At 40.9% G+C, this 288,358-nt stretch overlaps 6 protein-coding genes and 1 pseudogene across 8 annotated transcripts in view; 4 read left to right on the plus strand and 3 right to left on the minus strand.

Moving 5' to 3' along the window:
• Positions 1 to 8,786: 8,786 nt before the first annotated feature.
• Positions 8,787 to 22,552, minus strand: LOC310953218 (alpha-1,6-mannosylglycoprotein 6-beta-N-acetylglucosaminyltransferase A-like; annotated as a pseudogene). Its single transcript has 12 exons — positions 22,489 to 22,552; positions 21,086 to 21,307; positions 16,374 to 16,546; positions 14,126 to 14,294; positions 13,838 to 13,967; positions 12,449 to 12,582; positions 12,169 to 12,300; positions 11,610 to 11,753; positions 9,692 to 9,838; positions 9,330 to 9,443; positions 9,152 to 9,195; positions 8,787 to 8,988 (listed from the first exon to the last, which is right to left on the minus strand). The product of its transcript is annotated as an alpha-1,6-mannosylglycoprotein 6-beta-N-acetylglucosaminyltransferase A-like (transcript).
• A 9,567-nt stretch (positions 22,553 to 32,119) lies between these two features.
• LOC310953221 (polycystin-1-like protein 2) lies at positions 32,120 to 89,964 on the plus strand (the record flags this gene model as incomplete). The annotated part of the gene is made up of 37 exons (XM_083922183.1): positions 32,120 to 32,423; positions 33,477 to 33,665; positions 35,151 to 35,261; positions 35,922 to 36,069; positions 36,959 to 37,188; positions 37,347 to 37,537; positions 41,447 to 41,663; positions 42,125 to 42,217; positions 47,358 to 48,535; positions 48,982 to 49,155; positions 50,527 to 50,664; positions 50,897 to 51,043; positions 58,916 to 59,029; positions 60,671 to 60,785; positions 60,951 to 61,141; positions 61,226 to 61,456; positions 61,574 to 61,675; positions 62,930 to 63,108; positions 63,431 to 63,577; positions 66,051 to 66,250; positions 66,544 to 66,737; positions 66,946 to 67,138; positions 67,996 to 68,242; positions 68,945 to 69,185; positions 69,352 to 69,430; positions 69,507 to 69,638; positions 70,465 to 70,650; positions 71,092 to 71,422; positions 74,126 to 74,259; positions 75,657 to 75,784; positions 77,053 to 77,213; positions 78,475 to 78,685; positions 79,654 to 79,755; positions 80,511 to 80,642; positions 82,406 to 82,514; positions 89,011 to 89,163; positions 89,339 to 89,964. 37 exons carry the CDS (start codon positions 32,120 to 32,122, stop codon positions 89,962 to 89,964), a joined length of 7,758 nt encoding a protein of 2,585 aa, XP_083778309.1.
• A 17,217-nt stretch (positions 89,965 to 107,181) lies between these two features.
• On the minus strand, positions 107,182 to 174,467 carry pth2ra (parathyroid hormone 2 receptor a; the record flags this gene model as incomplete). Its single annotated transcript, XM_083922189.1, has 13 exons — positions 174,426 to 174,467; positions 170,731 to 170,836; positions 167,603 to 167,713; positions 166,647 to 166,768; positions 163,986 to 164,083; positions 156,429 to 156,612; positions 151,847 to 152,000; positions 138,447 to 138,507; positions 136,530 to 136,596; positions 130,377 to 130,471; positions 122,691 to 122,829; positions 108,278 to 108,319; positions 107,182 to 107,571 (listed from the first exon to the last, which is right to left on the minus strand). Exons 2-13 carry the CDS (start codon positions 170,834 to 170,836, stop codon positions 107,182 to 107,184), a joined length of 1,569 nt encoding a protein of 522 aa, XP_083778315.1. The 5' UTR covers positions 174,426 to 174,467.
• A 26,054-nt stretch (positions 174,468 to 200,521) lies between these two features.
• mrasa (muscle RAS oncogene homolog a) lies at positions 200,522 to 223,061 on the minus strand. The gene is made up of 6 exons (XM_083921172.1): positions 222,931 to 223,061; positions 210,349 to 210,608; positions 208,445 to 208,598; positions 207,009 to 207,108; positions 205,754 to 205,833; positions 200,522 to 204,654 (listed from the first exon to the last, which is right to left on the minus strand). The coding sequence occupies exons 2-6, from the start codon at positions 210,539 to 210,541 to the stop codon at positions 204,555 to 204,557; spliced, it is 627 nt and encodes a 208-aa protein (XP_083777298.1). The 5' UTR covers positions 210,542 to 210,608; positions 222,931 to 223,061; the 3' UTR covers positions 200,522 to 204,554.
• An 8,173-nt stretch (positions 223,062 to 231,234) lies between these two features.
• LOC310953229 (zinc-binding protein A33-like) lies at positions 231,235 to 232,632 on the plus strand (the record flags this gene model as incomplete). Its single annotated transcript, XM_083922191.1, has 1 exon — positions 231,235 to 232,632. The coding sequence occupies exon 1, from the start codon at positions 231,244 to 231,246 to the stop codon at positions 232,630 to 232,632; it is 1,389 nt and encodes a 462-aa protein (XP_083778317.1). The 5' UTR covers positions 231,235 to 231,243.
• Positions 232,633 to 234,008: 1,376 nt separating this feature from the next.
• tmem177 (transmembrane protein 177) lies at positions 234,009 to 237,981 on the plus strand. The gene is made up of 3 exons (XM_083922322.1): positions 234,009 to 234,055; positions 235,983 to 236,251; positions 236,632 to 237,981. The coding sequence occupies exons 2-3, from the start codon at positions 236,051 to 236,053 to the stop codon at positions 237,361 to 237,363; spliced, it is 933 nt and encodes a 310-aa protein (XP_083778448.1). The 5' UTR covers positions 234,009 to 234,055; positions 235,983 to 236,050; the 3' UTR covers positions 237,364 to 237,981.
• Positions 237,982 to 241,021: 3,040 nt separating this feature from the next.
• ptpn4a (protein tyrosine phosphatase non-receptor type 4a) overlaps positions 241,022 to 288,358 on the plus strand; it is a 77,256-nt gene continuing 29,919 nt past the window's right edge. The window contains exons 1-7 of one of the 2 annotated variants that reach the window (XM_083921258.1): positions 241,022 to 241,518; positions 273,371 to 273,525; positions 283,211 to 283,345; positions 283,630 to 283,672; positions 284,323 to 284,401; positions 285,918 to 285,962; positions 286,845 to 286,897. In XM_083921258.1, coding sequence (XP_083777384.1) covers positions 273,388 to 273,525; positions 283,211 to 283,345; positions 283,630 to 283,672; positions 284,323 to 284,401; positions 285,918 to 285,962; positions 286,845 to 286,897 — 493 coding nt within the window. In that variant the 5' untranslated portion in view covers positions 241,022 to 241,518; positions 273,371 to 273,387. The remainder of the gene's footprint in view (positions 241,519 to 273,370; positions 273,526 to 283,210; positions 283,346 to 283,629; positions 283,673 to 284,322; positions 284,402 to 285,917; positions 285,963 to 286,844; positions 286,898 to 288,358) is intronic. The other variant, XM_083921259.1, reaches the window with a different exon arrangement.

The following is a 288,358-nucleotide window of genomic DNA, read 5'->3' on the forward strand; positions in this document are numbered from 1 at the left end:
CGAGCTGAGACTCCTGTCTACCAGCAGGAGCTTTGGGGTTTTCCATATGGAGTTACAGTAGTTGCTGCTTAGACAACACCATTCACCTCATCACAGTTTTTACACGGCAAGAGTCTAAAGTATAATGATTTGTCCTTGTAGGTACTGCTATTGCCGTGGGTATAATGGAATAAAAAATAATAGATTTTGCTTAAATGAGGCCTACTCAAAATAATTATAGTTTGTTTACACATAATTTACTTGAGAAAACATATGAGCTTTTTCTCTTTGTCTCGCTATTGTATCTTGATCTAAAATACAAACTCCAAAATGAGATGAGGACTGCTCACTTTATTAAGGATCTTCTTTGTAGTTAAGTACAGGTGTTACTTTTGAGAGAGACATGGAAAGCAGGGACTTAGACGGTGAGCTTATGAGCAGCACTGACTCGAGTTCAGCCTTGATCTAGAAACTGTACAACTAAAAGCAAACAGCAGTAAAGAGCACAGGAGACACTAAAGACAAACTATTGAAATACGATGGCTATAAACCTAAAGTGCACAAGTCATGTATATACATTGCATAGCCTAACTGTCTCGTATGTAATGTATCCAAGCACAAATTAGCCAACGTTCCTTCATGCGCTGTTGTTTGTAGCTGGCAGTTTAGCACAGTGTCCGTTTTAACACAGTGGAACATTAGAAACTAAGAAATTATTTGAGGGTATTTAACCTATCTTGTCTTAACTGCAGAATTTGAGTTTGCATATGTTTCATTGCCATATACTGTGCACATTTTTTGATTTGTTTACAAATGCACAAACCTGAGTCTGAAATCCATTCAGCATATTTTTGTTTTTTACTTGAAACTTGCTCTGACAGAGTCAAGTTTTAACATCTGAAAGAAAGTAATCAAATCCAAGTTTTTAGGTGTAAGATGTAAAAAATTATCTTGGTATTTATCTTGTGTTTTTGTTGCAACACCTTGTCATGTATACAAAAATCACTTATCACTTACAAAAAGCACTAAACTCTTCTGCAAAGTCTCTGGTACCATTTGCTATAATGCTATTATTTATCATTTGTTTTTGTACTGAATCCAGTTGGGATATTTATTACTTACAATGCAAAGTTCACGTGGAAAGTTGGAAACGGCAAAGTCTCAAACCTAAGATGAAACAAAGCACAATGACAAAGATAAAGCAGCCTGTGGGAATATCATTTCCAACACATATGATTTGCAGAGACAGTGTTATCTCCTGTATTTGCTTACCTGCTTATGACTCATTCGTTCTGTATGTTACTGTTGTTATCATCCATTATTATCTGCAATGAACAGAATGTAAATACAAACCATGCAGTCTGTAAATATGTTTATTACGCTGTTCACAAATATAGTCGTAGTGCTTTATGGCCGACATAAAAGGCCTTTTGGAGTAGACAGCATATAGTTTAAGTACAGTATGATCAGTGCTGCATATAGTTAAAGATGTTTACTCTATAGTGCTTATACTGTAAATATGTTTTACATATTACTGTTGATTTGAAATTAAATGATAAGTCTTACTGTAAATTTTTGCACTGTAAGCGGAAATCTCAGACTGGATGTAGGTGGGATCTGAGGGCACTGTCCGAGGCTCCTTTATCACTTATTATAAGCTGTCAAAAGAAGAACTGACTGCCCAGCAAATCATTGTTTTACATGTTGAAACGGAATAGCTACAATTTCAGATCATCCTCGCCAAAAAGACCAGTTGCCGTATTAATTATCATGGGAGCAAACCAAGGAAATAACTATGGATGAGTCAAATAAACACATGACTTTCAACTTATAACAGTGATCATTTCCTGTGTGAAACCAAAAATCAAAAGTGACTTGTTTTGTTCCGGGCATAAGTTTGTGTTGTAGTTACGTTTGTGGTGTAGTTACGTCCATGAATCATTTTAAGCCAGTCCAGCCAATCAAATCTTTTCCTACCCCAAACCAAATATTTCTATTGCCTAAAACAGTCACTGCGAAAGTGCAGTCATTACATTAAATAGAAGGGTTGTGTGATTTTAACTGCAGCCACCGCAAGTCACGTGTTTAAAATGTCCTCTGTGATTTATCGGGAAAACATCCTAGTGTGTTGTTTAGGTATGAGGATGTGTTGACAGTTTACCTGCTGGTACAAATCATTATTATTTTGATGAACTTTTGTGACTGTCATTTGGTCAGACATGAAATCACCCAGAAGATTTTTAAAGAAAGATTCAAGCTGTGGTGAACTGGAAGGAATGAATGAAATAGGAAGAAATTCCTCCATTGTCAGAAGGCAACAGAAACACTTCAAATGAGCAATTACATTTATGAATATGAGTTCAGTTTTATACAATGCATTGAGATCAATCAATGAGAAATGCATTTATATACAGTAAATAATTCATAGATATTGTGTTATGCACAAACACAGCTCGCTACCCATGACCATCTAAAGTGGGGTTAACTGGAGGCAGCACATGTGGCCTGACTTCTTCCTGTAAATGTGGATTTAGAGTGCTTGTCTGCCCCCCTGTGGTAGAGGAACACACGACAGGTTTGTCATAAATATTCATCTTACTGGATATGAGGGAGAGAGTCTAAATTTATTCCAAGCTGAAGTCAGGAACAAAGCCTTGGACAGTGGCTCTGAAGGCGCCTACATCCACTCTTCACTGTAATGATCAACTCTCAGTCGACATACTGGACATGGTGCAAAGTTATTGCTGTATGTAGTTTCATTGTGTGAAGTATAAGGATTAGCTCTGAACTGAAGGTGTGAATCAGCTCACACCACTTCAACTCACCAACAGCACACTGATTTGTAATGTTCCCCCTCTGATGCATAGAAGACAATCTATACAGTGACTTTTAATAGAAAAGTACAGTGTTTACATGCTAACAAAAACACCACATAAGGCACAGAACAAACTCCTAATATCTCTTGGTATCAGTATACTTTAATATTGCTCATATTTTTGTGTTTTTTTTAATCTTGGTAACAAAATCCTTTCTACCTCTCTTCTTTGCACTTTGTTTTATTCCCATGCCACTTTCTCTTGTGCACATTCATGCCACATAACATTTGCTGTGATCGTGTCCCCGCGCCCCCCATTCACACACACACACACACACACACACACACACACACACACACACACACACACACACACACACACACACACACCTGTGCAGCTCACTGTACATCTCTGTGCAGCTGAGTAATACATACATGTTAAATATACAGTAACTGTAACTGTATGATCACCAGAGTTGCAGTTGCTTTCGTTCATCCAAAATGTAGTTTTCCCACTGCCCAATGTAATGTTTGAGTCCCCACACTCACTAAAAGCTACAAGTTTCTGAAGAAAATGACCTCTGAACAGTTATTTGCACAAATAGAAACCTTGATTAATTTGAGAGGTTGTTTGATATTTGAATCCATTTCATTGTTCCATTGAAAAGGCTCAGAAAACCTTTTCTGCAGCTTGATGAACTGTGCCAAATCTTTGTAAATGACATGTGTGTATCAATTAATTGTACTTGTATGGATGGTTAGACTTATTATCATCGCCCAAGAATAGGCAACAAACCATTCATTTGGCTTCATTTCACAATATTATGATAGCAATACTTAACACTTCTCTGTTGCTTTAGGCTTTGCATGGGTGTGTAAAAACCCTTAGAGCTTTAGTGGTAGCAAGTGCATTGCAGTATTACACACACACACACACACACACACACACACACACACGCACACACACACATACAAATCAAACATGGAAAGATGTAACTGAATTTCCTGTAAGATCATTATTATTTGTCTGTTTGTACAGTAACTACATCAGTGGTATTACAGATAATGTAAACACCTTTATTTATGTAAAATAACCATGAGGTATATCTTTGTCAAAGATGCAAAGTTTTATTGATTAATAAAGTTTTATCCTGCTTAATATTGAGATATGTTTCTTCTTTTCAACCACACAGCTGTCATTGGAGACTTTACTAACACTCACATGCAGCAGCTATTTGACATTGCATACTATGTGAACAAACACCATGTTTCTATTAGCCAGGGCTTTCTCACCCAAAAAAAATCGGTAGATAGTGCAAGCAGCTTCATCCATATTTACATTTGTTGTTAAGTGGTGATCTTTATGGCGGGAGCAAAGGAGGAAGTCAGGTGACACTGAATAAAGAGTGGTGGATGGGTCAAACAAACATAATGCTGTTTATGTCTCATGTGAAACCAAGGTAACTACGTCCTAAACTCACTTTAACTTAAACAATGATCTAATTTTGTTGCCTAAAATGAACCAAGTATTTTCTTATCACAACATTAAAGCAGGGGCGCAGATGAGATTTTTGATCTGGGGGGGAACAAGCAGTCAGCAAATGATTTCAACTCAACAAGTTATTTTTGTGTAATTTGGGCTTTAACTAGCGCTCAAGTAGTTACTTTCGTGATAGCCTATGGGCCAATGGTTTGCACTAAAAAGCCATTGGAGAATTCTTATTTGAAATCATGCATAAAAAAACAACAATGAATTCCAATCACCCACAAAAACTGCATGCCCTATGAAAAATATGTTTTATTTTAACATTTGTGTATGCACTCAGAAGTTTAAACAACAGCATATTAACAGAAATAAAAATAAGTTTACTGTAAATGAAATTCACATTTTAAATGACAGAAGTAGTACTATTAGGGATTCCCTCTAATCTAAATAACATCATTCATAAAATATATATTTTAAAAAACAACATTAAATCTATTCCCCTACGGCCTAAAAAGGCTTTTATTTTACTTTTAGCCTACTTCAGGAAAGAGCAAATGCTGTTTATTAATGTCAGACTAGCTACTCAACATTACAAAACGATTAGCTGCCACATCTGAGAAAGTCAACAGGCGTAGGATAGCCTACTTACATTGTTCGTTTGTTTGTTTTTAAAAAAACGCTCTGATTGTTTTTTGGTTCTTCATCGAATTGAAATCACCCGCTCTGTCATAGTAGACAGTGGTCTGATCACCGCAACAACAGGCACAGGCGCAGCTACCAGTTCCTCTTTAGGACCCTGGGGAGTGAGAGACGTGCCTTATGGTGTGTTCCATTTACACTGAAAGTCGGAACTTTGATCTCGGAACAACATACCCCAAAGTTGAGTGCTCCCAGCACTTCAGGGCCTCACAAAAGTACAACAAAACGTATAACTACTGTTTACGTGAGAATTAGATAGCATAATTTCAATGTCTGGCTGGTGAGATTGATCTAACTTTCAGAGTTGGAGATCCAACTGCACGAGCACGGGGGGTTCTGATTAAAATTCTTACTTGGAGCTCGGAAATTTCAACATTTGTGCACAACTTGAACGCACCATTGGTTTTAGCACACAAACGCAGGGGTCTTATCTCACTCTCTCTCTCTCTCTCTCTCTCTCTCTCTCTCTCTCTCTATATATATATATATATATATAAAGTTGTGACAACACAACCATAAGGAAGTCTTAACAGTTTATTTGAAGGCACAGTTTCCGAAAACGGGCTGTGTGCATTTCTCTGTAGAATGAGCCTTTTGATGCTTTCACAGTATTTATATATAGCAGCTCAAGAAAATCATTTTGTACAATATGGGGCGTTTAACCAGAAGTTTAAATCTGCAACCATTTCACAACAAGAAATAGAATGTATGTAATCTTGGGAGTCACTGGCAATATACGGTATATACTTGGTATATACAGTATATATATAAACACGTAAAGAAATACTACTAAACATGTTTCAAAAGTCTTCAAGCAAACATCATTCATTTTAATCCTGTAGAGATCAATCGGTAATTCTGACTTCTACAGTAAAAAAAAAAAAGTGTTCTTTGTGCACTAAGATAAAGGAATTTAAAAAAATGTCTTTCCTGTTGAGCACTAGATGTGGAGATTGATACTACTCTCATGTCTGTACGGTACCCTTAATATAAAGCTATAGCAGCAGCCAGTTACCTCTGCTTTAGCACCAAGAGTGCAGCTGGGAGAAACAACTGATTCTTCTTTGCATAAGTAAAAAAAATAATAATGCAAAGTCATGTGTCTCAGTCAATGCACCTTTGCATACAGAATGCTTTACTTTCATTATAATACAAGAATTCTGTAGTTAAAGCATGGTTCATGTGAATACATTAACGTACAGTAAGATTGCTTTAAATTGACTCTGAATGTTGACTCTGGCGTAAAGTCCTTGAACAAAGTCATAATATTGACCCTGCACAACTTTGTACTTTTCATTTCACTGTTTGTATCATTGATGCCATAAATCTGGGCAGAGCTTCACACAGAATACAGTTCGGATAAATGTGCATATTCAGTGCAGCAAACATTGCATGTTTTTAGCAGAGGACTATTTTGAAAAGACTACTAATGACTAATACATTTTGTTATGATAACAATAAACATTTCTCAATTCAATATGTTCTCTCACCTGCCCTGGTTGTATTTCACACTTTTGCATCATCATCATCACCATCATCTCAGGCCTGCAGTCTCGCTGCTCTGGCAACACAATGTACATTAAGCTCATCTCAAGATGGTGAAATCGGAATCCATCCTTTTAATTAGTGTACCATTTTTCAGGTTCACAGGAGACTGTGAAACACTCTGGACCTTTATCATCGTCAGACCGGCACGCTTTCCCCTGTTGACTGACGAATGAAGTGCCGAAGATGAGTGAAGGAGTGCCCAAATGCTACGTGGACTAAATGAGGACTACAAAATATTGTTGGACTAATTCTGCATCAGAGAAGTGGAATAGAAATGCAGTTGACACTGTACTTTACTCTCCTTGTCAGCAGTGAGCTTGTAAATGCAAAGCTATTTTTGCAGCCAACTGCCAAATGCAAATGTTGATGGTCACTGTGGCAGGTGTTACAAGCTGTTTTTCTGAATGTAGATACCGTATATCTTAAACTGTTTGTAGTCCAACTGGCCTTTTGCTAAGAAACAGTGGCATTGCCCTATCCAGGCAACATGCGATCTCATGACACTTTATGTTTGTGCTGTTATAAGAGTTTCAGAAACCTGAATAATGAAGCCAACGTACACATGCCAAAAACTGCAGTTCCCCAAATTTCCACTTGAGGCTGGCTCCATAAACAAGTCAAACCTGGGTAGGCCCCGGTTAAAACACACTCTGGTTGAGCAAATCACGTGGAGCCTCCAGCAGCAGCAGCAAGGCAAAGCAGCGTGGCAAAGCAGCGTGGCAAAGCAGCGTGGCAAAGCAGCGTGGCAAAGCAGCGTGGCAAAGCAGCGTGGCAAAGCAGCGTGGCAAAGCAGCGTGGCAAAGCAGAGTGGCAAAGCAGCGTGGCAAAGCAACGTGGCAAAGCAGCGTAGCAAAGCAGAGTGGCAAAGCAGCGTGGCAAAGCAGCGTGGCAAAGCAGCGTGGCAAAGCAGCGTGGCAAAGCAGCGTGGCTACTAAACATTGGCAGATGCTGCAGTTGCTCGCTATGCTAATACACACATCTGTTTACGACCAACTGGACGGACACACACAAACCCACTTGCACAGGAGGAGGGAGGGAGAGAGGACTCCGGCCGCAGTCAGCGTTGTGGAAATAACAATTGACATGTTTGGGGTTTTAAAACACAGGACAAAACACACTCCGTTTCCCCTTGTGATGCAGAGGATGTTCAGCTCTGTGTATCTTGTGAGATACTTCCCTTATCCTGTGATACATGTATGACAATGCAAATGCAAATTGCCCTTAACTCTGGGTTTGTCTCTCTAGCAGCCTGTGTTTGTGTGCGTTATGTGGTATCTAATCTTTATTGACGGACTTTTCCCATAACATTGTCACCTCAGACCACACTGGCGTTAGCCGTCAGACAGCATCTACTACATCGCCAAAAGAGAGAACACATATGCTGCGTTCCAGTGCCGTGGGAGGGCGGAACTTTCGGGAGGTCAGAACTTTTGGACCTCCAACTCGGAAAAGTGCACTGGAATGCCTGGCGAAGTAGAACCTCCAACTCACGAACTCGAGGGAGCTCAACCAACTCCGACCTCATAAGTCGGAAAACAAAGACGGCGCCCGTGGAGACACAATTTGTGAGAGATAAAACTTCAAAGAAAAAGCTATTAACGTTACTTCTCTGCGCGAAGTGTTATAGTAGATACTGCATTTTAACACAACTTGTTTTGAATATTCTGGCATGAAAATATGAGTTATAATCTCTTACCATATCTACCGTATATACAGTATATACTTGTGTGTGTATTTGCTTTTACATACACGGCTCCAGATCAGTTGATGAAGATGTATTAGCTGAATACCGCTCTAATGTTAACCAATATAACCAACTGCTGGGCAATATGTAAAATAAGGTATTTGATGGGCATGTTTTCTACGTTCGACTTCAATTGTCTGGAACGCTTTGAAGTCGGCACTCGTAAACATGTAGAATAAGTCCCATGTCCCAGTGCTTAGGAATGCAGCATTACCCAGCCAGAAATACACCACAGCACATATGGAGGAACCTGGAGCAGCGCACAAGCAGTCGCCCTACAAGACAACACAATTGAGAACAGACAAAGAAAACCGAGCTACCAACTTGGTGAAGCCTTATAAAACACCTCTCCTATGGAGCGATCCCAGATGGATGAGTGGAGCTAGGCGGAACGAAGTTCATCTGGTGAGAGTCAGGTTAATGAGACAGGATATTCAGCTAAAACCAACATAAGTACTTTTTATTGACTTTGTATGGACCTTTTTGTACATGGATTTTTGTTTTCTACCCGGCAGTTAGATACATTCTTTGCATAAGGCTATCTGGTCCTTAATGTAGTCTCTACAGGGACAGATGCGTATCAAGGACTCGTCGGATCTCACACAGCTGAAGAGCAGGGGGTCAGACTGGAACAGACAGTGTTTACTGGCGCTTTTGAAGGCTGGAAACACCAAGTGACTGTCATAAAGCTCTGATGTTAAACAATCTATATTGGAGCTGGAAAAAAACAAAAAGGAGAGGAAATCGTCAACAGCTGTGTATCAAATCATATGGTCACAAAGCATGTCATTGAAATGGTGATGGATGATTTCAACTATACGCCTTGATTGAAGTGTGCATGACATGTACATTTTGTTGTCCGCCAGTCAAAATAACATACTTATCATAATCAAAGGAAAACTCATAGGGAAGGAAGGGCTCAATCTGAAATGTGTACGCAAAAACGACGATTATAAATCTATTATAGAAAAAATGCAGTTCTGTATTCATCAAGCTTCCACTCCGCTGTGCCCTCATGGGAATTGATAGATTTGACACCATGTTAAGAAGGTACGTACAGTCTGATTGAGGACAGCAGTGAGAGCTCTCTCCACATCTGTGGAGTTGTTCATATCTACCATCCATACGTAGGGCTCTCCTATGGCCTCTGCATAAGGATGCTGGGACGTCACCTGCAACACCAACAATGAAATTGATCAATACAGTATACCTGCTATTTATCAATTTGTATCCAATATTTGTTAAAACATGCATCATTTTTATTAATTTGGTAAAGACAGCAGATACTCATAATTTCATTTCTTGTTTATTTGATTGAGGTTGAAAAATATTTCTGTGCAGTGTGAGGTCCTACACATGTAAACATGTTTTGTTTTATCAGATCATGGTAAGTGCCTCACTTTTGAATACGAACCCTGACCTCTCTGGTGGTGGGCTTTCCCTTGAAGAACTCTGTGTTCAGGCTACTTTTTGGAGGGTGTAACCTGGTGTTCAGGAAAGCACAGCCATTTGCTATGGCCTCCAATGGGGCAGGGCCTTCATATGGGAAAGACAATCCGACAAAAACCTAAAATAGACCACAGATAAAACTAAATAAAAATAGTTTAGAATGTCATAGCCTTTATAAACAATACATGAAGAGGTATGTGGTAAGTACATGCACTGCTATACTGCCCCCACATGGTGCCAGCCAACACCACGAACTCAGCTCCTCAGTGTTCTTACAGCATGCCCAGGAAGGGTTGTCTTTACAAACTCATGGTTTTTGCACGCACCATGCACGCACAAACACACACACACACACACACGCACACACACACACACACACTCACACACACACACACACACACACACACAGAAAAAATGTGGGTTTAATCATTTTCTATTCAAGTCCAGATCTCAGAATGTCCAAACAACAGGAAAATGATGCCGTAAGAAAAAAAAAAAATGTGTGATGTTGCTTACATAGTGTTTGAAGCGTATAAAATATGTGATGTTGTTCACACTTTTTTTTTTAAATCACCATCATACTTTATGATTCTTCCTAATTTTAAGGGAGTTGCTTAAAAAAATTTCAGAAGTCCTCTTCCTCCTATATCGGGTTTTGGAGACCTCAGTTGATGGTTATAGTTTCACACTGTATGATCTTTATCTGTGATTCATGTTGACAGTACTTGGATCCCCAGGATTTGTTATCGGTGCAACAGTTATAGTGCTGTGAAAAAGTATTCGCCCCCTTACAGATTTCTTCTGTTCTTGCTTTTTTTGTCACACTTACTTTCCTCAAACAAAATTTAATATCAGACAAAGAAACCTGAGTAAATACAACATGCATTTTTTAGGTGATGATTTCCTTTATTGAGGGAAAAAAGCTATCAACCTGGCCCTATGTGAAGACGTATTTGCCCCCTAAACCTACAATGATTACTTTTTCACTTTGTCACATGGTTTGGATAGCTTGTTGAAATCATTATTTAAAAACGGCATTTTGTATTTACACAGGTTATCTTTGTCTGATATTAAAGCCCCTGAACACCCGCACAGCTATTTTCAGTTAACTAGTTGATTAGACCCCTTCTCAGGACTGTGTGGGTATGTCTACTGTGATTGACATCTTTCCGAGTCTCCTGTTAGCTTTGTTTAACCTGTTAAGGCGGGTCAAAGTACACCTATATCATTCTTAGTGGTAGACGGACATTTATGACCTCATTAATTCCCATCAAATTCTCATCAAAGCCCTGTTCACCTTCAACCCAAGCTGAGGTCTAATCAGCCAGAATAACTGAAAACACCTGTATAGGTGTTCAGGGGCTTTAAAATGTGTTTGATGATCTGAAATGTACTCCTCCTGTGGTCCTCAGGGAAAAAAAGATCTAGATTTACATACTGTACAAAGTTACATGAAAAACACAAACACGTAAAAGAGGCAATTCATATAAATGAAACAACATACAGTGATATGTTGTCAATATAGAAATGCAACGTAGACGTGTTTCAATATCTGTTCTTGTCATAATGAACTACACACTATGAACATTCAGAGGTTTCTTATCATCCAGATGTGTCAAATCCAAAAACTGTACAATCTTCTTCAATATTCTCAAAGATAGAAATGTATAGCACATTTTAATAGCAGATATTGTGGCTATAATAAGGTCATAAGAAAATAAAAATATCAGAACAGAAAAAAAATATTATTATTATATTATGTTATACTAATTTTTTAGATTCATACTTGTAATTTTTGTTTTCTAATATAAAATGTTTACATGCTTTAATGTTCAAAATTCACATTGTTTTTCACACTGTCTCTGACTTTTAACGACAGACACACTCACCTTGCTCTGTCTTAACAGGGTCTGAACCTCAGTGCCTTTGATAATGCCATGGTTTTTCACATAGGGTGGAATCTTAACACTTCCATCAACTGTACCATGGATCTCTAAGTACTTGTAGACAACATCCAGCTACGCCTCTTTACCCTGCAGTTTAACAGGAGAGGGAGCAAAGGTCGACTCAATCAATGGGAAAATCAATGGATGCAGCACAAATTACACCTGTCCACGGACAAGTGTGTATTTTATGGGGATCTCTGATTGAAAACACCCACAGATATATATCCACAAACAGCCAAAAGGTAAAACGAGGTGACAAAATATTTCCAAGGCATATAATATCAATCAAAACTCTGAAACCTAACATTTATAATTTCAAAACATTTATAACTATAATAATTGGTAAAATTACAACTTTCTCCTCTGAACATGATCTTTTTTTATTTCAATTTCTCCAAAGCCACCGCTAACTAGAACTGAATAATACTTCCTTAATATTTTCTCAGACAAATAGTGATGTTTCCATAGAACGTTTTTCCAGGCTATGTCTGTCCATTGTTACCTGCCAAAATGTGGCACTCTTGCCGTACAAAAGTGCCTGTTTTTTTCTTCTGGTAGACTAACTGCTCAATTTCTTCAGGGCTTTTCTGGTGCTGCTCCACAAAGCCCAGGAATGGGTTGTCTGTTGTGTGAGCTGCTCACAGTAAGACGATACATATTCATTAAAATAGGTACCAAACAAAGGTAGTCATCAATGTTCTACTCAGATCAAGCAACATATTGTATGTAAATTATACAAATAGCTGTTGGAAGAAGATGACGAATATGAGGCAAAAACATACGGAACATGGTGTAGAACTGCATTGGGATCAGGTCCAGATGTCCAAATGGACTATTAAGGTTGTGCTTTTTGGCCCAAGCTACATGATTGAAGTCGGGCTCAGTGCCAAAAGTGTCCAACACGCGAATTATACACCTCAACAGACACATTTACACAGTTAAACTCACAAACACAATAATACATATATTTTGATGGCAATCTGCACAGCCAAAATTATTTAGACACCGGGAACACCTGAACATTAAACCCTCCGACTGATGCATCCAGTTCATCCTGAAAGTGGGGCTGAGGTCAGGGCTCTGGGAAACTCTAAAACTTCTTTTTCTTTTCTTTTTTCTCTTTTTTTAAAGTTAGCTTAAGGGGGTGAAACAACATGCTGTTACCCAGTCACACGTCATTCAATTGACATTAATGTACTTGTACATACATAAGACCTCAGATTCTATTTTAGTGACACTTCACAGTCACCTAATTGATATTTGAATGCAAGCATTGACATATTCCATGGACCGAATATAAATATGGAGGGTTGACAGTTCCCTTAAACATTTGATCACCCCCTGGTGGTTTGTTGCAGTAGCGGTCATTAATCCGGCTCCTTCCATGTTAGCGGATGAGAGGAGGCCAAAGGTACTTGGTATCACACTGATGTTTGTTCATTTTTATTTTTTTTGCTATAAAAATGTGGTGAAAAGTCATGATTGACAGCTGCGATTGACTCGTGATTGGCCAGGCAGGTGTGTGGGCCGAACTTCAATACCGCTCGATGACAGGTGCACAGACTCTGGTTGCGTAGTTCTAACATGGCAGAGTTAATATAAGTGATGTTTTGGCTTTACCTGCAAACATCCTCACTTTTTTGTGCCAGATATCTCATCACTAACTTTTACATCTTCTGTTATTTCATGCCCATCTCCAACCCACTCTGTGGTAAGTAAATAAGTACATATGTACATAAGTACATGAGTACATAAGTACATAGAATTACCATCACATTTTTGCATTGCATTCTTTTGACATATCTCATCATTCTGTTCCAACATGCTCATGGGCCATTTACAACATTTGTACACCAGCTCTCTGTATTTTCAAGCTTATAATAAATAACCAAATTAAGGCACAATAATTATGTTAATCACTACATTCTGGTTTTAAAAACTGTGTCATACAGTGTTGTAAGCTTAATCAAATGGGGCCTTGTACAATTGCTTGAATAATGATTAATGGCATTAAGTCCTTACTTTCTGAGTTATCAAACTCTTTCACTGATTCTGTATATTTCAGCATTTTAATGTTGAAATGACATTAACACATTACACACATACTGTATATGCACAGACTCTCACTCTCATAAAATACATTAAAATAATATCAGGATTCTTATGCTCACCTGTAATTGATCTGAGATGCCGTTGGTATTGTATGAATCTGTCTAAAGCTAATAATGTCCGTGTATATCAGGTTTGGCTCCATTTTTGGATGACGAGGTGGGCAGTTACCTTTATTTAGTACCTTTATCCCTAGAAATATAGAAACAGAGAGATGAACACAAGAATGGATATACAAAAATAGAGCTTTTGTTCCATTAACGGGGAATTGTTGAATAAATGGGTAAAGACACCAGTAGCCCTGACTGAAACAAACCTGCAACAAAAGGATTTTTTGTGTGCAGACTCACTGCTTTAGGTCAGGTTTTGAGGCAGTAAAGTGAAGATGGTGACTAAGGATGTAAAGTGTGGATATGAGATCACTCCACTGGACTAGTTCACCAAGGGGCCCCCCTCAAAGGCAGTTGCTGCTATCTTAGTACCCGATTCATCTGTCAGAGCTCCGGGATGCACCAGAATCTGGGGAGGAAAAGAAGTTCATGGACAAGATGCAGCAAGAAATTATATTGTTCTTTTGTGTCATACTTTTTTCCCCCAGAATTGAACCAATATAATGGTTTCGCTGCTAATAAAGTTCTGAGGAAAACAAAGGCTACAGAAAGCATTGGGTCCACAATATTTGTTACTTTTTACCCACCTGTAAAACTTGGATCCAAAAGCAAAGCATTTTAAGAAATCCAAGTAATATGGCCATTGTGTAATATCAAAGGCCTTTTGGGTAACTAAGGATAGAGTGACTTCTTCTCATGTATAATTTCTTATATAGAAAACATTAAGTATTCTGCAATGAATGTCTATCTGATTTTCACAAGATGTAGAGCACTGGGATAAAGCCTGACATCCGGCAGACTCTCACACACCAGATGTTAGGCCCCTGTTCCTGCTATCTACTGTATAGAATGCTGTAGGAATGACATCTTTTTTAGGCCAACCCAGAAGTTATCGTCGCTCTGGGCACAAACGGCAAACGTAAATAAGTTTATGATACTTATACATTTTGTTCACAAATATAATCTTCACAAATGAACACCACTTTTATCATTTTCAATGCGTAAATGCAATCACCTGAACTACACCTACCTTGAGCTTTTGTCCGATTTCGCTTGTACGCAGTGTTGACGTTTGTAGTCTCATTTGGCTACTTGTTATCATCTTCCTTTTTTAATAAGAAGTTTAAAAAATTCCCAAGTTGGAAATTTAGTTACATTATTCATCTCATAGCAAATAAACATTTGAATTAAGCCTGTGTTGGCCAGAAGACCTAATCTAGGGCATCTAACAAAAATCCCATAAAAAAATCACATTGAGACGATATGCAAAAATGCAAACTCACTTCCGGGCTTCAGGACTCATTCCTGCAGCACTATATTTTACAAAGGGCACCATTGAATTAGCGCTGCACAAGAGGATTGTGATTAGTTTAAATAAATACCTATACCAGAATGATAAGCCCGTTGAGATATATCTGGCAAAGTGAGACTACTTTTAGTTTCAATGGAATGAGAACCTTAATTAAAGAGGAAAGGCAGCACCTGCTTTGGATGTTATAACTTCATTCAATGGACATAATCAGTGTTAATCAGCCTCACAAATAAGGGTGAAAAGGGGCCTGCTACCCCCTACCAGTAGGTTCAGAAGGTTGTTATCATCTGTCAACATGGTTACGATAAACGTTAGGACTCTTCGGTGTCCCTTTTTAATGGTCTGGGAGTCCCATTGTGAGGTCAAAACAAATAAAGCAGTACTTGGTTAAGTTGGGCCAACAAAACAATGTGGTTAGGTTTAGGAAAAGATTGTGGTTTGGATTAAAATACGGAAGAATGTCATCTAAGAAAGTTAGAATAAAAATCACTGGTGACTTTTGGTTTCACATAGGACACCGCCTGGGTAAAAGTCCTGCATGTGTGTAATCTATCAACCTTTATCCTAATGCCGAATTTCTGGTCTTTTAACAGTCCCTGCCGTCATACTACATCAACATGAAGCAGTTGAGAGCGACCACTACAATAGATGATAATGATAATTCATGTATCTAATTATGCTTTCTATTTTGTGTAACATCTTTATTTTACTAAGGCTTGCTAAGGTAACTAGGAAGTATAGTAGGGCCATACCGCTGCATATCTATAATAGGAGTGAGCAACTGATATGCCCATTCAATCATCTGACAATGGTGGAACTGGCTGGGGAGGGAGGCAGCCACCTCTGAAAACATCCTCTAACAAGAAAGGAAAACGTGTCCATTCCATGTGCATCATTATGAAACTGTGAATGTCACATTAAAGAAAGCTAAATCAAATCCTAGCTTTGGTCTCAGTATGTATAATGTAGTTAAATCAGGGAATTTCATAGTAAGCAATATCATCAAAAGCCACTCTGAGGTCTTTTCTTTTTTTAAATTACTGCTTATTTCAAGTTGAAATCCTACCCCCCCATTATGACTGTAAAGCCCATGCCAGAACAGAAAGCATAGCAACAGTAAGAAAGGGGAGCAGGGGTTAGTAAACCACAACAATGGGGTGCTATAGCCTACATTACCTGTTTAGCTTTCCTCTCTTTAGGGTTGTATTTGGCTGAAAGAGAGTGTCCTGCGTCCACCCAAATCTCTTCCATACTGCGAATTCTTTGATGAATCCAAAGGAAATGGACATGCTTCTTCACAGATGGATACAGACCTGTTAGACTTTCCCATGTCACTGCGTTGTCAGATCCTACGTGGAAAAATGAAGAAAACAGAAGGCTTATTCTTCATTATTTACCGCTTTGTAGAACCTATATGTTAGACATCTGTATCTCTTCTCAACACAATGACTTCTTAGTTGACAACATCAAGCTAAAAGGTTGAACAAATTGCAACAGAAGCAAACTCAACTGATTTTGTATCCTCAATATGTCCTGAGTAAGGGAAAAAAAGCCCCGAAAAATCCTGAAAGCCCCGAAAGTTTCGAAAAAGATCCAGATATACCCTCTGCATTCGCCTAGTCATTATTTTTTCTCAAACGAATAGGAGAAAAAAAACAACTTTAGATATCATCAGGAAAATTACTGAGTTGATTATTTACATAAAGACATACAAAAAATGTATTACAAGTGTTTTTTTAATTGTTTGTAAACATGTGCAAATGGGGCATAATCTAATTACATATGTCCTAATTTTCATAAATACCACAACGGATGTAAAAGTTGAGTATAGCCAAGTAAAAATGTCTTGTCGAATCTTGTTGACATTCAACAATAAAAGACTTAATGTTATGTTCTGAATTAACCCATTTAGTCTAGCCATGAGCATTAAACAGGGACTTGGGTCATTGCTGAATGGATTTGGCTGCTGTAGATGACTGAGAACTATAAATGTATCCTGCACAAGATACAAAATTGCACAATAAACATAGACTCTATTTTAGCTATTTTTTTGTCTTCAGCATTCTCCTTATCCTTGTCTCCTGTTCTTCCCTTAGACTCATCCCACGGACCCTGCCCTAAACCCCACCACTGCAATAATAATTAATAAAGGCTGATTTAAACTATTTCTTCCTGTCTCCATTTATTAATGATCATGGGTATGATGCCCCATTTGTGAACAAACAATTTAAACAATTTTTGTTTGTCTTGATGTAAGTAACCAACTCAATAATATTCATGGTGATATCTAAAGGTTATTTTTTCTCCTATTCGCATGAGAAAAATAATAACATGGGTGTATTTGGGTCTTTTTTTAAACTTACCCCTATTGGGATTTTTCCCCCTTACTCCGGACATATTGAGGATACAAAATCAGTTGAGTTTGCTTCTAGTGCAATTTGTTCAACCTTGACCCCTATTTTGGCTTAAAATGACAATCTTACCTTTTCAGCACTGATACATTAAATATTTGCTCTTTCCAAATGAGCTGAACAGGACCACAGAACATACCAATGTCACTACTCTCATTTATGTCAATCATGCCATTTTCCACTACCTATCCTGATCACCATTCAGTTTTTAGCAAATGTACAGTATTGGCATTTTAGTGACACCATAACCATTAGTTTACGTAGGCAACTAATGTCGAAGTTGAGCTCAAGGGACAGTGGAAAATAGAACTAGAATCCAGATGTGCAGTTTCAGGATTTTTTCTTCCGTTATCAACAGATAGGAACACTGGTAAATCAGATCTGGTTGTATATATAGATTTTACCGCTATCCATGAGAAAGATTTCTGCTGTAATTCCATAATTTGACCTTTTTGCATCGCATCAAAAATACCTACAGGAACTGATTTGTTTTAAGGAACACTGACAATATGATTGGAGAAAATACTAAGTGGTAATATATTCATAGGAATCTTGATGTTTCAATGATTGGTTGCTATTACAATGGCAGAGACATTTGTTACCTTCAATTTCCCCTTACATTCTGGCTATCCATCCATGGGTGGTAGTGGGCAATTTTTATCCTCTTTGATTTGAATATCAACTGTAAGAAACTCACAAACAGCAGTGAGTTTGCTTGTTCTGAGATGCTCTATTCATTCAAAAGTATTCATTTATTCATTTATCCAATTAGTGATACCAAATTGCATTTGTTTGTTAGAAGTCTTGATCTAAATTCAAATCATGTTGAGGAAAACCATCTTCAAGTTTTCACCAACTGCTTGCAGGAGCAGTTTTATTTACTTGTAGCTCTCATTGGATGATTTTTATTTTTCAGTCACATCACTTGCTCAGAGACCTGGAGGTTTGACCACACTGAGAACCACACAGAGCTACTGGACAATTTTGTTATTTTTTAAAACCCAGAAGGGCCTGGATCATCTCTAAAAAGAAGGAAGAACAAAGATATAGAAGCTGCAAGTACTAAATACATGACACACACACACACACACAGCTGTATTTCAACAATTAATACACTACTGCTAATATAAAAGTCTAATGTTACAAATATCTGTACTTGATCTTTATGGTGCAGTAATGCTGTTGTTTGGGAGATGAAGGACAAGAGATTATTCATTGGCATAGCGAAGGCTAAGTAGCTACCTAACATTGCTAACTGTGGTTAGCTAAACACCACTAGCATCTCTGTGGCTAAAGACACCACTTAAGATAGAGACAGACACAGGCAGGACAAGGTAAGTCTTGTAAGGCTATCTGGAAAATGATTTAAATGTAAGGAGCTGGTTTTACCATGGAGATGTGAGAGACAGCTAGCTTGACCAGAGTCAGTTGCATGGGTGGTCAGTTTTAGTGTCAGTGTAGTTAGCTTGTCAATCAGTCAGTAAATCTATTTGATGAGTGATGTGCCTCTAGCCAGGGGCGGCAACCAGTGAAGTGCAGTCAGGGGAGGCAGGTGAGGCTGTGCCTCCCCTGTCATCATGAAAGGAAAAAGAAACGAAATAATAAAATAACACAAGTATTAATATTTATCCTCTGGACTATGATTTTGGTGTGGTTCTTAATGTATTTTGAACGTTTTTATAGTAAAAATGGCAGAAAATTCTGTATTTCCTGCTTAAATAAACAGAGTCTCTTCGGAGACGAGAGGTGAGGCACGGACAGCCGTGCCTCCCTCCAGATTGCGCAATCACTCACAAACTGGATTAAGCGCGTGCAGAGGGCGCGTGCTTGTTCCCATTTCTGTGTATGTTTCCAATATGATGGTTGAGGACACTTTTATGTAATAAAAGTATATGTATTTTACGTATATGTGTAATATTTACATTTTATTGATAAGACATAAATCCACAGGGAAAATGCTTTCCTTGAGGCAGGCAGTACCTCTGCCTCAAGTTAGGCGGCGATAGTGAGCAGCCTGATAGCCTGCATCCAGCCAGGTTACAGTGAACTCTAACCTGTGTGCAAAAAGTAAACACAAGAAGTGTGCTGTGCGACGCTGTAGAGCTTAGCGACAAGCTAAGTAATTTCTCGCCCTGAAAATTAAGGATTTGATTTCTAAGACATTTTTCAAAGCTGGACTTTCAGTCAGTCATTCTCTCATGCTATGCTATTGGCATCCTACTGTATGTTTGTAAATCTGACTTGTGAGTCAGTGCCTCCCCAACCCCAACCCTCACTGCTCGTCACTGGCGGCAACAGTTATAATAGCAAATACCCCTCCTCAAGTGTTTTTCGTTCTGAGATGGGATTCAGTAGAAATAAAGCCCAGGCTTCTCTCTCTTCGTTTTTTCCAATTTCATCCAACTGAAAAATAATTTGTCTGACATTTTGGCAAGCAACGTGTAACAGCTGCCCCCACACAGCCCTGTAGTAAGTTAGTTCCCCCCTGAAAAGGCCTACCTTAGAGTTTTGTGAATCGAACCTAACCCTTTAAAACAACAAGGTCATATTGATCTCAAATACACACCTGAAACATTGCATGACTGTATCTTGCACGATTGCAGGGCTATCTCAGGGACAAAATCTGGCCGCAGACAGGGAGATTATAAACACCTTGCAAAATACTAAAAACCTTCTCTGTGGTAGTTCCTGCTAGGCATCTCCAGGACTACGTTTTTCCATGATAACACACACCCACACACACACACACACACACACACACACGCACACGCACACACAAATACACACACGCACGCACGCAGGCACGCACGCACACAGGCACGCACGCACGCACGCAGGCAGGCACGCACGCAGTCAGGCACGCACGCAGGCAGGCATGCACGCACGCACAGAGGATACTTTAGATTCTCTGAATCTAAAGTATCCTCTGTGCGTGCGTGCTTTTGACCACTGTGCAAAATTCCCTGAAGGGACATGAATAACTGGAATTCTTACTCAAAAGCTCTGAAACTCTACCCTGCAGAGCAAACAGCCTGTATTTTCGATGTATTAGAAATGAAATCTGTACAGTGTTTGACTGCCAACTAGTATTGTCACCAGTAAGCCACACCATGTCATCTTCTTCCATTGTGACAATGAACATGGGCTGCAGGGGACTGTCACGTAATCCTATTTAAGCTGTCTAACTGCGGTAAACTCACAAAAAACCCAAATAAATGTAATAGTATAATAATAATACGTTTAAATCCATGAGTGAAAATAGTCCCTAATAACAGCATAATGTATTCATTTTGGGTAACTTTTGCTAAAAACTACAGTGTCCTGCTGTTTTATCTTTAATGTCTTCAGGAGGGCATGCTAGGGAAATCACAACATATTTTGAACCTGTCAGTGAATTTCTTGACAATGAGAAAAACAATACCATCAGTGGGGCATACAGTTACATTTTCTCTTCAATTTGACTGAGAGTCATTTTACCATATTTGACTTGTTGGACTTCTTCTTTCTTCTCTTTCTTCTCTGCCTGTAGTAAAAGGAATTCATCCAAGTGAGTCAATTGTTGCTGCAGTTGGAGTTTATCTGAATGTAGGTCCTTAATCATCTCATCCCTCAGTTGTCCTTTCTCCTCTTCTACCTCCATTTTAATCTGGAGTGACTGGAATTCGTGCTTGTAGTCCTTCAAGGGGTGCGGAGGAGTGTCTGAGAGAGAGAGTTTGTTGCGTTAATTTTAAATAATTATTTCTGCTTTAAACATGTTTTCCAGAAACTTATATCTGAAAAGAACTGTTGAAGGAATTAACCATAGTTTACATTGTAGTAAAATAATCAGGTAGGAAATATTACCAGGAAATTGCTATTTTGATAAGATATAGTACTATTTTACTAAAAAATTATTTTTGATGCAGAAAAGAAACATAAAAAGACGAGAAATTACTTATCCTGTCAATAAATATTGTCTTTGTAGCTGTTTTTAGAAACTACTTAGCTGTTTTTGAAAAATAAAATTATATATTTTATGACACACTTGTAAAGATACGCAGTAGCAACTCTTGAAAAATACATTCCCATACAGCAAAATTGCTTTCTAAATCAAGATTCGAAGGTAAAGATATTTTCTAGTGATAGGCGCACATTGTGAAATGGATGCTACTTCAAATGTGTGGTTTACATCGTTAATTGAAGCAAACCTACTACATTTATTATGTTACTTAAGCATGTTTGTATGTTTTGTGTTAAAGGAACAGCCGTCTGGACCCATCATTGGATTTCTTGACAATGAAAAAGAGAACAACATCAGCCATATCATTTTTAGTCAGTAATGCTTTTTTCATATAAACCCATCTGAATTCATCACTTACACACTGATATAACTATACTTGCTTTAGACTGCATCTAGTGTATTGTCACAGTAGAGTTTCTCAATGTGAAAACTGTCCACTCTGGGACTATACTTAGTTTGATCAAGTCCTTTTTACCAGATTTGACTTGCTGGACTTTATTCTCTTCCTTCTCTGCCTGTAGCTTGAGGAGTTCCTCTGTGAGTCACTTGTCGCTGCAGTCGGACTTTATCTGAACATAGGTCCTTAATGATCTCATCCCTCATTTGTCCTTTCTCTTCTTCTGTCGGCATTTCAATCTGGAGTGACTGTAATTCTTCTTTGTAGCCCTTCAAGAGAGGCAGGGTAGGGACTGAGAGAGAGAGAGAGACAGAGAGAGATAGAGAGAGAGAGAGAGAGAGAGAGAGAGAGAGAGAGAGAGAGAGAGAGAGAGAGAGAGAGAGTTTGATGTGTCCAGTCAGCGGACATAACCAAGAAATTGCTATTTAATTAGATATACTGCTACTACTACTAGAGCTGTGGCAGTAGTGTGTTTTTGCTCACACTCATCAGAGGAACCCACGATGTCCAGGAGATCATTCACAAACTTGACAATAGTCTTCATCATTTCTAGGACAGAAATGGGGAAATGAAAAAAGGAGAGACATACATAGATGAGCAGGAAAGTCTGGGAGAACTAAAAAAGAGATGAGCAGATGTTGTAATGTCTGTAAACAAGAAATCACTTTAAAACAATGCTTAAGTATGCAAAAGATAGTTATGACATGTCAGAGAAAATGATTTCCCACAAAAATTATTTCACAGCAATTTACCCACTAATCGGACCTTTAATTTAACAACCCATATCCCTTCTCATGAATAGCTCTAATCTCAATGTTCTTTTCGAACCATCGCTACTGTGACATAATGGCTGAATCAGATGTCTTCAGTGCAACCTGTTTCCCTCCGTATCTAAAATGGGCAATTGACAAGCAGGGCGCTAAATCATTCACCATTCTCCATTTCTTATACCACATTCATTTTACTGTTAAATGACTATGTGAGGAAGATAGTGTTGCTCACTATGATTTTTTCCTTACAACAAGAAATACGGTTTCATGGGATAGAATTGTATCTAGTATATTTCTGTTGAATCCTTCGCCTGCTCCATTTCAACCCCTGTTTACGCCTGACTCCTCATTATCTCGATGCTCTCTTCTCACCTTCAGACCTGTTTCCATTCAAACGTTGCTCTGCTGCCTCAGCCTGTTGTGAGCAGTCATGCTGATTTCCTGCTGGTCAGGGTTTCTCTGAAACCGGATAAGACAGACACATGTTACACAACAAAAAGCTTGTGAGAAAGGGCATTTTTGTGAATGTTAGAAGATGTATGTATGAGGCAAATATATGTGACCTGAATTCAACTAACTATGAATGAATGAATGGATGAGGATACAGACCAGGTTTATATGTGGTAAACTCAGGCACCAGATGAAAAGAATAATCAGTAGCATCCACACCAGGGTGTTGTTCGGTTTTCTCATGATTCAAATGGGCTCAGTCTGATGTAGTACAGCTGAACGTTGGTTGGCGTGTGCCTTGTTTTACAGAAAACGTTATTTTACATAAAATGCAACATTTCAACACAAATAATTCTGCATGTTCAGTAGTGAGAGCGAGTGTGTGAGACAGAGAGTATTTGTCTAATTGACCCTACCAAACTACCTTGTGCTTCAAGTTCTGGAGGTTTATCTAAAATTGTTTAAATTTCTGAAAATGTTTGTGCAGCAAACACACGGTATCCTCTACAACACAAAGATGGATACTCCCACTACCCCTGGCCAATTGTCTCAAACAGCTTCACCTCAGTGTGTAATTGTTTTCACTGAGTAAGGTGCTCTTTTCATTTGTTTAAAGTGATGGATAGATTGCGGTATTTTACGTGTATCTCGACATCATTGAAAATTAGAAAAACCTCTGAGCCAGGTGTGGCGAGTTCCTCTGATTGAGACTGCACCACTAAGGAAATGTTATAAGCACAGTTTGAGAGAAAGGGAGCAGCGAGGTGGAAGACTCTTCAACTGGAGCTGCAGCTGAACCGGACAGATGGACAAAACGCCAAGTTGTGAGTGGAAGACTGGTTTATCTGAAGTTAATAAGGAGTTTTTTGCTGATTGGACCAGGAAGCTGAGGAGGGACACCTTGATAAGTGAAAAGTGGACTCACCCCCTTAAGACTAAGCCTAACCCCTCTCTCATCTTCTCTCTCTCCAGGCCCAGTAAAGACCACTACCCGAGATTAGGAGGATATTTTGTTATTACGCCCCCTAACCCGCTGCCCCCTGTAATAAAATTAAACTATATATTTTTTGACATTTAAACTTGACTTGTGCTCGCTTTATTTCAATTGTTGAACTTGGCTTGGCTGAACTTGCTTCGACCCAAGCCAGACATCCCACAACTCCCAGTCTCTTAGACCTCAGAGCCATCCCAGGCATATCACTTACAATAGCAAATAACACTGGTCACTCGTTCAACGACTACCTAATATTAGTACCATCTGGCTGCAGATACAGGACTCTTAAATGGAGAAGAGCTTGTTTCAGCAGGAGTTTTGTCTCCCCTGCAAAAACCAGCCCTGAACAGCCTTAGTGGAATGGCTGTGAGCTGAGATGATAAATTAATTCATGAAAATCTTGTATACTGTCTATCTGTATAAAACAATGCATAAATCTACATGTTTTAAGCTTTCTGTATGTAACACACGGACATAGTCACAGCTCAAATATCTACAGTAATGACACTTGTTGGGCAATCCTTCCAGTGACCAAACGACCACAGTGTGAATAGCCTGACTGTCTGCAGTATCTCTCAGATGCAAATAATCTGCACACAGAACAGCTCCTAAAACCAACAGTCATGCTCACAGTTAGACCTCCGATGAAACATGGATACCGTCCTGGTTGACTGCATAACCTTTCTAGGTTCTAAGCTTGTCTTTGCAGCCTTCAAAGAAAGTGGCTTGTTTCGCATGTCTTAAGTGTCACTTCACTGTTCTTTTGTACTTGTGATATGCAGAATACATCATCCATAGAAATTAAATTACCTAACGCTAACATTAGCTAGCCATACTCAAAGGACACCAAAGATTATGTAACATGAATATTGGAGCTCATATCTGAGTTTCCTACGAATGCTGCAAGAGGTAGACCTGACATATCCTGTCCATCTCAGCTATATGAAAGATTGAGGTCTGTCATTCGTAAGCAAACATTGGGCTTTATAAAAAGCAAATGCTTGATTTATTCTGAAATATTGTTATATTTTTTTTGTGAAATAACTAAGGCACTTCAACAAAAAACTTTATTTTGTTAGGAAAACAGTGAGCAAAATCAGAGAACAGTAACCACAGTGTCAGAAGAGAAGATTTCAACAATGTTTTCTTAGGGCTATAGGATTCAAACATGAATAGGAAGTGTAGAGGCTGTTGCTTTGAATTACTTCAGCACATTTGCGTCTGACTTCTTTAGAGACTTTGAGTTCAGTAGTTCCCAGTCCGACGCCAGACAAAATGTTTCCCATCAGACCCAGTTCAATTGGACTTTAACAATGTCCTGTCATGGTTTGGGGGATGTTTTCTGCAGCAGGAGTTGGGCCTCTTGTACAGCTACATGGCAAGGCAAGGCAAGGCAAGGCAGCTTTATTTGTATAGCACTTTTCATACACAAGGCAGACTCAAAGTGCTTCACAGCACAACATGTCATGAATTCAAATGCATTACAGGAAGACAAAGAGAATAAAAACATAGACAATAATCAAAACAGTGCGGACGTTAAAAGTGCGAAGATTTAGCAGAAAGCTAAGGTGAACATAAAAGTTTTCAGTCTAGTTTTAAAAGTGGTCAGAGTGGGTGAAAGTCTCAAATCTTCAGGAAGTTTATTCTAGCTGTTTGTTGCATAATGACTGAAAGATGCTTTCCCTTGATTTGAGTTTACTCTGCGAACCACTAACAGATTGGTCTCAGAGGATCTTAGTGATCTAGAAGGCTTATGTAGTGGGAGCATATCAGTGATATACCTCGGCCCTAGACCATGAAGTGATTTATATGTGAGCAGGAGGATTTTGAAATCAATTCTCTGACGTACAGGAAGCCAGTGTAATGATTTAAGAATTGGTGTAATGTTCTCACATTTTTTGGTCTTTGTTAGAACTCTAGCAGCAGCGTTCTGAACAAGCTGTAGCTGCCTGACAGTTTTTTTGGGAAGACCTGCAAGGAGACCGTTACAGTAGTCTAGCCTACTGGTTATAAAGGCATGGACAAGTTTTTCTAAGTCTTGAGCTGACATGAGCCCTCTAAGTCTTGTTACATTTTTGAAGTGATAGTAGGCCGATTTTGTTACTGATTTGATGTGACTGTCGAAATGTAAATCAGAATCCATAATAACCCCAAGATTTCTGGCTTTATTTGAGGTTTTCAGGGACAGTGATTGAAGGTGTTGGATGACTTTAGACCTTTCTTTCTTAGCACTAAAAACAATTATCTCAGTTTTATCCTCATTTAGTTGAAGGAAATTTTGGCACATCCAGTGTTTGACCTGCTCAATGCACTGGCACAGTAGATCTATGGGGCGATAGTCATTTGGTGATAGCGCTACATAGATTTGGGTGTCATCGGCGTAGCAATGGTGGTCAATGTTATTATTTTGCATGATTTGTCCTAGTGGGAGCATATAGATATTAAATAAAGTCGGCCCCAAGATTGAACCTTGGGGGACTCCACACGTTACGTTGGTTTGTTCTGATACAAAGTCGCCAATGGAAACAAAATAGTTCCTATCTTGTAGATATGACTTGAACCAGTTTAGGACTGTGCCTGAGTGCCCCACCCAGTTTTCCAACCTGTCCAAAAGTATTGAGTGGTCGACAGTGTCAAATGCAGCACTGAGGTCCAATAGCATTAGTACTGAAGTTTTGCCAGAGTCTGTGTTAAGACGGATGTCATTTATAACTTTAATAAGGGCCGTCTCTGTGCTATGAAAAGGTCTAAATCCTGACTGGAGGTTGTTGTGGCAGCCAGTAGAAGCCAAGAAGTGAGTTAGTTGTTGGAGTACAACTTTCTCAATTATTTTACTTATGAATGGTAGATTTGAAATTGGTCTGTAGTTGTTGATAATAGAGGAATCTAGGCTCCGCTTTTTTAGAAGAGGTTTAATGACTGCAGTTTTGAAGGCCTTTGGGAAATTGCCCGATTGAATAGAGTTATTAACTATTTGCAATACGTCTGTTGATAGGCAGTCAAAAACATTCTTAAAGAAGTTGGTAGGTAAAGCATCGAGACAGCAGGTGGTTGGCTTTAGATCGGTCACTGTTTCCACTAGAGTTTTAGAGTCTATGGCATTAAAGCTTGCCATCATTGCCGTGTTATTTTGGCCTAAACGGGGTGGTGATCCAACTTTTTTGTTTGAGATATTGATGGCACGTCTGATGCCTTCAATTTTATCAGTATAAAAGAATGCAAACTCATTGCATTTCTGTGTGGAATGGAGTTCGGCTGGTATTTGTGTTGGGGGGTTGGTCAGTCTGTCGACAGTTGCAAATAGGGTTTTGGCCTTATTAGTGTTGCTGTTTATGATATTGGAGAAGAATGTTTCTCTAGCACTTTTTAAGACTAAATTGTAGGCCTGGAGCCTCTCTTTATAGATGTCATGGTGAATATGAAGTTTTGTATTTCGCCAGATTCGTTCAGCCTTCCTGCACTCTCTTCTCTGGGCTGTTACAACAGCAGCTTTTCTCCAGGGTGCCTTTTGCTTACCAGAAATCGTTTTAACTGTAACCGGTGCAGTGACATCTAAGATATTCACAATTTTGGAATTAAAGTTGTTTACAAGATCATCAGCATGGCATGGGTTTAGAGGTGGTAGCGAGGAGATGGCATTTTTAAAGAGTACATTAGCATGTTCATTGATGTAGCGCTTTTTGACATTCTTTGATTCTGTTTGTGTCTCCGGAATTAAAGAAATATTAAAGAAAACACAGAAGTGATCAGACAATGAAAGATCAGTCACAAGAACATCAGAAACATTGAGACCTTTTGTGATAATCAGGTCCAGGGTGTGTCCTTTACAATGAGTAGCCTCTTTCACATGTTGAGACAGGTCAAATGTATCTAAAATAGTAAAAAGTTCCTTTGCACCCTTGCCATTCGAATCGTCAATATGAAAATTAAAGTCACCAGTTATAACTAGGCAGTCAAAGTCAGTGGAGATACTAGACAATAATTCGGTAAAATCATCGAAAAAATTTGCTGAGTATTTAGGTGGCCTGTAAATAATTAACAGAAGAATTTTGGGAGAGCATTTCAACACAGCACACAGGTATTCGAATGATGTAGAATCACCAAGTGACATTTGTTTCCCCTGAAATATGTTTTTAAATATAGCAGCAACCCCTCCCCCCCTTTTCCCAGATCTACATACATCAATAAAGTTATAGTTGGGGGGTGCTGTCTCGATCAGAATGCTTGCACTGTTATATTGCTCCAGCCACGTTTCAGTTAAAAACATAAAATCAAGTTTGGAAGTAGTAATAAAATCGTTGACTAAAAATGATTTGTTATTCAGAGACCTAACATTGAGCAGACCCATCCTGATGGTGTTATTGACAGGCTTCGATGTTGACTTTGATTTGGAGAGGATAGGAATGAGATTGTTTAGATTAGCAGGGTGTCTACGTTTCCCAATGTTCTCTCTCTTGGTAGTCACAACAGGAATGTAGAAGGTGCCAAGCTTTGACGTAGGCAGCCTTGGGCCCAGCTGATAATGTGGTCTACTGCTGAACCCTTTTTTGTATCAATAATATTCAGGACTGCTGTCAGGGCGGGGCGGGGGTGGCCATGAGGGGGAGGAGGAGTGGGCAGCGTCAGAGCTGGAATGAACTACTGGAGGTGGACGTTGAGGGCGTAGAGGGGGTTTACGTAAGAGGGGCGGAGTAGGGCTGAGGGTTTGTGAAGCACACTTTCGTGGAGGGGGGGGAGGAGGTGGGAGGGAGGTGCCACTGAGATGACGCTGAGGGGGGGATCGCTGAGGTCGGTCAAGGGGAGTAAAAATAGGAGTAGGGCGGGGAGTGGGTGGGGGTAGCTCCCGGAACTCCAAAGGGGATAAGGAGGGAGAAAGGCTTACTTGAGGAAGGGAGAAGGATGGAGACCTGGATTTAGGCTTGGGGGGTGTGGGGGAGGGATCTTCACGCCCATTTGAAATGAAAGGGGAGGTAGAGGGGGATGGACACGTCTCCTCTTTGCTCCGGTGTCTCTCATAGTCAGCGCTCTCCTTTTGCAATGGCGGTCCTCCTTCGACGTTCATGATAAGCTGTGTTGTGTCTGTCTTTTCCGTTGGTTCCTCTTGTCTCTTGTCCTTGGCAGTGATGATAGATGGATGACGCAGGAAGTAAGACATGTTGGTCATGAAAAGCTTTACTCCCAGCTTATTTAGACAAAGTCCGTCTGCCTTAAAAAGATGCCTGCGGTCCCAGAGAAAGCTAAAATTGTCAATAAAATGCATCGAACGAGCAAGAAAAACGCTGGAGAGCCACTCATTCAGCGAGTAAAGTCGACTGAATCTCTCAGCTCCTCTCCTGATCGGGGGTAGAGGACCACTGATAAACACCTCAGCATTCACAGCGCTGACTGTTTCAAAGAGTTTATTGAAGTGCTCTCTCAGCTCACTTGATTGTTGTTTTTCAATGTCATTAAAACCAATGTGCAGAATTATATTTTTCACATTTGGGTGTGCAGCCACAATATCCAGGATTCTTTTTTCTAAGTCAGACACCGTATCCTTCGGAAAGCAGAGTACTTTGGTGTTATTATTGCTTTTCATATCTTTTACAGAAAAGTCACCCACAATCAGATTTTCAGGCCCACTTGTTAGCTTTCTCGGTGGTTTTAAGTTAGCAGGTCTTACCCTTCTGCGTGGTGATGGTGGGTTATTCAGGCAATCAGAAGCGCTATGCCTGGATAGAGATGGTAGCGCAGGCCAACCGGTCAGATCAGAGATATCGGGGCGCTGGGTCCTCCCGGTTATCCGTTCTCCCTTGTCGCAGGGAGGTGGTCTTCTCTTTGGCTTTGCCCCAAGTGTGTTCCAGGGAGGATTATCGCTGGTAGATTTATTACCCTGTAAAGGGACCTCCCGTTTCCTCGTAGCTTCATCGTTGCTAGTTTGCTGGGTTCTGGCATGCCCCTGTCCACTGTTTTCAGTCAGTGCTAGGGTGGTATTGTTGTCACAATATCCATTCACTTCTATAAATACTTCTAACCGATTAATTTTTGTTTCCAGCAGCAAAATCTTCTGTAGTAGTTTGTGGTAATCTTCCATAGAGAAGGGAGGCATCTTCTGGTGATTACCTTTAGCACTGTAGCACAGGCTCAGGCTTATCTTGAATGGTAGGCCTCCCTGCCTAGCGTTGAGGAAGTCGTAAAAATATTGAAAAATGCCTCTGTTATCTAAAAGAAATATAATCCCACTGGTTTTGTAAGTATCCAGGAGCTGTTGCTCTTTGTTTCTTATTGAGGAGAAGCAAATAGTAGCAGATAGTGGCAAAAAATGCAAGCAAAGGCGAGAGCAAGCAGAAAAGCGTCCGCACTGTAGCAAAGCAGGAAGCAGCTGGCAGGGTGAATGCAAATGTTTATGTGAACCTCCTCCTGCAACATGCAATACCTTCACTGCAACTGTCTCCCAATCAGCCCGTAACTTTCATACAAGATGATGTCCCCTGTCACACTGCAAATGGGTTAAGCAGTTCCTTGAAGCTGAGAATATTGAAACAATGAAATGACCAGCCCAGAGTCCAGATCTAAACCCCATAGAGAACATTGGAAAATCCTTGGCAACAAAGTAATGTCTAAGAAACCCACTACAGTTACTGAACTGTGAAAGAGACTGCAAGAAGAATGGACCAAGATCAAACCATAGCGGAGTGAGAAACTAGTGATGTCCTGTGGGTGTAGATGTGCTGAAGTCATTCAAAGCTGGGGCCTCTACACTTCCTATTCATTTTTTAATCCTATAGAACTACGAAAACATAGTTAAAATATTTTCTTCCGACACTGTGGTTACTGTTCTCTAATTATGCTCACTGTTTCCTTTTCACAAATGTAAAGTTTTTTTGTTGAAATGCTTAGGTTATTAAAAAAACATGCTAGTACAGCAACAATAAAAATAACAAAATTTCAGAATAAATCATTTATTAATACTTTGACCTCTACTTTTGATTTTTTTTTGTGTGTATAATGGTTACCTTTCACAGCAGTCAAACTCGCATAATAGCATGACATCACACAATAATCGCAATCACGTGTCACAAGAAAACCATCTTCTCAGGCTCCAAGTAATGCATTTGTGTTCAGATCAGAGATGAGCTGGCCAATCAGCATCCTGTGAGGAGCTACTGGCAGTTGAGGGTGGAGGGGGGGACAGGGGGTGCCAACGTTGTTCAAAACAACAACGGAGGCTCCTAAAGAGGTTAGGTTAGATCTTGCAGAAGCATCCGTTTTTCTTTATTGGAAGAAGAGAACGCCATGTTTTCTCTCCACTTGATGAAATGGCAAGTTTGGTAGACAGATAATTCATCCTTGCACCCTTTCCCAATCATTTTTTAATGATGCCTTCTCAGATAGTTCTGTGAAACAAACAAAAATGGAGTGTTTCAGAATACCGGTATATTCATACAGTATATGATAATGTGTTTTTGAGAATGTTAACATGTTTGAGTAGAAACCCAAAAAACAAGTATTAACCCGAAAGTAATTCTGTTAGGTATCTATTTTAAATATATAAATCTATCCTTTTCGTTAAATCGTGCAAAACTATTGTTAAACCCTTACCTCAAGCTACCATCTGGTTGAACCTAGATTTCCTTTGTTTCAGCTGTCTGTACACAGGTTATGCATTCAGTGATTTCTGAGAGAGATAGATGTTAGGTAAACAATACTCCACTCAACCCAGAACAAAGTGGATAAGAGAGGCTCATGCCAGACCCATATAAAAGTAGGATGTGACCAGGGGTGTGTGTATGAGAACATTAGATGAAAGGTTGAAACAGTGTTACTTTTTCCATTGCGCTAATAGCACCAAGAAGTTTAGTGATGTGGGACTGACTTGGTTTCTTAAAATAAAAATTACATAGAAAATATGTGCTGGACAATGCACCTGCTGATCCTGATGACCCTCAGCTGTCTGTCTTGTGCCGAAGATAAGACCAAGGTACCTGTTTCCTGTCCAGACTACCAGAAGGCCTTTGGAGGCTCCTGCTATGAGTTTGTAGATCTCCGGCATACTTTTTCCAGTGCACAGGCTTGGTGTGAGCAGCATGGGGGACACCTTGCATTTATCCCAGATGAAGAAACGCAGAATTTTCTTCAGAGACTCTTGGACCCTAAGAAAGACGTTTGGCTTGGAGTAGCAACATCTGCCTCTCCAAACCTGCAATATTCTCCAACTGTTGAAGGTAAGATGGCTGAAATATGGAATATAATATAGACAACTGCTGCAATAAATTATTCACTGCAAATTTTGCTCTCATGAAGATGAGTTTCTATCCAGGTTAGACAGATTATTTAATTCTACAAACATTTGCATCATGTGTGCGCTACAAGCATAAACTAATGTACTGCCAACAATACTAAATAAACTATAAGAACAACGTGGCTCATGCCCCCACTAGTTTTTGCATAACAATAATGAAAAAGCTTGTAAAATGGCCTTTAAGGGTCAGGGGAATACTTGGACTGTATTTCAAGTTTATGTGGATTCTTTTTCCACATGAATTTCCTTAAAATAAGCCACAGAGGGAAGTTCTTTGGGTGATCCCCTATCAACAGAGAAATCCCGCTAACAGCCACACATGGCTAACACTAAGTAGTTTGGGGGGAACGCTGGGGGAACACCACAGAAAATTCCATGCTGTAATTTGGTATCAAAAACTTTTAGACATTAGGAGATTTCTGCAAGAATTGATTGAACAACAGTGAGCACTCAGAAACCCACTTATTTTCATATTACCTTGGAAAGCCATCCATCCTCTGAATGCCCTATATGTCTCCTTTGAAGCTCTGTGAGGTTGTATTATCCTAGAGGTCAAAACAGCACATTTTTTGTTTAGTAGTTAATTATTTTTTGCTATTAAGCCCCCTTCTGGAAAAGCTAACATGATTGGTCCCTTGGTTGATTTCTTAGATCACCCATATTAATTACAGGCACTTCAGCTCAAACTATACATATAAAACTCAACAGTGTTTTTTTTCTATCCTCAGGTGCTCTCTCTTGGCTGGATGGGTCTCATATTACCTATTCAAACTGGGTGAGCAGCCCACAGCTAGGAGCACTTTGTGCACACATACTGAGAGACTCAGGCTTCCAATGGAAAGCCAAAAGGGACTGCAACAAAAAACTGCACTTTATTTGCCAGTTTGGTATGTACGCTTTGAAAAGACCAGCATGAGCATGCATGATTAACTGTATGATGAATTCACACTTTGCATTGATTTTGTCTTCTTCCCAGACTCAGGGAGATCCATTGTGTGTGCAGGTCGTAACACCACTCTGCAGTGTGGCTCTGGTCAAGTCTTAATGATAGATGGCGGCTTCTACGGTCGTAAGAGCATTCATTACTGTCGACCCACGCTCTCCCCACCTACAACATCCACAGAACATCAGTGCGGCTGGGTGGATGTTGTTAAATCATTAACAGGTAACACACAGCCAATTATCTTTTGTATGCAGTGAAAACACTAATTATTTCCATATCATTTTGTTGTTCACTTTATGATAATTGATTTTTGAATGTTATACAATTACCTAATCCAGAGCACTCCACAATAATGCCCTCAGCTTCATAATAGTTTCTCTCATTTTATCTGCAGAACTCTGTAGGAAAAAAATCAGAATAGGAAAACAAACACTGCCTAATGAAAAGGTTCTGCATGGATGAAAACTCTGATGAAACTCGATCCACTTTTGAAGGAAGTGATTGCCTGAAATCACAAAGCACATATTGTCTCACTATGGACCATTGTTTGCGAATAATGAGCTTCCATCAGGACATTTATGCAAGAAAAACACACAGTAATAGCTTAAAAGCTTGATAGTCTGAAAGATACATCAATGATATTATCCATCCATTCTGGAGTAAATATTGACTCATGCATTTAACTGAGAGCTAGAGCACATTATCCATCAATTAATTTACTTTCCAAAATTGTCTTGTGACACTGCAGCCTTTCCCAACATGTATTGGGTAAGACAATAACATAGGTCAGAACATATTTATGAAAATAGTCAGCATCACTGTTCATATCATTGTCTGGCACTAACACAATTTACGTAATTTATTTTATGTAAGTAAGACAGTTCTTGACTTTCAACAAGGGAACTAAGGTTTCATAGTGGCAGCATCAGTTAGATTAGCTAGCAAGTGAGAACAGCTTAGAGCTTATGAGAAGATCAACATGTGGAGTTGTTTTGTGTCTCAAACTGCATGAACTCAAGTGTTCATTATCCCAAGAAGGAGACCCCCTAGTTAGCTCAGATTGTTTGCTATTAGCTCAAGCGATCTTGTCAGATCAATTTTATATAGGCAGTGGATGACTTTCCACTGAAACATATATCTCACACTGTTACTGTGTGACTGAGTTTGGGTAAGAAGAGGTTTGTCAGACTCTGTCATCAATACTTTGCTGATCAGTTTGACATCTGTTTAGAGTTTCAGTGGGGAACTCGGCAACACCTGATAGAGGTTCCGACTGATGGCTTTTGATAAAAAACGCATCACGTTGTCACACATGTTTAAACTGGTGTTCAGAGTCTCTTTTCATATCCTGTGTGGCTGATGAATACATCATATTGAATCTTGTATTGACTGTTAGTAAAGCTTTGCCTGTACACTAGTCATCTATTATAAATTGTTGTATTGTAGATCATTTTACAGCTGTAAACATAAACATTCTAAATGTTTCCCTGTTGCAGTGCAAGGAATCCTTAAACGATTCTTGTTGAGCAAGAAACAAAGTTTATTGATGATCATGTTGATGACTATATGAGTTGTTAGAGCAAAAACCTTTATCACTAAACCACGAGAACTGCTAAATATTAAGTGGTAGATCCTAAAATTTTCCATAATGTCATTATCATTGCAGTGTGTTATCGTCTGATTATGTTCTCCATGTGTGTTACCCAGCTTACTGCCACAGCTGTCAGGTCTGCCAGATTGGTGAAGTTGTGGACTCCTTGGGTGAACCCTGTCCTCAGCTGGGGAGCTACCTGTCTGTGGAGTACCACTGCAAAGATTGTAGGTCTCATTCACATTCTGCATCCAGTAGAGGCATCCCCCCATTCACTACATTAACTGTTTTTTTTCCAAGTGGACCCTTCAGTGGTCAAAATCTGAAACCAATAAATGAACATAGAGGTACACTTTGAAAGGGTTTTACAAATCACCTGTGGCTTCATAGAGATCCATGAGACATCATTTATACTACCAGACATTATGGTCCCGATTGCTAATTCCACTTTCAACGATTGTCATGGTTAAGATATAAGGTTAAATGTACTTTTTGGATTTTGGTTATTTGATTGACTGGAGTCTTGTGTCCATCACACATAACCATGAACTACCATGTCCTCTCATGGCTTTGCTCACTCAGTGTATAGAGAGGATGTGTTAGTGTCAAGCAACCCCAAATCCAAGTTTCATAAAGTGTTTTCAGACACTTACATCCAGTTCCCACATCCGTCACTTGCATGTCTGATGGGACATATGTATATGCTACCATTTTATTAAATGAATCATTCCACACAGACTCAGAGGAGACCCCCACATCTACTTTTATCATCTCTAGCGAAGCATTATCAGCAGTAACAGCCAAACAGTCTAAATCACTCCGTAATCCCTCTGTATATGTGACTTGAAGCTATAAACCATAACCAGTGATTGTCCCCACCCCCCAAGGGCTCACACTGTCAGTGAGCAACGTGGCTGCGGTTTTTGATGAAGTCCCCATCAGCATGAAGTGGCTCTCATATTTGCCACAGGGAAACCTTAGCTGCAAGCTGAGTACCGGAGATGGCCATGTTATTTTTCTGCATAGACCAGAGGGGTGAGTAGTAACTTTCTAAAGACTGACTGAAACTATGTTGGTTTAAATGAAATACTTCTCAGCCTGTTAAAACAGTTATATATATTGTGAGTCCTTGGAAGCAGCCCAGGTTCAAATCGACCCATGGCCCTTCCCTGAGTGTCATCCCTTCTCTCTTTAAAAAAAAGAATGAGATTGGGCTAGAGACTATATTTATTACAAACGAATATATATAAATATCTATATATATATATATATAATATAGGTGCAAATCATGAATACAAAATATAAATGCATTATGTGAGTAGAAATGATTGCTGTGCCTCTGAGCAGGACACACCAAACCGTGTAAATAGAATTTAGGTTGTTGTTTTTGGAGCCCCTAAAGCCCTGAATTGGGATATTTTTTCATCAGAGATGGACATTGCTTCATGCGATGCTTGAGAGGAAGCCTCTGTTTCCTTCATCACATGACTTCCAGAGAAATTGCTGTGGACATGTATCAATAAGAAACAAAACTGACTTGAATAATTTCTCATTGGAGTTCATTTAAAGCCCAGTGCATCTCATACAGTTGTAAATAGGTGCCAAAAAAGTTAAATTTAACATTACTGTGGTTTTCTGAAACATACAATGCCATTTTCTTTCTGACAACCAGGCTGGAAATTTTACAGATAAACTTCTATTAAATTAAACCAGTAAGTGAGAAACAACATGTCATCTTTAATAAGCCCATAATGTTAACCCTGCCATGAAATAAGACCAAAGTATTTCATTATTCACATAAATATATATGATTGATATGGTTTGACTGGTTTGTTTGTGACATTTTAATACGTATTTTTCTTCAGGAAGCAAGAGGAGCATACTGTGGTTACTGTTAAGTGTTTCTATGTGTGTTTTTTCTCAGTTTGGTGAGCAGCGAGGTGCACAAATATACTTATCCAAGTACATTTGTTGTGGCAGCTGAATGCACCAGCAGGGACATACACATTACAGCTCAGAACATGATTACCATTCAAGAGCCCATCACAGTGTTTGGTGTTATCAGGTGCTTTGCTGGGAACCTGTCTTTATATGTAACCAACTGCAAAGCCCTGTACGGGGAACCATTTCAAATTCAAATGGAGGTAAAAGCAGGTAGGTGCACACATGACCATGATATAACATAATTCATTGTGTCCAATTTGATGTCACTGCTTTGAACCATCAGGATTTGGTGTGTGTTTCTTGTATTCATGTTCTTTTATTTTATTTTATAATGTCAAGAGTTTCTTCTTTTTTATTTCTTTCTGCAGGTACAAATGTGACCTACAGAATTCAGAGTGGTGAAACGTTGTTGTCAGGTTTATCGGTGTTCAGAGGAAATGTTCCCCAAAACATCACAGTGACTCCAGAAATGATAAAGCAGCCTGGACCTGGCTGCCACAAGCTGACCCTTTATGCATCTAACATGGTCACATACCCTGAAGTGTCTGCAGACCTGCAGGTAAATGAGCATCAAACAAGTAAATGTAGTATATTCTATTAATAAAGCAATAACAAGTAACATGATGGATGTTTTTGTTCTGATAGTGGCATATGAAATACAATATTTGGAGTTGACATTTTGATAATTTCATTTGGGAGTTGATTAAGGAGCTAAGACCTCTAAATTAGTAATTAGATTTAACCTTTAATCATATCATCCCATCACCTAATTAGAACACAATGGAAGCACTAATCCTCAGCATCGTGCGATTTCATGTTAATGTTGATTTCATGTTGATTTCCATTTGGTTAAGCTAATCAGTGTTACTTTTAAACAGCAGAACATGGTGTAAAAATGTATAATCAATCAGTATCCTCAAAGCAATTTCAGTCAAAAGCCACTGGACTTGGTTATTTGTCTAGGAAGACATTTCACCTCTCATCCAAGAGGCTTCATCAGTTCATGTACGCATCTGACCAGGCTGGGACTGGTTCATGACGAGAGGACGAGAGGTGAAACGTCTTCCTAGACACATAACCAAGTCCAGTTGCTTTTGACTGAAATTGCGTGGGGATAACGATGACCTGGGGCCTGTTTCACAAAGCAGGTTTAGTGAAAACTCTGAGTCTGTTAACCCTGAAATGAGGGAAACTCTGAGTTTTCCGTTTCACAAACCAGAGACAGAGGGGTAACTCTAGCCTGTTTCACAAAGAGAGGTAACTTAACCTCTCGGTCAGTTACCATGGTAACATGCTCTCTGAAACTAACCTGGTCGGGACCAGGGGCCTGTTTCACAAAGCAGGTTCAAAAAACTCTGAGTTTAACCCTGAACTCTGAGTTGATCTACTCTGAGATAGGAAACTCTGGGTTTTCGGTTCCAGAACAGCAGATTTGCGTTAGGTTGATCAACTCAGAGTAGTTTGACCTGGAGTTAAGCGCGTGCACCACAAGTAAAAAAAGACAGCATCAATGGAGCCCTGATTCGACGAGTCACCATGGCAACGGGGAAGCGAAGGGCTACGCTACAACTGGAATTGGAAATATTAACGCGCTCATACGGTGAGTTTGAGCATGTTTACAACGCTGCAGCGGCAAAAGAGAGGGAGACGGTGCGGGAGAACATTGCGGCTCGGGTCCGTGCATAAGTTTAAATGTAGTCCTGTTGCAATCACAGTAATATCACAGGGGGAACTGCATGAGTGGGAGCCTATTAGTTTATTTCATTTAAGTGCAACCCCACGGGGGAGAAGCGCAGCTTAAGATGAAACATAAAAACATTTTTCAAACAGGTAAAACCTCAGCACAGTCTCATGGTGACGCCTCATTTTGAGCATGTTTTATATCGTAAAGTAAATATTACCGTAAGTGGCTGTTTTTTATACAACATATCAATGTTGTATAAAAAACTCCCATTTGCAAAAAAAACGCAGCGCAACACACAATATCTGCTGTGATATGAAAGCATTACTGGTTGTTAATGTTGGAAATGTAAGGAGGGATGAGATGGACTGTGACATGAAACGGTGTTGTGCTGTATTCAGCCCCCTCGCATTATAGGTGATATTCTGGATCAGAAGGCTATATAGGAGTAGTTTATATACCGGTAACCCAACTAAAAGCACACACTTTTGAACCTATGAATTGCAAGAAAAGCTGGGATTTTATTTAGGAAACGCTAAGTCAAATACATTCAACTTGCTCAAAAGATCCATTTCATTCATTTTGTAATTATGGCTGCAGTATATTAAGGACGTCTATGCGCGGTCTGATAATCATCTCCCGACGAATACTAAATTCTCTGCGCAGTAATGCTGCACCTTCATCCACGGGATCGTTATCAGAAGGACACGCCATGGTAGTGAAATAGTAACCAACTAATATAACGTATAATGACTGATTTTTGCAATGATTTTCTGAAAAAACAGACGGAACTATACTACGCCAAAACTCGCCCGCTGACTGAATGAATGAGGAAATCAAACACTGTGTGTGGCTGAAAGAGGGCGGGGACAGAGAGAAACTCAAGGTTTTCTGAGAAAAACCTGGTCCCGACCAGGTTAGTTTCAGAGAGCATGTTACCATGGTAACTGACCGAGAGGTTAAGTTACCGCTCTTTGTGAAACAGGCTAGAGTTACCCCTCTGTCTCTGGTTTGAGTTACCTCCCTTTGTGAAACGGAAAACTCAGAGTTTCCCTCATTTCAGGGTTAACATACTCAGAGTTTTCACTAAACCTGCTTTGTGAAACAGGCCCCAGGTTTTTCTCAGAAAACCTTGAGTTTCTCTCTGTCTCCGCCCTCTTTCAGCCACACACGGTGTTTGCTTTCCTCATTCATTCAGTCAGCGGGCGAGTTTTGGCGTAGTATAGTTCCGTTCCTTTTTTTCAGAAAATCACTGCAAACATCAGACATTAGAAGTTATATTAGGTGGCGACTATTTCACTACCATGGCGTGTCCTTTTGATAATGATCCCGTGGATGAAGCTGCAGAATTACTGCGCAGAGAATTAAATATTCGTCGGGAGATGATTATCAAACTATTGATTATAGATGTTCTTGCATTTCCAGGCAATTCTCTTTTTGAGCGGTACCGTTTCATATCCCAGCAGATATTGTGTGTTGCGCTGCGTTTTTTTGCAAATGGGAGTTTTTTATACAACATATAAAACAGCCACTTACGGTAATATTAACTTTACCATGTAAAACATGCTCAAAATGAGGCGTCACCATGAGATTGTGCCGATGTTTTACCCGTTTGAACAATGTTTTTATGTTTCATCTTAAGCTGCTGCCAAGTGCACTTCTCCCCCGCGGGGTTGCACTTAAATGAAATAAATTAATAGGCTCCAACTCAAGCAGTTTCCCCTGTGATATTACTGTGATTGCAACAGGACTACATTTAAACTTTCACACTGACCCGAGCCGCAACGTTCTCCTGCACCGTCTCCCTCTCTTTTGCTGCTGCAGCGGTGTAAACCTGCTCAAACTATCCGTATGAGCGCATTAATATTTCCATTTCCAGTGGTAGCGTAGCCCTCGGCTTCCCCGTTGCTATGGTGACTCGTCGAATCAGGGCTCCATTGATGCTGTCATTTTTTACTTGTGGTGCACGCGCTTAACTCCAGGTCAAACTACTCTGAGTTGATCAACCTAACGCAAATCAGCTGTTCTGAAACCGAAAACTCAGAGTTTCCTATCTCAGAGTAGATCAACTCAGAGTTCAGGGTTAGACTCAGAGTTTTTTTAACCTGCTTTGTGAAACAGACCCCTGGACAAATGAGAACATTCACAGGCTCTAAACACATTCTTTAATTTGCTTTAGTCTATGTTCTTCACCCATTTTAATCCATTTGCTTACCCACAGTGCTTCAGAAGTTGCATTGAAAGATTCACAATTTCAACCACTGGCTGTCAGTAATGTGATTTGGCACTACTCATTAAAATAGAAGAATAACACGAGAGCAAAAGCAGTTCAACCATAGCTTGGTGCCATTATCATTCAATGAGTCTAAATACAAACAGTTTTTTTCAGCTTCAAGATACAGTAAGCATATTTTCAGTTGCTTTTGACTGAAATTGCTTTGAGGATAACGATGACCTGGACAAATGAGAATATTCACAGGCTTATAATCAATCAGGTTTAATGAAAGTTCAACTTCATCCATCTTTAACATTTGAGTTGCATTGTTATCAAAAGGTTTAGAAACATCTTTTTATTTTACAGCCAAGTGCTTATTTGAACAAGAAAGACAATTGAATAGAATTCGTCTCCTTCATTCTATTGTTTTGTCTCATTCTCTTCACTGTTTCATTTTCTCACAGCAATGGCCCTTAGTTTTTCTTTAATTTTTCCTAAGAAAAGTCTGTTTGCAGAGCCCTGTGCACAAGTGATGAGTGTTTCTCTGTTGTGTAATTCTTCATATACTGCAGATGTGTGTGTTGGAGAAAGTAGCAGGGCTACAGGCCTCTGTGTTGACAGAGAGGGATAATTCTACAGACTCTCAAGATATTGCAGTAGGGGTTTCCCTCGTACGGGGAGCGCCTGTGCTGCTCCTCTTCAGTCTGACTGGAGACAACAGCTCATACTCTGAGACCAGAGAAATGACTACAAACAAGAACATTTTTCACATTGGACACCCAATTCAAGGTATAGAAGACACATCGAAAACAGGGGCCACATATGGTATAGTATGAGGCTAAATACCATTGTGATACAATGATCTGTGAAACACTTAACCAACAGCAATCTCAAAATTAGACCATTATTTCACCTGTGTATATGTGCATATCATGTCGATATGAGCTGAATATTGAATATTTTGTTACAGGATCTGTACACGTGAAACTTCGAGTATGGAATATATTCTCGTCTTTGGAAGTGGATGTGGATATGTTTGCTTTCTGCAGCAAGGATTCAGTTGTTAAACTAAATGGTCATAATGAACGTTTGTTGAAAAGGGTAAAATGTTTTTGTTTTACTTTCAACAGTTTTTATATAAGGGGAACAATACTTATCTCCTCCAGCTCTACTAATTTTTTTCATAATTTTTATGATTTGAAGTGTATAATGCATTTCTTATAAATAATTGTGTTAATTTTCTTTTTCAGAGAAAGAGAAGTATAAGAATTGTCAGATCTGCAACGCACCCAATTGCAACACCGGATACAATAGCTGCCAGAAATCTAAAGATCACACTTTCAGTAAAGGAACCATTCAAATTAACTGACCCCACAAGAAGATACGAGTGGGCATGCCGTAAGAATACTGCTTTTTTTAAGTATTAAATATTTTGTAAGTTTCATATTTATTAATTATTTCATAGATTTCATTAGTTTCATAAAGTAACATATTTGGATTTGTTGATGATTGCTAGACAAAGAAAATCCATGTAAAGAAGTTTGCTAAATCCTAATACCCTTGGTTAGTCACGCTTTATATTGGAATATTTTATCAAATGTAACTAGCTAATTAGGCATTGTTACTGTACCTGAGTTGGTGAAGAATGTTTCTGGCTGACTTTGTAATGTTTACAGCTAACACATATTAAGAAATAACCCTGTAAAAAGGTATTTAATATGAAGCTGAAGCCAGACTAAAGCAAGCAAAAAGTCACCATCCTCACAAGTTAATGATCCATGTAGTAGACATTGAAATAAATTAGTTCATGTATTTAACTGTAATTTAGTATTGCATTGTTAAATATACTGTAGTTCTTTACGTCATAATGGTTTGTCCTAGTAATACAGTACAGTGTTGTCCGTATGATGTTTAGATGTTTATCTTAATTGCTTGTACTTTAAACTGAATTTTAAATGATCCAAGTAAAAAGTTCTCACCGATGTGTTTGACAAATGAAATGCTATCTGGAATAGTATTAGTCGAGGTAGTTGAAGTGTGGCCTAAACTTTCCCAAATCCAAAATTGCAGGACAGATGTGCTAATGTTAGCCAAACTCTGATAGCATTGAGGACCACCTCACAGTGGGGAAATACTACACAGTGGATGTGCTAGTGTGTAACCGCATGAATTAATGTAATTAGTAAATGATGTGCTCCCTGAGAATGGAAGTAACACTTTGCTGCTGCGGTAGGCGATAAGCTAGCCAGCCAGACATACCATTATACACCGGCCACTTTATTAGGTGCACCTGGTGCTTAATAAAGGGTCAGCGTGGTCTTCTATCTGCTGGAAAGTAGGTTGTGTTGTGTGTTCACAGATGCTCTCCTGCATTCCTCTGTTGTAACCAGTGGATATTTTAGTTACTGTTGCCTTTCTATCAGCTCCAACCAGTCTGGCCATTCTCCTCTGACCTCTAGCATCAACAAGGCATTTGTGCCCACAGAACTGCCGCTCACTGGATATTTTCTCTTTTTGGGACCATTCTCTGTAAACCCTAGAGATGGTTGTGTGTGAAAATCCCAGTAGATCAGGGGCCTGTTTCACAAAGCAGGTTCAAAAAACTCTGAGTCTTACCCGGAACTCTGAGTTGATCTACTCTGAGATAGGAAACTCTGAGTTTTCGGTTCCAGAACAGCAGATTTGCGTTAGGTTGATCAACTCAGAGTAGTTTGACCTGGAGTTAAGCGCGTGCACCACAAGTAAAAAAAGACAGCATGAATGGAGCCCTGATTCGACGAGTCACCATGGCAACGGGGAAGCGAAGGGCTACGCTACAACTGGAAATGGAAATATTAATGCGCTCAAACAGAGAGTTTGAGCAGGTTTACACCGCTGCAGCAGCAAAAGAGAGGGAGACGGTGCTGGAGGACATTGCGGCTCGGGTCAGTGCATAAGTTTAAATGTAGTCCAGTTGCAATCACAGTAATATCACAGGGGGAACTGCTTGAGTGGGAGCCTATTAATTTATTTCATTTAGGTGCAACCCCGCGGGGGAGAAGCGCAGCTTAAGATGAAACATAAAAACATTTTTCAAACAGGTAAAACCTCAGCACAGTCTCATGGTGACGCCTCATTTTGAGCAGGTTTTACATCGTAAAGTAAATATTACCGTAAGTGGCTGTTTTTTATACAACATATCAATGTTGTATAAAAAACTCCCATTTGCAAAAAAAAACGCAGCGCAACACACAATATCTGCTGTGATATGAGAGCATTACTGGTTGTTAATGTTGGAAATGTAAGGAGGGGTGAGATGGACTGTGACATGAAACGGTGTTGTGCCGTATTCAGCCCCCTCGCATTATAGGTGATATTCTGGATCAGAATGCTATACAGTATAGGAGTAGTTAATATACCGGTAACCCACCTAAAAGCACACACTTTTGAACCTATGAATTGCAAGAAAAGCTGGAATTATATTTAGAAACGCTGAGTCAAATACATTCAACTTGCTCAAAAGATCCATTTCATTCATTTTGTAATTATGGCTGCAGCATATTAAGGACGTCTGATAATCATCTCCCGACGAATATTTAATTCTCTTTGCGAATGCGTCACCTTCATCCACGGGATCGTTATCAAAATGACACGCCATGGTAGTGTAAATAGTCACCACCTAATATAACTTCTAATGTAGGCCTACTGAATGACTTTTATACGTTGTATACAAAAACTCCCGTTTGCAAAAAAACGCAGCGCAACACAGAATATCCGCTGTGATATGAAACGGTACCGCTCAAACAGAGAATTGCCTGGAAATGCAAGAACATCTATAATCAATAGTCTGATAATCATCTCCCGACGAATATATAATTATCTGCGCAGTAATGCTGCAGCTTCATCCACGGGATTGTTATCAGAAGGACACGCCATGGTAGTGAAATAGTCGCCACCTAATATAACTTCTAATGTCTGATGTTTTCAGTGATTTTCTGAAAAAACAGACGGAACTATAGCAGAACTATACTTCGCCAAAACTCGCCTGCTGACTGAATGAATGAGGAAATGAAACACCGTGTGTGGCTGAAAGAGGGCGGAGACAGAGAGAAACTCAAGGTTTTCTGAAACTAACCTGGTCCCGACCAGGTTAGTTTCAGAGAGCATGTTACCATGGTAACTGACCGAGAGGTTAAGTTACCTCTCTTTGTGAAACAGGCTAGAGTTACCCCTCTGTCTCTGGTTTGAGTTACCTCCCTTTGTGAAACGGAAAACTCAGAGTTTCCCTCATTTCAGGGTTAACATACTCAGAGTTTTCACTAAACCTGCTTTGTGAAACGGGCCCAGCAGTTCCTGAAATACTCACAACAGCTCCTCTGGCACCAACAACCATGCCACGTTCAAAGTCACTTCAATCCCCTTTCTTCCCCATTCTGATGCTCGGTTTGAGCTGCAGCACATCCTCTTCACCGTGTCTACATGCCTAAATGCATTGAGTTGCTGCCATGTGATTGGCTGATTTGAAATTTGCGTTAACAAGCAGTTGGACAGGCGCACGTAATAAAGTGGCCGGTATATATATATATATCACTTATAGTTGCTGTCTCATCGTTCATATTACCAAAACATCCCAGAGTAAAGCTTTATTCTTAAGCCAGAAGACGAAAGACTCATCCAAGGCCAAAGGGTATGGGCAGAAATTAGATGTGCAAAATGCCTTCTTACAATATTGATGAGAGATAGAGACATAGAAATTGCTGCTGTTCACAAAGTATCATAAGTGTCAGACCCATAGAAATACGTAGAATGAAAAAGTGACGATTGTTGTTAGCTGTTATGGTGGCAACACGTCAGTGGGGCTGTAAAGTGTGTCACACTCACTAGTTTAAGAACTCTGTTTATTGAATACATTTTGATGACTTACCAATAGAAATATGAACCAATTAAATCTAGCATTCCCCACTTCCGGACAACCCTAACCCAAGTTGTTTTTTGTGGAAGTTCATGCAGAAGTTAGCCCACTACACAGTTTGTCACATGTCACACATTCTGACCATCCTGCTAAGTTGATTTAAATATCCATTCTATTCCCACTCTATTTCTATGGTTAAAAAGTTCCAAAAAACGTATCAGCATGTTAATTGTTATAGTGGAAGAATGAGACTGTCTTTGTTGATTCATAGAGAATCCCTGTGGATGCCAAGGAAGATGGGTGGGACTGACTTACACCATTGTAGGAAGCTGCCTTCCAGATCCACTTCAATTTAATAAGTATAATTTTAATGTGATAAAAATCGGCGATAATAAAGTGGAAAAAACTGAATCCATATGCATCACCTTTACCCCCGAGCCGAACGCACCAACTTGGCTAAGGTACTTGAAACTGATCTGCTCTGCTCACTGAGCACTGAACCTGACGCTCTCTTCTGTGTTCTCCACATCTACTCTAAAGTGTTCCATGTGTAACTGAGTTTCACAAATGACACAAATGAAACGCCTTTTAAAAGAGTTCACATATCTCACTAATTTTAGAGCAAAAGCTGTTTTTTTTTTCTTCGTTTATTGCCACATAAAACAGAGAAATAAAATTGTTTATCAGTCATGGCAGCTTGTTTTTCTGGATGAAAACTTTCTTGTTGTGTATTAACCAGTTCCTCTTTGTATTTATTGCACCATAGTCTCACTTGTACTGAAGGCTGCAACCCAACAAAGGAGAACACAAATGCAAAAATTAAAATGAATTGCGAAGGACAAGCACAGTGTCCACTGATTGTGTGGAACATTGAGGACCCAAGAGATGACAGTGACTGGCCAGTATGTCTGATAAATTAATTCTGAATTGGAAAATCTGAAACATTTTGCCAGTGATGTAATGAATTTGCATGTTTTACAGGGAGACATAGAAAAGGACTGCTACAAAAAAGCAAAAACAAGGCCACTTATAACAACAATGCATGGTGGGACTGAATACATTGTGAACCATGATATTCTCGCATATGCTAAATCTAAGAAACGGAAAGTCACTGTGGTGATAACTTCTGGTATGTATACAATAGCCAGTAAAATAATATAAAGCTCTGTGAATAATCTTGCCTTGATCTGTGAATCATTTTGGGTTCAGACAACTAGTTAATTTGTGGGTAATGCAGGGTTAATGATGAGAGTAGTTTTCTCTCTCATGTATGTCCTTGGATAAATAAGGGACAAAGTTTATTTCATGCTAGAAAATTAACTCCACACCATTAAAATATTTTAATTTTGCTGGTCTTTCACTGTTTTAACGACTAAATCAAGTTTCCAAAAACAGTTTTGCAACAATAATAATATATACTATACTAATAATATGCTAAACTATGTCCTATGTCTTTTATACCAAAGCGGATGTCGTACCTCTTTACAAAACATACACCATAGAGACATCTTCATCTTCATCATCATCATCATCATCCTCATCATCATCATCATCATCGTCATCGTCATCATCATCATCATCATCATCTACAGAGTTACAAGATGATGTAACCACCGCCCGTCCTGCCTCAACATCACCTGGCACTGTTAGTGGCACCACTACCACACCTGCCAACCCTAGTCCTGCATCTACATCACCTGGCACTGTTAGTGGCACCACTACCACACTTGCCAACCCTAATCCTGCATCTACATCACCTGGCACTGTTAGTGGCACCACTACCACACCTGCCAACCCTAATCCTGCATCTACATCACCTGGTACTGTTAGTGGCACCACTACCACACCTACCAACCCTAACCCTTCTTCTACATCACCTGGCACTGTTAGTGGCACCACTACCAGACCTACCAACCCTTACCCTGCCTCTACATCACCTGTCACTGTTAGTGGCATCAATACCACACCCGCCAACCCTAGTCCTGCCTCTACATCACCTGGCACTATTAGTGGCACCATTTTCACACCAGCCAACCCTAGTCCTGCCTCTACATCACCTGGCACTGTTAATGGCACCACTACCACACCAGCCAACCCTAGTCCTGCCTCCACATTACCTGGCACTGTAAGTGGCACCACTACCACACCCGCCAACCCTAGTCCTGCCTCCACATTACCTGGCACTGTAAGTGGCACCACTACCACACCCGCCAACCCTAGTCCTGCCTCTACATCACTTGGCACGGTTAGTGGCACCACTACTTCACCCACCAGACCTAGTCCTGCATCTACATCACCTGGCACTGTTAGTGGCACCACTTCTTCACCCACCAAACCTAGTCCTGCATTTACATCACCTGGCACTATTAGTGGCACCACTACCACACCTTCCAACCCTAGTTCTGCCTCTACATCACCGGGCACTGTTAGTGGCACCACTACCACACCCGTCAACCCTAGTCCTGCCTCTACATCACCTGGCACTGTTAGTGGCACCACTACCACACCTGCCAATCCTTATCCTCCTTCTACATCACCTGGCACTATTAGTAGCACCACTACCACACCTACCAACCCTTACCCAGCTTCTACATCACCTGGCACTATTATTGGCACCACTACCACACCCGCCAACCCTATTCCTGCCTTTACATCACCTGGTACTGTTAGTAACATCACTACCACAGCTATCACCGGGGATACATCTCCACCAACAGCCACCAACAATTTTGACAGCCTTAATTGTAGCATCTCAAAGCAGAACAGAACAGTACTTGATGCTTTCAATATAATTTGCAATAATGCAATTCCCTGTGCTAACTGTCAGTATTGTTTTAAGACAAATTCAGGTAAGTGATTTACGTTAGCAAACGTTTCTCAGATAAGAGGACTGACTAATCTAACTTTCAAGTATGACATTGTAAGTACTCTCCCAGAAGTCTATTAATGAAAATATTTTCATGTTTGAAATTTGTCAGGTAATCATCTGCGTTGCAGTTATAACAATGTCGTAAAGTCTGTCTTCCTTCCTCTTGGGGACAGCAGTTCTGACTACAACCTGATTATTACAGCAACTGCAAAAAATAGCAGCTTTGCGGCCAGCACCACTATAACTGCAAAGGTTTGTCATAAATATGGTAACTAACAGAACAATATCTATGGAAATGCAAAAATGTTCTTTTCTGCTACAGTAAGAATGTTTCTTTTTCTCTGCAGGTGCTGGATGTCAGCTCTTCAGTAGATGATCTTAAAGCTACAGTGGAAAATGCTGTGGCTCAGCTAAAGAAACAAGCAATATTGTCAGGAGAAACTGTGGGACAAATCTTCCATTCAGTGTCCAACAAACTGAATGGTCAATCTGATGAATCAAAAAAAGATGATAGGCAAAAGGTAAATGCACTCTACCAGACTGTGGATACAGTAAAGTACACACTAAAATTGGTGAAGCAAAGCACAACCAGTGAGTATGTTTCCATACTAATGAATATCCCAGTTCCGAGCCTTATCCTTGTTTCAATCTTATTGGCATATTTTTCACCATCTCTGCCACTATGCTCTGTACCAACACAGAATATTCAGGAACCTAGAAAAGGTGTGTTTACATGCCACAATATCCTGTTTCTATCAGAATACTATATCCAGGCTTCTCAAAACCAGTATATGACATTCACATGTACAACACATAAACAAAGTTGTTAACTGAAGGCTCTGACACATGTGCAATGTAACTGAAGCTGCAGCTCAGGAGAAAAGCACGTCTTCCACTTTGATATAAGGCTCCAGCCATTTGCAGCCATTTCGTTGGCCAAGATACTGAACCCTCAGTTGTTCGCAAATGTGTGAATGTGAGTTTGAAAGATTAGATGATCTTGTGATAAGCATATGCAGCTTGCATGGTAGCCTCTGCCATCAGTGTATGAATGTGTGTGTGTGTGTGTGTGTTTGTTATGTGGCATGTGGTTTATAGCACTTTAAATCCCTGTGCTATGATCCTGTGCCAGCCATTGAGGCCAAATTGTACTGCTACCGTGTTGGACCCTAATGATATGACGTGTTATGGCGTTGCAAATTCTCAGATAACCAAGATACTCAGGAAGACTAATCATACTCAGGATACTAATGCACAAGACACACTCATTGACAATGTGGCAATTGAATGTGGAAAAGGGCTGGTATAAGTCAATGTATTCTCAGCAACAGGTTTGTATATCTTGTGAAAAGTTATGCACAATACATGAAACAGCGATCGGTAGAGGACTGTGACAGTTACATTTAGAAAACAAAAGATTACGCTAGGTTTAGGCACCGAAATCACTTGGTTATGATAGAAAAGGTTCTGGTTTGGCTTAATTCTTCTGGGACTCGAACACTGCCGCTGGGACATAGATTCTGGTCATATCCATCACCCTGACTTTCCTACCTGAGCGGAGATTAGAGGTCGCATACTATGTTTCTTGTTTTTAATACTTGTAATGCACACAAAATACACTGCATTGATTTCTACAGTAATAAATATGTGGAGTAACACAAAATAAATACATGGAATATGCAAAAAGTACCGTGCATTACTTTCTGAAGTTATATGTATAAACAGTGGCTGAGAACAGCCTGTATAAGGACTGACAGGGAAATGGTCCAGAGATTTCCAAGGCGTGCTTTGACATGAGAAACATTTTTCTTCATTTGGTTGAAAGATAAACAATTGATTAATAAACTAAGTAACAAAATGAATCATAGATGTAATACTTGTGTCTGTTGAAGCTTCGCGAGCAGATGCTGGACATAATAATTGACGCAATAAAAGAAGCTCCCATCAGCATTCCAGGAGAAGTTCAGGTGATAACCAGAGGACTTACCGCTGTTGTCAAGCGAGGCACTGAACTCAGCTCCTTTGCTCAGGTACTGTCCAGTGAATGCCATACTGAGTAAAAATGGCATTAGGAGGGAGAAAAGAAAGTCACTGTTTTTTTCTCTTTTTAAATGGATACTAGAAGGGCAAGGCTGCCTTAGCCCGGCCTTGTAAGTTTTATGTGTATTTGAGGCACTGTATAAGAGGGTATTATTGAACAAAAAAAAATGGTTACTTCTGACATAAAAACCTACAATTGCAATAATTGATTCCCACCTCCAGGAAGAGGCTTCATTATTGTTTGCAAACCTCAGCTTATCTCTCCTCCGCATGGCTGTGAGAGAAAGTACAGAAACCATGGATGAAATACATGCTGCAGCCAACATCATTGTGGAAGGAGCAAGCAATATGCTGGACTATTCTTCCAATGTAAGTGTTAAATCATAACATTACTTTACTTCTTTAACCCTTCAATTGGTCTTCAGTTCTTGGTTTGTGCATGTATGAAAATAAGAGAAGAAATATACAATTTAACAAAATGCAGAGGGCTCGTAATGCCTTACAGTAAAGTGGAGTGCACTGATTTAGTTTAGTCTCTAAAAGTATAAAGGGACCATATCCTGCAAAACATGCTTGTCTAGTACCAAAAACTTGAGCAAAAATGTTGTCAGCACCAAAAGCGTTGGAGGCGATGAAAACGTCAACCTACCATTCAAAATCAATGTAAATGACGCGATGACACGTGATGTCGCTTTGGGCGACGCGTTTTAAACGATAATAGCGATGTGATGCAGCAATGATGCGTCCATCGCCTCATCGTGTGTGTTGCTTGAAGTTGAAAAATTTGAACTTTTCAAGCGGCATCGTGTGAAGCTGTGCCGCGACAGCCAATCAGCGTTGAGATTGCGGTAAGCATCATCCAAGATCTGTGAAACATCCAGGGGATCACCGAGCTCACCAAAGCCGCCATTGTTGCAGTCCTTGGGGGAAACCAGACTGTTCCTATGGATATAATATAATGGATATAACTAGGAACTGTGGATGGCAGCGACATGCCTTTAGGCGTCTAGTCTCCCAGAAATCCAGAAGAAGTATCAGACCCAGGCAGGAATGAGGAGTCAGATGCGGAGGTTCGCGGATCAACACTGAATTTATTAGCTTGACGACAGGAATGTGGCACAGAGCAAAAGCCACAAACAAAAAATCACTCCGCACAGGAGGATCAAAAAGAAAATCGCTAGTAATAAAACAAAGTACAAAATAAAGTCGCTGCGTCCAGGAGGAAAAAACAAAAGGCAAGTTAAGAAATAAATCTCTAAACTAAGTCGCTCCGTACAGGAGGAATAACAAAAGGCAAAGTGAACAAAATAATTAATTAATCAAAGACGCTCCAACCAGGAGGGAAAAACAATGGATAAACAAGAATTCATAAACACTACACTTGCTTTAACAAAACAAGGAATACTATCACCTGAACGTGGAAACAATAAACCCGATGGCATGAACAAGACTGTGGGAAAAAACACTGGATACATTCGACAGAAGGTACGAAATGATCTGGCGCGGAACAGGGGGGAAGACACGGAATTTATACACATGAGGCCAGGGGAACCACAGGTGGAAACAATCGGGAATCAGGGAATGACGTCAGACCGGTGACACAAGAGGAAGGGCAAGTGACCTGGAACGAGAGGAGCGTTATCTTTCAAAAATAAAACAGGACATTCACAAGACAAAAAACCCAAAGACAGGACAAACCTCCCAGCGGCCTGACAAGAAGAAGAAGAAGAAAGCCGTCAGTGCAGAGTGAAGCAGATGAGGAGACTGGGCACCTGTTCGGCTCAGAGGTTAAATCACTGACAGCCTGATCTCACTACAACACAACGGCTCTTTAAAGAGCCACACACTTCCTCTGAGAGCTAATTTCTGTTCTTTTTAGAAGCATTCCGATCCCTGTTAGCACTAGCATCACTTCCATTTAGCACAACAGCAGAGTAGGTTGAGCGGGGGCTTAGCTTCAGTTAGCTAGCTACCTGGGCTGCTACCTGCGATAGACGCGAATGAAGCGATGATCAAAAATGTGACAACGATGCAATACTCGATTTAATCGCCTCCACACAGCCAGTGATTCATCACTTGTTAACCTGAATGACAAAATGCATTTGCAGATGACTGGGAAACATTTTTTAACAACATCTCACTTGCCATAACTGTGTTGTGTTATCCTTTGCAGAAAAATATTTCTGAGGCCCTTCTCCTTGCTCTGACCAATATACAAAGTTCAATTTTAGCATTTAAAGATGTTAACAAGGGGCCTACTATCATCCAACACGCTCATATTGGTCTGTTAGTTAACAGGTAAGTGTCACTTCAGCCATAAGCTGAGACATATAGTAGAGAGATCATGTGCAATGTCTTATTGTTGACAGTAACTCATTTACTGTCTATTCTGTACCACTGTTCTGTCTTGTTGATTTAAGCTTTTAGTGATAGCACGATTGCACAAGAAACATGTCCTCCTGGGGATAATAAAGTATGTCCAAAGCAATGTTCAAAAATAGGGGAGTATGCTTTATGCCTTCTGGTCGAAAGTAAGATGACATTACCACTCGCATGTCTGCGTTGAAAATATAAGACTATATATATCCAGCAGCAGGTTTGTGTAGCTTATCAAAAAGATTGGAAATGGGGGGGGGGGGGGGGGGGGGGGGGGGCTAGTCTGTCTCTACCTGCACTTCTTAAGCACTATTTAACACTTTATATCTAAAAACAGGGGCTTATGGTGGGCTATTTATTGGCTTCTAGAACAGTAACTTTTTCTGCTGGTTGCATTGCGATTTGTGATGACAAGTCTTCAGGAAGTTACTTCACCCAGCCAAAGATAGTCTTGTGTGTTTTTTTTTTTTCTGTTAATTGGTGAGGTTTTGAGGTGTTGGTGATTTTCCTAACTATCATCTCTAAGTTCAGTTCAGACTTCCAAGGGGTGTTATCCGTGCAGACCAAAATGTCACTGGACACAATAAGATAGACCTACAACCAATTAGAGCAATGACACATGACCTTCAACAATGTACTCTCATCAACAACTTGTATAATATCTTACAAAATATGACATTCTATGCTGTGAAACAGCAATCGGTGGGTGAGTGTGATGGTTAAGATGAGGCACCAAAACAACTTGATTAAGATTACAAAAAAGTTGTGGTTTGGTTTAGTACTTCCAGGACACGAACATCGGTCCCCCTAGCTGCGCAGATTTTCCGGCTCTCCTACCATGCCACCTGATTTCCTTCTTTGCCCAGAACATATCTTCTACATTAATAAATGCATGGATTACATACATATTACAGTGCATTACTTTCTGTAGGTATGAACAGAGAATGAGGACAGCCTGCCTCCAACCAATCACAGGAATAGAACACTATAGCTCTGCATGTTGGGGCAGTGCTTGGTCCATTCTGAAGCAGGAAAAAAATGGCGACTGGGTCAAAAACTATGGCAAATTACAGCTGAACTGTACACTAAAACGTGTTTCTGAAAACATTTGGGAGAGAAATAGGCAAAACAGTGACAGAATCTTGATTCATATTTGATCAGCACTGCCTAGTTTGACAGTTTGATTCTAGTTTTGTGAGCCTGGTAAGTTCTGCTGGACACAGTATGGCAGTTATATTCAGTAACTACAAGCATGGCACTCCCTTCTCAATCCTCATCTTAAATCTGCTGTATGAGATAAATGGTTTTGATTGTCTGGCCCAGGGCCTAGTCAGCTGCAAATCTATCTTAATGGGAGGGGGACAGACATGTGACACACATGTGCCAGGGCAAAATGAAACATAAGCTCAACAGATTCATCAGGTTCCCAGGCTAGCTTTTTACCTTCGAACAGAGCCAACGTCTGTTCTTAATGCTAATCTATTAGCTAACCAATTAGACATTATGATTGGACAGATATGAGAGTGTAATCGATCTCCTCATCTTATTAAAAAGAGAGTTATAAGTGTATTTCACTGTACTGGGAGGGTCTTTAAAGTTTAAGAATCATTGGGTGCTACAGCCAGTTGGTTACTGCTTTTATCAAAAATAGTCCATGAGGCCTATATTTCTATAAGGCTAATGTTACAAATTGACCACATTGAAACATTTTGGGTGTATAGTTTTTCTCTTTCCTTTCCTAACCCTAACCCCTTGTGACATTAAATCCTGTTAAAATCCTACTGAAATAACGAACTGCAAGAGCTTTGGATCGCACACATCCGCATATGCACATCCACTATTGAAATAATTTGAGTCTTCCTTAAAAACATTCAGGGCCAAAATCTCAAAAGCACCTGTAGTAGTAGTCGTAGCAATAGTAGAACACATAGCATAACTAATGACCAATTAAGTTATTAATTTATTTCATTAAATGAGTCTATATCTTTTCCCTCAGAGTGACACCGGAAAGTTTGCACACAGAGTCTATCAGTCTACCCAACAGTTCAAGCCTCTCATTTTCTCTCCCAGCACAACTGTCTAATATGCTACCTCCAGATGAATCTGTGGATATACGAGTAAGTCAGGAGATCTGAGTTTGTGTGTGTGTGTGTGTGTGTGCCTGCGTGCGTGCATGTTTTTAATTCAGCACTCAACATTACTGATGTTTTCTTTCTTGTTGTCAATGCACCCTACGTACAGATATGAGAAATATACCGTAGTATCCAATCACTTCCCAGTTATAAGTTCAGCTCAGCTACATTAAACCTACATACATATTTATCATGTTTAACCTGTTAAACCTATATTTAAATGCCTTTGTTCATCATCTGTGATAAGCAAACATAAGATTTCCATAGTAAAAGACCTGGGGCCATATTCACAAAACATTTCAGAGTCGGAGGGACCCCTAAGCTAAGACTAGAGGGCAGGGTTGACCTTGTTGCTATGGATGACATTATGTTCATACCTTCTATGCCCACAGTGATTGGCTAAGAGTAAATTTATGATAGAAACACTTCAATGGGGAAGGGAATGAACTGCTGCACTATGTGGGGTCTGGATAGGACATTTATCGTCTGGTGCAAAATCCTCCTGACCAACAGCTGAGAGAGGCTGAGATCTGCTGCACAGCTGCATTTTTCCAGTTTCCAAATACCACAGAGTTGTAACAATCTCTGGTGATATTGGGTGGTTTTTATTTGTTGGTAATGTGATGGCATGACCAACTCTACTACGATCATAATGCCATCTCCATTAAGGCATTTGATCTCTCCAGAATGTTGACTGCCGCCGCCATGTTATGTTGCTCCTGATTTACTCTCTACTTGTGACATAGGAGTCTGAGTCGAGAGGACTCTTACATTTTTATAGACTTAGGAACTACTTTTAGCGCTAAAATGCTTTGTGAATTATACTTATCTTAAAAAGTTAGGAGTCCTAAAATGTGAGTGAAATGCCCCTTATTTTTAAGAGTTACTCCTAAATCAGCAAGTTAGCACCTACTCTTAGCCTTAAGCTGTTTTGTGAATATGGCCCCTGTTCATCCGTCATAGTTGACTCAAACCATTAACTTTTAGGGGGTGGCCCCGGTTTGGTGTTTACAGAGGATGGTATCCATGTAAGATCTTGTGTTTTTCTCAATTTTCAAATGCGTCTGACCTGCTTGGGTTTAAATCTGCTTTTCTCTTTGACTACATTTATAGATGCTGATTCTAGACAAAAACCCATTTTCCTGGAATGAGAGAGGGAACATCAGTGGCAAAATAGGTAGTCTATTAATCACAAGAAAAAATGGCTCCCGTATCCCTGTGAAGAACTTGAGTCAGGATATTAAGGTCAGTTCAGCTTCTGAGAATTGTTTTATGCTCTGTTCTCCTGTTGAATGAGTGTTACCTGTAGGGACAAATGCCTTCTTTTAAGAAAAACACACATTTAGAGCACCAAAAGTAAACCTATTGATGAATGATGTATATCAGTAATTTATAACTATATGAATTAATGTGTTCATTACTATAATGTTGCAACTGTTGAAGATGGTGATGATTACATTTGCTTCATACGCTGGGTATCATAACATATAATAATATATCAATGTATTAGTTGAGTCATATTTTTTATTTTATTAATTTAAATCTGCAAAATAACTAAAGCTGTCAAATACATTCAGTTAAATATTGAGTACAATACCCTCTCTGTAATGTAGGATAGAAGTATAAATTAGCAGAATAAGGAAATGATAAATAGAAATAGGGGACAGGTAGAAAAATGGAAATATCTGAATACACTTTGATAGCTTTGACTTTCAGAGAGACCGACACAGGGAAGAAAACACAGCAGGATGTTCTGTTAAGGGCAGCTTTATTACAGTACTAGGAGGTACACGACAAGTCCCTCCACAGCAGGAAGCACAGTTCTTTTATACTGATGAAGCATTATATGCAAAGTATTTATAGATATGCCATCTTTTATGACCAGCTATGCTGATGTTCTCCCAAGACTAAATATGCACAGGGCCACCTTCATGGTCCTAAGCTAATCTGGACATGCTAACATTGCTCATGTCCGAGTGTCATACACATGGAAATAGATTTTAATTTAATATATTATCACAAGAAAATAGGCTACCGAAATTCCACCAAGTACACTTCTGAACATAAATACTACCCGTTCTCCTCCCAGCTCAACACATACTGCCATTTTCTGGGTAAAACAGTAACGTAAACCTGTGTGTAAAACAGTGACACTACGATAATTGCTGCTCTTCTTTAATTTAAGCAACAGAAATATTTGGTTAGCATTAGAAAAAAAATCGGGGATGAGTAACATACATAACTACTTCCCTGGAAGGTGGTTCACAAAATGTCACTATTGACTTTTGGTTTCACACGGGACATGGACTCTGGTCTCCTGGGGGAAAGCTCTGTGTTTGTTTGACAGATTCACAACTCCAACATTTCTTCTCATGCAGAGTTTAGTGCCGATCATCTGGGTATTTTAGACGTGGAAGTTTAACTATTTTGGTTTCATGAGCCACTGAACAACTTTCACAGGAATGAAGCAGGCTCCACCTTGAACGCTACATCTGGTTCTTTTTATGCATTCATGTCTAATATGACTTAAATCAAAGGCAAATGAGGTTTGCTGAAATATCAGCAGGGAGATACAAACACACCTGCAAATTCCTGCCATGCTGGGTTGACATGCCGAGTCTAATCGAGTGAAGCCAAGCCAGCACATGTGTATGGACAAGGGACTATAATGTTCTTCATCTGATAACTAGAGACTCCCTACATATACCAAGGCTGAAGGACTAGGTTAATTACCATAAAAGCCTTTCTTTTTTATATAGCAAGCTCCATGTATAATTGTGGGATCTATTATTATTTTATCTCTACTTAACTTAATTCGATCTGTACCTGGTACCATGGCAACAACTGTGTACACCATGAGAGCTTCTCATTCTTGCAGGAAGCACAGGTAAGGACTCTTAATACTCTTAATCCTTTATAATAATAATTAAAATAAAATAGATATTATAAAATGCACAATATTAATTAAACAAATACAATTAACTGTTTATATGATAGATAATACACTATACTGCACTGGTTTTGCTTCGTCAGCTTTAGAGGGAGGAACGCTCAACACCACTAAATGACCATTTAATATACTAATTACCAAACCCATACAACCAATTATACCCTATTCAGTGTTTCCTCTTTCCTCTGTCTGCTGGTGTGTATGTGTGTAAACGTGTGACCATGTAGAGATTAAATAAGATAAATATAGGGGTGCACCGATTGCAATTTTCTTGGCCGATCCCGGGTCTAACCTGCCAAATACCCCATACAACTATGAGTTACAGCATACAGAAACCTTTTGGAACTTTTATTTCTTTTATTGAACCAAACTATAAGACACATAACATGTATAAAACAAAATAGTATAAATATTGGTAAAACTTACTTAAAATAAATAACAGACTAACAACGCAGAACTGAAGGCTCCTTTCAAATAATAAAATAAATAAGCTAAAAAAAAAAAATCCCAAAAGCCCTTTACAATTTTGGCCTCTCATTCACCCATTCACACACTCACACACACATGATAGATAGCTACCATGCAAGGTGCTGGCCAACCATTGGGAGCAATTTCGGGATTAAGTATTTTGCCCAAGGACACGTTTGCATGTGGCCGTGAGGAGCTGGGGATCAAACCGCTGGCCCTGCACTCAGTACTCTCAAACCAACTCAGCTGCTCTAGAGGAGCCACAGCAAAATCTGTTATTTTTATGTATTTTCTGGTATTTTGCCTGGTCCACAGATTATGTTGCCAAGCCCTGTTGGACAGCAGGTGAACACCACTGTTTTGGACCTGGGAAACTACAGCACAACGGTCATAGACATTCCTTCAGCTGACACCACGTTGGTGTTAAAGGTCCAGTGAAATGTTTTTATCTCCAGTTCTAAAACATGTATTAAGAACTTCATATCAGCTTTGGTCTACTTTGACGCTATGGACATATCACATTGCTCTGTTATTATTAATGCTTGCAACAGTGCTCAACTGCAATTGCTCACATCATCATACAATTCTTCTTCTCTTGCCAAACATATCTGTGTTATTTTGATATCATGAGTTTAGGGTTATTATCGCTAAAAATAATCATGTTATTAATTAATAATGTGTCTAATTAATGTTATTAACCAAAATTAAGACATTAATTTTGTTCCTCCCTGAAAGCACCACACCGAATTTCAGTAGGACAGGATTATATATTTAACTTCGGCGAAGGTTTAATACCTATTAAAGTAAGAGACGCTAGTCTTTGTCATTCTTCAAGAATATTTCTCTATCAATCTCATATGTTAAGGATCGCTCGAGGGACCACATCTCTTTTGCAAAGACCGAATGAAAGATCATAGACAACTTGGGTATTGTCAGTTTATTTTCTAACTACAGATTATATATTTAAATATATGATTAAACTGGCTAAAAAGTTATCATCTTTGTGAATGGGTAGATGGCAAAAGCTATGGTACGAAGAGAGAGCAGTTAAACCTAACAACAGCTACATTTAATGCTATTACCATCACTATACTTTTAATAAAAGGACAACTTTAATTTCAAATACCAACATCACCAGACCTGCTCATCGAAAAAAAAAAAAACTAGCCACACATCTCACCAGACTTTCTGCTGTGAAAGAAGGGTCGTGTGGTCACAGCTCACAGCTTCTCAGGGTGCAGGGCGGCAGAACCGGGTCGTAGAGGACAAGACTAGACTGCCTTGTGGCTTCGGTCTGCTATATTTTAATGTCTAGCTTTTTGCAGAGTGTGTTCTGAAGGTGAGACGTTCAGTTTCCCCCTCCAAAATGGGAAAACGCTGTTTCCTTTGTTTTGAGCACGAGGCCTTTTATTACTTGAAGAGGTATTTCTTAATGTTTAAAACCAAAACTTTATAAACATTTGTGTTTTTTGTCATTACCCATTCCTCATTAAACATACAAGAACACATTCAGATGAAGAGAACAAATCCGACCTTCAAACATCAAAAATATATGAATTGAACAGTTAATAAGCACAGTATGTAAAACATGAAATATTTTCTTCTGCAGAAGTAGTTGTTAGTGACACAATAACATCAACAAATCAATACTGTCAAATAATCATTTTCAGGGATGGTGACTTAATATATATTTGATAATATGTTGACACCCATTCTGTGATAATATGATGACATGACACATTCAAACTGAATAGAATTCAAAATACAGTCATTATTTGAGAGTTTACCTTTCTTTAAGACAGTACTAGAGTGTCGTGTTAAAACCATACTCAGACTCCTCTCAGAGTCGTATCAAAAATGCAACATAATTTTCACAAATCAACAAAATTCAACTTATTAACTTATTCAGTTAATTTATCATGGAGGAGTTCTGACATGAGGCTATCAGAAAAATCTGAAAATAAGTCTGGGACATAGCGCATCGCTACTCTACTGTGTTTAAATTATGAGCATTATCTTTGCTTTTCTGATATAACAACTTTTGCAACTATGTCAATTTACCTTTTAAAGATGGCGCCTTCAAATGATCCTTTTCGCTTCAAACTGTTCCTTGGTTATAAGGACTACCCCACAGAAAAAAAATATGTAGCGATGACAGACATGCCCCACCACGGAAAGACACAAGGTAATAGATCTCTGTTTAGTGGTGAAGACAGTATGTTTTTTTTCCTCAAATTTGTTATTGATTTGATACATGACTTTAGTACCTGTGTGTGTATATGTGTGTGTGTGTGTGTGTGTGTGTGTGTGTGTGTGTGTGTGTGTGTGTGTGTGTGTGTGTGTTATACAGATGAGAGATACACTTGGCTACTAGACCCAAAGATTTTAAAAGGAAACACTGGAGTGCATTACCTTGTAGTGAGGCCCATTGTAGGTCCGGGTATAAAATCCATCAATGCCAGTTTATCGATTACTTCCATCACTACCGGTTGTAAATTTTGGGATACATCAATATTGGAGTGGAGCCCCTCTGGATGCAGGGTAACTACAGTAATTTATCTGCCTGTCATGTGTAATTTGTTTCCTAGACTTAAATGACAGTAAATATTGTTGTTGTCTTCCAAGGTCGGTGATCAGACCACACACTTATTCACCGAGTGCCTCTGCGACCACCTCACATTCTTTGGGGGCTCGTTCTTTGTCACTCCAAACCTAGTCGACCCTTCACGCACCGCAGAGCTGTTTGGGACTTTTACTGAGAATCCTGTGGTAGTCTGCTTTGTGGGGTCCCTCTTTGTGGCCTACCTCTTGGCGGTTGTGTGGGCTCGACGTAAAGACAATCAAGACACTGCCAAGGTATGGTTTATCTCAAGCACCAGAGTAATTAAATCAAGTAACATTACCCCAACTGCAATCTTACTTACAAAAATATTCTTAAAAGAAATATGCTTTATGTTGTTGGCTGGTTGGCAGGTGAAGGTGACTGTGCTGGAGGACAATGACCCCATGGATGAGTACCGATACCTGTTGAGTGTCAGCACTGGGGCTCGGAGAGGAGCTTCCACTTCCTCTCAGGTAGATATGTTCATAGCAAATAGGTGAACGGTTAGATTTGGCAGAAAAGGCTCTGCTCTTTAAAGTAACCTTTTAAAGTACCCCTCCAATCAAAAATGTGGGTTCTTTTGTATCTGTCCTCTAAAATGTCTGACATCGTCTAAAGTGACTTGTATCGGAGCAAAGTTTGTCACTAGAGAGGTGTTTTCACATTCCTCTCCTGAAGGAGGAGATGTCTTTGCACATCGTCTTAGGGCAAGCTTTACTTGGAACGTCACTATAATAAATATACCAATCACTGTCTGATATGTGAAACACGCCAAAGAAATCCAAAACCTCCACAGAGCGGTTCACATCTTTATTCATAATATCTGTGATTAATAATAGATGCATTTATTCATTCAAGCTTTTACACTTTGCTGAACTACTGACTATTAGCTTCCAGTATCAGACACTTAATTCATATTCCGTGTACACTGTATTCTGGACACCTCATTAAATTATTCTGCTTATACAAAGTTATTTTATTACCTTGTACTGAGTGTTATACTGTATAGTTTTTATCCTTAATTAGGCATCTACAGGCTTGTTCCAAATCACATTTCATTGTACTAGTATCTTTTATCTGGGTTTGGTTTTCTTATGAACATTTTCAAGTCCAAACCATTATTAAGGCTTACTCTGCTCAGTGGTTGTAATTAGCTTTTTTCCGGTGAGAATACCTTGTATGTCATTGATTACATTTTGAGAGAAATGTTCTGTGACAATGTGTGCTGTTGCATGTGACATTTTAATGGTCACCATGATTGACCTTTATAATATTGATTTGTCTTTACACAGTCTTTTAAACGCTGAATGACATTTCATGCAACTTAACAAAATAAGTATTCTTATTATTCAATCCTGCCATATATAATTTAAAATAGCCAAGGTATGTGTATTGTATCTTGTCATTTAGAAGTCAAAGTTGAGGTTTTGCTGATTGCAGCTTTACGGTGAAATCTGGGGACTCTGTAAGTAGCCCGACCCAGCCCTTGCTCTCACAGTGCAACAGCCTCAGTTCCGGCTCTTCTCTAGTTTATCTTGGCTTTTACACAGCAACTACGCGTTACCGCCGGAAACGGTAAAGCTGGTAAAACCTGCCTCTGTTCCCCATTTAGCTTAACTGTTATCCTCCACCCCTCCATTCAACTCTGTACACAGTACATGTAATTTTGGATGTATTTCAGTTTTGAACATTTCAGTTTTAAAATACAGATTACTGAACTGTTTTAGGTGACAATCACTCTGCTGGGTAGAGAGGGAAACAGTGAACCACATCACCTGACTGATCCAAAGAAACGTGTGTTTGAGAGGGCTGCAGTGGATGTGTTCCTGCTTACTACACCCTTCTCCCTGGGAGACCTTCAGGGCATCAGACTGTGGCACAACACCTCAGGGAGTCATCCTGCCTGGTAGGAAAATACAGAAATGTCAAAGCCGCTCAAAAAATCCTCAAAATGTAGTCAGAAGCTATTATAGTAAAATATAATGCATGTCTTTTCTCTAATGTTTTTGTTATGACCTAGAACACTGTGAACATAGAACATAATGAGAGTACCAGATCTCTCAGCTCACAATTATTTTGACGTTGAGGATTACTTCCTTTTAAGAGAACACAGCCATCAAAGAGGATTCAGTTGTTGTAACAACATATTTTGCCCTCTTTGAGAATTGTTGATCTTGCTATTTTTAGTTTAGCTGTCTTTATATTTAAATGATTTTTCTTTTTTCCAGGTATGTAGGCAATGTCATGGTGCAGGATTTACAGACGGAGCAGAAATGGCATTTTCTATGCAACTCCTGGCTGGCCATAGACATAGATGCCTGTTCCCTCGATGAAGTGTTTCCTGTTGCGACAGAGATGGATTTGAAGAGGTTCAGGTAAGGTGTTGGCAGAGGTGAATTGTGCAGCAATTCTTGCGTGCCTACCCAGTGCTAGACCGAAGATGATTCCGAAGTTAAAAAGTGTGACTTACACATTACAACGTCCAAGTGAATTTTTTGTGTGAAGTGAAATTTCTGATAATTAATAAAAAATTTAAAACTAGAACAGCAGTGTTGTAAAAGTGATGAGTCCCCAGATTTAATATTTTGTGGAGGCACCATTTGCTTTAATTACAGCCGTCAGTCTGTTTGGATATGTCTCTAGCTTTGTGCACCTAGACTGGGAAATATTTCCCCATTCTTCCTGCAGATCTGTTCGAGTTCAGTCAGATTCTGTGGTGAGCAGTGATGGACTGCACTCTTCAAGTCCATCCACAGATGTTCTGTAGGATTCAGGTCAGGGCTCTGACTAGGCTACTCTAGGACCTTCACCTTTCTGTCCATTAGCCACTGTGTTGTTTTTATGGAGGTGTGTTTTGGATCGTTGTCATGCTGGAAGGCTAACCACCTACCTATTTTCAAATGTCTAACAGAGGGCCGCAGGTTTTCCTTGAAGAACTTGGGTGTTCTTGGCAGCATCCATTTTCCCTTCATGACCAGCTGCCCAGTCGCTCCTGAAGAGAAACAAGTTTGTAGGGGCGGCCTGATCTAGACCAGGTCTGGGTGGTGCCATATGCCTCCACTTCTGGAGAATACTCTGAACGGTCCTCAGAGGGATAGTTAAAGCCTTTGAAATCTTTTTATATCCTTCTCCTAACTTGTGCCTGTCCACAACTTTATCCTGGAGCTCTTTTGAAAGCATCTTTACATTACATTACATTTAGCTGACACTTTTGTCCAAAGTGACTTCCAATAAGTGCATTCAACAATTAGGGTAGAAACCAGAAAAGCAAGTTATTGAGTAAGTGTGGTAGCTTCAAATCTATCTATCTATAGAGTGCTACATATAAGTGGGTTTCTTTTCTTTTTTTTAAATCATCTTCTTAGCCAAGGTGCAGTCAACAGAGATGTATCTTTCCAGCCATGGTGAATTATTTTTGTTACCATGCACTACTAGGAGTGGACACAGCAGATTTTATTCTGAAGTAATCAAACCCACCACAATTGATGTCAGGTGGAGGCCAATTAACTTGGTGAGTAATCTGGAAGGTGATTGGTTAAAACTGAGAATGTTTTTAAAGGTTATTCTAAAGGGACTCGTCACTTTTCCAACACTGCTTTTCTAGTTTTTTCATTTTTTTTACTAATTTTCCGAAATTTTGAGAAAAACAATTAACTTGGATGTTGTAAGGCAAAATGTGTAAATCACGCTGGAAAAATATATACATTTTTTTGTATTATCATTTCAGGCTGTAAAACAAAAAAGTGACTATTTCAAAAGGGTATCATAACTTTCTATAAGCACTGTCAACGTAAGGGTTAAAAGCACAAGGAAGATTGGCATCAATAGACTTTTCAAATGTGTATTAGTCTGGAACCTCGGTTCATTTTTTGATTTCTAATGAGTATTTTCAACTGTGCAGAGTAAAATGTCTCTGGATGAAATGGAATAGACCTACAACAATTCAGAGTCACTGAGTTGGAGCTGTGCTTGGTCCGTTTTGAAGCAGGAAAAAGATGGTATCTGGGTCCCACACTTTGTGAAATTACAGCTAAACAGTAGCCATGAAACCAGATTAATCCGTCCCATTTGTTTTGACGGATAGGCCCCTCTCTCATACAGACTGATTTCCAGCCGACCTGGCCCTTGGTGGACCAATCACAACCATTTATCTCATGTGGGGCGGGTTTAAGAGGATGACTGACAGCACCACTGCCGAGTCTGTAGCTATGTGGTATTTATGCAGTTTTTCAGGCTCAGAAAACTCAAAACAAACTGTCAAACTAGACAGCGCTGATCAAATATGACTCAATATTCTGTTACTGTATTGCCTATTTCTTGCCTAAAATGTTTTCAGAAAAGCACTTAATTGCCGTAATTGAAGTTTGTGAGGGCAACTTTTCGCCAGGTGTGTCTCTCCCCTCTCAAACAAAGAACTGTGGAATCAACAACTTTCCCTCCAGTAGAGCCCCTACGCGGCCCTGTTTTTGCTAAAATCAGGAAGACACCAGTAGAAAGCCCTGTGTTGTGTTGATATGGTATTAGAGAAGAAATATGTAACTCTTGCTGAACTTTCCTTCCAATGTGTGAGACATGGGCTGAATACCTTGTTAGAATTAAATTAATGCTAAGAAAAAGTCAACAGCATTGAGTATACCCGATCAAATCACTGAACAGATATACTGTACCTACACAGTACGCTACAGTATGTTGTTTTTTTTATATTTTATTTCCGACTGCAGATAGATACATAATTCATTTGAATTTAAAGAAATGTAAGTTGAACTGAATTGAAATAAAGTGAAAGAAATATGCTTAGGTAAAGCAACAGTGTTTTCAGTGTTATTCATTGTTGCTTTTATTTTCCAGTAACTTGTTCTTTATGAAGACTACAAAGGATTTCAGTGACGGACACCTCTGGTACTCTGTGATCAGTCGGCCACCAAGCAGCACCTTCACCTGTGTTCAGAGAGTTTCTTGCTGTTTTTCCCTGCTGCTCTGTACCATGCTGACCAGCATCATGTTTTATGGCATCCCAACAGATCCCTCTGAGCAGACCATGGACCTGGGTAGACCACATTTTCATTACCATTCAATGAACTGTAACAACCTATTCTCATCAACTGGTTTGTGTCCACAGTTTGTGTGATATATAACAAAATGTGTCGTTCTATTTGAACGAACATGCTGTACGCCTCTGTTCATTAAACCAGACATTACATGCTTATAACAACTGAATGAGAAGTTTATAAAAAGTGTTTTTAAGAAATGTAAATGTGGAGGACAAAAACATCTAAAAACTTAAGTGCACATCCCTTACAGCATTTGTTCTCTCTCTGTGTGTTGCTCTCTGTTATTTTAGGTCACTTTGAGTTTAGTTGGCAACAGTTCATGGTTGGAGTTCAGAGTTCCCTCATCATGTTTCCAGTGAATTTTCTAATTGTTAGCATCTTCAGAAACACTCGGCCTTGGGAGGTGTCTTGTTGCAAGCGCAAAGAAAAAAAACAAGATACCACCAACATAAATGTCAACGTCACTTTAGACACTCTTATCAAGGTAGGTGCTTCATGTTTTTCAAATGGTAGTTAACTCGCCCTTTGAGGACAACTGAATTAGCAGCATCCAATGGTTGTAATACAATATTACGTGTTCAAAACAGTGATGGATATTTGATATGATGAGTAATTAATCTCAAATTCATATAGTGTAAGTTATGTCATTTTATAGAAGAAGCACACTTGTAATTGGACGTTTTCTCTGCCAGGATATAACAAGAATTGCCCATTCACTGTCTAAAACTGTGAAAAGCAACAAACCATGTCCACCTGGACAAGAAGTTGATATCAATGCAGTTCTTTCTGTGGTGGAGGACTTCATCAAACAGAACAACAAAACAAGCGACACCGCCCAGACCAAAACTCAGAGCTTTTGCAACCTTGTTCAGCTTCAGCTACCAGGTATGCACCCACTGCGGATGGTACATTGCTCTTATAGTATACTAAAAGTGGACATATATAAAAGTGGATGTCATAGAGAGCTGAAGCCCTGTCCCCTTCCCAAGATAACTTCTATTGTATTCAGCTAAGCATTGTAGTTTTCACTGTTTTTTTTTTCAAAAGGCCTTTTAAGAAGCTTGATATATTAGGGTTTCTGCCCACTATAAATGCCCACTATAAATGCACTTGCTGGTAAATTCAATTCAGTAACAATCAGTTGATCCCATCTCTAGAGTAGTACTCTACTATTCAGTAATTCCATATTTTGCCTCCAGCAAACCTTATTATTTTTCTCTGTATGATCATTGACTCATAAATGATGCATGAACAAGTTAAAATTATCCCCTGTGATTAAAAAAAATCAATGAATTTCTTATGTAAAATTTAAAAAAACAAAGCCAGTACGGTTTGGTAAGGGGCAAATTAACAAAGAATGGATTGCGGCCACTGAAAGCCCAATGAATTCAAATCCCTTGCAACCACTACCTGCCACATCTCAAGGTCCGATTCACAAAAGGTATTGCTCTCATGATATAACAGCACAAACACGACCAGTTTTGCAGCTCAGAGAGAAATTATACAATCTGCTTAATAAAGGTTCAGTGAAAAAAGGAGAGAGATTGAAGGGAAATTATCAAAAAGAAAGAAAGTAAGTTTCTGGTGCGTTCAGAAACTTTCAGGTTGTCAGGTTGAGCTGAACACAAACACACAGGCATGGACATCGCCAGTTTGAGACGAATAAACACAGACTGCACAAATGGTCCAACTGTAAAATTAACTAACAGAAAGGTTTACCAAGTCATTGTGTACATTTTCAGAGGACAGTGCTATTATGCATCTGGGGTCAACAGTCGAGGGGATTCAAAGGAAGAGCAACAAAACCCAGTATCTCTACCAGCAGCTGTGTCACATTGACAAAGAGCTGATCCTGCTGGGACCCTCCAGTTTCCCCACCCCACACAGCTACAGCCGGGCAGTGCAGCAGGTCCAGGGCATGAAGGGCTTTCTTGAAGATCAGCTCTACACACTCAGCTGTGTCAACCCAGATGAACTCACCCAGAAAAAGTACACGAGTCGCTCCTTAAAAAGACCACACTATTGGTTATGCATGTCTTATCTACAAACTGTGTAGATGTATTTATTTATCCTTTCAAGAAATTGCCAATGACTTGAAAGTCAACTGATAGCCTTTACACTGAAGAATGAATGGCCTTTATGTAAATTACTTTATTTTTCTTATTATCATAGTTTTTTACCACACAGTATAATGTAGTTCATGAGTTTGCTTTCAAGGACACTCTGACTGAACATTAGAAAGTAGCTGCTGATAATAGAACTGACAGCAGTTTTAAAAAATAGCTGGCAGCAATTTTGAATTAATAGATCCTTGGTTCATTAATTGGCACTGCTCAAAGAAATGTTGTAGTACTTTTATGTTACATAAGAGTCTTTCCAGTCTTTATACTAACCAACTGTCGCTTGATATTGAGCATACACACACTAGAGTGGTATTGATTTTCTCATCTCGAATCAAGAAATTGACTAAGTCTATTTCCCAAAATGACGAGAGATCCATTAAGAAATACATTACCATAATCTGGTATGGTAACCTCTTTTTTATTTTATTATATCAGTTATTTAGTATATATTTCTTATAACCAATGACACTTTAATGTTCATCATACCTAGTAATGTGAATTAATTGCCATAATTACACTTCACAGTAGAAATGAGTAAACTGTATTGTTTCACTGCTCACATTTGCAGGTTGAGCTCTACAGACAGCACTGATAATGATTGCAGTCAGAAGAAAAGGGTGTGCTGTCAGGGGGGGCTACCCTGGTGGTTTGTCTTTGTCGGCTGGCTGCTTGTGATAGGAAGCAGTTTAGTAGCGGGATATTTCACAATGCTTTACGGGTTGAAATTTGGGAAGGAACGCTCTGTGAGCTGGTTGGTATCCATGGTTGTCTCCTTTTTTCAGAGTATCCTAGTCATTCAGCCATTGAAGGTGAGAAGAAGCTGCATTCCTTCTTTGTGTCAATTCTTTGTGTTTTTGCTTTATTTCAAAATGTTGTCATTATACTTTATCAAAATTAGTTATGAGCACATGCTAAATATTCCATTCCAATGAAAAAAAAATATGTATTCATTCATGTTTATGCCTTTTACCACAGGTGCTTTGTTTTGCAGTCTTCTTTGCACTTGTAATAAAGAATGTTGATGAGGAAGATTTTAAAAATATGGTAATTGAAGGTAAATGATAACCACTCCCACTTTATTGGTCTCAAATTTCATGTGTTCCAATAAACAAATAACTCTTCACCCACAGACTGTAAGGACCAACACATGGTCGGACGGGATTGCAGGCTATATGAGCCTCCTCCTCCTGCAGACATTGAGAAGATGAGAAGGAATAAGATTATGGAACAGAAAGCCTTTGCCCTCCTCAAGGAGATTTTGAGTAGGTAGAAATACTTTTCTATAGTCATAAGTCAAAGTATGTGAATCTTTTTTTAATGTAAATCAATCAAAAAGTCTGCACAGGCTACAGTGTACAATTCAAAGGAAACCCAATCCACACACATTAGTAACACCTGTGCTTCTCCTTCAATGACAAGTCAAAATGCCTACTGTGGAAATGTAGCAGCCATGATTAGGAGTAACAAGGCAAACAAAAGAAATTAATATTGAAATATGAAAGGTCATCAGGAAAACTCTTGAATTTTTCTTTCACTGGTTGAGCTGACTACACTATGTTATTATCTTAATACCACACTGATCAGTCATAGTATTATATCTACTTTGAAATTGTTTTTGATGCCATGGTTTATCATCATGCAACCCTGTTTCCTTGAAAAAAAACACATTCCCATACAATGCAACTGCATTTAGAATTATGTTTAAAGGCCAATGGGAGGGGTTAGCTTTCAGGACTTTCTGCCAGGAAGCCCTTTCTGAGCAGTGCATGTTGTGAAACGTTTGAAGTTTTAAACATGTGCTTAATTTTGGGAATTGATGCAAAACCACTTGGAAGGTTTAGAAAAAGATGCTGTTTGGGTTAAAATGTATGTAAAATGAACATTGTTTGGCCTGTCTCAGTTACAGAAGTTTCTGCGGAGCGGAGCAATCTGAGACCTGCCAAAATCCACAGAATGATACAAAACGCGTTGTCAAAATTCGCCAGATCACATGTCATTTTGGCACAGCAGGATGATGGATAGCGGCCTCCTCTGGGAAAGTGCTATGTTGTCCATCTTTGTCCACTCTAATGTGCCCATTTGTTGCAGCATACATAGGGTTTGTATGGATGTTGCTGCTGGTGGCGTACGGCCAGAGAGATCCCAATGCTTATTTCCTGAACCGGCACATCCGGGACAGCTTCAGTAGAGGCATCTCAGTCAGTATGAGTCTTGGAGATGTGTTCACTTGGGCCAACACGTCGCTACTAAGTAACCTTTTTGGAGTTTATCCAGGTAAAAATTTATTTATTTTGTGGTTACAGTGCATGTCTATCTGTCTTTCTTTCTTATATAACACAAGCAGTTATTTTACAGTTTATACAAGATGATGTCAGAGTGTTATTTTTGTTAGCCCAATGTCATCTTGTGCCAAAAGTGTGTTGGTGGGAAATTTGTTTAAAACCTTGGATGCTTTCAAGAAAAGCAGACATCTCCAACATCTCATGCTTAGTGACAAATAGTGAGTTGTGAATATGTTTTTCATGAAAGTAAACAGATCCTTGGTCAACAGAATTGTTGTGAAACGTCCCTGAAATGATCTATGGCTTAGATACAGCTAACTGAACAAAGTGTTTAAATGTGTGACATACAACTACCACACACCTAAAGGCCTGATATTCATTCAGCGCTGCCTAAGAAAAGCAAGCACTTAAACTGTAAAATGCTGTGTTCCAGGATTTATCACAGATGGAAACTCTAAGCTAGTAGGCAATGCCCGTCTTCGTCAGTTGAGAGTGCAGAAGGACTCGTGTCAGATTGCAGGCTGCATGTTCCAGTTTGTAGCAGACTGTCAAGCTCCATATTCATGGGAGGTGGAGGACATGGGCTCCTATGACCCTGGCTGGAACCACTCTGTGAGGGATAATATCTCTACAGGTACCTCAAGCCCATGGACGTACCAGACACAGGCTGAGCTCAGGGCTTATCCACACTGGGGCAAAACACTGCTCTATAGGGGAGGTGGCTTTGTAGCAGAGCTTGGCCCAGATTCACAAAATGCCAGCAGGTATGTACAATAGCAGAATGAAAGACACAATGGCCCTCATTTATCAACTGAACGTACTGCAGAAAAACGTGCGTACGACCATTTCCTGGCAAACTTCGGCATTTATCAATCTGGACGTGAGCGGGAGCTACGATCAAATCTCTCGTCAGGTCTGAGATTGTGTACGCAAATTTGAGCCTGTGTATTTGCGGTACAGCACAGCAAAATCTGACTGAAAATAATTAACAAACCTCAGCTGTCATTAAGCATAAGCAGTCACATATTAAGAACAGATCAAAACGGATTCTTAAAATGAATTAAAAAAAATAAAAATTGTGGTTGGAGCAATTGATTGTACTCGTGCGTCTGAAGGCACCATCCATGAATGATTACGCATTCATCAATCGCAAAAACTACCACTCGATAAATGTACAGGTGATTTGTGATGCCAAGCTGTCGCTTTTAAACGTGGTGGCCAGGGGACAGACACGATTCTTTTATATTTCAAAGCTCGGCTCCAGCCCCCCGCGACCCCGACAGGGACAAGCGGTTGAAGATGAATATATGATTGAATGTGTTGGCGCGCGGCCGCAGCAAGGCGCACTGCAGAGCCAAAGTCATCTCCTCGGTTAGTGGCTACCCTCATTAAATTGCATTAAATCAAACAAGGTATCAGATGATTAACATTTTGGTATGTTTCTTCTAGTTGACAAAGGTTATCCTTTAACGGAATACCTAATAGCCCCGCTGGCAAATCTCGCTACAGAGCAGGAGCGCAGGTTCAGCAGTGCGCCCGCACACACGCACACACGCACACAGGTCACAGTGGAGCGCTGCTTCGGGTTGATTGCCTCCGTTATTCTTTTCCATACAGCGTTTTTATGGGCCCCTTTTATTCCACTCTTAAGACTGCCAAAAAGCACATCTTTATTTTGCTCCATCTCGGATGTCAGGATGCCGATCTGTGTGTCGGGAAAGTTCCTTTTCGTACCAGCGTTTCTCCTCTGCATGTTTGACCTCAGTGGGCGAGGCCTCCGAACCAGGAATATTTAAGGGCGTAACATGTTAATGACAATCGAATTCAGCCGCCGCATTTATCAAGGCCCGCTCATTCGTACGCTGAGATTGGTCATATAAGAATGTTTCATAAATCACATATGTGTCCTGTCCTACGACCAATTCTGAGCTCAGATCTGCGCTCGTTTTCGTGCAAGATTGATAAATGAGGGCCAATATGAAAACAAAGATAATCTTTTTTTTTTCCATTTTAGTTTGAGTTTGAATTATCCTCAGTGTTTAAGAAAGTTTAAATGTCTCTCTAACATTGACAATACCTACTGTATAGATGTAAAAGTCTGTTATTTTGTATTTGAACAAAGCTGATGAAAGCCAAAACAACATTTAAAGTAGGAATACACCGATTTGAAAATTTTGGCTGATACCGGTAACTGATATTAACATTGCTATTATGGCCGATAAGCAATATTTACCGATGTTGATGTTATCTGTAGAAAACTAGTTTGTGCACGCTTCTGGTTCAGCAGACTTTTCATCATTAGGCTTTTGCTATTCCGTCTGGATACAATGTCTTGCTGTAGCATCTTGGTTTTCATGCCCATCTCTGTTCGTCTTTCAGTCGAGAGGTGGCAAGTTAACACAGTGCCCTAACAGCACACAACGTGAGCCAGTGTCAGCGATAAAATCCCTTTGATTACAATTTTTTTTTATTGGAATGTCCTAACTGGCATGCCGATTTTAACTAAACATTCATCGGACGCCCTGTTTCCACTTATTCCCGCTGTGTGTGTTGGATGCGCCGTGATGGACGAAGAACAGCTGATCATGGAGTTGAAAGGATGAATTATCTAAACAAGACCTCATTTCATTAAAGATACACGAAACCTTAACAAATGTTTTGTTGCTGTTAAACAGACCAGATTAGGTACAGCCAGAGCGGGCTGACAGGAAATGTGTCACTGCATGTGTGTGTGTGTGTGTGGCAGCTTTGGGGAAACAGCGACCTCTGTGAAGTGACGGCACTACCTCCTTGTTAAACACTTTAAGTCTGCTGGTGCATTGGACATTTACCTGTTTTTCGGGGAAATATTTTACAGCTTGTTCCACATGTTCTATGAAAAGTGTGGACAGAGAGCGTCAATGCCACGGGATAGTCTGCCGCTTGTGTGCTGTTAGAACACAGTGTAAGGCACACAGTCAGAGATGCTTTGCTGGCTTAACAATCCATTGTTTCCTGCTAGGAACGCAGTAAGGCGTAACATACTCATCGAAGCTAATGTCATTTATACTGCTGTCTAACACTTCAGGAGACGTCAGAAAAATAGTGGTGACTTGGAAGGCTGTAGCAGGGCTCAATGTGCTCTATCAACTGGCGAGTCCTCGGCCCTCTCTTATGGAAAATGGTTGATCACCAAAAGCAATCATCTCTATTATTTTACTTGTCAATGTGGCCTTAGCGCTGCGTCACAAACTCTGTATGGCCAAAAAACACACACCCCAATGTCGCTCTCTCACACAACAGCTAGACAGAAATAATCATCGGTTGTAAGCATCTGACCAGTTGTGGACATCGGATGACTAGGATATGATTGCAGATACTGTATATTCATATTTGTGCATGCCTAATTTGAAGAAAGTGTAACATATAAACAGAGAAATCAGAGGGAGGCCTTTACTGAAAGGCCTCTTTTTTTACTTCGTCTACAGCACCCTTGAGTACTTGTTCAGGAACACTTGGCTGGATATGTACACAAGGGCAATCTTTGTAGAGTTCACCGTTTATAATGCTAATGTGAACCTCTTCTGCATCGTCACACTCTTGCTGGAGACCACGGCTATAGGTAAGGTTAAGTTTTTTTTCTTTGAAAAGTGCAAACATTATGCAATCACAGCTTTGTCAACGATGCAGATAGGATGTAGCTTCATGAAAGATGATTTTCAAGAGGATTATTTATACACCAGTCTGTTAATCACAGACCACACTGTCACCTTTTGCTGCTTCTTACCATTTAGTTGTAATTTTCAGTCTGTGACTGCCTGCACTTCAACCCATTCTCATCCCAACTCGTCACATACAGATGCTTGATAAGGACCCCTTCCTACGCTTCTATCTATGCTGTGACTTGGAGTACTTAGCCTCGTGAGACCATCCAGGTCTCACAAGCTCCACTGTAGTTTTTTCACAGATCAGTCTGCGTTACACAAATGGCAAATAAACTTTACCGACATGTTGTTTACTTTCTGAGCTTTGCCTCGACGCACTTTTAGTACGTCTTACCATTTGTTGACCTGATTGTTGATTTGGCCCGTCTATAACCAACATACAGGTAGATGGTGATGGACAGATGGCTTATCCAATCAGCAACCAGTATTTTTGCCCCTTTCCAAAAGATCTCCAAACGAGAGTTCCCAGATGGATATGCTGAGCAAATGTGAATCATGCAAATTAGTCCATCTGGCGGAGTCAGGTTATGGAATACTTGCTCAGAGCCTATAATATTGGATTGAATGGGTTTACAGTCGAAAACTTGGTGCAATTCATAAAGATGCTAAAGGATGCCTTGTGCGTCCATTTCAAGTGGCAACCTCTGGGGCTGAAGAATAAAACAAAGACAAAGGTTACAAAAACTGCTGTTCCTCGAATGGCAATTTAAGGCTGGCTCCAAAAATGTATCAATCCCCATTGACGCCCATGTTACAATGCCCAACTTCACAGCAGAAATAAACATATTGACAGCCTGGTACAAAAAACAGTTTTCTCTATAGATATTTCCTCATTCATCAACTTTACTGGGGGTGATTTTTTTTGTAGATCGCATTTAATTTGTATTAAGGCTTAAAGTTCTGCATAATTAAAGGAATGGCTGCTTTGTCTGACAGGTGGGTGCCGTCACAGGTGGCTAACATAAACTGCAGGCTTCATTCAGCCTGCCTCAGCTCCATCCATGCGTCACCTTGCTGAATTAGCCATGAGCATACAGATCCAGGCACTGCCAAGATGGCGACAGCCAGAGCCACACACTTAGAGCTTAATTTTGACTATTCAGAAACCATGGATGACGTCAGAGATTACGTCCATAGTTCATACAGTCTATGGTCGGTATCAGATGCCCAGGGGTTGTGACAATGTGTCTGTATTTGCTGCCCTGGGAATGAGAACTGTCTGTACACTTACACTTCATAAATGAGAATATTTTTGCCTGCATGTGGTCAAAAAATGTTCTTCTTGATTTTATAGGAGCATTTCAGCTCCACAGTGAGCTGCAGAGTGTTCATCTTTACCAATCAACTGGTGGTCTTCACATCTTCATTATGGCTGCCGAGATCATATACCTGCTTTTCATCCTTTATTACATGTTCCTGCAGGTACACACTAATGACTACTACAAAAAGTGCTTCCAGTACTATTAATGCTTTCTTTGTTTTCTATGTATCTATTTCGTTGCAGATGTTTAATAAGACAGGCAGAGGCTTCTTTATTCACTGAGGGCTTCAAAAACTGACTGATGCTTTTTAGATTCAGACCCATTATCCCAAATACCACTGTTGTTTGCTACAGCGACTGGAGAGAATCAATCTAACACGATGAATTATTAACCTTGGAGAGATTGATCTGAGGTTGAAGTGTCGATAAAGCCACTTTCAATATTTGAATGTGGTTCACAAATCAAACTTTCAGCAACGGATTTGCTTGTAAATCCAAAAGAAATGTTATGCTCCACTCGTGTTTCCTCTCATCTTTGACCCAGATAAATGAAATAGGACAAAAGATTTCCTCCTTCGAGTATAAGCCTCTTAAATGATTATGTAAGGAAAGAAATATCTGAAGACATTAAAGGTAATTTGTAAATGGTGATGTTGTTGTAAGGATATAATAGCATTCATTTTCTCTGTGATTTTTCATCCATATAACAGCTCTTAGTTCAGTCATAATCACTGATCCATGTCTTCTACAGCACCATTCTTTTAGTACAGCCCTGAGTAGCCCACTATCTCCAGGGCTACTTTGGTTTATGTTCATGGATGTTGTTCACCATTAATTGTTTCTGAGATAAGATCCCATCATGTGTCCTTCCTGGTAGCTCCTTGACAATGTTATCGTGATTCAAGGACTCACAAACCTTGTCTTGAGTGTTTCAATGACACAGTACATGCGTAGCAATGATTTTCATTTAAAACTTGATAAACTGCAAGATTTTTTTTTAAACACAAGTTCTAATCAAAAGGCATAAATTAAGTGGGTCTTTCCATTTTCATCAATGTTACTTATATTTGTTTATTTTTAATCTTTTGACTTGTGATCACAAATCTCCACAAATAAACAAAAACTAGGCTTTATAAATACTGAATATGTAAGGACCAGCACCTCTGATATAAGTGTCCATTATTAACAATATTATATATATATTTTTTGAAATTACTTGTGCTTATATATAAATAGTTAGTGTTTAGTGAAAACTGTCAAACTGTCATTATATTTCAAATTAGCCTTTTGGCAACAGACAATCACAAAGTTTGACTTGGTTGTTGTTGTTTTTTTTCTTTTCCCCTATAACACTAACGGCACAGCACGATGGTCATGCACACAGACTGGCTCCTGTTACATATGACAATCCTCTTTCTTTTCTTGGCAGGGCAAATTAATGAAGCAGCAGCGGTGGGCTTACTTCAGGAGCAAGTGGAACCTTCTTGATTTGACTATCATCTTGCTGAGCTGGAGCGCCGTCGCTGTCTTTATTACAAGGACCCTGCTTGGGAACCGCGATATGACCTACTACCAAAAAGATAAAGACAAGTGAGATTAACATATAGGCTACTGTGCTAAATCTTAGGTTCATTTCAGGGCATGAAAAAAAAAGTTTTGGGGCAGTGGGTTTCATATTGTGGTTTTCATTCTCACCCCAAAAAAACCCTGACCTTATAGATTAATTGTGCAAATAGCTTATAATGACCCATTTTTACGCTTGTTTTTAGGAACTAAACTCTGTGTAAGGAGGGAGGTTAGATGGGTAAAACAAACACAGGACTTCCACGCAGGAGACTGGAATTTGTGTCCTGTGTAAAACAAAGTCAACAATGACATTTTAACAATCTTCCAGCTGTAATGTAGTTCTGCCCTTGATGCAGGCACACCTGCAACTCATTTTAAGCCAAACCATGGTCTTTTTCTAAACCCAACCAGATAATTTTATGGCCTAAACTTCAGTAGTTCTGTTTTGTAACTGTGCATACAACTGTCAATCACCACTGCCAATGGGTGACTGATTGGCAATTGCCCTTTTCTGTTGTTTAGATATGAGGATGTGTTGCATAGTTAGGTGCTTGCTGATGCTCTTTTAGCTACACAAGTGGCATGGCCATCAGTCAGTTCCTTACTGTGGTCCAGACTGAAATATCTCAACAACTATTGGACAGATTGCCATTCAATTTTGTAATGCCCTCCATTGTACCCAGAGGCTGAGTCCTGATATAATCAAATGATTAATTCTTGGGCAATCCCTTGACTTTACCTCTAGCACCACTATGAAGTTGACGTTTTTGTTTTTTTGGTGAAATATTTGGATATACTGCTAAGACATTAGGGTTGGTTTAGTGCTTATTAGCACTTGCCTAACCAAGATAGTAAACATGGTAGGCCTTATACACATTAGCATTTTAGCAGCATGTTAGCATGTTGATGTCAGCATTAAGCTAAAAGAACTGCAATACTACAAGTCTGTATGATATCAACTTTTTTTTTTTAAATCACGTTTTATTTAAGTGTCATTGCCAAGTACTTCACTATTTACAATCCTAAGCGTAACAGCCACAACTCTAATTTGTGGAGCTTGCTGCTACCATTACAATATTTACTGCACATGGGATAATCACTTCCCAAATTAGTTTAAAAAGTGGGCGCTGACTGTTGAGCATAGAGCTGCTACTCTGTTGTAGACTCTTGGTCTTGTTGTGTATTTGTTTGCTCTAAACTCACCTTCTGTAATCATGGCACCATTTTTCTTTGATATTACTTTTGTTTCTATTTGTGCTTAACTCACACTCTATTGTGTATGTAGATTTGCCAGTTTTTACGAGACAGCCACAGTAGACTCAATTCTCCAGTATCTGATTGCCTTCCTGGTCCTGCTCGCCACCTCCAAACTGTGGCATCTGCTCAGACTGAACCCCAAGATGAACATGATCACTGCTGCACTGCAGCGGGGCTGGACTGACATATCCAGTTTTTTTGTGATAATTGTGATCATGCTCATGGCATTTGGCATTGCGGTGAGTGTCTTGTCCCTTTACCAAGACTTTCCCTTTTCTTTCTGGCTCTAATTCAATACACAGGTAAAAAGATTATATCACTGCAATTTTCTTAGTCAGCGGGTCTTAAATAATACAACATTGTGGGATTATTAATATTTTTTAGTATAATTCAAAATATAAATTTTATTCTATACAGTTTTCCTTTCTCTCCTGGTATGCTCAATTAACCCACTTTTTTTAAAAAAAAGTGGTTTAAATTCAGTTGAATTAAGAGTAGCAGGGAGAGTTAGGCCTCATTCAGACCAATTCAGGAAGTCAGTCCTCCTGTTTATTCAGAATAATGGTTGTCCTGTCAGGTCGCCACAGGGGGTTGCAGAAAAAAAGTTGAGACAGACTCAGATTTTGGAGGAAACGCAACCCAATGTCACACTCTGCAGTGGCCAATACGATCAGACTTGTCACAGTCCATTTGAGGCAGTGTGAGAGTCCTTCACAGTCAACAGTAAACCTTGCTGCCTCTATCATTGACAAAGGAGAATTTAAAAAGATGAGGGTAGAAAAACGAAACACAAGCCCTTAACTGCCTGAGTTTGTATAACAGCTGATTGTTTCCTGCAACAATCTCCGACAAAGCACAGTCGTTTATAAAAACATAAGAACTGAAACATAAACTCTTCTTGTGCCACATTAAATAGGGAATTAAAGAATAAAACCTTAAAATAAGGTAAACACCCCCACCCCACCCCCCTCAGAGCCTTGTGTATTAGGGCTATTGTGCAGTGATGGTTGTGGCACTGTGGAAGGTTGTCTTTAATATATTCATTGATTCTAATCTAATTTACAGCACATGTTCTCTATTATTGAAATGGCAATATTTAGATGAAGTGTATGAAATACTAATGGCCCTCCCCCGTCCACTATCTGAAAGCTTGATAGACAGAAAGGAGTTTAGTGCTTCTTTTGTTGATTTAATGGTCTCTTTCTAGAGCAACGTAATCTACGGCTGGAAGGTGTCCTCATACAGAACTTTGACTGATGCTCTCCTAACCATCATCCGTTTGCAGATAGGCATCTTTAACTACAACGAGGTGCATGAGCTCTTTTCCTTTTCTCAGATGTGTGATGTTCAAAACTTTGGAATCAGCTGTTATATTAATAACTGAATTTCCCTGCTCTGGATTGATAAGGGTTTATATTATGTTTTATTGAAGTTTTTCTTCATTTCCATCCTAGCTATTCAACAGAGATAAACAGTATGATACAAATGTCATATTTACTCTTGAAATCATTTTGGCTCCAAAAGAAAAATAATTATATGATTCAAACTTTAATTTAGTCGACACAGTGTTGCATGACTATGGATACTCATAAAACTGTCTGACTTTCTACTTCTATTGGGAACTCACTCAAACAGGAACATGTTCCTATTATATCTACACACATTTTGATGCTCAGCTTGTGGTTTCTTTTCCAATGACTAATGATTTATTTGTATTCTTACCTTACCTAACTGTTGCTCAGAGTTAGCCTTGTCTCTTTGACCCTTTCAATCGCCAGTCACTGAACCACTGCACATAACTAATTTTCTGAAAACACAATAGTTGTTTTTTCTTTCATACAAAATAGCATCTGTTAAGAGGGCTTTCTACAGCCTAAATGCCTGAAAGACCATTCACAAATGTAGAGTAGCCCACTCAATCATTTGACTAAACCAAGCTTTTGTGGGCAGGCTATCTGGGGTAATAATTAGGGCATACAGCCAAATCACTAACCAATCTGTGCATTCATAAGGATGTTTTCTTCTCAAACTTGTATTGATGTCTCACTGACGCACTTCTGGCAGGTCTTGGACTCCAACCCGGTGCTTGGTGGATTACTATTTGGTTCCTGTATTGTGTTCATGACCTTCGTGGTGGTTAATCTGCTAATTTCTGTTATCCTTGTGGCATTCAACCAGGAGCAAATATATCACAAGGTAAAGTTTATCATGACTACTAATCAAGCTTAATGACCAAAAAGAGATAAAAAATAATCTTTTCTTTTAATTGTTTTGATACAGGTATACAGTATACTGTTTAAGGCATATACTGTACTATATTGTATCAACTAATTTCAATGATACGTTTACTAAAATTCTCCAAAACTCAAACCTTTTCTGTAGATAAGAATATTTTGCAACTCAAGCAGTCGTATAGGTGCTTGACTACAAATAAAAAACAATATGAAAGTAGATAAAATGTATTGCACTTGTTACACTTTTAAGAATGAGGCGTCGCTCACTCTTGGAATAACACATTTATTTCCTGAAGAAAATGTGAAAAAACAGTTGAGATCAGGAGCTATAGCATGTACACTTAAACTAGTTCATTAAGTACTGACTTCTACTTATGCTCCACTGGCATCAGCTACTGATAACCAGCGAAGTGTAAAGCTTAGAGCACCCTCTGATCACAAAGCTGAGTTAAGCAGGACTAATACATTCAGAATACCTTGTTGTTTATGATAGACAACCGAAACAGTCATTTACTTATGTTTTTAGACTTTAGCTTCACTCAGTTCAAAATTCAAGGGGGGGGGGGGGGGGGGGGGCTGGTAGTTATCTGTCTTTTAACACACAGTGCCACACTCTGAACTGAACTGCCAGCTGCCTCAGTATGCCCTCTGAAAGCTTGCTTCTGTTGTGTCCAAGTTATCAAGCCAAGTTTCCTCAAAGACTCCAGAATTGTAAGTGCTCATTATATTACTTCATGCTACATACTGCTGCTGCCAAGTCCAGACTTGTCAATCCCAATACCCCTCAGAAATATTCTGTTTTACAGAGAAACTGATCACTGACGCCTTTCATTTTCCTGCACTAGGTGGGTTTAATCACTGAAGAAAAAAAAAATAAAAGTAGCTGAAGTTTGGCACTGCCCGTCTCTCCTTTCTACAATTATATCTTTGAATGTTGATGAACAATTTTTTCTATTCTTTGACAGCTGTAGTTTACATTGCTGTACACCCACCATCGCGTTATATTGTCGCCGCTCCAACATGAGTTTGTGTAAGATTGTTTTTGCAATTAAACTCCACATAACAGGTAGCTTGGCAAATCGTTTGTCACAGAAAATCTACTAGATGAAATCCAAAATGTTTGCAACATCCATTCAGACGCTGTAAAAGAACTGCAAAGCATTCAGTATTAATTGAATAATTAGTGCATGTGTAGCACCTATAATCCTAATTTTGAGATTTAAGGGATACTCACATCCCTCTAGGTTCGGTAGGACTTGCACCAGGAAGTGACTCACAATAAGGAGTGGGTGTTGGTAATTGAACAGGTGATATTTTAATATCAATGCAAACAAATAATACACACAGCTTAGCTGTACCCTTGGTACCAAAATAAGGCGCCGTAAAATAAAAAACAAAACAAGAGTCCAAGGAGACCGAGCTCTCCTGCTCAGTATTCTCGTAAGTTCAGTTCAAGAAGGATCAAATGTATTTGTTCAGTGTATCGCTGTCAATTATACGGGTGTTTCGGCAAGAAAGACTCGCCTTACACCGGGTATTCTACTGTAACAGAAATGCCACTATTGTTTTTCTCTGTGGGGTTTCATCACTTCAAAGCAAAAAATAGACACAAATTAAGATCAGGGGTTAACACCATGATATTAGCTGCGAGTAGTGTCAACAGTATCTCTCTGCTATGTCTTATCACTCTAAAAACTATTTTGTCCTCTCTCCTCTCTTACCTAGCCCTCAGATGAGGAGGAGATTGTCGACCTGATGCTGAAGAAAATCTGCAGTCTTTTTGGGATCAGACACAAAATTACAGACACCCTGGAGCCTGATGTGAATGGGGGCAGTGAAATGACCCTTAATAACAGCAGAAATATCCATGACAATTCCTCAATTCATGTTAACAACTCATTAAACACCTAGGAACATAGGTTGTTATTTTTCAGATTTTATCTTTTGCACTAATGTCCACATGCTCATCTGTTCATTTATTCTTTGCTTGATCCTTACTGAGATGTCAGAGCATGCTGTGCTGCTTTGTGAATATGGTGTGAAATGTAATTATCACATACAGAGTTTGCAGCACGTTGTTTGTGAGAATACATATTTATTTAAACAAAGTTCATTTTATTCGTAGGATGCATAAAGTTGCGCGCTATTATTTATTCATCAAATCATTGTGAGGCTTCTTAGCCATTAAGCAGTTAGACAACTGGTATAACATGAAGTGGGATATTTCACAGAGATTATTTAACATAGACAAATGCATTGATAAAAGCCCCAAGACTAGGAAAAGGAAGCTCTTAAAGGTAGATACTGTAGATAGTCATAAAACAGACCGTCTTCAAAACTGTTCAGTACACCATAAGCACAACTACTAGTAGACAAGGAAACTGATTTGGTGTAACACATACTTCAATCATAAACAACTAAATACAACTAAACGACCTGTACAATTACAATTCTGTCTATTTGAACAAAATATAAAACAGTTACCAACAGACAGAAGATCTACATTAGCATTAGACGGTTGCATCCAGTTACCTTACATTATAGGCTAGTTTATTTAAACAATTCAGCAAAGATGTGCACCAGAGGGGATTTAGAATAAAGACTAAAAAATAAGTATGTTAGATACATGCTTCATAACTGCATATACGTATCCTGCACCACACTACTGCTTAGATGACAAGCTAAACCTAAACTAAAGCTAACATTAGCCATATCCTAAGATTACCAAAGATTACATACCATGCACCTTGAAAAAAAACCTTGCACAATGTAACCAATATCTAATGCATTGCAACTGCAAACGAATGCATTACTTTACCACAAAAGATTCACTCATAGAAATGAAATTGGATAGAAAGGACATTTCCATTCAAATCAATGTAGCAGAATGGCGGTTATTTTTACGTGTACGGTTGCTAAGGAACGTACCAACTTTCTTATGAACTTGTTGCCGGGGTGAGGTTTTCAAGTAATGGCCAAACAAGCATTGGAGTAGTGGAGTAGTAGCCAACCGCTAAATGAATCACATTTAACAACTAATGCTTCATTGACACTTCTGACTGGTGTGGTGTGGGGGCATAGCGGAGTTAGCAAGCTACTGTAGCTAGCTAGCTTGCCAGCCATCCGTCCGTTGGTTGGTTGCATTGTCTGCAGAAAATGAGCCGGGTCTGAAGGTCCAAGGGCCCGCTAACGCTCCTGACTAACTCTGGAGATTGTCTCCTGCAACACACTTTGCAGCCTCACTGTTGTTTGTTGTCACCATGACAACAAACAACAACAACAACAATCGCCATTTTGTTTTGATATAGTCAAATTGCATGAAATATGCAGGTTGTGCAACAAACTGGCAAACACTTGTCCTGACATGAAGACAGTGAAAGATGGGAGGGAAAAGCATATTATGTTCCATTTAAATGAATTACACCATAGAAAATTGTAAAATAGGAAAAAAGGAAATACACACTAATATTTTTGTTGTAATGCATGCTATGATGTATAATTCAGATTTGTCTTGTTATATGTTATATATATTGTGAGCATTGTATTATTTCATGTGTTTGGTCTATTAAAGTATTTGCTTAAAACAAACAATATATGCTTATATTAAACAGTGTTGTTGATGGATTCAGATGCAAATCTTGATATTTTAGTCCAAAGTATTTGAATTCTACATATTGTAACAAGCTGTGTTCCACGCCTAAGTAACTCTGTGAGACAGTTTTTTGCTTTAACAGTCACTTTATTTGTCATAAACAGTAATGTGTTAGCCTGGTTATTCAGAGTTTTAAAGCTTCACTGCCTCACATTGCCCTCTGCTCTGATACAAAGGCATATGCATCTCAATCAACAGGTTGTACTCGTTTTTTACACAGTTCTATGTAATTTTTACCTGTTGGACGGCAATGTAGCCACATCCAGAGAACACCTTCAGCCAGTTACCAAACCCTGAAAACCATGCTAACATTGAGCTAGATGAGCACATCAACCTAATAAATTTAGCATTCGAGGATACAGTGCTGCACATTGTCGCTAAAGTAAATTTCTCCTCAGAAAAACATTATACTTTACTGACAGAAACTGCAAAGGCTGATATCAAACATACTGTAATTGTCAACTAGTTACACTATGTTTCCATCTTCAGTCTTATACTGCCTACACTCTGACTTATTTCCATAGGGGAGGAGATTTCACCTAACCAATCACAAGAGACTTCCAGTCCGACCTGGCTTACTTCCGGTTCAGCGATATGTTAACTTGAATAGTGGTAAAATGATTCAAATGTGCAACTGTGTTCCTCTAAACTTTTTACAATGTTATTGGATCAAATTCTGATATTGAAATGAGTAATTTCAAAGAGCATGCGATGCTCATAACTATTTATCCACCGTTTTACAGCGGCATCAGTAGCAACCATAGGCTCTCTATAGTGTATAGCGTATGATGTAAGCACCTGGGATCTCATTTTGATGCAAATGCTTGTCAATGTATGTCCTGTATCCATGACTTGATGCTTGATTATAAGTACTTGTTAGCAATTAGTTTGGCCGAAGTACCCAAGCGCACAGGTTCACGACGAGATGAAACCGCTTTAGAACGTTGAAGGTAAAAGTTGCGGTGTGAACTTACCCATCTCGTCTGGACTCAAACAGGCTGTCTTTGTCACCTGCGACTCAGCTTGTCAAGTCACCAGCAGCTGGTTTTAGAACTTAAGACATATCACCTGTTTCAACAGCCAATTAAGTCTTCTAAGTCCGCTGGACAAGTCACTTACAAACTGTCAGCTGGTTAAAATGACAGTTATGGATGGAGGCTGAGCGTGCAAAAGAGAGGGAAAAGAAACAAGAGAGAGGGGGTTAAGCGACTATACAATAAATAAGGAGAAGGAGCGCCGTAATCGAGAACAAAGCAGTGAATCAGGGAAATAAAACACTATTTTATCGAAAGGCATACAGTATGTAGCGAGTATCTCACTACCTCTGTCCTCATTTATATTTTATAATGCTACAAAATATATCCAGGTACGTAAAAAAGCCTGAAAACTCAGAGGTTAGAATAGAAGAACAGAGCGCCGTTGCTATGGAGATGATACACCATCTCGCCTCGTCTAACTGGTGTGAACTGGCAGGTTATAGAAGTGCAGACCTGAACACCGCAAGTAGTTGCAAGTATCTTTAGTCTGAACTGGGCTTAATAGAGGTACCACATTTTCTCTCTTTCCGTCTTTCTCATGTGTTCTAATAGAGGAAGGACTGAAGCTGTCAAAAGCACTTGATTGTTAATTGAGGCAGCAGTCTCTGTTGTTAATTGCTGAATAATTTAAAATTCCTCTTGAAATCAGTGAGCATAAGAATTAACAGAAATAAAAGGTCGCATTTGTCACTCAATGAGACTACAGGTTGTAGTTGATGTGACTCTTTCATATTTCTTGTGGTGGCACAGCAGAAGCAGGGACACTGTGACAGATCTTAACAGGGCACTGATACCAGAAAGTACACAGGCTCCATGAGGCCAGCATTATACTCAGTGGATGCCATTAGTTCAATAATATCCCTCCAGCTGAGGAAAGGAAAGGCAGCCACTGTCCTGTCTACTTTGAGTTCGCCTCGTGAAAAGCTTTCTCCCTCCCTTATTCAACAGATCATCTCCCCTCCTCTTCCTTTAAACTATGTCTAGAAACAGATCCCTTCAATGCAATGACTGGAAAACACATGATGACATGACAGCTCCACATATAGTCCCTTGTAAACAAACCAAACTCAGTTATCTTAAGGCACTTTCATGCCTTCCTGTCCACTTCCCCAGCTGGTCTGGTTTGCTTTCAGAACTATTCATTGGATCTGGCCCAAATCAATTGAGGATGTGCTGAAGTGAACCAAATAGCAACTGCACTTCAGCTCAAACAGACAAAAAAGGAAAAGCACTTCACTCATTGGTCAGATTTGTCTGGGGCGGGCTCAATAACGAAGATCTGAACTGCTCTCCGGTTGGTCAGAATTGCCATGCTGGCAAACGCTGAGAATGTTAGCAGAGTGACAGCAGACAAGCACCATCCACAAGTAATGTCACGATGGAGAGACAAATGCGGGAGTTGATTTTAGCGAAGCAAGTAGCAGATAAACAATTTATTTTTATGGATAAAAACTACGCTTGGCCAGAAGATTCTTTCATCTATCCGCCACCTTGGCCGACAAGTGAAAAAGTAAATTCCGGACCCTGGCTAAAATACATTGGCAAACGACAAAGCAAACCTAAAGGGATTTGTGTTCACAATATAAAGCTTAAGTGAACCATAACTCGGCCTTGAAGCATAAAGAAAGAATTGTTCTGATGCTGTCACATGCCACACACAAAACGCTTCCCTTGAATTCTCTTTTCTTTCTTTCGTCCTGTGTTTGGTCAAGTACAGGTTGAAATTGAGGGCTCAATCCGTACACCACAGAAATTATCAAAATTAACTACAGAGGTTTGAAACGGCTTTAAAGAAAATTATATCGACCTTCAATGTGTTCTGTACACAGTGTGCAGTTTGTTATGGTTAATTTCCATGTTATCACAGACCCATGCAAAAAGGACAAAAGAATAGACCAAAAGATTGGTAATTGGATTTTTAATCATATAATTTGATTTTGTCTTTCCCACAAAGAACCGCTCAAAATTCTTTCGAGCCTTTTTTTCTCATTTGTCATATTAAGAACCCTGAGTTCATATAGCACTTCATGAATTTAAAATGTCACAACTTTCAGCATACAGCTATTGAACCAGAACAGCTCTGCAAAAATGGCCTCTCTCTAGCTGTGAAATAGTGAAAGCAAAAACGTTTTTAGGGCACTTGTCATTTGGCAGAGGTTTTGGGTATTATAATGGAGATAATACAGGAGGAAGCAAAAACGAACACTAGGTATTAGGTGACTTGGGACAGTAACATGCCAATGCCAATGTTTAAATGGTCTAATGTTCACTTCACAAAACTAAAGCTGTGGACAAAGTGATGACGGCACTATTACAGGGTCACAACATTTTTAAAATTCATGTTGTGGGAACCATGAATGTCTGTTTATGATATTTCATAACAATCCATCCAGTTGTCAAGACAGCTTACTGGGGGGAGATATTTCACTGCATATATGAACTTTGACTTGCTGGTAAATGAAAAGTCAGACTTTAGCCTATGGGTACTGTAGCAATCCATCAATTAGTTTTTGAGACATTTTACAAAAAATGAAAAATGTCAATGGTGTTGAGTAATGTCTACAAAATGTCATGGCAATGCATCTTACAGTTGTCCTCGATAGAGTATATCTAGGATCAAGGTGAGAAAGAGATTGAGGTATAATTAGCTCTGAAGGGAGAGAGTGAGAAATGCCTTGTTAATCTATAAGTGTTGTTGCACACAGTCAGAATAACCTTACATCTCCCCCATATGTTAGGAGGCAGAAGGGACAGCTGTCACGGCACGGTGAGGTTTGTCCTGTCTTTGGGTTTTTGTCGTGTGAATTTCCTGTTTTATTTTTGAAAGATAACGCTCCTCTCGTTCCAGGTCACTTGCCTTTCCCCTTGTGTCACCGGTCTGACGTCCTTCCCTGATTACTTGATTGATTTAACCTGTGGTTCCCCTCCCTTCATGTGTATAAAGTCCGTGTCTTTTCCCCTGTCCCGTTGCCAGATCATTTCGTACCCTGCGTCGAATGTATCCAGCGTCGAATGTATCCAGCGGCGAATGTATCCAGCGGCGAATGTATCCAGCGGCGAATGTATCCAGCGTCTTGTTCAACAGTCTAGTTAATGCTCTTGATATCTTTGTTTCATTGTTCAGGTTTTTGTACTCCTTATTTTTGTCCAAGTAAGTTTTCCCTTTTTGAATTCACTTGTGACTTTGTTTTTTCCTCCTGGTTGGAGCGTCTTTGTTTAATTACTTATTTTGTTCACTTTGTATTTGTTTATTCCTCCCGTAAGGAGCGTTCTTATTTTGAGATTTATTTTTTTAACTTAACCTTTTGTATTTTCCTCCTGTGTGAAGCGCTTTTATTTTGTACTTTGGCTTTTTCTGACAACTTTGGTTTTGTTCCTCCTGTGCGGCGTGATTTTTTGTTTGTGGCTTTTTTCCCTGTGCCACGTCCCAGTCGTTAAGATAATAAATTCAGTACTGATCTGCAATCCTCCACATCTGAGTCCTCTTTCCTGCCCTGGGTCTGACAGTATAATCTGGCCAATATGGACTCAGCTGAGGCAGATTGTCTATTGGAGGCACTGCGACTCAGGAGGCCCGCCTCGTCCAGCAAGAGGAGTTCCAGTTGACCACGGCTAACCACATGGGACAGTTTTCCTCACAGCTACAGGACCTGCTGGGGCATCTTGGTCAACCAGTGACCACAGCTCCTCCTCTGGCCGTGAACCCTACCCCCGCGCCCACCTCGCCAGCCAGGGGCGCAAGTTGCAGGACGGCTTCCCCTGGACAGTATTTGGGAGAGCCCGGAATTTGCAAGGTATTTTTTTAATAGAATGCTCGCTGCATTTTGAACTTCTGTCTCATGCATTCCCCACAGACCGCTCCAAGATTGCCTTCATGATTTCCAGAGCCAGTAAGAATGCGTATTGACAGTCACGAAGAACACATTCGTTTTTATTTATTCACGTCTCCCATGCACTCACTGATTTTAGGATATCCATGGCTCATACAACACAACCCACACATAGACTGGAAGACTGGAAACATCATTAGGTGGAAAAAGGGGAGCGCCAAAGACTGTAAAGTGTCCAGCCATCCGATTGATGTCACCTCAATTAACCTGTTTTCCGCTAACCCTGCCACAGACACTGAGTACCCGGACTTAACCTCGGTCCCACCTTATTACCATCATCTGCGGAAAGTATTTGGCAAGAACAAGGCCCTATCTCTCCCCCCATATCGTCCATATGACCGTCCCATTGACCTCATCCCTGGCTCCCCCATCCCTAAGGGTCGTCTTTATTCGGTTTCTGGACCAGAGAAGGAGGCCATGAAAGAGTACATCTCGGCCTCTCTGGAAGCAAGGCTCATCCGTCCCTCCTCATCACCCGCTGCAGCAGGGTTTTTCTTTGTCAAAAAGAAGGACGGATCGCTCAGACCCTGCATAGCCTATAGCCCCCTGAATGACATCACGGTAATGAACCGTTATCCTAATCCCCTCATGTCCTCGGTATTCGATCAGCTTCAGCAGGCTCAAGTGTTCCCCAAACTGGATCTCCGCAACGCTTACCATCTGGTGCGAATAAGGGAGGGGGAAGACGGGATTCAACACCCCTAGTGGACACTACGAGTATCGCATCATGCCTTTTGGTCTCACCAATGCGCCAGCAGTATTTCAGGCCATGATTAATGATGTCCTTAGAGATTTTCTTGACCACTTTGTCTACGTGTAACGACATATTAATTTACTCTCCCGACCTAGACACCCACCAGAGCCATGTTACCTAAGTGCTCAAACGACTTCTAGATAACCATCTTTATGTCAAAGCCGAGAAGAGTGTTTTTCATGCCGACACCATATCTTTTCTGGGCTTCATTGTAGCCCCTGAAAAGGTACAGATGGACCCGGCTAAAGTTAGCGCTGTGGCCGATTGGCCTACGCCTGACAGTCACAAGAAGGTTCAGCAATTCTTGGGGTTTGCTAACTTCTACAGGCAATTTGTCAGAGGCTTCAGCGCAATAGCTGCTCCTCTCAATGCTCTCACTTCTACCCAGGTGCAGTTCCGCTGGTCACCGGAAGCAGAGAAGGCCTGGCAGACCCTCAAGAGGCGCTTCACCTCAGCCCCCATCCTCACCATGCCTGACCCGCGCCACCAATTCGTGGTGGAGGTGGACGCCTCCAACGAAGGGGTGGGAGCAGTCCTCTCGCAGCGTTCAGAGCAGGACAGCAAGATGCACCCTTGCGCCTTCCTGTCAAAACGGCTGTCGAAGGCAGAGCGGAACTACGATGTCGGCAACCAAGAGTTGCTGGCGGTGAAAGTCTCTGGAGGAGTGGAGGCATTGGCTGGAGGGGGCCGACCACCCATTCATAGTCTGGACTGATCATAAGAACCTAGAATACATCAAGAAGCCAAAAGGCTAAACTCACGCGAGGCCAGGTGGGCTCTCTTCTTTAACCACTTTAAAGACTTTCTCCCTCTCTTAAAGGCCGGGGTCCTGCAACGTCAAGCCCGATGCCCTGTCAAGAGTGTTCGACCCCGAGCCTGAAGCCAAGGAACCAGAAACCATCCTTCCACTGAACCGTGTGGTTGGAGCGGTGACTGGGCCCATAGAAACTGAGGTAAAGCAAGCTAATGGTGGAGCCCCATCACCTTGTGGATGTCCCGATAATCGCCTGTTTGTCCCCACCAAGTTGCGTCCACAGGTGATTCATTGGGCTCACACCTTGCTTCTTTCATGTCATCCGGGAGTCAGAAGGACTATGTCCGTCATCTCCCGGCGGTTCCGGTGGCCATCAATGGAGTCGGAGGTCCGGAGTACGTGGAGGCATGTTCGGTCTGCGCACGGAATAAAACATCGTCCGGGCACAGCATGGGCTTGCTACAACCTCTTCCAATTCCCTCCAGACCGTGGTCAGATAGGTAACACCACTGTCCTCACTGTAGTTGATCGATTCTCCAAAATGGTCAGATTCATTGCTGTGCCTAAGCTACCCTCCGCCAAGGAAACAGCGGAGGTCATGATGACTAGCATTTTCAAGATCCATGGGTTCCCCAACGATATTGTTTCTGACCGGGGGCCCCAGTTTGTGTCCCGGTTCTGGAGGGAATTTTGCAGGGTCATCGGCGCCAAGGCCAGCCTGACTTCTGGTTACCACCCAGAAGCCAACGGCCAGACTGAACACCTCAACCAACAACTGGAAACCGGCCTCCGGTGCTTGGTTTCACAGAATCCCTCCACATGGAGCAGGCACCTGGTCTGGGTTGAGTATGCACACAATGCTCTTCCCACATCTGCTACTGGTTTTTCTCCCTTTCACGTTGTCTTTGGTTATCAGCCACCTCTCTTCCCAGAGAATGAGCGGGAGGTGTCGGTCCCCTCAGCCCATACCCTGCGTCGAATGTATCCAGCGTCTTGTTCCACAGTCTTGTTAATGCTCTTGGTATCTTTGTTTCATTGTTCAGGTTTTTGTACTCCTTATTTTTGTCCAAGTAATTTTTCCCTTTTTGAGTTCACTTGTGACTTTGTTTTTTCCTCCAGGTTGCAGCGTCTTTGTTTAGTTAATTATTTTGTTCACTTTGTATTTGTTTATTCCTCCCGTACGGAGCGTTCTTATTTTGAGATTTGTTGGTTAACTTTACCTTTTGTTTTGTTCCTCCTGTGCGGAGTGATTTTTTGTTTGTGGCTTTTTTCTCTGTGCCACGTCCCAGTCGTCAAGATAATAAATTCAGTGTTGATCCGCAATCCTCCACATCTGAGTCCTCTTTCCTGCCCTGGGTCTGACAACAGCACAGTATGACGCATATGGCATGGTATGACAATTATCTCTGGGAACATCCCGAGAAATACAAGCTAGAAAGTGTTTTTTGGATTTTGCTGCTAGTTTGATTGCAGTGATGAGGGGTTAAAATAATGCTTTGTCTGATGACACATGTAATGTGCAGATATATAGTATTTTATTAATATTGTATTTTGTCAGGGTATGTATAGCTGAATGGAAATCGGCACCAGGTAAAGAGCTTCAGAGATGAAAAGCCAGATGTCCTCTCAAACATCCCAGATCCCAGCCCTCCACTTGTTCTTCTAGGCGACTTGAGCATCCAGTCAGAGAAGTCATCCGATTTACTTCTGTTACTTTCTTCTTTTTCTCTTTTGCTCACTCCCTCTCCACCTGCTCACAAAGCTGGTAATCGCCTTGATCTCATATTTACCAGAAACTGCTCTACCTCTAACCTCACTGTAACTCCACTTCATGTCTCCGACCACTTCTTCATATCCTACTCTGTCCCACTCTCCCAATCTGACAACCCGTTCTCATCAACAGATACAGTACCTGTCCGTCGCAACATCTGATCCCTCTCTCGTTCCTCTTTGGCCTCATCTGTTCTTTCAGCCCTCCCTTCAACTAACTCTTTCTCACTCTCATCACTACTCTGACCTCACTCGACTCTCTCTGTCCCCTTACTTCACAGCAGGTTCGTAAGTCCTCCCCAGCCCCGTGGTTGTCTGACTTAGTGTGTGCTGAGAGATCCACTATACGGGCAGCAGAAAAGAAATGACAGGAATCAAAACACCCTGATGACCTGCTTACCTATCAATCTCTTCTCTCCTCCTTCACTGCCTCCATCTCTGCTGCCAAAAAGTATTTCTCTCAGACTACATTTCAGTCCTTCTCAAACCCCAGAAAACTCTTCTCCACCATCAATCTCATTTCTTCCCTTTTCACTACCTTCTTTCTCAAAAACACTGGAGCATGCTGTCTTTAACCAACTCTCTTCCTACCTTCACCTGAACAACCTCTTTGATCCTCACCAGTCTGGTTTTAAGGCCAGCTTCTCAACCAAAACTGCCCTTCTTGCTGTCACTGAGCAACTTCACATGGCTATGTCACCCTCTCTCTCCTCTGCACTCATCTTTTTGGACCTTTCTGCAGCATTTGACAGTTAACCACCAGATCCTTGTTTCATCCCTTCAGCAATTAGGTATCTCAGGCTCTGCACTCTCCCGTCACTGGCTTCCTGTAGCTGCTCGCATCCGTTTCAAGACACTAGCACTTGCTTATCGTGCTACAGATCAGGCCCAGCTTACATTCAGGACATGATTAAACCCTAAACCCCAACCCGCCCACTCCACTCTGCATCGGCAAATCAGCTTGCCGCTCCCTCACTGAAAGGAACACTGAGTCACTCGACTAAGTCACCACTGTTTGCCATCCTGACTCCCAAATGGTGGAACGAGTTCCCCACCAACATTCGCAAGGCAGAAAATCTACACATCTTCCGCTGCAGGCTAAAAACGCACCTCTATCGACTGCAACTTAGCTAAGAAGATGATTTAAAATATATATATATATATATTTTTTTTTTTTTTTTGAAGCTACCACACTTGCTCAATAGCTTGCTCTTCTGGTTTGTACACTAATAAATTAGCCGTCTGGCTAGAATCCCATACATATTTACATGCAAAAGTTCGTTAAAATGTTGTGTACCCTTTTTAAAAAAATAAACAAATCAACCTGTGAATGTTCTCATTCGTCCAGGTCATCGTTATCCTCAAAGCAATTTCAGTCAAAAACAACTGGACTGGTTGTTTGTCTAGGAAGACGTTTCACCTCTCATCCAAGAGGCTTCATCAGTTCATATACCATTGAGGAGAGAAAAGCAGTAACGGCACTGAGCAAAGACCACAGCATCACTATCCTTCCAGCAGACAAGGGTAGATGCACAGTTGTTCTCAATACAACTGATTATCAGGCAAAGATCTCTGCATTACTCAGTGACTCTAACACTTATGAAACTCTGAAACAAGACCCTACCAGCGGTTACAAAAAGAAGGTGATAGAATGTCTACAGCAACTACAAAAAGAAGGAGTCATTAGCAAACCACAATATTACAGGCTTTACCCCCAGGACTCAACCCCCTGCTTATATGGACTCCCAAAAATCCCTAAAGAAGGGGCCCCGCTCAGGCCCATTGTCAGCAGCATAAACTCGGTCACTTATAACATTGCCAAGCATGTTGCCAATATTCTGGCACCACTGGTGGGAAACACCCCACGCCACATCCAAAACTCCATGGACTTTGTGAACAAAGTCCGAGACCTAAAAATGGATCCAGATGAAACCATGGTGTCCTACGATGTGACTTCCTTGTTCACCTGTATTCCAACCATGGAGGCCTTGGCCACGGTAAGGGAGCGGCTCACACAGGACAATTCCTTACAAAACCGAACAAATCTCAAACCAGACCATATTTGCCAACTTCTGGATTTGTGCCTGAATACCACATATTTCCAGTTTAATGGCATTTTTTACAGACAGAAACACGGCTGTGCCATGGGTTCACCAGTATCCCCTATTGTGGCAAATCTGTACATGGAGGAGGTAGAGGGCAAGGCTTTGAACTCCTTTAAAGGAGTAACCCCAAGCCATTGGTTCAGATATGTGGACGACACATGGGTTAAGATCAAATCCAAAGAGGTGCAAACTTTTACTGAACATATCAACTCAGTGGACAGAAACATCAAGTTCACCAGAGAGGAAGTTAAGGACAACAGCTTGCCCTTCTTTGACTGTGACGTCCATATGGAGAATGACAGGAGCCTCCACATAGGGGTATACAGAAAACCCACTCACACGGATCAATATCTACTTTTTGACTCACGCCACCCTTTGGAACACAAGCTTGGCGTTATCAGAACACTTCAGCATAGAGCTGATAACGTACCCACTAGCTCACAGGCTCAAGGGGAAGAACGCAAGCACCTGAGAGGCGCCCTCACAACTTGTGGCTACCCCAGCTGGACCTTTGTTAAAACGGCAGCTGCCTCCAGAAAGAAAACCAAAGTGGTTGAGAAAGAAAAAGATAACAGGAGAAACAACATAGTCATCCCATATGTGGCTGGGGTATCGGAGAAACTCAGGAGGATTTTCAACAAACACTGCATCCCTGTGTATTTCAAACCCGGTAACACATTCAGACAGAGACTAGTACATCCGAAGGACAGAACACCACACCACCACAAAAGCAACCTGGTTTATGCTGTCCAATGCAGCGAGGAATGCAAAGATCTTTACATTGGAGAAACAAAACAACCACTGCATAAACGCATGGCCCAACACAGGAGAGATAACTCCTCAGACCTGGACTCCGCTGTCCACTTACACCTCAAGGAGAAAGCCCACTCCTTTGATGACAGCAATGTCCAAATCTTGGACAGAGAGGACAGATGGTTTGAAAGAGGAGTAAAAGAAGCCATCTATGTAAAAGTGGAGAAACCATCGCTAAACAGAGGAGGGGGTCTGAGACACCACTTATCTCCAATTTACAATGCTGCCCTTTCATCCCTTCCCAGGAGATTCAACAATCTAACCTCAAAGGACAACTGTTCACACATGGCCCGGGTGACCCCAACGACTGTCATTCAGACTCAATAGAGCACTAACGAAGTCGAAACCAACTGCCCACCAACGACTGTCACTCTAACGACGGGCGTGGGCACTTGGAGCACAAAGGGTGTCAGTGACATCATCGGCCTTGTGAGAGGTTAAATACCTGGATCTCCACACCAGTTAGTTGGACCAGTCCCAGCCTGGTCAGATGCGTACATGAACTGATGAAGCCTCTTGGATGAGAGGTGAAACGTCTTCCTAGACAAACAACCAGTCCAGTTGTTTTTGACTGAAATTGCTTTGAGGATAAACAAATCAATTCATTCATTAAAGACATTTACATGCCACAATATATAAAATGCCTCGCAAAGAGGAAGCTGAATAATAATAAATTCCTGGTAAGCCCTCCTGGACTGCTGTCACGATGGAGTCAGGGGTTGTTTCTATCTGTCTTCCTGTCATTTCCAAGAAGTTACACCATCTTCAGACACAGCCAGACTATTGATTAACCATTGCACACATACAAAAAGAGTCCAAGAAATAAGTTCCTATTTTTGGGTTAATTAAAGCCATATTTCCATCAAACACTTTAGGTTTAATTCCTCTAAAACGATACATAAAACATACGAACATGTTTACGTAAAGTGCTGGAGTGGAGTGCTGGTTTGGTCTGGCAATGCAAGACTAGTTAGTGACACCCACACAATCTCACTATGACATGTAATACTGAAATTAGGAGCAGCGGTTCGGTATTTTACTTTAAAACACAAACTATGTTTACTCCTGCTTTGCGATACCATCACAAATGTGCACAAAGAAGTCATAAGAATTTACAAGTGTGTAGTTGAGATAAGAAGATGGGTGTGGTCCAAATAAGGGCGCCAGAAGTATGGGCTTGGAAAGTAGGTAAGGGTCCCCACCACTTTACACCTCTGGCCGGAATGAGGCGTCATGGCTGGTGTGATCCCATTGCAAAATGGTCTCTCATTGTATGACTGTGTTTGTGAGTGTGGGTGCTCTGCTTTTCCTTACCATGGCTGGTCTGCAATTAAGCAAGACTATGGCAAACCACAAGGGTATGTCTTTGAAATGAAGAAAACAAAGTAGGGGGGGGGGGGGGGGTAGTCATAATTCCATACAGTTTAACCTGCAAGTAGCAGTCGAAACAAACAGCATAATGATCAGTTAGATTATACACACAACCCTGCACACAGTAAGTTGCGGTAGTTATTTATCACAAAATAATACAGTCTGTCCAGGAAGAGTGAAAACATCTTATCCACGGAGAAAAGCCTTCAGTCCTCTTCTTTCAATGAAGAAACAAGTTCTCAAGTTCTGATATGATGCTATCGCAGCATCTACGCTGAAACATTGTATCCTGCGATTCTTGTGTGATTGCGTGATCTCTTGATCTTGTAATACAGTTCCATGAGAATTCAGCGGCTGTGCAAGGTAAAGAACTTTAAGCCTATGGCACTTTTTGGGAAGCGGTAAATATCATGGCAATAGCTTTCCTTAAAAAAAAAGGACACATGCATCATTTAAGAGGAGAGAAGCTTTAAGTTTGACAAGATTCGGATCTGTCAATTCCTCCGCTCTCCCTTTTGTGTGAGTTTGTCTCCCTCTGTCTGTTTTTCCCTGCATGTTTCTCCCCTGTGTGTTTGTTCTGTCCAGAAACAGGTAGGCGTGGTTCCACCCAAGCTGCAACTAGTTACGCTGATCACCTCCAGGAGTATAAGAAGCCGGAGGTGACATGCATGCAGCGCCGGACCGTTGTTCTCATTTACCTGGTAACTCAGGTGTGCTCACAGTAGTGGCATATGCGGACTTTAACTGGGGTGGCTCAAGTGGGGCTCTGACTTAATGGCATTCACGCCTGGAGCGATGGAGGCAATTTAATCGCCTAGAACATGAGTATTGCGTCAGTTGCTCACATTTGTCAGATTTTTGATCTTCGCTGAATGCTCTTAGATGACTAGATACCTAAAGGCACATTGTTGCCGTCCACAGTTATATATCCCCCTGGATGTGTCACAGAGAACTTTGATGCCGCTAACCACAACGCTGATTGGCTGTCGTGACACAGCATCATGGGATGTCGCTTGAAAAGGTAACATTTTTCAACTTGATGAGGTGATGGATGCGATCAATGCTTCATCGCGACGCTTTTAATGCCTGAATCGCGTTGCCGGGAGGGACATTGTGTAATTTACATTGATTTCGAATGGCATCTTGACGCTTTTATCACATTAATGACTTTTGCTGTGAATGCCCAGTTATGGAGGGTGAAATGGCGTATATGCGTGCGCACACACATACAGATCAGAATAACATTAGTCTGTTAAGGTACCGGTGGGCCCACCAACTAATCATTTTTCAGAGGCTGTAGTAGGCTTAGTTGTATATCTAAAGGGAAGATATTTGTTGAATGCCCTGTGTCTCTGGTTTGTTGTAAAGTTTCATGAGGCAGTAATCACACAAGAGCTCATTTTATACAGTGAGCGAAGTCAAAGAATGGTCTCATTACAATGAAAAGAATACTACGGGGACTAACATCATTACACATTAATGGAATATATGCTCATTGAATCCACAAGAGTCTCAGCTTTCCAGTAAGATTTTATGTAATTTTCAAGAAATATTCAAACACACCACCATATATGCTGCATAAGAAAAGCTGGTTGTTTTTGTCCCAAACTGCAGGGGATTATCCTATGGTTGGCATGTCTGTAAAGGGGAGACTTGTGAATACCAATACCATCCATTCATTTAGATATCTTGAGGTCAGAGGTCAAGGGAACCCTTTGGAAATACAGCCTCTTAAAGATGTTCCCATTGTTTTCATAGGCCACCCCCTAAAGACACCCCTCATTCCCAGTGCTTCATGTGCACAGCATAACCCATGTCATCTACTCATCTACTACTGCTGGGAAGACATGACTCAATATAAGGGCTCATTATCATATTAGATAGTAGTAGGTCTGTAATGGCTTTAAAAACAAGGCAGGTTAACTGGATTATTCAGGGAACCTCATTTGCAAAGCGGTGAGTGTTATCAAATGTTTGTGGAAGATTTTGTTTTGTTTTCAACAATCTGAATAATGACACGTTAAAAGAGGAGGAATAATCATTATGTTCCGCTACTCAGCCCAGCTCCGTCAAAGGCTCCTCTAAAGCCACCACACTCAATCGCATATGCAATGAGACATTGTGGATTGTGGATAGGCCAGCCTACACATCAGTATGGATACCAGCACTCTAGCCCAGGTGGCTGCATGCAGTACTCCAGAAGTCCCTTCCTAATAGTCAGGGCTGGATGGGGCAAAAAAATCATCCCTGGCACCTTGGCCCAAACTGGACAACCACAATTGATAACACAAATGTAAGTAATATGTAGCCTTGCCTGAGCATCAAGCACAAAACAACGCAAAAAACAACAACACAAATGCACAAAAAGTTTGAGCAGAAGAGTCTTGCTGCTGGAGCCTTGCACTGGGCTTTATGGAGACTGGCCCTAAGCTGCTGGAAGTGTTTCACTACAGCTCTTTTTAGCCACGCACCCTCTGCCCATACCTCGATTTTGGTAGGGTCTAAAATTATGCCCACATACATTTTTTTAGTAGAGGGTCTGAAGATAATTAGGAGCCGGAGGTGATCTCCTCTTCCCCGCATGTATGGGAGAGAATGGACGAATATGCTTCCAGGCAAAGGACCTCCACACAAACAGGTAGGTGCTTCAGTACTGCGCTTGGCTGCTAAGCCCATGGTGGCATACAACGAGAGTGTTTACCTCTGCATTTACCACAAGCACACATATTAATAATCTCACCATCATTTTATTTTTTCAATATTTGTAGTGAACGACATAATATAGAAATAATATAATATAAGTGAACAACTATAAAACACAATAAAACAATAACTTGCATATGAAACCAAATGAGCTAGGTGGCTATACATTAGCATCACAACACACAGGCTATGGTGGCTATAGCACCATTAACTGCGCAAATTAACGCAACTGTTTTACTGCTGCTTTACACACAAACAAACAGGTTACACACGAGTATAAGGGCGCACTCACACTGTCCATCCGTAACGTGCCACGTGCTTTAGGGTACTTTCCCCCTCTCCCTCCCCCATCCCGCGGCCCAGGCCCGTTTGTACTCACACTGCCTGGGCCTCGTGCAAATGCTTCTTGCTGTCTATACGTCATCACGCTGTAACACGTCACACGTATTGATTGACGTCATCGCGATGCGTTGCTTTGCTTACAAATCTTTCCATAGACCTCAGAGTTTTTGTGCGTCTTGTTGACTGTTTTTGATTATTTTCATCTGACCAAATCTGCAGTAAACACTCCACCTCCGCATCACACCAACGTGAACCTTTTGCCGCCCTTGTTTTAAAAGTCCGCGCATGGTCAGTCTTTTTTTCTATGTCCGAACAGAACTCGTACACGTGCACACGCTCATGCTCGTACATGTGCAAACGTGCTTTATAAAAACCCACCTCTCCCAAACGGTCCCTGGCCGGCAAGCGTGCCGCAAATAGGCGCGGTACGGTTGCCCTCACACTGGTCAAACGAACTAGACTTTACCCGTGGAACCTGTTTGGGCACGGTACGGATGGACAGTTTGAGTGCACCCTAAGATGCATTCCAAGTTAACCGAGCAGGTTAAAGGGTATTTTCACTCACCGAGTGATCGAGCTAGGAGCACTGTTTCAGCATTTAATCATCCGGTCTCACAGAGCTCTACAAAGTTTTAATGTTAACAGTATAGCGGTCAACCAGTGCTTTACATCATCGATAATTATTACAACTCAGTTTGGAACATTATTTTCATGTCTCACCCCGTGGATGGCAATGGCTTTACTCTCGGTTTGGATCAGAAAAAACACAAGGCAGTAGAGGTAAACATGACCGCAAAACCGGAAGAGAAGACCCGATGTGACCCTACGGGGTCGATCACCTTGACTCAACAGGGGTCCACTTATATGCATGTTCTACGTAGCCCTCTGCAGCAACTGTTTTTTTTTTTTTCCTTTTTCTCTCGATTTCTCCTCTTAACCCGGTTTTTAAGTTTTTGGTGCATATAAATCAATTGCAATGACTTATCAACTCATTTCAAAATAAAATGAAGTAATTTTAGTAGTTTTAATGACTTTTCAATGACTTTTTCCAGTGAATTGTTTCTTTCAAAAAAATAAAATGAATTATTTTAAAGGAATATTTTTAACAAAATAATGTCACTTAACAGCCTGGGCTACACAAGCTTCCATAAACAGGCCTGAAACGCCCACAGGAGAAAGATTGCCTTTCTTCCTTTTCACTTGGCCCTGTTCCCAATATTAACACTGTTTTGTGTCTGATTAACCATTGATTTCACTCTAATGTTTCACATTATTTCAAACATTATCAATAATGTGTATAAATTAACTTAACCAAAATAGTTTTCATGTCGGCTCTATTAGAACAAAACAACAGTGGATTATACTTCACTTTACCATAGGCTACACCGTGGCTAATACAAAGTACTATGCAAAGACACCTGCAGCACCACCACAGCTCTCTGCTAAAATCAACCCCCCTGTAAAGAAAATACTGAAATTGTAAAATAGTGTTAAGATATCGTCACGTTGAGGGTCTCGTCACACCCCTCATTCTGAATGTATGGTATATATTTTTTAATATTGTACTGTCATGACAGCGAGGGTGCAGTCAGTTAACCTTCTATGTTGCATCTTCAAAATCGAACAATAAAAATGTGGCACTGAATTTGAAACAGCATATTGTAATTTCTGCATCTATTATTGATTTACCGTGTGTGCCCCTAAAATTTCTAGTTGCACCGCTAAAATTTTCAGTTGGGGGCCAGAGTGCTCCTAGTGAAAATAGTTCGTCTGGAGCCCTGTTATGGGTTCATAGGAGTAGACCTGGGGTTAGATAAGTTGCTCTGTAATCTATAAACCGATTCGGGATAGGAATGTAGAATATCTAGGCAACGGACAAGATTTGGGTAGTGGAAGCAGTCTGGTTTGCGTTTGTAGTCCTAGTTAGTAGTATTTTTGAGAATGCTTTGATTGCAACGGACAAGATTTGGGTAGTGTAAGCAGTCTGGTTTGCGTTTGTAGTCCTAGTTAGTAGTATTTTTGAGAATGCTTTGATTGCAACGGACAAGATTTGGGTAGTGGAAGCAGTCTGGTTTGCGTTTGTAGTCCTAGTTAGTAGTATTTTTGAGAATGCTTTGATTGCATGCAGGTAAAGAGTCAGGGTGGAGCGCATACAAGGCAGAATGTGTCGGCTGTCATGCAATCATGGAACCCATCTGCTACCGTCTGACATTTGACATTTCTTTTTAATATTACCTCCATTTTTTAAGGTTTCCACTCTGTGTTATGTAGGAATATACACTGTACCATTGTAAGGGCTTCATAGAAGGTGTTAGCATTTATTATTAGGTTGAGTTTGGAGGTCACACTGACAAATATGGTCGAAGGCCATTTAAGTTCAGTTTGAGTTTTATGACACACAGGTCAGCTTGAATCAAATAGTATACACACATTTACACACATACTGCTGCAAAGTAGTACCATGTGTGGTAACTGTAAAAAAAAAAAAAAAAAAGAAGAAATTTGTCCATCACATCCTATTAATTGACTGCTGGAATATCAAAGAGCAGCTCAACATAGTTGAAAACATTAAACATTTATCATCAGTTAACAGGGTAGTGGGGAGGGAGGAAAAATGGATGAAGAAGGAGAATAAAGAGGGAGAGGAAGATACAAACATTTCACAAGGGAAAACCACCAATGCATTAAGTACATAAACAGACAAGTTAAAAAATAATCCCTCCATTTTTTTAATCTTGTGCCTGGGCAGAAGAGGCAATGTGCAATAAAGATCATATTTTTGCAATGATCATTGCATCTAATGCATTGAAACATGCATGCACAAAACAGACAAAAACTTAAAGCAGACACTGAATGTATGTCACAGTCAGCAAGATAAATGATTGTCAGAAATACAAAAAATATATATTATTGTCACATTTGATGTTGCAATTGTTGTGGCCTTGCTTACAAGTTGTAAACATAGCAAGTGAATCCACAGATGTCAGCAGTTCAAGGTCATAAAAACGCAAGTAAAAAATATTCTGAATACATTCCATTAAGTTCCATTGGCAGCTTTTGCTAACAAATCTCTCTTCACAAAATGGGCTGACTCTGCAAGCAAGCATTTGCTCACCATGAGACAGAAATTGTCCATAACAAGTATTCTTCAGGACACATCATCCTCTTGCATGGCAGATACAGTTATCAGCTGGAGCCAGATGTTTAAACAATGTGTGCTTGCAAAAACCATGTATATGCCTTTTTGCACACAATAACTTTTTATAAAGGGAGGATTGGTGGTGACAATGGCCCTCATTTATCAAACTAACGTACGGCAGAAAAACATGCGTAAGACCATTTCCTGGCAAACTTCGGCATTTATCAATTTGGACGTGAACGGGAGCTACGATCAAATCTCACGTCTGGTCTGAGATCGTGTACGCAAATTTCAGCCTGTGTATTTGCGGTGCAGCACAGCAAAATCTGGCTGAAAATAATTAACAAACCTCAGCTGTCATTAAGCATAAGATTAAAGATTGAATGAATGTGTTGGCGCGCGGCAGAGCCAAAGTCATCTCCTCCGTTAGTGGCTACCCTCGATAAATTGCATTAAATCAAACAAGGTATCAGATGATTAACATTTTGGTATGGTTCTTCTAGGTGACAAAGGTTTTCCTCTAACAGAATACCTAATAACCCCGCTGGCAAACCCCGCTACAGAGCAAGAGCGCCGGTTCAGCAGTGCGCGCACACGGGCTTCGGGTTGATTGCCTCCGTTATTCTTTTCCATACTGCGTTTTTATGGGCCCCTTTTATTCCACTCTTAAGACTGCCAAAAAGCACATCTTTATTTTGCTCCATCTCGGGTGTCGGGATGCCGATCTGTGTGTCAGAAAAGTTTCTCTTCGTATCAGCGTTTCTCCTCTACATGTTTGACCTCAGTGGGCGAGGCCTCCGAACCAGGAATATTTAAGGGTGTAACATGTTAATGACGATCAAATTCAGCCGCCGCATTTATCAAGGCCCACTCATTCGTACGCTGAGATTGGTCAGATACGAATGTTTTAATAAATCACACGTGTGTCCTGTCCTACGACCAATTCTGCGCTCAGATCTGCGCCAGTTTTCACGCAAGATTGATAATTGAGGCCCAATGTGTGCATCTCAGGTATACCTCAGACCAGGCGTACAGATAGCTTTTAGCAAAGATAACTGTTGATGAGATGATAAAGAGATTGAATATAGTTGAGAGATGGATAGCATTGTTTTTAGGTTGTTAGCCAATTGTGTTATTATTTTTGCAGGTTACGCAGCGTTCTATTAAATGTCAGAGGTGCATTTAAAGTGGAGATCAAAATTAGTGAACAAAGAACTACTTCTTGATTTATTCTGAAATACTGTTATAATACTGACGATTCCAACAATATTCTCTTAGGGCTATAGGATTCAAATATGAACAGGAAGTGTAGAGGCCACAGCTTTGAATGACTTCAGCACATCTGCCCCCACAGGACATCACTAGTTTGTCACCCCGCTCTGGTTTGGTCTTGGTCCGTTCATCTTTAGTCTCTTCCACAGTTCAGTAACTGTAGTGGGTTTCTTAGACATTACTTTGTTGGCAAGGATTTTCCAATTTTCTGTTTAATTTATGGGTTTAGATCTGGACTCTGGGCTGGTCATTTCATTGTGTCAATATTCTCAGCTTAAAGGAACTGTGTTTTGCAGTGTGACAGGGGGCATTGTCTTGCATGAAAGTTACAGGCTTATTGGGAGACAATTGCAGTGGAGGTATTGCATGTTGCTGAAGGAGGTTCACATAAACATTTGTATTCACCCTGCCATGTAGCTGTACAAGAGGCCCATCTCCTGCTGCAGAAAACATCCCCCAAACCATGACACTTCCTCCTCCAAACATAACTGACTTCTTTACACAATTGGGTTCAGTCTTTCCCCAGTTCTACGCCAAACATAATGTTTCCCATAAGAACCACATAAATCAATCAAACTTACTCTCATCACTGCAGTGCACTCTTGACCAGTTCTTCTTTGTCCATACAACATGCTCCTCAGCAAAGGCAAGTCTAGCCTTTTTTTTCTTTCAGCTGATGAGAGGTTTGGTCACTGCAGAGTGGGTTTTCAGTCCAAAAAGTCTTAAACGACGAGACACTGTGTCCTTGCCCTGTTCAGCACTGAAGTGAGCGAGCAACAATTTCCCATTTAGTCTTTGTATAATCCTCTCCTCCATCCTTCTCATGCACTTTTTTTGTACGTGGACCGGCCTGTTTGAAAGACTTAAATTAATCTGTGTCCTTGTAAAGTTTTAAAATTCTTGATATCACAGACTTGGAACACCCAACTTCTTTTGCAATGGCCGGGAGGGTCATCCCTTTGGCCTTCATCTGGACAACCTCCTGTCTCTCGTTTACAGTCACCTTAGAGCAGCTTGCCATATTGCAAAGTAACCAGGAGAGCTGACAGATAAATAGGGTGTGTCCAACAATTAATTTATTTTTTTTAGTGCCTTGGTTATTTAAAAAGCAAGCTAGTACAGCAGTGGTATAGCCCCAGCGGATATTCTATCAAATTCTGGACAGTAAAAAAAATAACAGTATTTTAGAATAAATCAAGGATTAATGCTTTGTTTTCAAATTTTTATTCTCCACATTATACAAAAATATACTTGAGTGGTGAATTTTATCATATTTTTTGTTTACACTTGAGTGTCAGTTTCCAATTAATGATTAGTTAGGTTTATACTGAATTGTGGAGGATTGTACAGTCTGTTTCAACATAAGCTCTATGAATGAATCATTGGTCTTCTTTCTGTCATTGAATAATGATTAAAAGTTTACCAAAACAACCGAGTGGAGGAATGAGTTAAGACACTATACAAAGAGCCTAGGCCATGTACTGCTCTGGCACCACTGGAGAAAATGGCTGATGCAACACAATCTGTGAAATTGTACTTTCTTTGCAGTATTTCTCACTAACAGGTCTAACTCTTGATTTGCAATTGAGTGTTTAAGGCTGTTTCTACATCCATTTCCTACCTGTGGTTGAGGAAATGAGGCTTGTGCACTTGCTCCCAGTTCCACAATGATTGAGATTTATAAACCATAATCAGGCAAATGAATATTCATAAACTGGGGGAAAAAGTATGCATGTTAGTCTGTCTGTTCGAACACAGTTTTGAATCGAGTTGACTCAAATTTCAAATGTTTACAACTCTCACGCCCCTCCGTCATTACCAATGAGCTCCTCAGCTCCCTCCCATCGAGTGCTCGTCAGTGCGTGTGCACCAGATTCCTGTGAACGTGTCCGTCTTTTCTCTCATCGATAAACAGCATGGAGTACACGCTACACAGAGGTAGGCTGGCTAACTTAATCATAGATAGCAATTGCTGACGTTATTTAGCTTTGAGGCGTGTGCCTGTGATGTTGTGACATGCTTAAGGGGGTTATGTTGTTCTATCAGAGCATAGTGTCGGTTTCAGTAAATATGTTCGGAAAAATGCTGCTGACTGCAACTAACATTTGCATCTTCAACATTACTTTTGTTGAAAAGAGGAATGGTTTATCACACCAGCTTCTTTATTTTCTTTCTTCTCCAGCTATCCTGCTACTGCTGCCTTTTATCCAAAAATATTTCCTATTTTCTTACGAGTTTTCCCACGCGTGTATATATTTTATCAAATGCTTCTTTTACCTACTGTGTCTTATCACTATCATCAGTTGTGGTACTCAAGGTTGCATCAGAAAAAGTGCACTTTACTGGAAACACTGAAATGCATTTCCAAAAAGTCAAACCACAGTCCATGCAACAGCATATATATTTTTTGTTATTATTTTTGACAACATACAGTATAGCACTATTGCATAGCCCTCCCTGAGAGCTTATGAAGGTGATAAACGATTGCTTTCAGTGAACAGGGTCATTGCTGCAGCTCAAACTACCAACACTGAAAGATGTGGTCCACAACATCTAACACCAAGGCAATGTTGACATTGCAAATGAAAAGTGTGAACTTGTGTAGGTTGCAGAAGTTAACAGACATATTAAACATTCCCGTTCATTACCCACAGCTCAGGTTCATAGTTTCGGCATTGATGGTTTCTATTTTTCAACCATGTATTATATCTTTTTATTTCTATCTATCTTTTTTAAGGAGGTTTAGGAAGTACGCATTTTTAAATTTTTTTGTGGTTTTGTTTGCCTTTGTTACCCTCTTTAGATTTTAAATGACGTGACATTGGATTGGGTTACATCCAGACCCATGATGCCAGGAACCTTTTCATCCGTCTCTGCTGCAAATTTTGTCATTAGACAACTACTGCAGTGTTTCCTCTTCATCCTCGGCTGTTGCATTTGTACGAAGAACAGGCAGATTTTCCTTCAGCGAGATATCATCCACCTGTTTGGGGCAGCTGTCTTCAGGTTCTTCAGGTATGGATGGGTCCGAGTTACTGATCACATATCCTGGTAGGGTGGCGTGCATGCTGATCACGGGGGGACCCGTGCTCCCATAAACACGGCTTGAAACAAGCGTGGTGGAGCGAGCAGAAGGGCCTGCCCCTGCCAGTTGGGACTGGCTGCTAGTGCTGTTGTTGTTGATGCCAACAACGACAGAGCCGTAACGGTAGCGCCCGCAGACCACTGGGCCCTCCCACTCGAAGGCCAGATTCCAGCGTGTCCATGTTTTCTTTATCTCTGTCTGGACCTGTGGGGATGGATAAACAAAGGCTATACATATCAAGAATTATATTGCAAAATAATCTCAGTGCAGAGTTTTATTTTCAGAATCAAAAATTATTTTATTAATTTATTAATTTTATCTCAAATCTCTGGGTTCGGTAAAAAAACAAAACAGTGTATGCAATCATTCAAAAGTAATCCCTCTAAAGGCAGAGACCCTGCCATCTGCCTGTATTTTCTATTTATTTGTAATTTTTAGATAGACAGGGATGTTTCTGGATGTAGGCAAATAGCCTTGGAGTGTGTAACCACCAGCCAATAACAGAGCACAGGGTAGACAAACCGCTGCTTTGTCATGCCCCTCACCCTCATACTGTCTCCTCACTGAACAGCGATCACTCTCTCGCTTAACCATGGCTGCTCCCTCTCTCTCTCAGGCCATTGAACCGGGGGGGGGGGGGGGGGGGTTTGGGGGGCACTCTGAATGCTGTGTTTACTAACAGTAAGCAATACCTCCTACACATTATACCTTTATTGTTATAGCAGGTAGCGAACACTCACCTTGTCGGAGCTTGTTTGCTGGACACAGCTACCTATTGTTCCAGTGGCTACAATAAATTTGAGACCAAACTAAAGTTTTTTTTTAATTATTAATATTTGACTTTAGTCTTGTCGTGTTTGTGCTTCTTCTGTGTCATCAGTGACACTTGGGAAAAAGAAGATCCACTCACCTCTCCGTTGCAGTAGCAATAGATAATGGACACAAAGAAACCCTGAAAGGAAGAGATTGACACTGGGGTTAAAATAAGAAATGATTTACGAGCCTGAAAAGTTGTCTAGGAAGAAATGTACAATGTATTGAATTAGGTAGTAACTACTGTACTTCTACTTTTACTGAATGCCTGGAATCAGGCATGGTGCCTGAGAAGTTCATACAAGTATACAAGTTGTCAGCTCAGATTTCAGTGGGAAGAAGTGTGAACAAATGTCATGTATCACAATAATTCTTCAAATGCCATTATTATCTAAGTGCAATTCAAACACTATCTATCATAAAAAGAAGATGATGAAGATGTCACAGGTCTCCAACTACGTCTTTGCCTCACATAACGCTTATACTATAAAAAAAGAGAGATGATGGTAATCTCTCTGGAGGTTGCTGTTCTGACCTGTGTGTTCCCACTTCACACACACACACACATGCACACACACACACACACACACACACACACTGTGTAGTAGATTAAAAGCAGAAGTAGCCTTCCATGTTTCCAAGTCTGGATTTCTAATGCCAGCAGCTGCCTGACTATGAGTCAAAATTGGTTCATAAATCCAGCGCACAAAACAATAACTCACGAGCGATCTATGTGATTTCCCATATGCAGATATTAGCCATTGCATGCATTTTTTAATCCCTTGGGCTCAAGACGATTTGCTCTCGTCTCTTGCCTCTCGAGACGAGCCATCCACATTATGGCTGTCAAGGACTCCTCTGCTTCGTCTGCCTCCTGGTAATTGGCCCAGCCTTCTGTCCCTGACCAAGATTTCAGTCTCTGCTCTCCTGGTTCCGGCTTGCCTGTTTCTGACTGCTCGCCTGGTTATATGGTTCCTAATGCCTGCTCCTCATCGGATTGTCTGCCTGTGCTGTCGTCTTCCTGGTACCAAACTTCTGCCTCCATTTGTTCTGTGTCTTTTGTGCTGCAATTGGGTCCATACATCACCTGTTACAGTACAATCTGGCCAGATATGGACCCAGCAATACCATCTTCACCACAAGATCAGTTTGTGGATTGAAAATGTGCTCATGCAACATTAGCAGCACACGGAAGAGTCTGCTGCATACGCCAGGTGTGCTGCAGAGGCTGACGCTAATGCCTTTGCGGTCCTGACCGTCTAGCTGCAACAGTTGATGTCTACTCGTCCTCCTGGAACCCTGGAACCTCCTGCTCCAGCTCTGCCACAGGCCAAGATGATCTCCGTACCCTGAGCGGGAACCCCGGAGCGATGTGAAGGGAATCCTGAACTCTGCAGTCCATTCCTGACCTCCTGCTCCTTACTATTCAGCCTGCAGCCATACACGTTCGCCACTGAGGAAGCCAGGGTGGCGTACGTGATCAGTAACCTCACCGGCTGAGCCCTCCTCTGGGAAACAGCAGAGTGGGAGAAGCAGACTCCTGCCTGCACATTGTTTGGGGCCTTCTCCGCGGAGTTACGCAAGGTCTTCGGGTTGGGAGCTTCCGGTTCTGATGCTTTCCGTGAACTTCTCTCGCTGCGCGAAGGGAACCTGTCCAATTGCGTGCAGCCATTTGAACTATGCCCGCCTCTTGTGCCGAAGAAAATGACAGCAGCCTTCCCGGACCCACCTGCAATCTAAGCTATAAACACCATTTTTTCTGGACATACTGGGTACAAGGATTAATATCCTAGTAAATTTAAACAATACAGCCTTTCACTATAGGCTAGGCCTACTATGGTTCATTAAAATGGAAAGAAGTATGTTATATTAATATGAAAAATCAACAACGCTGACGTTAGCACACCGATTCACAGCCTCCGTGTCAGCAGTTAAGGGAAACTTAACTTACATAGCTAAGCGACCTCTCCTCGGGTTTCTGCTATTCTTACTGCTGTGAAATTGTGTAAGACATTTTAGGTGAAGAATTAAAGCTGACTGAAACACATTTTGACATATATGAAAGCTTTATTCTATTTCTAAAAAAGAAAAAGGGAGATTTCACTGCTTTTCTTCCACATTCAGCCGATTTTGGACAAGGTCCATAACGTTACTACAAAACTAGTTTCAGATTTGTGAAAATGTTCTTCTTTTTGTGAAAATGCAAAGAAGTATCATAGCCTTTGCCGTTTCATATTCAGCGTCAAAGTCCTTGTCTCTCCATTTCTTTTACGATGGACATAAGCTGCTCCTCTTTCTCACTTCAAAACAAAAGTAGAACAAACACAATCAATACATCCTCATACTTTTTTTTTTTTTTTTTTTACATTTTTACAATTTAGCATCTTCTCTTTCACTCTTGAAACCTGGTTCCTGTGGTAGAGGAACCACAATTCAGCCATTAGTGTTATTTTTGATCTATGATCTATATGTGAAGACATTTTTATAAAAATCTTTCTGTCCATCTTTCCTCACAATTTTAAACATGTTATTTAGAAATCATTTAAAGTTGTACTTCATAAGAATTTGAGACACCTTGTGTCTAGCGGCCTCTTTGGTGGTCTCTTCATTCATGTTCACGGTCACTATGTTTGTTGACTATTTATTTATTTGTTTATTTATTTTCGCTCTTTGTAAACTTTATTGAAACACATTTACCTCTCCACTTTTGGTCCATCACCTATATGAAACTCTCTTAAATCAACACACACATGTTGCTATTACATTTCTGCCCTTACTACAAGCCTAACTCAGAAGTTGGAAGTTGCCAAATTCCAATTACAAGTGAATGCAGCATAACCATTGGTGATGATCTGGGGCCTGTTTCACAAAGCAGGTTAAAAAAACTCTGAGTTTAACCCTGAACTCTGAGTTGATCTACTCTGAGATAGGAAACTTAAGCGCGTGCACCACAAGTAAAAAAAGACAGCATCAATGGAGCCCTGATTCGACGAGTCACCATGGCAACGGGGAAGCGAAGGGCTACGCTACCACTGCAACTGTAAATATGAATGCGCTCATACGGTGAGTTTGAGCAGGTTTACACCGCTACAGCAGCTAAAGAGAGGGAGACAGTGCGGGAGAACATTGCTGCTCGGGTCAGTGCGTAAGTTTAAATGTGGTCCTGTTGCAATCACAGTAATATCACAGGGGGAACTGCATGAGTGGGAGCCTATTAATTTATTTCATTTAAGTGCAACCCCGCGGGGGAGAAGCGCAGCTTAAGATGAAACATAAAAACATTTTTCAAACAGGTAAAACCTCAGCACAGTCTCATGGTGACGCCTCATTTTGAGCATGTTTTACATCGTAAAGTAAATATTACCGTAAGTGGCTGTTTTTTATACATCATATAAATGTTGTTTAAAAAACTCCCATTTGCAAAAAAAACGCAGCGCAACACACAATATCTGCTGTGATATGAGAGCATTACTGGTTGTTAATGTTGGAAATGTAAGGAGGGATGAGATGTACTGTGACATGAAACGGTGTTGTGCCGTATTCAGCCCCCTCGCATTATAGGTGATATTCTGGATCAGAAGGCTATATAGGAGTATTTTATATACCGGTAACCCAACTAAAAGCACACACTTTTGAACCTATGAATTGCAAGAAAAGCTGGAATTATATTTAGGAAACGCTAAGTCAAATACATTCAACTTGCTCAAAAGATCCATTTCATTAATTTTGTAATTATGGCTGCAGTATATTACGTCTATGCGCGGTCTGATAATCATCTCCCGACGAATATTTAATTCTCTTTGCGGCAATGCGTCAGCTTCATCCACGGGATCGTTATCAAAAGGACATGCCATGGTAGTGGAAATATTCACCACTTAATATAACTTCTAATATAGGCCTACTGAATGATTTTTATCCGTTGTATACAAAAACTCCCGTTTGCAAAAAAACGCAGTGCAACACAGAATATCTGCTGTGATATGAAACGGTACCACTCAAAAAGAGAATTGCCTGGAAATGCAAGAACATCTATAATCGTTAGTTAGTTTGATAATCATCTCCTGACGAATATTTAATTCTCAATGCAGCAGTGCTGCACCTTCATCCACGGGATCGTTATCAAAAGGACACGCCATGGTAGTGAAATAGTTGCGAGAGAGAAACTCAAGGTTTTCTGAGAAAAACCTGGTCCCGACCAGGTTAGTTTCAGAGAGCATGTTACCATGGTAACTGACCAAGAGGTTAAGTTACCTCTCTTTGTGAAACAGGCTAGAGTTACCCCTCTGTCTCTGGTTTGTGAAACGGAAAACTCAGAGTTTCCCTCATTTCAGGGTTAACAGACTCAGAGTTTTCACTAAACCTGCTTTGTGAAACAGGCCCCTGGGCTCGCAGACCAACCCTTGTCAGCAGCATCACTAACATGGCGGCTTATTTACAGAGCCCCGGAATGTCGCCACAGACACCGATATTGGAATACTCAAGCAAGAAGTGCTTTCATAAGTTGGACATAGGATCACGGTTGTTTTAACTCAATCTTTGATGGATAGGAACTTGAAATACAATTAAATAGATGGAAATCTTACAGAGTACACCCTTACCTCATCTCATTTATTTGTCCACTAACATACAGTATGCCGTCAGTTCAGACCCTGCTCTTCTGCTCCTGCCAACCAGTTGTCCTCATTGTGTTCCTACAATGTACCTTTGCCAGTTACCTGACCTCAAACCTGCCGGCTGACATGATCCTCAATAACCCATTATCCTACAAGGGTGTGCTTTAGACCAGGGGCCTGTTTCACAAAGCAGGTTTAGTGAAAACTCTGAGTCTGTTAACCCTGAAATGAGGGAAATTCTGAGTTCTCCGTTTCACAAAGGGAGGTAACTCAAACCAGAGACAGAGGGGTAACTCTAGCCTGTTTCACAAAGAGAGGTAACTTAACCTCTCGGTCAGTTACCATGGTAACATGCTCTCTGAAACTAACGTGGTCAGGACCAGGTTTTTCTCAGCAAACCTTGAGTTTCTCTCTGTCTCCGCCCTCTTTCAGCCACACACGGTGTTTGATTTCCTAATTCATTCAGTCAGCGGGCGAGTTTTGGCGAAGTATAGTTCTGTCGTTAGTTTTTTCAGAAAATCATTGCAAAAATCAGTCATTAGAAGTTATATTAGGTGGCGACTATTTCACTACCATGGCATGTCCTTTTGATAACGATCCCGTGGATGAAGCTGCAGAATTACTGCACAGAGAATTAAATATTCGTTGGGAGATGATTATCAAACTATTGATTATAGATGTTCTTGCATTTCCAGGCAATTCTCTTTTTGAGCGGTAACGTTTCATATCCCAGCAGATATTCTGTGTTGCGCTGAGTTTTTTTGCAAAAGGGAGTTTTTTTTATACAACGTATGAAAATCATTCAGTAGGCCTATATAGAAGTTATATTAGGTGGCGACTATTTCCACTACCATGGCATGTCCTTTTGATAACGATCCCGTGGAGGAAGGTGACGCATTACTGCACAGAGAATTAAATATTCGTCGGGAGATGATTATCAGACCGCGCATAGACGTCCTTAATATACTGCAGCCATAATTACAAAATGAATGAAATGGATCTTTTGAGCAAGTTGAATGTATTTGACTCAGCGTTTCCTAAATATAATCCCAGCTTTTCTTGCAATTCATAGGTTCAAAAGTGTGTGCTTTTAGATGGGTTACCGGTATATACCGTAATTTCCGGACTATAAGCCGCTACTTTTTTCCCTCGTTCTGGTCCCTGCGGCTTATACAACGGTGCGGCTTTTCTACGGCTTACGGTAACCACGGGCGCGCACTACAGAGGATGCGCGAGACCGAGGCTGACATCTGGCGCCAGGTAACGAGAGCTAAACAAAGAGTAGGAGAGCGTCAGCGACAGTTTGTGCGAAGAAAGTGTTTATGCAAACAACCTCCAATATGGAAAAAAAACGGAGAAGTGCATATGATGCTGCGTTTAAGTTAAAGGCAATCGATCTGGCTGTCAAGGAGGGAAATAGAGCTGCTGCAGGTACCCTTGACATCAATGAATCAATGGTGAGACGTTGGAGACTGCAGCATGAAAAACTGATTCAATGCAAAAAGACAAAAAAATCCTTCAGAGGTAATAAAAGCAGATGGCCGGAACTTGAAAACTTTCTTGAGGACTGGGTGAACACACAGAGAGCAGACGGCCGGGGTGTTTCCACCGTGCAGATCCGACTGAAAGCCCAAACAACCACCAAAGAAATTAATATTGAAGATTTTAGAGGTGGACCATCATGGTGTCTCAGATTTATGAGACGAAAAGGACTGTCCATTAGGGCACAGACGACTCTGAGTCAGCAACTCCCTCCCGACCACAAGGAGAAAATAACAAACTTCCGCGAATTCACACAAAGAAAGATAGACGAATATTCCATCGGACCGGACGAGATAATAAACATGGATGAAGTGCCTCTGTCCTTTGACTTGCCTCTCACAAGGACTGTTAACAAAAAAGGTGAATCGTCCATCACACTGAGAACAACTGGCCATGAGAGAACACATTTCACTTGTGTTCTGGGCTGCACAGCATCCGGACTAAAGCTTCCACCGATGGTGATTTTTAAACGGATTACTATGCCAAATGAAAAATTCCCGAAAGACATCTCCGTAAAAGTCAACCAGAAAGGGTGGATGATGGAAAGCGTTATGAAGGAATGGCTGAATGAGTGCTATGGCAAGCGACCTGGGGGATTTTTTCGCAAAAAAAAAGCACTGCTCGTTTTGGACAGCATGAGGGCCCATATCACAGATGCTGTGAAAGCAGCCATCAAGAGCACAAACTCTATTCCAGCTGTGATTCCTGGGGGCACAACGAAGCATTTGCAGCCACTGGACATCAGTGTGAATCGTGCTTTTAAAGTGGCACTACGAGTTCAGTGGGAGGCATGGATGACTAACGGTGAGAAATCATTCACCAAAACTGGTCGCATGCGAAAAGCAACTTTTGCTCAAGTCTGCCAGTGGATCCTGACGGCATGGAAAAGTGTGAAAACATCCACAATCATCAACGGCTTTCGAAAAGCTGGACTGCTGCGTCGTGATGATGAAGGGGACGGCGTAATGGCTGACAAAGCCGGAGCCGTTGATTCCACTGACGAAGAGGAAGGTTTTGAGAGCGAGAACAACGGAGAGAGAGTGGCTGACGACGCCACTTTGGACCTTTTCTTCTCCGACACCGACGAAGAGGATTTTGGTGGTTTTAGTACGCAGGAGGAAGACGATGACACAATGATTAAAGACTGACTTTTAATATACCGGTAGTAGGAATGTTATTTTGATAACATAAACGGCCGCGGGACTGCACTTTTACTGCCGTGTTACAGGTGAGCACTTTGTTTTACTTTGCACCGTTTTATTATTTGTTCTCTGCACGAATGCTGTTCGCCATGTCAAAGATGTGAAAGTTTGATTGAAAGATTTATTGTTAATAAATGGGACGCTTTGCGTTCCCAAACAGTCATCTCTGTCCCGACAATCCCCTCCGTGGTAGCAAGAACCCCTATATACTACGGTAATTACACATCAAAACGCCTGCGGCTCATAGTCGGATGCGGCTTATATATGGAGCAATCTGTATTTTCCCCTAAATTTAGCTGGTGCGGCCTATAGTCAGGTGCGCTCTATAGTCCGGAAATTACGGTAAACTACTCCTATACGTGGAAACAACCGCCTTCTGATCCAGAATATCATCTATAATGCGAGGGGGTCCATTTCACGGCAGGGAAACACCGTTTCATGTCACAGTCCATCTCACCCCTCCTTACATTTCCAACATTAACAACCAGTAATGCTCTTATATCACAGCAGATATTGTGTGTTGCGCTGCGTTTTTTTGCAAATGGGATTTTTTTTCGCAACATATAAAACAGCCACTTACGGTAATATTTACTTTACAATGTAAAACATGCTCAAAATGAGGCGTCACCATGAGACAGTGCTGAAGTTTTACCTGTTTGAACAATGTTTTTATGTTTCATCTTGAGCTGCTGCCAAGTGCGCTTCTCCCCCGTGTGAATGCACTTGAATTAAATAAATTAATAGGCTCCCACTCATGCAGTTTCCCCTATGATATTATTGTGATTGCAACAGGACTACATTTAAACTTATGCACTGACCCGAGCAGCAATGTTCTCCCGCACTGTCTCCCTCTCTTTTGCCGCTGCAGCGTTGTAAACATGCTCAAACTCACCGTATGAGCGCATTAATATTTCCAATTCCAGTTGTAGCGTAGCCCTTCGCTTCCCCGTTGCCATGGTGACTCGTCGAATCAGGGCTCCATTGATGCTGTCTTTTTTTACTTGTGCTGCACGCGCTTAACTCCAGGTCAAACTACTCTGAGTTGATCAACCTAACGCAAATCTGCTGTTCTGAAACCGAAAACTCAGAGTTTCCTATCTCAGAGTAGATCAACTCAGAGTTCAGGGTTAAACTCAGAGTTTTTTTAACCTGCTTTGTGAAACAGGCCCCTGTAGTAGCCTGCTTATTTACCACCAGTGTGTATCATGCCTCCTAGCATTTTGGATGGTAATGGTAAGTGGAATTATACTTATATAGCACCTTTCTAATTTTCTGACTTCTCAAGGCGCTTTCACTTCACACTACTCACATTCACACTCAATGTGTTTACATGCAGTTTAAAAACCCGAATATATTTGGGTTAAGGGCAAACTCCGTTTCTCAAACATCATGTAAACACCGTACCCCGGGTAACAGACTCCAGCTATACAAACAAGATATTTAACAACAACAATATTATACAGATAACATATATTTGGAAAAAACTGAAATAAATGAAAAAAACTGAAATAAATGAAAAAATATATATAACTATACAAAGGTATGTACCCAGGGAACAAATCCCAGCATTTCAAAAAAAACAAAACCATGTTATAGTTTGTGTGAAAAGTAGTTCCCTTCACACGAAGTATGTCAAACTATCTTGTTTTATTTTGGTAATTGTGAGCTCTGGTGCTATTGATCAGTGAGTAGAGATGTCAGGTTTCCTCAGTGGGGATTGGCCAAGGGGATGGAGAAGAGAGGGAAAATGGGGAGAGGTGTGCTTCTAAGCATGACCGCTGTTTTTTGTTTTCTTTCTCACCCTAGCGGTGCGTCTACAGCTAAACTCGCTAAGAGTGCCTGTGTAATGAGAGAGTGTACCTGATTGATACGCTTTGTTGAAAGGCTGTTCGTTACGGAGCTAACGTGCAACTCTCTAGACTGCTAGTGGATAGCACTCATGTTAATGCTGTGCTAGTACTTCATGGTTACATGGTCCGTTTCTCTCCTCCAACGTCAATAGACGTCGTTGCGGCTACGAGGCGGTTAGAGAGCCGTATCAGTGAGTCTGGGACGAGGGCAGACTTTTTCCTGCATCATCAGCTGCAGGTACAGAGACTGACAGACGGGTGTGGGTGAGTGAGCACGGCCTCGGACACAGTGTCACCAAAGTTACACATCACCTCACAACTCCTCCACAAACAGGCCTGCAACGGGGGTTTGTTATTTTCTCTGCCGGCTGTTGTATTAGTCATACGACTTAGGCTAGGTTATATATAGGCTACTGTATATTATAACATTAGTTATCACGTCAGGTGTGTGTGTGTGTGTGTGGGTGTGTGTGTGTGTGTGCGCGCGTAAGTGGCCAAAAAATATACACCTGTAATTTGTGTCACTTGTCATTTTCACAAATTAACAAGCGTAGTGGAATTCTATGTTACTCTGGAAATATGCCAGGCTAACTGCGAACATTAAGCCACAATGTATGCACAACAGCCATATGTTCAGACATCTCTCTCTCTCTCTCTCTCTCTCTCTCTCTCTCTCTCTCTCTATCTATCTCTCTCTCTCTCTCTAATCAATTTCAGTTTACTTAGACACATATTTCTCTCTCTCTCTCTCTCTCTCTCTCACTCACCCACTCACCAACTCACTCACACAAACACAAACACAAATCACAAGTCAATGGGACCTTAATAGGTCCATTGCTCTTGTCACTGACTTCATTGAAACCTAAGTTGCAACTTTATCCGCCACTAATAATCATCCCAACAATTAAATTTGCTCAGTAGCTCAATCCATAGGTGACTCTGCTGAAACCTTAGGGTCGCCGGCTCGAGTCCCTGTTTGGACCATGAATGGAGTGTGGACTGGTGGCTGGAGAGGTGCCAGTTCATCCCCTGGGCACTGCCGAGGTGCTGTTGAGCAAGGTACCGAACCCCCAACTGCTCAGGGTGCTGATCCATTTGGCAGCCCCCTCGCTCTGACATCTCTCCATTATTTGCATATATTAGGTCCTGTTTGTATTTCTGGCCTGTGTGTGTAACATGAATAATTATAATAACAGACTGAAAAAATTGAATTTCTCCTAGCAGGATTTATAAAGGAATTCTACTTCTTCTTCCTCTTTCTTAAATATATTCTGTATATTTATTTGATAATAATGAAGTAGGCTAGTTTGATTTCTGATCAGAGTAGATAAAACAGGATTAATCAACTGTTTAATCAAAATTCCACTCTATATACTTCCACATTCAGCTCTCACAAATCAATTTCAGTTTACTTAGACACATACAGTATTTCTGCCCATACACACACCTCTACAAAACCATGTAATAAACCTGTCTCTTTCACTTTGATATAACTTATTTATAACTAGCACACATTTAAATACACATCCAAAATAAAATCGATGTGTCATCAGTTCTATTCAATTTGGTTGATTAAATAACTTTTGCGGCCATTTCAAGATGAATTACTGTATGTGCGCTCCATCTGCAGTCTCTCATTTAAGGAATTTGCTGTGCACAACAATGTATAGGTCACACAGGGGGTCGCAACAAGCAATTTTTTTTATTATTATTAATGAATCTGCTGATCACTTTCTTGATTAATCAGTTAGTTGTTTGGACTATAAATATAATTGTGAAAAATGTCGATCAGTGTGTTTCGTCAATTCAAAGATATTTAGTTCACTGTCATGGAGGAGTAAATAAAACAGAAAATAATCACATTTGAGAAGATGAAATCAGAGAATTCAGACAATTTGTCATGAAAAATGAGTCAAGATGATTTAGGCTTATCAGAATAGTAGGCAATAATGTAATAGTTGACAACTCAATTAACTCATCATTGCAGCACTAGTCATACAATGCAGTGACGTGCAGGCAGGGGAGGCTGTGCCTCCCCTGTCATCATGAGAGGAAAAAGAAACGAAATAATAAAATAACACAAGTATTAATATTTTTCCTCTGGACTATGATTTTGGTGTGGTTCTTAATGTATTTTGACCATTTTTATAGTAAAAATCGCAGAAAATTCTGTATTTCCTGCTTAAATAAACGGAGTCTCTTCGGAGACGAGAGGTGAGGCACGGACAGCCGAGCCTCCCTCCAGATTGCGCAATCACTCAAACTGGATTGAGCGCGTGCAGAGGGCGCGTGCTTGTTCCCATTTCTGTGTATGTTTCCAATATGATGGTTGAGGACACTTTTATGTATTAATAGTATACGTCTTCTTTTCCATGGTGTTCAGTAATGTATTTTACGTATGTGTGTAATATTTACATCTTATTGATAAGACGTAAATCCACAGGGAAAGTGCTGCCTTGAGGCAGGCACTACCTCTGCCTCAAGGAAGGCGGCGATAGTGAGCAGCCAGATAGCCTGCATCCAGCCAGGTTACAGTGAACTCTGACCTGTGTGCAAAAAGTAAACACAAGAAGTGTGCTGTGCTACGCTGTAGAGCTTAGCAACAAGCTGTCATTTCTCCCCCTGAAAATGGAGAATTTGATTTCTAAACTAAGACATTTTTCAAAGCTGGACTTTCAGTCAAAGCAAGAAGTAATTTAGAAGTAAAGGTAAGATATACTGAAATATACAGTGGCACTGGTGTTTTAAAATGGTTTTGAGCATCCCATTCGCTCCTATTCTCTCATCCTATCCAATTGGCATCCGACTGTATGTTTGTAAATCTGACTTGTGAGTCAGTGCCTCCCCAACCCAACCCTCACTGCACGTCACTGATACAATGAGTACAATCTTCCCACCAGCATCTAGCAATACACTTACATAACATGACCTTTTGTGATAATCACAGACTAAACTGATGCACTGCTCTGCCACACAGCTCAGGATTTATCAAAGTATATTTTTTTACAATTTGTTTAATCTTAAGCCACAACATTACTGTTCATCAGAGGTGATGCAACTGACACTGACAACTAATATTAAGGAGATTTTAAACAGCCTCAGGAAAAACAACATGAAGGAGAAGCTGCTGGTGTCCTACCGCTGCTCCATCGAGAATGTGTTGGCGTACTGCATAACCACATGGTATGCTAACTGCTCTGTAGCACACAAGGATAGCCATTAGAAAATCGCCAGTTGCTCACTGCTCTCCCTGCCTGTGTAACCGTTCATTCACACCAAAAGCGATTGAGGCGATGAAAGCAGCAAGCTTCCATTCAAATTCAATGTAAATGACGCGATGACACGCGATGCCGCTTCGGGGGACGCGTTCTCAGCGATAAGAGCAATGCGATGAAGCGTCCATCGCACCCATTGCCTCATTGCATGTGTCGCTTGAAGTTGAAAAATTTGAACTTCTCAAGCGGCATCGCGTGAAGCTGTGCCGCGACATCCAATCAGCGTTGAGATTGTGGTAGGCATCATCAAAGTTCTCTGTGATACATCCAGGGGCTCACCGGGCTCACCAAAGCCGTCCTTGGGGCAAACCAGACTGTTCCTGTGGATTTAATATAATGGATATAACTATGAACTTTCGATGATAGCGACATGCCTTTAGGCATCTAGTCTGCGTAAATCAAGAAGAAGAAGAAAGCCATCAGTGCAGAGGGAAGCGTATCCTGGTCTGATCTAGCGGAGATCGGGCAGCACCTGTACGGCTTCAGAGGTTAAATCACTGACGGCCTGATCTCACTACAACACAACGGCTCTTTTAAGAGCCACACACTTCCTCTGAGAGCTCATTTCTGTTCTTTTAGAAGCATTCAGATCCCTGTTAGCACTAGCATCACTTCCATATACCACAACAGCAGAGAAGGCTGAGCCGGGGGTTAGCTTCAGTTAGCTAGCCGCCTTAGCTACTATCTGCGATAGACGCGTTGAAGCGAGGATCAAAAATGTGATAAATATGAGCAAGCGTCGCGATACTCACGTTCCGGGCAATTTAATCGCCTCCATCACTGTTGGTGTGAATGCACGGTAAGGCAGCCAACATCCAGAAGGACCCTTCCCAACCTGGTCACAACCTGTTCCACCTGCTGCCTTCTGGCAGACAGGTCTCTCAAAGCCTGCACAAACAGACTCAAAGACAGCTTCTACCCTACAGCCATACGTGAACAGAATAATGCAAAAACAACTTGACAGCACTACTGCATGTTACCTTTTACCTCAGCTGATTTTCTTATTTATCTGTATATTTGATCTTTATTTGTATATTGTATCTTTGTTGTTATTTTTTATATTTTATTGTTTTATATATATATTTTACTCTTATATATTTCAAATTTGCTGTTGTAAATTGCACCATCCGGATGACACTTACATTTCGTTGTGCTCGGTGCAATGATAAAGAGATTCTGATTCTGAGCCATGTCAGGACACTTGCTAATGTAGGTTGCTTTGGGAAATACCCTTACTGTATCAGGGGCACATTTGTGTTTGTTTAAACATGTTCCATTAAACAACGGTGAGAAATGGGGCTGTGGGAAATCACATATTGTCTTGAGTAATGGCTGAATGAACAATGTGCATTCACCAAGAATTTGAAAAAACTAAAAGAATTACCCCCCCCCCCCCCCCCCAAAAAAAAAAGACGTTTTGCACAACACATTTCCATGAAAGGAGTGATCTTTTAAAGTGCAGGTGTGAGTATTTTTGGATCCTATAGTGTCATTTTCTTTGCTCTATCCATTTTAATTTCCACAGGGAAGTGCTCTGTTCTTGATTTTCATTACATAGAAACAATGTAAGATCAAACTGAGAATTAGCATGAATTTGGGGCAGCAATACCTAACACTGTTAAACATATTGTGTAGGCCTATGTAACAAATAAACTCTGATTAGGTACATACTGTAATTTAGATAATATATAGAAAAGGTCACATCTAATGGTAATTTGAAATTGAGTTCTTATGGCCTTAATGGCACTGAATCAAACTCATTATCATGCTGCTTCACAGAATAATAAAGTGCCAGCTTGACTCATACACTGGCGTACCACCGTGTGTGTGTGTGTGTGTGTGTGTGTGTGTGTGTGTGTGCGTGCGTGCGTGTGTGCGTGAGAATTTTGGTGGTTGAGTCGTTCAAATGATGTAAGCTTATCCACTACAGCATGACAGACAGAAAATCACTGAAAACAGCAATCTATGAACGAAGTTTCACATTATGTATCAGCTACTGTATTATAATTATTGAAAAGAACTGATTACCTGAAAGGAGTTGAAGAACAGCTCACAGTACATTCGGACCTCCCAGCTCGGTCCATCAAATGTATGAGGCATCCCAACAAAGATGATGTAGTGGATGCCAAACACCAGCACCAACACAAGGGTGGACTTTGCCAGTTTCCTATGGAGACACACAGACACACACACACATATGTATACAGTACAGAGCCCAGCAGCTTTGAACGTTTGTGGTTGGTACCAGTATCAGTATTAGAGAATAACTAGTGTAGTTTTTTCAAAATGTGCCTGTTGGGATTGGGCCAAATGCTTACCCTCTGGTATTGCTCAAGATCTGTTCATCCAAACAACGTAAGACTCAACACTACGTTTCCATGAGTTCATAGTACCTTAATATGCCACTAGAACACTGCGCTCTCACAATTCAGGGTTACTTGTGGTTCCTAGACTCTCCAAAAGTAGAATGGGAGGCAGAGCCTTCAGCTACCAAGCTGCACTCCTTGTTCCGGGAGGCACTAAGTTAAGAGTAGACTGTGTCGGTCGATCGGTCAGTTTCTCTCTCCGTCTCAGAACTGAATTGAATTCTGAGCAACAAACCTGCCACTGATAGTTGCTTGCCCGTTAAAAAGAAGAGAATAAGCGTCATTTTTAACAGCTAGCTATTTGGGACCAGGCTAATTCTGAAAATGATATCATTGATGCTTGAAATTTTACAATGTAACATCTCCGGTCTTTCTTCATCTGTTCTTGAATGAACGACAGCAAGCTGTACCCAGCATTTCCATTTTGTTAGATAACTATTGAATAATGGTATATCAGCATTTGTTTTTTTTTACATTTTTATACATCAAACCATGGGTTTCAAACTCCCGGCCCACAGGCCACTAGTGGACCCCGGCACCAGATATCAAAAACTTTAATGCAATATGGCCTGCAAAAACTTTTTTCTAATGGTTTGATGACAATTTAATCTACTACTAAAAGTGAAATTGAAATAAAAAACACCAATGTGTTTCATGTAGCGCACAGTGATGACAAAAGTCCAAGGTACCCGCACGCTTTACTGTAAGTTGCTTGGTTCATCATAGGCATCAATGACAGAAGAGTTGTTGAGTTTGTGTCCGATGCACAGCCGCACCACAGCCAAGGATATATTTCAGCAGCTGTGTGTTGCCATGGAACAGACTGGTAGGCATTACCGCTGATGGAGAAGAAAAATGCAGATCCAGTGGTTGTTTTGCACTGCATCATACACCAACAGGCATTGTGCAGCAAATGCCTGAAATGTGAACATGTAATGTCTGTTCTCCTGAAATGAAATTACATTGCATTAGGGTCAGGAGTTTACAGCACCATCAGTTCCAAGCCTTATATGGTGACGTACTGTACTTTACTGAGGTGTGTTGGCCGAGCAGGGGATATGTGCTGAAGAAATTTTTTGAATTCAATTGATGAGATAAAGAGATTCATGGAAGATGGTAGAGTGAATGCTCCGTAAGTAGATGATGCCAAATGGATCCTAGACTTTTCTTTGCTGAACATCCTTAACCTGAATCTCCAGGGCCCTGGTCAGCTAATCACAGCATCTTATGAAAGTGTGAAAGCCTTCTCAACTAAACTGAGATTGTGGGAAAACACAGATTTCTGCAGAAAAAAATTAATTTCACAGCATGCAGATCTGTTGTGGAGGAGGGTTCACCATTCCATGGTGATGGATATATCTGCTATTGAAACTCTACTGCAGGAATTTTATCGGTGTTTGCCTTACTTAAAGGTATACTGTGCCACTGTTGGCAGACCTCTTCTCAGCTGATGTGTCCTAAGTGCATTGCAAATGGAACTTATTTACTTGCAGTGCAACAGTAAGCTAAAAATGTAAATTCCGAGAGGCAAAGGGAAAAGCAGACATGACTGGACACTTTCTGAGAAAATTCTGCATCCATCCTTCCCAGAGCCTGCCAAAGTGTTTAGTCAGGTGATGTGCCTTTTTGAAAGCACATATCTGTGTGAGAAACGTTTTCTCAACTATGAACTCTAATAAATGCAAGTAAAGGTTAGTAAAGGCTAAGTCATGACTATCTTGAAGCTGTGCTCAGGTTTTCAACTGTGACCTCAATAATGAGTTATTTGAGGACTTCCAGTCAGGATTTAGAATGAATCATAGCACTGAGACAGCACTGGTAAAAATTACTAACGACCTTCTAATAGCTTCAGACAAAGGACTTGTCTCTGTACTAGTTTTACTAGATTTTAGTGCTGCCTTCGAGACTATTGACCGTCACATCCTGCTACAGAGACTGGAGTATCTGATTGGCATTAAAGGAACCGCACTGAGCTGGTTTAAGTCATATTTATCAGATAGCTCTCAGTTTGTACATGATAATGACAAATCCTCCATGCACACTAAAGTTAGTCACGGAGTTCCACAGGGTTCTGTCCTTGGACCGATTCTTTTCACCTTATTTATGCTTCCCTTAGGAAATATTATAAGGAAGCACTCCAAAAACTTTCATTGTTATGCTGATGATACACAATTATATTTGTCGATCAAACCAGAAGAAACCGATCAGTTAGATAAACTTCAAATGTGCATTAAGGAAATAAAAAGCTGGATGACCTGCAATTTTCTGATGTTAAACTCAGATAAAACTGAAGTCATCGTACTTGGCCCCAAAGGCCTCCAAAATGCATATTTTCCCCTGCGTAATATTGCAAAAATTAGGAACATTGTGACTCAGAAAGATGCAGAAAAACTAGTCCATGCATTTGTTACTTCTAGGCTTGACTACTGCAACTCCTTATTATCAGGCAACAGTTGGTCCAAAATGCTGCAGCTCGTGTACTAACTAAAACAAATCAAAGAGAACATATTTTTCCTGTATTAGCTTCTTTGCACAGGCTACCTGCAAAATCTAGAATAGAATTTAAAATCCTTCTCCTTACGTACAAAGCTCTTATTGGTCAGGCTCCGTCGTATCTTAAAGAGCTCATAGTACCGTATCACCCGACTAGATCGCTGCGCTCTAAGAATGTAGGGATACTTTTCGTTCCTAGAGTCTCCAAAAGTAGAATGGGAGGCAGATTCTTCAGCTACCAAGCTCCTCTCCTGTGGAAACAACTCCCAAGTATTATTTGGAATGCAGACACTGTCCCTATATTTAAGAGTAAACTTAAAACTTTCCTTTTTGATAAAGCTTACAGCTAGGGCTTACGAGCCCTTAGCAATGTTATTTTTAAGCTGATTTTGTTCTGCTTAATTATGCTGCTATAGGCCTAGTCTGCTGGGGGATAATACTTTTCAAGATACTCTGAGCTTCTCTCCTCTCTGTCTGTATCATTTATGTCTCATCAATGCATGTTACTAATTCAACTTCTTCCCTGGAGTTGTTTGTGCTTTGTCATCTCGCAGGTCTCTGCTGATCGTGGTGGTGCCTGCTGCCGTGGTCATGCATGGCGCTTCCTGCTACTATTATAATCTATAACCTTAGCTGTGCTTGTTTCTACTATTCTGCTGTATTAATTGCCATAACATATAAGTCATATTCACCTTACTATAGATATTATTATAGTTACTGGAAGTGTGTCTGTCTCTGTCTTTGTGTCTGTCTTTGTCTCTCTCTGTCCATCTTTTCTTTCTTTCTCTCTCCTTTTCTTCCTCCTCAACCAGTCAAGACAGATGTCCGTCCTCCACAGAGCTGGGTCTGTCTGACGTTCCTGCCTGTAACAAGGAAGGTTTTCATTGCCACTGTACTCTACGGGGGCATTGTTGGGTCTATGTAAATCATAGAGCGTGGTCAATACCTAGTCTGTAAAGTGTCCTGAGATAACTTTTGTTATGATTTGCACTATAAATAAAATTTAATTGAATTGAACTCAATCAGGGCAAACATGGCTCGGTCGGGTGAGAAGAAGTGATGCCAAGAAACAGTACAAAGTAAAAATGAGTTCAGAATAGCATTTTTTACAATTGCAATTTTTTTTTCTTTTTAAGTGGAAAAAAAGATCAGCACTGACTGCCGAAAAAATGCAATATTTTCTTAGTTTGCAGGGTTTCAATATTTATTAAGAACTTGCTGTTAAGAACGTATGTGTATGAAGCTGATGTTATCACGTTATGTGTGACGGAAATGTTATTTTATTATTTATTGGAATAAAAATGCAAAAAGTCAGAAATGTTGCATATTCTTTTAGCATTTGCCTGTTAAAATGGCCCTCCTATGAGATGATGATACCACCAGTGGCCCCAAGTCAATTTATATATGAGACCCCTGCATTAAACAATTAAAACGCACATTATGCAAGGCCTTACAATGACATATCTGTGGCAGGATTCATTAATCATTATTGAAGATGACTGTAACAGTATATTATATATAAATAATAAATTAATAAGAACAATCAATAAAAACTACTTTTAAAACTAAAATATATTTCAATTTAGACAGGTAAGGTCGAATATAAATACTGTAACTGACCATTAAAAACGTATACCTGCAATGAACTGCACTTCACTCTTCGGCACTTAGCAAAAGCTTGAACTTGACCTGCTATGTGTGAATGCGAAACCATAAAGTGTGTAAAAATGCAAGTTCCTTTCTTTGTTAACTATTCGAGTGTCACATCAAACAGAATAAAAGCAAGCATATTTAATGTGGGAGATAAATTACTTACTACTTTGTTTGTTGTTTAATGGGTTTGTGGCGTCTAACGCGGGATGATGAAATATCTTTGTCGCAAAGGCTCACATTTCTTCCACAGATAGATTAAAATGAGCATTGAAAAATAACTTGTCCTTGGGGGAACATTCAGTTCGAAAGAACTTACTGTGCATTCTTCTGCTAGTTTTTAAAGCTGAGTGTTTGAGTAACCTGCATTATAAATCCTGCAAATAACTCTGGGTCTCTATTTCCCAAAGCATATAACAGTTTTTGTGGTATTTTACTGACATCAGTCAGAGTCTATTTACACCTCTAAATCAAGAAGGGACAGACGTATGAATTTAAAGTGATGCACACAACCATGGGGACAAAACAAAGCCCTCTGTCTTTGGCTGAAATAATATGATTAATAAAACCGACCACCTGTCAGATCACCCATCAGAGCCATACAGGGCTTCCTTTTTCCTAAGATATTTCAGTTTGTTCCGTGAGATGAGACTTTTTTCTTAAGGGACTATTTCCTGGTAGACACATACATTGTATATTTTTAAGCAGTGTCTTCAATGCTTTGACACATTGTGGGAATTCTACTTAAAGACATTGTGTGCTGCTTTGTGCATTTTACTTCACATTTCCATTATTTTTAACAATCCAATCACCGCAGACCAAAGTTTAAGGTTGAATATGTAGAATCATTATTAAAAGCTATATTTTAAAAAAAAAGTTATACACCCACTACAGGTTTTGGAACAACATATGCTGCCATCCAAGCAACATCTTTTTCAGCATCCCTGCTTATTTCAGCAAGACAATGCCCATGTTACAACAGTGAGAGACTGGCCTGCATGCATTCCATAGCTGTCTCCGATTGAAAATGTGTGGCGCATTATGAAGCGCAAAATACGACGAAGGAGACCCGGTACTGTTGAGCAACTGAAGTCGTACATCAAGTAAGAATGGGAAAGAAATCCACCTATAAAACTTCAACAATTAGTGTCTGTAGCAACTAATTGTCCATGAAAAAGCCGTTAAGAGGCTGAGTGGGGGCTTGTCCGCGACGCGGTCGTATAAATCCATTCTTCGCACAGTTAACGTTTTAAAGTGTTTATTGAAGCAAAAAAAAAAATGATTACATAAGTATATGGAAACAAAACGATATTTTATGGAAATGAACAAAAACAACGAAATGAAGCCAAGCAAAACAAAACGACAAGGTCAATAGAAAATGTTCAACCCCACTTACCCCCTTTGTCTAACCAAAAGCACCGTGCAACTGAACAGGTTAAAACTGTGAAACCACACCCAGGTCTTAATTGCCGGAAATGATGGTAACCAAAGAGCGTGTGCAGAATAAACAAACAATAAAAGCCAAAGCATTTTTGTCTCCTACAGTGTCCTCAGTTCCCAAACCCTTATTGAGTATTGTTAAAAGGAAATATGTAACACAGTGGTGAACATGCCCCAGCTTTTTTGGAACATGTTGCAAAAAACTATAAAGTTTATCGGTTTGAACATTAAATATCTTGTATCTCTTGAAAAAGGATTTGAAAATTATTGTATTCTGTTTTATTTGCGTTTTAGAAGAAAACTCCCTGCAAGGTTGGAAACCATCTGCTTTCCAGGAGCAGTCGTAGCAGGCTGTTAGGTTTTAGATGAGGGAGGGAACTGATCTGTCTCCTGCTCCCTCAGCTGTGACAGTAATACACTGTGGAAGCTCTAAAGTTTTACATGCCTGTGAATTTCCATTTAATGTTACCATAATGAGCGTTGTCAGTTCATTCTAATCAAAACATAATTTTATAATAATTTTCAATGCCTGCATATATTTTAACAATGCAAAACTAAACAAAATCATAATAAGTTTTGATTTACATGGCTTAAAAAGACTCTGCTGTTACACTATCTATGAATACCACATCTATAGTGCATTATGAGGGAATTCTTAGTGAATTAATATGCATTTGTAATGCTTTATGAATACACGCTCAAACAAACATACAATTTCCAGATGCACTAAAGTCATTAAACAACAAAATGTATAGACATACATCCACAACATAAATCATTACATGTTAGGGATAAATATGCGCTAAGATTAGGGGAAGGGAGAGGGTTGGGATAAGGCGTAGGCATTGTGGTAATGTAAATGGTTAGAGTAAGTTGGTCTTTGTGTGTATTTACTTATTTGCTTAAGCTATGCATGTTTACTGTATTCATTTGTGAGCGTCTGTGAGAAAAACAACACCCAAGGTCACCTCACAATGCAAAGATAAGAGATTACTCAACAGATGAAAACAGAAAAACATGACAAGTACATCAATAGAGACAAGGAAAATAAAAGACATGAAAAAAACAGACATACATGTACAGATGTCGTTTTCATGAACAATAACACTGTAGGTATAAAAAAAGAGTCCAAAGGACAGTGGAAATTACAATAAGTAGGCCAGTTTGAAAAAGTGAGTTTTGAGGTTGGTTTTGAATGCTGCGAGGGTGTTGGATTGTCGGACATGAGGGGGCAGGGAGTAGTGCAGCTGAAGGCCCTAGCACCCATGGTGCTGAGCTTTGAAATGGGGATGGTCAGAAGACCAGCTGAGGATGAGCACAGGTATGTGTACTCCTGGAGGAGATCAGACAGATTACTGGGGGCTAGGTGCTTTTAATGTGAGCATAAGGTTTTTATACTAAATTTTGTATTGAACAGGGAGCCAGTGTAGTTGGGTGAGAAGGTGGGTGACATGGTCAGATGTTTTGGTACGGCTGATGATCCGGGCAGCCGAGTTCTGACCGATTTGTAGCCTTAGTAGCAGTTTGGTCGCACAAGTTACACCCATCTACACTAACCTCTTTAGAAGCCGATATATTTGTTTTGAATGAACAGTCAACTCTCCTTGTTATTGTCCCTGTGTCACTGTGTAAGTGAGAAAGTTTGTTACCCATCCCCTATTGTTTTTTATGCAGCAAGTATCGCTGTTTCGTTGCTTCGATTAGTTGTAGGTTTACTTTGGACTGTTGAGAACACCCCTTGAAAATAAAAAACGAACTGACAAACCTGTACTGTTTCCTGGTGTCGTATCGCCCTGCGTTTGTCTCTCGAATTTTAGTGGCCAACACTCGTACAATGTTCACGAACAAGATGAAGTTGAGCTGAAACAGAAGAACAGAGATATAAAGCCCCTAAAGGTCTGGAATGCTCAGAAGTTCAACAAGTAATGAAGGTGCTATTTTGTAGGGAACACAAAAGTAAAATAAAAATAGCCTTTATTCAGATGGGCGATTTCAAAATGAAAGTCTAATTCTAAAATTCTTCTCTATTTTAACATGCAAAAGCGTTGTTTATGTTTCTATCATGATATAGCCATCTGAATAAAGGCTTGTATTACTTTTTGCCTTAGACCTTTACTATAATTAATATATTCTGTTCATACCATATTCACTGTGTCATATTCACAAAAGACATATTATTAATGGAATTTTATCACATGGAATCCATTAAAACAGTATTAAAGCTTAACATTGTGGATTTTCACATTGCCAACTTGTGGAGAAGTCAGAGTCACGTCTAGTTTGTAGCTTTTCCAATTATCACTTGGTTGTAAGAGTTGAGGTCATTCATCTGGTAACTCAAAAACTTGTTTGTACAAGCCAAAAAACTATTACATTCTTCCTAGATAAAATTTGTACTGTTCCCAATCACTATACTGTATCATAGAGATATTGATTGAAACACTCAACATCAGTGGTGGATCCTGAGCCCCCATAACTGGGTGATTGTCCAAGGCTGGGCCACCACCATTTGAGTAATTTCTGCATACCACATAGTATGGGGCAGCCCATAGGCTACCAGAATGACCAATAACTGCTCCAGTATCACCCTCTCCAAAGGAGCAGGGATTAGATTAAGCAGTGAAGAGGTATAAAGCAGATTCCTTGACCATAGCGCATATGCAAAAGTGTACAAATCGGAGTGGATCATCTTGTGGTGCAAACTGTAGTGGTCAGTGAGTGCTGTGTGATATGCAACAGATCAACCTCTGCTTTCTTGAACAGGGCCCAAGTCAGCTTCACCAACTCGGGATGAAGCCTCCACTCATTTGGTAGGAGTCTGCCTCTTGACCTGAGGTTGGTACTCTTGTTCTCCAGACCCAGAATGTGGAGACCCTTCAGAGACAACAGGTGCTCAAAAGCCCATAACCACAGGCTCTCTGCCATCCTCAACAAGGCAGTAACTTGCAAACTCCACCCTGCCTGTTGATGTAGGCCACTGTGATGTATTTGTTGGTCCTCACCAAACATGCCTCACCTGTGTCAGGGGCCAGACATGTTGGGAGGGCGAGAAATATTGCCTGTCACTTGACCACCACCTACGCTCTCCCCAGGGGAGTTCCTCCCCACCCCATCAGGGATGTGACAAAGGAGGTCTGAGGGGGGGATGGTAACCAAGCACTGCTTGTGCTTCTTGATGTCTTAGCATTTGGAAAACCACCAAAGAACATCTGGCCTGTATGGTACACAGCCCCATCCTTGGACTTGACCATAACAATGAGGATAGTGAGATAAAAGAAAACCCTCATGCCAAAGTTGCATGTGTGTGTTTATGTGCTTTGGCACTAGGAAGCCATGAAGTATCCTGTGAAACATTTCAAGACAAACTCAAGACGTCATGGGAAACTGAGGAGGTGGGAAAGAAAGGGAAATATTTGTTTGCTTTTTGAGAAATGCAATTTGTTTCAGCCTTAACAGAACAGAATCAGCAGAAAACTAGTCTCATCCTCTTTTCGGGGGGGAGGAGAAGTGACAGTTGGCAGCTAAGCTTCAGTGACGGGGGGAGCGCCCGAATTAGATGTCTCTGTGCGGCCCAGCTCCATGAGACAATCCACCAAGACTGCAACCAAAACTCTCGTCTGCAGTAGCTATAGAGGATGAGGTGCGCCGTCTGAGATCACACTGACGATAGTGTGTATGAATGGACACAGAGCTGTGAGAAAAAGACCAGACCAGTCATGAGGTCTGTGAACACATCATGGTCAGCTCGACTGGGACCAACGCAGTGGCTGACATAGTGTAACAGAGTTTAATCCCCCTTGTCGCACATGTGGAGATGGGTGAGGCAAAAAGGAAGAAGTAAACATTAGGTCCCCGGTGGGAGAGGAGGGCCAAAAATAGCCACTCAAACCCCTGAGAGAAGCCCCACTTCAGGGGGAAGTGCTGTGCGGTAGTACAGACGCCACAACAACACGGTAAAGTAGAGTAGACACTTTTATCCAGTGGTGTAACTCAGCGCAGAAAATAATCTGTGCACGCCCATCTTTGCACAGGCTTGCGGCCGGATTGGTGTCTGACCTGTGGTCCTTTGCGGCATGCTCCATCTCTCTCTCTCTCCCCCATTTAAACACAAACACACACACACACACACCATACTGCAAGCGGGGTGCAAGCCTGTCTGTCACAAACACTTTTACAGCGCCTAGTATTTTTAAGATGATTTTATTTCTTTCATGTTACTTGTACATAAATTGACGTTGTGAATCAAACGGGCCACCTTATATCAAACTACAGCTATTCTGTATTTCTCTGTGGGAAGAACTCGCCGCTGTATCAAGGATCAGCTGATCACCGGCGATCGAAACCCATTCAGAATGCTACGTCACCTTTTTTTTGTAATGGAAGGAGGGCGAGTGAACGGTCATTTGAGAGGGCATGCCCTGAATCTTTCCGAGCGGCCACATTTAACCCTAATCGAAACACGCCTATTGGGTAAATTGCCACTCACTGAAGAGAAAAAGCATTGTGGGCAGTGTGTACTTCGTTATATACTGTGGGTATTCAGGTAGGCACGTCCTGATTGGCCATCTATGTTTATAAAAGTTTCAGTGGATGAATGCATGCTGTGATTGGAGGAGCGTATTACCCTAGAGTCCCAAGGAGTCCATTAGAGGGCGGAGCCTGTGTGAGATAGAACAAGTGTTGAATGCCTGCAGTTTAAAAGTAAAAAGCTTTAGAGGCATATATTTGCCCTAAAATGACATGCAGAAACGGCTACAAAAAAAAGGTTTTTTTGCTAAATTCTGAGATTTTCAAACTTTCAGAGTTTTGAGTTCAGAGAATTTAATGAGGCTGAGGCAAAGTAATTTCTAAAAGATGCAAATTGAGGCTTACATTTTACACATCCCGATGCTTGGGCTCCTGAACTTACATCATCCTCTCTCTCAATGATCTGATTAATAAAATGTATTATTATTATTATTATTGTTATTATTATCATTATTATTAATAGTGTTGTTGTTATTATTATTACTATAATAACTGTAAAGCCTCAACAATTAAATGGTTTTTAAAAAGTTTATATTTAATGCCAAAGAGATACACTTATTTTTTATGTATTATTTTTGTGTTGAAAGGCAGCAACTGTGTAAACAATGGAATATTTAGGGGAAAATACAATAAAGCCTCATATTGGAAATTTGATTTTATACATCCAAACTCATCATTTTGAAACAAATTTTTTTTCTCTAGAAACGTATCATCAAAATTGATTTGCATTCCAAATTGTCCCACTGTTAATGTCATACATCAATATATTTTGTCAAGTGACGGATAGTAGAGATGCAGAAGGAGATGCCGGAGGAGAGGCTGGAGGAGGTAGAAGAGGAGAAGCTGGAGGAGGTAGAGTCGGAGAAGCTGGATAAGAGGCTGGAGGAGGTAAAGGAGGAGAGGCTGGAGGCTCACAGGTGAGGTTGAAAGAATAAACGGCATTAAGTAGCAATAGAAAACTAGCAGAACTACGAGAAAATACAGCGAACTGAAAGAGTTAGAGTTTTATTAAAAACACTTGTGGTTTACATGTGCTTTGTGGATCTGGAGAGGGCATATGACCGGGTGCCCGGAGAGATACTGTGGGAGGTAAATCAAATCAAAATGTCATAACCCCCCATGTGAATGAATCTACTTAAAAATCATAGCAGAAGCTTGGGATTGCTTTAGTAGATATTAAAATAACGTACAGTTATTTATAGTATAGCATGTGTTAAATATAATAGTGTTGAAAAGGCAGAAACCTAATGATTAGAGGTTTGGGCTGTCTCACAGTACCAGAATGTTGTGTCTCATCAAGTTTGTGGGTTTTAGTCATGTTCATGGTTAGTGTCTCATGTTTAAGCCTGTGAATGTTCTCATTTGTCCAGGTCCTCGTTATCCTCAAAGCAATTTCAGTCAAAAGCAACTTGACTGGTTATTTGTCTAGGAAGACGCTTCACCGCTCATTCAAGAGGCTTCATCAGTTCATGTACGCATCTGACCAGGCTGGGACTGGTTCATGTTTAGTCTTCCTTGTTTTATTTTGTACTTACCTTTTCCCTCACAATGCAGACCCTGACTTCCCTGACCCTGATTTCATGTTTCAATTGAAGTCTGTGTTGAATTGTTTGGCACTTTTGTTAACCTCCTTGAAAGCGCCTTTTGTTTTGCACTTTTGTTATCAGTCATTTATAGTTGATATGTTGGTTTATGTGCATGTTTAAGATGGTTTGCGTCTCCTTTCATTAAGTGTCTCTTTGTGGTCGTTTTGTGTTTTATCTTAGCAACATTTTGTGATTCTAGGGCCCCCTGACCGTTAGGGTGCCTATGCCGGGCAGGCCTTTGAGTAATTTGTCCATGACAGGAAGCAGTTTGTGACACTGCAATACACGACACTACTTACATTGATGATGTACAATTAAATATAACTCTACTCATTTTTAATCATTAAACATTATCACACAGGGGCTGAGTGTCCATCGGGACAACCGGTCTGCCTGTGGCCAATAAGCTCATATAAACCAGCTGGCAGACTGCCCTGCACAGCTGTGTGATGTTCATGACCGGCCCATTGAGTTAAAACTCTTCAGAATCAAGCATGTTCCTGTGAAAATCTCAGAAATCTTTATAAATTATATATACAGAGAGTCCAAGCACTTTATATAACACTTGTTTTGTCTCTACATCTCACTCATGGTTGCTACAGTGTCACACTCACTCTCATTAATCCAGCCTACTGATTTTTGTTTAGCCTCTTATCTTGATCTAATTATTTTTATTTAGACATTACATAACTTTCATGACAACAAATTTAAAATGGCCAACGATTTAATTTGTTTTTTGTTCATGAATTAATGTAGAATGGTCGGAGCAAAGCCTCATGGGAAATGGGAACTGCGTATCGCTCCAATGATCAATCCACGTTTATCCAATGAACGAATGGGGATGAATGAGCGGCTGTCACACAAAGAGAAAGGGGCACGGTTGGAATAGAGGATTTTCTTACAGTCGAAAAGGAATCGGATTTGCGTGTTTGATTTGCTCAGTTACACCTGATGGAGGGCAAGAAGAGAAAGGAGAAAGGAGGGGCTGAAACGGCCAGAATGAAGAAGTAGCAGATGCTGGAGGAGAGTGCATCAAAATGGTCAAAAATCCCAGATTTATTCTGAAACAAGCAGGCGTCAACTAGTGATGCAGGTGAGTTGACAGGAAAACGGTTAGCTCAAGCTTTGACATTGTTGAGAATTTGCAAAACATTTGAGCTGAGTTCTTCATAGTTCCTCCTCACACACACACACACACACACACACACTCACACACCCCTGTCCTGGTGGAGGGGATGGGTTAGGCCTGTTGTGGGCCGGTGCAGTCAGAATTTTCCCGGTAGATTTTTGTGTCCCCATCCGCCCCTGTTATCACAGGAGGTATCTTAAGCACATTTAAATTAACTAGGCTTTCACCTGCTGCAACAAAGGGCTGCACCATGCTGTAAATTCATGATTCCAAAGATGCGCCTTGCTTGTGATAATGAATAATAACGATTATTAGTTCTCAATAACTAAAATGGTGTAGCAGGCATTTTACTGGATATGGCTATGCAGGGTATATGTATTTATTTATTTATTTATACTTTAACTTTGGCTTGGAATACAGTGGATGCAGTACACAAGGAAAGGAAGTGTATACCCTTTACTTCATACAAGTATGATGTTGTCACAAACTATTATTTGGATTTATACCCTAACTCAGACCCACATTCACAAAAGGCCATCAATTTGGAAAGACTGTCCCTGTAAATAACTCTTAGCCTCCATAAGCTGCACATTTCTTTCTTTTCTCGACTTTTCAAGCTAAAATCACACTTGACAATAGAAAACATTGACACTGTATTTCCCAATTGCACTCTTACCCCAATAGCTGTCAGGATGGGAACCTGGTAGATCCACTTAATATTACCAGCACTTAACTCCCAACACCTGCAGTTCACATAAATACAGACAGGAGAGGATGAAGTTAAGAGAAGCAGGACAAATAAGCATTGCAAAGAAGAAGTGAAGTGTTATTCAAAAAAAACACTGGAGGCACAGAGAAAGACGAGACAAACGGAGTCTTAAAGTTCAGTTGGAGAGAGAAAAACAGGAGGTTAGAGACATTTTGAAGTTGGGAGTTTTTCAAACTGTTTGTCAAAATAATTAAATCTGTGAGATATCGATGTAAGAGAAGACAACAAATGCAGCAGAGAAGAGAGTGATGTGAAAAACATGCACACAGTGGCAGAAATAAAGGGGAATTGGATGAAAGATAGATGAGAAAAACAGCAGAGAGGGTGGCTTTGTTCACTCACTGCTTAAGAAGGTGAACACAAAAGGAAAGATGGAGAGAAATATCATATTATGCGAAGGTGATTATGCAAATGTATCGGAGATGTTGTTCAAGCTGGCAGAGCATGTACTCTACATGTTACGCATACATGGTCTCTAGAATGGCCTCTGTTAAACAAAATTTCTCACCATTGTTCACAGAACAAATACCATGATTCTCCTAAGCCTGGTGGTGTTTTTTGTTCTGTACAAACAAAGTTGATGATGCAAAGACATGTTCCTGAGCATCCAATAAATAATATGGCTAGAAAAATGTTGACATACAGGATGCAATACGGCACTGATGAGGACTTCAGCTGGGCATACACTGTATGATTTGAGCCTGTTTCTGACACAATATTTGAGCCACATGACTCATTTCAGGGTCTGAACGAATTCCAGCTTCACCTAACTGATATGACTGACTGATATGGGTGTCCTGGCTTCATCGTTTCCGAAGATCTCTTGTTGTGCCCGTCTAAAACCACAACGTGAGTTGAGTTTTTAAACTCAGCTCACTTAAACGCAGTGTGCCTGACCAAGCTTAATGGGATTTACACAAACATATTATGACCATTCCTTCTCTGTGACAGTGACTGGAAATATTACAACCATTTAGCACAAGTCACATGATGGAAATTAGATATTAAATTAAATCAAATTAAGTTCATTTAGATGATAAATATTATTTAAATGCAGCTGCTCCTTTGCAACTCACGTTTCAAATCTTTGAACAGGACAGAACTAAATAATGATTTTAATCAGCAGTTACTGAGAGGCAGAGGGTGGTCATATTGAATGCCATTACATCAGATTCCAAACAAAGAAAGCCAGCACTCAACTACTCACTCAAAACCTCTCATGAGTTTCCTGTAAATGGATAATGGAGGTGGACCTTTGCAATACAACAAATGCATTACAAATTAAACTACAGTTGACATTCTGTACAAATTTTGCACTGGACTTATAATTATCCGTTTTGTGAAAATTCACTTTCTGACACCAACCATTAAATGGTTTAAAGTCGATTACAAAAAAAATTGACAACATGTCTTTGGAAAGCAGCAGTGAGTGCTGCCAGGAAATGCCCACCGCAGCCAGTCAGTACCAGAGTCCTGTGACCCCTGTGATACATTTACAAAGGATTTTGTTCTGCCTGAAACAAATAAACAAATGTGATTAGTGTGGCAAGCAGCACTTAGCTGCTGCTTGGTGTGTTTTTACTTAATCCAGTGTCTGAACCCACAGCTACAGGTTAATTCTACGTTGTCACCACAGCAACACCTGCAGTGGGGTCGGTGAAGTCTGGACACAGATCTTGTGTGTGTGTCCTTTCATGCTGATATTTAAGTTTGTGCTGTAGACTTGTTGACATTTTTAAACCTCACTGTCTTCTATTGTGTTTTTAATCTTTTTTGGTGTAAAAGAAGAACTGTAGTTGGATACAGTATGACTTGTTCTCTCACCTTGCATCTGCTAGCGTTGCCCTGACAATTGCCCACACTGCCACAAAAACAGCTGGAACACCTGCAATTAACAAATCAAAAAACAAAACAATGAGCTGTGGTACCTGAAAATGTCACATACTTTATTTAGCTGATTCATAGTCTAGGTCATATTTAATTTCCTATAAATGATGGAAGTAGATATATGAAGAAATTAGACAACCCACGTTAATTGCTACACCCTTTTAAGTCACACGATTAGGAACCAGACTCTGGATGAGAGTTTACTCCCTTAGGGACTATATGGAAAAACTTCAACTTCAACTTAACTTGATAAAACAACAAGGCCTCCCCAGAGCTATTTCTGTTGTTGTTTTATGAAGATCCACATTACTCAACGCTAACATATTGGTCCAATTAGCTAATAGTTTGTAAACAAGACACACAAAGACATGATCCTCAGGCTATTTTTATCTCCCACGGTGTATGGTCCCCAATTAGCTTGTACAGTCTTTGGGGCATCGCATACAGCATGTGATTTAGTTTAAACATCTGCAGTCTTTTTTGTTATCATTATTGCACTTTTAAAATACGTATATAGAAAAATACAGATAAGAGACAGTTGCACACATAGATTATATTAGCATCATATTGACAGGGGTCATCACTCTGTCACAAATCACAACCAAGAGGCAAACTCTGAGTTTAAGAAAGGCTCCAAAAAAGAGCAAATCATAACAGAGCCTCATGTTAAAATGCTCAAATTTACATAACATTATTAGTTAGGTACTGAAAAGTACTACTAAAACACATTTAAGTAGTTTCAATGTTCATGAAAACTGTACTGACTATTTGAAAAACCTCACCTGTTTAAATTATATTAAGGTTTAAAGCCACGACAACGCAGTTCTCAGCCATGTTTGTGCTGTTGTTGCATTGATACTAACTGACTTGATGGACACGTGTTGATGCCTTTTGGGGAATTATTCATCCAATATCGGACTAATAATACGCCTATCTGTGCAAAACTAAATTGGATTTAGATTTAGATTTAGATTTTTCAGTTCTTGTATCCTTAGTATTATTGCATGTATATGTTCAATGTGCAGTCATATTCAAGATAATAATCTCATACAGTGCTGTCAACATCAACGTTACATATTTGTTTTATGTTAATGTCCCCTTCCAGTGTAAAAAACATAAATATCTGCACTGTATGCAACAGGGACGTGGGGAATTAAAGATTATTATCATTATCTCATTACGGTTGCATCAGTGTAATCTAAATTCAGGTGAATTGATTGGCTTCAAATTGGTCGTTTGACATGGAGTACTTTGCGTTTCCCACAGAATTAGATTCTATTTGTGATGGTAACTGACTGGGGGGATACTTTCAGTTAGCAGCAGTAGTAGTTTCTGTTCAACCAGACTGCCCTTATTAATATAAAGCCCAGCACTGCGCCCCAGTGAGGTAGTTTGTTTAGCTTGTTAGCTCAATTGTATTCCTATTGTATTCTTTATCCATTTTGAAAGTTAAAGTTTCTTTTAGTCAGACAAGTTAGTTGTATGGTAAGGATGTTTTCATAAAACATGTCATACCCGGAAGAAAACAGCAGCTCTGAGGAAGGCTGGAGTGCAGCCAAAACTGTCAGCTAAGAACTAGCTTGTTAGCATTCGCTAACGTGGAGCTTTAAAACAGGCTTCATTTGGCCTGCCTTGATTCTACCTCTTGCCCATTTTTTGGATTAGCTGGGAGCATGGAGTCATCACCAGAGCCAACGGGAGCCGCCCACCTTGAGCTTCAAATTGTCTTTTCAGAAACCTATGGCTGACGTCACAGAGACTACGTCCATTATTCATACAGTCTGTATGATCACCACACACCTCTGTTCTATCCACTAGAGAGGGTGTGCATCGGAGCATATCCGGTGTGTTTTTCTGATGTATAAAGACACAATGCTAATACTGTTACTGTTAACAAACAAATTGGCCATGCTAGACTTTGGACAGATGCATCAGTATTCACACTTATTCCATACAGCCACCATAAAAATACACGTCTTAACTTTCAGAAGCCCTGTCAAAGTCAAGAAACACTACTTCCTAAAGGAACTTATTGTACCATTAGTTGTGTGGGGCACTACTCAATCCACTTTCTCTTCACTTTCAATCCATCAATTTGTTCATTTAAAAAACACTTTTGCTGCATATGTCCTGAAACTACCTACTGTGCACTTCAAAAAGCCAAAGCATATGGCGCCTTTAGGTAATTTTAGATACACATTCAAAATCTAGATGGAATTGCAAGAACCTTGGGGAGGGAAAAGGCAATTTGGAGAAATGCTGTATCTGTTAGAGCTGAGAAAATAGCATGACCCGCTGACACAACTATTAAGAGAGACTTCATATTTATAATTTCAAAAATTCAGTGACTTTTATTATTATTTATTATTATTATTTTTCTCTTAACCACACACACATTCTGTTTGTTCCAGTTGCAAGACAAACCAGCCCTCTGAAAAAAAAGAGGGGTGCCCTCAGGTTTTACTATTTCATGGTAGCTTGTTGAATCGCAAATGCCATTTTCTATCTAACTATAAGAATGTAAGTCAACTAGCAGGGAATGTGAAAGATAATGCATCTAAGTGACAATACATTATATTGTACTTGTACAGTGTACATTATATTAATAAAGCTGTTAATAATGTCTTAACATAAGTGTATTCAACCATTAATATACCACCCAAAATTTCAAGAATCCTACAAGAACAATAAATGTATCAAATAAACAAAACTGCTTCAACTGCTTATCTATCAGAAATGTCTTTTCTGCACAGGTTTTTCTTTTTCACCAGCTAGGAAATGACTCCTATTCACATTCACATCACAAAGCCAAAGTAGCAAGAGGTAAATGTGCTGCAAAAATAATTTATTTGGTCTCCCAGGAGATAATTAAAGGGTGGCATCATTTGATAGAACTGTTTTTTGACTTGTCAAAAACAACATCCCGTCGTGTTAAAAAGAGACGATGACAAAAAGCAGATTAAGGTTGCTCTGTGAAGTTCTGTACCACCTAGCGGTACAGAGCAATTTTTTTAATAAGAGGGTTTCCACATTGTTTGATGCATGCTAATGCACTTGCATGAGTCTTGCCAATGGTGTCACACTATTGTCATGTTTTATGATGAAAGAAATGCATTCTGGTGCCTGGTCTGTACACCTCAAGGGTACACACACTGTTTTTGTGAGCAACACTGGATGTGACCAGGGGCCTGTTCACAAAGCAGGTTCATGTCACGGACCAGACAGATGAGGACCACAAGTGCGTCACGTTTTAAGAGTTTTATTGAGGGTTCCAGAGAGGGAAAGGGAGTGCGATGTCGTGAGCCTGTGTGTGTGTGTTCCCCAGAGACGTCTCGTGCAGGTGGTGGTGGAGCGTCCAAGCTGGCCTGCAGAGGAGCTGGAATTCCGGGGCAGAAGATCATACAGGTCCAGAGGAGAAGGCAGGTCGGGTTTTCCAGGGCAGACGATCAGGCAGGTTCAGGGGCGAAGACAGGTCGGGTTTACCAGGGCAGAAGATCAGGCAGGTTCAGGGGCGAAGACAGGTCGGGTTTACCAGGGTAGAAGATCAGGCAGGTTCAGGGGCGAAGGCAGGTCGGGTTTTCCGGGGCAGAAGATCAGGCAGGTTTACAGGCAGGTCCGGGTTGTACAGGAGTCAGGGAGTAAAGCCAGTGAAGCACGATACAGAAGCAACTTCGCAGGCGGTCTGACAAGGCCGAGCTGAAAACCAGGACTCTTTATCCTGGAGGTGGTGAGTGGGAAATGCACTGCAGCTGGCAGGTAAACGGGAGCAGAGCAGAGACAGGTGAAGCTGATGAGTACAATTAGTGAGTTGCCAGGCAGAGAGAGAGAGCTCATGACAGACATGTACGGGCATTCTTAACCAGCTGCCGGGTCCAGTTTTCGCTACAGCCCAGGACCTTCGCCACAGAGGGGGCCAAAGTGGGGTACGTCATTACACACCTGACGGGCCGGGCTCGACTGTGGGGAACCGCTGAGTTTGACCGGCAGACCCCAGCTTGTGCTTCCTTCGATGCCTTCGTCGAGGAGATGTTAATGGTGTTCGACCTGGGCTCATCAACAGCGGAGGCGTCCAGGGAACTGATGACCATCCGCCAAGGGAACCGGACTGTGGCGGACTACTCCATTGATTTCCGAACCCTGGCAAGGCGTAGCTCATGGAACGGGGCCGCACTAGTGGATGCCTTCCTTCACAGCCTGGCGGATTATGTGAAGGATGAACTCGTCTCGCATGACCAACCCTCAACACTCGATGAGGCCATCGCCCTTGCCGTTCGTATCGACCGTCGGATCCAGACACGTCGACGGGAGAAGGGACGCTCCACCCAGCCGTCTGTCCGCACTCTGAGTAATTCGGCTGCTCGGCCACCTTCTTCAGTCACTCCCCAGAGCCAGCTCGACCCGCCAGAACCCATGGAGATTGGCCGTGCCTCTCTCACTCCTGCAGAGCGCCAGCGTCGCCTCTCGTCCAACCTCTGCCTGTACTGTGGGGCCAATGGTCATCGTGTCGCCACCTGTCCAGTAAAAGCCAGAGCTCATCGGATGTAGGAGGGATCCGGTTGAGCTCGATGATCACCCAACCCTCCACCAGCCGTAAGCCCCTGTTTCAAGTTCGACTTGTCCTCTCCGAAACCACCCATACTTTAGCAGCCCTGGTGGATTCCGGTGCCGAGGCTAACATCATGGACATCGAGCTGGCCCATCAGTTGGGGCTGGAGAGTCAACATCTGCCCTGTCCTGTCCCAGCCCGAGCTCTGGATGGCCATCTCCTTGGCACAGTCACCAGCGTCACTGCCCCCATCTCAATGTTGCTCTCAGGTAACCACCATGAAACTATCCGTTTTCACTTGCTCCGCTCCCCAGGCCAACCCCTCATCCTGGGTTACCCATGGCTTCGCCAGCATAACCCCCACCTTGACTGGACGACTGGGACAATCGCTGAGTGGGGAAAGGACTGCCACCGGACCTGTTTGCGCTCTGCCATGCTACCCTCCTGTTCGGTACCCACCGATTCTGTCCCTGACCTCTCTAACGTCCCCACATGCTATCACGGACTCCGGGAGGTATTCAACAAGGCCAAGGCCACTTCTCTGCCCCCACATCGGCCCTACGACTGTGCCATAGACCTCCGTCCAGGAACCGCTCCACCCAAAGGTGGCCTCTACTCTCTTTCTGCCCCCGAAAGAGGAGCCATGGAGGACTACATCAACAACTCCCTGGCAGCCGGAATCATCCGTCCGTCTTCTTCCCCTGCTGGTGCTGGCTTCTTCTTTGTGGGGAAGAAAGATGGGTCCCTCCGTCCCTGCATCGACTACCGGGGCTTAAACGACATCACCATCAAGAACCGGGATCCTCTTCCCCTGCTCACCTCTGCCTTCGAGTTGCTCCAGGGAGCCACGGTCTTCACCAAGCTTGACCTGAGGAATGCTTACCACCTCGTGCAGATAAGGGAGGGAGATGAGTGGAAGACGGCATTTAACACCCCCACTGGCCATTACGAGTACCTGGTGATGCCATTCGGTCTCTCCAACGCCCCAGCAGTGTTCCAGACTCTGGTCAATGATGTCTTACGGGACATGCTGAACAAGTTCGTCTTTGTGTACCTGGACGACATCTTGATCTTCTCCCGTACCCTGTCCAAACACCCGCCATGTCCAGCTAGTCCTCAATCGCCTCCTGGAGAACTCCCTATATGTCAAGGCAGAGAAGTGTGAATTCCATGCTCGGTCTGTGGCCTTCCTGGGATACATTGTGGCAGAGGGGAGCATCCAAATGGATCCAGCCAAGGTCTCTGCTGTGACTTCATGGCCTTTACCAGAAAACAGGAAGAAGCTTCAGCAGTTCCTCGGGTTTGCCAATTTCTACCGCAAGTTCATCCGAAACTACAGCACTGTTGCCTCCCCTCTCACCGCCCTGACTAGTCCCAAAGTGTCATTCTTCTGGACCTCGGCAGCCGACGACGCCTTCAGTATCCTAAAGTCACGCTTCACTTCTGCCCCCATCCTTCAGATGCCTGACCCAGATCGGCAGTTCATTGTAGAGGTGGATGCCTCTGATGTCGGCGTTGGCGCTGTGCTCTCTCAACGAGCGGCAGAGGATGGCAAACTCCACCCCTGTGCATTCTTCTCTCGTCGGCTTTCGCCATCTGAACAAAATTACGACATCGGCAACCGGGAGCTGCTGGCGGTCAAGCTCGCTCTGGAGGAGTGGCGCCACTGGCTGGAGGGCTCAATAGTTCCATTCCTGGTCTGGACCGACCATAAGAATCTTGAGTACATCCGCTCCGCCAAACGGCTGAACCCCAGACAGTCCCGCTGGGCTCTGTTCTTCACCCGCTTCGACTTTACACTGTCTTACCGTCCTGGGTCACGCAATACCAAGCCTGACGCCCTGTCCCGTCAGTTTCAGAGAGACGATATGCACACCAAGGAACCCGTGCCCATCCTGCCTGGTCCCTGTGTTGTTGCTGCCCTAACCTGGGATGTTGAACAGCAAGTACAGGAGGCTCTCCGCAACCACCCTGGACCCAGTTCATGTCCTGCAGACCGTCTCTTTGTCCCCGAAGAGTTGAGATCCCAGGTCCTACAGTGGGGACACAACTCCCGTCTTGCTTGCCACCCTGGATCCACTCGGACCTGCCATCTACTCACCCAGCGGTTCTGGTGGCCGTCTCTAAAGAAGGACGTTCGAGAGTTTGTTCGTGCCTGTCCCACCTGTAACCAGAACAAGTCTTCCAACCAGCCCCCAGCTGGCCTACTCCAGCCACTACCTGTGCCCTCACGACCTTGGTCGCATGTCTCTCTGGACTTTGTTACTGGCCTACCCCCATCTGACGGCATGACTGTAATCCTCACCATAGTGGATCGTTTTAGCAAGATGGCACACTTCGTCCCCCTTCGGAAGCTGCCATCTGCCAAGGAGACCGCCCAGGTTGTCCTAGACCACGCCTTCCGGATACACGGGTTGCCAGGGGATGTCGTCTCGGACCGGAGCCCACAGTTCGCTTCCACCTTCTGGAAGGAGTTCTGCCATCTGCTGGGGGCCACAGCCAGTTTATCCTCTGGATTTCACCCCCAGTCCAATGGCCAGTCGGAGCGAGTAAACCAGGAGCTAGAGAAGGCACTCCGTTGCGTGGCATCTTCCAACCCCCGGGCCTGGGCAAAACAACTGACATGGGTGGAGTATGCACACAACTCTCTCACCTGCTCTGCAACTGGCATGTCACCCTTCCAGTGTGTGTATGGCTACCAACGTCCTCTCTTCGCCAGCCAGGAGGGGGAGGTCACCTGTCCATCAGCCCTGGCCTTTGCTCGACAATGTCGCCGTACCTGGTCTCAGGCCCGCACCACACTCCTCAGATCTGCCACCAGCTACGCCATCGGGGCCAACCGTCGGAGGACTCCGGCACCGACCTACCAGGTGGGCCAGAAGGTGTGGTTGTCGGCCAAGGACCTGCCACTCAGAGTTGAGTCACGAAAGCTGGCTCCACGGTTCCTTGGTCCATTCCCCATCCAGAGGATCATCAGTGCAACTGCTGTCCGGCTCCAACTACCCAGGTCCATGAGAGTGCACCCCACATTTCATGTCTCCAAGATAAAGCCAGTTCACGAGAGCCCGCTGGTTCCGGCTGCACCCCCTCCTCCTCCTCCGCGTCTCGTAGACGGAGGTCTGGTCTACTCCGTCCGGCGACTGCTTCGGTCCAGGCGACGGGGCATAGGAATTCAGTACCTGGTGGACTGGGCAGGTTACGGCCCAGAGGAGAGGACCTGGGTACCTGCCAGACGGATTGTGGATCGGACTCTCATCTCCGAGTTCCATCGTCAGCATCCTGACCAACCCTCTGTCCGGCGTGGCCGCCCAAGGGGCCCCCAACATGTTACCTGCCCGACACCTGATGCTGGGCCGGACCCGGCACCTGACCTGGATTCTGACCAATCAGAGGAATTCTGACCCTCCTCCCCCTTCCGCCCGCCCGGCTTGGTGATGCTTCTTGGGGACTTCTGGGGCCGTCCCTTAGGGGGGGGGGGTTCCATCATGAGCTCGCTCTCTCTACCTGGCAACTCACTAATTGTACTCATCAGCTTCACCTGTCTCTGCTCTGCTCCCGTTTACCTGCCAGCTGCAGTGCATTTCCCACTCACCACCTCCAGCATAAAGAGTCCTGCTTTTCAGCTCGACCTTGTCAGACCGCCTGCGAAGTTGCTTCTGTATCGTGCTTCACTGGCTTTACTCCCTGACTCCTGTACAACCCGGACCTGCCTGTAAACCTGCCTGATCTTCTGCCCCGGAAAACCCGACCTGCCTTCGCCCCTGAACCTGCCTGATCTTCTGCCCTGGTAAACCCGACCTGTCTTCGCCCCTGAACCTGCCTGATCGTCTGCCCTGGAAAACCCGACCTGCCTTCTCCTCTGGAACTGTATGATCTTCTGCCCCGGAATTCCAGCTTCTCTGCAGGCCAGCTTGGACGCTCCACCACCACCTGCACGAGACGTCTCTGGGGAACACACACACACAGGCTCACGACATCGCACTCCCTTTCCCTCTCTGGAACCCTCAATAAAACTCTTAAAACGTGACGCACTTGTGGTCCTCATCTGTCTGGTCCGTGACAGTTCAAAAAACTCTGAGTTTAACCCTGAACTCTGAGTTGATCTACTCTGAGATAGGAAACTCAGATAGGAAAGTTTTCGGTTCCAGAACAGCAGATTTGCGTTAGGTTGATCAACTCAGAGTAGTTTGACCTGGAGTTAAGCGCGTGCACCACAAGTAAAGAAAGACAGCATCAATGGAGCCCTGATTCGACGAGTCACCATGGCAACGGGGAAGTGAAGGGCTACGCTACAACTGGAATTGGAAATATTAATGCGCTCATACAGTGAGTTTGAGAAGGTTTACAACGCTGCAGCAGCAAAAGAGAGGGAGACGGTGCAGGAGAACATTGCTGCTCGGGTCAGTGCGTAAGTTTAAATGTAGTCCTGTTGCAATCACAGTAATATCACAGGGGGAACTGCTTGAGTGGGAGCCTATTAGTTTATTTCATTTAAGTGCGACCCCGCGGGGGAGAAGCGCACTTGGCAGTAGCTTAAGATGAAACATAAAAACATACATGTATTCAAACAGGTAAAACATTGGCAAAATCTCATGGTGACGCCTCATTTTGAGCATGTTTTACATGGTAAAGTAAATATTACCGTAAGTGGCTGTTTTTTATACAACATATAAATGTTGTATAAAATACTCCCATTTGCAACAAAACGCAGCGCAACACACAATATATGCTGTGATATGAGAGCATTACTGGTCGTTAATGTTGGAAATTTCAGGAGGGGTGAGATGGACTGTGACATGAAACGGTGTTGTGCGTATTCAGCCCCCTCACATTATAGGTGATATTCTGGATCAGAAGGCTATATAGGAGTAGTTTGTATACCGGTAACCCAACTAAAAGCACACACTTTTGAACCTATGAATTGCAAGAAAAGCTGTGATTATATTTAGGAAACGCTAAGTCAAATACATTCAACTTGCTCAAAAGATCCATTTCATTCATTTTGTAATTATGGCTGCAGTATATTAAGGACGTCAAAGCGCGGTCTGATAATCATCTCCCGACGAATATTTAATTCTCTGCGCAGTAATGCGTCACCTTCATCCACGGGGTCGTTATCAAAAGGACATGCCATGGTAGTGAAATAGTTGCCACCTAATATAACTTCTAATGTTTGATTTTTGCAGTGATTTTCTGAAAAAACAGACGGAACTATACTACGCCAAAACTCGTGTGCTGACTGAACGAATGAGGAAATCAAACACTGTGTGTGGCTGAAAGGGGGCGGAGACAGAGAGAAACTCAAGGTTTTCTGAGAAAAACCTGGTCCCGACCAGGTTAGTTTCAGAGAGCATGTTACCATGGTAACTGACCGAGAGGTTAAGTTACCTCTCTTTGTGAAACAGGCTAGAGTTACCCCTCTGTCTCTGGTTTGAGTTACCTCCCTTTGTGAAACGGAAAACTCAGAGTTTCCCTCATTTCAGGGTTAGCAGACTCAGAGTTTGCACTAAACCTGCTTTGTGAAACAGGCCCCAGGGCAGGGCACATGCTAATGGCTTCGCCAGGAGTTATTATTATATAAAAAGAGACTTCACAGGGTGGCCCCTTCAACAAACATTCTCCAAACTCTGACCAGAATCCCCAGAACCAGACATTCCGGAGACTGCTAAAGTCATGCCGTACCTATTTCACTATTTTCTAAATTTATAACCATTCAAAATACAACATCAAGTAGCAAGCTAAAAGCAATAAGGTATGTCATTGTTTTACAGCCTTATGTTGATGCTACACAGAGGTGCTCGGATTGTTAGTTAGAAAATTGCTTTTTCAACATCATTATTAATATTTTAGGGCACAAAACGTGAGTCGGCTTTAGTTCTTATCGGCTTATGTGTGGTCCAGAGCACTCTTAAATGTTGTTCAGCAAACAGAAGTTGCTTACGGGAAGTAAGCAACTGTTGATGAGACCCCCAAAAAGTTCTTACATTGTTCGTATGTACAATTTAAGTTCAAATCTGTGAGTACAAACTTCTCATGCATGAGGCCCATTGTGTCTGATTAACAGCTAATAGAAATTATGTAATACAATTAACTAGCTCCAAAGAGCTTCGGTTTCGAATAAGTCAATAAGTAAAATATCCTACTAAAGAGAAAAAGCTAAGACTAAAAGATAAAGAATGCTTTAGGACTTGTCTTTGTGACTGAGGAGGTGGTACCACGGTGCAGTGCATATTGTCCGTGTTTTCTCACTCAGTCAGATCCACCCCTCGCTCCTCCGTCTCTACCCTCTCCTTCAAATCACTTCTAGCTCCAAAAAAACAAGATGTCGACAGCCAAACTAGAGACTTGAAAGCAGTCGTCAGTAAACCAATGGGTGAAGTCACATTGGATATGTCCTCCTCTTTGATACAGTCCATGGTCAGGACATTGGAAAATGCTTCTACCAGTTTTTCAATTATCACCGATGTCAACAATCCCAAGAAGCAATAGCCCAAACACAACATAATCTCTGCTTAACGTAGGTTGCAGTGTTTGCAAAAACATTACATTTCAGAAATTCAGTACCAATTAGAAGGAAATCAGCACTAAGCTACTTAACTGTCCAGCATAAATGATGCTAACTGTGCATTGTTTTTCATTCTTGGTGCTTCTTTCTGTCATTCAAAGCATAGTGGATTTTTACAAATCTAAGTACTGATTACAGTATAATACTAACTGATACTGAAACTGTTTGCACAATAAACAAAACATAGACACAGATGGGACTAAACCAGATGTTGGGCCCTTTCTTTGCCCCTTTGTGTTTACAGGACTTCAAACACATTTCTGATGAGGCACAAAAACCTTTCATGTACTTGCCTGTACCTTGTCACATCAGTGTGTGAAGAAAATATCAAAATCTCAGAAAAGTACCAGCAGTTCTGTTGCATTATGAATATCAAAATGTTTATTCCAAAACTCAAAGCGTTGCAAAACTATCTCTGTTTTTATTTATTTGACTAAATCATGTTGTTTTGTGTCCAATCGAGGGAATATCAATATGGGAGATAATTTTTTGCACAAATCATTTTTATTGTGCATTGAAGAGAGTATCAATCAAACTAATTTAGTTGTTTTTTCTTTCATTTTTAATGAATTGAAGTCTTCATTTATTTGGTCATCATAATTTATATATAATAATTTATATTTTTACCTACAGAACTACCTTCTAAACAGTAATAATTAAGATAATAACATTGAATCAGAATGGGTTATTAAACTGTCTGATATATGCAGCAATATTAATAACCACAGGGGGAATATATGTGATGGATAGAAAGCTTTTCTCACTGCTTTATAATATGTTTTCCCTAAAATGTGGTGCGGTGCAGAAATGTATTATGCATTGTATAGACTATATTAATACATTGCATTGTCTGTAAATGTAATCATATTGTTGATATGGCAGACGTGACTGTATTGCAAATTTGAGCTCTGCATTACCTAAAGCTTTCACAATCGGCTACAGGATTGTTTAGAAGGGGTGCGTTAGTTGTGCTAGACCGGGTCATTTTATTCAGGTATTATGTACGGAAGTCCTTAAAAGGCAAGGTAAAAAAATATATATTTGTAGGCATTGTTGGCCAGAACCTAAGTTTATAGATACTATCTACTCCTCCTGTACGTAGGAATTACACTTTAAGGCTTAATTAGGCTGTTTTGAGGGTGAGAAATTGTCGTGTTGAAAGAGGTACTTGGTGCACAATACAAAGGGAGTAGAAAGTTACTGTGCATAGGCGCCCACTACAGTTAAACAGTGTAGATATGAGGTCTGAGGAAATCAGAATTCAATTCAGGTGCATTTTGTGAGAAGACTGCCTGTTCCAACCTTAATGGGCTGCTCTCTCGACCAGCAGTCCACCTGGCAACTTAATATGCATAATCTTGTTAGATGGATGACTGTTATCATGGTGTCTGCAGGTAGCTAAACTTAAGGTGGTTAACATACCCAATGTGTATATAATGTACCTGGATGTAAGAAATGCCACATGTAAAATAAATGTAACAACAAGTTAAGTGCACACCTGGACATTATTTGTACATCACAGCTGATGTGTCTGGACATGACGGTTTCACAGGAGGTCTGTGTGTTTTAACTGTAGCAGACTGCTGTTGTTTTCAGGTGATTTAAAATGATAAACATGTCTATATCTGTGCAGGTAAAAAATCATGCACAGAGTTGGTAGCTGGCTAGCAGCGGCTCACGTCACTTCCCGCGTTAATCGTGTATCAAAACATCAGTGGCATTCAGGTTTCATTGCACTTATAGGCTATATTGTAATGTTAGTTGTCAAGTCAGGTGTGTGTCTGCGTGTCTGCATGTGTGTGTGTGTAGCGCAGGTTATGTGATTATGAATGTTAAGCAGCCATGTGGAATACGCAGTCTCCTCACAATATGATTCCATCAGACCCTATATCCATACTTTTTCACCCAAGTCTGCACTTCTGCAGAGTCCATTTATGTTTTGCGGATATTTGTGTTAACTAAGAAGGTGAAACATTTTGTTTACGCTGCATTTTGCTGAACTTTAAATTCCCTTTGTATCATGCACCAACCACTTCATTCAGCACGTCCTTAAAACAGCCAAATTAAGCCTTAAAGTCCTCTCCTACGTACGAGTTAATATCTCATACGTAGGAGATAAACTTAGGTTTTGGCCAACAATGCCCGAAAAAAAAGAAATTTCACCTTGCCTTTCAGGGGTTCCGTAAATATGTGTGGTATGAGAGTTTCTATATTATCTCTGCTTACCCCATCCGATGAGGGTGAAGCTCCAGAGGTATTTGGAGTCAGATCTGAAGGCCATGAGGATGAGACTGTGGAGGTAGAGGCCTTCTACCAGGATCCAGTAGTAGTTGGTGGTCAGAAAATAGATAAAGAGCAGCACTGTCACCTTGCAGCCAATCTGATAAAAAAAAAGTGTTTGTATTTAAGACTTTTATCACATCATCAAGAGTCATTGCCCATACATTTTGCTAGCTTAACCATTGTTTTATAATTAATAAAACTATGATCAATAATGCTGCCATTATGCATGTGGCCGAACTTCTTTTTTTTTTTCTGCATATCTTCTTACAATGCGTATGTAATCCACAAGTAACTGAACAGTTTGAGGAATTCATGCATGACCACAAAGTGACAAAGAAAATGCATGTGCAGCGCATTAATGTGCAAAGCTGTAACTGGCGTTGTACTTTACTTTGCGTTTGCTTATATTTCATGATCTATAATCCATAAAAGAAGCATGACCAATTATACTGATTTCCCGAGGCAAAGAACAAATGCAGTAGGGATGTTGGTACTGTACATGGACATGTTAGAAGTTACCCAGATAATATATGTGTTTACTCTGTACACATGGTGACCTGGAGACAAACTACTGTACTAACATGAGAGCTGGTAAGGAAAGTCCATGCTGTCTGCACATGCTCACTGCTCTGTTAGCTGTCCCTTCAAATAATGCACTTCAAAGTATGAAAAATCTGTTAATACCTAAATATATATTTGTTTTTATATCACCTATCTACTGTATAAAAGAAATGGGGGATAATGTTAAAAATACAATTTTTACTTTTACGTATTTATCTCACTTTTCAAAATGTTTTAATTGTTTCCAGTGACTTTAAAAGATTTTCACTGTCAGGGAATAATCTCCATGTTTCAGTGCAAATCAAAATAACTGCTCTCACTCTTTCAGGTTTTCAAACTCATTGGTAACCTTACACAACTATTTACAACTCAAATCACCTGATTGAAACAACTAATCCTGATCTTTGATACAAATTCGATACTCCATTTCTAGCTGTTCCCTTTCTCCATCAGTGGCATGACTTGAACTGAGTCACTGATTAAATTAGTGTTGTAACAAAATCCAGCAAAAGGACAAAATTCTAAATACTGATGATATACACTGGAGATCAAAATTAGGTAACAAGTTATTAATACTTGATTTATTCTGAAATGTTGTTATTTTTTAATTGTTCAGAATTTGATAGAATATCCACTGTGGCTATACCCCTGTGCTGTACTAGCATGTTTTTTTAAATAACCAAAACGCTTTAACAAAAAAAATTATTTTGAAGGGGAAAAAAACAGTGACCAAAATTAGAGAGCACTTTCAGATACTTTCAGATCCCTCCCAGTTATTGGTGTTAATCTTTCACTTGGTGACAATTTACTTAATTGTTGGACACACCCTATTTATCTGGCAGCTCTACTAGTTACTTTGCAAGATGGCGAGCTGCTCTAAGGTGACTGAAGCCCTGAGACCGCAGGTTGCAAGAGAGGTTGGCCCCATGTAAAACAAGTGCAGGGGAGGACAGCATTATGCAGAGACTCTCAATGGGGAATCGGTTCAACACTGCAGCTGGAGTTGCTCGCCAATTCAGTGCTGAAAAGGGCAAGGGTACTTCTCGGCACAGTGTCTCGTACTTTAAGACACTTTTGACTGAAAGCCCACTCTGCAGTGACCAAACCCCTCATCAGCAGAAAGAATAAAAATACTAGACTTGCCTTTGCTGAGGAGCATGTTGTGTGGACAGAGGAGAACTGGTCCAGAGTTCACTTCAGTGATGAGAGTACATTCAATTTATTTGTGCCTGATGCAGTGGCGGCTACTGGTCTTTTTTAAGGAGGGGAAGCTAATTTTTCCGGCCTACATCATAAATGTGTTTGTTTATATGTAAATTCTACCCTTCGTTCCTTTTCAAGAAAATGATCTGTGACCTTGTCGTATAACTAGGCGTCTTTTCCAGGGAGAGTGACAGAACAGAGTCGGCAAACACAACGCTAGCCATTTTGAACAAAGACATAGTCGCTGAGGATCGGTAAAGTCTCTCGGATCAGTTCAGAACAACGGAATGAAAAACTTGGGGGAAAAAAACTCTGCTGGATGTTTATTTGTCAAGTTCGCTGATTCGCTCATTTAGCTGTCAATCAAAAAAGGATTCCGCCTCAGACAGCTCATCCAATCATCATGCAGACGCCTGGGCCAGCCCACTGCCCCACAGACCCTGAGAGACGCTGAGCGTCCGTTGGGTGGGACAAAGCCCAGCATTTATCCAATGACTGTCTATTTCCGCTGCAGTGGACCAACCCGCTCTATGCTTCCCCATTGAAGTCAGTAGAAGCTGAGCGTCCGACTGTGTGTGGTGCTGTGGGATGAATGAGAAAGAAGTTGCGCCGGTTACCTGTGATAAGTAGCTGATAGTCAATGAAATGTACACACAGCAGTACATATTTCACCACTTTTTCTTTTCTTTTTTTTTGGTGACATTTTAGAGGAAGCTGAGCTTAGAAGTCTTAGAGCAATCGCCACTAATGGGAAATATTCGGCGTAGGTTTGGGGAAAGACTGAACCCAAAGTGTGTAAAGAAGTCAGTTTAATTTGGAGGAGGAAGTGTCATGGTTTAGGGGATGTTTTCTGCAGGACTGCTAGCACAGCGAATATTCTATCAAAATCTGAACGGTAAAAAATAACAGTATTTCAGAATAAATCAAGTATTTATCATTTGTTCTCTAATTTTGATCTCCTGTGTACATATTTTCAATCAGAAAATTCCCCAAAGAGCATAAGTTTTAGAGCTGTCAAAAGGAAAATGCTGCTGGTAAAAGCTTTCATGGTGAAAGACTTTTGGCTGCAAAGCAGCCACAGTTTCCTTTTCACTCTCCTCATATAACCCTACAAATGGCAAGGCATTTGATAGTTCATTCCACACCCTAGGCATCTTCATACAGTATATTTACTCTAATGGTCAGTGCATGATGGCAGAGGCGTGTACCTTTCATCATTTGAATGAAATGGGACAAGGAAAACTATTATGTAGAGGCCATTGGTCTATATATAATATAGGCTAATATATATAGACTATTTTGTGAACATGTCTGCCAACGACAACACCCCTTAACCCTTCTTTTCTTTCTATCATTTGTTTTATAGCTGAAAATCAGCCAACAAAAACTTGGAATGCTTGTCTGTGGAGTACATGCCGAACGTAATCACCCGGGGGTTCCTCAGGGTGAATGATCTTGTAGCCTGGTGTGTGACCCTATTCGCCGGTCAGTCAAGTAGTGTGGAACATTCAAGACTCCCGATTAGAAGAAAGCAAGTTCAGCAGCTATCTGACCTCTTTGAAAGATGTGCAGTGTGGATTTAGCTTAATGGAACGTTCAACAATCAACTTGTCAAGTATAAAAATATCTCTTGAACAACTTATGTGGGTTTATTTACCACTAACCTTGTGCACTTTTTGATAGAGATGGAAAAGTGGAGAAAAAAATGACATAAATATAATGCTTTTTGATGCGTATTTGGGAAGATTCAGTATAATTACGGAATGTTTGCTGCTCCGTATTGTTAAATGTGTTTATTATTAAAGTAAAATAACAGGATCTTAGCTCCTCTAGTTCTTAAAGCTATTCTTACCTTTCTGGCATTTTGACACTTTTCTTTTTTAATCTTAAAATTCTCCTAATAAGCTTATGGTACACTAAAATGTAAAAGAAATCCAGCAGGTGTTGAAACTAATCAATATTTAATTCTCATATATTTGTGGAAAAGTCTGACCAACCATTTTATTTGGTCCGAATAAAATGATTTGCCGAGCTTCCTGCCTGTCATCGTCGCAGGGTCCCTTCCAGTTGCCTACCCCTGTCACTGCTTGCAAGCCTCACGCCTCTCTGCAGAGAGGTAGAGTGGTCTGTGAGAGATAACAAGGAACGGCAAAGAACTGATGCGTCAAGATGCAAGATGTGGGTCGACATCGGTTCTGCTCTCCAGCAATGGCGGAGGCTAATGCAGCTTCATCCGGAGCTAAAAAGAGATGAGATGGTTGAGGAGTTTCTGCTTGACAGGTACTTTTAGTTTGCCTAATCCTAGAACGCAGCATTAGATGTGATAATACGGCATCAAGATGCTATTAGCAATCAGTTACTATAGTTCTGTAATACAATGTTATTTGTACAAGGAAGGTGAGCATTAGCATTAGCATAAGCACTAGCGCTAACGTCACCCCCGAGGTAAAAAAAAACAGCCTTTTCACTTGTGCCGCTCAGTTTCTCACCGCATGCGTCCGGGGAGGAAGGAGTGTAAGAGGTCAGGTAGGGGGAAGAGTGTAGAACTTTGGAGGGAGTTGTTCATGTTCAAATCTTTACCAAGTTCTGTGTGACACGCCAGAAAGGTAAGAATAGCTATAAAAAAAAACTGCTGTTTTTATATTGTCAAAGCACTCAAAGCACTTACCATTTCACTCTTATTCAGGTAAAATAGCCAAAAGTGTAATTATTGGCACTGCCAGTAAGAAAAAGGGTAAAAGGCAGTAGAACTGGTACTTACATATTGAGACTTGTCAAGTGGTGCCACGCTAACTGTCTTCAAGTTGTCCAACAAGGCTGAATCAAAGTCCTGCAGACCAGCACTGGAATGGACGACTTTGTCCTTCAAAAAGATGCTGACTGCTCGTAACATGAAGGAAACAAATAGGTGCATGTGGATGTAGTTTCTGGTGCAGTGAAGACGCCTGCCAAGAAAACAAATTAGTATTCACTTTTTCGAAATGAATAATAAAGAGCACGATAGGAACACTTTTATACTGTAGGTGGTTATACAAGGTTAGTGTCATGGGGATTTTGGTTCAGTTGTTTCTTCTTTTATTTTGAAATTTTGCTCCTTCCTATCTGTGTGCCCTTGTACACCTGTTTTGTGTTTAACCTTGTTAGTCCTTCACTGCTCCCTAAGTTTTCCCTTGCCAATCAGCTCCCTCATCTGTGTGTCTCATTTCCTTCACCTGAGCTTCTCCTGCTGCTCTTCATCCATTTGCCAGTTTAGTTTGTATTTAATTCAGCTTGTTGAACAAGCGTCTTAAAGTTGTACTAATATGTAAGATTTGAGATACGTTGGGACATGTAATTGCAGGTGAGCCTGTTCTTTCAGAGCCCTTCATCTTGTCACGTTCACGGTCACTCTAGCTGTGTCCAAAATCATTCCCTCATTCACTCACTCACTATTCCCTACATAGTGTTTATTAAGTAGTGCACTATATGGGGACTAACCAAACAAGATTTCGGACACCACACAAGAATTTTCAAATCGTTGTACATGCGCCGGATATATGTGTGACAGAAGCGGGCGCATCCAGCATCATGTAAACAAACAGAGCTGTAAACTTATTTTTCAGTCTGTTCATGATACAAAGCTGCACCCAGGAGGACGGTAAGGGTTGTATTGATGTAACATGTTAATTTCAATGTTAAATCCCGAATAAATTGTTGAAATTTTGATGGTGTTAAAGTGTGGTTTTGTTAACAATGGTTGTGTGTTCTGATTGCGAGCTGTAATAGCCCACGGTTCATTTATTTCACGAGCGAGTAACAGCAGTAAGCTCTCCTCTCCTGCTTCTTCTTCTCCTCTGGTAAAACATGACCGTATTGCATTGTGGTATGCGGGAGTACAATGTAGTGTACATCGTATGTACGCTCAAATAACCTGTGCATTGTGGGCATTTTATAGTGGACTATATAGTGAATGAAATTAACCACTGAGAATTCGAACACCACTACAAAATGGCGCATGCACTATATAGTGCACTACTTCTATGATAGGGAATGATTTCAAACAAAGCTTATGTGTGTTGACTATTTATTTATTTTGTAAACTTTGACACACATACACTCTCTACTTCTAGCCGGTCTCCTATATGTTACCCACTTAAATTCATACACACACACACACACATGTTCCTATTACACTTCTGCCCTTACTACAAGCCTGACTTAGATGTTGCAAGTTCCTGATTTCCGATTACAATTGAAGTCAGCATAACTGTTATCAACGATCTTGGTTGACAAACCAACCACCGTCAGTAGCATCACCAACATGGCGGCTTATTTACATCTAGCAAGGGAATGCCACTATTGTTTTAGCTCGCTCTTTGATAGATAGTAACCTAAAAGACAAATGAAAATATGAAAATTTTTTGAAAGCAAAATATTTTTTAGCCACTGCGTCTTTTATGTTTGCTTGTGCAAGGTAAATGTAATCTGTTTCATCATTTCATCAGGTTATGTCGTTAATGTGCTTACTGGCTAACTAGCGTCTCTAATCCGTCCTGTAGGTCTCCGGTTTTCATTTTTGAAGGACATATTCTACCTGCTGGAATATTTTTTTTTTCTTACGTAGGCACAGAATGTTCATGCTAATTGGCCATCCGCTGAAGTCTTTGCGGTGTGTCGAAGTGCTACTTTTTAGGCGAGACACAGTCAACCTTTGTAGCCACTAGTTCTATGAATTCAGTTTGATGTGTGCCTGCCTTGATTAGCAGTCATTGAAACCTTGTATTAAAAGTATGTTTGCACACAAATAAGTACAATCTTAATTACGTCTCAAGGGAAACAAATTGTCAAGTAACATGGTGAAATGGGCACCATTTTAAACAGGGTTTAACGAAATGACTTGGTTAGCTTTAGAAAAAGATGGTGGAATATGTAAGGTACATAAATATGTCACATAAACAAGTCATTGTTCCTGTGTTTGACTGATCCGTCCGCCCCACCGTCCTCCCTACTTAACTTTGATAAGCAATGTATCTGTAATACGCCTCAAAATGTCAACTGAGAACGCAGTTTTGTTGTACGGGAAAGTCATTTTTAATTATTGTTAAAAAAAAACATTTTATGTATTATGATGTCAACATCTTCAGTTTTGAATGACTGTTTAATCTCTAATTGGATCTCAAGGAACCTCATCTGAACCCGATCCCTGTCCACTTGTATCTTTTCTGCACTACAGTTCTGTTCATACCTGTTTTAACAGTCTACTGCATGTTTACATTGTTTACATCATATACACCTGTTCACATGTCTGCTTACATCTGATACACGCATGTCTTTCTACATCTCATGCCGACGATGTTCTCTGTATCTAACCTGTACTAACACACTAACATCCTGACACTTATTCTAACCTGTACTAACACACTAACATCCTGACACTTATTCTACCTGTACTAACACACTAACATCCTGACACTAACTCTACCTGTACTAACACACTAACATCCTGACACTTATTCTACCTGTACTAACACACTAACATCCTGACACTAACTCTACCTGTACTAACACACTAACATCCTGACACTTATTCTTCTTTTACACTTTATTCTTGTTGTTAGGTTAAAATGTTTTGTATAGTTGCACTGTCGTTATTTGCTGCTCTGTGTGCCCCGAAATGCCCCCCGGGGAGAAATAAAGTTTTTGAATTGAATTGAACTGAATTGAATTGAAAAGGATCCGTTATGGACTGTAGAAAGCACTGAATGAGATATTAATTATTAGATACATAATTAGGGGTTGGATAATGAAGAAAATCAGCACTGTAATAAGCCAATAGTTGAATGTGATTTGCTACATTTCAAGTACTGTAGCTAAATAAAACATCATGTTGGCTGATGCACATTGTTTACAGTCACAGTATCTCTAAGGAGAGGCAACAAGAGTTTATGAATAGGTAGAGCCCAAATAAAAGATATGTACGTTGCTTTATATCAAACACATGGCAGATAAGACCTGTTGCTCTTTGAAACTGCATCTGATCCAGAAAATGTGCTGTGTTTGAAGTTCTCCTATTCAACCATGAAGCTTTGATCACCAGTTCTTTCCTTCCTGACATTTGTTGTTGTTCACTGACTTAACTTTCTACTTCCATTTTTCCTAAAATCATGCAACCTACTGTTGTTGTAAAAATGCTTGGAATCAAAACTGTTCTTCTTACACTACCCATAATCAGTGACAAATGGGTACATTCTTTTTGTAGGGGTGTTGGGAGAAGTTCATTTTTAAAAGAAATGGGCAACACTGGTGTGGTCCCAAAGGGTAAAATTGCCTCAGAATAAGTTTCTTGTGATCTCAAATCACAGTCATTAGTCTCTCCATAGCTAGTCATAGGTTGTGGTACAATCGGCAGCCCTCCTCTTATTATTATAGTCTGTTTCTTTTTATCTCTTGTCTTTCCCTGTAAGTAGGACAAGTTCAGTGGACTACAAGCGGGCAGGGATATCTAAAAAGCTATTGAAGTGCTGGTGGGTAAATTACACTTCAAAATTTATTATAAACCTGGAGAGCTTTGCCAGTGGAAATACATGAAAAACAAAATTAAACATTTCACCAAGAAGGCTACTTGTTTGGTGCACAGAAAAATGGCCATGTCTTCTCTCTCTCTCAAGTGCAAGTGGAGGGGATTAAAGCTTTGCTTTTACATCAATGCTTTGTTCCTATTATCTAGTATTTCCATTCAAAAATGTCAAAATTCAAGTCCAAGAAGAATTTTGTCATCCCGATTCCTGTTTATACCTACAAGTCACAACTCAAGTAGTGTTCTCTGGTTTTTCTCCTGATCCCTATGGGCAGTTCTGAGCAGTCACGCCAAGCGACACATAGCCCATTCAAGAGCAACAGAAGTTTTTAAATATAACCACAAATTTCATTTGCAGGTTCAAACCCTTTCTTGGTTAACAGAAGGAAGCGGTTCACCTGCCAAAACCAAAACCGCAAGCAGCCTTTCCATGATGTACATCAAATTTAGCCTTGATACAGTAAAAACAAGAAAGCATATGTCATATTAAGGTTTTTCAAATTATACAAATTAGCAAACATCCATCACGGTGGACTTTTATTGTCCAAGAGCCTTTTTTTGAAGAGCCCATATGTGTGCTTACTTAAGTGAAACAGACTGCTGTGTGCAGGCCTTGATTTACATTTTTGGGGGTTAATTACAGGGCCACCATCCGCCCGATTGGGATCATATTTACTTAAAATTGCTAGTTATTGAGAGTTTTAGCTGATTCAGTTATTACAGTAATAAAAAACCAGCACAAACTCAATGGGGCCCCATTTCAGAAAGCAGGATTAGTGAAAACTCTGGGGGTTTTTAATCCTGAGATGAGGGAAGTCTGGATTTAGATAATTTAAACTCTGAGAACCTAACCTGCTCTCTAACAGGTTTTTGTGTCCCATTGCAGACACAAAATGGGCGTTCTTGTGTTATGACAGAACCTGGACTGATGACGGATGCTGGAACCTTCTCCATAAATTCAGTCTGTATCAAAGTATGCATTGAAGCCCTCTAATTGTTTACTGTACAGTATGCCATTTAAATCCTGGTTGGATATTAGTTTGTGACTCAGGACTATCTAAAGGTATTGCTTTTATTATCTGTCTGTCATGTCTGTAAACAGCAGGTTTTGCCCTCGCATTCAAATACAACTCAGAGAATAAAAGCTCTGCGTGTCATTTTTTTTAATAACACTGTAACTCTGTGCAGCTGTCAGTTTGTCAGCCCTAATACAATGTTTTTTGCACATTGTGTCTCAGTCTGAATAGAAAAAAAAGTATGAAATTTTAGACACTGTCAATAAATAATTATCTATTACTTGTGATGTGACTAGTCACAATGATAGAACAAAATTCTATAATATTGGAGATTGTATCTAAATATTTCTGCAGGTGGTGCAGCTAAAGAATTTATTTTAAAAGTGAGTTTTTAAAATAGACTGAGTCTGAATTAAGCAACGTCCCACGAGGGAGTGCTTTTGTGCTGAATATCTGCGGCACTCATGCCTATGGAAGAATCACACCAGTTCTACAAGCTCATTTTATCAGTTACTAGTAATAAGCGACAAGAGATTGTGATTTGTTTGTTTATTTAATCATTTATTTGCAACTGGAAGGGAGACAAGGCTTTTACCAGCCAACAAGGCGTGCAGGTGAACCTACATGCCCGGATGGGAGCATCCTGGCCGGCTACATCCTGGATGGATGGGGAAAGTGGAGGGTCGTGTGCCTTTCCACACTGGATGTGGAGGATATTGAGGATGTGTACATATTCACGTTCATGACAATTGGAATGCTCGCCTTAGGATGGGGAATGTTCATGCAACATCAGAAGCTGAGAAAGATCGCCGCGAAGCAGACCAGTGTGAGGGCAGACAACGCCACAGCTCAGAGTGCTGTGGTTGGGATGCGCTCTGACATCTCCGCACTTCAGGAGTACGTGGCAAGAATGCAAGCTGGATATGACAGAGCTAAGTGCGGCCAAAGTGGCAGAAGAGATGGATGATTTAAAAAATAAAACAGCAGAAACGGGCTCTCACATCATCCCAGCTAATAATCAAATCAATGAAATGATCTCTGTTGATTGGACCACTTTGTGACTTTGTGACATGCCAGGCAACAAGGAAAGACTGTTGACGGATTAATATGGACACTTGTGCAGACACACACAGAGTCTGGTTGACTGCCTAAAGCTGGACTGCAGCTCAGATTACTACCTGCTGTTGAAACATCTTATGTCAATGTCGTAAGAAAAATAGCATGATGAAGATAATGTATTCTGTGGGTAACAGGAGCGGAACCAGATAAGCTTCAGCTTCTCCCACTTTCCCTTTCGGACATGTGAATTGTATGATTTAAACTAAGATAATGTGTGATGATGATAGATCGAACTGACATGCCCCAAATAAACAAATAAATAAATAAATAGATAAACACATAAACATTTCCTACAAACTTCTCTACTCTACTACTCTGTATCTGCATATTACCGCTACCTTGTATCATTTACATTTAAGTGAATGTTTCCGTTTCTGAAATAAGAGTCTGTTGACGGACGCTTTGGTGGCAGGATGTGTGTATCAGAGTTAACAGCTCGATCAGATAGCTCATTGCTCCATCGTTGCTGGCTCTCCATAGATGGTCTCTAGTAACTTTTTACGGAGCTTTCAGACCTGCAAAACAAGATTTGTTTAGATATGTATTTTACGTTCTGCGACACATCATCTATGAATCGAAATTGACAGCGTCTGTTGTGTCTATTTATAAAAAGCAACTCACCTATGCCCATCAATGCCATGATCTCCCCCGCCTCGAGTTCCACATCAGACAGTTTCTGTATGGCAGTGGCTCTCAGGCTGTGGTTGGTGAAAGACGTGTGTGTCCCTGCCTACTTGCATATCCTGGGAAACATCTGTGACAGCTGGTTTACTCCAAGGGGAACGGCGGTATACCAGAAGCTGTCTGTTGCCACTGTTACCCTCCTTGGCTGCACATACAAGGCCTTTGCATCAGGCTGAATTTTCTTTAGGTATTTCTCAAGCGACGCTACCTGGCAGAGAGCATTTCCTCGCTCCTCACACATAGCGCTCCTCCGGTTCTCTCTCTCTCTCTCCAGTCTGCGCACAATCTACGCGCAGTTTGGCAGTGTCGTGGCCTTGATGTCTCGGGGAATGTGGTCTTTTTGTTTTTTGACCCCGGCAAAGGTTAGATGGTGGCTACCCAGTTTAGTTGCATACTACCTGGGTTGGCTGTGGCCCTATACTTCTGCCCTTTGGTGGCTTAGGTTATACAAATGTAGGTGGGCCACTGCATCTGGCCATCAGCCAGTCAGGGACGGTGTTGTTAGGTCGATGTTATGTCACGACAGGGCATTGATTCATTGGGCTCCACCCACTGTACCCACAGAGTCCAGTAGAGGGTGGAGTCTGTGTGACATAGAATAAAGGTTATGATATTGGAACCTTGGTTCTTTTAGCACAGGCAGAGCCCTCTACCCGGGGCCTAATCGCTCCTGTGCTGCTTGCTGAAAAGGGTGTAGGATAGTAGACAGCCATGTGTACGGCCTTATATAATGTGAGGTCTGCATATATTCAGGTAGGAACATCCGGCTACATTCATGCAAATTTCAGTGGGTGAATGCCTGATAATGGAGGAGCGTATTACCCATAGAGGACCCAGCCTACACTAGAACTACTGATACAATATTGTAACCTTAGTTATTTCACCATTGTGTGTGTTTGTTAAAAATATTACACCATTTAAGCATTAGAAAATCCTCTCTTACCTGAAGTATCCAATGATGAAGATGGCCACTAGCAGAGAGCTGAAGGACACAGCGTAGCCAATGGTATACATGACATACAACCGCTCAAAAAAGTCTTGCTGTGAACATAGAGAGAAATGGCATGGTCCAAATTTAACACCCGCCACTCACCAAATGTAAGTTAAGAAATCTACATTGGCAGAAAAAAAACAAAGTGAGGTCAGCTGCTATTGACAGGTTGCTGACAAGGTTATTACAGAAAAAAAATAATGGCACAAAAAATTTAAATATTTCAGAGCTCCCCCTGAATTTCTCACATGAGGCTGTGAAGCTCCCTGTACTTTAATGACATTGTACTGTATCTTATACGTTCTTACGGTCGATTGAAAATAATTTTGCTGTCAATTTTTTTTTCAGTTCACCAGCCATTGGCAGATAGAGGAAAAAGTCAATATTGGGCCGTGTTTCAAGGTGAGATAAAGTTTCAGTAGAGACAAATACCGACTCACGGTTGCTAAGATAAACAGGATGCTGCAAAGAGAACAATGAAAGCAGGGGGTCTAATCATTTGTATTAACATTTTACACAAGAAGATGAAAGAATAACTGTTGCAGTAAATAGTTAAGCTAATAATGATGCTAATGCTGCAATAAAGCATAAACATATGACACATTAAAGAACGGATCAGTAACTCATTCCCAGAACTCTTACTATGTCAGTCTGAAGTACCAAAAAAAAAGAGAAGTAAGAAGTAAGCGGCAGTCTTAAATCATTAGTCTCTGAACACCCCCAAACTAGAGACAACATCAGAAGTTCTAACAAAGCAGCTGCTTGTGTGAAATCTAAGATAACGTTGTCTTTTCAAGCAGTGCTGGGACTCAAAGGAGCAGCTGATACCATGAACAAAAGATGGAGATAGCCCACTCGCTGGTGATATTTCTTTGCTTTCACATAACAGATGACAGATAGTCCTTCAAGCAATAGCGTTGCTTTGATGTGTTGAATATCAAAAGGTGAAGTTGACTCTACTTAAAAGTATTGAACATTTGGATGTCAAGTATTCTTAAGGATATTCATATTTTGTAAGCAAATAAAATCCAGCAACCTTTTAGGCAAAGTCAAAGCAGCAGCAATTCATATTTTTCCAAGTCAAGTGTGAAGTCTGTGGGATTAACATTTTCAAAAACTCTTTGTAGATGGAAACATGGTGAATCAAAGCATCTACTGTGTGTGTCAAGAAATTCAAATTAGGGTATAATAAGTGTGATGTCTTAAGATACAGAGAGACTCAGAGTGAGTCTGTTTGAAAGTAGTATTTCTATAAATCACTGCTTATAGTTTTCATCTCAACTCTGCTTTCTGCAGAAATGTTTTCTAAACTGAAGAAAGTTACATGTTTTTATACATGTGTCTCAGAGAAGTCACGTCGTCTCCTCTTAGATCAAATAAAAAGATTACAAAATGTGCATAGGTATCTACTTGAGTCGCAACTATTCTTAGCAGTCTCTAGTGAAGTTCAGCCCTTAGGCAGTTAAGTCCAAAGTAAAGGCCTCTGCACACAAGTCCATGTTTTTCCTCCGAAATTGTTACCCGTTTAAAAATAAACACAGCCTTACATTGTGACCATAACATTTACACACTGACTTCCCAACTCAAATTTGATTGATTTGAACCCATTAAAATGATCAAAATCTGAACTCTTTTAGAATGATAAGACACTATATACCCCTTAACGCAGCTAAACGGTTCATGAGTCGTAATTCCACCATGTGGACACTGTGTCACATTGGTTTCATCATCCAAAATGGCACTTGATAAAATCATTCACGTCCCGTCAAAAGATTAGACACCAGTGGTTGTGTTCTAGGCAACTAAACGTTGGCTTATTGGTAATGTCATTCCTTCATCAGCCGCGTTTGGGAGTAGTGCTATCCACTGCGCTCATGTCATTTATTCAGTTGCTAGCATACCATGACTTTTATTAAGATGGAACCACAAATCCTCCTCACTGCTTGACTACTCCATTTTGACTCTGAATAATACAATTCCCCGAACTCAGTGTGCAAGGCCTCTGTGTGTAATGTTTTTCTGCACTTGAGTTGACCTTATTTTGTTTATTGCTAAGAGTAGGAGGAAGAAGTAGAAGAATCTAACTGGAGTGCTACATTAGCGGTAGAAGAGCACATTTCCTTAGAATAGGGGTTCCCAACTTGGAATTGGTAACCATGAAAATACAAGATACATTTAAAGTATGGGGAGATGATTACAGATGAAATAATAACATTTTTAAAAAACACAATCCTCCTTCATATATTACTGCCAACTTATCTGTAATTGTGTTGTTTTCCTATATAATATTGGCCTAGAAAAATTAAGAGATACAACAATGAACTACACACAGCCTTTGATAAGGAATCAAAAGTTGCCATTGCTTCATATTGAGGGGAAAAGGCTGGTAAGAGCTGTTAATTTGTCAGACAATCATGTGAATTTGAACGTCCATCCCAACAGCCAGCTTTATATGAGATGAAGCACACACGGTTGCCTAGCATCTGATTTCAGTTATCAAAGAACATCTGTTCAGTCAGCCTTAATAACATGTCTGTCTATGTATGTATGTGAACAAGGTCTAGTTAGTTCACCAAATCAGCTGCTGCCTAGATATTTTACAGTCATACTCACTCTCCCTTCGTCATCAGTAGGCTGAAGGAAGCGCAGACACTCTGAGTAGTTGGTCCATGTTTTGTTCAAGCGATCGACAAAAACCCAGGAACCATTGACGTCACACTTCCTGTAAGCATGTCCTGTAAACACATACTTTGACATGATTTTGGACATTTACAACACAGACAAAAAATGACTTGGTCATTAAAGCATTTCATGCAGGTGGATCTTGTGAATTTTGGGAACTTGCCAATCAGTATAGTAAAGTGATTTTCTTTTTACCAGCTTAATATATCGAAGGTCCTGCACTCCCATAGTAAACCCACACAGGTGAATTGGATTATTTTCGGCCAATCAGACACCTTGTCATGACTGTGTGGATGCACACTAAAAGTGTTTGATTAATATCACCCTGACTCCTGATAGCTTTGTTGCAAGTGTTAGCACAGGAAAACCACACCATTATCCTCCTTTATAGGCCTTTTTCACAGAGGACGTTTTGACATGTCACAATAAGGAAATTGGTACGAATGGTCACATTAATGATGGCTCAATTCCATACTAGAGTACTGACACTGTCAGACTTGGACATTTGAATCGAACAGAGTTATCATTAATGTTATTAGGAACACTTTTCCTTTTCCTGGGACAAGTCCAAACATCTGTTGCGAACAAAGTGCACAAAAACCAGTGACCTCACATAATTCCCATCACAGCTCCCCCCATCTTCACCCCAGGCAGATGTCTAATTAGCCAGAATTTTTAAAAACCGATGTGTGAGAGTGTAAGCCCTTGACAGAGTAGACATATATGCTTTAAAATATATGCTATAAATAAGTCATGCAAAATGACTTATATTACAATATATCAATAGCATAAACAGCCTGAATGTATCTCTACATTTAAAGTAACATGTACTCTACTAGTTCTCAGTGATGGTGATGGTACTTCTGCAAAAAAAAAAAACTGTTAACCTTTGTGATTGAAGTCATATATGTAAGATGGGCAGGGAACCTTGGCAACCAGCCCAGGGGAGCCATGAGGCCAACAAATAAGACCATCCCAGTCTGGAGGGCAAACCTCATCTACAGGGAGAAGAGTAAGTAAAAAATAAAGGTAAGGAAGCACATATACACATACTGTCTTCTGGTATCCGGTCAATGGTCATTTTCGTGCTTTATTTTTGCTGGAAACCTGTATTGCTACATTGTACTGTGCCAACCCAGTTGGGCAGCTTGATGCTGTCGCTCAGTTCTGAAATAAAATCACTTTACTCATCCAAATTGTTTCACTGTGCATGCTGAATAATAAAAATCCAAACACATTGGTCTGGTGAGAAATGTGAGTGACTTATGGACATTGAAATGGACGCCCCAAAAATAAATGTGCACCTCGAGTGACTCATCTCCTCCCTGCTCTTATCACAAATCACAGTACTTGAATATATAAATTGGAAACCATTGCACAGTGCAACTTTAAAAAGCAATGATTTTTCTATTCAACCAAGTCACATTAGCCACAATTTACCACTTAATAGCCTATTCTTTCAAGAAGCTAAATATGAATCAGTGGGAAATGGTTACATTTGAATATAGCAAATGGTCACTTATATATTTAGAACAGTAAAGTTGAAAATAGTTAAAATCTCACAGTTAATTTGCTAGGCAGTGCAACTTTGATGCCGAAGTTCCCCAGTATAAATTGTACATCAGGCCAGCTCACACTTCTTTAGTTGACCATCTCCTAAATCCCTCTACCAAAGCACTACATCAGCTGGCATCACAAAGCAACCAACAGAAGATGCATGCTGCATAGCTGAGCCACAGCCAGCTTAGGTTTCAGTGAGCTAACAGTAGCAAATGTTAGCCAGCGAGCTGTAACTTAGCTACAGTACACTGCATGAATGTTGTGTTAATTGCTTCTTAACGTTTGCTTATAAGGTAATTGCAAGCGGTGAGTCGGCTAGAACAGCCACCGGAGTCTGTATGAATTTGTTTTTTTGTTTTTAGTTTTTCATTAAACTGGCTGATGTTATCCACTCAAGGCAGTATATTGCTACATTAGGTACCTTGCAATTTTGGCCGGAGTAGCACATTAGCAAGCAAGCTAATATTAGCCACCTGAAACCACAATATATTTCCCATGTCAGTGGATTTTTATCAAACCTCTCCAGGCTTCCGCTGCAGAAGGACTCTGCCGGTTCATTGGTTGACGTTAGCGGACTCCATTTAGCTATCACTGTTGGCTGAAGTAGGCGAAGAGAGGCGAGGGACTCGGAAGAGGGAAAAATGGTGGTAAACTGGAAATACTTGATTTAAACATTTGTTTTGCCCTGTTCACATATGGGGTAATTTTTTTCAGTTAATAAAAAATGTAAAGAAATGTGGGATTGCAAACTATCCAATAAAACCTTCAACCCTAAATTGTCATTTCTTTGTGACTAAAGATACAGATTATACAGACTATACAGATGAACAGCATCACTTGTGTGTTAGCACAGCAGATTTATGGTTTGCCTGCATCACTTAACATTTATAAGCCACAATCAAACCACAGCATATGCCAATTAGGTATGACAACAGAAGCATAATGAAATGGTAGTAGTCTAACAGTGAGTGCACATTTAAAAGCAGTGTAGGTCAAAGTCAAGGAGAACTTTATCTTCCCACAAAGGGAAATTTGTGTGATCATACGTGTTCTGAACAATACCCAGACACAACTATGTCTGGGTATTGTTCATATATGTTCATTCATCTTCATCCATTCATTCATCTTCAACCGCTTGTCCCTGTCGGGGTTGGGGGGGGGCTGGAGCCGATCCCAACATCGGGCGTGAGGCTGGGTACACCCTGGACAGGACGCTAACCACCACACCACACCGTGTCGCCTTATAAATAAAATGTTATATTATTTATTATAAATTGCTGTAGGGACAAATATTTGTCCTTGTAACTTGTTTTTTCTGATTTTCTGCTTTGGTATTCTCCTATTTGATCAACTTCTCCTTGGGAATTTCCTTTGGAGGATGGGATGATGATGGAGAGCAGGACAGGGATGACTTGGTAGTTTCTAGCTTTTGCATAATAAACAGCAATCATCCGACCTGAGTCAGCTAACTTCTGGTTTAACCCTATGCTCACTTGTATTGGGATGAAATAATTCAGTCATGTGGCTTTTCTAGACTTTCCAAATGTTATTAGACCAAATGCTGCAGCACTGGGTCTGGCAATGCAAGACTAAGACCCAGGCAACCAAAGTGTAACAAAAGTGTTGTGTGGTCGCTTTCCAGAGCTCCTGGCAAGATATGAATAAAAGTTTATGAGATGAATATCCCTGCCCCGAGAACATTTGTCCATTTACCATAATGACCAAACTTTGAATCACATTTCTTTGCATTTCAAATTGTAGCTTGAAGTCTCACTTTGGAATGATGGTAATTTTTGGTTGCAGTTTGTGTTGCTTGGTTTGCAGTATCCGATGTTTATGTGCATTTGTATGAACAGACTAAAGTAATTTCCTCTCTCTGGCAGACAGTAAAAACCTTGAGGCAAAAAAAAATACTTTTGAAGATGGAAGCTGTTGCCACATAACAGGTAAATAAATATTTGCATGTAACCTCTAAGGTTTACACTGAACAGTGTTTGTGTTTATTGTGCGACCCAGTTGCGGAAATTATGGCAAACGAGAATCGTGGTTTACTAGGTTACATTATTTTGTTCTACTAAAAAATTGTTTTGGATAAGCATCACATTTTCTACATCTGCCAGCTGCCTGTTGTGTCAAAAACATCAGTCAACAGCTCGAAATGAGATGTCTGCTTTAATTTACTATTGTCTAAAATCAAGTGAGTGTTTTTTTTTGGTTTTTTAAATGACCAACAATTTTGAGTGGGGTCAGGGGTTATGTTGTACATGGCACCATGGTAGATTGGAAAGCAAATGGTCAGTTGTTGAGATACACCTTCTGTCCAAATATTCAAATGGATTTACTGAGTTCCAGCCACTCAAAGCCCATTACACGACCTGCCAACTAATCTAATTGTCACTCGCAATTTGGGTTCTGTCATTTTCTGAAAATGTAACTTTCTGTGCACGTTTTGTACCTGTGGACCCTGGGACAATGTTGGAGAGGTTCTGGTAGCACTGCAGTTTGATTTCATAAAGGATGTACATCTGCTCCTGTGCAGAGAGAGGACCATCCAAATCCATCTGTGGAGCACAACAAACAAGATCAGATCAGATGTCATCTAATCTTAATTGGTTCCCTATCAATGTTAAGTTGAACTTGTTATATTCAAAGCACCGCTAGGCCTGACACAAATACACTTTCACATTGACTTTCACTGTGCAACAGTATTGTTTTCTGCTGTGTAATAGGTATGTCAGTCTCAGGGGGCTGCTAGTGACTATAGATTTTAGACTTGCTGTGTTACAAATCAATCAGAAGAGACCAAAGACCAATTAATTATGAATCAATGGTTAAAGCCCCATTCAAGCGTCTGCTTACACAAGCCTTTCTGTACTAACACTCTTTACACACCACCATCAAGCAAACAACACCTTTTAGCTTCTACTGTAAAGTTTGATGTCTGTTAGTGTTAGAGTCCCATCATTTCAAGTGTGTAGAAGAGCATGTGTCTGTGACAACTCCATCTGTTAAAACATTTCACAGATAGTTTGAAAGAGAAGAAAGGGAGAAGGGGCACCTGTATTTCAACTTAAACTAAGAGAGAAAACAATGTTGTCTGTGCAAACAATGATTAAACAGGAGTATTAAAAACCTTTTTCAAGCATTGAGAACATCATTTTGAAAATTATAATATTTGAGTTTTGCTTTTTTACCTTTAAGAGTGTCTATGTCACTGAAGCCCTGGTTTCATGAGAATATGTCCACCATTTAACAATTTGCGATGGAAAACTGTTGTTCATTACCAGCTTAAACAAACCTGCTGCAAAGTGGGGTGACAATTTGGGAACAGTAAATTCCTTCAACCAGGTCGGGGTCGCGGGGAACAGTAAATTACATGTTCAAAAACCAAATAGGATTTTTTAACAATATTGTTTAAAAGGAAAGGTCCATTTTTAGTAATGGATATAAATCCTGTTTGCTGGCTAAACAGTCAAGCCTCAGTTTAAGTTGAAATATTGTGCCTGTACCTGCTCTCCATCTACAATGGCATCTTTTAATGTTTGATTTGGATGCAAGAACCAATCTGCAGCCTGTTAAAGAATAATGTCCCTTCCCTAGACAGTGTAAGATAATAGTTCAATCCCCCTATGTTATAGTGGAGAGATATGAATTAGATATTATTGCTGGGGTCAGGTATCTGCTCTACTTTCTCTCGGAGGAACACGGCAAGGCCAGGGTAGCTCTTATGGCGTCTTCAATCTCACTCTGGCAGGTTTCAGACACAGCTGTAGAGTTTAATGATAACAGACACTGTCACTGGGTAACACTTTGCATTTCCTAGCTGGTGTGCATTCTTTCATGTTTATGCACTACAGCCAATTGGATGTTTACACATCTCCCCTTTGCTGTCTCGGTCCACCTTTCATAGTATAATAATCTGACCTTTGCTGTTTGAACCTTAGAATTAAGGTGGCCTTGCATACTTATTTGTGTTGACGACTTTTCTGTTCTCCTTGATCAAGTACAAATCAATTCCAAAGAGATTCAGGACTCTGGTACTTCTTCTTCCCCAGCATCAGTGGAAATCCCTCCCTCACACAGCCTGTCTGGATTTTCCAGAAAGAAAGATAACTTAAACTCTGAGTTACTGAGCCCAGGCTAGTCCAGAGTTTTTGTCCAAGAAAAATATATTTGGAGCAAAATGAAGGAAATACAAAATGTTACTCTGAGAAAACAAGACAAAGGCAGCCTTCTCCATCAAACAGGCCCAGGCTCGTCTTGAGTGGATTAGCCAATGCGATTTTGACCTGCTGAAGTTCATAATAAGCCAATAAGATTCTGACTCATGCTGACATTGAGGCAAAAAAGATATGTGCTCATGTAACAAAAAAATACATATTCAGTGTTTCGCATGCAAAGCAGAGGAGCGCCACTGCTGTATTTTGATCTCAGCTGCAGAATTACTTATATCACTTATTCATTCATTATTATTTACCTTTACCTGAAAGGTGCGGTGAAAAATAAACTTTTTTCGGGCATTGTTGGCCAAAACCAAAGTTCTCAGGAGATATGTATCACCTACGAGCTAAACTTTGAGGCTTAATTAGACCTTTTTTTAAGGCGAGAAAGTGTCTGGAGCACAGTACAAAGGAAAGCGAAAGTTCAAAGCATGTTCAAAGTCAAATGCAGTATATTAAAAATGTTTTACCTTATTGATGGAAGTTCCGAAAGGCAAGCTGAAATAAGGTAAAACTGTCTTCTCCCTCTCTTTTCTTTCTCCTATGTAGGAGATGGTAACTCGTATGTACGAGATACATGTTGAGGCTTAATTAGACTTTTTTGAGGGCGAGAATGTGCCTGGAGCATGGTACAAAGGGAAGTGAAAGTATAATAAAAAATGTTTTACCTTATTTATGGAAGCTCCGAAAGGCAAGTTTAAATAAGGTAGAACTGTCTGTACAGGTGCCCCTTCTCCCTCTCTTTCTTTCTCCTATGTAGGAGATGGTAACTCGTATGTACGAGATACATTTTGAGGCTTAATTAGGCTGTTTTGAGAGCAAGTAAGCCATGCTAAATGAAGTGCCTGACGCACCATACAAAGGGAAGTGAAGGATTAACGCAGGTAAAGTGAGCGGAATAGCAAGTTAAGTGCACACCGGGACATTATTTGTACATCACAGTTGTTGCGTCCAGACATGACTGTTTCACAGGAGGTCTGTGTGTTTTAACTGTAGCAGACTGCTGTTGTTTTCAGGTGATTCGAAGAAGATAGACATAAGATTAACAGTACCAGTCAAAAATCAACGCGTGTCCAAACCTTTGACTTGTACTCTATGTCCGTGTGCGTAAAATTACGCACGGAGCTGGGAACTGGATGTTCGCTACCCGTTAATAAGTGTGTGTGTGTGTGTGTGTGTGTGTATGTGTGTGTGTGTGTGTGTGTGTGTGTGTGTGTGTGTGTGTGTGTGTGTGTGTGTGTGTGTGTGTGTGTGTGTGTGTGTGTGTGTGTGTGATGCGCGGACATGCCTTCACGATGTGTGGTCACATTTACAGTTCACTGATCACTCATCATGGGCGGTGTCCAAGCTACACACCTGACGTGACAATATCCTATACGTATAATTAAATCTTAAAGATGAACGCGCCTCCATACCAGCCAGCTCCAAGCTCCGTGCGTGTCCTTTAGTTTTTTTTTGTCGCAGCTCATCGCTTCCAATAGTGAAGACGAATCATTGACCCAGGTACAAACAGTAACTGTGAATTCATGTTTATTAAAAACGCAAACAGACTTCCCGCAGTGCCAAGTCTGTGATAATCTCAGCTGTAGGAAAAAAGAGATCAATATTGTACAGTTTAACAGGTCAGACTGTAGCAGAGCTGTAGAGAAAGAGCCACTGGAAAGAAACCCGAATATACTGTAGCACTAAATATATGCCCCGTACTGTGGTGTTCCTATAGTTCACTCGAGATTAAAAAATAACGAGCCACGTGCTGTTTATGTATTTACTGTCTTAAAGAATAATATTTTTCTAATAATTTAAAGCATTTTTAACAGATAGTCTGACGATGAGGATGTCGTAAAGCAAAACATACGACTTCGGCAGCAAAAAAACAACTACTGTTAAGGTTTTGCTTAAAAATGAAGCAGATGATCTAGTGCGTCCTTACCTGTGCGTCAACAGAAGTCCAGCACAAGACAAAGTTTAACACCAGTATCCTTATGAACAACTTCATAGTTTCCTTCATCTCCACCACGGTGAAAAAATATATGAGCTATATGCTGATTTGAATTCAAGCAACTTTATGCTCGAGATAAAGATCCCCTCTGTTGCCGGCGCATCATTGAGCAAGTTTTGGGCCAAAGCTGAGCTGCCCAGCGCAGTGAGTAGTTGACTTCATCATATTTCAAATTCCACGTGTTTTTCTCCTTCAGGTTCTGCTCTTCTACGCTCGTAAAAGTTCACAGAAATGAGTACCGTGACATCGCTGCTCCTGCAGAGGAATAAGGGCGAAAGAGGATGTGAGGCTCACTTTTCCTCTCCTCGCGCCCAGGTCGAGTGCCACACCCGAGACTGAAATCTCCCATGCTGGCACATTCATTTTCGCCCCAAGTGTCATGATGGAAATCAGCCATTAATCTCCTCAACCCGTCCACACAGCTGGGCTGTGCGTAAATGCAGCTTCTACCATGTAGGCTGCTTTCGCCACGATGTCATCTGTGATGGTCATGTTCTCTCCCCGCCCTCGCGGATTCCTTCGTGACGCGCTGTTGGTAAAAGGGGGGACCCACAATGGTTGTATTTAGAGGACACCCACCTATGTGTTCATCACTTTAGGCAGACGTGTTATTATAGCTCGGGCATGTTTTCTCCGATATACCGTACATATAAATATGATTTTAATTTGAATTCACCTCTCTCTCTCTTTCTCTCTCACTCTCTCTCCCCCTTTCTCTCTTAATCTACTGAGTGACTGTGTAGGTGCTGTGAAAACGTGTAATTATAACAGAATAACAGCATGTGTGGACTGAATATTTCATTCCATTTTCAATTTAATAGCATCACAAATTACAGTATGTTAAACTTAGTTACCCTAACATTGTCTACAAGTTTTTCTTTGATTCAGAGTGCCCAAAGCACTGAAAGAGCTGTTGATGGTGCTGACAGGGTAGGATAAGGTATCAGTTTATGCTTCAGTCAGTTTCGGGCAGTGGTACTTCAGTTTAATAGCATAAATTATGATCAAATTTTGCCAAGATCTACTCTGGGTGCAAAAACATGTCCACCTCCTCTTTCACTTCTTTTTCTCGACTCTAACTAATACACTCGTAATAAAGCATGGTGACCATGAATCTCTGATTATGTTGCCTGGAATGTGGCACAAGGCACACATGGGCAGAGCCTATCTAATGACTAAGCAATTTACTAATCCATTAAGCACATACACCATGACTCACACTGTGAAAATTCCTTTTCAAATGGTAACCGTTGATGGCATGCAGCTGTCGAATTTGTGGTCCAAAATTTATCCAGCAGGAAATTGGTGTAAAATAAACGTACTATAATACAACCTTATATTAGCAAACAACAGAGAGAAGAGACAGAAAGAGACTAGTCAAATTTTCGCAAAAAAGGAAAGAGATTCTCAGAGCATGCACTCTCTCATGAAAAACTGTGTCAATAGGCTGTTATTATTGTATGTTTTTACACCCAGTGATTTTTCATCCACTCAATTAGTTGGAAGAGGTCAACCACTTATATTTTCATGAGTTCTCTTCAGCATCTCTGAAGCGATGGCCTGGGTGGGTTTCATCCATTACACCCTCATTACACCTGAAGTGTTGAGAAACAAGTACCACTTCGCCTCAAAAAAGCAAAGGAAAAATGATTTCTTTGCATTTTTTTTTCGCTTATGATAATAACAACAGTAGGTTGTTTTTTTTTTTAATCAGACCCTAGCACAAATGGTTTTTGGTGGTCATGCACCAGCACAAATGGTTTTTGGTGGTCATGTACCAGTACAAATTGTTTTTGGTGGTTGGGCACCAGCACAAATGGTTTTTGATGGTCATTCACCAGCACAAATGGTTTTTGGTTGTCATGCACCAGCACAAATGGTTTTTGGTTGTCATTCACCAGCACATATGGTTTTTGGTGGTTAGGCACCAGCACAAATGGTTTTTGGTGGTCATTCACCAGCACAAATGGTTTTTGGTGGTCGGGCACCAGCACAAATGGTTTTTGGTTGTCATGCACCAGCACAAATGGATTTTGGTGGTCGGGCACCAGCACAAATGGTTTTTGGTGGTCGGGCACCAGCACAAATGGTTTTTGGTGGTCATGCACCAGCACAAATGGTTTTGGTGGTCATGCAACAGCACAAATGGTTTTTGGTGGTCATTCACCAGCACAAATGGTTTTTGGTGGTCGGGCACCAGCACAAATGGTTTTTGGTTGCCATGCACCAGCACATATGGTTTTTGGTGGTCATTCACCAGCACAAATGGTTTTTGGTGGTCGGGCACCAGCACAAATGGTTTTTGGTTGTCATGCACCAGCACAAATGGATTTTGGTGGTCGGGCACCAGCACAAATGGTTTTTGGTGGTCGGGCACCAGCACAAATGGTTTTTGGTGGTCATGCACCAGCACAAATGGTTTTGGTGGTCATGCAACAGCACAAATGGTTTTTGGTGGTCATTCACCAGCACAAATGGTTTTTGGTGGTCGGGCACCAGCACAAATGGTTTTTGGTTGCCATGCACCAGCAAAAATGGATTTTGGTGGTCAGGCACCAGCACAAATGGTTTTTGGTGGTCATGCACCAGCACAAATGGTTTTTGGTGGTCGGGCACCAGCACAAATGGTTTTTGGTGGTCATGCACCAGCACAAATGGTTTTGGTGGTCATGCAACAGCACAAATGGTTTTTGGTGGTCATGCACCAGCACAAATGGTTTTGGTGGTCATGCAACAGCACAAATGGTTTTTGGTGGTCGGGCACCAGCACAAATGGTTTTTGGTTGTCATGCACCAGCACAAATGGTTTTTGGTGGTCATGCACCAGCACAAATGGTTTTGGTGATCATGCAACAGCACAAATGGTTTTTGGTGGTTGGGCACCAGCACAAATGGGTTTTGGAGGTCGGGCATCAACACTAGCCCTTTTGTTCATTGTAAATAGCTCATTTTAACAACATTAGATCATTTTAACAACATTAGATCCAACATAAACTAATTTTTTTTTACCAACATTAGCTAGCTTCTCTACCTTTACTATAAAATGACAACTCATCCGTTTGTTAGAGCATGTTTTTTAAAAAATTGACCCCACTTTCTTTTGTTGAATTAAATTACATATGTGTTAAACAACTCCTCTGAAATGATATGTCAACAAAATCGTTTGACCTTTGAAAGTCCCACCGATATGCATCATCAAAGGAAGAGGGAATTTTGACTTCCTGATTGAGGGCACACTGAAAAGGCATACTGCTCACAGACATAGTACCATCTACTGGATTTTTTGGGGATTGCACTCAATGGAATCAATAGAGCACTAACAAAGTCGAAAACCAATTTCCCACCAACGACTGCCACTCTAACAACAGTTGTTGGCACTTGGAGCACAAAGGGTTCCAGTGACATCATCGGCCTTGTGAGGTCAAATACCTGGATCTCCAAACCAGATAGTTGGACCAGTCCCAGCCTGGTCAGATGCGTACATGAACTGATGAAGCCTCTTGGATGAGAGGTGAAATTTCTTCCTAGACAAATAACCAAGTCCAGTTGCTTTTTGACTGAAATTGATGACCTGGACAAATGAGAACATTCACAGGCTTGGGATTTCATAACTATGCCAAACGGTAGAGATGGCTCATTCAGGTTGAGTAAAGCTTGATGCATTTTTTAATGAAATATCGTGACTTAAAATTTGGTCTACCAAATGGTTGAGTAGTACTTTAAAGGGTTTGTTAATTTAGTTCAGACTCAAACTCAAGTGTATTGTTCCTAGCTGAGTCACCAGGCAATTACTAAAAAGGGCTCTTTGAACACCTGAAGCCAAAGAGAGATGTCAGTGTACTATTGTGACAATTAAGTCATTCAGAATCAGAAACACATTTCAAAGAGATTCAAGCTATTTAAAGCCCCACTTCAGACAAGTATTTAAAAACTACTCAATATGATTAATAAGTGATGAATTAAAAAGAAAGGTACTGTAAGTTTCTAATTTGCCTGTAGACATTACTTCAATAAATGTGGCTTATTTCACCCATATACAGACTACTGCATAGATTTTTTCGTACAGTAAATTGTATATCAAAGATTTATATTAATTCACTTTTTAAACTAACTGTATTGCTTTTTTAAATGATATCTGATCAAAAAGGCCGTAGCTATAGGAAAGCTCTTCAGTTAAGTTGTGTTTTGCCTCTGACAAATTGGTACTCAAACCTGAGTGTGGCTGCTGTGCTGCTTCACTAGGGACTGAGTGCCTGCGATGATCAAGGAGCTGATAAAGGCAGAGTGCAGTTAGTCCTGCCAGCATGTTTTCCAGCAGCTTGGGGTTTGTTGATGTAAATTGGTCACTTGTCAACCTGCCAAGCTGGTAAACCCTTTTTGTTTCTCACAGCTGATTGAATCGTCCAACCAATTGTGTAAACCATCAGAAAACCTCACTGTTAAAATAATACTGTCATTCTATTAAGCATGCTTTAATAACAAGCATGACTTTCCTCCAGTAAACAGGCAGAAGTCAAAACCAGGTAGGCAAACAAAGAAGGCACACTTTACCAGGCATAGGGCAAACAAGGAATCAGACTCTGGGAAATCAGACAGACAGGATCAGACAGAGCAGGTGAGTGAGTGGGAGGAGAAGGTCAGAGCCTGTCATCGATATGTCTGAGACCTGCTTTGAGCCATCCCCCGGAGGTGCCCTGCCTGCTCAACCTGCCTTTGGGCCGTCCTCCAGAGGTCTTCGGCTCCACCTCTGCCCCTCCACATGGCCGACCGCCTAAGGGCTTCAACTCCACCCCTGCTCTGCCCCTGAGTGAGCCCCCAGTGATAAGAGCCGTAGTTTTAAACTGATAGATTAGATTGGTTTGTAACATAATTGGGGGCTTGTCTGGGATTAAATTCTGCTAGCCTTTTACCTAATTGAGGGCTCACATATGGTATTAATTTAAGGGCTGATGCTTATTAATGTTCAATAAAACTGTCTTGGCGATTAGACTGCAGTTAGTGAGTTGTATCCAAGCATTCTCTTTATGAGACAAGCTGGATTCTGCTTGGGAGATAGTGTGTGTCGCTAGTTTTAGAAAGGTACAAGGACACACTGCTAGCTACACGGTGCTAACTCTCCTTACATATTGAACAAAAGGTTATATGTAATGTATCTTAGCTAGCTAGAAGGGAATCTAGTAAATGTATTTATCATGTGTGTCGAAGTTAAATGCAGAGATATAGCCATACAGGTTGATGGTATAGCTGGTTGGCTGATGGCTACACAGTGGTGTAGTGGTTAGCACTGTCGCCTCACAGCGAGAAGCTCGCTGGGGCCTTTCTGTGTGGAGTTTGCATGTTCTCCCTGTGTCTGTGTGGGTTTTCTCCTGGTTCTCCGGTTTCCTCCCACAATCCAAAAGACATGCATGTGTTAGGTTAATTGATGATTCTAAAAAAAATTGCCCATAGGTGTGAAAGGTTGTCTGTCTCTGTGCGTCTCTATGTGCCCGATTTCAGCTGGGATCGGCTCCAGCCCCCCGCGACCAGCGGTTAAAGATGAATTAATGAATGGTTCGCTGATACTAGATACCTAACAATTAAATATTATTATATTTCAATTAGTCAATTGATGTAACTAGTTAAAGCTGCAGTCAGCAAGTCTGGCAGATCGAGTAAACTCAGTCTGTGATATTGTAACATGTGCGAGCGGGGAGGGGGTTCTATGGCGTGTGCACAAACTGTGCGTGACAGTCAGCTCTGTGCTAAGTGGACAGGATGACACTGTGGATTTTTACAAAACAAACAACAGGCTCTACGTGCACGTTTTTTTTCTAAAACCGGATGATTTATGTAGTTCTATCGGAGCAGAGTGTCGGCTTGAGTGAATTGCCGACTGCAAATTTAACTTATTATTCTAAAGATATTTTTAATACCCACTTAATATAATGATTCATTTACCCAAAATAAGTATCAAACATGTCTCTTATTAATATTTCAATACTTCAATCATCGTCTCTTAAGAACAAACAAATGCGTCATATTCCCTAAACTAGAGAATCTGAATCCTTAAGTACTTTACTAATTTCTTTACTTTACTAATTTCCCACCTAAAACCTAAAAAATGGGGTATGTAAAAATAATAATCTGGTAAAGTATTTTTGCATTAGTGTTTGGCAAGGAAAGTAATGAATTACAGACTGTAACAACAGTGTGTACATGCTATAGACATTTCCTCACTCATACATGGCCCTTGGGGTAAACTGTAAATATAAAACTGCCAAATAACTCATTGGGGGAGGCATGGTCTATAGTTACATTATCATAAGAGCAGCGATGCATACATTAATTTAAACATGGGGTAGATGAAAGAACATGGAAAATCAATGTTATGGGATTATTAACAGAAACATGTTCCGCATGTTGATGATCCCAGCATTGTTTAATGATACATCTATACTGCTCTGGATAATTAAAATATATTATGCTCGGTTGCGGAAAAATGTTAGCAATTCTTGCTCCTATCTTGAGGAAGTGATCCGGGATGTAATCACTTCAAGTGTTCATGCAGCTGTTGTAGACTGCTGTGATGAGCTATTTCATCTTTGCAGAGTTTACAGAGTACCACATTGTGAAGATTTGTGAAAGTAATTTGGGGCGTAAGGAGTGTTGTTTGAGCTGTAAACTAAATAATATGATTATATTTATTATTGCACGTATTCCTGGGAAAAACATCAATAAGGTCACTCTGACATAGGGCCAGATTAGAATGGGGCTTTATATGGATAATAGGAAAAGGGTTGTTTGAAAAACAGGATGTTATTAAGCTGAAGGTGCCAGGGCTCTGCTCACACAAGTAGGGTTGCGTCCAAAGGGTTGTGCGTGTATTTGGTTGAATCTGTTGGTTGACATAAGAAAAAGTCTGACGAACAGGATGTACTTCAATGAATATTTGTGCAGGATTATAAAACTCTATGCAAAGTGATCTCATTTGTTTTTTTCACTGTGATTCCCGGGAGGGGGAATCAATTGTGTTAAATCTTTGATAAGTCTCATAGTAATTGATTTCTTTGAACAGTTACTATTTTCCGCTTCAACATACTGTGATGAAACACATGAATGCCGGTGTTGATATTGGCATTTCTCACCAAATATATAAGAATCAGCATTTCATGGGTTGATACGTCACCTACAATCCACCTACAGTCCAATGATGAAGTAGTCGACTGGATGGGATCTCCCTATGTCATCAAATTAAAAAATGTTAATGCCCTCAAATGTGAGGTGGGCAGCCCCCCTTCCCTAATCTGCAATGGAACTGGTGTGAGCCCACCCAGAAGTCCAAGTTTCAAGAGAAGTAATGGAGACAGGAAACTGGGGGGATTGGTTAGTATCCAGACTCAGATTGGTCCTTGGGAAATGGACAGATGTTATGTTAATGTTTCTATCCCCGTGAAGGCTGTTGGAGATTGTTTTGTCAATGCTCCTTTGCACAAAGTGTTACTGGAGTCTAACATTGTAAATGGGCCAATGGTTGTGGCCTTGACAGCGGTTGTAAGGGAAAAACAGTGTGAGTGCCACACCGCGGTGAGGTCTGTCCTGTCTTTGGGTTCTGTCCTGTGAATTTCCTGTTTTATTTTGAAGAATAACTCCCCTCTCGTTTCAGGTCACTTGCCCTTCCTCTTGTGTCACCGGTCTGACGTCATTCCATGATCCTTGATTGTTTCCACCTGGGTTCCCCTCCCTTCAAGTGTATATAGTCTGTGTGATTCCCTGTCTCGTTGCCAGAATATTTCGTCTGTTATGCCGGATGTTTCCAGCCTATTTCCACAGCCTTGTTCATGTCTTGAGATCCATGTATCCTCACGCAGGTTTTTGTATTCCCTGTTTTACTAGTAAGATTAACTTTGATTTTTTTGAATGCCGTTTTGTTCACCCTGTTTTCCTCCTGGTCGGAGCGACTTTGTTTTTGTGTTTTATTGGCTCAGTGCCTTACGTTTTGGATTTAGTGAATAAATACCAGTTTGACCTGCGTACCACCGCATCTGAGTCCTCATTCCTGCCCAGGCCTGACAGTGAGGTCCCCGAGACCCTTGCTTTGGAGAGAAAATACCCAAGGTGTTGATAGCATGTGTGGTGAAATGCTCAGATCAATGCTGCTGAAAAAACAAATTTCAGCAACTGTTTTGTGCAGACTGACACAGTTTTCACTATATATATATATATATATATATGTACTGTAGATATATATTATATCCCTAGCTCTATTGGGACAGACTGCAGCTAGTGTTGCAGATAGTAAAGATGTAGCTGAAGTTGACACTTCTGCTGTGTGTCTTAAATCAGAATTCTAATGGGGTTGGATTAGTTGAGCTAGCTGTGACTGGACTCAAGAATGTCAGCAATCTCCACGAGTCACTTAGTGTTCTCACCACAGAGCAAAAAAGAGGATGTATTACATCTAGTGGACCAGTATATCCCTCTGTTGAGTTACCCTTGGTTTATCAAAGTTAATCACACATGACGTAGACACTGGTGAGGCAACCTCCATTAAGCAACATCCACAAAAATGGACTCAGGTGAAGCCAGGGCCTTACATTGAGAAGCTTGGTGTGACTGATCAAAGTGAATGGAGTTGTTCCTTAGTCCCTGTTCTCAAGCCTGATTTAACTGTGCACCCTTGTATTGATCCCAGATAGGTCAACACTTAAACGACTTAAACAGATGCTTATCCTATACCCAGACTTCGGGACTGTATTGATAAGATAGTTAATGCACAGTATTTGTCAAATTTTGACTTAAAGGCTAAAAGGTTAAAAGGCTACGTAGACAGAAAGGGCAGAAAAGGTGTCAGCATTTGTGATGCCTATGTGTTTGTATCGCTGCCAGGTTCTCCCATTTGGCATGAGAAACATGCCAGCAGCGTTTCAGAGCTTAATGAATTTGGTACCCTCAAGATTGCAGAGCGAAGTAACATATATATATGTTGTGGTTTCCTATAGCTGCTCATGGTCGGATCACATCAAGCACGAGGCAGTTGGTTGAACGTCGTAAGCAAGCAGGGTTGGTCACCAACTTGCCAAAGATGTAACCTGGCCTAACCTTCTCTCTGATGCTTGGGAGTGAGCAACTGTGGCTCAGAGAGTGGGTCGTCCAATCGGTGGATCGATCCAGCATCATAGTTTCCTTGGGCAAGACACTTAACCCCCGCATGTTGTGTAATTGGTTAAATTAGATTAGACGGTATGTAGATGTCCACTGCCATCAGTGTGGATAGGTGAATGTGACAAGTACTGTGAAAGCGCCTTGAGTAGTTAGAAGACTAGAAAGGCACTTTATAAGTATAAGTATAAGTACAAATCATCTTATTAGCCAAGGTGCAGTCTAAAGAGATGCGTTTTTAGCCTGCGGCGGAAGATGTGTAGATTTTCTGCCTTCTGAATGTCGATGGGGAGCTTATTCCCCCATTTGGGAGCCAGGAAAGCAAACTGTCGTGACTTAGTCGTGTGACTCGGTTTTCCTCTCAGTGAGAGGCTGGGGTGTAAGGTTTAATCATGTTCTGGATATAAGCTGGGACGGGTCTGTTAGTAGCACGATAAGCAAGTTCTAGTGTCTTGAAACAGATGCAAGCAGCTACAGGAAGCCAGTGAAGGGAGCGGAGGAGTGGTGTAGGGTGAGAGAACGCTGCATTCTGGATGAGCTGCAGAGGACGGATGGCACCGGCAGGCAAACGAGGCAGGAGGGAGTTAAAGTAGTCATGCCGTGAGATGACAAGAGCCTGGATCAGAACCTGTGCTGCCTTCTGGGTCAGAAGAGGACGTATCCTCCTGATGTTGTGCAACATACTATATCTGCACGATCGGGTTGTTGCAGCAATGTTGATGGTAAGGGAGAGTTGGTCATCAAGTGTCACACCCAGGTTCCTTGCAGTCTGGGTCGGGGCTACTACAGAGTTGTCAAGGGTTCTTCCTTTTCCAGGAAGAAAAAGAAACTCGGTCTTGCCTAGGTTGAGTTTTAGGTGGTGTGCGGACACAAACAAGGATCTGGTGCTTAACTATGTCAAATGCTGAGAGAGGCTGTCCTACCTATGTGAAGTCGCTCAGTGACAGCAAGAAGGGCAGTTTTGGTTGAGTGGCCATCCTTAAAACCAGACTTGTGAGGATCAAGATGGTTGTTCAGGTGAAGGTAGGAAGAGAGTGTCCAGGTCTGTAGTTATTTACTTCAGACGGGTTCACCCTTGTCTCTTTAAGAGAGTCAGGGACACTGCCAGTGGATAAAGATGTGTTAATAAGATGGGTGAGAATAGGAAGACGGTCCAGAAGAAGGTCAGGTGCAATAGATTGGAGAACGTGAGGGGGTCAAGGGGGCAGGTGGTAGGGCGGGTAGAGGTTATAGGAGTACGAACTCGAACAGGAGATAGGGGCGTGTAAGAGGATAGTGAAATGTATGAAGATGGGATTGGTGGAAGGGTGAGATCAGGAGGTGAGGTGAAGGATGAAAAGCGTAACTGTTAGGATCCCAGTTCTGGCAGCCTCTCCCCTTCCTTTTGTGCTTGTGTTTGTCTCCCTCTGTCTGTACTTCCCTGTATGTGTCTCCCCTCTCTGTGTTTGTCTGTTTGGAGACGAGAGGCGTGGTTCTGGACCAGCTGAAGTGAATTCCACTTATCTCCCCAACAGTATAAGAAGCCGGATGTTGGACACGTCCGGCGCCAGATCGTTTCATCATCTACTCAGTATTGTGTATCGTTCGTTGGCTCCATGTTGTGTTTGAGAAAGTTTGTTCCATGTTTTCGTTGTTCATTAATTCTTTGTTTCTTTTTGTTTTAGTTCCCGTGGTCCTTCTTCCCTGTCTGTATCCCTGTCTGCATCCCCCTCTGCTTGCCTACCACCCGTTCGTGTTTTTCCCATGATCACCTCATTGTTGTTTGAATCTTCACCTTCACCTGGACCTCACCCCTTTTTCCCCCGCTTCCTGGACACTTTCGTTCATAGGTCTTTCATTAAATGCTCGTTTAAACCTGACTCAGTTTCCGTGTCTGCATTTGGGTCCCAGCTCTCTGTGTTGTTCGCAGAACCGTTCATGAAAGTAACCGCATTATAAAATGCGTAATATCAAATATAACAAAGACAGCTATGAATGAGTCAATCTTTTCAAGGACATAAATACAGGCAGCTGAATCATAAAGTTCGCTCTGAAATGGAGGTTCAAGGAAGATTATTTAGTTTATTGACCGACAAGGACAAGGACAAGTGACAGTATAAAGAACGTCTACAAAAGAGAAGTTGCATGAGTCTTCTTCAACTTCACAAAGAGACAGCAACTGTGTGATTGTGACGACTCCTGAGAGGCCACTCCCGTCGTGTCATTTTACTGCAGTTCTGCTACACATCTGTCGGCTACGCGTCTGTCGCTCTCACACCTGCATCTAGTTAACAGGGAGCCTCCTTGTGAGGCTTTGAAGTGCGCACTGACAGTCCAGCTCTGTCTCAATCGACAATCGACAAATACTCTGAGTGACTCTGTTACGCGCCTGAACTTTTACATCCTGGATAATACCAGTACCAGGAAAAGGACTTTTTAAACGTTTTTAACCCTTTTAATATGTGACAGTTTCTATGTATTTTACCCACTTTTGTGGTACTTCATCATTATGAACTGTATATGATCTTTGTACGATCCCATCACAGCATTTTAAACATTGCAGATCGTAAACTTACTTAATGTTTTTTTTTGTGCTAATAATGTATAAAGTTACACCTTGTCACAAGTCTCTTTTATCACACACAGCTTAAACTACCCTCACACAGCATGAAAACAGCCAAGAGAACAAAAAAGTTTTGAATGTAAGAAGAAAATAGAGCAACGCTCTAACTCCTAAATTACTGTAAACAAAGTGGGTTTAGTTGTCTAAATTGAATAAAGATATTGAAATTGATTTTTTCTGAGATTGCTGGGCAGTCGTTCTATACTTACCTAGCAGACATAGAGAGAATCATATTGGACTATTTGATACTGGGAAACAGTAGGTATTACAAATGTCATTTTCTGTTTTAGTGGATTCATTAAAAATTAGTCAATGCCGGCACCCCTCAATGATTTTCACTTTCATAATTCCAAAATGATCCTAATGAGTTCAGAAGTCGAACCATCAGGTCTATTAAACCCAGAGTAATGAGTGATTTGAAAGGTTTAATCACTCCCCACTGAAGCAGTCAGATGTGTTATAATTGCTAATGAGAATATTAAAAATGTATTAAGGAATCATTTTTTCTGATGCTGTCTCTGTTTCTAGTAAGAGCAGCATCTTAATATTTTTATTTTCAAATGATTTCCATTTGCAAACCCAGACTGATAAACTCAAGTCTCACTATGTGAGAAATGTCTTTTTCTCCATGGTGTTTCATGAAAATATTATGAAAAACAACATTTGATTAATCTGCCAATAACCCCCCTTATGTTTCAACCAAACATTCATAAATTGCGATCGTTTGAAAGGAGGAAATCATTTAGAGATTAGAAGTGTTTTGTATGCTTGAGAGAGGAAACCATAAGAAATCTTTATGCGTTGTATTCTGAGGGTATTCAGAACGCAGCCTTCGTGAAACACCACATACTGTAATTTACACAACAATTCACTTGGATGTAATTTGCAAGCTTTATTGGATGCTATATGCTTTTACACTACAAACTATGATTACTGTCGTCCCAGAACTTGATTTGCTTAAAAATAGCCCCTGAAAGGTTATATTTTTCTGTGCAACATTCTCACAACTGTTGAAATCAATTTAGTCCAATCAATCATATTTTCTCAAACAGTGAAAGGTACTTTAATGTTTCCATGTTATGGTACTTTTTACAACCATTTATTTAACAATATTAATTTATTTTATATTATTTTTTTTAATTTAAGTGCTGCTCTACTAGCAAATGCAACTTTTTTCTGATAAAACACAGTAACCTTAAATAACACTGCACGACTTTCTTAGCGGTTTAACGTTATACATAGAACCAAGTTTTACGATACTTTAAAGTCTCTACAGACCTGTCTGTTTTCATGTGTTGTGCTGCTAGCTTGATTTGCCAAACGTAAAACAATGGAAGTTCAAAAACACAAACATTAAAACACTACGGTGTACTATGCTAACTTACATACAGTACATCACTAGGGTTTTTCAGTAGACAACATGATTAAACATCAACATATTTAGATTGACTCAATTTTGCTTTGGTGTGTGTCCAGGTTTTCTCAACCCTAAACTTAAAAGGAACAATAATCAATATTGATGATGATTTGTAACCTGGTCGGACATAACCTCCACTCTTCTTGATGGTATCTTGAGAGAGTGAATGTACTGTAAATGTGCACTGTTGTTGATCACACACACACACTAACACTAATATTTTAAGAATGTGCTACTAAGCAAGCTGTTGATCTTCAAGTTATTATATAATAGAACATTTTTACTAGCGCCAACATTGACGCCGGTAATTTGTTCACCTCATGAGTATGTGTGTTAGAGTGTGTGTGTGTGTGCCAGTGGCGACTGCTCTAAGACTGCAAGGGAAGCTCAGCTTCCCCTAAAATGTCACCAGAAAAAAAGTGGTGAAATATGTACTCCTGTGTGTATATTTCATTAACTAAATACGCGCTAGAAAGCCTTCATCTTTTGTTCAGAATCAGCTACTCATCACAGGTAACCGGAGGAACTTCCTTCTCAGTCATCCACACAGCTCCACAGCACTCTACACAGTCGGACGCTCAGCTTCTACTGACTTCAATGGGGAAGTGTAGAGCGGGTTGTTCCACTGCAGCCAAACCAGACGCTCATTGAATAAATGCTGGGCTTTGTCCCGCCCATCGGACGCTCAGGTCTCTGGGGGTCTATGGGACAGTGGACTGGCCCGGACGCTCAGCTTCTGCATGATGATTAAATGAGCTGCCTGAGGCGGAATCCTTTTTTGATTTACAGCTAAATGAGTGAGTCAGCGATCTTGAAAATTAAACATCCAGCAGAGGTTTTTCATTCCGTTGTTCTGAACTAATTCGGAGACTTTACCGATCCCTAGACACTTTGTCTTTGTTAAAAATGACTTGTGTTTGGTGATTCTGTTCTGTCACTCTGCGGTTTCTATCCCCAACGAGCAGCAGCAGCTGTGGAGCTTCTCACCATCACTCACACTCACAGGCGGTCACACTTCACAGTAGCCTGGCGCAGCAGCTCCAGCTGGGCCAAGGCTGTTTAAGCAGCATAGCCCTTTTTTTGTATATGTGAGAAGTTTTTTACTTACTATTTATAATATATTATTATTAATATTTTTTATTAAATTAATATAAACAAACACAAAGCAGAACATAGTACACAATAAATTCAACCAAAAAAGTGCAAACATAAAGTCTGAGTAAAACTTGTAAAACACACACTACATGACTGTAGCCTACATTTGTAGTCAGTCTGTTTGTTTTTTCCGTCTGTACTTCTTCTGAGCTCTTGCTGTAGCCACGAGCTGTTTGTCTTTCAGTGCCACAGAGTAAAACTCTGAGCAAGACATTTCATCATTTAGAGTTTGATGTATTATTTACTCTTAAATCATTGTTTACATACCATATCTGCCTCTGGCGTTGCCTGGTGGACAATAAATTGGTCTCGGTTCTAATGCTATTGCTGTAAACGCACTTTCCGATACAGCCAATCATATTGTGTTACGTCATCTGTAAACGCGGGAGTCGGAACCCAAGCTGATCTTGCAGACTGAGTGCATCTCAAGGCCTTTTCCTTTGGCACTTTTGGCCGGGGCGAGCCAAACCATACCGTACTGATTCACGTTTCCTTACCAGTTTTAGTGCACTGAGCAGCTCCAAGCCACGCCGGAAATTAACCTGCACTGGATTAGGCCATGGTGACATCTCACCGACTGCAGCTAACCCGTGGATGGATTACAGTGTTAACTCCACTTGAGTCCCTCCAGAGTCTGATCTCCTGCACTCTATTTTAACATGAAAAACACTCTTTCCGGTGTATTCACCTCTTTTAAGAGCTGAATAGAGTAATTTGCCAACATACTGGCTCAGCGACCATATAAATAAATACAATGATGCTGGTAAAATTCTGAAAATGAATAGAGGCCATTGCACCTCACTGTTTCCATGACTACAAAAAGCGTCTGGCACAATAATATGTCTCCAGATGCCATGTCATTGTGTTAGACAGCTTAGTTCCAGTCTTTATTTTACAATATGGTCAGAAGCCGAAAGTTCCCTTTAATGAAGATGCAAAATGCTGTTCATGTCTTATTGCAAGCTGAACCTTTTACTAATGCAATAATCAAGGCTGTGCACTCACCAGAATAACTAGTTAAGTTTTGAGTTGTGCCTGCACTACACTATTAATTTGCAGCTCTTGTTGCATGCACCTATACATGCATTACTCTGTTGCTGTCTGATGTTATTGTTGGTTCAGTGTGTCATAAGAGTGGTTTCTCCTGTCTCTATGTAGTGCAGGCTGTTTGTGTCTGCTTATTTTTCACTGCTTTTATCGTTCATTGTATTTTCCATGCTTTTATGCTAGTCTGTGCTCTAAACTATTGCCCACCCTGGAACTACAGATTAAAATTAGACTTTCTGGTTTACTCTGGCATATTTACCTGCTGCAACAGCAACACTGGTATTGGTTTCTGTGTGTGTGTGTGTGTGTGTGTGTGTGTGTGTGTGTGTGTGTGTGTGTGTGTGTGTGTGTGTGTGTGTGTGTGTGTGTGTGTGTGCACGTATGTGTGTGTTTGTGTGTATCAGCAGTTAAGTCTCCTAGCTCCCAATCCTCAAACCCTCCCCTGAATTTCAAATCGCTTCCTCTCATCCTTTCTCTGACTTTACCCTCTGCTCTGCTGCTGAAATAACCGACCTTGTCCGCAAATCTAAACCATCAGCTTGCCAACTTGATCCTCCCCCTACTATACCGGTTAAAGCTTGCATTCCCTCCCTGACTCATCTTATCCATTCATCTCTCATCTCTGGTACCTTTTTCATCACCCCTCAGATCAGCTGCAAAAACCCCTATTCTCAAAAAATCTAGTGCTGACCCCAGCAACTTTAACAATCCCGTTCCTTTCAAAAATTCTTGAAACAGTTGCCTCTCCGACTCATGACCACCTCTCCCACAATTGTTTCTATGAACAGTTCCAATCAGGCTTCCAACCCCTTCATAGCGCCAAAACAGCTCTTGTTAAAATAACCAATGACTTCCTAATGGTTGCAGACTCTAGACTAATAACAAACTTCATTCTCCTGGACTTGAGTTCGGCTTCTTACACCATTTCCCACATCATCCACATCGACCGACTAGCCTCTTTTGGATAATCTGATACACCCCTGGACTGGTTTAAATCATGTCTTTCCGGCCGTACTCAGTTTTTACAACTCAAAACATTCAGATCCCAGTCCTCCACCTCTCCTCTGGTGTGTCCCAAGGTTCCGTCCTTGGACCCCTATTGTTTATTATCTACCTTCTCCCTCTTGGCTGTATTTCCCGTAAATATAATATTCCGGTTTACTGCTATGCAGATGACACCCAGCTCTACTTATCTACCTATCCCACCACATCCCTCCCTCCGACCTCCTTCTCCAATTGACTCTCCCAAAACTTTCTCATAAATAATCATAATACAAAGCGATAGTTTCTCGCCGAATCTGGAGACTTTCCAAATCCTCATTCATCCTATAGAGAAATCTGTCCACTGTTTCTGCTGTTAGTGGAGACCTTTGTGGTGATTTGGACTCTGATCCACAAATCACTCTGCAGTTAGTGTCCTCAACGAGCAGAGGGTGCTGCTGTGAGCCCCTTCCCCATACCAAAGCACTCCCAGATGGGAACTGTCTCGCTATTTTTTGCGACATTCTTGGCAACGCTATTTATAAAAAGCTACTAGTGACCAATTTAGCGACTTATTCAGACCATCAGGGAAAATGGAGAAATATCTGGTCAGCCTTATTTCACATGCATGTCGCTCAGAGCACAGTTCAATCTATGGGTCCGTCTCTCTCCTGTCACGCAGCAGCACAGTTGTTGTAATGTGACTCTGCGGGGGTTAGAGGTCCGAGGTGGGGCAATGACAGCATCGTTAACAAAGTATGCTGTTTCGCCATCCAGACAACAACACCATGGGGGGCTTTGTCAAATCTTCCCTCTCTGTGACATGATTACAAAAAAGACCGTTTTCTGGCTCCGATAACGCCGGCTGCGTGTGGATGGTCGGCAAAAACGATACTAAAGTTGTGCATTTACAGGAAAACACGTATGTGTGGACGGGCCCTAAGAGTCAATTTGAATACAGTTTCAGCTTTTGAACTCAGAACTCAAATATGTAAGACAGGAACTAAAACGTAATATTATAGTGATAATACAGATAGCATTTACTCTGCTACTAAGATTATGGCTGTGACATTATGAAGGACATGTTATTGTAATCAGGCTGTCAAAAGACTTGATTTAAATGCAATAAAGGCCCAAATTAATATCCTCGTAATCAGGATTTTTCCCAGATAAAATGACTTTTTCTATGAGAGAAATTCTTTTCTCGTTCAAGGGAGGGGGTAATTCTCTGGAGACTGTTAAGTTACAGGAAAATAATTTTCAATTGATTTTCGTGTCTTTTCACTTTTTTGTCAAAAACTGTAGCACCCTGGAATATTTTCAGGAAGAGGATATGTTTTTGAGTTTTCTGTTGTCTATAATAAGCACGCTCTAATATACTGTACATCTAGTTTCCATCAGCAGAGTTAGATTTTGACTGGGTTGTCTTGGAAACATCTTTAGACAACATCTGGCACTTACACAAGCATCTAACTAGTCTGCAACAGTGTTTAATTTAGGACATCCTCAGACCTCGGCATCAGTTCTCAGAAATCCCATGAAAGGCATTCATTATTAGATCACTAATAGACTTCAGGCTACTTGGAAAATATTGTTATGGTCTCTTTAGTTTCGGCTTTGGGTGTTCGCCAATCTTACAGATGCCATTAGGAACACAAGGAGGAGGCACAGTAGATCCTTTTTTTCACAGATTATCTGTCTGATGTACTACTGTCAGGATATAGTATATAAATGTTACTTACTTCAGCTTTAAGACCCAGTATTTTAAAAGATGCAAAATATATCGCTGTGAAAGGCGTTTTTTTTTAATTTCCTTTGAATTGATCGTTTGTTTGACTTTTAATTTGACAAGTTATAAAATCTAATCAAAATGAATCACCCTCAAAGGCATATAAATCCAATGCAGGATTTAATTTCAAGTTGTTTTGCCTGGCTGTCTTTGCACCTGATTTTAAGTTCTTGGGTCCTTATGCTCTTCCTACAGGCTATATTTCTCATCACACTGCCTGTCAGCCTGCAGCTCTGCGCTCTTAAGAGGTGACACAAAGAACATACAGATCCACCAGACACACATTTTATTGCATGGACCTGTCACCTGTCTACATATTTCAACAGCGCTAGAGAAAGTCTAGCTATTAATAACATAAGATACACCTTTATTGAAAAATAATTGGAAATTCTGTATCATTCTATACTCCAGAACTGTAGCTACTACTGCTGGCTGTAAACCAAGTTTCCCTTGGGGGATAATAAAGATACGTACCTTGAGAGAAAGGGGTTGGATCTCATTGGAAATTAACACATTTTTTTGGATAGAACATCCAGAAAACCCCTGGTTTGTTTCTGTAAAATCTTTGAGGAGATGGGCTTTCTCTTTCAAGTGTTCAGCGAAAACTTCCAAACAAGCTTCTTTTGTGTCTGTATGTATTTTGCTAAAAGGCCGCCAAATGCTGATCATTTTGGTGTCTTTCGGGGAGGGGAGGAGCTCACTTTGGTGAGCGAGTTCAGATACTTGGGAGCTATCCTGGACTCGACACTCTCGTTTAGGAAACACATCAAAAAAGTGTCTAACTCTGTCAAATACAACCTGGCAAATTTCAAACAGATTAGGAATTCATTACCCACCAGTGCAGCTTTGATGTTTTTACACTGTATGATCCTCTCACATATAGACTACTGCTTCACAAGCTGGTCACTGGCATGTACGACAGCACTCAAACCAATAGACAGTCTATAGAGTTCTAAAAACTCAGGATAAAAAACCCTTCTCCTACCACATCTGCAAGACTCTTAAAAAACACAATTTTTTAAGTTTCCATAATTTCAAAACATTTAGATTTGCGTGTTGTATATATAAAAGTCTCCATGGTCTCGCTCCACCACCACTGACTGATTTCATAAAGAAAAGGACTCTCGAAGGTACGAGCACCAGGGCATGTGTCAGAGGAGACTGTGAGATCCCCCACAGGCGCACTGCATTTGGGAAGAATGTGTTGTCTGTTGTAGGGGGGGAATCTGGAATAGTCTTCCCTCCACAATAAGGCAATGCCCCACGTATCCCTCTTTTAAAGGTCAACTCAAAAAGTGGCTTAAATCAAATCAAAAGTGCGACCACTGACTCGTCTGTATCATATGACGTTTTATTTCATTGTTTTATCCTGTGTGGTCCTGGTGTCCTCCTGAGTATGTAATGTATTGTGCGGTGTCTCTTGTCTCTTCTATTTGTATTTTATTTATTTAGTAGTATTTGTATTTATTTTTTTAGCAGGGACTATGGATGCAAATTAGCATCATTGCTATAAGATATGTTATGATATGTTGTTATCGTTGTTCATTATGTGCACTGTCCCTAACAAATAAAGTATTGATTGATTGATTTTACTAGCAAGATATGCATTCTATTTCAATGGATCAAGCCCAGACCATGGAGAAGTCTTTAAAGTTTTGCCAATGGAGCACCTAAGCTCACTTTTTGGCTTTTGACAAAATGTGGGTGCCTTTTCTTTTTTTTTCTTACCTACTACATTGTACAGTGGACTTGTGGGCCTGTTGGCAGAATATTGAGGCAGCAGGAAGAGGATTTCAGATGTTGTATAATGTCCTCCAAGGTCTTATGAAAATGTGCCATGGTATTTAAATTGGTTTTAGGTGGACATATGTACAGCACATGTCCTGCATCTGATGTGTGGGCACTGACTGTTTACCTATTTTTTTTTTTATTATTTTGTCATTGAAAAAGGAGGCAAATTCATAGCAGGCCCTGGTGGAATGCAGTTCAGGGGCCACTGACGCAGGAGGGTTTGTTAGCCTGTTGACAGTAGTAAACAATACTAAAGGGCAACGCAAAGGGCATGTCAGGAAGGGCATCTAGCATAAAACCAATGCCAAATCAAATATGCAGATCATAAAGTCAGATATTCCAACTAGATGGAAAAAGATGATCTGCTATGCGAGCCCTAACAGGAGCAGCCAAAAGAAGAAGAAGAAGGTAGAGTCAGATTTTAGAAATCAAGTCTGAGCAGCAGCATGTCAGTACTGGCTCCCTACTGTCATCAAGGATTTTAAAATTACATGAAATGTTTGTTGTGTAGAACATAATGATCTAGCCAAGCAAGGGAACAAAAAGGAGTCAAAATACTACGCCTTAGGGTTGGGCTTTTTGGATAGACTGCATGTCTCTCTCTGTAGAATTGTATCACAAGCTCTACAGCATCATTTAATCTTTATCGGATGCATTTGGCTTAAAATAAGAAAAAAATTATCATATTTTAGTGACAATTTTAAAACTCCCATTTCAACAATCAAACTACAAAAAAGAACAAGGCTCATTCAAGCGATCATTTTCAGTTGTCAGACTTTTACAACTCATGTGAAAAAGGTAGGCCGGCCAGAGCACGACATACAAAGCACAATTTAAGGCTGTTCCACACTAGAAAATACTTATTTAATTGTAATTCTGACTCAAAATTTTTCGACATCTACTATAACTATATACATTAAATAAGCCACCAAAACAGTTTTTTTCGTGTACCATCTATTAACGAAGATATCTCGGAGAGTCGCTAACAGCCGGATATGGCTAACACTGATGAGCTCGGCAGTACAGTGAAGGCATTTAAGTTACTTTTTTTAACCACTAACACTGCTCAAAATAACACCAAACCTCAGGCGTAGCATGATAAGTATCCCTTCACATAAAACGAAGCACCAACAACGTAGTTAGTGAACCCGGAGTTTATTAAAAGAGTGTTTTGAAAGACTTACCTACTGGCCCCTGTACCAGCTCCTCCCGCAGCAGAGTCCATTCAAGTCGATTACCAAATGCAATCCAGAGGAAGGAGCCCATTGATGATTTATTTAGGAATCGGTCGCCTCTTCCAATTTATTCGAGGGACATGGAAAAAAGTGTCTAGTACGGTCAGTTGATGAGGGATGGGGAATCCTCCAAAGCAGTCACACAGTGTGTTGCGCTATGATTCCAGGCCACGGCAAAGAAAAGTGTAAAAACTCTAATGCTAACATGTTCAAAATTGCAATGGCGCTAACATGCTGATAGCAGGTATAATGTTAACCATGATCACCTTATTAACATCATCCTGTCCAGGGTGTACCCTGCCTCTGGGCCGATGTCGGCTGTTTGTCAGAAAAGAAAATCTATTAGTTTGTGCAGCAACAGAGACTGAGAACAACAGTGAGAACCATGACCAATCAGTGTGCACGCGTTTTTTTTATGTACACAAGCTACAAAATAAAACTGTACTTTGCATGGGGTTAGAATTCCCACAATGCAACCGCTGGACGTCTCAAAATCAACATGGGCATACTGCACAGGTGTAACACTTGGGCTTCAATGAGATTCAACACAATGGTTATTTGAACCCTGCTACAACACAACACTGGTACCATCCGTTATTGGGACTGACTTTTTTAACAGAGAAGCTTTAGGGGCAGTTTCTACTGTTGAAAACAGCCAATAAAGGCTTCTAAGCCAAAAACTACACAATCAAACATCTGATCTGAAAGTGGGGAGAAATCAACAACAGCAGTACAGACAGAGGAAAGCTATAATCTCAGTTGCTGATGTGAATTTCTCCTCAATTTCAGATAGCATTCCTGCTGGAATACGTTAGGTTGTGTCGTTTTGGTTTAGAAGCGTATCCATCCATCCGTCTTCAACCGCTTGTCCCTATCGGAGTCGCGGGGGCTGGAGCCGATCCCAGCTGACATTTGCGTGAGGCGGGGTACACCCTGGACAGGACGCCAGTCTATAGCAAGGCACATAGAGACAAACAGAGACAACCATTCACACCTACGTCAATTTAGAGTCACCAATGAACCTAACACCTGCATGTCTTTGGACTGTGGGAGGAAGTCGGAGAACCCGGAGAAAACCCACGCAGACACGGGGAGAACATGCAAACTCCACACAGAAGGGCCCCAACCGGGATTCGAACCAGGAACCCTCTTACTGAGAGGTGACACTTAGAAGCGTATATTGTTGATTTTTACTGCACACTATATTCTGTTACTGTCTGCCCCTGACTACAATTACGATTGGTTCCAGTGTGGCACTGTACCAGGGTTCAAATTAGGGGTTTGCAATATGACAATATTAGATAGTGAATGATTAAAAGGTTTTACGATCTGCCTTCACAGAGAGGTCATTGGAACTGTGTTACAGTGTGTTGAGTTTTGATCTGAATGTTAATGCTACGCCAGGGTAGTAGGTGGCCACACCATGTCGTTGTGATCACCTGACTGAGGAAATGATGTGCTGTGCATAGCTGCGGGTCGAGGACACGTGCATGCTCAGTAGAGAAGGTTGAGACTACCTCTCTGTTTATTGTTTTATTCACAAGTGTTTAGTGCAACAACAGGACACAGTGTTCATTCTATCAGACGCAGTTCCAATCTGTTCTGACAGCGTTATGTTTTCCCCCACCTGTTTTCCTTATTAGTCTGCTGTGAGAAGGGTGGCCGGCTAGTTAGCGTGCTAATTCCCCCACATGACTGTGGATATATAAACGTAATAGTCTATGATTCCACCATGCTTTCAAGCTACACTGGTGAGTTTCTGATAAAAAGTGAAGTTTAAAGTCAGAGTCAGTCAAACTAAGACTCTGCATTGAGCAATGGAGTGTCGCTGTTGGCTACAAGCGTCTGCTGCCCCAGGGGCTGTGGACTCATCAGCGTAGAGTGACACTTACTGTCACTGGCAGGAGCTATGACTGCTCATCCATAATTCTTTTTCCTATTATGTTTTGTCACGGAAGCCTGTATTTTAATTAAATGGGGAAAATAGTTCTGTTGTGACGTTCAGTCATTTGCAAAACTGTCCTTTAAAGCCAATAAGGAAAAATAATGTAAGATCATAGACAGTGATACTGTGCTGTGATATCTTTTAGTTCAAATAACTAAATATCTGTTAACTCGTGTTAAAGCCAAAGTGATGATGCCTGCGCAGTATGCCCGTGTTGAAGTCGACACATTTAGCAAGTGTGATCGAGAATCCACCCCCTCCCTGACTGGTGAAAACTTGACAGTGAACTGACTTTGATGTGTAAATCTGTGCATGGAGAGCCTGCATAAAGTTTACCTTCTTATTTTCCCCAAAGTATTGGTTCTTTTCTTGCTGTTCTCTTTTTCTCTCAGTACATTTTTATTTCACTCTGCTGTCGGTGTTCCTTTGACAAAGGATCAATTCTACATGGACTAATAATTGGTCTTAAATGCCACCTCTCTCTGCCCCACTCCTTTTTAACATTTATGCATTATCACTGATGCCTTGTAATATCAAGAGAAACCGAGATACCCCGTTTCTCTCTCAAGGATTTTTAAACAGGTTTACCTTAACACCTCCATCTTGCCCGTTATGTCTCTTTCCTGATTACTTTGATCATATGTCTATCTCCCCTTCTGACATTATATCCGTCTCTTCTTTTGTCCATCCGCCTACATCACCACCAACACAGCTGCCTCTCCCCTTTTTATTGCTCTCACTCTTACTCCCTTTCATCCCTCCTCCCTACCACTTTAGAAAATCTCTGCAATTTGGCAATCATTTAAATGCCACACACATTTTACATATGCAATTACCATGTCTTTTTTTGTAATGATGCTAATAAAGCTAGTATTAAATGTGACAGTGTGATATTTAAAAACAATGGATGACAGGTTGGTGGGAAGGATTCCACATCTTTGAGCAGTGAAATCTCAAAAGATTCATATTTTGCAGATTCAAATAGCTGTTGAATTTGACTTACATTTTTTTATGGCATGCAGTTTCAATCCGCCATCATTATCTGCACGGTCTGCCCAAGACCCTTTGTACTTGCCTTTCTGTTTTTTTACTACAAATGTGAGGTCATTTTTCAAACAACTCAACACGTTCAAACTAACCATTCATCGCTTACTTCATTTATCCCTTCTGCAGCACGGCTTTTAAATGCACAGTAGGTTTTCTTCTTTGACCATTGTCATTGGGAAAATTATATCTGACCTGTTCCTATGTTTAAATTATTTAGTAACATTATTTATTTATTTATAGATTCCACTTTTAGGCTCCTTGGTAACTAATTGTGGGATAATTAAAATCGTTTCGCTTTAATTTAATTGATGTCTGTCTACTATTCAGCTGCATGAACTGTATGACACTACATTTATACAAAACTAAGAAGGCTTCCTTGAAAAGCTATTGAAAAGAAAAAAGGCCAGAGCAATTAATTAGCATACAGCTGTACTAGTGGTGAGGTTCTGCTCTTGAAAATGCTGTTCAGATGATGCCACTTGTGAGAGGTCGTGCAAGAGTGCAATAAGCCCAGCTGAATAGTATGCTGACCAGACCCCCGCACCTAGTATCAGATGGATTTCGATGGCATTTGCAGCACAAGGTATGAAGTAAGTATGGTTAGTAAAAAAACTCATCTGGGTGGCTTTAAACAATAAAATAACAAGAGGATTGTGGAGTGATGTGATGTGTAGTGGCAGCAAAGCGGCTATGTATGGTCAGTGAATGACAGCTGCTACATACGTAAACAGCCATGTGGCATAGAGCATGTCAGTCCCTCTATTACTTTTTCTCCTTCAACACCAGCTGTCCTGTCAGAATAGATTTAGTATGCTTATTTCTATGCAGGTCTTTTTCCCTACTGCCTGTTTCCATTTAAATGTGCTCTTTGTATTAAAAACAAACTATTGCAGACAAACTACTGAACATTTTGCAATTTTTGTTTTGCTTAGCATCAAAAAAGAATGTCATCATTGAAATTGCTTCTCAGAAAATTGATTATGTTAGGCAGGCAGGCAGGCAGGCAGGCAATCTCTTATGGTTGGAAACTTTTGTGTTTATGAGAGAAAACAAGTTACCAGCAAAGTGCTGCCCCCATGTGGAAAGACCCACAAAGTGCTTTTGTCTACATCCTGGTACATATTTGGAAGGACAATCTGCAGTTTTTCAAAAGCGCTGATTTCTCTCTGCCTGCCCTCAGCTGTTTCAGCGACGATCCCTTGCCAACAATACTGCTGATCATAGTCATGCGTAGGCCGCTTTCATGACCAAGTAACGGTTAAATTGAAGCTCTGCCCAATCTTTCAGCTGATATACTTGACGAAATACAAGTAGACATTTTCCATCTTGATGCTAAACCAGATATCAATCTTCTTAATAACCCTGCGCACCACCTTGCACCGCTCCTGCCTCTCATCTCATGTTGAGCACTCTACCTCACCTTACCCATTTTATTTCAACATGTGAATCAATACCAGGGATGCAGTACCCATTCTGTGTGACAGGCCTGCTTCACATCCTCCCCGAGGGGTTGAAATCAATGAGCCAAGATGGAGCTTTCAGCATTCTCAGTGTTGAAATCAATGTGCCTCGATGGCACTAAAGATTAATGAGGGGTGCTTCTGCTGAACAAGCACGACGACTCTTAAACACGTATAGTCATGTTCACCCTGGCTGTTGTACACGGCTCTAATCACGAGCCATTCAGCAGTGGTAGTGCAAGCTCTGCATTTTAATATCATTGTTACCCACCTACCATTGGACAGAAACAAGGAGCAGTCAAACAGGTAAAGTCACAATAATTGTATTTCTTTATTGAAATATATTTGACCCCTGAGGCTAGATAAAAAGGCCACAGTAAGTTTGTGCCTGGTCTAGCTCCTCAGTCTGACACAGCCAGTATGAACACAACAGACCTGTCCAAAAACACACATTACACAACATGACTTGTAATCAAAATCTAAAGTTGCACCCTTACTGCCACATACTGAAGAAGTTTCAGGACATACAGGACTCAAATCAATTGCATAACTTCAACAACACTTGGTGTCCATTTTATAAGAATGCTACCGGTCCAATTAATGAAACAACAGTGCTCAGTTTAGCGCACATGTGATCCAGGTTCAAATTATATTTCTTACATTCACTTTCGGCATTTGTATTTGGTCTGCCTGAAATGTGAAGACGGTGCAATACATCAGCAGGTTTATATTAAACAGGGTTCCCCGTGCATCTTCCAACAGCATGTGGCTGAATCAGGTGTCTGTGAACTCAAAAAGAGAGAACTTCCAAAGGGAAAAGAGAGGGCTGGAGCGCATGGTGCCGTCTGATTGCCCCATTAAAGGCTAAACATTAATCAGAGTGCTCCAGTTCCCTCTTTTCCCTTTGAAAATCAGCAGGTTTCTTTGTGCCAGCCATAATGATTCATTTATTTCAAACTGTATTTTGGACTGCAACCCAAAAAGTCAACTAGAAGACACCTGCCTGCATCATAAGCTCAGTCTACTTTAAGGAATTGAGACAATTTTGGAAATACGCTTATTCTCTCTTGCCAGTTTGATGATAAGATCAATACCTTGCTAGGGTCCCACATGCCGGAAAGCTACGTTTAGCATAAAGACTGAAAACAGGGGAAATAGCTAGACTGGCCCTGTCCAAAGGTAAGAAATAATCCGCTTATAACCACAAAGTATAGATTAAACAAAATCAATTGAATTTACAGTAAGGCTAGGTTTAGGTGACAGATGGCCCCTGGGTAGAGCATGCAGGTGTCATGTAGCCGGTCCATAATTAGGTCATGAACAAGCGCGACTCTTGACGTTGTATAAATATCTGACGATTTCGGTGTCAGCCCTTACTGACAGAAGTTCCTGAAACTTCTCTCCAGTTAAACATTTTCATTGTTGTGTTTATCTAAATGACCCTTTTTCTTCTTCTTCTTCTTCTTCAACCTCTGTTTGTTTTCTTCCGGTTTCGTGCTAGCCGCATGACAGAAACATCGTCAATGTGCCCACTCACTCTTCACACATGGACTCAATCAGACATAACACAGAATTTGTACAAGAAAGGTTTTTGCAGCGCATATTTGAAAGGGGTTTGAGCAAGCTTTAGAGGTGCTGGTTGGCTGTTTTTTCCCTTCAGACAGAGCCAGACTGATGACTGTAGCTTGATATTTAATGTACCAATCTCTTTGAAAGCAAGAACATAGGCTTATTTCCCAAAATGTCAAATTATTTCTTTAAGAAATTTCACATTGAACAAGAAACATTAAAAAAAAAAACTTTTCTGGTATTGCCCCATGTGTGATTCCGTTTTCTTGTGAGGCCATCCACACGAGCTCCAGTAACAAACATGTTGTCATGCTTTTTTTTCCAGCTCAGGATCAAACTCAGTTTCTTTATCTTGGTCCACGACACATTTATACGTGGGTTCGAAGGCAAAAGGCCTATGACCCACTGAGAGTCCCAAAGAAAATAAAAGATACAAAAGGGGGGTCTTTATCTTTTTGTCCAGGTCTGGGACACGCTGAGGTAACATAGACAGTAATAAATTATTCAGTTGTTTTAAAAAACACTTTGCAAGAATCATATCAATAATTCATATCAATAATACAAAATGGTATCAAACATACATGATGCAACATTTTCAAACATTCACTTTTTTTTCTCCCCCCCCCGCCCACGATCCTGAGTCCGTTGTTTTGTTGCTCAATGATCCGTACTCCAATGTTTTCTGTCCTTCTCTGGACGCTCTTTGTGAAGTCCCTTTAACAGTAGATGTAGATTAACACTGATGTCCTCCTGTTGCTGAGGTTGGTTTACATCTTCCACGCTGAGGTGAATTTGTGTGGCATTCGGTAAATGAGTTTTTTTCATTCTCAACCTCCTTAAATCAAAACTGATTAACAGAACGTTCCTTTCGATACCTTTCCAATGATTAAATTCATATCGATGTAATCTCTGTCACAATCATCGCCAAGGAAACAGGCATACATAGGCACGCAGGGCTACAACACTAATTGCCTATTTGCTTGGTTTTGTTATTCGATTTCACATTCAAAAATCGTTTTTGACCGTGCCTTTCATTTCACTTACAGGTTTCAACAGAAAACAACATGCCAATAGGAAAGTCAGAAATTGTATTAAAAGTGCAAAAATGTATTCCTTCAAGAGACGGTATTCATCCAGACAAAAACAAAAAGTTGTCCACCGAAACTTTAGTGCGTTAACAGTACAAGCCATTTCATAGGTTATTAAATTGTACATTCCTATCCATCTCACGACGACAGACATGGATATACTGAATGTCTTGTTGCTTCGAGTGTGTGGTTTTTCCTACAACTAAAATGAGTCTGTAGCTAGGTTAACATGGCTTTAAGCCCTGGGAGCATCACACTGCCTGGTTCAGAGAGGCGCTGATGTATGCCAGGGCTACATATGGATCCCCAAATTAAAAGGAGTGTTCTCCTTTACTGAGCATGATTCGTTGTCCTGAATTCAGCAATGCATTGGGAAAAAAAGCCCCTAGATTGAAATAAAGTGACATCACATTATTTTGGTTAGTGGCCAGTGCAAATCATCTTCTCCAGCCTGCTTCACATTTGAAACATGAAGCTCTCTTTATCCCTTATCTATTTGATTTCATGAAGAATTTCTTTAGGATCTTTTGTAAAACAGCATTGAATTTGTTTACATTGCCACCTATAATTAGTTGTTTTTTTTTAAATCACAAATATAATTGTAATTTTATATATTTTTTTAGATATAAAAACACAGAAAGAAACTTGTTTTAAAGAGAATCTGTTAAGACTATAAAGACAAAGAAATATCAGGGTTATTGCCCATACAGTACTGATGAAGACTGCACTCTTCGTCCCAATGAGAATGACTGAGGAGGCAACCTTAACACTTGATGTAAAGTGGCTCTGATATACTGTTTCTTTATGATGGGAAAAGGAGTGTCTGTAAACACATCAGTGACACTTCAGTGTTGGTATAAACCCTGTTATGTTTACATTTAAGCGTAACCACATACTACACCGACCATTCTTACTCTCGTTTACAATTATAATATTTAAACACTTCAATTCTATTCAACAAGTTGATAGCGCTCACCTGTTTTACGATATGACATTCTTTCAGCGTCACGTCACATTTCTCTCGCTTGCTACGACACGTTCTTACGTCCTCTGAACTGACATTTCAAAACCAGAGCATCGGCTGAGTTAACGCCGCGCTCACAGTTCACTCATCGACGACACCATGGGACTTCTATTTTCTCTACCAAAATCACTGCCACTGCTCTCACATTCATCAACCATTCCCTTATGAAGCACACTCTACAACGAGAGAGCGCAGACCACATATGTAAATATATCACAGGCGCTTTGCTTCCAGAAATTGTAGGAGAGGAAGGTGATGACCTCATAGGCTGTTGAAAAACGAGGCACCGTTTTGAGTCAGGTCCTCCCTTTTTCCTCCTTTTCTCAAGACGTCAAAAAATTTCCAATATCAAGATGATTCTGATCCCTGGCTCCTTCCGCCCCGCTCACAGTCAGTCGTCTAGTGCCACATTTGAAATTAAATTCAAAAATTCCACTTGATTGAGAAACAGTTCAGTGACACTGTAGTTTTGTGTTCAAAAGAGATGGGAGGGATGGGGATAGACCTTTGAAAGGGACCGTAAAATGAGGAGAGAGGGAACAGCACTAATTCCAAGGCATTGTGAAGGGTGAGGGGACACATCAGTCCAACATTTCAGATGCACTTCCCCTTTCCGTCACCCTGTATCCATCCAGCCATTCATCTACTCCCCTCCCCCCATTTTGTGCTCCAGAAGTTAACCACTGCTGGGGGAGTTCCCTGACATCCAAATGGTATGTGGGTGTGCGTGTGGGTGTGTGTAGGTTATGAATGATAAACAGGACGAGGGAGGTCACAATATGGCGCAGTGGAACCTGTGGGAACCTGCTGAACGTTCAGCTCTCCATTTCATCTTCTTTTTCTTCTTCTGGTTTCGCTCTGGCACCTGCTGCCTGTGGGTGTGGAGAAAGAAAAACAGAAACGACTTATAGCTTTTTCTGACAGCTTACAGTGCTTTAATAATTTTTGGCTTAGAATGTTTAATCTATCATCGAGGCGAGTTCAATTCAACATTCTAGGAAATATGTTTATTTGCATTAGTAGTGGACAAGAACACTCTAGTCACACTCTGTCTATAGAGTAAATATGAAGCTCCTGCCAGCAGCCCATTAGCTTAGCTTAGCATAGAACCCAAATGCTGTGTGCGTGTATGTAAGCCTAGTCTGTGTTCGTTTTTCTCACTGGAACTCGTTCATTTTGCACTAAAGTTGTCAATAAAAGGAGAAAAGAATCTGTACCTTTTTTTGGGTCAAGTAATTAAGTCACAAAGGAGAATGCAAAAATATATCTTGATATACAAATGAGTCACACCAAGCTGATCAATAGTATCACCTCTTAGATACTTTACATTAAACATTGTATAACTACATTTTCAAGGCAACTATGGCATATTACACAAGCACAAAGAAAAGACTCTTTCTGCCTGAACTGCTGAAGCATAAGTCAAACTAAAAAGCACAACCCTTGTGTCTTTAGCCATCCTCTGTATGACTGGTTTTCCACAGTCCGACCACAAGAGGGCAATGTTGATTCATCAATCAGCTCTTCTCTTTTTTCATAATGTACCAAAAACAGACATTTCCTCATGAGCCAATTACAGACCTACCATGTGGACAATGATAAAGCTGTGGTATCTGAGTACAGGCTCTAGAACAAAATGACATGTCTACTTGTTGCGTATTGGTCCTTTCAACAAGAGAAGGCTTTAACAGGATTCTTCTTTGCTTGTCCACTCTTCCTAAAAACATGTTCACTGCCTTCGCATACCAGCATACCACTCTCTCTGTGCCACCAACCTCTAAAGAAGTGAAATACACACTGGGAAAAAGGGTGACACACTATGAGTTGGGACTATTTTATTAGATGTATTTTAGTTTGTAAATAAGAGTGCAAAGGGCCAATCACTCCTCTCCTAGATCAGTTCTGTTACTGGCTTGGCACAGTTTGAACTCATGAAAACATGAGAATAGACAGAAGTGAACCTGGAGTTACCTTATAACACGAACCAGCTCATGAAAGGCTTTGTCCACATTCATTGGAGGATCCTTGGCACTGGTTTCAATGTAAGTTATCTGAAGAAAACAAGCAGAAATATAATTAGTCATTCACTGAAATATGAAATAACCATTTTGGTTGAATAGCTACATGTATATAGTATAGGAGAGACACAGAACCTTAATCAGTGAAAACACCAATTCAATACACAAAAACCCACTTAATTCAATCTCACAGCAGACAAAGACTGAGACAGATGTTCTCTCACACATAGCAGTCAGTGTTGAATCAACTGTGTCTGATGCTAGTCCGTGTGGAAACACCCCCAGGTGTTGTTCGCTGGGCTGCATATAATCACTTTGAAAGTGCAAAAAAAATTTTTTTTAAAAAGGCCCTTGGATCCAAAATAGAAAATAAAATAAAGTGTGATATACATAAATGAAAAAAACAAGGTGTCACATCCCTGGAATTAGAAGATAATGTATGTGTCTGTGTCTGGGTGAGCTGTCATTTCTCTGAATCCCTCTGGACCAAACTCATTTAACACCACAGGGAGAAAGTAAAACTTCTCTCGGACGGGAAAATTAGTGCAGGCTTTATTTCACAGTCTGCCTGCTTTGGCCTGTTTCAGTGGTCAGGCTGTGTTCATTGAGAGTATGTCCACACACACGTGCCAGTAACATTTGTAAACACACATTTTTCTGTCCGTTTCAGCAAAACTAAAATAATCTAGAATGTGCCTCTGGGAGCAATGAATCATGTAACCATCTAGTTAACAAAGTATAAGAAGTAGAGGTTGAAAACAAGTCGCCATGGTCATCTAACAAACTGCCAGAGAAAAATCAAGAGAGGTCTTCAGGACTGTGGTTCAACTGGGCAAGTTTGAATTGTTTTTTCATGTCAGCTAGTATTGGTGATTTTTCATGGTGTGAGTATCCAGGAAGACGCAGTCAGAGGAAACAGCTGATCAGTCATGTGAGAGAAATGTTTGCTACGTCAGAACTTATTCGGCAAAGGCATTTTCATATCCTATTTAATGCAACAACAAGTTTTACCAAATACAGCCCTTTCCATCCAGCTTTTTTAATATTTAATACTTCTAATGAGTATAAAAATATGTTAATGGAAACACTGCTGCTTTAGAAATGTGTCTCTGTAGTGCACACAGGCACATGTAAAATCTCTGTTAGAAACTCAGTTAAAGAAAAAAATTGTTTCATAGAAAAAGCCCACAATGAGGTTTATTACTTACGTTATGTTTTGCAGCCATCTCTTGACCCTGTTCAGCGGTGACCTTTCTCAGGTGGACCAAGTCCACTTTGTTTGCTACCAACACCATGGGGAAGGCCTCCCTGAGAAGAAAAGGGCACGCACAATCTCAGGTATCCCTGTATAACTGGATAAAACATTTACAAACCACATGCAGTGGTTTCAAAAAAGGTTTAAAAGTGAGTCCTGGTCTTGAGACTCTTTTAAAGCCCTGATAACATGTAGATTAGAAAGATCACATGCTTCACAACTGCTTCACGAGGTGATAGATGTCTGCAACACTCAAATTTTGTAGAAAAAATAGCTTCAGTAGAGCGCCACTAAATATAGACATACAGCCACTTGCTCAGTTCCAGTTTCTATTTTTGTTCCATCTCAAGCTCATTTTTATTGGCTAACGTCAGTCACTGTCAGGGAACAGATGCATCGTTTCTCTCACAACACGACTGAATAGAATTTTGGAAACGCATCTGATGTTCGGCAAAACTCATCTGCAGCTTATGGAAAGTGAAGAGGAACGAGATCCTATTCCTTAATCATTCTAATCCTGAAACATATGACAACAATAACCAACGAGCCAACTAAACCATGCATGCGAGTCAGCAAAACTCAAACTGACCTGACTGTGGCAGGCAGAGTTTGGCCTTATATGAGGAGAACTATTCTTCAAAATGCCAAATAGATTAAATACTTTGAATTTTAGTGTGTGCGGTATCTTTAAATTAGTCATGATATGTGCATTGCCAAATCTGGGCACATCAGAAGATGATATGATGAGCTCACCGGGCCTTAAAAATGATTTCTTACTGGGTCTTATTTTAGGAGTTTTTGCAGCTGAATCAAAAGAATGGAATTCAAACGATAAAACAACATTAGTGGTCAGAAGTAATCAGATTCCCATATTACCATATTGTAAATTCCTGGTTTTATTTAGTTACAACCAGTCTGATGATCAGTCTTACACCACTGTGACAAAGGTTGTTGACAAAAGAACCATGTTCTTCAAACAGAAAGGGAATGCTCAGCAGATGTTCGCATATTTTGACAAATGTAGTAATCCAATAAGGACTTAATTTGCTTAAGGACTTCAATTCAGTGCTTTAAAAAAATATCAAAATATCAGGCTAATTGGACAGACTGGATTGATTGGTCTCATTTGTCAAATATAGAAAACGAACCAGCTGTGGGCTTATTGTGCATACCATCTCACACACAACCCCTGTCAAATGATTTCACTGGGCTAGAGTTATTGACACGTGCTTTACATTAAATCATAACAGGACATCATCTAAGAGTCAACAGACAGGAGTTTTGTACAGTCGGAATGCCGAATTCATTTCTGAATCGGTTTTCCTTTGTTGCGTTTGTGCACAGAGAAAAGTGGTTTCTGCGTTGCTCAGCTAGACGGTTGTAACCTACCTGTCTTTGACCCGTAGAATGAGCTGATGGAATCGGTCAACATGCTCAAAGCTGGCCTTGTCTGTCACAGAGAAGACGATGAGGAAGCCATCCCCTGTCCTCATATACTGCTCCCTCATCGCACTGAACTCCTCCTGGCCGGCTGTGTCCAGCACTGCCAAGATGGAGGGACACAAATGTATTACTTTAGATGGAAGGGAATCTCTCTTACTCACTTTGCCATTTAAAAACACACCAAGATTATGTAGGTATTGGATGTGGGCTTTTTGGCATATTGTACTGTGTATTCTGTCAAGGTAAGTCAGTATATTGGTGTGATCCCATCGCAAAATGGTCTCTGGTTTTTATTTGATTTTACCACCTCCACGTCCAATTCAACTCAATTGTACTTTTTCTTATTCCCTTCGGCTCAATTCTTGAATGAGAATAATTTTTTTCAAAACAAGTCTCTGCTTGAATGAATGAGAAATTCTACAATAAGCTTATTGTGCAAAGTGCACATGTTTTGGCCTGTGTGCAAACAGTAAATACAATTGTCTACAATAACCACTTGCAAACAGCTTGCTGATAAAAATTGATTAAAGTAATTATACTATTCACAACTTCTAAACGTTTTGTTTTTTTCATCATTTGGACCATCATGGGCAAAATGATCCATTCAATTATCAAAATTCTTATTTCATAAGAGGTGGTATAATTTGTTGTTTTTTGCTGAACTACTGCAGGTGTCAGCACCCCCGTGACCCCTTTAGGGACAAGCAGTTGATAAATGGATGGATGGATGGACCGCATTTGTCATTGTCTTTTGCGTGTTTTTTGGTTGTGATGTAATTATTATTTTTTAAAACACTATGTTTATTGGGTTTTCATTTCCTTTACATACAGAAATAGAGGACAATCAGTACAAAACATATATTGCAAACAACATTAACCATGACCCTCCACCCCATAAATGTGCGTGTCCTTTTTCTGTGTACTAGAGCATTGCGCAGAAAACTTCTAACTTCTGTTGAAATCAGAATCTAAAAAGCTCAGTGCAGAACACAAAAGCATCCAGCGGTCAGCCGTCAGAAGTAGAATAAAACACAGATTTCTTTATAAGAAACATGTCCAGGTAAAATCATTTTTAAAAAAAAGAACATCTAAAAATTTTGAAGATTAGGGCTCACATAGTGACAAAACAACCTTTTGTCATTGTGGTGGAAATGGCCAATTTATTGACACAATAAATCGTTTTAAGCATGGATACAATGTTTTGGGTTAGAGCCTTTTGCAACTTTTGATTCCCATGAAACAATAGTTTGATAGTTGCACTTACAGTTTAAAGAATGCTTAGGCTATTTAAAAAACAATGAGCCAAAATTGAGAAAACTGTAATTAGGTACTTATCAAGCACCCTAAATCCATTCAAAGCTGCCTTAAAGAGCGAGATTTATTCCAAATATTAATTGCTGAACCCCTTCTAACCAAAAGCATTGGTACATGTGTTTACTAATGGCTATAAACTGGCCCAATTTGCAGAAATCAATGAACAATGACATTGTGCAATTCCGTTACTGTGGCCAATTTTCTGAAAGTACATTCAGTATAAGAGTCATAAAATCAAAGAATGACGCATACATTTCTTTCACACACAACAGCACTGCCTTGTTCTAAATGTTGTTAATTCTTTCAGGGAATTGCCAGTACAGAGTTTGGAGGAAACAGCAACCACTGGAATGTAGTAAAAAAGGCAAAAACCTGTTTTCAAACAACTAATTTAAATATTCTCTCATTGCTCAATGATGGAAATGTTTGATTGAAACCAAATTTGTTTTTCTTTTTTAAAAAGACAGAATGGAGAGATGGGATCATTTTCAACTGCTGTCTGATTCATTTCATATGAACGTTACATTGCTACTCACCATCCAGTATTGCCCACTGTCCATCTATCTCTGTGTGTTTGAGATACGAGTCCTCTATCGTGGGATCATAGTCCGGCACAAAGATCTTCTGGAAAAATTGGATGGTGAGGGCACTCTTTCCAACGCCACCATCCCCCACCACCACCAGCTTGTAGGTTGGCAGGTTGTCACTTGGCAGGGCACTAGTCGCCATGGCTACCTCGACAGTGGTGGTAAAAGGTGAGAACTAGGCTAGATGGTGGCAGAGGAGACACACCTGGCTGAAATGAAGGAGCAAAGAGAGAGAGAGACAAAGAAAGAAAAAGGGGTTGACAATAGAGAGGGGAGGGAACAAAAGACGGAGTGAGAGAGAACAAGGGAGAGAGATGTTAAGGTGTTTTGTTGCAGCTGCTTTCTCATCACCATGGAGACCACAGCTAGGAGTTGTGGATCAAAAGGAAAGGAGCAGAAAAAGGAAAAAAAAAATACTACAAAAATAGAGTGGCCAAGAGAGAGAGTTCAGCACCCCATAAGCCATCCTAAAACCCATATTTCCATAGCTGGGTGTTAATAATTCAGATTCTAAGTTGCACCAGAGAAGGACAACAAGCTGAATAACAAATGGGATTTTACAACATGGCAGAATAATGGAAAGAAGTTGAATTAAAACATGTTGAAGTGGAACAATTGACTTTTTTTATAGGGAAGCTGTTTTTTTTCCACTCCCTTTTCAGTTTTTTTTCTCATTTGCTTTGGCTGATTTCTCGAATGACAGTTGAAGTCATCAAAACAATATGAAATCCTTCACAACATTGTGTTACTCGTGCACGACAGAAACAGAGCCTTTATCATTCTTTGTTACGGTTTGCAAATGCTTTTAGGGCAAATGAATAAGCACAGTTGTCTACAGTTTGAACAATAATTGGTTGTATATGTCTTTGTGATCAAAACAGATTGTTTCTTATCCGTCGAATAGTTTTACTCTCCAAAATATGTCAGAATTATTTCATAGTTTAAGCAAAATAGTCCATCGAATTGTCAAAATCTGACAGCAGAAGCGTGCAGAGGATAATTTATAGCAGATACGGCGACTTGTCCTCTGTTTTATTGGGAAGGGGAGCATTACTGCAGGTGTGAGGTTGAAGAGAATCTCTTTCCAAACAGACCAGAGGGACAGGATGCCCAGCAATGTGACTTTAGTTTGTTCCTACTGCATAGTAGTTTCATGTTTCGTTCCCACAGTAGCCTGTAATGGCATTGTTTTTATATAGATAGGCTAAAAACATTTGAATTTTCTTCCTACTGTATTGTAGTATGACCATTACAGGAGAAATAAAATTCCTGGAAAAAAATGTAATTACAAAGTGGAATTTGATACCTTGTCCTCTTGAAATCAGCTTCTCAAGATTGGTCTGGTACAGCGAGAGTGAAACAGCGAAAACATGTAGAACAAGGCTGAAATGAGAAGACGAGGAACACTTCCAGGGTCCACTGTCCAGAGTCTGACAAACAGCTGAACATTTTCACCACCTTGATTTTCACGATGTCAAGGGAACGTGTCATTTTGGTGGCAATTACTTTTTCATTGAGGCAAAAACTCCATTTTGACAGAAGAATTCAAGGTTTCTGGTGAGTTGCAGCCTTTTGCAGGTTAACTGTAGAGTTAGGCTGCACATATGGGCCATTTTGTGAAACTCATCTTCAATGCTGAGAACTTCAAAAATGTTCAAAACAATTGAGGAAAAACTGCAATACAGTGAGTTGTCCAGGAGCTTATGTCTAACATCTTTTACAGGGACTGCATCTTATGGGGACTACTGTTTTGACATGAGTATTTATGCAAAATAGGCAGGCATTAAACCACAGAACCCTGCAGAGTTCTGTGACAGGGCAAGTAGCAACAAAGAGCCCAACTCATATTTACTAATAGGATCATACATGTATATGTTGTGGGGCACTAGGAGTGTCATGAATCATTTTATTTAAAAAAATAAAAAGGATTCAACAATTACCTGATTGGCCACTATTTGAGACATGAGACGGAGTCGTCATTTTTCTTTTTATGGTGCACATGGAACTGACACTGTCCTATTCTCAGCCCCTGTAAGCCAAGCCTTAGCCAAACCATGGTTTGCCAAGCTGTGATCATATTCTACTGTGGCAGTAACATGTCCAGATATGCTGCAATGCACCAGCAAAGACAGCAGAGAACACTTTCAGTAAGTTAACATGGATGTTAACCATGCTGAATTTCAAATAAAAAACTTAAAAAACAAAACTAAAAAACTAAAAAAAAAGGCAAATGTTTTATGAGGATGAAACTTAGTTCAACTAGTTTGTTAGAGCTCAAGGATACATCCATATGCTTTTGGTAGGTAACACTGAAATGTAATATTACTTTGTTTGTTTACAGGAAACCTCCACACCTTTAAAGATACAAACATTTTCTGTGGCTGCTGCTTCATATTATGTTGAAAACCACAAACGCCTTTTATTGTGAGGCAGGAAATGCAGCAGCATTTGCAATCAATATTAGCTGTGATATCTTTCGAATCTAAAATAAAACACACACACACGATGCCTATTTTTTTGAGGCACCAGAAGCACTGAGCCCGAGCCACCTTAGGTTGTGGTGCTGTGACTCTTCCGGAACTAATGGGGGCAGTATAGTGGGGGTTCAAGTCATACTTGCATTCAGAAGTAGGAGGTCACGATGAAGTGAAACTCACATGGCATTACTTCCACATGGGGTTGGAAGTGAATTATGGCAATGGCTTCAAGAGTTGTGTATGGAAGTACTTTGCATTTGAGGCAGACGACCATGGTGTTTTCATGTTATCAAAACTTGGCATCTAGACTCATGTAATTTCACTGGAATTGGCACAGACTACTGAATTTTTGGTACCGTGATATCTCCTACTTCCGACCACCCTACTTTCTGTGCACTTGCTCAGACCACCACCATCTTTAAAATCAGCCTTCATTTTGATCCCAACAACAAAACATTACAGGTCTTTGGTAAAGTTATGGGGCCAGGGTCGTAAAGTAGCGTGGCCTCTTCCCTATTTTTTTCCCCCCCAACGGTTGCACAGCTTAAACCCATTTTCAACTTGGCGGTCATTTTTATCTCAACTACACAAAGATATGTGTCCACAAACGGACAAACACCAGGCAAAAAACTCAAGACCACCTTTTTGGTATTTACCACGACAGAAGTAGGGTTGTAGGAAACAGGCCTTCTAGAAAAGCACTAATACTGTTCTCAGGTGTTGGCTCTAATCAAAGCCACTCACAGAATGGATATTACAACTGTATGGAAAAGCAGCTAAAGCAAGCCTACAGTAGGAAAGCCTGGTTTGGCCATTGAGCAAAAAACAGCCCAATGACATCTACTCTCAGTAGCCCAGTATACCCAGAGAGCCAGCAGAGAAATGTGATAGCTTCAATATTGATGGATAACTGTAGTTTGTAATTATGGCTTTTTGAAAACAAAAATAAACATCCATCTTGCTAGAATATGAGCGGTTTAACAGGAGAGAAGAGTATTTTTTTCCACAAGTGAAGTACAGCGCAGGCTCAATAAGAAAATCTATTTCAACATTTGCGAATGATCCAGATGCAGCGTGTGCTTACACATCAGGGGAACAGCTTGTACAGTACTTAACAAACGTGTTGTTTTTTTATTAGTCTCAGCCCTTTTTGAGAGTCTTACATTCATACAATAATACGGTAAACTGAAACAGAAGAGTGAGGGAAAGGAAGCAAGGGTACACAAGGACAAAGTTGATTAATGCTGGGGACATTTCAGCCTCCATAAGTAGCTGCAAAGTGAGCATGTGGTGCTTTCACACTTCTCTCTGGTACAGTCAAGCTGTGGACCCAGACCCAGACCCAGTATGAGTGAGATGGAGGCAGCTGCCCAGAAGAAGAGAGGCCTTGGCTACGACAACATTAACTTCTGTTCAATAAAGCGTTGCTTGATAGTATATGGGGGGGGGGGGGGGGGGGGGGGGTGTACTAGTCAGTTTAATGGAGGAGAGAGGAGACAGTGGTCTGTGCATCTGACTGTTGTCTTTATTTACACACCGTAAAGTTATCAAGCCGCTCTTATGCTGTGCATGCGAAACTTTCACAGATAAAACAGGTACTTTTAAATACAGACATACAAAGACAGTACCTTAAGTTTCACTATGATAAATGACATATCTCAAGTAAGTTTCTGCAAGTCAAAACAAATGTATTTGTTTGCTGCTATATAAATTCTCTAACAATTCCTGATTCGAAGGTTCTTAGGTAAGAATCTGTACATGTAGAGTTTACTTTAAAGGAGGGCTGCATATGGCCAAAGTGATGATTGCAATTACTCTCTCCTATTGTGGGGACAAAATATTTTTTATTGCACTTTAAATAAACAGATTTCACTTTCATTTTACGCTACATTTCTGCTAATTAACAAATATTCGCATGATAATATGACTTGGCAACATAAAATTCTCTCTTCACCTTCTGCTCCAGAATTTTGATGTTGGTTTTACCTGTCTGCTATCTGTTGTATATTACTATTCTACTCTGGACTGCAGCCACAAACGTTAAGGAATGTTTTTACCACGACAGAAGTAGGGTTGTACTACAGCGATAAGACATTAAACCTAAAGTGAAGCCAAAACATCTGTATCACCTCCTGCTGGCTGGCTATTTGTTTAGGAAGTGCTTGATTTGATATGCAGTGGATTTTTGTGTGTTTATTTAATAATGGGAAAACTGAATCGTGATTGCAATTAATGTTTGATTAATTGTGCTGCCCTACTTTAAAAACATTTTGGGAGTAATGTTATTTAAATGCGATATGTAATAAATAGGTAAAAACATGTAAACCACTAATCCAACCACTCGTGCTCCACAATATTCATACACATTTTAAATCAAACAAATTTGAAAGAAAACTAATCTAATCCATTTTACTGTGAAACCTTTGGATTTCTGTTTCTCATGAAACTGTTGCGACAGTCAAGCAGACAAAAAAGCACATTCAGTCACTACTAGCACCCCACCAACACCACCCACGCACCCCATTCCTCCTTCATCCACCAGGAAACAGCTGTCAGCTGGCTACAGTCCATCCTTTCCTGCCCAACACAATAGAGGGAAGGAAGATGTTTCCTTCCTTTCCAAAGCCAGCCAGCCAATCATTCAGTCTGTAGCAGTCAGCCAGCCAGGTTGGGCAAAAAAATTCCCAAGCCAAATCCCTGATGTTGAAATGCCTCTGCAGTCAGTCAGTTGGCTGGCTGTCGTAAAGTAAATGTGTATGCACAATACCATTTCACGTGGCACCGCCTTAGACAGACTTTCAGTGTCAACAAAAACACAAAAACACAACACAAAAGCTTGAGAAGCACCATGTACATGCCAGCAGTTGTGGTTTCTACGCCACGCTGTGTGGCATAGCAGAAGACAGGTCAGGTCACGACCTGGTGTGTCAGTACTTTCCTCTGGGAGTCTACTTGGTGAAGGGCACAATTCCCTGAAACACCACTCACCATTCTGTGAGACTAAAATAATCCACAGACACCAATTAAACCAGATTCCTCTGGGAGTAGAAGCTTCATAGAGGAAATTGTATTATGTGCTCAACCAAAGCTAGTCATCTGACCAATGTGGCTGGCTGTAGGACTTTCCAAACTATGGTGTTTCAGAGGGCCAACCGAGGCTGTATGAAGACATACTTACAGTATTGTACACAACACTCACCGTGTTCACACTAATGTCGCTGAATCTGAATCCTTTCCCCTCAGATTTGGCCATTCATCCACATTAAGCTGGCATTTTGCAACACTTAAAATTTAACTTTTCAATAAAGAAATTCCTTTCCAGAGGAGCTGAATCCAAATATAGTAGTATTGTGTTCTGTGGACAAGAGCAATGGAGTCGGTCCAACAAAGTTACGGATGTCTTAATCATGCACCTACCTCTATGAAATAGCAACATTAAGTCAGGGATAATGCCTGAATGAGGCAATTCTTGAGTATGGACACAACAAAGGCAATATAGCAATTATCCACAGCAGGACATTAGCCTTCATTTTTTTTGTTTCTTTCTTGATGCAAACCCAATGTTCATTAATTAAAGAAACCTTGATTTATATTCTGCAAAACGGTTTTACATCAAACCAGCAACAGATGTATGAAGGACCACAAAGCATGGAAATCATTATATAAAGCCTCTTTTGCATGTTGTTTCGCTTGAGGTTTCTCCTCATCCGATGTGACAGCTAGAGGACCAGTGACATCTTCTGTCAATCAGCAACGCCTCCACTAAACTGACATTACTTACTTAACAAATAAAATAACAGAAGCAGCTGGTGTGTTTTAAGCTTCATACATGTTCTCACCATGACTCCATAAAGCCTCCCTGGGCTCTTGAGAAGTGGTTAGTTCCTTCCTTGGGAAAGGATAAAGGCACTTCCCTCTTCACATGGGAACAAAGCAGCAACACATCTCACAGAGCAGGAATAAGGAAGAACACAGTGGTACGCACCCCAGGCTGTACTGTAGCATTGACATCAACACTCATCGATCATTCAAAAAGGAGGTATTATGACACAGTTCACCAAGTTCAAAATGTACTGTCAAGTAGGGATGGGTGATATGACCAAAATCTCATATCAAGATATAGGTAATTTCATGTCCCAATAATATATATATCACAACACACCACATTTTCTTTAAAAATAATAACTATATATATATATATATATATATATGTATATATATTTGGCTAGATATAGATCAATCAAGGCGAACTGCAAAATATGTTTTCCCAGTACATTATTGGACTATTTCTTATTTTTATTTCTACTGTGAACGTAATAAATCAGGAAATTATTATTATTATTAAGACAAATAACTTCTGCAAAAAAAACTTGGGCATGTTTCATTTGTGTTGCTTCGCATGGTTTTCTTGTGCAGTAGCATCGTCTTTTTCTGTTTCCCTCCACAAATGTTTGATACTATTCTGATGCTTCTGATTGGTTCTTCTGTCATGTTTAAAATTGCAGCACCAGCCCCACCTGTTTGCCATTTGGATTTGCCTCTGGAGCATAGTTTGAGCGGCGACACAGTTGCGACAATGTCGGTTAAAAACGCATTCCAGTGCTGCAAGTATTAAAAACATTGCATGCAGTTATCAGATAAGGGGGCGAATATATTGTAATTGTGCAATGTAAGGAATATTTGCCTGCTGTATTGAAGACGTAATTTAGCCCCATATGTTGCTTGGTGGAGTACTAGTGGAAGTTTTTAAATTTGAAATGCAGTTGAATTGCCTTATAAGTTACCCTCTATCAAAGAGTGAGAAATAAATGGGGATTGTTCATAATGTCCCACTAAGGAAAGGACTTCTACTTGCCCTTTTTGCTGAGTATAGTCAATATCTGTGTCTGTGGCGACATTCCCGGGCTAGTTGCAAATAGGCCACCATGTTAGTGATGCTGCTGACACAGGTTGGTCTGCCAGCCAATCAAGTGTTATAGGAACATGTGTGTATGGATTTAAGAGGGGAACATATAGGGGGTGGACTACAAGTAGAGAGGTGAATGAGTTTCAATAAAGTTTACAAAAGAGCAAAAAAAGAAGTCAACACACATAGTGACCGTGAACGCGACAAGATGGAGGCTCTGATAGAATAGGCTCGTCTGCAGTTACATCTTACTGCCAAAGAGCCTATAAGTCTAAAAATGAGAAAATTGGTTAACAGTTGTTAACATTGATTCAAAAGAAGAAGTCGAAGTAAGTTCAGAGAAGTAATCAAAAAGTAATCAAATGTCATTAGTCACATTACCTTGATAAAGTAATTGAAATAGTTAATCTACAATTACATTTTCAAGAGGGTAATTTGTAATTGTACCACATACACTACCGTTCAAAAGTATGGGGTCACTTAGAAATGTCCTTATTTTTGAAAGAAAAGCACTGTTTTTTTAAACAGTGCTTTAAACTAATCTAAGTTTAAACTAATCTATACATTGCTAATGTGGTAAATGACTATTCTAGATGCAAATGTCTGTTTTTTGGTGCAATATCTACATAGGTGTATAGAGGCCCATTTCCAGCAACTATCACTCCAGTGTTCTAATGGTACAATGTGTTTGCTCATTGGGTCAGAAGGCTAATGGATGATTAGAAAACCCTTGTGCAATTATGTTAGCACAGCTGAAAACAGTTTAGCTGGTTAGAGAAGCTATAAAACTGACCTTCCTTTGGGCTAGTTGAGTATCTGGAGCATCACATTTGTGGGGACGATTAAACGCTCAAAATGGCCAGAAAAAGAGAACTTTCATGTGAAACTCAACAATCTATTCTTGTTCTTAGAAATGAAGGCTATTCCATGCGAGAAATTGCCAAGAAACTGAAGATTTCCTACAACGGTGTGTACTACTCCCTTCAGAGAACAGCACAAACAGGCTCTAACCAGAGTAGAAAGAGAAGTGGGAGGCCCCGCTGCACAACTCAGCAAGAAGAAAAGTACATTAGAGTCTCTAGTTTGAGAAATAGACGCCTCACAGGTCCTCAACTGGCAGCTTCATTAAATAGTACCCGCAAAACGCCAGTGTCAACATCTACAGTGAAGAGGCGACTCCGGGATGCTGGCCTTCAGGGCAGAGTGGCAAAGAAAAAGCCATATCTGAGACTGGCCAATAAAAGAAAAAGATTAATATGGGCAAAATAACACAGACATTGGACAGAGGAAGAATACATTTCCTAAAATGTATTTCCTTCACAAAACAAAATGGCTCTCTGGATGAAGATGTATCTCTAGGGTTAGGTGATATGACGATGCTTATTGTGAAAACAATATAAAAATGGCTATCGTATATATTTATCTATATCGTTTCTATCGCAATGTCAAAAAAACAGCAGCCAAACTGCGTTAAGTTCATATCTACTTCAGTTGAACAATGCTTTACGTTCTGATCTTTGCACTTTATGTTCATTTTACACTAAAGTTCCTAATATACCATATTTTCCACACTATAAGGCGCATCTAAAAACCCTCAAATTTCTCAAAAGCCAACAGTGCGCCTTATAATCCGATGCGCCTTGTATATGGACCAATATTGAGCCACAAAAGGTCTCGCAACTACGGTAAGTAGCTGCCGACTCTATTTTCCCCGTAGAGGAAGTAACGCACGGTGCATGTTGAGATATATGACTGCGCGCAGCGTGCCGTTTCATTTCCATTTGTGTGTTTGTGTAAAGCCCCCAAAGGGGCTCCTGTTAAGAGACACGCTTACGACGCAGAGTTTAAACTCAAGGCCATTAGTCACGCAATAGAACACGGGAATAGAGCAGCAGCCAGAGAGTTTAACATTAACGAATCAATGGTGCGGAAGTGGAGGAAGCAACAAGACGACCTGCGCCAAGTAAAGAAAACTAAACAGAGTTTCCGAGGGAACAGAGCGAGATGGCTACAGTTGGAGGACAAACTCCAACAGTGGGTTGTTGAACAGAGAGCAGCAAGTAGAAGTGTCACAATCACTATTCGACTGAAGGCAACAGCGCTAGCACGCGAACTTAACATCAATGAATTTAGAGGCGGTCCTTAGCATAAACCCCAGCCTCGACTGTAGCGTCTATTCTATGCTCCTTATAATGTGGTGCGCCTTATATATGAAAAAAGTTTCAAACTAAGCCATTCATTGAAGGTGCGCCTTATAGTGCGGAAAATACAGTAATGAGAAAATACTCAGTACTTTTATTTTTACTTTACTTTTTTTCAAGTATTAAATTCACACAGGAGTATACACAAATAAGCTTTACCAAGTGATTTATCCTGTAGACTATTTATTTATTGAAGTACCAGAATTCATGCTTTATCATGATATGTCGTTATGGAGATATGAAGTTACCTATATCGGGACAGATGATTTTGGCCAAATCGCCCAGCCCTTATCTCTAGCATCACCTTCACACGAGAACAAATTCAGTGCGGTTTCCTTCCTGAGACAGTGTTTCAAACTAATGGTTACTGTAATGATCTGGTCATATCCGTTGATCTATTTCAGAAAATGAGGTAAGCAAAGTCACGAGCTTCATCACATTTCCTCCAATGATAAAAGACTTGATACCCGGATCTTTGAGGTCCAGTGCAACATTTGGCTGAGAGAACAAAGTACAGACAGCCGAACAGAGGGTTGTATATCAGGTCACATGAGTGTGGGTCAGCATCAATGACTAACTTGTCTCAGTCTCCAGTCTCACAGCATCATTTGAGAACCCATTTAGCCAAAAACGTACATTGATCTGTTTTTTTTGTTTTTTTTTCACAATACTGCGTAATTTTATGAAATGATCTGTGGATAAGGCTGCCATTCACACACACGACCCAAATATGTCACTAATGTACTGTGACTTGCTGGGGGCATTTCCTACTCTGATCTTTCCATTCATTAATTCTTAGAATTTACTTTTTTTCAGGCTTTTTTCTTTTTTTTAATTTCAATCAGTGCAAATGACATCATCGTGAGTGAACAACTACTAGACATCAGTAACACTGCATAAATGATTAAGCACTTGTTGCTGTATATGAATCATTATGTATTTGAACTGCATATCAAATGTTGATTATGAAGAAGATGTCTTTGAATGACAACAACCACATAACCTACCAGTAATCTATGGCATTTCTCGCACACATTGGACACCACTGACAGCAGTTAATGGCCAAGAATTAAAATAATTTAACATAGTTAGAGTGTAAATGTATAAGTCAGCGTAGCACAAAATGGGTTTCATGATCTCAATAATATGACCTGGCAATATTCAAGACTATCACTTAGGGTTGGTAAAAAAATAAATAAAATAATGGTATTGGAGGTAAACATATATAATGATGAAATTATCATGTTATTGTTCTAGAACACTTATCCAAATGTATGATTCTGAGCAAGCTGTGATTAAAAACTATGTAACTAAGAAAGTCTTGTGGTCTTATGTAATGCATAGCTTTGGACATAAATTCTATTTTTTATACGTGTACGTTCATCGACACCAAAAATAGAAAATACCCTAAAAATATCATATTTATTTCAACCACATCGACCATAAAAACTGGGAAATGTATATGCTCCATCAAGGAAATATCCAATCGCTTAAGAAATAAACTAATAAACATTAGTAAGTTAACATTAAGACAGTATGCTAGACTATAGGTTTTCTGATATTTCAAATTACATTTCACATTTAAGACTGAACAATAAAACTTGAATGCAAAACACTATTTTAGCTTTTGTTTGCTGCTCTAGTGTCTATCTCCATGGGTAGCCTTTCACTATCCCTGGAATATTATGGAATATTTTTTAATTTTATTCATCCAAATCACCACACAAGCCTGCTTTTCTACACCACAGGGCGACCTTGTGCTACACTGAAATATCGGAGGTGTCACCGGTAACACACCATATACATGCATGTGGAAAAATTACAACTCGCAGAAATCAATATTTAATAATAGCGTAATAGCCTATCAGGCCTCATACACATGGAACAGATGAGGCACTGTGTAGCCTTGGCTGGGTTTGAAACCCAGCACCCACCAATCATACAGAAGGTAATTTCCCCTGGTCAAAGGTCACAATTAAGCTTTAGGGAAATTGTGAAACAGCCTACAAACGTTATCTAACCAACAAGCAACGTCATCATCACCATCACCATCATCATCATCAGCAGCAGCAGCAGCAGCAGGAGCAGGGTTTGACATGTCCATGGAGTTATGGTGGAAGGATAAAGGGGGGATCTGTCCACAGCCAGCCAAATTATCTGGTGATTTCACTTTGCTATTAATAGTTAATAGTGTGTGTTTCTGTGTGTGTCTCTCTCTTTCTGCAGACCGAAGGGCTTCTGAATGATCTCATCCTATGATTTGATACATGAAGAATCTCTCTGTTCTCTCTGTCCAGCGGTTAAATCTGCACACACCATTCTGCTCCAGAGCTGGACACACACACACAGCGGTGTGGGTGTGTGTGTGTGTGTGTGTGTGTGTGTGTGTGTGTGTGTGTGTGTGTGTGCTGCATGTAAAAACACTTACATATAAGGAAGCTTTTAGGGTAATACCTTTTGACATACGTTAAAAGACAAGCATTGTGTTTTTATGTCGTCCCGGGAACATTTTTGACACACAGGCAAGGCCCATCTCTCTGTGTCTGTGTGTGTGTGTGTGTGTGTGTGTGTGTGTGTGTGTGTGTGAGAGAGAGAGAGAGAGAGAGAGAGAGAGAGAGAGCGGCCGTATGGAAAACCGACAGTAGCCGCCCCTGAATAACGGATTTCGGTTGCTTCATCTCTCTCTCTTGAACTTTGCCGCAAAAACGAATTTCCGCAAACTGAATACAGCCGTTCATATACTTAAATAAAACGAGCTAACTTCCCCATGGCCGTTTCCCGGGGTGTCATTAGACGAAATAACCCAGTGACAGTTAGCTAGCTACAGTGAAGTGTTGATACACTGAGAGTAGTTCATTTTTACATTTACGGTAGGAGCTGCCTACACTGTACGTGAATACAGACGGCCGCATTCACGACCTTCTCTGTCAGCAGGAAAGCTACTTACCGATATGAGTTTGGCTGTCGTGAACACAAAGAATGGTCCTCACACCGACATATTCCTCCTCATCTCTCTCTTCCTCGGCTTCGAACCACCGCCGCCCTTTCTCCGCAGACGGGAGTGTGCTCCTGCTCCCCACATCTGCGAGACAATACGTTCAATAGCTCATCTTTGTATTGCAACAGCTGATGCTATTAATAGAAAAGCCCCAAAGGGGGTGAACGCCGTTTTTTTGTGAAGGCATTAAAACATTAAATGTCGGTTTTCAGTGTAATATCATATTCATGTTTGAGAGCCACTGGAAAGCAACGTGTTCGGGTTTTTTTCATAGTGAATGTTTTGTGTTTACGCATTTTAACTCTCAGGAAGCAGTGACAGAGCCCCCCTTTTTTATGTGAAATGGACTGTTCCTTTAAGGCACTTCTTTAAAGGGTTAGTCCTGTCAAATTAGCCTATCTAATTTGAGGGGGACTAAATGGATTAATTCAAGGAAAATGTGTGTTTTTTGTTTGTTGAATCACTGATCAGTAAGTGTTCTAATTAGTTGATGGAGCCAACATTTCTAAATCAGCAATAGCTTAAATCAGGTTATGATTTTCATACTTTTCATATGTTTTTGTGTCCTGTTTTATGAGCCAACCAGATAAAACCTCTGCTGAAATCATTTGTTCAATTAGTACAAAGGCTTGTGACGCAGATATCCACAGCTGGCACACTCAGCAACAGATGAAGGTTAAAATAAATCATTTAAGGAAATTAGGTTTAAGCTGATGATTATTTTTTTCATTCACTCTTCCCGTTAACTGTTCATCTATCTTGTACTTTTTGCATTGCACAAAAAAATCACGCCAGCCAACATATTGTCCCTTACCTTTGACATGATGAAAATGAAATGACATGAGCACATTAGGTTTTTATTATGTGAAATGTGAGTCATTTCATGTGAAAACAACAACCCCACATGGAGTAAAGGATCTTGTAACATGTAAAATTATGTTTTTTAATGTGTTGACAGGTAGTTTATGAATTCACAAACAGTAAAGGCATATGTATTTGGGAACATTTATACAAAATAGGCAAAGGCAAATTCATTAACCAGAACATTAATAAATCAGAGAGCTTTTCACACAATACATATCTCATAATTACAAAAAAGCTGTACATTGTAATTGTGACTTGTAATTATGAGACAAAATCACATAATTACAAGACCTCATCACTATAAGGTAGTTTCCTTATTCTAATTATAGGATCTTCTTTCTCTTGAGATACATCTTGTAATCATGAGGTGCTACATCTTTATTTCTTCTTCTCTGTTGATTTTCTGACATTTAACAATAGGCACTTGTGGCTTTCTGGCCTTTTACATGTGATAACATCAATCTCACAGGTTTTCTGTGAGATAAAAGGCAAACATTTAACATAAAGCGTCGTCATCAAAAATGATGACGCTCAAGAAAAAGGATACGACACTGTCTGCCCCGTTGGTTCGTTTTAGTTCGAGGTCAAAGGGACAGATACGAATCAGATCAATCAAGAGAAAAAAGGGAGGTGTGTGTGTGTGTGTGTGTGTGTGTGTGTGTGTGTGTGTGTGTGTGTGTGTGTGTGTGTGTGTGTGTGTGTGTGTGTGTGTGTGTGTGTGTGTGTGTGTGTGTGTGCGTGTGTGTGTGTCTGTGTGCGTGTGTGCGTGTGTGTGGGTGTGTGTGTGTGTGTGTGCGTGTGTGTGTGTGTGATACTAAATGAGCAAAAGGTGATATTGAAAATAGATGAGGGCAGAAGCTGTAGTCCAGTTTAATTTTGGTGATCAGTAAATCTGCATATCACGGCAAGACAGATCTGTGCAGAAGGAAGAAAAGAAGACCAATATTGTTTGTCCTACAGATTAAAAGCAGATTATAAATCACTACTGATTTCAGTCACATTCCTTCTTTTATTCTTACTCCGTAACAGGTCGATAAATAATTTGAATGCAAATTTAAGGGGGCCATGAAAGAGTGTGACTCCTAAAGGCAAAGTCTGCAGTTATTCAATTCAAACAGAGGCTGCCTGCTGTTCTGACTGACTGACTTATTCATCCGTCACACAGCTTCTGTATAGCGAAGTGCTTCCCAGAAATCTCGGTAATTATGAGCTTGTTTGTGAGCACGATGAGCATATTCTGGAAATCAGCTTGAAGCCACCGAGCATGCTGATATCTCATGAGGTGTGATATATTATTTAAAGAGAGATATGACAGTTAGTGAGTGCACACATGTTCACAGAAACAAAACACGCGCATGCACATTTTCCACATTACTGGCAAGACTGTTAATGATGTAGCGGCCCATTACCAGTAACTGTCAGAGATGCATGTAAGAGAGAGAGGGAGGGAAAGATGTAAATAATTCAATCGAAAAGAGGAAGAGGGCGCTTGTTATGAGTTTTACCTCTGTAAATAATCCAGACATTATACGTTTTAGAACTCATGTCACAGTCACGTGATAGGAAGTGAAGTTCTCTCTCTCTCTCTCTTTTCTCTCTCTCTCTCTTTCTATTATTATACCTTAACATAATTTCATGTGGTGTTAAATTATCTTTCTTTGGATTGTCAGGACTTTAAACAAAAAGACATTGGAAGCACACTTACCCTCATAAGGTGCAGATAAATAAAGGATTGATGGCAATGCAGCCAACCCAAACAAGTAGTACCATTAAAGGGAGTAGTAAAGGCAGTGTGCATGAAGGGAGTCAGTCCCCAGAAGTACCAGAGCTTCTGGGTTGACTTGGTGCACCATTAAACACAAATGGCACTTTGTGGGATGGGATAGAAATGGATATTTCCACATCTCAAGAAATGTTTTCTACAGCTGGAAAATTGATCCAGTATCCACTACATTTAACTCCAGGATTTTCTTTAGATAGTAAATCAAAGGTAATCAGGATTTAAACAGGGTTTTTCCACTCTGTCCGTCTGGAAGTCTCTCACTTTGCTCTCTTTGAGGTAAGGACGTATTGATTTAGGCTTTGGAAGACTTGTAGGAAGCAATCATGAGGTGGTGAATTGATTGACTCGCTCACTGATTTATTTATTTTTTTTCATTCACTGAGAGCTCACTCCACTGGATTGGAGGACAAGTTGATGGGATCTTAATTAGAGAATTGATTGTTTCTTTAGATGCTGCTGGCGTTTGGAGGGCACAGTCGGGTACAGTGAGCCTTTTTGATGGCAGCCCTGCACCTACAGTCACAGGAAGACCGATGGCCATGGACACAATTATATGAGACCTAACAATGTGTTTAGCATTTGTACAAATTGGAGTGTTGTCTGTCCCATTAGGGGACATAAAAAAGATCACAGTTGAGCATGTCCACGTCGAAAAATGGAATTGACATTCAGTGTCATGGTTCATTAAGCCCCAGTGATGTCTGTGAGTGTCACTCAGTATTGATGCACTTTGTAAATGTGTGTAAAAAAAACATCAAATCCAACGCACATCCACGTCCAGCAAATAACCTCACTGACCCCTCCAGAACATCAGACTTCTTCACCACTTGACATGACACATGGTAAATTGTAAATGGACTTGTACTTATATAGCGCCTTTCTAGTCTTCTGACTACTCAAGGTGCTTTCACAGTGTTTGTCACATTCACCCATTCACACAGACATTCACACTGTTGGCAGTGGACATCTACATACCATCTAATCTAATGTAACCATTCACACCACATTTACCCATGCGCAGCACGGGGAGCAATCCGGGGTTCAGTCTCCAATCTCTCGAATGGAGGTTGACCCACTCTGCCTCTGAGCCACATGGACAAACCAACATGTCTCAAATCGTACAGAATGCAGCTTGTCTGAATTCAGTTTTGGTTTGGTTGGTCTCGAACCTGGGCGATTTCAGGCTGGTTTAAAATGCCACGGACCAACCAGTGCCAGTGCAAGAGGTCACGGATACCAGTATCAGCTTTTGAAAAAAAAGGTACCTGCCAAGTTTTTTATCTGCAGACATGGTTGTGGCTTCTTCCTGCATGCACTGTGTAGAAAGAAACACATGGAAACATATGAAACTCACATATAAATTGCTTCCAGTTCATCACTGGACTGACACACCTCTGGCACGTGGCTGCCGTGAACACACAATACTCTTTTGTATTTATTTGAGATTTAGGTCAGAATAGAATACAATACAATAGAATAGGGGAATCTCTCTGTCTCTTTCCCTTCAGACACACATAATACACGTACACAGTGACACACACTTCCATCACCCCTTGCCTGTTTCCATGGAGACAGTAGTGAGCTGTTTCTTCACTAGAATCAGACCCTCTTTCTTGATCACAATACATATGTACAAACACATGCATGCCCACAAATGCACTTCAAAGAGAGGCATTTTTTAGTTTGACCAGATCAGTCTGCCCTACGACGTACAACATAGAGCTTCTCCCTGCATGTACAAGGTTGTATTGGTTATGCATCATCAGTAACAGGTGCTATGGAGATGACTCTAATAATCTAGTTCTCTCTGTGTAAATTCACTTTTCCAGATTTAGATAGATATACTGCAATGAAGAAAGGAATGACTTAGCTCAATAAACAGAGGAAAATGAAGGTTTGAAAAGGTAAAATCTGCTTTTTGTTTAAATGGATGACATAAATGGCATGGTGACCAATGACTTTACTGCGAAATGTTCAAAATGCCTGAGCGATAGACCAGCCACTCTCGTGTTCTGCAAGATTAAAAGAACCCGTTGTAAAGGTCTGTCTGATGGCAAGGGAACATTTTTTTCTCAAGTGCGGAGTGACACTGAATTGTGAAATATAATTAGATGGCATAGCTGTTGTATTTGGTTATTGTACAGCAGCTATGAACCAATCAGACTGCTTTATTTGACCTGTTTCATACCTTATGTTATACTATGTTGCTACCCTTCAGTGTTCGATCTTCTGCTAGCAGGATAAGTTTGGGTGGGGAAAGTGAAAATACAGCCAAAGTGCCCTTGAGCAAGGCCAGTGGAGCTCAGTGGCCAGCAGATCAGGGGGTTCCTGCAAAAAACATTTGAACCTGAATAAATAAAGGTTAAAACATTGTTTTTTAATTAAATTAATCAAAAAAGGCTTTACCGAGACATTTCACTTAACAGTTATTTAAGGGATGTGATGTCGAGTGAAGTGTCAAAGGGGTCTTCAGCGTTTTTTAGGCCAAGGACCCCTTAGCTGAAAGAGAGATGAAGCAGGGACCCCCTACTACAAAAACTGTATTAAATCGAAGAGAACATATTTCTCCTGTATTAGCCTCTTTGCACAGGCTACCTGTAAAATATAGAATAGAATAGAATTTAAAATCCTTCTCCTTACCTACAAGCTCTTATTGGTCAGGCTCCGTCGTATCTTAAAAAGCTCATAGTACCGTATCGCCCGACTAAATCACTGTGCTCTGAGAATGCAGGGCAACTAGTCGTTTCTAGAGTCTCCAAAAGTAGAATGGGAGGCAGAGCCTTCAGCAACCAAGCTCCTCTTTTGTGGAACAAACTCCCAAGTATTATTCAGAATACAGACACTGTCCCCATATTTAAGAGTAAACTTAAAACTTTCCTTTTTGATAAAGCTTACAGCTAGGGCTTACGAGCCCTTAGCAATGTTGTTATTTTTAAGATGATTTCTTCAAGACAGATGTGCGTCCTCCACAGAGCTGGGTCTGTCCGACGTTCCTGCCTGTAATAGGGAAGGTTTTCAACGCCACTGTACTCTACGGGGGAATTGTTGGGTCTATGTGGATCATAAATGGGTCATAGAGTGTGGTCTACACCTAGTCTGTAAAGTGTCCTGAGATAACTTTTGTTATGATTTGGCACTATAAATAAAATAGAATTGAACTGAATTATTAAATTGAGTTGCGTACTAAATTGGTTCCAACAGCTGGGGTGGCCTAAAGCCTATACACACAGCTTTGTATGGTGCATACAATACTAAGATATTGCAGTGATCCTTATTAACATATTTATATATTTATACATCATATGTTAATGTTAAACATACATTTGGAATGAATCCTTCCATTCAATGGTATCTGTACATGGCTACCCTAGTGGATACCTTACCCTAGTGACTACCTTACCTACCTTTACTGTTCCAGCAGTTGCACATTGTGATATTAAATATTGTAAATAGAGGATCACGCAGTAAGACTTTTCTCACTGCTGTCTTAAGTAACTGCACAACTTTCACTTCCTCCTCCTACCACGACCCCACCGCCACGTGCAGCCAGCGAGTACAGGGAAATCAGCTGTTATGTACCTGGTTCCAGCTTTCATTTTCATCCTATGCATGAGCACCAAGCTCAGCTACACCATTAAAATTTAACATCAGCTCACGGCCACGTACCCACGTCTCAGGGCTCCTCAAAGGAAACACACACCGTTACAGATCTGCAGCAACCACGCATGTGTTCGGCTCTTCCTCTTTTTACAAATGTGCATGGGATTGCATGCATGTTTTACTCAATCTAGGGACGTGGAATATATGCATGTGCAACGACGCACAGTAACCTCATTACAGAAGCCAGGCTCTTTTGAAAGAATGGAAATATACCAATAGGGCTGTAATGAACCATTCATCACACCCACAGATGACAGAAGCAGCTCGGGGGAAAATAGATGTGGGGGAGAGCAGCTTTAAAGCTATTCTGATGAGCTCCACCTGTTTTGTTTCTCATTTTTCTTTTCCAATCATTGTGACGTTTGCTTTCTAATGACTGCTACTGATTACTCTCTAACTATCTTACGATATCTGTACAAATACTGCTCTGCTTCATCTGTTTCTCTAACAACACATAACATAGGCTACAATAAAAAAAATTTGTTTGCCTAAATTGACCTTTAGTAACCTTGTTTATCCAGATGTCACCACAGTAACCTTAAATTACATGTACATTCTATTTTTTTTTAATTATTATTTCTACTTTCCTCTATTCTAGTATTAAAAATGTATGATGTGATTTAATCTTTACTTGAAGGCAGAAGGGAATTCAGTGTTTGGATGTATAGAGACACATAGAAATACAGCTGAAATCAATATATTTGGTTAGTTTATAGATATATTTATTTATCTATTTTTATTGCAATGATGTAGAATCTTCAACAGTTCCTTGTCCAGGAAAAACAGGGGAGGGAAGAATAATCTCAACTCTCTTCCTCCTGGATTTCCTGATAAAAAGCACATTCACACTTGAACCTCTTCTTGGAAATATTCACTCCATCCTTCATTAATTTCAACTAGAATGCGTTTGATGATAAAAACAAGAATGCATGTCCTGTTTAATGCCAGCTCTGGCTGCCTCCAGCTGCCTCGCAGGTCAAAGTTCCCTTTTGTTTAACTGTGACTTGACATGAAAAAGGTTGTCATGTTTGACAATTGAGAAGTCAAGTGTGCCATCACCACTTTTTGTACGTGTCATGCTAGTAGACTAGATTGTTGCCCTCAGAAACAGTTTATAGATTAGAATTGCTCTGCTACATATTTCATTATTTTCATTCCCTTTAATGTCCCCACTAAGAAAAAAACAGTAGAATTTGTTTTCTATTAATTTTCTATCTTTCTTACAATCACAGTGCTATCTATGTATCTAAAATGTTAGCAACCTCATTAGTGCTGTGGTTCTGAGTCATAGACTTGTAGTAGCCTACCATCACAGTACAAATAACATTAAATATTTGGTATTAACAACCATGCATATTCAGACTCAAAAATGGTTAGTTAACATATTCATAGACAGTAAAGAAACTCCTACTAAATTCATACTTATTTGATTATTTCAGTATATATATATAAATATATACAATGGAATAATATTCACATATTAACAACAATGAATGATGAATGATTTTTAAAAAAGACATGACAAATTGTCTCTATACCTTAAAGGAAAAGACCAAAATAAAAACCGAAACAAAGAACCTTCATGAGTGGCTTTCAATTCTGAGAATAAGATCAGAAATCATGTACATTTCGCATGTGTAGCTCTTATGCTCTTCCGTAGCTGTTTTCTTTCTTTTGTTTGTATTTTATATTCACAGACCAAGAAATAGACCTTTTCAATGGTTGCTAGGCAACAGCCTTGGTCCATGGTAACTTCCTGTCAGCAGACGTAATTCACATACACTGCAACAGGAAATAAACTAGGACACATTTTGAATGTCTATGTCTTTGAAAAGGTCCATGCTAGCTTCTGTGCTTCATACTCCGGTGCGGTAGGTGGCGGCATGTAGCTAAAGTTGGTAAAACTTCAAAAACAAAAAAACACTCAAAGAAGACGAAGAGAAAGTAAGAGAGAGATGGCGTCCAGCTGGTCCGTACCGACTTCGGAGCTCTCCTGTCCGGTGTGCCAGGACATTTTTAAAGACCCGGTTCTTCTTCCTTGTAGCCACAGCTTCTGTAACGCCTGTGTGAAACAGTGGTGGAGTACGAAAGGACAACGGCAGTGTCCCGTTTGCAAGACCGTGTCTTCAAATAATGCACCGCCCTGCAACCGGGTTCTGAAGAACCTGTGTCACGCTTTTCTGCTGGAGGTATGCTCCGGGGTCATCTGCCACCTCCACGTCGAGAAGTTCGAGCTGTACTGCCGGGACCACCAGACTCCTGTCTGTCTCCTCTGCAGAGACTCGAAACAACACCAGAACCACACCTTTACTCCCATCGACGAGGCTGCCGACTTTCACAGACGTGCTCTCCGGGGATGCCTGACTCCTTTGCGGGAGAAAGTGAAACTCCTGAATGAAGTGAAACTCAGCTACGAAAAAATTGATGAAGGAATTAAGGAGCAAGCTCAGGACACGGAGAAGAAGATAAGAGATGAGTTTCAGGTGCTTATGGGTTTTTTGCTCAGGGAGGAAGCGGCCAGGATCGCTGCACTGAAGAGAGAAGAGGAACTCAAAACAAAGGTGATGAAGGACAAGATTGCACTTTTGACCAGTGAGGTAAATACCCTGGAAAGTACCATCAACACCATAGAGGCAGGGCTCGGAGATGATGACACGCCGTTCCTTCTGAAAGTCCAGGATATTACAAGAGCTGCCCAGCGCCCCCTGCCGGATGACCCGGAGCAGGTCACAGCACCGCGGATCGATGTTGCCAAATACCTGGGGAATATGAGGTTTACCGTGTGGTGCAGAATGAAGGACATCGTGTCGTTCACCCCTGTAATCCTGAATCCCAACACGGCCCACCCGGAGCTCCAGCTGTCTGAAGGTCTGACCCAGGTAAGATGTGGACCCAAACAGACTTCTGCTCAGAGCCCAGAGAGGATACAGCACCGCAGCGTCCTGGGCTCAACAGGCTTCACCTCAGGGACTCACAGATGGGACGTTAACGTCGAAGACAATCCCATATGGGCACTGGGTGTGATGGCACCGGATGCAGAGAGCATACTATCCGGGTTATGGATGGTGAGGTTCTGCCACGGTAAATACACAGCATACTCGCCCTCCCGCCCAGCATCTGTCCTCCCATGGAAGAACAGGCTCCAGAAGGTCAGAGTGCTCCTGGACCGGGACAGAGGGAAGCTGTCCTTCTTGGATACAGATAGGAAAACAGTCATCCATACCTTCACACACACATTCACAGAGACGCTGTTTCCATACATCAACACCTGGAGTGACCTCCCACTGAAGATACTGCCGGTGAAGCTCTCTTTGATGGCAACACCCTGCAGGGCTCAGCAGTGACTTTGAAAAGGGGCTGCCAGGGTTTACGGAAAATTCAAATACGATTACTGTGTTAAGTCACTTTTTTTGTGTTGAGTAATTATAGGACAGACTACTATGCAGAGAGTTACGACATCAAATAATACAAGCTTTATTAATATTAACCAAACATTTTCAAGCTGTAAGATCATTTAATTTGCTTTACAGTACTGTCTGGTAGGATTCTAGTTTGTCATATCTGTTTTTTATGTTCAGTCAGCATTGGTTGCACATTTTTCTAACTGTTGGCAACAGTTCGCCTACTGTCCAGCCCTGTTGATTTGCTGATGCACCTACTTACAAAAAAAAGTTATTCTTATTTTTATTAAGCCAGATCATTTTTTTATTTATCTCTCGATACATTGCAGCCTGTTTATGAATACTGTATGCAACCCGATCACAACAGCATGTGCTCGTGGAAATTGCAATGACTGAAGGCCTAGATGCTGCAGGGAACATTTAATAGTTTTATATTCAGAGATGTGTGCAATAACAAATATAACTTAGTACTTAGTGTGCCACTTTTTTTTTTATTGTTTCTGTATTTTTCTTCTCTGCTACACTGGTGGAGTGCCTTTGTCTTATAACGTTTTATATGCTTAACTTTGGGCCACAAGTGCATCAAAGGAGAAATCACTGTATTATAAACAATAGATAAATAAATAAATTAAAGTTATGTAAGAAAGAATGTGACTTTTTAAAACTATCTGGTCGTGTGGAGGGTAACAGGTGAATTCACCTGTTTTTCTATAACCTGTCATTGCATAACTATTTTCAGCTGTGTTTATTAATCACACTCCTTGGTATGTGGTTTACATGGATAATTCTGTACAGCTGAAAGATGATAACCTATGCAAATGTGGGTCTTGTTTTACCATTCAATCCCTTTTTTATGTACAGTACAGTACATTTAACATAACACAATACTTGTCATATCTGATGCTCAAACATCCAAATATCGGGGGATCATTTGCTTTTTAACAAAGGCGTTATTCGGCTTATTTCATAAATGGGAGAGGTTAAAACTCTCTTGACAAAGAACAAATATGTTATTCTTTATTATAAGAAACATGATCTAGACAAAAGTTATGTCTATTTTAAATCTTCTCATTGTACATGGTAAGTTTTAGATCTATAAATGGAAATGATCTAAAGGGAGACCCAATTTTCAAACACAAAGCACTGACGAATGAGAGAGCCATTAAATGTCTTTGTAAACTTTTATGAACATTGAATAAAAACAAATGTGAGGGGGAAAACACACCGTGAAATACTTTAAAATCTACTGTCGTAAAACTGTCGTGCAACACCACGACGACGACGGCAAAACCGCTTTACGGACTAGATTTGCTGTCATGTCGGCTGTCCTTGCAAATATGTGGAGAACGTAACAGGAACAGAACATGTAAGCGTATTTGTTTTCTATGCAGACAGTAAATGCATATACATTTAGCCTATTTGTGTTTATATCGAGCGAGCTAACGCTAAAGCGGTTAAATATAGTGAAGTGTCCTTATTCTTCCAGTTACCTAAGGATGTAATACAATGTAGATAATGTGGAGAAAACAACACAACGAACACAATGTGTCAGTGCGCGGCAGGAGAGTTGGTCAACGGTGCTTATTGGGGGATTTGACTGCTGTTTTATTGAGTTTTAACGACGTTACATGCCTGGAGATAACCGTTGGCATGTACTGCGAGGCTGACTTAAATAAGTCAGTGCTGAGGAAATCAAATGGAGCAGTGAATGACTCAGAACCACGACGCTAATAGGGTCGCTAACATTTTAGATATGAAGATAAACCCTTACTACAACGCATACAAACAGGAAACACATGCATGCGGAAATATGTACAGAGAATATATGTAAGCAACACAGGACATGGGAACTTGTGGAGTGCGGTCAAGCCAGCCAACACTTATCTGTTGCGTTACGGTACGGGTGCCCGACTTGGCCAAAGTGGATGGGAAAGCAGTTTTTTATACCCTGGGCAAATTTCCTGATTTTCAAGAGTTAATTCAAATGATTCCATAGGAGGTTTGAAAAATATTCAGCAAACCTCCTATGGAATAATTTTAATTAACCTAGAAAATCAGGAAAATTATCCATTCGCCAATATGCACTTTGACACTGGGAGGGATTTTGGATCTAATTTGAAACCATACAGTAAAATGTCTTGATAATTTCCATAATGATAGTCAGGATCACTGTGAACAAGAATCCATTGAAAATATTTTTTATTAATTCTTGAAAATCAGGAATTTTTCACAGGGTATAAAAAACTGCTTTCCCATCCACTTTGGCCAAGCCGGGCACCCGTACCGTAAGTGCTGTAATAGACACGCAACATATACTAAGTGGCGGCTGGCTTGACCGCAGTAACTTGTGGTTAGGGGTAAGGGGAGTAAGTTTAGATTTAAGTAGGTGGCATGTTTGAAGCAGGACTGATGACATACGGTAGTCTTGTCCAGTATGTAGTTTAATACTATAAATACTACTAATACATTATTTTTATATAGGACCTATACAGGACATGCAGCACAGCTTCATAATATGACAAGAATCTGACAGAAATAACATCAAAAAGGAATAGAATGGCATAATTACTGGGGAATAAAACACACTTTATAGTAGTTACAATTGGCTGAAAATATAATGTATATAATGTTAGTAAGTGGGGCATAGGTGGAGGAGATTTTAAGTTTTAACGCAAAAACTCTGCAAGTATTTTGCTTCAAGTGCACAGTCTATTAATTGGTGCCTGGGACTCTGGGGTTATAAATAAACAGGGTATACTTTTCACTTCTCTTTGCATTTCAGGCTGAAACAGGAGATTTATTGGTCGCTTCGCACAGCCTATAGAGTCAAATAAGTTTAGAAAATTGTCACAAACTGCACCATGAGACCAGGAAAGACGTGTTCCCATGCTAAATCCCTGGAGTAGCCTTTATCTGCATACTGAGACATACACTAACATAATGCATTAGTTGTTTCAGCTATTATGTTCCCATCCAGTGTTCATGTCTTCTGTGTTAACCTTGAAAACAAAATGACCAGGGACTGCCGTGTACACCCGCTAACTGAAGCTAACTAAATACGGCCTGGGATGAAGGGGATGTTAAGGAGGCCTAGTGGTTAAGGAGAATATTGCTTCAACAGGACAACAAAGGTCGCCTGCAGTGTCCCTGAGAGAGACACTCATTACATAATCTACCTATCAGCTTTGAAAGGGAAGAAATCTTCTAACAGCGTCACCTTTCTGTTGAACTCGCTCTCTCCATATCTATTACATGCAGTATACCCATGAACGTATTGTCTTCCTCCTTCACAGATGCAGACGACGAAAGTCCACAGCGCCCAACTGACACAGAATCGTCCATTAAAAACAAGGACGTTACAATGGCGTCTCGCTTACTCAAGTACTCAGTGCTTCTGCAGAAGTACAGGACTCCGCTGATTGTTGTGAGCTGTGGCGGGGTCTTTGCAGCCAACATGTTCTACCATGCGTTCCCCGATGTGTCCTACCGTCAGCTCTATCAGGCCTGGTCCAAAGGAGAACCGGCCACTCTGACCGAAAAGCTTGAGGATGTTTTCCAGCAGGTAGTGTTGCCCAGTCTGCCTTCACAGGTCACATTTAATAACAGCTGTTTCAGATTCATACAATTACTGGCAAATGAGTATAAAAGACGCAACAAAAATGCAAGAAATTCCCTTCACTGCCAGCTATTGAACTATTAAAAAGCACTATGTTCTAGCAATAACAGTCATGTCATTATATAAACACATAACATATTTACAGTAAATTGAGTAAAAAGAATGGTCAAATTCAATAAATATCAGCACTCTCAAACAGCATGTTTCCATTCACAAAACAATACAGTCATAGTTTGTGGAAGAGCAATACCATTAAAGTAGAGTATTGCAATGTTCAGTGAACATAAAAATCCTAATTCCAATGCTGCTGCTGTTGTCATATGTAGGTTTTGAAGGACTATGGCATCAGCTCACCCAAGAATTTCTCTGCCTTCGCCTCCTTTGGGTTCCATCCAGTTGGTGCTGGTGTGCCATGGCTCTTTGCAGGGGCCCAAATTGGCATTCCAGCAAACTTTAACAGCACGTCCGATGACCCAAGCGGAATTACCAACCGCTCCATTTTCATCAACGGCAAAGTGGTGGACTGGAGCAGCGACACTGGCTCCGCTCTACAGGAGGCACTGGTGTTTTCCCGTGAGGCGCAGAAATTTGCCATAGCACGAGAAGTGGCCCGCTTGCAGTCCGGAGGGCCTATTTTGAGTGCGGCTGTTGCTCCGTTCTGCCTGGCTGGGGTTTGGGTGTACAGCGTGCTTATGAAGCAGGTGTTTGGGCTCCACACTGGGCCTCTACTACTTCGCGGGGGTGTGAATATTCTGGCGCTGGGGCTCAGTGCTGTGTCCTACTTACTCACCTCAGATGCTGTCAATCAGTGGATCGACTATAGCTCAGACCAGCGCGCGGCGGGAGTGTCCCGCGATTACGCCAAAGGAGGGGTGGAGTTTTACGATAAGATCCTGTCCAGGAACAAGACGCTGCGCTCTCTGATGGGGCAGAAGGGACAGGAGATGTATGCTCCCAGTGGGAACTTGTTTCCTGCACACCTCCTTCAGCTGAAACACACACCGTACACATCCAGGAGGGAAGGGATCCTCACTCTGCTGAGAGAGGAAAAAGCTTAAAAAGAAATGTCCCCTGAAGCTATTATGATGAATGAGTTGTGCCTATCATTGAATATGCTGCTGAAACGTGGCAGGGTAAGAGGATACTGGAGGTTTTCTTAGAAGCAAATGACCTCGGCCGTAAGAATTTAAAAAATGTATTTCATAGAAATATATCTGAAAGATACTAATTACAAGACTGTCTTGGGGTGTCAAATATTTAGTGGCCATCAGGGATGTTGACTTATTCATGCAACAAAAGGCAGGTTTTTGATGGTTACCCGATACCCGTACAAATTCACAGTTTTGTACTCTGTATAGAAAATGTGATGAAATATGTTATTTGAACAGACATGGGGGAACAGTATTTCACATGCAGAAAAGGTGTGATTGTTATTTGACTCTAGATATTACAATTGGAACCTGTCGGGAATGATCAGTGTAGTAAAACACTGTTTAACAGGTCAGTTAATCCGTATCACAACAAGAAACCTGTTTCCCTGCAAACGTTTATGGAATCCAGCCATCCATCGTTTCTGTTAGTTTTATTTATCCAGGTTTTGAGATGTCCACCTGCAAGATTTCTGCCACACCCCCATTACAATCAGGATGAATGGAAAATTTGTTTTGGGTTTTGGATCCCAGCATTCGAAAAATAAAATCTATGAAAAGCAAACATCATCATCATCATTTCCTCCCACAAACAATGTTCTGGTTACCCTGGATTAGCGGTGGATTATCTTGCGTGACGCTCACATAATTTCCAACCGGTGCAATTTTTTGTGTTTTTTTGCATCATCACTACACAGTTTCTTAAGGTGTGTCACCTCTCCATGAAAGGCAAGTAAATCCGTTGTGGAGTAAAATATGTTTTCATGTTATGGAATCAACTAGCGCTTATAATATGTGTACTATTCATATTTTGGTGGGTAAATATGAAAGCAGTGAACTGGTCAGTAATTTACCAGTGTATCTATAACAAAGCTCTCTCCCTGTAGTCTTTATACCTGTAGCCATTTCACCCACTCACTCATCTTCAACATCTTATCTGGGGTCAGGTCGCAGGGGGAGCAGCTCTAGCAGAGGACCCCAAACTTCCCTTTCCCGGGCCACATAAACCAGCTCTAACTGGGGGATCCCGAGGCGTTCCCAGGCCAGTGTGGAGATATAATCTCTCCACCTAGTCCTGGGTCTTCCCCGAGGGACGCGCCCAGGAGGGATCCTTACTAGATGCCCAAACCACCACAACTGGCTCCTTTCAACGCAAAGGAGCAGCAGCCATTTATCTGTCCTTATATATATATATATATATATATATAATATTATATTATATAACATTATATATATATATATTATATTATATAACATATGATGGTGCTGAACTTCAGCATTCTTTTATTCCAGGTTTCTTTTATTTACAGGTCTCAAACAAGCTTTAAGGAGAGCAACACTCTACGCACCCCCAACATCATTTGCATGACCCTAACTAATTTGTTTAGCGATAATAATCTTAATATGCAGCTTATTGTGGCTCAGAACTCATCATGTAGCACCCGAGTTTCCCTTAGGTCATCTGTCTGCATATTAACAAGGTTCAGATATGGTGTTTTAATTACGCTTCATATCTTATACCCTGCGGACTGAACTAAATATAGAAGCATATAATTAATAGCGTTGTAGGAAGACATACACTGACGCTTTACATCGTTGTCCTTATGTAGACCACAGAATGGAAATATTGTGTGGAATTCACAATCCACTGCCGTTTTTCTTCAATGGGTGAATAGAATCCAAACTATAAGGCACATGTTCTGATCAAATCTGGACATAAAAAACAGACGGACTTCTTAATCAGAACAGCTTGGGTTCAGTGTTCTCTGACAGCAAGTCACAGTGCCCTTGAGCAAGGTGCAGATTTTGTTTCAGATCCATGATTATGCAGCAGATTGTGGGTTTTGACACCCTACACTCTTCATCAAGAAATGTTTTCCCAAATATGTGAAGTAAATATTATTTCACCAAAGTCAAATACCAAATCACTTTATTATGAGGTCAGACTGTGTTAAAAACCAAGTTAAAAAACAAACAACGTTGCAATGTTCCTTTTAAAAAAGATGTCAAGAGTGTTTGAGTGGATGTTTAGGTCTACTCTATCATTTTCCTGATTACAAAGTAGCTTTTTGGATGTGCATATCAACAACACTGGACTCATTGTCTTGTTCTCACCACTCTGCTTCATCTGCTTACTTCATTGTGTGCCACACAGTTACTGTACAATGGTTCATTGTTAGTTGCCATATACACAGTTTCTTTTTAAAGCCACTTGAGGTCAGTACAGCCCACATTACCACTTTCTTTCGTTCACAGTGCTTTATGAATACCAGGCTACTTCATTCATTTGGGCTGAATTGGCAGGATTGGACTACAAGAATGAATGAACGAGGACAAGAAAAAAAGAAGCCATTTTCAGAAATACATCAATATTGAAAGTCACATGATGATATTCATTCTGAAATTAAGACTCCTGTCTGGACATGGCTCTTTTCAATATAATATTCTAAAACATTCCCAGAAAGATCAAACCCAAGTGTGTTTATGCTTGCAGGTTACAGTATCAGCCATAATGAGATAGACTCCCACTGCCAATGCCCTCTGAAAAAACTGTAGAAAAGACGGTGGAGGAAGCTTGTTTCTATTATAGTGTGGTCTATCATATTTTTCATTATGCAATTTATTTGACCTACACACAAACGCGCGCGGGCGACACGGTGGAATGGTGGTTTGCACTGTCACCTCACAGCAAGAGGGTTGCCGCAGGGTTCCTGCAAGAGGTTCCCTGGTTCGAATCCGAGCTGGGGCCCTTCTGTGTGGAGTTTGCATGTTCTCCCCGTGTCTGCGTGGGTTTTCTCCGGGTTCTCCGGCTTCCTCCCACAGTCCAAAGACATGCAGCTGTTAGGTTCATTGATGACTGTGCCCGTAGGTGTGAATGGTTGTCTGTCTCTATGTGCCCTGTGATAGACTGGCGTCCTGTCCAGGGTGTACCCGGCCTCACGCCCGATGTCAGCTGGGACTCTGCAAGTGGCCCCGATAGGATTGAAGATGGATACACACACACAAACGGAGCATACAAATACATTCAAGTAGAAGAACCAAATATAAGAATATATGCATTCTACATTGTCAATACAGCACCTAATTTTCTATTATTCGGATTGTAGGTAGAACTACTGTATGTGCACTTGCAAATAACTGCCTTAACCTACGGCAATGTGTCATTTATATTTGTTTTTTTACAGCACGTGAAAAGCGGAAATAACTGACACGTCCTGCAATATATTTGACGGATTCCACATGTGCTGTAATATTATCCGGCGTCCTACACACACGGACATACACATTTTACACAGATGTTGTATACGTCCTTGTGTCACATGATGCGTCGTTTGATTGATACGAATAAATAACTGCCTTTATGTTGTTCAATACATCTAGAATTCTATGAATGTATTAGAATTATATTTTGGAGCAGTCCCACATATAGGTGCACTCTTAAAGAAACAGCGCGCCTCCCTTTCCGTGGCCCCGCCCCTGTGCGCTCGCTTTGCGCCATTACGTCGCTTTGCTGGTCGCTGCTGTGCTGCAAGGCAGACAGCAGGCGAAGCAGCTGCAGTTACCAGGGGACGCTGACAACAACGGAGAGGCTCGTGTTAGGAAAGTCAGAAACGCAACATTTGCCTGTTTTTGCGATTTGACGTCTAAAGATTTCCACTTGCAACGTTTTTTTTGAAGATCGCGTTTTCGTTCTCTTTTTTTTACGCATGCGTGGGAATATATTTTTCATTCTCGCGACCTGAACTGACTGCTAGCCGCCGTGTCTAGCCAATGGTTACTGCGGGGGCTCCTGTCTTGTGGATTATCCGTCGTCACCGAGCCAGTCGCATGGTCGAGCCCGGAGGAGGCCCCGCTCTGCTGGATGGATGTGTGTGAAGCAGCGCCGGACTCCGAGTACTGATGAAGACGGCGATAATCGTGATGATGCTCGGCTTTCATCGGCAGCGGGTCAACTGATCTTTGGATGTTCGGGCTAACGTTATATCGGCCCTACACAAAACATTTCCTCATACGGCAAACATTATATTCCTTAAAAACTGGACGCCCCTGGAGCAGTTTATGACGGTAAGAAAGACTTCATTCACAGGCCACCGGTCTTCACAGCCAGCTGACGTTAGCTGTTAGCTTAGCTTAGCGCTGTCACTTTTTATCCAAGTTGCTCCCCGCACAGATAAACGGCTCACATTGGGGAAACAGCATTGGGATAACGCTTCTCCGCATGGCCTGTTTTTTTGTACACTTGTGTCTGTTTGAGTGGGACTCCACAAAAAGAAATAGAAAGCCAAGTATTCTATACGTTTAATTCCATAACCGTACTCAGTGTGGCTGTGTAGCTTTGCCTGTTAGCTAGCTGCTTCAGCCCATTCAACATCTACAGCTTTACTTTACGTAGCTGCGAAACAGCCGTTAATACAGTGTGCGCGCTATTTGTATGCATTTTAAAGGCTTATTGAATTCATAAAACTTTGTTTTCGGTATTTATAAATGGGTTAAACGGGCCGTTAAGTTTTCATTCATTATCCAGTGTACAATAAGCCCTTTAATGACAGAGTCTAGTCGGTTCAATGGAACCAGTGCGGCGGCAGTTATGTTACTGTGGCTTTAACACTGACATTCCTTTATCATATGCAAGCGTTGTTTGACTGAGCTAATGTGTTTCTTTTACCACACAGAACCAGCGGGTAAAAGATGCACCGCTTCTTGAGATAAAATAGGGTTCTTCCATTCATTGTCGCTGATTGGTAAAGCGCCGTTTGTTACAACTGCTCTCATGTACGTGTCACATTGAAGAAATGTCACTAGAGAGGGCCTATGTATGGGTAAGCTGCTTAGTGGGACCCCGCTTTTGGTCAGCCCATGCATCGATAATTGCCTGTTTTGCGGAGTGAACGATAGAAAGGGCCTCCTGTGTGCGGAGCGGAAAGCTGTTAACTATGTGATGTTAAGTAATAGATGTGTGAGGCTTTGCTGTGATGAGGCGTCCTCCTTTTTTCGATGACGTAATCCTCCTCCACCACCCGTGCCACATCTTTTGGGTCGCAGTCGGTTCCTGTGCTGCCTGCTGCCTGCTGTTTTGCCTATGTGCTGCCGCCGCTGAGATCATATGGACCCTGCTCTGTCCCGTTTGTCTAGCCCCTCTATCTCTCCCTCCTTGGCTCTTTCTTGTCTTTTTCCCCTCTAAACTGCAAAATGACTCGATAGTCGCAGTTTAGAGTCACAATTGGTTCTGAATGGCATCTCAGTAAGGGGCAGAAACAGGAAGGAATTGTGAATGAAATCCAGTGACTGGGTTCAGTATCCGAGTGTTCTCCAATATCAGCAGCCCCCAAATTGTGGTTGGGGGTCCTCAAGTGGTCTGTGAAGGGGGTACCAGATTCCTCCACACTCCCAACCACATGGCATACTTTGTATTTCCTGTGTCATTTTTATTTTCTATCTGTAAGATTAGACGGTAACAATTGTTTTGACGCTATCTTTATCTTATTCTGAGGTATATACATATGTGAAAGAATCTCAGAGGGGGTCCAAAAGATGGTCGCCTCTGACCTGATGTTGGCATTGACCACGATACGTTCGAGAAACCTTGTCTGAGGGGGGTGGTTGCTGAAGCTGAACCACTTCTCTTGGGAATTAGGCCTGACATGTTGCACTTTTAAAAACATTTGGGACACCATTCTAGGCAGTCGGTAACCACCGTGTTGATTGTGTTTTCACAGGTTTTTTTTTATGGCAGGCAGAGTAAAGATAGGAGAGTCAGGCAATAGCATCCGGGTTTCTTTAAAGGAACAATCCCACACATCTCCGATCCCAAAGCTTTTTTCTCATACGACGTTGACTATGTTTACAATATCCAGCAAATCAGGTCCTGACATTGTTCAGAGTTGTAGCACACAGCAGGAGATTGTCTGTGTTCTTAATTACTGGAAATCCTTCGTTTGGTTTAGGCAAGCGGTGGCGCCTGGCTTCAGCTTGCAGGAGGCGGGACAACACCACAGTCACGGAGACGAGTCATTATTTGGCCATAAATACCCAAGTCTCTTGCCGTCCCTTGAACATGTCTGATGATTTCAGCGGCGGCCCATACCAACAGAAGTTCCCGAATCTCGTTGTCACTCCAGTTAGACATGTCCGTTGGCGTCATTGTGCAAATCACCCTCTTCTTCATCCTCAGATGTTTGTTTTCTTCCTGTTTTACATAAGCTGCATCATGGAACAGTCATCAACACAGCCATTTGCTCGCTGTGAATTCTATGCACAATGAGCAGCTCTATTCTCACAAGCGCTCCATCAGATATTACACTGACTTTGTACTGGGGAGCTGGCAGGGTAAAGTCAGTTTGATGTCCAGTCTAACTGATTTAGACATTTGACTGACTGACTCTGCCCGGTAATGTCTCGATAATTTCAGGTTTGCGCACTGTGTGAAAGGGCTACGCGATAGGACTGGAGGCTATATTGTGGTGCTGTTGGCACTGAAAGATGATTAAATTAGGCTGAGCAAAGTTTTTTTTCATGGATTTTGTTACTAGCAGTCTAACCATTTGGATTTACTATTATAAATGTATAAATGGTGTGCTTGGGAGAGTCCTGGATTGAACTGTAATTTGCTTTGAACTGTAATTTGCCCTTGCTCTCTCCAAAACCGAAGAAGCCTTGAGTTTTAGGAGTAGATGGACTCAGCTGGTGAGGATTAAATCGCCTGTGGCAATGGCCTTGGTTTACTTGAGCAGTGCACCTGAACCTGCCATCCCCATGTGCGTGTGTGTGCGCGTGCCTTAAAAAGTGAAGAGAGGATACGGATACTGGACGTCAGAGGAGGCACATGTGTGACAGGGCTAATGGGGATAATCGCACCTTCAAGCAAAGGGCAGAGGATCCCATGAGAGCCAATTGGGATTTATATAGTATCATCAGATCCCAAAGCAAGTTGCTCAAATTTAAATGTGGACATGTTGTATGGGCAAACTGTAATTCACCCTTACATTTATTTACAACTTTTAGTCATTTTTGGCTATTAACGAACACAATACTCACAGGTGACCAATCATTTCTGCCAAAAGCCTCACTTAAGTTGAAATTATTTTTTCGTCTTGGGGAATAGCTTGCTGGCCGGTACTATTAGCACAACAAGGGCAAAAGTAAGGATATATATAATGAGGTAAGCTGCAGCAAATTCATATCCTTAGACCTCTCACCACCAATTAATCGTCTTGTCATTTTTACAGATGTGTCTGTGTCCACAGGTTTGGCTGGAGCCTGTAGAGAAAATGCATTAAGATGACGGCCTCCTGGTTAAACATCATAAACCAGCCGCATAGCAAAGTAGTCAAAGGTCAACTATTGTTCTTGTGGATTTGAAGAGCTGAGATGTGTATACACTGTGGGATGGGCTAGGAGCACAGAACATTTGAAAAAGTCTAGGACATTATGGGCCTAAAGATAATCTGTTAAATACAAGAGGTCAGTGTTTAGGAGGAAAATATCAATCCTTTTGGATAATGCTGCATTTGTATTTTCTATCATAATTGTGTCAGTGCACGCCGATGTCATCTTTATGCACCCTGAGCTTCAGTTTCTGTCTCCCCAACAGTTCCTCCTTCCTCGCCTGCTTCTCGCTTCTTTGCTCTGACTTTTCAGCTCTTCCTTTTTCTCTCTATCTTTGCCCGGCACCTTACGTCTGGTTAGTCTCAACGTTGGAAAGGCACACCCTAGCTTTTCAGCACAATGCTCAGTAGTGCTGATGACAGCTCAATATTGGTGCTAACTGACAGTGTTGGTAAGGAGACGGCTGGCTGGGTGCTGCAAGCAAGATACATTATCAGACTTCAAAGCTGCTAGCATCTGTGTATCTTATCTTTGTAGAATTGGATCCATTGCCAGAAGAGAAAAAATAGTAATAATTTACTTTCACTTTTGTCACCATCATTTTGTTTTTTATACTTTGTCAGTGTAGCGCTACCAAGTTGCTTTGTTTCACCCCTTATGCAAATTAATGACTTTGTTATGAATACTCACACTTGTGCATGTTTCAGTTGAGTGGTACAAACCTTTAAGATCCTCCTCTTTATTTGAGTGAGACGAGGCTCGCTGTGACTTATGCTGACTGTTGGTGACAGCCCTGTCAAAGAGCAGCCTGTTCATGTTTAACCAAGAGGACCAGCTGCCTGCCCATTCTATTATAACCCTTTGGAAAGCTCACAGTCCTATTTGCAGTTGGGAAGCGCAGTAAGCAGAGCCATTGATAGACAGAGTTCGGCCATTTCAGTTAACAGTGGCTGCGCACCGACCCGACTGTTGCCAAGTTACTGGGGATTCTGTGCCAGCTTATTCCTTGAATGTTGTGCATCTTGCATCAGTAATTACACGAAGGGAATTTACTGCCAAGAAGTCATTCTGAAATGGGAGGCGAAATAGTTGCTACATTTGCAAATATACCCAATTTGGCAAGGGACGGCACAAAGACAATTTTGGTGAACATGGCAGGCTGGTAGCACCCTCAGATCACCATCATTGTCCTGTGCTACAGTACTTTGAGTCTGACTGGCGGTCCTTAAGAGAAGCAGCCAAGCAGCCATCCATTCACGTAAATATCCAGCCAGATAGCTCTCAAAAAGGCAGCTAGTTAGTGGTCTGTTGCTGGGGCGGATATGGCACAACTCTTTAGCAAAAAGTCTCCCAAGCCCCAAAGACAGCTGTGTGTGTGTTCCCTGCAAGATACCACAGCTACAGAATGCCAGGACGAAGGTGCCTTGACACATCTAGAGTCCTATACACGAAAAGCAAGAAGTGCCATATTTATAATGACGTGTAACTTTTAATTGGTAGTAAAGAATAACAGTATCAAGTGGATGCACTGGTCAGGCTTTTAGCGGTTTAGTCTCGATATCATTCAGAAAATAGAAGTTTGTAAATTTTAAGACTTATTGGACAGTGGTGGCATTGCCTTCAGGCTTATTGTTCTACGGAGTCTTGTGAGTGTGTCATTTCCGTGAAAAACATCAAATCACTCAGCAGTACCGTTTTCATGGAATGTGACCGTATAGTGGTTGCAGCTCTCCTTCGGTTCCCTTTTAATATTTCATTTTAAACATTTTTTATCAGATCAGGGTCACCTCTTCCATCCCCTCCCTCCCCTCCTCTCGCTCTCGCTCACTCTCTCTGCCAAGTGTTGGCGTATCTGGATCATGCATAACTAATCAGGTGAAACTGCATATTATGGTTATGGTGTTCTCTTTTAGTGGGCTGACCTAATGGCTTGATAAGCTGAAACAGCATGTTATCCAGCCAGAGAGAGGAGCTAGAAACAGACCCCCTACGTCTCACTCACTCACAGAATAGCTGCTTAAACCATCAGTTACATGCAGGTATACAGGAGAAAACGACAGAAAGAAACGTGACTCTACATGTGCGCACAATATCTGATTCTTATCTGTAAATAGTTTTGACACCCTTGTCATGCAGTGTAGCAGAAATCCAGTCTTGTGATCCCATATTGCTGTAATGGCCCTAACAAATCTCTATTAAGCACACATTTTTGTCACTGGCATTGGAATAAATGACGACTTATTACTGTCTCTTTAAATCGCTGAAGGACAGGTGTGGTAAAATGTGTATATCAGATATTGAGTATATCACATTCAAATGTATTCCATGGCGATCTTTTTATCTTCTAATCTACTTATACCCCAGTGTGCATTGTCATATTTCTTTCCCCCAGACCTGCATCTACAAAATGACTAAAATGTTCTGATTTAGTAAGAAATATTGACTTTTTACTCCACTAGCCAACAAGCATTTAGATCTTGGCAACATAAACAGTGGCTCTGCTGTAGATATGTGTTGTAATTCATCATCGGTAGCTGCCCTATTATAAGTCACTTGGGTGTTCCAACCCAGTTTCAGAAAAATGAAAGGCTAAATGATGCCAACAGAGCCGGAAGATAAAGCTAGCTAGATTATAGTTTAGGGGCTATGAGATAGACTTAGCTAGCTTTGCAGAGGTTGGATTAAGACAGCGCAAACATAAAGACATTAAAGGATTAACATGATCATTTATGATCACTGGATATGACATGGATAGATGCAGAGATGGCTGGGTGGCTGGACAGGTGGGCAAACAGCCGGGGGCAGGGAGGCAACTGAATGGCATGAATGGGTGGATATAATATGTGAAGCAGGAGTAGATGGATGATTTTATTGGTAAAAATAAATATGGTTAATGCAGATAGAAAAAAACAGGCGTATTGTTTTAGAATACTATAGCCAATTCTCACTGTAAATTCAAAAGTTGAAGTATTAAGAATTCTTATCATAAAGGAACATGTGTAGCTCTACTTAAAAAGCTATACTTACAAATGACATCCAATGTAATCCCTTCTGCTCCCTCCAGGGGTCTATAGTTTTTTCAGTCTTTCAGAGAGCGATCATATTATTTGACTTTTCGTGGAAGTCGTCATCTAAATTTGGGCAAAAGGAATAGGGTTTCAACTACCTTATTTAAATCTACATACATACTGGAAATAAAGTTAGAACCTAGCCCAGATAAGTTGACAAAAGCATCCTGAGACTGAGTCAAAATGGGGGGTACGATGATAAAATCTGTCCTTCCTGAGCCCCACTGCTCCATGTCATATTATTAAAGAAAAACCACTGGATGATTATACCTAAATATTTCTCATCTGACAGAGAGGACTCCTCTCCACTGCAGCCCCACCCCCACCTTTGCACTCCTCAGGTATGTGAATACAGCTGGCTCCTAACTCAAGAGTTATGCTCCAGTGCATGTTTTGGCTTGTCCTTTCCCTCACTATCATCCTTTCCACTATCAGCCAAAATGCACAGACACAGCAACACATGGCCTTTCTATGCACATTTCCACACACCACTTCCTAAAGGTGTATTGCGATTTGCTCAGCAAAGGGTTGTAGACCTGTTGCCATGTTCCCTTTATAACCTGCTGCTTGTGCAACCTGAGCTCGCTCTCTTTCTGTCTCTCTCGCTCTCTTTCTGTCTCTCTCTCTCTCTCTCTCTCTCTCTCTCTCTCTCTCTCTCTCTCTCTCTCTCTCTCTCTCTCTCTCTCTCTCTCTCTCTGTCTCTCTCTGTTATCCTCAGGTCTGCCTTTGAAACAGCTGCTTAAAGAGCCTTGAATACCTCAGGAGGTCAAAGGACACAGTTGCTTAAGAACAGTGGGTCAGAGCCAAAACTGGATTGCACTCCTTATTATTCTGCTGTACCCCCCTCATAAGAATTAGGTTTCATTGTTCTTGATCTTAGGTTGATATGTGACCATATGCTAAGTTCCTATCTATCAAAGAGTGACAGAAAACAATGGTGATTGATCATATGGCCAACTAATGAAAGCACTTGTATTTGAGTATTCCAATCTGTGTGTCTGTGGCACAGACAAATCTGTCTCCGCCAGATGGATTGATTCGCATAATACGCATTTGCTCAGGGAACCCTGTTGGAAATCTTTTGGGAAGAGGTGGAAATTCATACCACCTATGTTGGTGATAGACAGGCCAAATCAACCAATCAGATCAACAGAGTAACTAACAGTGTCGAGGCAAAGTAAACAACATGTCGGTAGAGGATATTTGTCGTTTGTGTAACGTGAATTTACGAATAACAGGTGCCCGGTCCATATTTCAACAGAAGGACAGAAGAGAAAAAAGCGTGAGCGAGCAGCTTGCTCGATAGCTGTGTTCATCTCCTCAGCAGAAGCTGCCGTTGTTTACACTGAACAGTTGCTTCTCGTTGCGTCAAACTTCGAGCCACCTCAAAACCAGCACTGATTGGTTAAATTTTCTTTGCTGCAGGTTACCAGACTGATCTGCAAGTAAAATACAATGGAGCTCGCGAGACCATCCTGATCTCGCGAGGCTAGGCACAGACATTCGCTAGATGCAAATAGGCCGCCATGTTAGTGACACTGCTGACAGCGGTTGGTCTGCCGGTGGAGCTCGTCACTGCCAGTTATGCTGGGTTTCTTTGTAATTGGAAATTGTGAACTTCCAACTTCTGAGTCAGGCTTGTAGTGAGTGCAGAAGTGTAATAGGAATATTTGTGTGTATGGAGGGTAACATATAGGGGATGGACTGGAAGTAGAAAGTTGTCAATAAAGTTTACAGAAGAGCCAGAAAGAAAAAAATAACATAGCGACTGCAAATGTGATAAGATGGAGGCTCTGAAAGAACAGACTTGCCTGCAATTACATCTTACTGCAAAAGAAGCCACTAGTTACATGGTATCACAATTCTTACGGATTATGACTTTAACTAGATTAAATTACTTACAATCGTGTAACTACAAAGTGGTGATATTGGGGGTTATAGAACCTGTTTCCAATCTCAAATAATTCATCTGTCTCAGTCATAAACAGGCAAAATGAGCAGCACCAGTGAGAGACTCTAAATTTGTTCCGATTTTTTTTAAACCTTTAGTTTCCTGCCCTCTTTTTCAGAAATGCAGTGTGTTTTTGTGTGACACTTTACAGTGTATATCTGGAACATCAACAGTTTACATGGTAAAACCTTGTTTTATCCGCTGCTTGTTTTGCTTGGAGATGCGTGGAGGAAGCGCAAACGGATTCCTTATCCAACTCAAACAGGAACATGAACAGCAGTTTAAAAACATTCTAAACTGCTTCCAGTTTCTATCCATCCCTCCTTTCCTTTTATCCCTACTGGTCTAAGACATTTTTGTTGTTGTTTGTTTTTGGTTTGTCTCTCCATAATCTCCCATGTTGTAGTCAACAACAGACATGTGCCCATTGTAGAGGTGAGGCAGTGAGTGTCGTCACGGTGCGTGTGATATGATGCAAAGGAGAAAGCGAGAGGGAAAGGATCGACAACATGCGTAGGGATATCTGGTTACAAAGGCTGACGAGCATGCTTGTTTGGTGGGTGTGTCCACCCATGTGAGCTTGGATCACTCTAAATAGCACAAACACGCAATCACATGTACCTCCCTGTGCTCATTTGTTGACATCTGAGAATAACCTTTCGCAAATTCAAGTCAGCCTGAGGGTAAGGAAGATCCTTCCTTCAAGCTAACTTTTTCACAAGGGCCCTTTAGTTTCATTTAGCAACCATGTATAGAGAAACAGCAACTCAAATAGTATACAATGGTGCACTTTATTTGTTCCTCTCAGTATAGTTATTTACTATAGTTGGTAACAGTTGGTTATTGGTAGGGATAGAGGTCACGTGACAGAGACTAGTCTGTGAATACCAAAAAAGCCTAATTTGAACAGACAGATGAAGGGCAGATCACTTTTTTGAAATGGTTTTAGCTTAAAGGGGACATGCTCATTTTTCAGGTTCATGATTGCTTTCTGAGTTTCTACAAGGCTGTTAAGCTGCAGTCGGCAACATTTTTTTTCCTTTCATTCTCACTGAAACTGAAATTATGCTCCGATAGAACAACATAAATCAGCCAGTTTTAGAAAAAACAGACCTCTACGTTGGTTTTGTTTTTGTTCAACCGCACCTGTATCATCCTGTCCACTCAGCACAGGGCTGTGTGAGAGCTGACTGCCAGGCACAGTTTGTGCACACGCCACCCCTTGTGCTTGTTGCAATATCATATGTACGCCTCAAGCTAAGCATACGCTAAATGACGTTAGCAATTGCTATCTATGATTAAGTGAGCCAGCCTACCTCTGTGTAGCGTGTACTCCATGCCGTTTATCAATGAGAGAAGAGACAGACGTGTTCACAGGAATCGGGTGCAGACGCACTGACGAGCACTCGATTGGAGGGAGCTCAGGAGCTCGTTGGTAATGGGGGAGGGGCGGGAGTTGTAAACATTTGAAATTTGACTGAGTCAGCTTGATCTGCCAGACTTACCGATGTTTCAAATAACAACATTTTTTCATACTATCCCCCTCCAAAAAAAGCCCAGTCCGCTCTGATTGGTCAGCATTCTTGGGTCTTTTTCTGCTTCTGCACTTTCTGCTTCTCTGCACCGTCATTGCAGCCGGGGAGTGACTGTAACGGCACTGTAGCAGCACTTTCCATACAGAAGTCTTGACGGCTCATTTAAAAACACCGTTTCCGAATACGGACTGTGTGAATGAGCATTTTGATACATTCACAATAGCTATAAAGCAACTCGACCCCTTTTTTATAATCAAAAAATACATTATGTTTTCTCACAGGAAAAACAGGGCTTCAATGGAGGTTCCACGGCAAAAAGCAAGGCCGACCAATGACAGTAAGGCTGTGTCGCAACTGGCACTGCTGCAATCACTGTAGTATAAAAATTCCGCTAATAGCAACATTAGTCGTCCATTGTTGCCGTATAGCAGCTTAACACATATGTAGCTAATTGGTGTGGTGAGTTTATCAGGGATGCATGTAATCTTACTCTGTGTTGGTATTGTATAAGATAGCCTGATCTTGCAGCTATAGGCGGCTAAAATGACAGTTTAACTTATTTTACATAGGAACACAGTATTGTAAAGTAACTGGTAACTAAAGTCTATTTGAAGCATTGATCAGTAACACAACAACTTGCTGAATCTCAATATATTGGATACTATCAATGTGTCAGTCTTTCACTCTATTGATCTGTTTTGCTGCGTGTCAGCTGGCTAGTTATGTTCTGCATCAGCCTGGTTTTTCTGTGGGCATTGGTCTGGATGTTTCTGCGTGTCTGACAGCCCTGGGTTTGTAGCAATTCTCTGTTGGAAAAACAAATTGCAGTCTAAGTGATTTTGCACTGTCAGGTCCTGTGTGTTTGTATGTGTGTGTGTATGAGCTTATATACAGTATCTGTGTGTACAGAGAGAAAGCGGGCAACATTCAGACAACCATACCCCAAGAGTATGTGTGTGCATTTGTGTCTCTCAGAGATGAGAACATGAGAGCAGGATCGTGTGTGTGAGTGTGTATGAGAGAGGGAGAAACAGGCTGCCTCGCTGCTATTTTCTGGGGCAGGCTATCAGGCAGCGAGGCAGCAGGGAGGGATAATAACAGAAGCTGTTACATTCTTGTGGTTTCTCTGATTTCAGCATGAGGCAGGGGGCTGGCTCTGGCTGACTCACGGCTGCTCTAACCCCCACCCCACCCGTCTCGGCCTCTATGCCAGCATGGAAGCTACTAGCAGGAGGACAATACATGACATTTTCTTGGACACTTTAATCTATGATACATTAATTACAAGACTGAATCCGTGCATATTTTAGCACCTCTTGCTCAAGCGTTAACCTAGCAACTGATTAACATTGGCTAAGCTGCTTCTGTGAGCAGTGGCAATCATTTCACATTTTCAGATGCTACAGTTGAGGACTGGCCCTTATTTAGATAGTACATATCACGGTTTACGAGGAGAAGAAAATAAGGTGTTGCTAAATTGTCATAGCTACATGAACCTAACAGAAGTGCTCTTTCACTGATCAGCTTCAACAACAGTTGTTGTTGAATTTTAGAAGAACGTAGCTGTGTATGCTGGTTCAAAGTCAATGGGATGCTATTGTGCCTGTGTTTGATAGGTGACAAAACAAAAGCATTTACAGTAATTTCAGAGAGGCTGTTTGAATCATCACATGAGCTGGTGTTTATCAGGATAAAGTGCTTAAACAGATAGTGTGGATTTGTTAAAGTATGGTTGTATGAGGTGCTTATCCATAGTCAGTGTATTATTCACAGTAGATGGTGGTCGGCATCGCAGTCTGGAGAAACAGACAGGAGTACTGACACTGATGCTAAGCAATGACGTGGACGGGGGCAACAACTAAATGTATTTTAGCCACCTAAAAAAAGACTCATGTAAAACAATCAATATCACTTTAAGTGTACACTGTATAGGGCTGTGTATTGCATAACCGCGCTATTACCAAACCAAGCACACGCGGTAACCGCCACAACCACTATGTTCACATTTTTTCTTTTTTGTCATGAGGCTAAGCCCCTCTTCTTTTACACTTCAATGTCTGTGTATTGCATACAAAATAAATTTTTAATGAAAGAGTTGAGTGTAATTTAACAGCCACAGTGAAGGGTAAACCAAGAGAGCCTTTAAACAACGATTGAATCGCTCTGGCTGCCTTCGCCTCACCATCTGAGAGAAGCTTCCTGACCTACATGACGGGGTTACTGTGAAAGGCCCAGACGACATGGAGGGGGAAAGCTGTGTCGCTCGGGGCCGCAATGTCGAGGCACTGGACACCCTCTTTGGGGAGGACTAGTTAGAAAATATGGATGTCAATGAGAAGCTTGTTTCAGTGAGCAATGCATTCGTCCTCAAAAAAATGGAATGGTGAAAAGGCACCGGTACAAAAAACCGAGTGTTGTGGCGAAGCAGCACCTGCTGATACCTGTCACCCCTGTGTCAGCGGAGCGCCTGTTCTCCACACTGGAACTGAAGTTGTGGTTGTGAAAAGAAAAATCCTTAAAGGGTAACTGAGTGTTGTGACGATGCGATCCCTTGATCTTGGAATTAACTACTCCTGCCTATCCCTACCAACAACAGTGCACACTGTCCTCTTCCAACTCTCTCTGTTGCTGTTATAGCTGACCGTAAACCTGCAGGCGGGTCTTCCTCCTACGCCCTTTCAGGCCATAACTTGACTTAATCCGCTTGTTCTGCTTATCTCAGCGCCTGTTGCTAACGGCTGACAGCTAAAAGTTTCCAGGAAGACCATGCACTTGTGGATTTTGGTTTCGTATTTACATGCATTGATCTACATAAAACATGTAGATGCAATAATACCGCATACCGTGCTTTTAAGCCACCCTGAATGCACAGGGTGACTTTGATGTTTTAAAGGGTTAGTACGGATTTGCCAAAGTCTCACAATAACGCAAACTAACTAACAGATCTAGGCAGCGGAAGACCAGCAACTCCCGTGTTCTGTGGTAGAAATATTATTTTTTTTCAAAGGAGTGTGGCTTGGCATGGTTTTGAAGAGAGCATAGATGGATAAAATAGTTTCAGTTTTCCAACAGAAAGGGCTGTATGATGGCAAGGTAAAGCAGTGAATATATTTTAAATATATTGTACACTTAAACAGATATAGATTTGTTTCCATAATGGAAAAAAGGAAACAACAGCTATAAGACACACATATTAACATACTACACCAATAAACGTTACTCTGAGTCAAACATTACAGCATGAAAAACTACATGAAGGCACGCAAAGTCAGTGTGCATCCGTTTGTTTCTTGTGCTTTGTTGCTCTCAATGCCCTGGTCCATTTTCTTAACTTTTCTCTTCTCTAAAACATTACTAATGTTGTACATGGTGCTATATAACACCATTACTCTAAAGTTGAATCTGTTTCATTGGTTCATTTAAGCCCTCACTCAGGTCTGGGGTTGCACTAATCTTCTTTTGTAAAATCAGATTAATGCAGAACCGGCTAAATCAAGCACTGTTTAACCCATGTTTGTGAAACCCGGTTTGAGGATGTTGTATCAGGTCAGTGCTGCAGAGCAAAGGAAATGCCATCTGCTTCGTAACACTACCACCCATACATAACCTGCACTGGCCTACATAGTACGTAACCTTTTATAAAGCTACAAAGAACGTGCAGTCTATGCACATTACCAGTATAATTTAAACATGACACATGACATTATACATATACCATACAGAAGACTTGGAATCAACCTAGGCAAGGCAAGTTAATTTGTATAGCACCTTCAACAACAAGGTGATTCAGTGATTTACACGAAACATCGAAAGCATTAGAAAGAACAAAATATAAAATGACATTTAGATATAAAATTTACATTCATATAAAAAAACAACAAGCAAATTGAATAATTAAAGAGAAGAGAAGCTGTCTCTGATATTGTTATTAATTCAGTACAATTTTCAAGACAGGTAATAACGGGTACATTGCAGTATGCCCAATTAAAAAATTGTTTTATTTCATACACCTGCTAACAATTGCTAAAATGTTCCACACAGCAATTCTATGGTTAATGAAACAATTTTGATAATATATTCATGCAAATAGGCTATTTTGGAAAAGGTAGAGTAGCGCAATGCTCAATTTCACACTCAATTCTGTATCAAATCCTCAGAAAAACACAGTCAGTACTGTGTCAGGAGTTTGACAGTGCACTGTGCTGAGCGACGCTAACAGAAAGGAACCTAAAAATGCTTAATGGTGGAAGAGCTGTATCAGCTGTTTGAGTTTAACACGCAAGCGTGCACCTCGGTACCCTGCATGAAGCAAACTGGGGCCTTGAAAGGGCAAATGTCTGCTTTCATACACAGGGAAATGCAAAAAAAAAACCCAAAAAGTGACTAATTGCTGTCTCAGTATTTTTCACCAGAAAGCTAACCTTATTTTCTTCAGCGTGGAAACATTGTACAGGCTCTGTGGTGATTGTCAGGTGGGCCCACGCTTTCCGGTTTTGGCCCTGTTTATCAACCACAATGTGTTCCACCCACCTCCATCTCTTCATCTTCACCTCTTCATAAAAGCAGTGGTACACAGACATCCCTTAACACCTCTCCCTCACACATGCTTCTTGTTACGTGAGCTGTGTAATACATTCAAATCAACTGTTTAATCATCAACTCCACTCTTGAATCGCCTCTTCCTCCCGGTGTTGCAGCAGGGCCTACAGGTGCTTAGCTTTTGCAGGTGTATAGTTTGCAGTTGATCCACCCAAAGGTTGTTCCGTTTATTCATTTAATGTCTGGATAGTTTCTAGGTCTTCTATCTTGACAATTGACAGTAATGCTAGCCACACAATGTTTCTAACAAAACCCAAAACACCGAACTGACACCAACTTGTAGGCTTGAACCGCACCAGGTCAAAACCTTGCTGCGGTCTGACAAGTAAATGGGACATAAAAAGGAACCTGGTAGACCAAACATCAAACTGTGGTTTTGAAATAAGTCCCAAACAGACTTTCTAAGAGATTGCTGTTGAAGTCATTTTGTCTTAAAAAGATGGCGGTCATCAAAATATCATAGAGGGAGAGAGATGTGTGGCATAGTTTGAAACTTAACTGAATTGCACTTCAGGCAGAATCTCTTTCATTAGCAAAATAGAGCAGACACTGTAAGTCTACAGTATGTCCCATCTGTGCACGCATGCGCACACGCACACGCACACACACGCACACGCACACACACACACGCGCACGCGCACACACACACTCACTGGCCAGAGCAGGTACAGCTCTGCAAAAGACGCTGAAGGCCATTTTTTTCTTCTCAAAAATGAACATTAATGCTGAAGGAACCCAGACAATTCATTGTCAGATGCGTGTTTAAGCATGCTGTACTGTGTGTACCTGATGTGTATGTTTGTAAAACATAGAAGAAAGGTAGAAGCGATTTTCCCTCAGCATTGTTAGATATTGTGGGTTTAACACTCAGTTTTCAGTTGGCACTTGTGTGAAGTATTGGCTTAGGCAGTTGTGTAATAATGCAAATTCATATGTTCACATGTGCATTAACATAACCCACTGTACATTTCTAGCCCAAGGTAGGAACCCTCTAGAAGCATCCAGGCAGGGGATTAAAACGCTCTTTCCTTACCGCTTGTTTGCTTATATTTTTAGTTTCTCTCGTGTATTATATTGTGTCTTTCGATCTATTCTTTTCATCAGCTAAATGTCTAAATAGGCCGACAGATTAGGCTGTTTTGTAATATTTCCACAGAGACCTTGAGAAGTCATTGTTAAATGTGAAAACTGAATCAGGCATCTCTTTTCAGTGCCTGAGCGAGTGACCTTTTTAGAGACGGTGCGCTGGCATTGATAATACGGACACATTTTTAGTTAAACTGCATTCAGCGACAGGAGGTGCAGAGCTTCCTGGAAAATGACTGTTGCCTCCAAAGGATTAGGCTGATGATAAAAGCCTTTTCCTAGTACTCTTTCCTCAACTACCCGCTGCATATCTCTCATTTAAAATGTCAACCCAGTCTAATTCTATTTCTCCGCAACGAGAAGGGAAAGAATATCCAAGGCTTCTTAGAAAAAAGGCTCGAGTAGTGTGAGGGGAGACGTATAATAAAAGAGATGGGTTGAAATTTGATGGGATGAGTTCTGATTGGTTTAGTGTTTGAGTATCACGGCCTGAACAGCTATAGCTTCTAAGAATAGGAATACTGGGTTATCCTGAGGGTGCAGGGGATTAAGTAAATGTAGTCCTCATGACTTTTCACATGCTATTCTCCCTCTATCCTGTCTTTTTTCTAGAAGACGGACAGATTTTGTTACTTCACTGTTGCCAAACATCATGCTTTAATATGAGTGTATTTATGTTAAGCTCATCTTGGTCCTCTTCTGAAAAAACAAACAAACACTGACTTGGTTGACTTTATCATTCTATTGATTATTATTTAATCATCACATTAACAACTTATTCCGTTCCACGTTGGAGAGTGCCTCTGGCTGCATATGTCTGTTCAAACCCAACTTGAGCCTGATGCAGTTAATGTAAGCTGAAGAACTGAGTGTGTTGCACAGACAGTAGATCCATCATTTATTTGAGTCTTACACAATTTTTCTCACTAAAAACGACTTGTTTGGCCGAACACGAACATCATTTGTAGGTATTTGTCCAAACCTGGCCTGACCTGTCGGGTTTCATCAGGCTTGGGTCACGTAGCCACACACATTCTAGTCTACACTCCGTGCGTTTACATGCAGATCAGTAACCCGAAAATGGCCTTACCCCGGTTAAGAGAATAACAGGATTATTGAAGTTCCCCACGTATACATGAGAAGGGGTTGAATGGGAAAATGACGAGAGTAACTCAACCTCCGGTACAGTAGGTGGCGCTCCGCCAACATACAGCTGATCGATACATGGCTTTATTTTACGGTTCACCGTTGTCAAAATCACAAGGGGGGAAACGGCCAACTTTTGGACAGAATTACGACAGAAATGGATCTTCATGGTAGTGATATTACTTGCCGTGACAAAGTCCTCCCTTGGTTTAAAGGTGACGACCTGTTGTTTCTTTCGCCGCTGTTGCTTCCTGGTCTATTCTGTTTCCGGGTCAAAAACCACCGCCACGGAGTGGGGAGAGGGATTTCTAACCCCGGCACATGCGCTGACGAGAAACCCGATAATAATTAAAGTGTTTACATGCCAGAGAACTCCGGAAAGGAGTTCTTAAGGTTTGTTGTGATAACTCCGATTTCACCCGGGGTATGGTGTAAGTATGCCCTTAACCCGAGTATAATCAGGGTTTTAAACTGCATGTAAAAGCACTGACTGTTCATTTGCCTAAAATTGGGTAATTCTGTTTTCTCAACACTAAATATCTGCAACCTTGTACTCTGCACCGCTGTATTACAAGGCAGAATACTGTAAGAATAGGTTCATACTTCAGGCCAGTTGGGTCCTTTCACTACAAGTCCTGTATGAGTGCCTTGGTGCATTCAGGCCAAAACAAGAGCTGCTTTCACATGATCAGCATCAAAGTGCCTAAAGCTGTATAATTCCATTCTTATTTTTATTGTTTGGGGTGTTTATGCCCATCTCATTAACGGCTCAAGGAAATCACAGCACCCTGATGCTCGGACTCTCAACTTTGACATAGTTTAACAGTGACCACAGAGCAAGTCTTGTCCTGTGAAAATCCTTTAAGTTAAGGGGAGAGATGCTGCTCATTCCCAGGTTTATACTTGTATTTTTGGTTTTTAGGGGCATTAATGTTTTGTTTGTCTCAAAACACATTTTTTTTTATACTATCTGTCTGAATATTCCAGTATTTACTCTCCGTCTGAGACGCTCTGTTTTAGTGCCTGTCTCTTTTAAAAGGCAGTCTCAGTCTGCTCTGATTGGTCAGCATTTAATGGTCTCCCACATCTGCGCTCTCGGCGTCTCTGCACCGCCATTGCAGCACTTCAGCAGCTCTCTCCCTCTCTCTCTCTCTCTCCCTCTGTATATACAGTATATATATATATATATATATATATATATATATATATATATATATATATATATATATATATATATATATATATATATATATATATATATATATATGTGTGTGTTTGTGTGCGTATATATAGTAGTTGTGACATCACAACTGTACAGAACTCCTGACGGCTCGTTTAAAGGCACAGTTTCTGAATACATGCTGTTTGCATTTATGTGGATTGAGTGTTTTGATACTTAAACAGTATTTATAGAGCGACTCCACCTGGCTTATAATCAACAAAGAAATGAAAATCTCGGTTTTACAATATGGAACCTTTAAATACTATACACCTGATTGAAATGTGCAGTTCGTATACGCTTAAACAACTGAGATGCAAAAAAAGCGGAGATCAGCTCTACCACACACATGAATGGGTATGCATTGTGCTTGTGCGTGTGTGTGCGTTGATTGTTCTTTATGGTGTGTGTGTGTGTGTGTGGTGTTAAGGGAGCTTTTACAGTCTAATGACGAGAGGCTGTTTAACTTACTGCTTATTGATCCTCAACACTGTTAAACACACAGTTGCTGAGAGCGGTGGTTAAAGAATGTATAGGATCGATCCAGAGAGGTATTTTATCAGAAGAATAAAACCGTGTACTGCAACTACAAAGACGGGATAAAGCAGAAGCACGGACTGAATCACAACTGTGCTTCTGAGTGGTGACAGAGGGCAAATGTCAAAGTTTGATATTGACTGATCTTACATCACCTGAACTAGTCACTCCACCCTAAAATGGTCCAAGGTCTATGTACATGTTACTAGAAACAATGGCAGGAAATCACTTGATTATATTCGATTGGAAACATTCCTGTTTCCATCAGGTGTGAATGTGAATGTAGTCGTTGTTATTCTGGTAACCTAGGCTATAGCTGAGGGTGGGGGTGCTTGGTGTACAACACCTGGCCTCCCTGCCGGTGGGGCAGGAATGTACAGGGCTGAGGTGGATGCGGGTGGAAATTTGCAGTGTGCTCAGAACATGACCCCTGGTAACATTTTAAAGGTGCCAGCGTCAGCAGGAAAGGAAAAATCAGGGGAATGTGCTGCTTTAATCAAACCTGCATCTCTGTTTCTCTGCTTTCTGTTTTTTCTGTTTGTACGGGTGTGTGTGTACGTGTGCGTGTGTACATGTGCGTGTGTGCTTGTGTGTGTCCACGTTACTGTAGAGAAGAGGGCCTCTCGTTATATAATGAGGTAACACCGTCCCACCTGTCTCATGTTTCCAATTTGTGTGTTCTGTTTAGCTTTTTCATTTGAAATTCCTTTAATGTGTCCCCACTACATTGCAGTGGTGGTGGATAATGGCCTCTATGTTTTTAAAAAAATCCACCCTGACAAGCCTAGATATTATTTTTTAATCTTTTGCAACTGCCATTAGTCTGGAGAAAGTTCCCCCCTCGCAACTTGAATTAATTCTAGTAGTAAAAAACATCTAGAAGGTATAGTAGCTGCTTCTTACCTGTTTAATAGAATACAGTGTTGTTTCTTTTCCCAAGGACTCTTGTTGCACACCTTGAACACTGAATGAATAATTTCATATGCAACAGTTACATGTTAGATAAAACTGCCGCTGTTGGACAGCACAACAAGAAACACATCATAATCTGATGGTTGATGTCCAGACGAATGTTTGCTAGTGCCAGATGAGCCGTCCTAATAGCACCACAAAATACACATCAGTTGAATTTTTATTTACGGAGGAGCAGCGTGTTGTTGCTTGCTGTGTTAGCTGACAGAAGGAAACCCTGAAACTGTGGCTTTTCTCCACCGCTGCTAGCCAGCCACTGCAGTGACATTTGTGTTACATGTCAATTCAGAACAACAAATGGAGTCAGTCTGTGCGTTAACATGCCCTGAAGAAAAACCTGGGTGTGGTCACTGTGTTTACTGCGGTGCTTAAAGCAGTTATGATCACAATGCTGTTGATGTAATCACACAAAGGTTTTTGACTGCTGGACTGTTTCTTTATCTCCAGTTATTGGTGAATATTAAGGTTAAAGTGAGGGACATGTCACTGAACACATGGGTGGAAATGTCACATTCCTCTGTGTTTTTATGAGCATACAATGTTTGTTAGTTACTCTGTTTTGGATCATTTCAAAGAACTATTTGGAACTTTAAGAGCCCTTGCCATGATTTTAATGTGACTTAAAGTTGCTGTTGTCATGTTGATTGAGAACCACAAATGTCTATCGTGTAAACCATCTAATGAAATAGTCGCCAGGGGCAATGCTTTTGTGGAAGTCGCATTTATTAGAGGAATGTGTTTCTAGCCAGAGGGTGTTTCAACAGAAGAAGTTAGATAAAGGGAGTTTGAAGTTATCTCTCTCCCACTTTGTTTACCTGTAGCCACTTGCAACCACTTTCTGTACAGTGGTAAATCATGTAAATAGCTCATGTACATCTTGCAACACATAGCAACTGTTGTTTTGCAACTTTTGGTTCTTCCAACATGGATAAAAATAGTGATACAAAAACATTCTGCTCTTAAAAAAACTGTAGAATGACTCCGCAAAAAAAGATAAACGGGTGTTTTTTCCTATGTGGCCTATATGTTTTTGAACTGCTGTTTTTTGTCATATAGAACACTGACATTATGTGTGGATTTTTCCAGAACTTGAATAAAGGCATGACTGCTGTGGTCGAATAGTTTTTCTTTTTGCTCAGGAAGGTTCCTAATTAAGTGAAATGACCCGGAAGTATTTAAGTGGTGACCATGATAAGAGCTGGTCGAACTGTTTGCGTGGTAAGGAAAGGTGATCGCTGCTTCCTTTTTTAGGAGGCAGCAACAATTATAGCAACACATTATCCCCATTTGGCCAGAATATAATATACGGTGCAGGTCTCTAAATCAGAGGAAATATGTATTTCAAGTTTCAAACCTTGGATTAGAGATATCTGATGGCTAAAAACTTCTTATATCCCCTTGAAAGATTTCACTCCCCCTCTACCAGTTCCTGCTGGCTACGTTGCTTTTTAAATGATCCATTGTATTGATGAGTGTTTTCTTTAACCATCTGTTTGAATGGTTAGAGGCTGTTTTATGCAACTGCCAATGTTTCCATGTAAGCAGTAATGTGACTGCCATAAAAATTGTAGGACATTTAAGCAGCAAAACTAAAAAAGCGTATACTACTAAGAAACATTACAGAGGAAAAAATAAATGCGTAAATGCAGAGCAGTGGGTGTAATTAATATTTTCCTTATTAATGATTATTCCACCCACCCGCAACCACCCAAACCACGTGTATTTGCATCTTACTAATCGGGATTGATTTGGATACATTTGAGTGGACAGGAGCATGAGCAATCAATTATAATAAACCTTATTTCACAGCTTTTAATACAATAAATCAACGACAGCTCAGTGCTTTACACTGAGGAAATTACATGTTCTGAGTGCTTCATATGAATAGACATAGTTAAAGCAAAATAAGATGGAAATAAAATGGTAAATGTAAAGATTTTCCACCAGTTTGTACACGTTTGTAAAACCTGCATGAAACAGCACGGCAAGAACACTTAGAGATGTGCTCTTTGTATTCCACCACAGCAGACCTACGTCAATAACATCCGCCCTGACATCCGAGCCAAGTGTCAGTCGGCTTCCCTGAACACCGCGGTTGTCTCATCCCAAGTCCTTATGAATTCCCCTTTACATCTTTCCTTGACCCTCATGATGTGTTCCATCGAGGTCAAGGAAAAGTGGTTAGGCAAAGACATAGGAAGCCTTTATTTTCTTTCTTTTAACTTTGACAAAGGGTCCGCAAACCAGATCCACTCCTTATTACCTTTCACAATAAAAACCCTAGACCGTGAATCTGTCAAGCCGATCTGGCAGCCCGAGCACGTCACCTGAATGAGTATTTGCAGGCGGGAGTTTTTACATTTCTGTGCTGTTTATTTGTCATACCTTAAATGTAATGAAGCTGTATGAGGACAAATTAAATATCTTCTTGCATTAATTTTGCTCTTTGGCCACAGGAAATCTATTTTTACCAAGGTCAAGTGGGAAAGAGAGAACAGAGGGGGGAGAAAGTTAGAAAATGAAGAAGTGATGCTCAAATAGGGATGAGGGGACACAACAAGGAGGAGCCAACAAGCAGGCAGCTGTAAAAGAGAGAAAAAAGCAAATGGGGGGGAAAGGAGAGAGGGGAGGAGAGGTGGATGTGGATATGATGGTGAGAGATGAGAGGTCATGTGAGATACAGGGAGAGGAGATGAGTAGCACAGTTGTGACAGTGACCAGAATGAGCTGAAAAGGGTTACTGCTGAAAGTGCCCGTCAGTCTCCATTATCTGTATCTTTGATTCAGGAGGAATGTCTGTGACAGGTGTTAGGTTTTTATGAATGGCTCTCTGTGTTTGTGTGCATGCGTGTGTGTAAGTAAATGGCTTCTCCTCGGTACTGATGACTATAATTTGCATAATGGCTTCACAGGCCATACTACCAGTTAAAGACAGGAGGAGAGGGGAATACGAGGAAAAAGGAAAGCCGTTATTAAGGGCAGGGTGGCTATGGCCAATATCTTATATCCCAGTATACATATTTTCATATCTCAATAACGGTCAGAATATAGCATATTTTCTGGTAATTCAAATAAACAAGTCTATATGAAATAACCGCATTCTAATGCCTTTTGTATACTCCTGCATGAATTAAATATGTGACAAATGAAAACCATTTTGTTTTATGAGGAACTTTAACCCACACAACAGTTTTAAGTGAAATTCTAGAAAAAAGTATTTTCCAGCTTTACAATGACTGTTTACATGCATGCATCAAATGGTGTGATGTAAAAGCAAAACCGCTATCTATAATTATGTAGGTATTGGGTCAAACATAACAGTGTTATTGGGTCAAACAACAGTCCAGTGCAATGACACCATTGCACTGGACTGTCCGTAATAAAGCAGCTTTCCTTTTATGGTTTCTCCATCTATGGTTTTGCAGACCTCTTTCGCAAGAGACGTGTTGCCTTGTGAATCACAGGTGTAACTAATAATATAATTAATCTCTACATTGCACTGCAGCAATAGCTGGGCCAGAGCCTTTGTTAACGTTTTAGTTCCACCTGCGCTCATTCTGTTACGACAAGTCAAAGTGTCTTCTGATGACGGAGGGTAAATAGAAACAAGGGAAGGGAAAAATGTGCTCATGTTATCACATGTGAAAAGAAGGGCATTTCTTTCAGCATGGTAGACAGCTTTGGGAACCACTAAGTAACACATGCTGTAATCCATATCGTCTCTGCACTCACCGGCCACTTTATTAGGTACACCTGTCCAACTGCTCGTTAATGCTAATTTCAAATCAGCCAATCACATGGCAGCAACTCAATGCATTTAGGCATGTAGACACGGTGAAGAGGATGTGCTGCAGTTCAAACCGAGCATCAGAACGGGGTAGAAAGGTGATTGAAGTGACTTTGAACGTGGCATGGTTGTTGGTGCCAGACGGGCTGCTCTGAGTATTTCACAAACTGCTGATCTCCTGGGATTTTCACGCACAATCATCTCTAGGGTTTTTACAGAGAATGGTCCGAAAAAGAGAAAAGATCCAGTGAGCGGCAGTTCTGTGGGCACAAATGCCTTGTTGATGCCAGAGCTCAGAGGAGAATGGCCAGACTGGTTCAAGCTGATAGAAAGGCAACAGGAACTCAAATATCCACTGGTTCCAACAGAGGAATGCAGGAGAGCATCTGTGAACACACAACACCGCCTACTTTCTACAGAGAGTGAACAGCAGCAGAAGACCACACTGACACTTTATCAAGCCCCAGGTGCACCTAATAAATTGGCCAGTGGGTGTATATCCTTTAGCCTTTTGGCTTACTGATTGACTCACCCAGTTTGACCGTCGTGGCATTCAGCTGGATAATGTTTACGGTAGGTATATTTTACTTGCCACGGCGTTTGACCAAACCAAAACCTGTTTTAAGCGACAGAAGAGTTTTCCAAACTGCTGATGAAAAGAATGGGGCTCGGTTGAACTGAAGACAATTTCAATGGAAAAAACCTACAATCTGTCCAGAAAAAAAAACGCAATGCAAATACTGTAATTCTGACCTTTTTCATTATCCATTTTCAGTTTCTAACTTGACAAAGGATTATTCTTGTCATTGATTGAATGAATTGAATGGATGAATGAATTTTATTTTTGGTTATACATCAGATGATAAATAAAATGAGATAATATTTTGAAAATTTCAACCAAAAAAAGGATTGGGCTGAAGCAACTTCATCCGAACATCAATAGGTTTGTAGATAGGAGACACTAGCTAATGTGGGCTGTTGTTGTTGTTTAAAGTATGTGGCTCTTTGGATATTCCACTTCAGCTAATGAAAGAAGTGTGAAAGTTACTGCTTGGAATGAAAAATAAAGGCCTGTAAGCAGCTGAGGACTGAATTGGACTTTTTTATAATCAATGCATTTGCGCACGCTGACTCAGGCTTTTCATTCATGCACACTGAGCGGCTTATTCCATAAGGGTTCAGTCAGTGAAGTTCAAGCAGAGGTCTGCAGACGTTTGCATATCTGTATAAGTGAGTTGTGATGAATTTAAGAACAACGATGAGAACTGATAATCTCATTATAATCCGTCTGATTAACTTATATATGCTAGTATACTTTATATATATATATACTGTATATATACGCTATGAAAACATTTGTTTTGAGTCCATACTATAGCTGAAAATGCACTTTATTTCCATGCATTGTGTAACAAAAAGAAAATTCCAAAGAATAACAGACCTAGCAGGTTACGTTAAACTATTTACATGTATACAGCATTGATGAGGCAGGACTGCAAGTCAAAACATGAAGTGTTTGTGTGTCAGTGCTCTGAAGGAACTTTTGTTGGTTATCTGGTGGAAGTGTGGGGTTATCCTGCTGCAAAATCTCTATGTAGTGCTGGTTTTGAAGTAGAACGATACAAACATTTGCACACAACATAAAATCTGAATTTTGTTATTAAAAAATCTTCTTTTCTCTTCTCTTCAGCAATCAGATTACAAGCTGCACTGTATGACTTTACCATCAGCCAGGGCCACATATGGCTATCCCTAAAGGAGGTCAGGGGTCATTCGCTGCACACATTCCTTAAGCTGCAACTTCCCTGGCACCCCACCTCCCCCATACAGACACATTTTAAATGCTTTGTTTGAATCTGTCAGTCTCACACACAGACACACAGACACGCACGCACGCACGCACGCACGCACGCACGCACGCACGCACGCACATGCACACACACGCATGAAACAGTCCTCTGTCTGCTGCTGTTGTTGCCCTACATAAAATAAGTAGAATTAAAGGGATCATCGGGGGGTAGTCGGATGTAAGAAGGGGAGGAGGATGGTGGGTTGAGGAAAAAATTTGGTAGGGAAAGGGTGGTGAAAACTGGGTGAAGTTCAGTGATGGTGGGGAGGGACAGGTAGAAAGAGGATGGAAAGAAATAACTGGAACAGGATGTCTTTTTTTCCCCAGGCTAAAACCAGATCTTGGCCTCCATAATGTAGCTTAATACCAAGCATACCTCTACCTCTGTGTTATTAAAGACAGAATAACTCAAATATAACATAGTAGCTGGTCAGGTCTGAGTCTGTGTCATGCCAGTGCAAACCTCCACTCTGTAAAGTAAGGCTGCGCAATATACTGTTTGAGCATGAACATTGAAATGTAGGTAGATGAATTTCAAACATTTCATGCTACAACATTTTGCAGCTTGAAACAAAAGAAAAACTCCCATTTTCCATGTGTAATCCATACTACTAGTCTAGTCATACTAGTCTAGGTAGGCTGCCACAGTTTTATTATGAACCAAAAATATAACTGGCCCTCATTGGCTGCATTTCCTCTGTGGCCTCTTCATTTTCCTTCAAAGTACAACGGACCGATGTATTTAAATTTAAAATGTACAAAATAGAGGGTGAACCTTTCTGTAGGCTATTTTTTCATACCTCTGTATATATTGCATTTTTTTTTCAATATAGTGTCTCCCTATAGTGTATATAGTGCATGTTTCATTTATTTGTTCTTATTTAACTCTCATACACAGAAAGAGAGAGAGATCTATAAAGGCTTTAGAGTAGGCTTTTTTTCAATCATTTATTATGAAAACTCACAGCAGTCGGAGGTTTATGAACACGCACACACGCACACACACACACACACACACACACACAGTGGCACACGTCTGTAATTGACCACCTGTTTGCCTGTGGCCTAGTTTCCGCTTTATGAAACACTGTGGAGAGGTGATGTAGAATTCCTTTGGGATTCCTAACTGCGAGCCTCTTATTTCAATTGTTTCAAAGCCACACAAAGGCACAGAACAGCCACACGTATCCTGTATTTTGAGTATCTTTTGAAGAATTTGGGGATATAAATAGAAATGTATGGGGCAAATGAAGTTCATTAGTTGTCCCATACTCGAACTGGGTTGTGTAGCTTTTCCTTTGAAGACAATTATTCTGTTGCTATGAATAAGACATATGGGTAGAATTGTAGTTCAGTAGGTAATGGTTGGATAGCTTTCAGTGTTGTGTGCGTGTGTGTGCAAGAATGTGTCCTGATCCAGTGGAGCTATACACAAGCTCTGTTTGTACGTATGTGCGTGTTAGTGTGTTGCAGCGGAAGTGTTCTTATGTGTGTATGAAGGGCGTTTATTCCTGTGTACAGATGGAAAGGCTCCAGGACCGTCTGTGTTTGCAATAAGCTGCGAGAGCCAGAGGAGCCTACCACTGAGGAAAGCTTTAGGGTCAAGAAGACACACACACACACACACGCACACACACGCACACACGCACACACCTACCTCTATGCACATGCACACTCCTGCCTGTTTGCAAGCTCTGCTGACGACAGGAAGCAATAATGGTAGCGTGCTTCCGGAGTTCCGGAGGCTTATCTCAGGGGAGTATGGCTGCCCTGTCCAGCTCAGCAGAGCAAAACTGAAAAGAAACACAGCAGGGCAGAAAGTGACAGAACACTGAGAATGGAGTAAAATAGAAAATGACACAATGGGAAAGTGATGAATACAGTAGAGCGGGACTAAACCGAGAACAGAATTTAAAATGAGAAAACAATGACATTAGGATGATGTTAGTCTCAATATACAGTGCTGGGATACAGGCTGACATCCGGCGTGGGGCCAGATGTCTCTCCCCTTGCTCCCCTTCCGCTATCTGCGTGTTACCCTTCTCAAATCCCCTTCACTACAGGAAACATCAACAACAACCACCTCCGAGCTAGCAACCTACATTAAGCTAGTCTGTATCGGATGAGTTTGCAGTTGCAGGACTAAAACCACTTCTGAACTCACCTGGGGAAAGACCTGACTCTGGCTCCCCTGATGTTGACCCGTTTCTTGACATGGCCATAATCAGTTTCAGTGGAATTGCCACGTCTTTTATTTCTGGCAGGGGCCAGTGACACCAGCTTCTCCCAGTCGCACCAACCACTCGCCATAAGTCTTTTAATATTTTTTGTGGCATTTTCTTTTGCGGGGAATCAGCCATTTTATTGCCAGGACACACCACCCACCATCGCTGAATCTGGTGCTTACTGCTGCCCAAGAGGATTGGTTTAAAGAAAGGCTCACAATCTAGAGCGTTTTTTTCCCCCCTTATTCCAGAGTATATGTGTGGGGTAGCCAGACCCTACTCCAACACTGGAGTAAGGTCTGACAACACCAGACTAGGCGGACGTAGAAGAGCAACATCAAAACACCAAATATCACAATATATTTTACAGAAAAACTGGATAAGATTCTGACAGTATTTGCCATTAGTGCTTTCAAAAGATGCTCATATCCACCATTCAGATGATTTGAAGTCATGTACAGATAGGAATGGGAATTTATGAGATTTTATTTATACCATTGCCATTATAGATTCTACTTATCAGTCTAATTCTTTATCACTTCCGGTATTGATTAATTCATTTTCTGTGTGGAAAAAAGTAGGCCTACAATGGTTTTCAGCATCAACCCAAATGTTTTATTATCTCCTGAGTCTGAACACAGTGGAGATTAAATGAGGGAATATTTGTCATTTCATTTTAGCTCTTCTTTGTCAAAGAAAAGATCGTTTAAGCCTGCCTGCAGGGCATTAATGTTATTATAACAGGATATTTTCCCTCGGTAACATGCTGCTCAGTTGGGAAGCAGTGTCCATTTTTTAGAATTGAAGCCCATTGTGCGTTGAAAGATATCCCAGCGTATTGCAGGTGTGTCAGGGGTGGACTCTTCCTCTACGCCAGTTCTCCATTATCAACTCTGCGTACAGAGGTGTACTTGGGAAAATGGTGAGTAAATAGTTGCACACTACAGAGATGATCCAGTACTGTGGTCCGTGCTCTTTAAATTGTCTTCAGCTGGATGGTAGAAAAATGTTAGGACAGGAAGAGAGCAGGGAAGGCAAGGTGGCCTGTGGGGAGAGTATGTGTGTCAGACCTAATCATCTATGTATCCTGTAGCTGTTCCAAAGTGTGAGCCAGGGATAGGAGAGCGTCCCTGCGTCCCTGCGTCCCTGCGTCCCTGCGTCCCTGCGTCCCTGCGTCTTCCCTTCCTTCCTGCCTTCCTTCTGCATGGCTTGATTTCTGCCCTCCTCTCTGCTCATCTAGCTGTTCCACGCGCTCCGTTTCCCCAGCCGACAGTGCTGCGGCTGCGACTGTTTCCCTGTGTGCATTTGTGGGTGTGCATGTGCCTGCACTTATACATGTACACCTCATTATGTGTGTGAGGTTGTTCTGCTGGCAGTCAGAAAAATGTATCTCACTAGGATTACCTACTGTATGACCATCTTCACGCTTGGTTGATTGTTACCTGTCATACACTGGGTCCTACACTCTCTGTAACGCAGCTCAGTAGCATCTATTTGTAAGAGCACCCCTGCCTTATAAATGCCTACATCTACATGCCCCCGGTTTGTTACACAAGCCAGGGTTTCAGGTTTTTGTGCTATAATAAACTGAGAAACACAGCAAACTTTCCAGTCAACTTGCAATCTCCAAGCCCAAACTGAATTCACCGTGGTGACATCACCAGAGGTTACTTTTTCAGACGTCACTGGACCCACCGATGACACTAAAACAAATTTTGTAACTGGCTAAGAAGTGTTCTCGTCAGTCACTAATTGTGTAAGACTGTTTGTGAATATAGGGTTGGGTTTCTACCTTTCATATAATCCAATTGTGGTAACACCAGATCACTAACAGACCAGTGTTCAGCCAGCATTGGTGTGGCTCGGGGTCTGACGGAGCTTTGATAAATCTAACTTTTAAGCTTTCTGCAAGCTATACAGTTAAATCAAAATTGATTTACGTTAATAAAATACATTTTATAGATATTTTATCTGAAAATGTATTTTCAGACAATAGTCTGTGTGTCTGTGCTTGGTGCGACATTAGGGGTCTTTAAGGGGTCATCCCTTTTTACCCAAAAGGGTCCCGTGTTCCCATGTCGCATAAGCCACGTCTTCACTGATTTAATTTGGCCTTTTGTTAGTTAGAGGTTACAGTTAGGGTTAGGGCTAGAGTGAGGGTCAGGGTTAGGGGGTACTGTTAGGATCTATATAAGCCTATTTGACGGGAAATTTGGCACTATTTGTGGAAAAATAACCGGGGAACGTAGGACCTTTTTTTTTTGAAAAGCGGTGAACATAGGGCCGCTCTTGTTTTTACACTGGACAACAAGCTGGCAATTCGGCTGCCTTTAAATAATAATAATCGGTAGAATACTAATTACAAAAAGATTGGATAGCTGCAGCCCTAGTATCCATCCCCCATGTAGTGTGGCTGTTATGGAGCGCAGAGCAGTTATGGCGAACAGGCATGAATATGCGGGGTGTCAGATCCATGGAAAAGAGATGCCAATTTCCCTGGTGCTGATTAACAGGGCTCAGCAGGTGGACATGCTGCTCCACCAGAAACCTCTCTAGATGCACAGTAGGACTCAACTCTAAAGATTGTTTTAACATGTTTAGTTAAAATCCCTTTAATGACAGCGTAGGCAAAAAACAATCATCCATCATCCCTTCAATCGTCGCTATACGATCTGACCAATTGGCACAAGCCTGTAAAGTAATCATGCATCCCAATATTGAAGAATGATGAAGATTGATTTTACAGAGATATTTAAAAAGTCTAACATCCACCCCTTAAGATGCAATCACGCAACATATACAATAAATGATATACTGTGCATATTAAATCCACATTTATAAAGTAGAGCTTGAGTGTCTAACAAGGCAGGCTGTTTCTGCTGTTAGTGGTGGCCTCAACTATACATTTGTATGTGCGTGTGTGCGTACAAAGTGTGCACACCATCTGCCAGTGGTCATAGGGGTTGGTGCTGATGTGTAGTGACAAGCAGCTCAGACACACAGAGGGCCCTCCATATATACTATATGCATACCCAAATACGCTCACATAGAGCCATCGTTACAAATACAGCAGCTCTTGATGACGGGGCCATGACCCTTGTGGGGTTATTATGTCTCCTGTCAAGACAGATCACCAAAGAATAAAAAAAGCAGGAGGTGGACAGGAAGCACACAAATCCCACTGCAAAGGCATATTACCCAACAAAATGAAGAAAACACTGTTGCAACTTCACAAAAACACAAGAGACGGCATGTGGCACTCACATTTTATTACCAAATATGACACTGAAAGTTTAAGACAACTGCAAATTTAGACTGTTAAATATAACTATTGATGAATATTTTTTAAGGAATGGCATTTAGGGAAGTATACTAATTTTCTTTCTTACTGTTTAACCTGTACAAAAAGTCTTACGGTGGTGCAGTAACTTCCTGGAGTTTTACTATCACTATGAGGCTACTAGGCAACCAGTGAAGACCTCAAAATTGGCATATTTATGTATGTTGATTCATACCTTGAAGGAATAATCCAAGGAAAAGGAAAAATCCCATATATATAAAAAAGCGCCCTGTTAAATATTAAAAAGTACATGTCAATACCAATATAACTGTGATACGCTAATATTGGGAAATAGAAGGTTAGTCTATAATTAAAGTTGAATTATTTTATTTCATTAAAAAGAAATTTAAACTTAAAAGCTTCGTTATACATTCTTATACTGCAGAGTGAGGACAGAGAGCAAAGTATAAGAGGCCATTTGTTTTTAAATCTGTGTATACTTGGATCCGAGCCACATGCGACCAGTTTGTAATCTACGGAGACAAGGAAAGCAGTCAGACGTGGCCTCAGTAATAAGGGGCTTTGGTTTGTTGTAAATGGAGCAGCTTCAGATTGAATTATTGTTATTTATTCCCACTGATGAGCAGACGGTGCTTCCTCAGCCACTGTTTGCGCTGCCATCATTTACCAATCACTTGAGCCACTCCAGACAGGCCCGTGTGAAGTTCTAAGAATGTAGTGACATTTCAAAACAAAATTCATAAATGCGTCTACGTGTCAAACAAGGCGGCAGAAAGATATCCTGATTGTTGGTTTTACTGACTTTTAACTTCCAATATTCCCTTTTATTGCCCATCAAACACAGACAAGTTTTGACTCATTGGAAGATGGAGGATTGCAAATCAATTTAATCTCTGTTGCTAAGCTGTTTTTTTCTTGTTTCATTTAATTTTATAGTAGCTTGTGAGTGATTTAGTGCTGGGTTGCTGTAGAGTTTCCACATCCCCTGGTAGGGACTCTGCTGTTGCCTTCTCATTGACATTCTTTTCTCATGAAGCAGTCAGTCTTTGCTGGTTGCCATGCTTGTACAGACTTGCCACGCCGTGTGGCTGCCTTCACTAAGGCAGTGGGGAGAAAACTCTACATTATCTTATTGTGTTCTTTGTAGACACATTGAGCTTTAGCACACCTACGTTCTACGTTGTAATATAATATATGTACATCACAAGCATTGATATGATGCTCTGTTTATGTCCCTGTCCCTTTTTTTCTGTTTCACCTCTTGTTTCTCTCATTCATCATTTTGTTCCCTCTGCTCTGTGTTATTGTCGTTGCAGACCCTGGTAGGAGCGTGATGAGCGCGCGCTTCCACTTGCCTGCTGGCAGATCCTACAATGTCCGGGCGACGGAGCTGGAGCGAGACAGGCAGCACACACAGGTTGTGTGCAACATACTGCTGCTGGACAACACTGTCCAGACGTTCAAAGTCTGCGTAAGTACCCACCAAGTATCAACTCTGAACACACAGACATGATACATACATTTTTATAAAGTGTGAATGCACGTTATCATCTCTGCTGTCAATCACAAACAGTCCTGAGAATAAAGATGCCCCTTATAACTCCAGAACTTGCCTGAGAATCCTCACATTTTTAGGTTTTCATGCAGGAACTGCTGTTAGCTGATTTGAAATACCTTTAATGGTGTCAGTTTGCCAAAACAAGCAAGGCCACCAAATTAACTGTATTATCAAAACACAGGGCATAATTATGACCCAGATCGAGTTAATGATAGGAGTGTGATGGGGGATGTTGGGCAGTTGTCTACACTATTTTTCCGAGGGGGTCGGGGGAGAGGAGAATTTGCCCAAAAATGTTTAATACTTACTAATCAACTTTATTTTATTGTCATGCATTAATTGATATTTTGAGAGTTGGTAAACCTGTTCATTTACTTGCGGATGAAAACCCAAATTCACATGGTTGATTATTTTTATTCATAAAAAACAATATAAGGATGTTCATATAGCCATGAAGTGAGGAGCAAAGTCAAAGTCAGTTATTGTCAATTCTTCACATGATCAAGACATACAGTACAAGGAATCGAAATTTGGTTTCTCACTATCCCATGCGTAGCCTAGACAAGACAAAGACAAGACTTGATTAGTAAAGTGGCAAGACACAATGGTAAGTGACACAACATAAATTATCTAACTGCTATAGTAACAACAAAACAATACAATTGTATAAATAATGATAAAAATAATAATAAAGTGCAGATGGTGGCATAATAGTGCAAAAAGGACTGAAAGCAGCAGGTCCATATGTGCAATTTGCCTAGTCATTTTGTGTTTGTCTGTTATGAGTTCAGGATGTTTCTTGGAGGGCGGGTTTTTATCTTCTTGACGCCCTGCTGGGTCGGGCTGATGCCCCAAACAAGTCAGCCTTTAAATAATTGTACATTAAAGGGATATTTTGGATATTTTGGAGTGGGGTTTTATGAGGTGACTATATAGGCAGTGTATTACCTTTACTAGATGGCAGTTGGTGAAGCTAAGCGATGTACTGCTGTGGACACCACCTGATGAAAAGCTCACGTAAAAAAATCTGTCAGTGTAAGTGCATGCGATCTGTCAGACAGCCCTTTCCTTTGGGACTACATTTTCTCAACTGTAGAACTTCCCCTCAGGCCCACCTCAAATTAACTTGAGTGTTGGTTGGAAAAAGCGTCAGTGTCTCTGCCTGTTTGCAGACGTTTAAGTTCAAATTAAATTGATTTATTTTCTGTGATGATAATTAATGGTTAAAAGGGGCATTTAATGGAAAACTCACTCTTTCGGTGCTTGGGTGTATATATTTGGGTATCTGGTATGCCCACAAGAAAAAAAAAAAGGGCCCAGTCAGTTTTTTTGGGCTGCCTAGATCAGAAAACAGATTTTGCTTAGCTTTGCGTCTAACATACATAGAAATCCAACATGCATGTATGGCCATATTAACCATAATATGTATTTTGTCACACTGGCTTCTCTCAGTAATTGGTCTTCAGACACAGTTGGTCTTTTTTCTTCTGTTTTTGCAATCATCAGTCAATCCCAATAAGTAACACCCTGAGGGGAGAGAAATAGAGAATGTGTGTGGCATGTTTTGCCCAAAGCCAGTTGGATTGTGACTGATGCAAAAGTCGTGTGACACTTCATGTGATAACACATGTCCTTCTCTCTCTCTCTCTCTCTCTCTCTCTCTCTCTCTCTCTCTCTCTCTCTCTCTCTCTCTCTCTCTCTCTCTCTCTCTCTCTCTCTCTCTCTCTCTCTCTCTCTCTCTCTCTCTCTCTGTGTGTCTTCATGTCTCTCTCTGTCACCGTGTGTTTTGATCGGACTTCAGACAGTGTGAGTAGGGAAATTCCCTTTGTGAGTCAGAAAACACAGTTCCTCTCATAACATCCCCTCTGACAGATCACATCCTGTTGCTGTTCAAGTGAGTGCGTGTGAACATGTATATGCATGCATACATAACTAGAGAAATACACAAATATGGTACGTCATTCAGTGGCTTCTTAATAACATGACTTTTTGTTTCGTTGTGAGAGAAGCTACCTTGTAGCCGGTGTGTCTTTTACTTCCTAACACTCTTTGCGATTCTGCACTTTCTTCCCACCAAAAGGAATGAGATGCAATATCTGCCTATGAACCGTGTATATGAAATAATTCTTGAAGAATTTGCAGTGAATCAGCCAAAAGGCCGGTGAACTTCAGTTGCATCATACTGTACATCATGTTCTCTTCATGGATGGATAATCGGGATTAAGTCATTATTGTGGATCGCCGTCATACACGGTCTCTCTTATAAAATCCGACCTCTCCATTTTCTGTCTTTACATTTCTCCCTGCATCACATTTCCCTCCCTCTCTGCTTCCTGATTCATCGCCCCCTCCCCGCCTTCTGCTGAATGAATGACTCGGTCTCTGTCAGTCTCTCTGTCAGTGTCATTGATCAGACCCCTGCAGCAGCAGTAACTTCCTGGAAAGACAAGCCATCCTGAGAGCAACAATACTTCTATTGATCCTCTCCCTGGCCGACTGGCCTTGATTCTAGCGGAGAGTGAGAATCCAGAAGCAGTCACGTATTGTCATGGGAACCGCAACGCTAATGGTGCGGGGGAGTGGCTGCACACGGGGGCTCGTACTGACGATCTTATGGATGGGGAAGTCTTTGGCAGACACCGTACCGGTTTAAAAGCAGAATCTGGTGTAGCTCGAAGGCTTGATAAATGACAAGAAATTAAAAAGCCCAGCCCACTACTGACCCACCTCTCTACAAATACAAAAGCAGGGTCAGAAGCTGGGTTTATCCAGAGTAAAGGGAGATGCGGCGGTAACCATAGTAACCACTACACACCAAATAAACATTCAGCTCTCCGCAGGAGCTATTTGGTAATGAAATAGCTCTTAATAATGAGCAGCAAGAGGCAAAGGATAAATAATCCTGCATCACAGCTGTAACTTTCTGCTGATTGAGACCTCTGGGACAAATACAAGTTATGTGGAAGAGGTGATTTAAAAAACGATGAGAGCGCTAAACCTTTTTTTTTCTGAACAGCTAGTAACTCATACCTTATCTTTAACCAAAGGCTTTGAAAACCATACATTTTTTTAATACCTTACTGTGAGGAATGTTAACACACATTTCTGCAAAACGAGACACTATGGTGAATGATTATCAATGCCAAGCACTATCTCAAAAGTTAAAGGGGACACATTTGTTCCAGCGCAACACTGCAGAAGCTTGCTGGATGTTATTTTCCACTCCATATATTACTTTCCCTTGAGCTGACCAATGCCCCATCATCACACAGACACTTATTCCTTTAGTAAAGTCCTCATATTAAAATGCTCCAACAGTTAGCGTGCCGTCTCTGTGACTGGGTGAGCCAAATATAGACTACAGCTGCTCTGTGTGTTTTTGTTAAATTATTTCATTTTAATTATGTGTTAAGAGTTAGACTTTGTGTGAAAACCGCGTAGGAATGTCGTGCCATTGGGTTGTGGGATGGGACGGGTGTAGCTGTGAGAGCATTTTGCTGGCTTAGCTCTCTTCTCTATAATATGGAAAATACGCAATGTGTGGATTATCTCCTCTGTGCATTTTTGCGTCCATAAATATATAAAAGATGAGTATAGGTGCGTTTCCACTATGGTCGAATACCCGGAATGAGGCAGGTCCATCTTGCTGAAACGCCCCTTTTTTGCCTGTGAGTCGCTTAAGTTTGTTGGACCTGTGTGAGAGCAGCGCCAGAAAAAAGGCCAGTTGCTGATTGGATGTAGCTCTGAGTGGGATGTGATGTGTGATACTTTTAGCCAGTGGTGTAATAGAACGCAGCGCAGAAAAGGATCTGTGTATGCGCATGAAGATATTTTTTTTTTTGAGAGTTTTCAAGCCTTTATTATTTATGACAGGAAATGGCCACTGCCTCAAGGACCTTCAGCCCCCTGTAAATGGGGCAACTGCACTAACCACTGCGCCACTGGCCGCCCTGAATGTGCATCTTTGCACGGGCTTGCGGCCGGGTTGGATCCTAACCTTTGGTCCTTTGCTGCATACATACACACACCCTAGTGCTATGGGGTGCAAGCCTGTCAACAAACACTTTTACGGCGCCTCAATTTTTTTGAGTGTTTTCTCTGAATATTCTCCTTTGTCCAGGTCATCGTTATCCCAAAAGCAATTTCAGTCAAAAGCAACTGGACTTGGTTAATTGTTGAGGAAATAACCAAGTCCAGTTGCTTTTGAGTGAAATTGCTTTAGGGGTTTTCTTTCATGTTACTTGCACATAAGTTGACGTTGAGAATCAAACGGGCCACCTTAAATCAAACTCTGTATGTCTTTTGAGGAAGAACGCGCCACTGTAAAACTGAGCAGCTGATCACCGGCGATGGAAACCCATTCGGAGTGATATGTCACCTCGTAAATCCCTCTCTGGCCTTTTTTTGGTAATGGAAACACAGCGAGTGAACAGCCATTGACCTGCCGCATTTTACCAAAATGGAAACGCACCTTAGATCATGGTATCTGATATATCACGTGATTGCATGAATATCCATCATTTTAGGCTCAAACTATAACTCCAGTGTCTTGTGAGGAGCTACTGGCAGCTGAACGACTATGGCGGTCGTGACTGAGGTCAGCATGTTTGCTGTAGTTGGCATCAGTTATATCACAACTGGAGAGTATTTCTTCATTGAAAGAAGAGCAAACAAGGCCTTCCTCGATGGGACAAGAGTCGGCAAGAGTTTGGTAGACAGATGGTTCATCCAATTACCTGCCAGGTATGTTTTGAAAGTGCCTGCCCTTTTCCAAACAGTCTCCAATGACTGCTTCTCAGGTGATTCTCTATAACAAGCCATCTGGTGTATCAGGTTACCATTCAGTAGCTGTTCAGGGGTATTTCCATTATATTGTCTGGTCTTCATCAGTCCAGTTGTTATGGGTCATCAATCAGTCATTTCATCTTGCGACATGAGTGAAAGCTCCAGAACAGCTACTAAAGTGATCATTGGATTGAGATTTTATTCTCATCTACTGTTTCCTTGAACCTTTTTTTTGATGAGCAGATCCAGTTACAAATATCAGTGAGCGATTAGAAGTACACTAAATGTGTTTTTGGGCTATGTCAGGCCTACCAAAAAAAACAAACAGAATTCAGCTCCATCACAGGTGTAACATGTAACCTAGCTGTGTGAAACATGTAATGAGTATAATCACAGTATAATCTCTGCAATGGTTTGAATGCTCTTTGTGGATTCATACAATGTATAAAGCATTTAAATGTGTCTGTATGTCTACAGCATTATGTGTGTGTTTTGGACACAGAGCGAGAGAGAGGTAGATGTGAATGACTCCTCCTTCACGTAGTTCTCTTCCTGTCTGGACAAGCTGCCTTACACATTCCAGAATTTCCATCATTGTTTAACACAAACACGTACATGCAGCACATTCAGCGGTTTCCCCTGGAAGGAAAGAAATAAGGAGGGAAATAAATGTGTCACATTTTTAAACCTTTTGTTAACCTGCCATGAAAAAGACACCGGGGTATTCCCTTGTGCACCCCTTTGGCCCAGTGTGACTGAAGTTTGGGGCTCTTTTCCCCCTCTAACACTTTAGATAAACCCTACGGCTGAAAAACTTATCAGAGCATCTCTGTCTCTCAGCGAGTCTCTTGTGCCCTGATTGCGCTCCATCACTACGTCTCCCTCTTCTCTCCTCGCTCTCACGCACACAGACACTATTTCAGTCAGTGGTGCTGCTGGACGGATGAAGATCAACACAAAGAGCGTTTGTCTCGCACCACCGCATCGTCAATCACTCCTTTTCTCTTTTTCCCTGCTCGCTGTCTCTTCTACTCTCTCTGTGTGCCTCTATGACTCTCTGTCTTCCACTCACCATCTCTCAGTCATCTGTTTTTCTCTATCTCTCTCTCTCTCTCTTTCATTGTTGGACATTGGAGTGTGTAGCCCATGAATTCTCCACAGTACGGAGTTTGGCGCTGTAATTTGTTGTGTAAAAGTACAGAGAAAGAATGTGTGAAAGTGTGTGGACATGCTTGCCTGTGGGCATGTTCATTTTTAACAATATATTGCGGTTTGCTCCTGCACTTGGCCCACATGCTTTTAAAATACCAGAAACACACACACACACACACACACACACACACACACAGTCACACAGACACACACACACACGCATGCACACACACCATATATACACACACAAACACACGGTGATGACTGGTTTCTTGGGAACACAGTATAAAAAGTGCACAGAGGGCTCCCACATCCAGCTTGAAAAGCCACTTCATACAAAGGGCAAGCAGTGGACACACGCACACGCACACGCACACGCACACACAGAGTCTCTAATTCAGTCTGTTTGACTCCAGTCGGCAATCCTGTCAGCTTGTTGGATCATGACAATTTTCAGTTGGTTTGTCAATCAAACAGCCTGTGAGTGATGTGGCCTGTTTGTCTCTGAGTAAAAGTCTTTTCACACTCTGTTTTATTATTGTACTTGTTGCAAAAATGGCCCATATGAGATGCGCAGGTAAGACCAAAGAGAGTCTCACCTGCGGACAATGGAGCGTTTCCAGGTCTATTTCAGGATGTCAGTGGTCCAGTCTGAGAGATCGTTTACCTGCAAGTGTAGTTCCGAGTGCTGGAGACGATCCTCTGCCGTGGATTAGAGTTTCAGAGTCGCGGTGTAAAAGTGATTGACACAATTTGTTACAATCTTTTTAAATGTGACAATTTCGAAAAAAAGCTTGGTTGGTCGCTTTTGACTACATTCTTGAATCGAGATCAGCAGAAAATCTGACAACACAGATCTTGTGACAGTCAAGTGTGAGCTTTTTTGAAAAAACAGTGCAATGCAACACCCACGTTTTCAGATTTCGCCACCTTTGTCCATTTTATCGGATTTAGTAGACTTCCTTTACCAAACACTTCCAAAATACAGTAGTTTGAGATCTTTTTTAACAGTTTCTTTTTTTTAATCATTCAAACATGATAGTAATAGTAAAGCTGTAGGGAAGTGAGCGAAGTGGGGGTGGGGGGAAACAGAGGCTATCAGGGTTGACTCACCCTTAACAAGGATTTGACAGCAGTAGATTGCCTACACACACACACACACACACACACACACACACACACACACACACACACACACACACACACACACACACACACACACACACACACACACACAGAAAGGAGCGCCGCGCCAAAAGACTGCCGGTGATCCTAGAGGGCTGCCATGTCAACATGTCAACTGTCAACTATCATTCCGTTCATCACACACTCTTTACTCACGCATGCTAGGCTGTAAAAGTGTGTCAGCAGGGTAAAGGGGAGAGGTCGACCAGAGGGGTGGGTGTGGGTGTGTGTGTGTGTGTGTGTGCGCACACTAACTCACTCTCTCTCTCTAAGTCGCGGCATGATGATCAGGTGTGAATTTCTGCTCCACTTGTGGTCCCACAGTTTATCCTAGCGCCCTTCCTACTCTCACGAAACGATGTGATATTAATGATCTGTTTCATAAATGATTCCTCCTCCTCTTTCATCCCTCTTTTCACTGTCCTGTTTTTCTCCGCGGCTCTGAGAAATTCCTTTTTTTACAACCTCAAGCTACTATTCCTACCATTAATTTTTTTTTTTTTTTTTACATCAACCATCCATTTGTTTTTTCTGTGAAAATGAAGGCCATGACATCTAAAATGTATATTGTAGTTATTCATTAGACTGTTAGACTGCATGCACACTTAAAGGTCCCATATTGTGCTTTGTTTTTTTTAGGTTCTTACTTCTATTGTGGGTTTCTACTAGAATGTGTACATGCTTTAATATTCAAAAAACGCATTTTTTCTCATATTGTTTGTCTGTATATATTTGTATTCACCCACTGTCTGAAACGCACTGTTTTAGCGCCTGTCTCCTCAAGACCCCCTCCTGAAAAAGCCCAGTCTGCTCTGATTGGTCAGCATTTCTGGGTCATAACAGGCTGTGTATCTGTCGACTGAGTTTTTTGATACTTTCCCAGTTTTTAAATAGCACCTCAACCTGAAAAAAGACATGTAAATATATATATATATTTTTAAATAAAGGGACATTTAAATGTTGTGAGCGTCAAGTATTAAAACTGTAGAAAAATGCAGACATCCATTTTGCTTCCTGTTTGATGATAGCAAAGGGTTATTATTACATTAGTCCTCATCAGTTAACAAGTGAATAACGTACAGCATGAAGCCGCAATGTGCACTTCCTGTCCAAAACCTTTGAAAGCAGAACTTAATGATTTGAAGTTCCTTAACTACATTCTATCACACTGTCATTGATTTACTTGAAATGAACGACCTCCCTGAACTCAGTCTCTTGCTCTTAAACGTTCCTTTTTCCACTTCTCTGTTTTATATGCAAGCTGGACCTCAAGACAGACGGTGGTTTTCCGTGTTTTTTCTTAACTCTCTTACCACGGTGCTTTGGTTCTTTTCAGAGCCAAGTGTTCCTCAGAAGTAAACTTCTGACTCCTCAGTATCTGCTGCTTTCTAATCCCATGGCAGCCTTCATCAAACAATTGCCCACACATCAAGTCTGTTTTTATTGATTACTTTCCAGTTAGTCAAAGGCAGCCAACAGTTAATGTGTTGTTGAAATGGAACAATGAGTCTTCGTTTTATACAACTCCCACATTCATTTACGCATATATATGCCCTTTTTTCGGCACTTGCATACATCAAATAAGCCATCGCGACAGTTTTTTATAATAACTATTAACGGAGAAATACAGGAAAGTCGCTAACAGCCGGACGCGGCTAACATTGATTACTTCGGGGCAGTACGGTGAAGGCTTTAAAACGTCTTTTTTAACCACTAATACTGCTCAAAATAACAGCAAAACCTCTGCAGCAGCATGATAAGAGTCCCTACACATAAAACAAAGGACCAACAACGTAGTAAGTGAACCCAGAGTTTATTAAAAGAGTGTTTTAAAGACTTACCAACTGGCCCCGGTACCAGCTCCTCTCATAGTAAAGTCCATTCAAGTGGATTACCAAATGCAATTAGTTCATTGGTGCTTTGTTTTATGTGTAGGGATACTTTTCATGCTACTGCAGAGGTTTGGTGTTATTTTGAGCAGTATTAGTGGTTAAAAAAGCCGTTTTAGTGCCTTCACCGTACTAATCAGTGTTAGTCACGTCCGGCTATTAGCGACTCTACCGTATTTCTCTGTTAATAGTTTACACAGTAAAAGAAAACTGTCTTGGAGGTTTATTTGATTATGTAAGTGCCGAAAAAGACCATGGAATTATTTTGCGCCGTAATTACACTTTAACTTGGTGAAAAGCTTCTGTGAGCATGTGAATTATTTAGATGGGTGTGGAGAGAAAATGGATTCCCAGCACCATGCTTCAGTCACCTTCACAATAAAGCATGGGGTAATCGGTTCCTCCCTCGTTCTCGTGCCCTCACTGTTTCTCCTTTGACCTTTCACCGAGGAGTCGAGGAGCGGTGAAAAGGCGGGGACGTGATCCAGAGATCTTCGTGCAAAGCAGTGCATCTCTTCCTTCTGCTTTTTTTCCGCTGTGGAATAAAGAATTCTAAGTAACTGTGTGTTATCTGTTCCTCTCTGTAGAAGTCGGATCATGGCCAGGTGTTGTTGGACGCTGTCTTTAAGCACCTGGAGCTGACTGAGAGAGACTACTTTGGCCTGCACTTGGCTGATGACTCCTTAGATGCACCAGTCAGTATAACGTTTTTCGATACGGGGGTACATTGACTTTAAACTTGCATTTTTTTGGTGTGCGTGCGCATGAGTATACATGTGTCTTGGGATGCCCTGTTTTCGCATCAGTCTCATAAAATCAAATACGTCATGTGTGTACTGCATGTCAGTGTGTATAGCACTGTATATTGATATATGTTTGTATCCATGTGAACAGTGTTTTAAGTGTTTCTGTCAGATGTGTTTGTGGCCAGTGGTAAATAATTTATGTTGTCTAACAGTGCTATGGTAGGTGTCTCTCTAAGTGTCTCTGAATCAATATTTTACAGCGCTGGCTCGATCCCAACAAGCCCATCAGGAAACAGTTAAAAAGTAGGTGAAATCGCACCACACCACCTCGACTAACATGATTGCTTGAATTTCATATGATTACCAGCTGTTTGAAGCAGAAGTCTGTGGTCCAGCCCCAGTGAAGGTTAAAAATCCACCTCAAGCAAAAGATTGATTTAAAATTCTGAGTCTGCCGTAAGCAACGATTAAACTTCATTTCAACTCTGCTCTTTTCTTTTTGGATAATGACTAATAGAATTTGTATCATGTAGAACAATTAAGAAGAAGCCCTAGTGAGAAATGCAGTCCTCCTCGAGCAATTATTGAACTGTGCTTCAACTCTGTATTTATGCTGAGTGATTGATTCTTTGAGGGTTAACCACAGGGCTTTGTATTGTTCACAGTGCATGGAGTTAGACAGATGCGTTTGTAGAAACGTAGGCGTGCTAATTTTACACTTTGTGTCATTTATTCCACTTGTTTATGTCCTGTAACAGCTAAAAAATAGCTGTGGAACTTTTTCAGGTAGCTTTTTTAAAACACATAAATCCAGACACTAAGACACATAAATCCAGTCTTCCAGTATAAAATCTTAAAATCTAAAAACACAACACGAGCTTACCGTTTGTATCCACTCACAGATCTCCCATGTTATGTTCCTCCCCTCTAACTGTTTGTCATCATTTTTCCAGGAGGGTCCCCCTATAACTTGAGCTTCAGAGTCAAATTCTTTGTGACAGACCCCAGTAAACTGCAAGAAGAATACACACGGTAAGAGTTTTCATTACACAGAGAGAACGACTGTTATATACTGACTTCCACCCGTGGAAATGCTCAATATTACTTGATGGAAGGGTGTTATTTTTGGAACGATATGTTTAACTTGTTTAAACTTGATGCAAGGGGTTAATGGGGGTCCGGCTGTAGATACACGTGGTGTAGATTTTGCTTTATAGTTCAGTGTTGGATTTCTTCTATTGATATCACCAATACAACACAAGACCGGTGTATCATCCATCCATCAATTATCGTCTGGCCTGGGAACACCTCTGGGTTCCATGGGTGCATGTTTTTTTCCTTCAGAAATGGAAAGCAATAGAAACATGCACTGTAGGCAAAAACACAAGCTGTCAACTTCTTGCGGTCCCCGTATGGTATCTCCGCAGCCACCACTTGTAGTTATATTTTTATGGAGGCACATAAAGAGCAGCCATTGGTGTAGCTTCCAACCCTAGTATCTAGATTGATACATGCACACTTAACAACCAGTAACGTGTGTATGTAGAATTATTCTAGAGCAAATGTATCAGATGAAACTGCTGGCTACCAGTTAATTACGGAAACAATTATTAAAATAACTTAATTGTTAGAATTCCGCAAAGGGCTACATAATGTCCCACAGCTCGCCCTGCAAAAATGAACATAGTGTATACTGTATGCGAAAATTTGCGGAATTTCCTTTCAGTGTATTTTAAATAAGCAGGGTAATGATGTCAAAAATTGGTTCTATGAAAAGAGCTTTTTGTATCTAATCATTGCAAATGGATCCCCAGGCCCGGCGCTTCGTTCTCTCTCTGATGCAGACTGGTTAAGAATAAAAATTAGAAACCCGTATGTTTTGTGTCAAGGCTGCAATGTGGGCTCAAACCCACAGTTCTGCGAACAGAAGTTCTGCGAACAGAAGGTCTGCAACACCGCATTCTACATAAACAACATGCAGAGGAGGCGTCGCAGCGCCATGTCGCCTTTTTTTCAGCCTGATATTTATTTCAGTCTCTCAGCCGTGGCCTTGCTCACTGAGTCTTATCAACACTTTTTATGCAGCTTGTTACAGTGAATCGTGAGCCTTGGATCTTACATGCCGATCTGGTGTATTGTACACTCGAGTCACGACCAAAATCACAACCCTGATAACTTTCTTCGAACTATGTTCATGATATCGTTGATGTAGTACATGGCAACACTGGGCTAAACAACACTGATAACGAGAGCTACTTTGTATTCAGTCTTAGATTTCAGAACAACTAATCTTCCTTCCTTGAACCTACTTATTCGTTTATACAGTATATATTGTTTCCCTTTTCATTCGTATTTGTTTTCAAAGCAAATGACAAGAAAAGCCCTTTCTAAAAAGGAAACCTGCATTATTTCTGTTGTGGCAAATGAGCTATATTGTATTACTTATGAAACAGACCTCTGCTGAAGGGTGTCGTCTTTATAATCTGACCAGCAGGCGTCTGCTCGGCCTTACATCACATCACTAATGCTGTGTGTTGTCCCCCCTTAGGTACCAGTATTATCTTCAGATCAAGCAGGACATAGTAACTGGAAGGTGAGTATGTTGCCCTTTGTGTTATAGATGTTGCTATAGCGACAGTGGACAGTTCTGCCTCATAAAGAGATGCTGTAGAAAATGTATTATCATTGCTTCGTCGGGACCCATCATGGGTCTACATCTTGCTAAAAGGTTGGAGTACTCACATTAAGTTATTATACTGTCTTGAAGTTATCATGGGATCGTGAGTTGTTGTCTTCGTTGCTTAACACTCACCACTGCCGATGGAAACCTCAGGCAGAAATAATGTTCACGGATGAGTTAATGTATTAATGTTTGATCAACGTCATGTTACGTCATTTCATTCTAATGAAGGAGCAGCAGGTAGTGTTAGCTAACATTACGTTAACCTGCTAACTTACCTTTAGCTGAGCGGACTACCCATACAGCTAACATACTGCAGCTAACGTTGTGTATTAGTTTGAATCTTAGGGTAGAACAGGGCCGTTATCTGTAGTGAAACTGTACTCCAAATTACTCTTTGAGCGTGTTGAATGATTTAATGTTATAAAGTTACTGTATGCATTGGCTTGGTGGCTGGAATTAGCCACCAAGCTCATGCGTTATCATAGTAGCACATCGTAGTAAGATATTTGCAGTGAAGAAGCGAGTTGAATGAATATCGACGTTGAAATGTCGTACTCAAGCACTAATGCCCGTATTTAATACACACACACTCATTAGTGTTTTTGTCAGCGACAATATGTTCTACTGCCTTTCATCTCTTTGCTTCTTCACATAAAAAACAATTTATATTGATGTTTTTTTTTACATTCCTATATAGCTGTTATCAAATATGAAGTGCCTCTGCTCTTTGAAAAGAACCATTACATATTTTGTATTGATCCAAGTCTGAATTTGTGTGTGTGTGTGTTCCAGATTGCCCTGTCCACACAACACAGCCGCACTGCTGGCGTCCTATTCTGTTCAATGTAAGTAGTTCTCTCTGGACACATCCACTCTATATATAGATGAAAAGGCAATTCATTAGGCGTCCCTTTAGCTACACACACTGTTAAATGTAATGACTGTGGTTGCTCCAGTGCATTTATAGCTGCTGCTCTGAAGCCATTAGGATTCAATTAAGCACTGTGGTGATATTTCATATTATTCACAGTGATATAAATATTCAATGTGATTGGGGTTTGGTTTTTTTACAGTCACAACTAGTAAAATCAAATAAAAAAACCTCCTCATTGCCGAAATATGGTACACTGACAAATGAAAAAGTGCTGTTGTGATTTTGCGTTAAAGGCTGACTGGGCCCCTCTGTCATCAGAATAATGACACACTGGTCTGTCTGTCTGTGGCACTCGCTCTTTCTCTTTTACTGCTGCTCATTGTTTCGCTCAGGCTGTTTTGCCCTTTGTCTGTGTCTTTCTTTTATCTCGGTTTAGTCTGCCTCATCCCTCTCTGCTTATCCCTTTTTTTCACACTTACCCCACCCCCTACCCTCTGCTCTCTCCCTCTTTCTGTCCTCCACCTCTCTGGCATAATTTGCAGGGAATTTGCACTGCTACAGTATATAGGTCAGGGAGGAGATTTGGCCTAGACTACGAACATCATGACACTACTGCTTTTACATACACACACACACACACACACACACACACACACACACACACACACACACACACACACACACACACACACACACACACACACACACACACACACACACACACACACACACACACACACACACACACACACACACACACACACACACAGACTCCATTGCTAGGTCCATGTTGTCACTTTATTCAGTGCCAGCCCAGATTATGAAGATAAATGTTTGCTTTGGGAAAAACGGCTTGAAGCAGCTGCTATGCTGCTAATTCAGTTAGCTCAGCCCAAGTGCCAGTCCGATCACTCTAAATCCAACACTAAAGCTTGCATACTCAAAACACCACAAATCCCACCCAGACGACCTAAACTCTTGTTTAAAATTGACCAAATACTGTCCCAAAACCATAGCGGCCCAATTTTTTTTCAGAAAAAAAAAAGGAGATTTGGTTAAAAAATCTTGACATAACACATATTTGTTAAAAGGTCCCATAGTATGCTCATTTTTAGGTTCATACTCTTATTTTGTAGTTATACTAGAACATGTTTACATGCTTAAATGTTCAAAAAATGCATTATGTTTCTCAAACTATCTGTCTGAATATACCTGTATTCACCTTTTGTCTGAAACGCTGCATTTATAACTTGACTAATCAACTTAGCCAGTAAGTAGGCTGTCAAGTAATGTTAAGTGTGTGGTGATACATTTTTCCTAACGTTACCCCATCAAATTCTTCCTAACCTGTTGGAAACGATTAAAAAAGCTAGTCAGCTTGTTAGCACGTCAGCTAACGTCAGTGTATTACAACGATATTTAAAAAACATCT

The sequence above is a fragment of the Echiichthys vipera genome (assembly GCF_963691815.1).
Source record: "Echiichthys vipera genome assembly, chromosome: 10".
In the NCBI taxonomy this organism is placed as follows: Eukaryota; Metazoa; Chordata; class Actinopteri; order Perciformes; family Trachinidae; genus Echiichthys; species Echiichthys vipera.

What these genes read in the sequence shown, in the direction of transcription:
- mrasa (XM_083921172.1), bottom strand. Translation starts at nt 210,541, where the DNA reads ATGGCGACTAGTGCCCTGCCAAGTGACAACCTGCCAACCTACAAGCTG. An exon ending in ACAGTGGGCAATACTGGATG is followed by an intron (nt 208,599 to 210,348) that starts GTGAGTAGCAAT and finishes CCATCTTGGCAG; the next exon opens with TGCTGGACACAGCCGGCCAG. An exon ending in AGATGGCTGCAAAACATAAC is followed by an intron (nt 205,834 to 207,008) that starts GTAAGTAATAAA and finishes TGTTTTCTTCAG; the next exon opens with ATAACTTACATTGAAACCAG.
- tmem177 (XM_083922322.1), top strand. Translation starts at nt 236,051, where the DNA reads ATGGCGTCTCGCTTACTCAAGTACTCAGTGCTTCTGCAGAAGTACAGG. An exon ending in TTGAGGATGTTTTCCAGCAG is followed by an intron (nt 236,252 to 236,631) that starts GTAGTGTTGCCC and finishes TGTCATATGTAG; the next exon opens with GTTTTGAAGGACTATGGCAT.